General features: G+C 40.0%; 1 protein-coding gene across 1 annotated transcript; it reads right to left on the bottom strand.

Moving 5' to 3' along the window:
* Positions 1 to 50886: 50886 nt before the first annotated feature.
* KIF16B (kinesin family member 16B) lies at positions 50887 to 275258 on the bottom strand. The gene is made up of 26 exons (XM_067565282.1): positions 274846 to 275258; positions 248115 to 248184; positions 239502 to 239615; positions 230133 to 230249; positions 227740 to 227837; positions 226584 to 226693; positions 225823 to 225965; positions 224200 to 224368; positions 223882 to 224013; positions 220721 to 220896; positions 217729 to 217794; positions 210326 to 210385; positions 167524 to 167643; positions 166968 to 167019; positions 165573 to 165710; positions 157759 to 157841; positions 157458 to 157546; positions 133365 to 133418; positions 130904 to 132262; positions 125346 to 125504; positions 124005 to 124110; positions 122955 to 123005; positions 110033 to 110155; positions 102824 to 102913; positions 68181 to 68264; positions 50887 to 51207 (listed from the first exon to the last, which is right to left on the bottom strand). Exons 1-26 carry the CDS (start codon positions 274890 to 274892, stop codon positions 51049 to 51051), a joined length of 3969 nt encoding a protein of 1322 aa, XP_067421383.1. The 5' UTR covers positions 274893 to 275258; the 3' UTR covers positions 50887 to 51048.
* Between the last annotated feature and the right edge of the window lie 13100 nt (positions 275259 to 288358).

Genomic DNA, 288358 nt, shown 5'->3' with positions numbered 1-288358 from the left:
TGAAGAATTTCGGTGCTATAAGGGTCTTAGAGAGGGAAGAGAAATGTATCATTTGGCATTTTGTACAGATACAGTTAATTTCCCCCAACACAGCCTCCTGCTTAATTGCCTTTCACCTCCTTCTTTAAGCTGCAACTATGGATCAGCTCTCACTGTCTATTGCTGAACTCCGTGTCTGACCATCATCTTGTCTTTTTCCACATTGCTCTCCTGTCCTCGCTCCTCCTCCCCCATTACCTAGTCCTTTCATGACTTCCAGCCCATAAACATCCATGTCTTCTTCTCTGCTCCAGGTCCCCTTCTTCCTGCCTTTTTTCCCCTCTTCTCCACTTTCTCAGTCATTGACTTGCTGCATCTCCCTTGCTCTTTTGATTTCCCCCTCTCTCATTGCAAGGTCTTTCCAACCAATCTGGAACCCTAGCTTACCCCAAAAACTCAGCTACCATAGGTAGTTGGCAATAAAGAGAAGTCACTACCTGCACCTTAGCTACATAGGCCTGTTGTTACCCCTGGAAGGGGACTAAATTCTTATGGGACTTGGTTGGAAGGCTGGCCCACAGAATGCTCACGATGAAGATATGATGAATGCTCATGAGAAGATACAAACTGGGAAAGGCCATCACAGGGTCTAGGAAGAGGCCACTGGGGCACCAAAGATGAGGAACCCTTGCCATGCCATCCCCAGGCATGAGGAGCTGCAATGAAGGTAAGTCCAACCCATTACACTTTCTCAGGTCCTAACATGCTGCTGAGGCAAAAGCACCATCAAAAACCTAAATCTGGTAGAATCCTGTTGTACATTTTTGTTCCGTTAAATATATAACTAGAAAAAAAAGTTTGGATTAAAAAAATTGAAAACATAATGACTTATCTTTGCAACCATTCCCAAAGTGGCAAAGCTAACATTATATTGTGAGTCCAGCAAGATTGTTCTATTTCCTTGCTCTACAATGAAGGACTATGAAACCTCATTGAAGGCGTAAGTGAGCACTTCTCTCCAGTCACTTATAAAATTCTTGACATAAAACATACGCTCATGCACCTCATTCTTTGATCTTTGCTACACCCCTGTTCAGTTGAGGATCTGGTCCATGATTCCTTAAGAGAACCAGTTTTCTGCCATATAAGTTAAAAAATGTAAGATTGCAGCATGACATTCTGAATAGAACCCCAGTCATGCTTGATCCTTTACATGATCTTGATCCTGTCTAGACTTACACATGACCTTATCTTTATGCACCTTGAGTCATCCTGTTGAAGTCTTTGCAGGAACTGGGCCCTACCAGCAAACTTTAGAGCCCAAACTGGACTTCCTCCTAAAGGAATTGAAAACTTCCCTTTATTCTCATGTATCCCAATATTAAAATTTTGAACAAATCCTCAATTGAGTAGTCTGAGTGATGATTCCATGAGCAGGAGATGCTAGCTACAGTGAGAACAGAGTGGCATTACTCACTGAAGAAGTTAGATATGAAAACAGTAAAATTTATTAACGAACTTTACTAGGACCTCAAACATACAGGTAACTTTTGCTATTAGCACACAGAAAAACAGTCAAAAAGTAATTATTATGAAAGCATTTCCAGAATATACTTTGAATCGTAACCTCTCCCTGATGCTGAAAATAATGGAGTATTTTTCACTTTTGTTTAAATCTCAAACCTCTGCTACCAAGACTTGAGATCTTTAAATCAATAAGATTTCTTTTAAAGGAATTGTACAGATATACGGGATGGTTTTAAAAATCTCAAAATATAAAAAGGGCAATGCAGCTTGCTAAACAATATTGATTTTTTTGGGTAGAATGCTACTGATTCACATATTGATTTTTTTTTTAAATAAAAATCCTTCCCTAACTGTAAAAGCCTTCCGCTGCATAATTTTATCAGTAAATATCCATTCTAAATAAAATTGGCTGAGTAACTATCTCAGAATGTGTCCCCTATTATACAGTGTCACTGATTATATGAAAATTATTCTAAATGTTAAGGCAAATCTAAGGCCAAGGAAAAATATTTCCCTATAGTTCCAGCTTTGGGCTACAAGTTTCATTAGAGAGGAGGGTAGGTCCCTGGGGCGAAATCCTGGCGCTAGTGAAGTTAATGGGATTTTTTTCATTGATTTTTTGGTACAGCTGTGATTTCAACCTAGATTTTAATTCCGGGTCTGCCAGCATGTCATTGGGCAAGCCACTTAACAGTCTTTGTAACTTAATCTACTCATCTGCAAAATAAGGATAATATTTTAACTACTTCATAGAGTTATTATGCTTAATAAATTCTATCATATGCTTTGGGATCTTTAAATTAAAGGGGCAAGATGTTTTAAATTAATTTATTATTGTATCGTATTACTCTGCATAGAGTACAAAGGTGAAAATAGCTCAGTGGAGATGGCTGTCTCTGCTAAATCTGCCCAGTGATTTGGCTTTTCTTAGGGCTAGTCTATACTAGAAGTGCTACAGTGGCACAACTGTACCATTGCAACTGCACCACGGTAGCTCATCTGGTGAAGTTGCTTTATGCTGACGGGCGAGAGCTTTCCTGTCAACATAATAAAACCACCCTCAGGAGAGGCAGTACCTATATCAGTGGGAGAAGCCCTCCCCCTGACATAGTGCTGACAACATTGGTGCATAGATTGGTATAATTTATGTTGCTCAGAAGTTGTCTTATTCACACCTCTGAGTGACATAAGTTATACTGACCTAAGTGGTGGTGTGTGCAAACCCTCTTAGTGGGCAAGTGAAACTGGATTAGAGTGTCAGTTTGAACTTTCTTCTTAGTATATCCAGCTAGTCTTCATAAGGAGCTTTCCTATGAAGGGAGGGGTAGGTGCTTTAAAAAGGGATTAACATAAGACAGCATGCTGAGAAGGAAGTACTGAGGAAAGGGTTGTGGTTATGCCCCACCCCTCAAAGGGATTTAAGTGCCTAACTTCAGGCTGGAGAGAGGCTTCTCGCTCTACTTGGGATTCACAGTCATGAACCCGCTCCTGGAGTTACCATTGGCTTAGGCAACTTTCTCACAAAGGCTGAACGTGGTGCCTCTGCCTCAGGGGTTAGAACACCAACCCAGGGTATGGGAGACCTGAGTTCAAATCCCCACTTTGCCTGATTCAGAGTAGGGCCCTGAACCTAGGTGTCCACCCTCCCTCTCACCAATGGGCATGGGGGACATCAGCTGAGGGGTGGACATGCTCAGAGCACACCTACTGGTTCAGGCTGTGCAGGTGCAATTGGCAGGGGAGAGGAGACATCTAATTTGTGAATTGCAAGGGCACTTAGGCCTCAGCTAGATGCTGAGCTGCTCAGTGATGTCAAGAAGGAGGCAGCTTTGACCAGCAGAAATGTAGGAAGCCGGGAGATTTTATTGATAGAAACTTAAGTCCTTAGGAGCTTTAAGTGCCTACAGAGTTAGCTGCCAGCTCAGTGGGGGGTCTGTGAATGCCAGCGGTTCCTAACTGTTGGATTTAGCTACCTAATGGGGCAGTTCAGTGATTAAGTCCCCCTTGTGAACATAGGCCTCAGCCCTTTCATTTTATGGCTCATTTAAATTAATCCACTGAATTATTCTGTGAGAAGTGCAGTTGGTGCCATCTTTTGGGGGAATCAAGCCTTGTTCCCTTTAAGAGTATGTCTACACAGCAACTGGGAAGGTGCTTCCCAGCACAGACACGTGCTATGTCTGATACGCTAAAAATACCAGTATAGCCATGGGTAGCATGGGCGGCAGCTTGATCTGAATACAAACCGTGCCGGATCCTCCCAGGTACATACATGGGTGGCTATCCTGAGCCGCAGATAGTGCTACCCATGGCTACCCTGTTATTTTTAGCATGCTAGCTCAAGCAATGCTAGCGCATGTCTGTCTACCCATGCTGGGAAGCACCCTCCCAGCTGCAGTGTAGACATACCCTAAATGTACTACAGAGACAGCCTCCCAAACCAAAGCCAGCCAACATACAACAGGGGAACCTCGTTAATAATTATCTTTTAAAGAAAACAAAATGCATACTCTCCCATGATCTAGTGCCGGTGGATATGAATAAGAAGCAGCAGGCACTCCTGATAAATAACACATGGGTGTGACTATCGCATGGTGACTTCTTCTTCCTCCTAGATTGTACTCCTTTTATACGGCAGCTCTTGTAAATGAGCACATCCCCAATGACTTTGCTGGTGTGGTATCCGCTTCCATGAGTTTTTGGTCAAACCAGTGTTGCTAAGGTTGTTGTCATTTAAAGTTTGTGCAATAGTCTCATGAGTTTTACACCAATGTAAATTGCCTTACACCAGTGCACATTGGAATTTAAGTAATTACATTCATTGACTTACCCCGATGTGCACTGGGACTTCAGTAAGAGCAAAATCAAGAAAATAAAGGGCCAAATATTGTTCTCATTTAACTATGAAAATCCAATGCAATTCTACTGATTGATTTCAATGGTGTTATACTGGATTTTCATTGTTTCAAGTAAGAGAGAATTGGCCTTGAATACCCAAACTACCATTCATTCATAAGTACCCAAAATTACACGTCTTCTCCTCAGGAGATTGATTCTGCCCACCTGAGTATTCCCACTTACATTAATGGGATTAATTATAAAAGGAATTATTCCTTGCTGAACAAATGTTTGCAAGACCTGTGACCTGCCTTTAATTTTATTAGATTTATTTAAAGCAGGATAAACATCCCTGATGCAAAGATTTGCCACTCAAAACACTCTCACACCTAAAGCCAACAGAAATAGCCTATTAAAAAACTGAGATAGACAAATAGGCCACAAGCAAACTCTCCAGAGTTCCTCACCCCAGCCATCCTGTGCAGCTAGAGAAGGTGTTTTGCTGCATGTCTCAAAGATCAGCAACTCTTTGTTCTGTGGCATTGGGGGTTGTGCCTTTACAGACTGAGTGTCCCTGATACGGTCTGGACAGGTGCTGTGAAACACTTGTTGATAGGATAATTGGGATCAGACACAAAAAACAGGGTTCTTGCAAGCATCTTAAGCAGTGAGGGTGGGATTCTCTAGGAGCACTTAGGTGTCTAAGTCCCAAAACTCTGCTCACCTATTGCCTACTGTGCAGGTGACTAAGTTTCTTCCAGTAAAGTCCTTGAGGCAACTAGTTGCTTAGGCATGCACACAGCTGCCTCCTTCCTGACACCACCCAGCAGCTTAGTGCCTAACTCATGCCTAAAACACAATCTGGTAGATGTGCTCAGACCATGCTTAAACTCAGACAAAATGGAGGCGGATGAGATGGTGATATGCCTCCCACCTAACTTTTAGCCCAGTGGCTGGAACATTCACCCACAATGTGGGTGACCTGGTTTCAAGTCCCCCCTCTGACTTTTTCAGCAGGGACTGGAACCCAGGTCACCAACCTGCCATGTGGGTGCCCTAACTGCTAGTCCATAGGATGTTCCAGCATGGGGCTTCCCCTCCCGCTCTCTTCTGTTAATGCTGTTCTACTTTGGATGCTATACTTAATTATTCCTTGGGTCAGAGAGAGAATGGGTCTCTAGCATATGAGGTCACGCTCTCTCCTGGCAGTCCCTTCTCCAATCTCCAATGTTTAAGTATTTCATACAAACTGAACAGCTTCAAGAGGAGAGACTGAGAGCTCCATCTCAGAATACCCTAGAGCAGAGGGATTAGGGCATCCATCTGGTGGGCGGGAGAACTGTGTTCATCTCTGAATTGGGCAAACTGGGGCCTTGAACCTGGCTGAGTTCTCTCACCACAGTCCCATAGGGTTCTAAGGCAGGTGGCACTAGTACTACCACCAGAGCAGAGTTTTGGGGGATCTAAATTTTGGCCTCAAAGCTCTTTGTGGATCTATCCCTGGGGCACTGGAACACAGAAGTATCTTTGTGTATCTGAGCCTTATGTGCGTTTGAAAATTTTACCTCAAGTGACATGCCTGCAGTCAGAGAGAAGCTTTCACACAGACAGGATTTCAACCCATTTTCTCAATTCCCACCTGCATTGCTTAGCCATGCCACCATCCCCATGCCTCTTGCACCAAGACTACATGCAAGTGAGTACCAAACCCACTGCATAATGAGAGAGCCTTATCTTGAAGGGGGAGAGTGTTTGCAAGCGTTTATGGATTAGAAATTAAAATGGCATTTAGGTGTATTTGTGAGAAACAGATTACAAGCTATTCTGATGAGAACTAAATGAAATCAGCACTCGGAGACAACCAGAAGATGAGATTGCACAAATTGCCTAAGGCTTGGTGAACCTAAACAGATGGGCAGTTCCATGTTATCCTTTTCTTACACTTAGCCGTTAGGCAAAGCCTCAGGGTGGAAACTGAACAGATGGTTAAGTGTGACATTTTAGAGTGACATTTTAGAGTCAAGAAATATTCCTTCTTTAGGGAAAAATGTTGGCAATTATTAAAAAGACATAAGAGACAGTGCTTTGCTTCAAATGGAAATTGCTAATAACCACGTGCTCTTAGCAGTTCATGAGGGGCGGATAAAATGTATGGAAAAATAACTGTAGGACTACATTGTCTTACTCTATTTAGAAATAATTCACATTCCACTCATAATTGCATAAAAACATAAATTGGAGTTATGTCCACTTTACAAACACTTGTCAGTTTGAATTAGAGAGCCTCAACTATGTGTCAGACCGAAATTAATGATAAAGAACACACATGAATACACGAACACACATGAACTGTTTCATGTGAACTGTTTTCAGTTCATGAAGAAAGTTATTGGTGTAACTTATAAGAGATGTTTTCCTGGCCATAAAAATGTAACCTACCTAAACAATAAAATACAACTGAGTTATCTGTTAGGAAATATGTGGTGACAATGAATACAGCTGTCCTTCCCCCAAGAGATTTTACCAGGATATTCTCCCATCTCCAACGAACATATCCAAAATTCAGATAGCGCAGCTGAGTTTTTCCATATCTTATATAGACAGACAGTGTGAATGATGCACAGTGTGAATGATAATACTGAGCTCTATAGCCTTAGATCTCAAAGATAAATTATGAGAAATGTTGTCATGCCCATTTTACAGATGAGAAACTAAAAGAGGTGACCCCATTCACACAAGGTCACACACCAGATCAATGGCAGAACCAGAAAGCGATCCCAGCTCTCCTGCTGCCCTGTCTACTGAGCTTTCTTACATGTTACTGTGTGTGTCACACCGGAAAGTCAACTAAAAGGGAGAATCTCAAAGAGCGCTGTATAGTGATTGTTCTGCTCCATCTCCTAGTTCAAAATATCCCTCTAGCATACTGGCCAGGTTGTTGTCTGGCAGTCTACAACAAAGACTTTGAAACATGCAAGAGCGGACATTGTTATAACTTGTCCAGAGAGCATGAGTGTGTTTGTACATAGATTTCACTGGTATATGTATCACATGCAATCAGAATTACTCATCTGTGTCATAGGCCTTCCTGGACCAGAAGAGATTCTCTTTTAGTCCAGGTTAATAGAGATGTGAATGTCTGAAGCAAGAGGGTTCAAATTCTAGCCTCACTAAGGGCTTGTTTACACTTACCTCCGAGGTTCAGCGGCAGTCGACCGGAGTTATAAAAGCTACGAAAAAACTTGCGTAACTCCCGTCGACTTCTCTGTTTCTCTTCTGCGCACCGTCTTCACTGCACTGCGCCAGCACTACGCCGCTTGACAAGGTGGTCTTAATACATCGATTTCTGGATCGACTGAGCTGGTCTTCACTGACCGCTCAGTCGATCTAGAGAAATTGATCTGACGGCGGCAAATTTGGCTACGAATTTTGAACACCACTGATCCCCAAGTGGCCACAGTATGTATATTTCTTTCAAATAGCATAGTTTTATATCCCACATATATCCCACATGTGCTGAGCAATGGAGTCCTTTAGGAGCACATACAGAAATTCTTCAGTAGTGCTTTAATTTAAGGCACAAACACTGCAATACAGTGTAAGTACATGGAAACAACTGAATAATGGTGCAATAATTGGTCATTTCTATCTTCTAAACATGAGCTTTATTCTAATATCTAAAACTAGAAGTTCCACAGTTATTCATCCTTTCTAAGCCAAACTTCAGTAATTCAGCTTTGCAGTTGCTTCCTCTTAGCAGAAAGAAGATGAATTCATCTTTGACTGACCTAGAAATTTCAAGCCTAACTTACTGGGTATCTGGCAGAATGTGCTCTGTCACTGATGAGCATTTTCTATGGCTGATATTTACTATGCAATTATTTGCAGATACAGCTGTGTTTCTTCATTGCATATGCTCTGCAAAATATAGCAATAGCGGCTTTCTTCCAACATTTTTTGGGTGCCAGAAAATAATAATCAGCCTCATTTCAAGTGACAAACAGATAATGGGATGATTCCTGGACCAAGGCACTACTTGCTGACTAGATGATCATGATGGTCCCTCCTGGCTTTAAAGTTTGGTGTTTAGTTGCTGGTAGTGTCATCATTACCTGCTTTCCTCTCTTTAATACCTTCCCTGAGAACATTGGATCCTTTTGATCCTAGACAGGGAGTTAATACTGCTCCTTCCCCAGATTGTTAGCAGAGCCTGTTCTCTATTGTATGCATTGTCTGTCCAGAGGGAAGTTAATAGATATGTTTCAGAAATCAAAGAATCTTTCTTTGATGTCAAGGTTATGTTGGAGAAGATCATGGCAGGTTTGGCCTGAGTCCAAGAATTCTAAGGGCAGCATTTCTCCTGTCCCTCCCTTCTTAGTAGCTGCTAATTTGAATAGGGTGTTTGGCATCTGCTCTGCTCCAGAACAGCTTGCTGGCCATGTCCATCAGTAATGAGTTTGGTACATTCCCAAAAGGTGCTACATTCCAAATCCATTCGTGCAATTCCTTCTCATACCTGTGAGGGTCCATGTGTTACTACTTCCTCTCAGCCCCATCTAATTGGAGGTACCCCTGATTTAAGAGTAAGAATCATGAATGGTTAGTGGTCTTGGATTTTAAAAATGTGCCAAGGGAAAAGTTTGAATCGCAAGCCCATTTGCAACACGCTATATATCTATTACTAGAATGAGCCATGTTTTGTTCTTTACCCAGAAACCAAATTTTAAAGGGAAAAAGGCTCTTTTAAGTAGGCTCACAAGAGAGTGGCAGTGGAGTTTAAAGACTTGTGAGTGACTAGGTTATCTGACAGGGTGCACTCACCTCTCATATGTTCCTCCTGTGAGCTGTTGCTCTCATCAGGGGGATCTTTAGTCACTCAGCCCTCTGGCTAAATATCACAAAATCTAAAATGGATGAATGAACCCCTTCTGGGGTAAAAGGTGCAACAGGGCCTGTCCCTGTGCCCTTGTTTAAGTCATTAAACCTGTCTTTGGACTCAGTCCTCAGCCCCTTGTGGGCTAGTTTTAAGGCCGTGCCTGCCCTGGTATGGTGCAGTGACCCCAGGGCTTTCTCCCTGGAGATTCTTTGCCTTATTAGTTCTTATTGATCCAGCCAGGTCACTCGTTCAAGTTCAGTTCCCTTCCAGGGTGTAACAAAGTTTAACAAATGGTTGATCCTCTTCAGGGTCTTCAGCCCTGGCCCTGGGCCCTTTAAATTCTAGCCCTTTGCTTGGGCTTTTAAACAAAATTTTTCCCCTTCATGGGGCTTTGGCCACTCTGCCAGTGGCTGGTGAGGGGAACCGAGTTTGGCCACTACTCCAGGTCCAAACACAGGGAGCCTACAAATATCAGCCACGTACTGCTTCCTTTAATAGGTGCTGCTCTATTCCCTGGGTTGCTTCCCAGTAGCCTGTTCCTCTTCACCCTTATGTCAGGGCTGAAGTTCTTAATTCCTCCTCTTCCTTACCATCTTCTGGTTTCCCCTTGAGCTCCAGCCAGGAGCACCTTTCCTTACTCCTCTAGTCCCAACCAGGAACTGACTTACTTAGCCCCTGCACTTCCTTTTAACTGATCCAGCTGAGCTCTGATTGGCTGCTTCCTTTCTGGCGGACCCACCTTCATTTTCTAGGGCAGAGTGTTGTAGGACCACAGGGCCTCCAGCAGGGGGCCTCAAAGGGCCTGGTACACCCCATCACACCATCCCAGGGGTGGGGAACCTTTTTTGTGCCAAGGGCCTGATGAGTGTCTGCCACCGAAAAGGGGCAAATGGCAGCAGGGTTCCCCCCCCCGCCGCCGCCGAATTCCCACCGAATTCTGCCCCCCCCCTTCCCCCACCGCCGAATGGGCCCGCGAGCCAGACCAAATGATTTCGCGGGCCTTATACAGCCCGCGGGCCGGACGTTCCCCACCCCTGCACAATCCTATACAAAAGGAAACAGTCTATGAATGTACAACCAAAAGGAATTTCTGTTCTTTTAACAACAAATTAAATGACCAGATCACCCAAGAAAGTCCCGTTAGACTATATCCTATATTCGGGTGAAAATAAATGGCCTAGCTGTAGAACCTATTGCTCAAGACCTACAAGTAATTTACAGGGTTGAAGATCACAGAGAAACAGACCTACTGATGCTATTCTTAATTACTTGTTCTAAACTATTCTTAATACAACTTAATTACAACTTTTCAATTGCAGCCCTAGAAGGGGAGAGTGATTAGAATGGGACACTAGGGTTTCCAATAAAATGGCAATCAAAATGATTTCATGGAGTGCTGCTGTTAAAAGTAAAACTCTAGGATTTAGATTTTCGGAAAAATGTATATCAATTTGATTTAGTTGTGCTACAAGAACCTTGGCTTTCTAAGGATGAGTCCTTTTATTTACCAGCCGTTGACTCCTTTTTACCAGATGCATTAAGCATGCAAAGAAAGTAGATGGGGTGTTACCTTCACTTCCCCCTAGATATTCTAAGGACAAAGTGAGACAAGTTATATCAATTTCCTGTTATTTCAAATAGATTTTGACTGGTAAAAGTGACAGTGATTTGGAGGGTCTTTTTACATTCATGTCTCCTGGAAGGGTCAGTCTGATTATATCATGATTCTAATTCTAAGCTGGTCTTCTTTCTCAAAGTTTTTTTTTTGTTAGGTTTTTTTTTTTTTTTTTTTTTTTTTTTTTTTAGTGACTTATAAAGGAAGACAGCAATCATCAATCCTTAAATAAAGTTCTGTCTTCAAGTCACTATTCCTGGGTGGATTTTGGTAGATAGCTTGTATCTGACCCCTGATTTTGAAGCTCTAAATTAAAGCAAATTAGCTAAACCTAAAATCTGAGACAAACCTGTATCCAGTGATTTGTTAGTTTTGGAGAAGTAAACTGGTATTGACAGATATAATCATATTTGTCCATGCAGGCTTGGCCAAGTCAAAGATCTATCACATTATTTACTTACTTACAGTCTGTTCTGTCTCCTGAGAAATAAATGGAATGGGGATAGCCTGCTTCAGATGCCTTTTGCTGTCCCAGCTCAAAAACGAGAATACATGTTATGTAGTGAAAATGTCTTGATTATACGGGCTGTCACCCTATTTGCCTCATCAACTGCAAAAACAATAAAAAAAATATAAAAGTCTCTTTATGACCTATGTCATTAATTTATGTAATGAGAACCATGTGACTGATATCTAAGTGTCAAGTTAACCCACTTAAGTGGCAAAAGTTCCCAGTTAAATGATGTCTCACACCACTTTAATATGAAAAATTAGACCACCTAAACTGGCTTAGCCAAGCTCCCTTCATTGCACATATGTGGCAAAGCACAGGCCACTGATGTGTGTCAGAACACTTGAATGTTAAAAGATAGATCACTGAAGTGGTAAAGCCCACCTCATGTTATAGTGGCAAAGGTTACCATTTTAGTAACAGTGTCCAGACCACTTAAGTACACATGGGTGGAAAAGCCCATACCACTGCCTTATCTCAGACCACTTTAATGTCAAAAGTTAAACCACTTAAACTGGAAAATCTTGGCCACTTCAGTGGCAAAGCCAAAACCACCTGAAGTGGCAAACTCCAGACTACTAATGTGTCTTAGACCACTTAAGTGGCAAAAGACATTACTTTGAGTGCATTTAAGTGTCAATGCCTAGACGATTGACATGACTCAGACCACTTAAATGACATATCTTAGACAACTTCAATAGAATACTTACTTGGCAAAGCTCAGACCACTTAAGTGGCAAAAATTACCACCTCAGTCCTAACACCACTAAGCCCCAGTGGGAACAGGTCTCTTTCAGTAACTTCTTTTGGAGTTATGCCTGGGAACAGGATGACTAGTGCTTGAGTCTCCTACATCCTGGGAGAGTGCCCTAATAAAGCTATAGAGTCACTCATTCTCACTCTGGCCTAATGCACATTTAATTATTTACACACGGTGGAACAGCTTCAATAGAAGAGATTGAGAGAGACTTACCACAGTGGTGTAGGTCTCCCCCCTTCCAGGTGACTACACTAGTTCAGCTCCCGTCTCAACATCAGGTTCCCATAACATCTACATCCAAGGTGAGTGCGCTCACCAGTGGGCTAAAAGTTATAAAAGGGGTGGGGGACGCTTGTACCCTGGCACCAGGACTGTCACTATAGGGATGCGGGGCCCAGGGCAAATTCACACTGTGTGGGCCCCTTTAACATTTTTATAAGGTGAAATCTGGTTACAATGAATGTCAAGGGCAGCTGCAGCCTGCAGGTTAAATATTGATAGTGCCCAGCTGTATAATTACAATGTAGTTATAGTATATTGTACTCACAATCTTATTATCCATTTCTTCTCTCTTCTTTTTTTCCTGTCTTTTCTCCGCACCCGTGCTGTTTTCTCCATTTGTCTCTGTCTCTGCTAGAGCTAGCCATTGTATTCTAAATAACAATAGGGTTGCTCCTTTGCGTTAATTAAACCGGAAACAAAAGGTTGCACCCATTCAAAGGCATGGTCATCCTCTCCCTGGGATAAAAGATGGTTCACTAGCTTGGAGTTTTCTGCCATGTTAGACTGCGATTCCTAAAGAGGACAGTTTGCCTACTTGCCCGATGAGTGGTCAGCGTCATCAGTGTTGTCAGTTATTGGCTACACATGTGTTCTCTCTGTGTGCTGTACTGAATCTGGCTAGGTAGCCGGCCCAGCAGACCTTGATGGAATTGCCCAAAGAGACTACCAACTCGATTCGGTGGTGAAGGAGCTCGACCAGGTTTATTGTTAACAAAGCACGGTCCTAGTGCCCTATATGTGCTACAGGCCACTAACCCATGTATGCCTGTTACAATGGACCAGCTCAGTGAGTGGCAGGAATTTCCACTTTCCCCTAGGCCGGACGAAGGGTTAAGGCGAGGTATTCCAACAGAGACAAACCATCTGGGATAAACAATTTATGTCCCACCTTATGTGTTTCAGGACATATTTGTTACCTCGCCTTGTAATTTTTTCCTGATGTTTCATCACTGTTCATCCCTTCTATCAAACTGTCCTATCGTGTTCTAGGTAGAGGTGTTCATGTGCAAGCCTGCTGGCATGTGTTTACATATTCAGTATGTTTAGCAATACCGAGGCCGAGTTCATGGACCAGACACTGAACTTGCACGTGTCTGCCTTTTTACTTCTAACATAACTTTTGCTGAGTTTGGCTCAGGCCTCACCAGGCCCATGCTTCAGACTTTCACTTTCTACCACAGAAGAAAAAAAATCAAATAAAAATACATTAATTGTCTAAGGCTTAGAGTAATAAAATACCCAGGAATTTTAATTTTGCCTCAGACAGTTACTCCTCTACGTGCTCTTTCTTCTCCTGGCCCCGAAGAAAAGTACATTAACTTTATCTTCCATTGGGCTTAGTGACGAGCCCATTGTCTACTGTCTTGTCTTAACCATGGGGAAAAGAATCCAGGCAGAGCCTTCTTGTGATTACTGCTGCTGGAGGAGATGCATATAAAATGTTTACCCATCTAATAAATCTTTCGCTGAAACAGAATGCTTTGAGAGTGCCACAGAGAAATGGCAATTTGACCCTGTCGAGAGCCTTCACAGCAGCAGCAGACAGTAAAACATGAGGTGCTAGCTTGCGCTTGACCTCTCTGGCTCCCCTGCCCACAGAAATTCAGCAGTTTCCTGATATCCGAGCAAGATGATGTCTGCTTGGTGAAGATGAATAATTGATGGTAAATTCCTAGCTAACCTAGTTGCAAACATTGGGTGAGGATCTTGTATTGTGTATTAATCAGTTAGCTGGTTTTATAATTGCTATATTGTCTGGTGCTTCTTTCTTGCTCTATAAATGTAAGCTAGATTATGATCTGGTTTGTACTTGGAGCAACAGCACCCTAATGAACAAAAGGACCTCCTACCCACTTTCTCTTTCGCCTCCTCTCTCCTTATAGTCTTGAAGAGAAATAAACACGCAATAAAGTCTTTTAAGGCTCACAGGGTTGGGACAACAAAATGCAATAATGAGAGGGTTAAGGAAGACATTTTTTTTTTAAAGATTGCCTTAAAGCCCCCCCAACTCTATTGGTAAAGATCAGGTAAGTTTGACTACTTGGAAGATCTGAACAGGCAGTGCCAGTGATAAATATCCCATAGCACACAGGCAATTATCTAATGAATGTATTGTGCCATTGACAATTAATTAACTATTCAATGAACAATACTACGTGGATGGAAGAACTGGCTGAAGCAATGTAAATAAAGGGTAATGATATATAATATATCTAGCCCCCATGCTCAAAGCTTTCCTTGCTTCTCAGTAAGCTTTAACACTGACTCTTCTCTTAGCCTTTTTGTCATAATTCATGGGCGCAGGCAGTCTGTGTGTCACCCCTTCATGGAAATGGGTCCACAAAGCCCAGCTGACCTAGACTTCCCCTCCCCCCCCCCCCAGACACCCCAGTAGCATAAGCACACCCTCCCCAGAATGCCAATCATGTGAGATCTTTGGGTTTATAGTTCACCTCTCCAGGGACACATGACAGTGAAGCAGTCAGACACCCAGATTGTGAAGGGTTCCTAAATACAATTACTCTTTACTTAGCATGAAAAATACATATATCTAGGCAAAGTAAGAAATGCTCATATGCATGTCCCTGACTTAATTTCCTCACCAATTCTGAGGACTCTTAGACCAGAATCCTCTAAGGAGTTTAGGATTGCAGAGGGGGTTCTCCTCCAAGTCTTTCGCCCAGTCTCGCCAATGCTCATGATTTTATTGTGACTCGGGGATTTATTTTTTTAACCTGTCTCAAGAAGATAGCCACCAGATCATGAATTGCCCCATATTCAAGATGGCCTAGTAGTGTGAATGGGGCTGAAACCACAACATGACCATCATTTCCCTACAGTCTATCTGCCTGTGGAAGTGAGGCTGCCCTTAATAAAGCTGGTTGCCACCATCCACTGTTCTCAGTGAAATTGAAACCAGCCCCAAAGGCAAAATGGCTGCCATGCTATGTTTCAGGGTGCTGGAAGGGACACAGGGACTGAGGAGCAGCAGAGACAATGTGAAACGGGAGAATGAGGGAAGCAGGTACTGAGGGCAGGCTGTGAAATGGTGCAGAGCACAGTGCTGGGGGGGGGGGGGCATGGAGAGATCAGATGGCAGCTGTCGCCCACCTGGGCGAAGGGGAGTCCCCTCCCAGTAGTTAGGGGGAGGGCAGTGTTGCCAAGAGTCACAGGATTTTTGGCACCTGCAGGAGAAGCTGTCACAATAACGTGAGACCTGGTTCTGAGCCCATGATGTTCAGCACTGGGCAGAGCTGTGTGTGAGGGCTGTGGTGCTAAGGATATAGACCTGCCCTGCCATTGAGACTTGACTTCAGTGTATGGGCCCATAACAGTGAGAGGATCCAGGGGGTTGGTATCCCACTGTGCACCTCGCCACCGTTCAGTACAGGGTGTTTCAGGAAGCTTTTACAGTGTCTGATGGGGTCTAAATTAATTGTGCAGGGGTGACTGGGCGCATGGGGGTCAACTTCCCACAATGAAGTCTTCTCCATCCCATAACATCATCTGCATCCCATAATATTTTGCACCTTCTTTTTCAAAATCCCACAAATCTGCATGTCCTTCCTCACTGTCGGCCATCTCGGACAGAAGCATGGAGCCTGAATAGCTCTGCATTAGTGTCATGAGCGTTGCAAGCACAGGACACCTGATCCTGAAGTATTTTCAAAGCCGCGATGAAGATGAGTCCTTAGAGTCTAGATTGCTGTGGAATATAGAAATAATTCATGGTTGTTGATGTCAGTCACTGAGCAGCTAGAGGTGGTTGTTCTGGTGCCAAAAAACAAGCATTGACTGGTGCATTTGCATTGTCATGAAGATTTGGGATAATGAGCAATGGCTGCGGAACTTTCGGATGCACAAGGCCACATTTCTGGACATTATTTTAGCACCAGACCACTTGCCCCAGCATACATCAATAAAAAGGGATACTTTTCTAGGGTAATGAACATGCTGGTGGATCACCAGGAACTCCTCACTGACATAAATGTGGTCTAGTGAGGGAAGGTCCATGATGCTCCCATCTTTAAGAGCACAGGACTGTTCAGAAAGCTGTAAGCAGGGACTTTGGATTACCACTGCAAACGTTGAACTGCCAATATTGATCCTGGGAGACCATGCTCCCATGGTTCATGAAGCCATACACTGGCCACCTTGACAGCAACTAGGAGCACTTCAGCTACAGGCTTGGCCGGCACAGAATGGCAGTTGAATGATCATTTGAAGGGTCACTGGTGCTGTTTACTTACAAGATTGGACCTTAGTGAGAAAAATATCCCAATGGTTATAGCTGCCTGCTCAGTCCCACATAATGTATGTGAAACAAAGGGGGAAAAGTTTCCATTAGAGTGGAGGGCAGAGGGAGAGTGGCTGCCGTCTGAATTTGAACACCAGATACAAGGACTATTAGAAGAGCTCAACGCGGAGCTAGATGCTCAGGGAGGCTTGAGAAAACCATTTTAATAGTGAGCTGGAGTAGTGCACATTGCTGTAGTGTGCTCTACCTGACGTTGCTCTTCTTCAGCCTGGTATGAATCCTATAGTGATTGCTGTGTGTGTGTTTGGAATATAACATTGTCAATGCACCTATTAATATTGTCTGTGAATGGTGTTATGGGCTTTGTGACAAAGTGAAGTAACAGGAAATTGGTAGGTGTCAGATCCACTTAGCACCAGACAGCATATGTTGTGAACTAATACAGCTTAATTTTGTTCCAAAAAATAGAATTTGACTCTAACATGAACCAGCTAATTAAAAAAACATTTAAAATGTAATAAGTTTAGGGAACAGAACTTCTGAAGGGGAAAGGACACATTTCCCTTTCCGCTACTCATGCACCAGCCGTGACTTTTCACAGGTCAGTGTGTGTGTGCAGCTGTGATTGTCCTTCATGTCCCGCGAGTGGAGTAGTAGTGCATCAACCCCTGATGCCACATGGAATATGGGGGTGTAGGGAGGTCCCAGTATAGAGCTCTCTATGGGCTGCAGAGGGAGGCAAGCACAGGATTGTTGAATCTACAGGTCCACCGGAGCCTGCAGCATCCGTGTGCTGCGTGAGAAGTGCAAGCATTGTCCCTCTCCGTTTCCTGCACCTTTCTCCTCTCCACTCTGTACAATTACCATTGTCAGTGTATTTACAATAGAAACCTAAACTTAAGATACTGAACTACCGCCCCTTGCTCCCCAAAAGTTGTAAACACAACATTCTCATTTCTGCTTGGGATTGAGAAACCCCAGCGCTGGTCACACCATCATCCACGGTGAGTATGGCCTCCATGGGGGGAGGGGGAAATAGCTCTCTGACATGATTCTAGTTCTATAAGGCAATGGAACTGAATATTGGCACCATTTTCCACAGGTGGTGGTGACTTTAGCTGACATCTCACTTCTGAAGTAACAGACAGCAAGAGCACAGCTGCTGCTGGTGTCCTGATGCCTCCCAGGCCTTTATGCTGCTACCCTCTGTACTGTAGTGGTGCCTGCCAAAGTAATGGCTGACTGGCATGGGCAAATGTCCTACCGCAGTAGAAGAAATAAGGCAGCCCTCAAGAAACCTTCAGCAGAGGATTGCAGAGTAACTCCATGAAAGTTTCATCTAGATCACTATGGAGAATTCACAGGACATCCTGGTGCACATAAACAAACTTCTCCACATGGTCCACTCTGCCTAACTCTAGAAGGAAATGAAACACAGATAGCAACTTTACCTCTCTTGGTTGTTACACTACCTCTTCTAGCACAAGTTAAAAAAAGAGTAAATCAATATGTACTGGTACTTTGTGGGGTTCTATCCCTCTAATTTCAAAGCAAACTGCACACTTACCAGAGGTTCCTTTCCCTGCATCATGCTCACCCATGTTCAACTGACTGCGGTGGAATCAAAAACACGTCCTGGCTTTTCTCCCCCCAGGCCCAGGAGATCCAACACTTCCTCTCTACTCCATGCAGGAGTGCATATGGAGCATAGAAGCCAGCGTAGTCAGCTGGGCAGGTACATTCAACAATGGAGATCTGACAGATATGCTCACCAAGCCGAGCAACCAGGAAAAGGGCTCCCTTGCCAGCGGAGTTCACAGTGGTGACCAGAGTAGTCAGTGTGGGGCATTTCAGAACAATTCCCCAAGGCCTGTAACAGTCGACATAATTAACACAGTCTCTACACTATCACTGCCTTAACCTAACTACGTTGACGGTGGCTTTATGCTGCTTGGGGAAATGGTGTTATTAAGTCAGCAGCAGTTAAAGTTAAGTGAAGACATAGCTAAATTGATGGAAGCTGCCTTGCGTCAACCTAACTGTAGTGTAGACTAGGCCTAATCCAAGTTATGCTGGCAAAAGTACTTGTAGTGTGTCTACACTAGGGCTTATACTGACTAACAGACATAGCTAAGCTGGTATAAATGTAGACCAGTCCTTAGGCATTTAGGATTCTAAATCTCATTGACAGGCAATATAGTTTAGGCTCCTAAATCACTTAGGCACTTAAAATTGTAACCCTTATCCCTACTTTAGAACAGATCTGTGACTTGGTAAAATTTGTAAAAAGAAACCTCACAATCTAATTATACAGGTCCTTCTTAACTTCCCAACTTTGGATCTCATCAAACTTGATGTTACATTTCCTGTTGTACGTGTTAATTTTCTTCTGGAAAGAGTGGTTAATGCTCTTGACACTAATTCCAAGGCATAATTTTTGTTGTGCAAAATTTACATACTGCAGTAATGAGATTATCTAAGCAATTTTTTTTTTAAAAGTTAAATCCAGTTCATACAATGGGGTGGGGGGAGAATACTTCAGAGTCTCCTCTCTCTCCAATCCTGGCAGCATAAATGCTGCTGTTCTGATTTACCATTATATTGTATGGATCAAAGGCACGGTTATGTCCCTGGAGGTTTAATGATGCCAGAAGCACAGCTTTGAGAAACCTTGCTTTCAGTTTGCAGACGAGAGCACACATTCATATTATTTCCCTAAATACAAGTCAGATTTCTGTACAAATCCTTCAAAAACAGCCTCCTGCATTTCTTCATGCTTACAACTTTATCAGCGAAATATATGAAGCACTCATGGCAGTTCACCTGTAGCACAACAACAGATATGCACACCACCCAGGCTGTTAGTACCATTGATTCCATGTTCTGCCTGCCTGTACAAACAGAGGAATTTCCTCATTTCAGGCTTAAAATATTTTGCATGAGCTCTTCCACCACAAGAGGAATGGTGCTGCTCTCCTATTTTCACTCTCTTCCATTCCTTCCCTCCTTTTAGGTGAGATGCTTGGATGACCTGTCACTCAATGTCTCATTCATGTCGCCTCTGTAGGAAGAATGCAGCATTTTAACAGGGTTTGGGGAAATCATCTGAAGTCTGAGCATTTTATCTGCTGCTTTGTTTCAACCATTCAATGATGTCAGCCTTTTTGTAGCTCTGGTCCAGCTGATGTTCTGGGAGTGATATTCCAGCCTTCAAAACAATCCTGCCCTTATGAGTCCTGGGGCTGTGGACTTCTCTGTGGTTCTTTGTCCAGTCTGCTCCACTTAGTGATATTCTTCCCCCTCAGTGTTCATGAGTTAGGTGCAGGAGGTTAGCAGAGCTGGTTAAGACCATGCCACATATATGGTTACAAGGGGAAATCCCCTCTCACTCCTTTTTGTTCTGGTGGGTGAGATTTTCAATCACACATGTGCTCCTTTGCACGTGTCTGACTGTATATGTGTATTAATACCAGTAACCAGATGCAACACCTGATTTGGACATGCGTATAGCTATGTGTGCACAAATCAGGAGTTGCACATGCATGCCAGAATTTGTGTCCATGCTTGAAAGGCTAGCTCAGATTGCTTTGTTTGCCTGGGCAGCAAATCAGTTTCCCCTAAAGCAATCTTTGCACAGCCTCTAAAGAGTTAAAGCATGGGTAGGTTCTGGAGATGGCTCTAGGATCTAATGAACTTGCTCTATTTTCTCTCTCAGCCCAGTGTTGTTGAATGAACCCTCTAGCAGCCCCACAAATGACATTTTTTCCTATTTTTGAAACCCATTAATTAATAGAAATGTTCAACTTTTGCTTGTCGGGTCAGCTCTTTAGCGCTATTTGCCATAATTTTATAAGCAAAAGAGAGCTCTGATTTTTTTCCCATCCACATTCACCCTATGATCCACTTTTAGCATGCTTTGACAGCGCATCCCGACATCCTTTTTAATGTCTCCATTAAGACATTAAAGTTTCTAAGTGTTTGCTAAGTGTTTTTAAGGGGGCACTTCTTAGTGCCACTTTTTACCAAGGCAAAGATTAACTGACGAATCCCTTTTTTCAATCACTTCAGTCCTCACAACTCTCATAGCAGTGGCTTCCTCTTCCTTCGCTCTTATCATTCAGTGCAAATCTCAAATATCTCAGCATCTCCCTAGCTTCAAGTTCTGGTGTATGTCTTCACTGAAAGTAACATGTTATCTACACTCAAAGGAGAGCAGCTGCACTATGAAAATGACACTCAAGCTGCTGTGTCCAAGAGAGCACTGTGGTCCCTTGTGTGTGACTTTACGACTTGTGGGTTCTGAGTGCTGCAGTGAAATGAACTACTTTATGTTTCTTTCCCAGTGAATTGTGGGGAAACATGTCCATCCCTATTGGGCACACGGGGGAAATTATGGAAAGGCATTGGAGGATTAGTGGCCCCTGAATTACCAAAAGAGCAGCTGATGAGCTAGGCTCACTTGAATTTTAGCCTATTCCCTTTCTTCAGCCAATCAGCTCAAGCTACAAGCACCACTGCACTTGAGTGAAGATGTTTTGCGTGTGGACAGGCCTTGAGATAGGGGGCAACACTCCAGTTATAGCTTCAGTTAACTTTGCAGTAAACACAAACCCCCAAAGGTTTAGTCCTAAACACTTCTGTGATGCTGGCAAACCAGGTGCCAGCTGTTGCCAAGGCATCAACTGATCACTGACAAATTCATAGCTGGAAACCCGATCAGCTGACCTGGGTATTAGGTTGTAAGGGTGTATTTAGTATTTAGACTCATTAATGCAAGTATTTTATACTTACTTATAATGTCTGTATTCGATGCTATACGGTATTATGCGAATTTTGCTTTAGACCTGTAAAAATGCCTACACTGAACTTGTGAACCCAATCAGGAGGTGATTTCTCCCGCCTATCATGGTGGAGTATCAAAACTAAGTGGGCCAATGTGAAGCATCACAATACAAAGACTGGGCTAATGGCCCTCTCACACCCATAAAGGTGCTACGCACAAGGAAGCTTGTCTCATTAAATTGAATTCTGGAAAATGGAAATAAAGATCACTGACAAGAAAATGTTCTTTGTTGTTTGAACTCTGACATGGCTGGATCTAGGAAACAAAAGCAGAGATTGGCTACAAGCGTTGTCTTTGGTGTGAGATCTGAGATACAAATTGATGAGGGATAAGTGAATGGTCTCTTGGGATTGGGAGCAACTTGAATATTTCCTAATCTTTGGTGTAAGTGACCATTTCTCATTAAGTCCAGCCTGCCTGTGTGGCAAGATAGACTGGCACGCCTCAGGGGACTGTCTGTGACTCCATGGTAAGACTGCTTAGTGTTTCAGAAGTTAACATTTTGTTACTGGGTTGGTGAAATCTAATTAGAGAACATACTACCAATTTGGGGTGTCTGCCCTGCTTTTTGACAGTCTGCCCTGAGGTTGGCACTCCTGGGTAGCACTGTTTGGAAGGGCCATGAGAAGCATTGTAACAAAGGTGTGTGTGTGATATAGAGATGGGGCCATGCAAACACACACACGTGAAAAAAAACTCAGCTCCACAGATCTTAGTATAATTTCCTTCAAGCAACATGAATTTACTATGAATTACATTTTTCCTTTATGGTACTCCTTGTTTATAGTGAGGCACACTAAATTCCTTAGAGACTGTCATGTCAAAGAACTCATCTCTGTAGACAAAAGTACAATAGTCATGTACAAAAGTAAATTTTTGTATTCTCCAGCAAATAAGCCATTACAAGATCATAAAGTTTTCCTATTTTCCTGTGTACTAAGCCCATCATCAGATTATTTATAAAGCAACTAATCATTGAGCTTTGTCTTCACACCTAAATGCCACATAGTTGCACAAGAACATTGCTAATGATTTTGCTTTCAACTTCTTGCTTTAGCCACTGCTCCTTAGATTCATCACCACTAGAAAAGATTACCTGTTGCTGACAATGGGTGTCACCCACACTCAGATTAATCACAACTGTAGATAAAGACAAACTATGTGCAGCACTTTTTCACCTCATTAAACTTAAGGAAACCTTAGAGTTTTCTGAGGTGGTGCAGCATATTGTTTGTCCAGGCCAACTCTGACTGTTAAAAAGTATATTGCTGAACCCTTTGTTGTCAGTAATCATCATTTTTTCTAGTGTAGATCAGGACGTAGCTGTCTGATTTTCTTCCCTTCCATCCCATAGTTTCTGTTCCTTTAGCCTCTTTTTCCTGTCTAATTTCCTTTCTCCCTCCATCAATATGACCTATCACGACATACTTCTGGCCTGTCATTGTAGACCTTGGTACATGCCCTGCACAAAGTTACATCTGGACTTCTCCTGATTCTTATTGGTAACATGTTCCACGTGCAAGGGTCTGCCATTGAGAATGCTCCATTCTATTAGGAATGCATTCCAAAAAATGTCACTTTCCGTTTCATCTCTCCCACTGAGCAGAGAGATGCAGCCAGATCTTCAGCTGCTGTAAAGTGTCATAGCTCCATTGACCTCAGTTGAACCACAGAAGTCTATGCTACATGGGAATCTGGCCCATACTCTCTAGGACAGCAGGCCCAAGTCTGTTCAAGATATTTATTGTTGATAATTGGATCCAGTCAGATAGAGGGTCACCGGAATGCACAGTTCCTCAGTGAGATTTATTTTCCCTGGTCTTTTGCTCATGTGGCAGGTTACTGCATGCTGCACGTCAGAGTCTCTACCTGACCTTCATCTTCACCTCCCAGTAAAATGAGCGACAGTGAGCTAAGCTGGAGGTAACAGAAGTTTGGATCACAGTCAGTTGTTACAGGCTTACCACAGAGGAGTGGGCACAGTTTTCTGGCTAGCAGAGGTGCAGGAAGGAACTTTGCACCAATGCTGCATCAGACAGATTTAGTGGCAAACAATAATACATTTCAGATGGATTAGGTTATGCTTCACAAGAAACAAAGACAATTAAAACTGAAGATCAGAAATCTAATGGACCTAATCTTAAGAAATTCATTCCATTTACTGATAAACTCACCAGTGCATGTACATAATTAATCTGAAACCACTAATAACTTTGAAAGAACTGTAAATCCAAATCCCTTCATAAAGTCTGAAAAGAACTTTGAGATTAAAAATAAAGTTCCCTATAACTTATCTATTTGCTCTTTAATAGAGGAGGACTCTTGTAAGAATTTTTTTTTAAATGGGATGAGTATCATTTTATTATTTCACCCATCACATCATTTTAAAATGGACACTTGGTCTCTGGTTCTGACCAATTTTGGCAAGAGTGTAATCGGGCTCTAAGGAATTAAAGTAAAATGTTTTGATATGAAAAGAATCAATCAACTGTAATGAAAATATTGTCTAGAGAAACAGAAGATAACATTTTGACCTATAAGAACATTTGATTATCTATAAAAGTGGTAGTTTGAGGCACAGATAGTTTGATGTCCTTCAGCTCGGCTTGGTTGAACAGGAAGTAATCTAAGTTCATCCCAGGGGAAAGCATTGTAGCTCAACACAGAATGCCGGTTCTTGACTATAGATATATAAGAAAATGGTCTAAAGCAGTACAGAAAATCAAGTGACGGAATTTCAGTGAAGTTAGGAAGGAGTTGAAAATGAAAGTGTTGGAGAAGATATTTTTAGAAGGGTTAACAGAAAACATGAAACAATGGTGGAATCATAATGCAAGCAAAATTCAAAAATGCAAGCAAAGGTGATGTTTGATGAAACAAAAGCCAGAGTCCTTTTTCCTAATTAGATCTGGTGGTGGAATGAGAAAGTTTGAGAGGCCATGAAGAAAAAGGAAAAATATTTTAAACTTTGGCAAGTGATGCTCCAATAGCAGGATTTTCAGAAGTATTAAAAAGCCAAAAAGATAACTAAGAAAGAGGTGTCCTTTTTTAAGGCTAAAGCCATGGCCCATCTTGAAATGAAAGATGGTGAAAAAGAAATATATAGACTGGTGAAGACCTGTGATAAAATAGCGAATGATGTTGCTGAGATCAAAGTAATTAAAGAATAAAGTTGAAATAGCTTAATCAATGAGAACTAGATTAAGGAATGATGGAGAAATTACTCTGAAAAGCTTATGAATGAAGAGAATCCAAAAGAAGCATGCCTTATGATTAAACCAAACCAGGGTCTGGCGGTAGCAGTCCCTGAAGAAGTTGCAGAAGCACTGAGTAACATTAAAAATAAAAATGCTTTCAGCCCCTCTGGCATTCTTGCAGAAGTATTGACATGTCTGTGGCAAGCAGGCATAAGCATATTGACACAATTGTTTAATTTCATCATGAAGATGGAGAAGATGCCTGGAGAAAGAGCACATTAGTATTAATATTTAACAGAAAAAGGAGACATACAAGGCTATGGTAACTCCATGGCATTAAACTCATGAACCACATGATGAAGACTTGGAAGAAAGTTACTATGACCCTTAGAGCTCCTCAGTGCCAACTAGCAAAGGATTCACTGTTCTGTAACAGCAACCTCAGCAATCATAACAGAGCTGATAAACTCACCGCACCTAGCCGATGGCTTTCATAGTATTTATCCATAAAGAATGTCATGTAAGGTCTTACATAAGAGCCAGGGTCACAATGGTCACTAACATCATTGTGAAATATGTGCGCAAATACCATGTAAGAGAGCGTGTATGAGCACGCATGCACAAGCTCAGAAAATGTTCCTAAATGTCTGAATCAAGGCAGGATTGACAAATGGACACTACATAAATCTTTGATAATGAATACAGTTCTGATACAGAATCCCAAGTTATCTGTCTTCGGCCTAAGATAACAAAAATACCAGCCCTTTGATTTGAGGGGAGAGCGCCTCATCCAGGAGTTTGGTCTGCCATCTTGATGAAAACATGTGGTGAGGATTTTAGCTTGAAACAACTCTAGCTAGTTAAGTTTTAATTACTAGAAAGTGTTTTATCTTGATTTCTCTTGTAATCATTTCTGATTTTAATCCTCATACTTGTACTCATTTAACATCTTGTTTTGGAATTAAAAAAACTTGTTTTATTTTTAATCTAAACCAATCCAGTGCTCTGTTTGAACTGCACAGTTTTGGTAACTCCACTTAAAGTAACCAACTCTTTGATATTGACTCTTTAAAGGCGCAACAAACCTTAACATTCCCCTGGCTGTTCCAGGACAGGGCTGGACATTTCAGAACATGTGTTGCAGAAATTCAGGGCTGGGGGGAGAGTGGAGTCTCTTCCCAGTTGTTAATTAAGGCTGGTGGAGACAAGTGGAAATCTGTGGTACTGCTGACAGGCTTCTCATTCCAAAGCATTGGACCAGGCTTGCCCAATACATAGACCTCAAGTGCCTGCTTGTTGCTGACTGTGGGCATCTCAGGCAGAGGGCTTCAGTAGCAAAGCTTTAAGGCACTTAAGGGTCACAGGCTAAGAGGTGACAACTCCACTAATCTGGATTTCACCACAGGAGTAAATCTGGTATTTCTATGAGTAACCAGGGTCAGGGACGGGATATCACAGGAGAATAATTAAAAAGTGGCTTGGGACTGGGGTGATTCTATTTTTATCCTGTGATGAGGATAACAGGCTGGTGTTGTCAGGGAGCTGATGCCTACTTAAACACCAGCAAGTCTCTCTCTCACTGGAGACAGGGGGACTATCAGTTCTGGGCATCCCGAAAAAGCACCAAAGTTACTGGTAAGAGACTATGAACAGGGGTAAAGGTCATTGACAATCAGTTTGTATTCACAGCAAGCAAGTCAAAACTGCATTACGATTGCTCGTGGGAAAATATAGAAAAGAGGAAAACCTGCATGTAAGCCTTCTCCAGATTGATGACTACTATGACAACAGTTTGACAGAAGTCATCTGATGGTGTATGAGAATGAAACAGATACCAGAAGATTATATCAGACTTGTCCAGGACATGTATGGGGGGTGATATTACCACAGTGAGAAGGCCATATGGACAAACTGAACAGTTTCTAGTGCGCGTTGGAGCACATCCAGGCTTGGCACCAAGTCTCTTTTTGCTCACATTGGCACTTGATGATCTGACAGAAAACATCCAGAGAGTGGCGACATTGTGCTTGCGAGGGAGAGCCAAGTGGGAGTGGGAGAGGATTTAGAGGAAGAGAATTGCATGCTTCAAGGAAATGGCATGAAAAGCAGGGTATAGGGCCTATTGAGTTGATAATACCTTGCAGGAAGACGATGTGACTGTAAGCCACTACCAAAGTCCAACAAGATAGGATAATGGTGAATTGAGCCATGAATTGATGAGCAGAATGGGAAAGGCATGGACGAAATGGATAGACGTGAGCAGTGATCTACAGTAGGAGAAAGCCTATCAACTGCCACATCAGAGCTACAAGATGATAGATAAGCCTGTGCTTTCATGCAGCTCTGAATGCTGCACACTGAGGAAGAGAACAGGAGCGGATCTTGACTACAGTAGAAATGAAAATGTTAAGATGGCCACTTGGAGGAACAAGGGTAGATTAGATTCAGAACGAATGAATTAGGTGAACTCTGAAGGTGGCACCAATTATAGAAAAGCTGAGGGAACCCAGGTTTAGAGGGTTTGTGTGTGTGAAAAGAAGATCATAAGAAAATACAGAACATAGGGTGTTAAACTTAGAAGTGGAGGGTAGGAGAAGGGCTGGAAAACCCAAAACTAGATGGATGGATGTTGTACATAAGGATTTGATTAACTGCAATGTTTCTGAGGAACTGCTTCAAGATAGACTGGTAGGGAGAAGGAAGACTTGAAGAGCCAACCCCATATATATTGGGCTAAGAGTAGAAGTAGAAGAAAGTAAAATTTTCAAAAGACTCAAGTGCTTAGGTATGTCTGAAAATGGGACTTACGTTCCTAACTCCCTTTGAAAATCTATGGGATTTAGGTGCTTATGTGACCTACATGCTTGTAAAATGTTCACCCACAATTCTGGGATGCACAAACCCAGGAGGAGAGAGAACCACCCATGGGGTGTTTCTCTAGCCTAATACTGCAGTAACTGTCATAACCTGCCCAATCCCAGCAGAAGGAATGACAGACCAAGAACCTTGAGTTGCAGTACAGAGTGGGCTGGACCAAAAAGCCACTGAAGTCTCTCATTGACTCCATGGGGCTTTGTAGATCAGGTGATGCAAGAACTTGTTAATATGATCTCTCAAATAGCACAACTTTTAACATGAAAGCTGGGGTGCATAGAGGCCTTACAAGCCAGCCTATCTCCTGAATGCACCAATCTGTGATGTGGCCATCTCAGCTGGCTGGCTGGGTTTGTGCATCCCCAGTGTCTATTTTAGTTATCAAACTTTGTTCTGCAGCAGAAAAGAGAGATGAAGGCCAGATCCTTGCTCCACTGCAGAACAGCCAGAAAATGCACATTCCCCTTCCCTTGCATGTAGAAGACATCATCCTTGGCTAGTGCATCAATCCCTGTGGGTCTGCTGCAGACAGTGTAAATTATGTCAAGGAATACCTACAATCATAAGCCTTAAAAGGTCATCTAGACCATCTTCCCACCCACCCCTGCATGGAGGCAGGATTTAGTAAACCTGCACTATTCCTGACAGCATTGTCTAAACTTTTCTTAAAATCCTCTGACGACAGGGGTTCCAAAACCTCTGTAGGTAACCTGTGCCAGTGCTTAACTATCCCTACTGAGGTGCACAAGCTACATGCCCAGTGGTTTAGCTAGTATGGGAGGTGCCAACAAAAGATTTTGGAAGAAGGACCCTCGACTCTGAAACTCAGTTTCCCCACCTTGGTCTGACAGAGCCTGAGTCAGTTGTCCTTGAGTGCAAACTGCAAAATTGACACCAGGTCTACACTACAGATGCAACAAATGCTATACCACTGTAGCATCATAATGTAGATCAACAGAAGAAGATTTTCCATTAATGTGGGCAATCCACTTCCCTGAGAGGCGGGAGAAGTGGAATTTTTCCATTGGCCTGGCTGTCTCTCTACCAGGAATTAGGCCAGATTAACTAAGGCACTCCAGGGTGTGAATTTTCCACGCCCCAGAGTGATATAGTTAGGTCAATCTAAATTCTAAGGATAGACTAGGCCTCACTTTCCCAGCTTCTGTGAAAATAAATGGGTGAATATAGGTGTTAGGACACTTATTAAGGCTGACATGGAGAAACATCTTGAGAAAGGAGAGTTCTCATCCCCCTATTAGTTTATTCTGTAGGATTTATTTTATTGTATAGGGCAAAATGATAGGACCAAATACCCTAGAATTTTCCTCCCCATCTAGTTTTTTTGCATGCATTATTTTATAGTACTCAAAGTTATGCTTGGCTCCCTATAGATAATTATACAAGGTCTCTGCCCAAAGAGCTTATAACCTAATTTCACACAACACAAAGAGGCAAAAAGAGAATGAGGAAGGAATGGGAAGGCCAAAGAGAAGTCACCATAAGATTATTGTCATCCGAGAAGTCATAATAAGATTATGAACTCACTCAGCAAAGACATGGGGCCCTGACGGCTAAATAATGTTTCTTACAAATAAATGGGTTGTATTTCTCTTTTCCTCTTCTGGCTTTTTATACTGTAGATATTTAAAATCCTTTTTAAAATATTCCCCTCTATTGTATTTTAAACAATTTGTACTCATAAACAAAATTGTCAAAAAGTAAAAGAACACCTCAAGGATCTGATACAGTGATATCTCAAAGCCAGTAAATTGACAGCTGGTGGTTTTATTAAGCTACAAGCATTCATATGCGAGCCAAAGCTTCTTGATTTGCTTGGAACTCTATGGAGCAGGCTGGCATAGCCCTGAAACGAGGATATATTCCTCCCCCTCCAAGAAGCCACAAAGTGCTTTCATGTGAGTAGGTTAGTTGCAACTGACACACAATTTTAGAAAGAAGATTGAAGGAAAAGACTTGCACAGTATTATCTCGCTAGAGCTGCTGACCCGTCCATTTGCACAATTCCCTCTTTACAGCTCCCTTTCTAGGCTACTAGAATTAACTTCTAGTAAATTAAAGGATCAAATTGTACAATCATTACTCAGACAAAATTCCACTTGATATGTTTTCTCTTAACATACTGTATATACTGAAAGACTAAGGATCTCTTGCAACGTGCTAAGCACCCTGAATTCCCATTGAATGGGATCAGTAGGAGCTGAGGAACTTGACTGGTGGTGCTCATTACCACATATGCTCAGAGCTTGGATTTCGTTTTATCAGCCATACCAGCTTTTCCAATTTACACCAGCTGAGGTGCTAGCCCAGCGATTTCACATTTTTAGGGTGACTCTGATCATCAATCAGAATCATAACAAACAGTTCACACTACTTAATAAGTTACCAAGTCAGAACAGAACAACGTAAATTGGAAGAAAAAACACACTTGGGAAGCTGAGTGATATCTTTATTTCCATATAGCCCAATTAAGGATGATTTTACCAATATGCTGCTAAGCAGCAAGAAGGTTAAATTAGTTCATTTCGTACATATTTAAATACCATGACCTGCATTAGGCTCAGGCTCAAAATATTTGTAATGGTACAATTAGCTTTAGGCAGATTATCTCACTATCATCAGATACAATATGTATTTATTTACAAATGACACATAAGGGAATTAAATGCCCTCTCTGTTGTCTAGGAAACAATGGTCTTTTAAATTTTTAATTTTTTAATTTAAAATGTTTGTTTTATAAGCAGGAGAAGTCATTAAAACTGTATTGGGCGGGGGGAGGGAAACAGTGCATCTGCTTATGGCAGAACTGATGTACGCTATAATTACAGCAAGTTACAGAGAAAAATGTACCTTTCATGTTAGACCATTGTTATGAGTGTTTCAGAACATTACTTACGATCGGTATTGCTTAAGAAGTAGAAAATCATTTATTCTGCACATGTAAATCTTTGGCAAAAATTGCAGGTAGGAATACATACAAATTTCAGTACACAAGGTAAATTATGTAAAATACTGGACTCATCTCCATGAAAATGGTTGCTTGGTGAAGACAGATTTACAATGCTATAAGTGGTAATTTGTGTGTTATAATTTGGTTAGTAATATCCTAATTTAATGTATTGAGAAAAGAAGAGGGATAGGCAAGTGGATTTTCTTGAGAAAATTTCTTCAGAAACCTAGGAAGGAAGGACACCAGCTCATATTTGTTGGGACGCTTTCTAGGATATCTCACCAGGAACATTTAGAAGAAATAAAAATCAAGTGAAACTGAGGGGGACACTATATTTTGAACAATATAGAAGGAGATTGACCTATCGCAGCCTCCAAGCTCTTCAAATAATGATTGGAGAGTATCTATGTGAAGAACAAAACACTTCACCTAAATTCTTTTTTGAGAATTGCCCTTTTGACCTTTATGTGCCTAGAGATTTGAGAGCCACGGTATTTCCAATCCCTACCTCCATTTCCATTTCCCTTCCCATGCCTCTTTTCCCTCCTCACCTACCGTACTGTATTCACTTTTTGTGTTTATAGATTAACCCATGGCTTTGTGTCCAGAATTGCTCAGCCTGGTCACTAGACTCTGTACCAGTTAAACCAACTCTGAAGATGGTCAGTCCAGTAAAGGGATGTGGGCTGTTTTAGGTGATTAGCACTGATATAAAATGAACTTCCATCTCTGACTCCAAACCTCCTCCTTCACTACGGTATGGCCATGGACATTACTACAGCTCCTAGTGTGTGGGAGGAAGAAAGGCTGGTGATGGAATCCCAGCCTTTCGAGGCTGGGATTCCAGAGGGCTGTGGGGGACTATCCCTGAATGCCCAGCTCCTCAGCCATTTCAGATCATTCAGCCAGGGACAGTTTCTTTGACCACTGTAGAATATAGATAGTAATGGGTTTTGTGCTTTAAGATAGAATAGTAAAGTATATAGCTTGGGAAAAGGGCTGGAAGGACCTGATAAAGGCAGTCTGGACGCTAGCACAGCACAAATAGCGGGCGAAAATAAGAATGGATGAGCTGATTGCAACTGAGCTGACCACAGCCGGTTGGGTAAAAACAGGAAGTGCCAACCTGGTCACCGTGAACATGTCACATGATGTAACCACATTGACCGCAAAAGTGACCCTGTTCACTGGTTGGTTACACACTGACCGCAAAAGTGACACTGTTCACTGGTTGGTTACATGCTGATCAGTTTGGGGGTACTTAAGTGTCAGTCGCACTTTGGACTGCAGCCCACTGGGATGCTCGGTAGCTGGACCGAGCCCTTCTATGAACCAGCAGCATCTGAGGGACGGCTAACACTTATCAGAGTCGACTCGGCCCAAGGGGCTTAGGGAAAGACGCGCTTTTTGGTAATATATGAAAGTACACTTGCTTTAAGATAACTAAGAGTTTGCAAGCGACCATCTGTCTGTAAACATGAGGCAATAAGTAGTGAAACTGTACAAACGACCATCTGTCTGTATAAGGTAACAAGAAGTTTACAAGCGACCATCTGTCTGTAAGCATAAGGAAATAAGTAATAGAATTGTGCACTATAAGAAATGAATACATGCATGGTAGAGTATTGGGCCTTTGTATCTTTTTCTGATTTTTTGTTTGTATTAGTTATGTCTATGTACTTTGTTCTTTACTAATGAATAAATAAATGAGCAATATTTCTTCGGTTGAAACCTTGTTCGCATTCTTGTTCAGTCATCCCTGTCCCTTGATCGAGGCAACTCCTCTGCTCTCGGAACCCCACAATCCTAGAGTAAAAGCCTCACTGACCGTTTTGGGTCCACAGCCACATGACCCATTCAGTCCCCAGCTAAGTGACAGCTCATAAAAAAAGCCTTCTTGCCTCCCCTGGGATGTCCGCAGTAATGCTACTGACCTCAGTACCTGGCTGCAGTTGCAAGTAGTCACCAGTTCCATTGCGGGGAAAGATTGAAGAGTTGTGTGGGCTGGGGAATGCAGCACTCTACTTACTCATTGCTGGAGGCCGTCACCTCCTGTTGGTTCTGGGAATTAGCTCTGCGAGGAGGATGCCTCTTCCTGCCATTGCACTCAGCCTCTCTTTCATGCCAGGAGCTGCTGCTTCCTCTTCAATACTTGGCCCTCCACCCGGGTCACTCAGCGGTTTCCCCTGCCAGGGTGTATCCAAGTCCCTTCTCACCAGCTGTCTCAGGCAGTCTCCCTTTCACTGCCCTGATGGTGCCACTTCCCCTGGGGTGGGCAGGGGAACCCAAGCCCACCCTATACTCTGGGTTCCAGCACAGGGACCCTCTAGTCAGCAGCTGAGGGCTGCTCCATTCTAGACCTTTCTGCCTTTCCTTACCATCTAGTACTCTTCCCTCTGCCCCTCCCCCGGGCTTGCCAGCCTCCCAGCTGTCCCCTCTGCCTCCAATTTCCTCTCTACACATCCAGCCCAGCTTGTTCCATCACAGCTAGGCTCCATCCCTGAGTCAGGGGATTGCTTAGCAACCTGATTCCTCTCATCTGTGGCCTGTGGGGTTAATCATCTACATTCACCCTTTCATAGGCAGTGTGGGGGTGAATACCCCATCACAGCACCATACAGGTCCTCACTACACAGCCCATACCTGCGCCACCAAGCAGTATCCCCATTGGGATGCAGAGCACAGCCTCTTGTGCAGCTGCTCACAGCAATGTCCGAGTCATCCCAGAAGTGCTGACATACCAGTTTCTTTTCAGCTGTGTTGAATACTGGGGCAGAGAAGACTCCTGGGTGTTTCTAATTCCCTAGCTACCAGATTTTGAGGTAGCAGGAACAGGTTAACCAAAAAAAAAAAAAAAAGTGGGTGGGGGGCAAAAGTAGTCATGATTCAGTAGTGTAGTATAATCTTACTCAACTCTGAAGTACAGTTCACAATATCCTGTATACTCATTCAATGAATTCTCTCCCACCTACAAAAATACTGCACTGTCAATGGAACAACATAGGACCATATGACTTGCCATAGTGGATCTGAGCAGCGATCCATTTATTCCAATATCCAGTCTCCAACAGTGGCCAGCCCCAGCTCCTTTAGAGGAAGGTGCAAGAGACCCTGCAGTTGGTAGTTGTGGAATAACTTGATCATAAGGAAAGTTTCCTTCTAATCTCCAGTAGTTAATGGTTGGTGTTTGCCCTAAAGCATATTAACAAGGGATTATTATTATTATTTTAATGGTCACTGGTTTCCAGTCTCAAAATTAAATTCCCTTTTCAAGGAAAGGACCAAAATGTGTGGTCTATTTACAAGCTTAACCAAGAACAAAAGACCAGGTATTAGCAAGTTCTTCGATGTTTTGTGACAGTGTTAAAAGGTCCGTGATCTAGCTGGAACTCTATTGAGAAAAAGTTGAGCACACTAAAGAATGGATAAGAGGTTAACCCCTTGGTATCAATGGGTTCAGGACTTCAGTAACTTTCATTTGATGGAGCTGGGCAATCTTTGACATTTTGCTCCAAGGGGTTAATTTGAAAAGGGATGAGAAGTCAGTTTCACTTACAACCATAGGTTTAACAATAGGGGAATGAAAATACTAGGTCACCTGGAGATCTGCCAGAGTGTGAAATTGTCTTTGAAAATACATTACTAGTCCAAGGTGAAAACTGTGGAGTTTTGAATATAATTATATTGGTGAAAGAGAGGAAATAAGGAAACAGCAGATACATTAAATTATTTTGCCTCTCTGCAAATAAGTGGATAGCAAGAGAATCACACCTACATGTAATGAAAGATGATCATTGCAGAACTGTGCATTTAACCTCCAAAATAATGGGGATTAAAAGATTATGTACTTCTAAAAGGACTTTTTGTAGGGAACAGAGAAACTAAGCATAGTTAGAGAGACACAGAGAAATCACAGACCAGGCTCTTAGAGATAATTTGTGTGGAAGTCTTAGAAAATGATTGGCAAATTCATACAGATGAGCATTTAGATGAGCACATCTTCACTGAGGATATACAGAGGCTTGGGGAAGAGAAAGGTGTGACTCGAGCTGTCTGGTACTGTCAGGTTAGACTAGGGATGCAGCGAAAGCTTAGCCCCCATAGAATGAGGATACAGAATCAACTCCTGTCTCTCCCTTCCACCAGCTCTTTCACTGCCCCAGCCCTTCTTCCCTTTCCAGTTTCTTTTACTCTAGTCGTCACATAGCTCCCACTAGAAGCACTGAAAAAGACAGTCTCCCACTCTGAGGAGCTTGAGAGCAACCTGCTTCCCGAGAATTGGCTTCTTCAGGTCTGAGACACACAGAGATCATGCAAGTTTTGCATCATACCTGTCTTCTGCTGCTCCTGCTAGTCAGGCTGATACAAATGTCAGGGAGTGACAGAAGATGAAGGCCAAGAAAGTTTCCCAAGCAGTTTGTGGGAGGTAAGGCAGGGAGGGACTGACTACGTAGGGTTACTTTGACCCACCTTCTTCCTGCCACAGTGCCCTCTACAGCAGCAGGTCCAAACTTCTTGATGGATTTAGGGTATCATGGCTACCCCACCCCCATTGATCCATTCTCTGGCTTCTCTCTTCCCAGGCCAAAATACAACTGTGCAGCTTCCCCCGACCACTGGGGAAATTGGCCACTTCTCATGAGTTGAAATGCCTCCACAATTGCCATTGTGTTAAGAGTTCAGCACAATGTTGATAAGCTCCTTATCACATGCTCGGATACTATAGTGATGGGGACCATATTAGTACTGTCCTCAAGGACACTATGTGTTTTGTGATCTCCACATGATCACCAAACACAAATCATGTTGGGAGCAGCCTTTTGTGTGAGAACAGTCCTTCAGCACCAGAAGGGAAACCATCTCTTCTCCTTCTTCCATACATCACCTATTACTTTGGTAAACCATTTCCCCCACACCTCTCATTCACTTTTAATATACCTCCTTGTATTTCATTATCAAATTTACATACATTTCAATATTACTATGAATTTTTTTCTTCATATTTCCATCCCAGCCAATATTCAGCTTTCTGTACTTAAATTGGGACCACTAATCATGCTGAAAATTGACTAGGATTGATAATACTTTTTTTTTTCCAAAGTGAAAATAATTAGATAGCCCAGCACTGAGCACTTTCATTGTGTCTTTTAATTAATCAAAAGTTTTAAAGTGCAATTGTGTAGTAATTTTTTTAACAGAATACGACTTCACTTAAACAGAAAAATGTGAATGATATTGGGGAGCTGTTTAAGAATATTTTATTATATACCCATAAAGCCAAAATCAAGGAAGAAAGCCAAACTGGTTTTTTAAAAATCAATCTGGTTTAGCGGGAAGTGAAAGTATGTATAACAAATAAAAAAAGCCTCCAAACCCACACATAGCAATTAGAAGAAAGGACAGGTTGAGACTAGTGACTATAAACCAAAAGGCTCAGAAATGTAGAAAACTGAGAAGGGAAGCAAAAGGACATAAGAAGAATTCTATGGCCAGCAGAATTAAGGATAAAGAGTTTTTTAAAAGTATTTTAGGAACAAAAGGAATCCTTATCAGTGATATTAGTCCATTACTAGACGGAAATGGTAGAATTGCCAATAGTAATGCAGAAGAGGCAGAAGTGTTCAGTATATATTTCTGTTCTATATTTGGGAAGATGCCAGATGATGTATTCATATCATATGGTAATGAGGAAATACTTTCCATACCAACAGTAACTAAGGATGATGTTAAACAACAGCAACTAAATCTAGACATTTTTAATTGAGCAGTTCTGGATAACTTGCATCCAACAGTTTTAAAAGTGCTGGCCAAGGACCACTAATGTTGATGTTCAGTAAGTCTTGGAACACTGGGGAAGTTTCAGAGGACTGGAAGAGAGCTAATATTGCGCCAATAGGATAAATTATAAGACAGGTAATTATAAGAAAGTCTACTTGACTGTGATCCCAGGAAATTTAATGAAACTGATGATACTGGACTTGATTAAAAATATATTTAATGCCACTCAGCATGGGGTTATGGAAAATAATCTTGTCAAACTAACAAAATACTTTTAAAAAAAAATGTGATTACAAGTTTGGTTGATACAAGTTTGGTCTGATGTAACAGACTTCTGTAAGGCTTTTGACTTGGTACTGTAACTAAAATGGTACAAAAGCAACATGACAAATATTAAATGAATTGAAAACTGGCTAAATGACAAGTGTCAAAATATAACTGTACCCAGGGAAGCATTATTGTGCGGGTCTGTTCCAGAAGGATTCTGCAGGGATCAGTTATTTGCCCTATGCCATTTAACATTTTTATCAATGTCCTAGAAGAAAACTTAAAATCTTTACTGATAAAGTTTTCAGATGACACAAAGAGTAGGGAAGTGGTAAATAATGAAGAGGACAGGTCACTGATACAGAGAAATCTGGCTTGCTTGGTAAACTGGGCACAAGCAAACAATATGCATTTTTAAATGGGCCAAATGTAAAATCATACGTCTAGGAACAAAGAAAGTAGGCCTTATTTATAGGGCAGGGAACTCTATCCTGTGAAGCAGGAACTCTGAAAAGGACTTGGAGGTCCTGGTAGATAATCAGCTGAACATGAGCTTCCAGTGAGGTGCTGTGACCAAAAGAGCTAACGTGATCCTTGGGTGTACAAATAGGGGAATATAGAGTAGGAGTAGGAAATATTACCCATGTATTTGGCACTGGTATGACCTCTACTGGAATACTGTGTCCAGTTCTGGTGTGTGCACTTTAAGGCAGGACATTGGTAAACTGGAGAGGGTTCAAAGAACAGCCACAAGAATGATTAAAGGACTAGAAAACATGTGTTATAGCAATAGACTCAGGGAGGTCTATTCTGTTTAGTTTAACAAAGAGAAGGTTATGGGATGACTTGGTCACAGTCTGTAGGTACTCTATAAGTACAGGGAACACAAATGTGGTAATAACTCTCCATTTTAGCAGACAATGGTAAAACAAGATCCAATGGCTAGAAACTGAAGCCAGACAAATTTAGATTAGAAATAAGGTGCAACTTTTTAATAGTGAGGGTAATTAACTATTGGAACAATTTACCAAGGGTTGTGGTGGAATATCCATTGCTGGAGATTCAGCATCCAGACTGGATGGTTTTCTAGAAGATATGCTCTAGTTCTATCACAGCTATTCAACTTGAACAAGCAATGAATTCAGGGAAGTCCTACTGTCTCTGTCATGCTGGAAGTTAGCCTAGATGATCACAATGTTACTTCAAGAGTCATGGAAATATAGGGCTGGAAAGGACCTCGAAAGGTCATCAAGTGCAGTCCCTGTGCTGAGGAAGGATCAAGAAAACCTAGACCCTACCTGTCAGGTGTTTGTCCAACCTGTTTTTTAAAACCTCAAATATGTGAATTCTACAACCTCCCTTGGAAGCCTATTGCAGAGCTTAACTACTCTTATAGTTAGTCTGCAGCAAGGGAGAATTAGGTTAGATATTAGGAAAAAGCTTCCTAAGCCCATTACTACTTCTCCTACTTTCAGTGGACATGGAGAACAAATGATCACATGCCTCTTTATAGCAGCTTTTAACATATTTGAAGGTTTATCAGGTTCCACCTTCAGTTTTCTTTTCTCAAGACTAAACATATCCAGTTTTTTTTTTTTACCTTTCCTCATAGGTCAGCTTTTCTAAACCTTTTTATCATTTTTGTTGCTTTCCACTGGGTTGCCTCCAATTTGTCCATGCAACCCTTCTGACAGGTGGAGCCAGCAACAACAAAGGTTGGGGTCAATATCTAGCTTTTCTTAACAATACAAAACAGAACTGGCTTGGGTCCCACCCAGTAATCTGGGAAAACTAACCACCACCCATGGGTGCCTCTAAGAGGCAATATTTCCCTCTTGCAAGGACTAAGTCTGTGTACAACAAAAGAAAAGTATTGTTAAAAGGGAAAGGGAACCCAGCATTAATCTGGGAAAACACCACAACTGTGATTCAAAAGAATGTACTATAGGCAACACCCCCTCCCTCCCCACAGCACATTGAACAGTGTCCTTTGCCTCAGTTTCCCACCTTGCAGTGTGAAAGTTTGAAGAACAAATTCCCTTTAACTCCCTTTTTCCATTGCACCCCACTGACAATTGCTCGTCTTTGGTCAGCAAAGACCCAGGGTTCAGAGGTGCATTCACATGGGTTCACCTTCGACCCCCGAAAGGCGAGGAGAGGAGCATTGAACAATGCCTCTGACGCTGCTGCTGCCTCTGCAACTGGCTCACTGCTGCTGCTATCACTGCTGCCGCTTAGTTTGGCCACTGTTAACACTTCCTACTCACTGTTCTGCACTGCCACATTCTGAAATTCTATCACTTAGTCTAGTTCTTAGTTATTTCAGGGGGAATAAAGAACTTCTCAACTGAGTCCAATCAGTTTGGTCTTTGAACACTGGAGAGGGGAGGATCAAATGGTGTCTAGGTGGAGTCCACAGCCCCTCTCCTTGTTACCGGGATCTGGCTGTCTGCTTAGCAAGTGAGGTTCAGTTTAAGGTGACCCCCCTCAATCAGCGCATGCTAACAATAGTTCCTCTGCCCTCTTGTTCATACATTACGGATAACAGTATTTCATAACCCCTATTAAAGTGAAATGTAACCCAAAGCCAGCCAGAATTGATCACTTCAGTAAAGCAGCTCTGGCTGCTGAACATGTAGGCAGAATAGGCATGTCTATGCAAATACAATCTGCTCCTGAAGTCTTCTCCCCGAGTTCATCACTTAGATGTCAGGGGAGAGCTCATTCAGACTCTGCTTACATCACATCTTGCCTAAAGTGTGGCACTCAGAGTTGGACACACTACTCTAATTGAGGGCTCACAACACCAAACAGAGTGGGACAATGACCTTCCATGTCTTACATAAAATACTCCCGTTCACACACCCCGGAATGATATTAGTCTTTCCCACAGCTGCATGATATTGTCAACTCACACTGAAGTTGTGATCCACTCTAATCTCCCCAGCTCCTTTCAGCACTATTACATCTTAGCCAATTATTTCTCATTTGTAGTTATGCATTTGATTTCACCTTCCTAAGCGAAGTACTCTGCACGTGTCTTTACTGAATTTCATCTTGTTCAATTCAGACCAATTCTCCAATTTGTCAAGGTCATTTTGAATTCTAATCCTGTCTTCCAAAGTGCTAGCAACCCCTCCAGCCTGATGTCATCTGCAAATTTTATAAGCACACTTGCCACTCCATTATCCAAGTCTTTATTGAAAATATTGAATAGTACCGGACCCAAGACTGATCCCTGCAGGATCCCACTAGATAAACCCTCCCAGTTTGACAGTGAACCATTAATAACAACTCTTCAAGTACCATCTGTCAACCAGTTGTGCACCTGCCTTACAGTAATTCCCTGGTGACCATATTTCCCTAATTTGCTTATGAGAATGTCTTGTGAGGCTGTGTCAAAAAGCCTTACTAATAAGATTTAACAAGTCTACAGTTCCCCCCGCCATCCACTGGATTTATAATCTACTGATCTCTGTCTCATCTTTCCAGCATAAAACCTATTTAAAACTTTAACAGGTTTATATGAATCTCTATGGATAGTAATTCCATGCTTGAATAATAAGAACATAGCAGTAGGGATATACTACCGACCACCAGACCAGGATGGTGATAGCGACTGTGCAATGCTCAGGGAGATTTGAGAGGCTATAAAAATAAAAAACTCAATAATATTGAGGGATTTCAACTATTCCCATATTGACTGAGTACGTATCAGCTCAGAACGGGATGCAGAGATAAAGTTTCTTGACACTTTAAATGATTGCTTCTTGGAGCAGCTAGTCCTGAAACCCACAAAAGGAGAAGCAATTCTTGATTTAGCCCTAAGTGGAGCACAGAATCTGGTGTAAGAGATCAATACAGCTGAACTGCTTGGTAATAAGATAATAAAATTTAACATACCTGTAGGGGGGAAACACCAAAGCAGCCCACCATGGTAGTGTTTAATTTCAGAAAGAGGAACTACACAAAAATAAGGAAGTTAGTTAAACAGAAATTAAAAGGTACAGTGCCAAAAGTGAAATCCCTGCAAGCTGCATGGAAACTTTTTAAAGACACCATAATAGAGGCTCAATTTAAATGTATACTCCAAATTAAAAAACATAGTAAGAGGACCCAAAAAAGTGCCACTGTAGCTAAAGAACAAGGTAAAAGAAGCAGTTAGAGGCGAAATGGCTTCCTTTAAAAAGTGGAAGTTAAATCCTATTGAGGAAGATAGAAAGGAGCATAAACTCTGGCAGGTGAAGTGTAACAATATAATTAGGAAGGCCAAAAAAGAATTTGAAGAACAGCTAGCCAAAAACTCAAAAAGTAACAGCAAAATTTTTTTTTTAAGTACAACAGAAGCAGGAAGCCTGCTAAACAAGCAGTGGGGCCACTAGACGATTGAGATGCTAAAGGAGAACTCAAGGATAAGACCATTGCAGAGAAACTAAATGAATTCTTTGCATCAGTCTTCATGACTGAGGATGTGACGGAGATTCCCAAACCAGAGTCATTCTTTTTAGGTGACAAATCTGAGGAACTGTCCCTGATTGAGGTGCCATTAGAAGAGGTTTTGGAACAAATGGATAAACTAAACAGTAATAAGTCACCAGGACCAGATGGTGTCCACCCAAGAGGTCTGAAGGAACTCAAATGTGAAATTGCAGAACTACTAACTGTGGTATGCAACCTATCATTTAAATCAGCTTCTGTACCAGATGGCTGGAGGATAGTTAATGTGATGCCAATTTTTAAAAAAGGTTCCAGCGGCGATCCTGGTATTTACAGGCCAGTAAACCTAACTTCAATACCAAGCAAATTGGTTTGGGGAAACTTTTTGACTAGGAGGTGAGGGGTATCAGTAGCAACTGTCCTTGGGGGTAGGGGAGATTAAAATTGGGAGAAGCTTTTGCGCAATGTTCTTCACCAGGGAGAAAGTCTCCCTCTTATAGTCCATCTTCCCCACCCCCAGGCAGTGACAGGGGTCATTTAAAAGAGTCACTTCACTCACTCTGGTATTTGACAAATACCACACCAAGCTATGCAGACATAGGCAGCAATGCGAATAGGTGGCTGCCAGGGCCTGGAGCATGACACCTAGGGAGCATGACTGGCAGGCACCCACTCCAAGACTGTGTATTACTAGTGTGGCAAACGGCCGGCTCCAGCCTAGTGGGTCTCATGCTCTTGCCTCTCATAGTGGGCCAGGGCGTCTCCAGTCACCCCGTCTTCCCCAAGGAGGAGGGTAGGGACCCCGGGTCCACCTGCTCCTCCGGGTCCCAGCCAAGGGCCCTATGAGAAGCAGCTATGTGCTGCTGGTAGCATGTTCCAAACCGCAATTTCTTCCCCTGGGCTAGCTTCCCCCCTCCTTCTATCCTTCTGGCTTCTTGAGCTTCGTACCTTCCTCCTGTCTGCTCCTCCACACAACTCAGCACTCCTGTGAAGTGCACTGCACTCCTATTCCTCCAGCTCACACCCTGTCTGTCTGGAGCAGAAGGTTTTTATGAAGCACCTGGCTGGCCCTTAATTGGCCTCAGCTGCTCCTAATTGCCCCCTAGTGACTCTTAGCTAGTCTGCAGGGAACAGAGCACTGAGCATTCTGGGCTTTATATACCTGCCTTCGAGCACTCTCCTACTGCCTTCTGCCCTCGCTATATCACACTAGGTACATCTACACTAGTGACTCTACATACGTCCATGTGCTTGGCTGTGCCATAAACCCCTATTGCCCATACCTAAACCCCAGAAACATGTCTGAAGGGGAGCAGAGGGTGAGTAAGCTAGCCCGTCAGCATGTATGTGCGTGGCCCCACAACCAAGCCAATTTGCAGTGTGGGTAGGGGCAAAGGGCGTGTACTAGGTCTCAAGTTTCAATGATCCTCCACCTACTTTCCTACAATGCACTGAACCCTTTTCTTCCTGACTCTTACCCAAGCTATAAAGGTCCCTGTCCCCCCATTTTTTCCATTAGTAGTGTGCTGCACTGACTGCTTCAGAACAGATTTCTGCTGCACTCTTTATCGATCAACACAGCTGAGAACAGATCCTGCTCCAAGAGCCGCCAGTTGGTTTGCTGACCGCACCCGAGTGCTGATCAGTGGGTGGCTGGAGTACACAGTCCTCCATTAGCATCTCCCAGAGCAGCTGGAAAATACACCTGTCCTGGGAAATTTCAGGGAGGCTGGAGCAGGTGAGCCTTCAGCAGACTCTGACCCAGTGCCAAGAACGCATGAAGTACATGAGGCTACTGTACAGGAGGGCAAAAGACTCCAACGGTCGCTATGCCCCTTCTACAACGAGCTTGATGGGATGGTGTCAATGGCTCCCAGTACAGAGGCTGAAGTGGCTCACAATCCTCTCCCTGAACCCCGGTGGCCTCATTATCCAAGGGAATGCTGCTGACAGCAGGAACCATGGAGGATGCCCTGGAAGATGAGGCGCATATGATTTTGCACCTCTACTTGGAGAAGCAAAAGGCACATCCCTTACACAAAGGCTACTCCCTCCAAATTTCAAGACCGTGATTCAAAGCTGGGGGGGCGGGGTCTAGAGCTTCTCAGCAAAACTGCACATTTGGTTTTTAAAAAAACATGGGCAAAAGAATGGGTTTTTTCCCCCAAACTAATTCTTGAAAAAGGCTTAACCATTTTTATGGAAACGTAAAAATAAAATAAATAAATAAATAGATCAACCTGAGGAAGATGCACAGCATGGAAAATGTCAGCCTGGATGGTCAAAATTTGGCAAAGTTATGTGCAACTGACCACAGAGTGTTATAATGGCAAGTGCTGGGCAGCATTAATTGCAGGCATTACAACGGATGTTAAGTTAAAAAACAAAAGCATGGCATGAAACCCTGGCCTCTAACGTCAATAGCCAGGATTTCACCCAAGTGCTTTCATTTTTGAAAGCACTAAAAAGATTCTTGGATGAAAGGTACTGTAAATGTATTCATAATTATACAGTAAAAAATATCACATTTTTTCTGAGCGGTTCAATTTGCCAGAGAGTAGCTGGACTTTGATTGTTTCCTTTATTGAAGTGGCAAAAGTATCCAAAAAGTGGCCATGTTATGTAACAGCCAAACAATTAAAAAAAAAAAAATGCAACCACCCTCATTGGTTTAGTTCACATACAATTAATTGTAACAGAGCCATGGTCCCCCAGAGCTTTACAACTGTCACTAGAATGTCACACAAAGTCAGTTTCTCTAGACTATGCACTGTCACTGCAACAGAAAGGAAAAAATGAGGTCAGTTATCTCCTAAGGTGCAGGCCACTACAACTTGGGCTAAATGAGAATCTTCTTTGGCGGTAGCAGCATTTTGGCTTTACATTACATTTATTCTCTCCAATAGAGAAGGCAGTGCTAGAACACATAGCAGCCAGTCCATTGTAACATTATAACTACAATATGTAAAAATGTTAGCTATATACTGCATCTTGTAGTGAGACCAGCAGTAAGTGTAGACAAATTTCAAATCTTCACCACACTTATTACCGAAATATTGACTATTAGTCATGTGAGCATCATGTAGAATTGACTGCAGGTAATTTTTGACCAAGGTGTTAACTGGAACTTCTGGACAATAAATGGGGCACAAGTAGAGAAGAAAGCAGTCTTCTTAAATTGAATGGTACAATTAAGGACAATAGAAAGACCTTAATGTAAAGAGAATTCTTCCCATATTCTTACAGAATGTGTATCACATACCTTCAAAATTCAACATATTCTCCTAACATGTCCTCATAGTAGTTGCATAATAGATAATTATATTCTAGACTGTGAATTTCTAAGACATATGGATGAGGATATGTGTCATCAAAAATGTGCCCTCATTTACAGATTTAGTTGCCAGAAACAATCCATTTTGACAGATTGATAGCCTATATTCAGGCTTGATTTTACAAGTTGCCAAGCAACTCCTGGGAGGAGCTGAGCAGTGAACTCCCACTTACTTCAAAGTAAATTGAGTGAACACAGTAACTCCATGGAGGCACTTATGACTTCTCAGCATCTGACCTCTACTCGCATAAGCATTTCCACATGTCTCTGATGACGTACTCCCAAGACATACATGAATGGATATTTTGAGGAGACCAGTTTCCAAGCTATTTATCATTAAAAACTGACATGGAAACTTCGTTTTCAATTTATCATCCACAGTTTGTTAATTAATGGTACCTAAAGGAGAAATGGAAATAATCAGAATCGACAGATTCAGATACAGGATCACTAGACGTCTACCACTTTTTAGAGGGCTTACATGAGGAACCGTCCCTCTTGTCCTTATGGAAGTGCTTATGACTCCCTTCACCATTTGCTCTGGCTCTGTTCTCTAGTGTCTCTCTGAGCTGGAGGGAGGCAGAATTCTTAGAGCCGCTTAAGATGAAGAAGGGTCACTTCTACCTTCCTCAGGCAGATGTACATGGGGTTTTTCCGCTCAGAGGTTGTTCCCACCTCCATTGCTTCCTCTATGAGGAACTTACTCAGGCAAAATTCCCTAGACTATTTGGTCCTACTCGGGAACAAGCTGCAGATACGGCACCTGTAAGAGTTTTGTGGTAGACTTTGATAAGGTGCAGCTTGTGGTACATATCACAGGCATACTCCCTGCAATGGGTGGAGGGTCGGAAGGCGGGGGGGTATGGAAATAGCTTCCTGCCTCAGAGGGGGGTTCCAAGATAAGAAACCAGGCCCCAATTCAACTAATTCCCAACTAACTGTACTAAGAGATTATAAAAATGTTTTAGAACAGCTTACAGTGAGAAGCCCAAGAAGTCAGCACGGACACTGAAGCTTCAGCGTAGATCACAAGCGGTAATTAAGATGGCGGTGGTCTGGGAGTCCTTTTTATTCCGTTGGTGAAGATGATGAGAGCAGGGTGCACACGCAGACCACATGGACACTTCTAAAGAAAATTGTTCAGTCCTGGTCACATGCACAACCCTGAAGTTCACTACACATAGGGACAATCACTTGAAGAATACACATTATACAGGATCTTTCATGTTCTGAGTGCTTTACAAACAATATCTACTTCCTGGTTCAATGCTCTAACCAGGTTTCTCAGATATTACAGTGATGAAGGCTGGAGATGGATATAGGCAGAAAAGCATCATGGCCTGATTTTCAGAGGTGATGTGCAACCCAGTCTCCCATTGAAGCCAATGTGAACAGAATGTGCTCAGCACTTTTGAAAATCAAGCAGTTTGAGTTTTTACAGAGCAGTTCTTAAAGCCCTCATTGTTGCAATGTTCAACAGGACGGAGAAAAAAAAATCATGCTTCTGACCATACACCTCAGCCTCTAATGGTCCAGATGTAGAATGAAAGAGAAATAGTGATGCAGAAGTTTTAAAAAATCAGTGGGATGAATTTATTCATAACAATCTACATTTTATGTCCTCATTTTTTAGATTAAGCTTTTCTGATGTAAATAGTTTGCAATACTGAAAAGTGAAAAAGCTGGTTTGTGCAGAAAGCAGTTAAATGTGGGTCTAAACCAGGGGTAGTCGATAGGCGGTCTGCAGGCCAAATCCGGACTGCCGGACGCTTTTGAATGGACCACAAAATCCATTTGGTTACTTATTATTTTTTAAATTTTCCCAGGAGTCTGGACCTTGACTATACCTTGACCAAGAAATTTGGACCTGGAGAAAAAATAATTGACTACCCTCATCTAAATTATGAGACAATTAGATAGGAGGCATGGAACTGACAGATTATTTGCAGAATGGCTCTTGTCAGATGTTAAATATAGTGGAGAACCATACAGGAATGCTCATGGGAAAGTACAATGGCCCTAGGAGCTGTAACATGGGAGACCTTTGGAGATTCAAAGGTTCGAACGATGAGAAATGATCAATGAAATTAGGTTCCATTCTTTCTTATAATCATTTTTCTGAAATAATGCATATAAAAAAATGTTCCAAATTCTTCTAAATAGTACAAAAAAGAAAACAAAAGGAAATTATCTTAAATTTAGGAAGCATGAGAATGAGTTATTCAGGCTAGATTGTGTTTTGTAAAGATTGAAGGAGATATCAAAAGGATCTGCAAAGCAACTTGAAAAAGTCTGTAGTGCTATAGTAACTCCAGAAACTCCTGCCAATTTTGTTTTTTAAAAAATACTGTTGAATCTGTGCATGAACACACAAGCTACACTAGAGGGAGTTGATACGTGTTTGCTGTTATCATGGCATTTGGGAAATATAGAGGTGTTTACGAAGAGAACAAAATTATGTGGAAGAAAATGGAAAAAACAGGGACTACTACAGATGCTGTAGTATTTTGTTGCTAAGCTGTTTTATGCACCACAGATGAAATACCATACATGCTATTCCAACATCGTTCTTCTCTTTTATTAGATGTTAATGAGAACCTTTGCACATTTCATAAAGTATTTTTTAAATTCAATCTGTAAAAGACAAAAAAAAAATCATTTAAAAGTTACTATATGCAATCTAGTATTTTTTGCTATGTTTGAACATGTTTATTTGTTGACTTTAACACATTGTACACACTGATCTCATGGAACTTTACACACTTCACCCCTAGAAGTATATCTCCAGGTTTCAGCTTATCATCCCTAGGTTTTTTTATGTTTATTTTTGAAAAGATAGAATATCTAGAAATACATTTATACAATATGGCTAATTATAACAAATCCCCTGTTTTAAAAATATAGAGAAAAATATAGTCAATAGTAACAGGCCTATCAGAAACTTAGTTATGATGTTGCTAATGAAACATATTATCGCCCTGATTTTGCAACTGGATTTATGTGGGGAGACCCATATATCAGTGACTACTGGAGCCCAACTGATTTTAATAAAGCTCCATGGGATTTCAGCAGAGGACAAGTGTCTACTCACGTGGATCTAATTGGAGGACTGGGACCTACGTTCACGTCATATCATATCAAAAGAAAATTTTATACAATCTAGTAAAATTGCAAACCTAAGGGTGGCTTAATTCAAAAATCAGAAAGATAAGAATCTTGGTAAGTTAAAATCATTCATTTCCTCCAAGTTTTGGTCTTCAGCTAAAGATGGAGAAGAAAGTTGTTAGCAAAAAAATGGCAGGCCCTATCATAATCTAAGAAAACATATTTCTTACTCTCATATATAATATGAAGTTTAGATTAATAGAAAATGGCAAATTCTATACCAGTATTACTGAAGTATGAATGATTTAAATAGAAAACTATGGGGTTGAATCTTCTAAGTAACTTCAGGAAAGATGAAGAGTCAATGTCTTCATACATAAAACTTTCTTTATTTTTATTTCAAAATTTTAATCACCATTTCCAAGAGTGTTAATAAAAGTAACCAGCAAAGTTCTACAAAATTCCCTCCTACCAATGCAAGAGGAGAAAATAGAGAAGACCTTCCTACAGATAATTTACGGGCAATTTTTTCTCCCAACAATTCTGGCAAAGAGATGAATTATTTGTCTGTACCCACCTTAAAACCTATCTCACCTAGGTTGGAGCCTCTGGGCTTACATATATATGTGTGTGTATACACACACACACACATATATGGGAGCCTCCAACTAGCAGTACAATATATCGCTATCTTGTTGCTAAGAGGCACAATCTCTTTTGTACCCTTCCTAACTGGCTGTGTCATCACTGGTTGGACGGCCATATGTGAAGGTGGCTCAGGAGCAATAGTTGCTGAGATTCATTTCATGCACTCCATTGCAGGTGATGTGGTCCGGGTTACGGTGAGCCTGGAGGGGGTGCAGCAGCCATTAAACAGCAGAATGACTCTCAGGTGACATTGTCAGCCCAATGTGGAGGCTGCTCCTTGGCACTGCTTATTGCTTCTAAATTCTTGATTGAGCAGTTCCTATAAAACAATGTTCAGGTGCCAGTTTAAGGCAACTTTGCAGCCTCTTTGTGCTGCCCTGGTGGCACGAAGTGTTTATCGTATTGGCTGGGATTTGATTCCTCATAGTACAATGCATTGAATGGAGGCATGCAACTTCAATTAACAAGTATAAAAATTATGGCCCCAATTCAGTAAAGCACTTAAACACGTTTTGCTGAATGCATATAAATTGACCCACTGAAGTCAACATTACTCGTGATCAAAGTTAAGCATGTGCTCAAGTGCTTGCTGAATCTAGACCTGAATACTTAATTGTGGTCCAGGCAGTGAGAAAACATGGTGCCAGTCCTTTCCTTTAATAAGGACCTTAACTTCCTCCACCTCCCAAGTGGTTTTGAAACTCCATCATTACTCACAGAGAACAGATTCATGGATCAGAGGGCCAAAAGGACCATTATGATCATCCTGCATAACACAGGACACAGAAACTGAGCCGCAATTTCTGCAATAATTTATGTGAGCTATAGCATATCTTTTGGAAAGATACCCAGTCTGGATTTAAAGACTTTAAGTGATGGAGAATCCACCAAATCTCTAAGTAAATTATTCTCATGGTTAATTATCCTTACTGTTCAAAATCTGTGCCTTATTTCAAGTTTGGATTTGTCTTGCTCCAGTCTCCAACTATTGATCTCATTATGGCTTTTAATAACAACACATTTACTCATATAGCTTCCAAACTGTAAGTATTTGGTTAATCTTTATTCTGATATGTTTGTTAAGCACATTTAACACTGAGCCAAATCCCTAGCTGGTCTAAATCAGCATAGCTCTACTGACACAGATTTACACCAGATGAGTGTCTGGCTCTATATCCACTAATTTGGGTCTGTATCAGAAAATAGTCAAGTTATTTCATTCAGATTTTGGTACTACAGTTAATCCTACATCCATGCTACACTTCTATAAATTACTCTTGTTTTTACATAGTTTGCAAAATCTAAAATGATGTGAAGCATGTGATTTACCTATGGGAATCTCTCCAGCTCGTTCAGTATGCATATATTTTGTGTGTGGCATATCACAATTGAGCCCAGAAAGACCTGACAAGTACCTCTTCATCGCTTTTTATGAGAAAGCACTCCGATGAACCGAAAGAACACCACAGGTAGTCTATGCAGTAAGTCTGCAGAAACTGATATAAAAAAGTAAGTAAAAAAGCTCATATTTACTAAGTAATTGGAATATGCACTAAGATGTGGACATTATTAGAATAATGTTATTTATTCACAATCTTTTAGGTTTGAAAGGTTTTAAAAAGAGGAACTGTCATGATGATTGAATACAAACATGCAGTCTTAATTTTTTCTCCTTGTGCTTATAATGTTAATGTCTCCACAATTTAGACTGTCAAATACACACATCGTCAACTTTGTCAGGCCAGGTTTTAACTGTATGATCATTTCACACAATATAAACTAGCATGGCTAATTTGACTTAATGTATGGAAACAAATTCTATTTCTGATTAAACTGGATGATACTTTTTATACTCATGAAAGCGAGCATGAAAACCTATTTTGAGACATATTTTAATAACTGAAAGTTGTTTTATTTTGGTTTTTACACAATCTGTTATATATAACATGTACATGTCCCTATTCCAGTCAATGTTTTTTTTGTTCTAGAGTAATACAAAATGGATACTATACTGTATATACATGTGCAACTCTAAACAAGTCCTGAGTAATTTTAAAGTATTAGTAAAACCTTTTAAATTCTACTTTGTGCAACTAAAATTCCGATAAGTTACACTACTATGAAGAAGCTATCTTTTTCAAAATATATAGCATTTTACATTAGTTCTATGCATTGCTGAGAGCTCGGTAAAGTGCACAGTATTACAGTTACATTCCAGGTAATTAGAAAATGAGAAAAGAGGCTGACCTCATTCTTGAATAAGTATTATTTCTTTTTCTTTTTAATTAATGGCAAGTGATTCATTTTGCATCTGTGTAATCAAGTGTGGAAGACTTTTACAGAGTTTAAATTAAAATCCTCTGCAGTATATATTTTGTAAAAGTTCAAGTCACAGGTCCTTTGATTCTTATGAGGAAAACTGTACAATCAAATAGTTAAACTGTGTTTCTTGGGATAAATACCAATGGAACGTATCGTCTCAAATGCCACAGTATGTTATGAGGAAAAGAAAAACAGGAAGCATTCTTAAGGAACAGCTTGGTGGAAACTGAACATTAGAAAAACTTCCCTTCTGACTACATGACCACAGTAAACAGGAGATAATCTGCAGTACTATAATGAATTGTCTGAGCAAATGTAAAAGAAGCACTTTTCACTAATGAGTGGATCCCAACACAGCACGAGAATTAGAATTTTTGTACATCATTACCAGAGCAACTAGTGCTAACAAATGTTTGTATATTCCATGCCAAGAAAACGCAGGCAATAAATACGAGAACTGCTTAGGATGAAGGTCAGCATTGTTGCATATCTGTTTTTAATTGGCAAAATTTCTGATGGAAACGTTCAGGCATGGAAATTGATTCCTTATTTGCATTTTTCTGACGCGACAGAATGGAAGGCACAGCGTTGGATTCTGCTCCACTGGCAAAGAGTCCCTGGCACAACAGTTAACCGGTCCCATGGCTGCTGTAGTCAAACACTCCTTTCTTGAAGAATGGCGAGAATTCACAGATGGTATGTTTTGACAGGGTTAGTCCCACTTTATCAATGTGTAACGGAGATGATGGTGACTTGAACATCACGCAGAAAAAGTTCCTGAGGTATTTCTGTGAAAAGAAATCTACTATGTCATAATGTTTTCATGATCACTTTGGTTACAGTCACTTTAAAGAATTAAATACAAGGCAGCATAAAAAAAGTGAAAAACATCTATGAACTTGGAAAATTTCATTTTAATAACTAATTGTATTTAAATACCAACCTATAAAATGTGTCTCTGAAATGTTCATGTTGTGGTTAGGCAATACAAATAAAATGTTTACTATATGCTTTTACTGTCAGGATTGATACTAATTTACTCTGCTTCCCGAGTAACACTCTCTGCTAATCATGACTTACCAACATTCCTGGAAAAGAACGCCCAAAGTTAGCAAATATTGCAGCAGTTGCAAAACTCAAATTTACTCTTTAGGAATTTCACTAAATATTAATGCAAAAGAACTTAAGAAATCCTTTCACCATCTAAGTACTACAATCATTACATTGAAAGCGAATTGTTTTGATCAAGGCCATCTGTACAAATTGTAGATGTGTTCCTTATTGTCCAGCTATACCAAAAGAAGAACAGGAGACACTTGATACGGTTTTAATTAGGCCGCAACTTTATTATTAGATGTCTGGGACTAAGTGGTAGATAAAAGTGTATAGTGCAGGTAACCCCATGTTCATTCAATAAGTACCCTGGGGAATTCTGCCAGCTCCCCCTCTTTTTCCATCTAAGTCCCCCACCCAACCCATTGCTGGAACCTTACCATCCATCCACCTCCCTTGTAGGAGGGTTAAGGTGTAGAGCACTGTTCCCCCTTCCCTCGGCCAACCGGACAACAGACTTCTCCCCTCTCCCTCCCCGCTTAAAGGTGTGATGCGGTTATCTCAGAATCGTGTCTTTCCAGTGAAATCCTCCCTAAAACTGTTAAAAGTAGTATAAAATGCAAGAAGTGTTCCAGTTCCAACCCTTCCATGAATTATGCCCATTTATATCTTGAGAAATTGTCACAGTAACAACATAAAGATCATTTCCGCAAAACTGATGGGGTTTCCTTTAAGTAAGGTTTTGGAGGAAACATGAACATTTAGTGCAATTTAACAAACAGTTCTTGAGATGTTCAAATGAAATGTGGTAGATAAAACATATGTTGAGGCAGATACACAGACATGTATTAAAGAGTAACCAAAAAAATCATCTCAGATGCCATGCAAGGCAAATCTTATCTAAAATAAAAGGATAAAGTCTTTTGCTCTGCTACAGACTGGATTAAAAAGATAACTGACTTGTCATAGCTTTAGATATTACACATTAATCATGGATTCAGGGGAAATAAATCTACTTAGTACAATATCCTCTGATGAATGTGATGTTCAGTTAGCTGAATATAGCACCCAGTCCTAATCCATCCATTCTGGGAAGCAGTCATCCTAATTAAAGTGCACATTACCTTCTCTTGTCTCAAGAAGAACTTCTCTATAATAAAACAAGCTGTTTATCCATTTGCTGTTAAAAGTCTTGGAAACAAACTATATTAATATCACAGAATGCAGGATAACAAAAAAGCAGCTGGCACATAAACTATTCCCTTGGCAGGACTGGTGGATTTTCTTTTTTATTCAAATCTCCCACAGGTTGTATTAATGTTCACAAAAAAAAAAAAAATTCATTACGAAAATGCCTTCAAGATGAATTCCAACAGACTAGGAGATAATTTAAAGCAGGCAACAGATGTCGTGTCGACATTTGTCATAATTAGTTCACAAAGTAGGGTCCCTTAAAAAAATCCCAACCCAATAAAGCCTGAAGGATGAATAGGGAAGTAAATCAACTGTAAAAATATAACACTCTGCTCAAGTTTTAGTAGTGGAAAGTTACTGCAGTAATTCTAGTTTACAGGATCTGAAGGTTCACAGAAGGTACCAAATTTTTAGTTACAGTTGTTAGAAAGGAAATTGTATTCACCTTGATCTGTGTGGCCAGGTGATTTACTGCCAGGCTTTTTCTGTAAAGCCACTATTCTTGGTCTAGGCTAGGCATTTCTAATGGTAGTACAAGGAAACCCTGTGCTTGGTGAGTGTACATATGTGAAATGGAAATGGTAAGAGCAGCAATTACTGTTTCACATGGTTTTCCCAGATTCGCACAGAAATAATTGTTGGATCACTATAGTTGGCTGGAAAATGGAAAACAAATTGGGAAAATGTTACTCCCCGTTCCCCATATTTTTTTTGCTGAAATTTAATTTTGAAGAAAGATTTTAACACCATATAATGCACTCTAGTAACACCATATACTTCATGTCAGCATGTATTACTTTGTTTAATAGTCTCTGGATAAGGAGGCTGTAATTTAAATCTCACATCTGCATTTGGGCTCGCGTGCAGCACTGATGCGACAGTGCAGGATGAGGTTGTGGTGCCCTTCACAATTAAGATATTGTTTCAATTGAATTAAGTGAAGGATGGTCCAGATGCGCTGGTTGCTAGTTAAAGATTCCATAGTACAATGAAACATGTCCTGATGTCTTAGACTACACGTGAACTAAGGGTGTGCACGTGTGACCTAAGGCTGTCATGATTTCCTATTCAGTCGCTACACTGCATAATTCAATGCCTTGCTATACCCCAAATGTGGAATGTACTACAGTGGATCAAAATCTATTTCTAATCTTTCCGTGTTAACTTTGAAAGTTAAAAATCAAACTCACTATTACAAACATTCCGAGAGACACGTTCTTATGATTTACTTTATTTTTCATTCTGCTAAATGCTTCCAGAACAGCAAGCATTACAACATTCCTTTGTTCTGGATTATTTGGTCTAATAATCAGTATTCAAACTGCACTTATGACTTCATGTTGCTATTAGTGTTTACATTGTTAAACTGTTGATTTACAGAACACCCACTTTAGTTGTAAACATCTGTGTGTTTTCCAGTGATGGCATGGAGTCTTGGCATCATAAGACGAATAGCCCTTATACTTACACACTTTAATATATATGTATTATCAGTAATTTGGTCTAAGCATACACTAAAGAATATGGAAGACTACTTTGTATAGGAATTTTACCACCACTATGTAAGAAAATGTTTAGAGCAAGACTCCTTTCTATTTTATTCTCAGGTTCAAAGCATGCTAGAACTGTGTGTCCAAGATTTGAAAGGTGATGATTCTGCCCTGTTGGTTTGTCCTACATTTTCATGTCCTTTAGCCTGACTAATTTGAGATCTATATTATGTGAGCTACACAAACTGAAACCCCAAAGCTTTAACCCTGCATGGCAAGTACCCTTGGGGGGAAAAAGCTAGAAAGCTTTGCAAGCCTCAAAGCTGCCTCGTGGTTGACTGGGCCGAGCTGTTTTCCCTCCATTCTCATTTGGTGAATGGTGAAATCATGTAACCATTTAAAGTCTGAAAAAACTATTATTTTAATAGGGTTAACCTCTAGAACTGTAGGCCAGTGTTCATCAATACATCAGCTGAGCAATGTCATTTGAATTATTTTTGCACTCCCTCACTGCTTGGGGAGGTCATAATTTTCTATATTTTAACATGAATCCATAACTTAATTTAACAGTATTCAAACTGTTAAAACTGAAAAGCTTTCTGGAATGTAAAAGGATTCTTATCCTCCTTCTGGTTGTGCCATATTAACAGGGAATTAACATTGTTGTCGTATCTATTACAAATAGTGACAGTTTTGAAGATCATTAACAGAGTTTAGTAAGAATTACATTTTTTTAAAATTGAACTTTGCATTATTTTAAAACTCAGCAGCTGGAGGACTTACAGAAGGTGAAAGAAAATTCCAGCATCACTGGCTGGGTCTCTAGTGTCCTTCCCAATCTTGTTCTTTTTCCAGTAGTTTTTTTGTCACATTGGTAATTCTTTAGAGCTTTGGGCTTCACAATCCACACAATAATGAAATATTTTGCACTTGTCTTTAAAGGAGCTATAGGCCACCCAACCCCAAAGGAGCTCACTGTTCTCCCATCCCCCCCAGGAGAAGCTCACTCTTCCTTCGGCCAGGCAGGAGCTTGTTCTTCCTTCCTCCTTCCCCTCCCTATCCCATCTCCCCTGGCCCTGGGAGAAGTTTCCTTTTCCCCCGCCCTGGCCCCAGGAGAAGCTCGCTGTCCCATCCTCTCCTCCCCCGCTCCGGTAGGAGCTCGCTCTTCCCTCCCCACCCCACCCCAGCAGGAGTTTGCTCTCCCCCCACAGCCCTGGGGCCGGAGTTCTTTGCCTCCGACCATTATTGGGGGGAGGAGTGTGCTACGTCCCTGCTTGCTTCCCCTCTTGCACACCCCTGAATAAGGATATCAGAATCTAGTGCAAAATAAGCAGGTAAACTGGAGCATGGTTAGCTATGAGGGCTTGCATGCAGTGAAAAAAGAAAGGAAGATTTGCTTAAATGGCAGAGATTCTGAAAGACTCTGATTGTTCAGACATCCAGTGTCGCTGCAAAAGTCAGAATGTCAGGTAGCTCGCTCTCCCTCAAATCATTAGATCCATCCAAGTAAAAAAACGGAAACATCTACTGTTGTTTTTCTCTACGATTTACTTTTAAGATATTAAACAACTTAGTTCTTCTCTCTCCCTTCCAGAGGTGTCATGATGTTCTTCTGCAGTGGTTTTCAGATATGAAGCACTATATAATGTCAGATATTATTACAAATTATAGGAATCAAGCAGCCTTCCAGAGATGGCATGATGACACACACAGACTGGAGGCAGTGTCTCATGGAGAGACAAGATGTTCAAAGTGCACTCACTGGCTGAGGTGATCATACATAAGGAATTGTGAGGAGAAGTTGGTGAAGTTTCAGGTCTTCTCTCTAGAACTGGGATTTGCAACAGTCAGTCATTTCTGATTCTTCTCTTGGTCCCTCTTCCTTGCACTCGGGCAAGAGCCACAGGGAATGTGAGTCAGTAAATGGAGGTGTGATGGCCCAAGAAAAGGTAGCAGGTATAGCTATTTGTATCATGGAAAGAGAAAAGCATGGAAAATGTACTCATAAGGAAGAATGGAGCTGAAGGGTTGCAGACTGAACTAATTTGAAACCACTGGGACGCTGTGTAGTTCTGAGGTAGATAATATATGGGAACCGGCTATTTGGAAACCAGTGGAGGGTGGAAATGGGAGGGCAGTGAGGGTTGCTAGCAGCAGGAACTTAGGATGGGTTCGAACTTGTACGCAGCAAGTCCCAACTTGCCATGTTTTCTGGCTGCCATAAATCCTGACTGATTTGACACAGGACTCCCTCTTACTGGAGCCCCCGGATATAACCCTAACAATTGTTTCTTGATCCAGGCCTTGGGCTAGTAAACAGCATGGGACAAACATGTCTATGATCAGAGGAATTGGCATTCAGCCTGGAGGCGGCAGAAAGGTAGCAGAGATCAAGAGGGCAGGGAGTGCAATAGAATGGGGCCATGTGCAGTCTCCGAATAGCATTCTCATCCCCCACTGCCTAGGAGTTAAACCTACGAACCTGCCCCAGGGACATTCTACATGCTTCTCAAGATACACAAAGAAGGGAACCCAGGCAGATCCATCAGATCTGGCCACAGCACACTCACTGATGGAATATCAGGACTCAAAGAAACCATCCTCAAAACACTCACCACACAAAAGGGCCAGCTTCCTCCAGGATACAACATTAACAACTTCCCTGTGTAGACAGTGCTATGTCAGAGGGAGAACTCCACCCACCAACATAGCTACCACCTCTCTCAGAGGTGGAGTTATTAAGCTGATGGGAGAACTCTCTCCCATCAGCTTAGAGCAGAGGTCCCCAAACTGTGGTGCGTGCTCCCCTAAGGGGGCGCGGAGGAACATTGGTGGGGGCACAGCATGGCCCTGGTCAGCCCCCATTGGAGGTGGGAAGGGAGTGCCATCCAGCCCCATTCTGCCCTGGTCCCACCCCTCCAGCCGCGACTCCATCCCTTGCCTGGCTGTTACTGCCCCTGGCCCGGCTGCTGAAGCCCTTCTCCCACTCTGGCCCCACCTCCCAACCTTAGCCACAGCCCCGCCTCCCAGCCCCAACTGGGGGGGCGGCAGGAGGGAGCAGATAGGAGTAAGGGGGGGATGCGACATAAAAAGTTCGGAAACCACTGGCTTATAACGTCTTCACCAGACATGCAGCTGCATCAGATAGTAGTATAGACCTGCCCTGAGTACCTTCCCAGACCTGAAGCAGAGCTCTGTGTAAGCTTGAGAGCTTGTCTCTCTCACCAACAGAGGTTGGTTCAATTCAAGATATTACCTCACCCACTTTGTCTCTCAGAGTTAAACAGTCAAATTTACTTTCAAGGTTCTTCTTGCAAGAACTGGTTCACCCACACTTGCTAAAAATACACTGGCATCAGTTTTTTTCCAAGTTACCATGGAAAATATTGCAAGATATTTGCAAGATAGCATAAAATATTACAAAATATATGCAAGATAGCATAAAATCAACGCTACAGTGAAATGTATGAGCATGGTAGCTTGTGTTATTCAATATCTTGAGTTATATTTCACATACTTTAGATAATAATTAGTCACCTCTAGATCCCCACATTATGGTATATACACTGAGGTCACAGTGGGTGACTTCTATTTTATACGAATGGAAAAAAATCTTAATGCCTGAAAATATAATTAGTGGTAAAAAGCTGTTATTTCTTTGAAAATCTAAGCACAAATGATAAATTTCTAGAAATATTATAGTATCACATCAGGTTCTGTATCTTTTGCAGGGAAAGAAACAAGTAGTGGACTCTGCTTATAAAAAAAACAACTATAGAACTAGACAACATTGTCATTAGTGAATAAAGTTATGGAAATCTCATTTTAGTAAAAGAAACAGTAACTACCTCTGAATCTGTTATATTTCTACACATATCCATGCATTAAACTAGAGCCTTTCCCCTGTAATTAGATAATTTGTGTAAGCACAAAGATAAGAGACTGATCAGGATATGCAGGAGAATGAAAAATGACACATGAATGGATTTAAAGCAGCAGGCCACAACTGTATTAGTTACAATATTAAAGAGAGTGTGACCCACCACAAAGTTCCAGACATTAATTGGGTCCAATGCTTGGTGAAACGTCCTCAACGCTATATAACCAAAGACTATGGAACGGATTCATTTACCCAACCCTGGCTACTCAATTCATGATTCGCATCACCTGCCCCTCCCACCCAAGCAATACTTTTTCCTGGTAGTGCGGTCTTCAACCTTTTGAAGGTTAACAGAGTTAAGGCTGCTTACACATATCTCCTATCAATGCAATCGTAAAAAAATCAAGACAATCACCAGTTAATATCCAGCTCAACCTCAATTTGCATGCCTTACCACCCACAGATTACATTCTCTAACACCCACTCAAACACCTCACCTCCACAACAAACTACCTTTCAGTTCCACCATACAGTCACACAATGCACATAACCAATTCTTCAGAATCTTACACACACAATCTTAACTCTGACCTCACGAAAACTAAGTTCTCCTGCTGACAGACAGGTTTCAGATGTCTATAATGTTCTATTACTAATGAAGAAAATCCAAGGATGCAGTTATAGGGGCTCCCCAGGGGTTGAGGAGAAGACCCAGAGAGAGAAACTTGCTGAAGAGGTGTATGTATGTTGCAGAACAGACATCAGGGCATCACTGCTTCTGCTGTAAGCTGGTTGTGTTTGCTAGGAAAGCATGAATACAATAGTTATGATGAATAATGCTAAAAACTTGTTTTCAATTAGCCTATGTCAGATGTGTTTGCAGGTACATAGACCTGAACTTTTAACATGTTAGAAGCAACCTATTTGTTAGATAGTGGGACCTGAAGGAAATATTAGACTGCAAATTGAAATTTTTAAAAATAAGTAATTTAACTCATGTTACTGAAAATATTTGTTATTTTCCACAAAATTAACTCTCTGCCCAAAAGAAAGTGTTGTAACTCTGGGTGCTTATACATGACATTTTGCTTAAATAGCAAAAAGGATTTAACCCCCATTAGAACTACTAATCTCAGCACAACTTGAACTATGGAGGATGCCATCCTCTGGTGGTGTAAGTCAGTGCAGTTCCAGTGAAGCTATGGCAATTTACAATGAAGGATCTGGCCCAAAGTTGCTATAAATTTCTTCATAATATACACACAACATAAAAAACAGGGATAACATTTTCAAAAGTGCCTCAGTGACTTAGGAATTTAAGTCCGGTTTTCAGAATTGACTTAAGCACCTAGGAGACTAAGTCCCAATAAAACTCAATTTTAGCCAGACTGATAAACAGACAACTTGAATTCAATACATTAACATTACATTTTGTTAACATACAAAGCATTCTGACAGCAGCTGGTTAAAATTCAAGGTGAAACTACTATTTTACCTTTGCAAAAACCAAACTTTTCATTATAGCTCTTTAGATAATTTTTCTGTTCAAGTCTAAAAGCACGAGCACATTATGTTGAATTACTATTACCCAGCTTCAGTTGAATTAACTTCTAAAGACAGCCTAGTTCACAAACCGCAATAATATTCTGCTTAATATTGCAGTTTAATAAATGAAACTCATTTAAAATCTATGGGACTTAATATTTCTTACAATGTCTGCATGTTAAAAGGTTACATTCATTGGCTTTACATAGTTCCAATGAACATTATACCCATAGTCTGCCACAGAACAACTGTGATTTACAGTTGCTATCTCTCTGTGAATCTGCTTATGGAAGTAAAAGGCCATATTAAAAAGATCAAAACAGACCTAGCTAGTGAAGGAAATCAATCTTTTCTCCAGAGCACAAGTCAAAACAAATCCTGTCAAAACCTATTCACAGACGGCAACAAAGGAATTAAATTTACTACGCATCCCTGGGCCAATAGTGACAACATGTCATCTGCTGGAGCGGCCTTGGCAAATAGCTACCAACATACTTGACATGCATCACCCTCAACTTCCTTTGCTGAAATCAAAAACTGAAGGATGATTGATAAACCTTCCATAAAAAAGAAGAGCACTGAATTGCATCTAGTGTCTTTGGTTGAGAGCTCTCTTTATTGATACACTCATATCCAGATTGTGGAGGGTCATTATTAGAAAGCTATCCAGGTGTGGCAACTATCCAACTTTCTTTGCAAGAGGATGTTGAAGAATGTGTCCTGAACTGACTGCAAAACAAAATATAACTATTAATAACACTAATGTGAAATTAAACTAAGTCTGAAACAGGTTACTTCACAAATTTTGTAATCAACATTATTGGTCCTCACCCTTTTTTTATGATACTTTAAGAAAGTTTGTGAAAAGGCTGAACATTCTGAATTATTGATTCTATTTTTTTTTCCTTTGAAAAGAATGTATTGCACAGAAAAGTTCATATTTTAATCACAAAAATCCAGTGCACCTTGGTCCCTCCTAGTCTCTCTGCCTACGGCACACAACATTTCACTCTCCTGAATGCTGTAATTCTTTGTTCTAATTCTGATTGTTGGGCATAGGGCAGAGATGAGATGGCTGGGTGGTGTTTAATGGCCTGTGATATTCTGAAGGTCAGACTGGGTGATCTGATAGTCTTTTCTGCCCTTCAATCTATGACTCTATGAGGTGCCTGAAGTTAAACAACTAAAGTCATGTTTAGGAACCTAAAAGCTGTTTGGGGGGTATTTACAATAGTCAAAAGTAATGTTAGGTATTCAGGTTTGCAAATCAGGTCTTAAGGCTCCAATCCTGCAACTGCCGGATAGTAAATTACTTTTGGTCACTGGATTGGACTGAATCAATGCAATAGGTTATTGCCAGTTACTGATCCGTTCAAGGCTAGTAGACCCCTCTTTAGGGCTAACTGCAGGCTTGAACTGAAGTCTTCTAGAAAATAATCCCAGGTTTCTATTCCTGAACTAATCAACTCTTCCCTCTACCAATATTCTTAGAATGCAATATTTTGTACATGCTCTATTCTATTTGAAACTCAGTGGAGTTTATTCACATTACATTTTGTAACCTGCATGTGGATTAAGATAGAGTAATGCAAGTAATGTAAAAATCTTAGTTTCTTCTTATTTGCATCTGTTAAATGTAACTGTTAGGAAAAATCATTCACTTTCTGAAAACAGTGTCACCCAAAAATGTTGGAATGTTTAATCTCTTCACTGCAGACAGCATTACACCTCTCCCTCTGAACAGTGTTCATTTCAAAGGGGATGTAGCAGGTGCATTTGGGCAACACTGGTGGTGCATTGTGAGTCATGAATCTAGTATGTCATGTAGCTTCAAAGTGGCTAACTTAAATAGGTTTTATTTCCTGCACGCAAATCAGTGCTTCATTCATTATTTTTGTTTTTAAAAATATTTTCTTAAATAATGCAAATATAGGTTATAAGAGCTATTATAATAATAATCTAGAGCTAATATAAAAATCTAGCTATCTATAGCTAAAACAATTATCCTAGAAATGCTTTAACATATTTGATATTCACAAAATCAACCTATTATGCTGTCCTTTCTGCGTTGGTGTCTTATTTCTTTCCTGTAGGAGCCTCCATTACCACATCTCTCTTATTTTGGGAAATTTAAAACATTGGTTCTCCTAAACATGCGGCATTTCAAAGTTCAGACTGTGAGTCCGAGACTATGCAATTGGTACCTTTTCCAGGACAATCACATGCTGCAAATCTCCAATATTCTTTGTTTTTTCTGTAGCAAAAAGAGCGGATACACTTGCACATATATAATGAAAAGAAAAGCTTCAATCTTTCTTTGAATGATTTCTAAATTTCTTCTTACCATTTTAAAAAAATACCTGGGAGAGGTGCTTCTAAGGGCAGCAGTTATTTTCATGCTATCATAGGTTTACAATCAGATTCGAAGGATCAGGCTAATGAGAAGCTGGCTTTAAAGCTCTTCTTAAAGCTCTGATATTAAGGAAGTTGTTGCAAGCTCATCACTAGAATCTAACAATTGTCTTTTAATAATCACTTTGAACTGACATCTAATCAGTAGCTTTGACAGCTTTTTATACTTGTGTTTACTGGCATGAAAGTCAACCAGAAAAAGGCAACTTTTATTTACTATACTTGACTTTGATTACCACATTTTTTATACTCATCGTGATTTACCTGTAAATAATATGAACTAGGTCATCTCAGATAAACAGATTGTAGCAGGGGTGTTAAACACCTGGCCTATTTAACGCACTTGCATAGCCTGCACTATATATTCAAATATACAGAAACTAAGATTTTATTTGACATCTTGAGGACTAAAAGCTTTTTAAATAAAACTTTCAAAACATGAACAGAGTGTATACAGACACAGTTGTCTTCCTAAATTTGTCAACAACTTCAAACAATGATTCAGAGATGTTAACTCATCTGCCTTTATTAATCTCATCGGGCCCTTCTATCTCTAATGATGGTATTTAAATGTCAGCATTAACTAATTCCTATCTGATTTTAGCAAAACCGGGGGTTGGTGATGGGATAGTGCAAACTAAGAAGCACACGCACACACAGAGAGAGAGAGAGCGAGCGAGCGCTTGGCAATCCTAGTGCTGTCAACTTTCTCAGTATTTGGTGTCCTTCTTAAAAGACCAGTTCCTGGAGTCACAGGAATACATCAAAATGTCACCTTTCATTTAAATGACTCTCCCCACCTCCCATATTTCTAGTCCCAGGGTTGTGTAGAAAAACTTGAAAATGCCCCTCACCCTCCCAAAGCGGCAAAACCAGATATCAAAATACGTTATTTTTCAGCCAGTCTTGATTTTTGGGGCCTGATTTTCAACTCCTTGGGATTGGAAATATGACTTGATTACCTAGCTGCTTTAGTAACTGATAATTTCTAATGCCTTCTAGTGTAGTGAGCATAATTTCATTATTCTCTTTGCTCGAGATTTATTTCTGTATCTTGCATTTGTGCCTACTATTCAGTACCCATCACTTAGCAGCAAGAAGTTATGATATTAAGAACATCTTTATTATTAATTTTGAACAGACTGAGTATGGATGACGATCGTCTCAAGAAGCTCATGGTATAAAAGAATGAAACAGAAATAATTTTAAAAGATGGATAGCATGTGTTCCTTCAGAACTTGAAGAGGGCTGCTTCGCTACACTAACATTTTTGGCATTTGTTTATTCCCTTAGTTGTGTGTGCAAGCAGAAAAATGAAACACACAAGTTTCCTGCTACCTGAAGTGCTGCCTGATATTGCTTCAGAGATCAGGTATTTTGCTAGCATCATTTCATACACAAACAGGAAGTGGAGCAGTGGCAGTAGAGAGGGGAAAGCTGATAAAGAGAAGAGCAGAAGACAGTTTTTACAACAGTCTGTTGAACTACTATCAAAATAACTGTCATGGTTAATGAGTACCTTGCTGGCAGCAGCAGTAGAAATGGCCGTGTAGGGCAGTAGACAGTGTACTTGGGAGTCAAGAAACTTGGGTTCTATTCATGCTCTGAAAGTAATTTGCCGTAACCTTAGGCTAGTCTCTTACCCTGAGTTTCCCCTGATGTGATAATGGTATTAATCTTTGTAAAGTGCTTTAAGATCTATGGACCTAAGCCTTGCTGTTAAATAACTTGTATTATAGCTCTCTGTGTTTAGAAGGAAAAAAAACCACAGTGGATATTGCAAATGGTATATACTGGAGAAATGGGTGGGGCAAGTAATGATTGAGTGCAGTGACATTTCCTTAACCAATCCCACTTAAAGGGAATACTTTTATCTAGCCAATCAACTACTTTATACTGTAAAACACATTTTCCAATCAAAATGGAAACAGATGAATTTATTGAAACATCTTTTCTGTTTTACTTTCTTTACAAGTTTTTTTTTTTGTTTTTTTTTTTTTAACAAACAAATACTGTCTACATTCCTTGTAGCTTTATCAACAAAAATAGGACAGTACAGTATATCCTTACTTACAAAAGTCTAGTAATTGCACGAAAGGATAAATATACACTAACTTCTATTAACTTTAATCAACAATTTTTGGCTGTTTCAGTTAAGGCAGATTTAATCAAGCAAGGTTGGCTCTAAAGTGAAGTTACAGCCGTTAAGCAGCTGAACAATTAATTTAGAGTTTTACTCTAAACAGGTCTCTGATGAAACAATTAATAGACTGCAAATAGAGCATTTACTGGTAAAACCCTGAATTTAAATCTACCTTAGGTAATTTTGAATATACAATTAGTGTCTCAATTCTGGTAATTTAATATAGACAAGCGATGTGGATGTTCCATATTATATTAAAAAATCCAGTGCCAAAAGCCTTTGAATTATAAATATATAGAATGCTCAAAGGTTACAAAGACCACTCTTTGGATTATTTAAGTCACATTTTTCTACCAATGAATGTACGGAAAAAGTTTTGAACTTCTGAGGACCAGAATACATTTTATTTATATATATATGAAATAAAACATAACAAACTTCAAATAATTTTTACAATGATCCTGTTTTGTAGTTAACCATCACTTTAATTTGTGTCTGTCTGGACACTTTTCATCCAAATGGCCCCAACATGCGATGAGGACCTGTGCAGAACACAATCTTCTGTGTCTCCTTTCAAAACACAGGTTCTCTCTCAAATGCACCCACTCACCCAAGCCAAAATGAGTAAGTCTCGCATGAAGTGTCCAAAGATTCCGGCCCTGGCTGGGTTGAAAAATGCCACAAAAAAACCTCATACTACTTCAGTATTTTTTATTCCTGTTTTGGCTGGAACCAGAAAGAACAGAGGTATATGAAAATTACATTAAACCGCTGCTTAACTACCAGAGGTTCCTGAAAAAGAACACTTTTGCCAAATGTTGCTATCATCAAGTGTGAGGAAAATTTCCTTGACCAAAGCCAATCAAGGTAAGCCAATTAAAATAAGAATGTTTAATCATGAGATTTGAATTATGCGGTAGTATAAGCTGTTATACATTTAGCTTATTTTGAAGCTGAATAGTGGAAAATCATAATTGTAGAATAATTGTAGAATAAATTGAACTTTGAGGGTCTTCATAGCTTCAGAACACAGAACCATGGCCAAATCCTGCAACCAGTTACAAACCAGTTCTTATGCAAAGTGACGAAGCCACAAGAACATCTCAGCTGCTGATTGTTGATTCAAGAAATAATTCTTGTAGACAAACTGTTGAATTTAGTCTGGCATGGGATTCTGCTTAAGGTACATGATGCCTTAATCCATAAATGGATAGATATTGAACTACAAGTTTTTAGTTTGATGCTGTCTGGTTAATTCAAAAAAGTAAGAAAAACCTAAACTTTGCCTCTGCTCGAAAGAAGCTGTTGATGCTCACCAGAGATGAGATATTATTTGAATCTGATTAGTCAGAGTCTAACTGTCCTGTCCTTGATAGAAGTTGTCCAGGAAACAGTGACAGAAGCCAGAGTCTGTTCAAGATTACAAACACTACTGGAACATAAACAACTGAATATCATTTATGAAGTGTGACCAGATTTTGTCATCCACCAGAGAAAAACACCTACTTCTGGTCTGCATGTGATCTTGCAAAATCCAATAGTTCAATATTCATGCGGAACATTGTTATGATATAATACTCAGTTGCGGTTGTATCCAATAAACTCAGTACAGAGACTTTGAAAAGAACATAAATTTTGTTTTGCAGGGAGACAGTTCAATCTCTCTTCTAAGAATCTTACATTAACTCTAGATTAGCCATATCAAATGACAAAATAAGGTTCCCTAAGTAAGAGATAGTGCTATAAATGTTGTGATGCACATCGTCTCCCAAGGCTCCTGGGGAGATTGTGACATTATGAGATGCAATGTCATCAATATGTTGAAGACTACAAATTCTAGATTTCTTTTTCACTGAATTTAGGCACTGCTGATTCTTTGCTCTCCCTGGTTGAGGCAGATGTAAGAATATGTAGGAAAGCTAGCTGGCTTAGACTGAATATGGGTAAGGAGAAGCTGATGATTGATGGCATAAGCATCTAGAGGCATGTGTCTGTTGATCATCAAGGTACTGTAGTCAGTCTTTAGTTTCATTGAATGTCCTTGCCAGAAATGCCAAGTTTTATGTTCAGCTGGCCAAGGCACTGCATCACTTGCCATGGCCATCCATTCATTTATCACCTCTAGGCAAGGCTACTGAAATGTACTCTATCTGGGATTAATCTTGAAGGCCACATGAAAGTTTCAACTAGTGCAAAATATAGCAGCTAGTGCTTTTAGAGAATCGGTAGTTTATAGTATATTACACCATCATGTTCCACACGGCCAGTTTGCTTCTAGTTATAATTCAAGGTGCTGCTCCTTATTAAAAAGCCTTACTGATCTTGGAGCGGGTTATTGCTAAAACAGCCTCTATCATGGTGTTCTACCAAGGTAGCTGCATTAAACGGAGGTATTTCAGGTGTTAGCCCACAGCATAGAGTCATAGGAGCCAGCAGCAAAGCATGGTCATGGCAGGGACTCAGCTTCAGAATACACTGTCATTGGTAGTCTAAAATATTGCCACTTTTACAGTGTGAAACCACAAATCTTTGATCAGGCTTTTCCTGACAGTGGATGTTGGTATCCAGTTAGATACTGGCCTCTTTAATTTCTCTAGTGTGGGTTCTTTCTTGGTGGGGGTTATTGAGTAATGTGGGAATATGTACAGTATGTACCCTCTAATGTATGGGGAAATAGTGTATTTATTTATGTTAATAATGTCCAGATATTATGATAGATGAACTATATATAGCTAATAAACAAAGTTTAAATGGTTTAATTTAACTAAGGTGAGTACAATAAATTAAAACGTAAGAGACTATTTGTATAAGTATAGCTAAAGTTATAAATATTACATAACCATGACCAAAACCCAACATTTTAAACAGCAATTAGAATATTCAGCTGTATGTGTACAAACATTACAATAAAATCAGTTAATAAAATCAACAAAGGCAAGAGATTAAGTTGCTGTGTGGGACACAAAATATGGAAGCTAATTTCAGCATTGAGAGTGGAATATAACCATAGATTTAATAATGTGAAAAGCATTTGATACTGCTCTAGAAGAACCTGAAGCAGGAAACAGATTACATTAGGAAACTGCCAATTTGGAAGTTGGGTAGTAGCCCTTCAAAAGTCAGCGGGAAGAGATGTTGGTGTTTCATAAAATGCTGCGATATGCAGAAAAAGATTAACTAAAAATGAGAATCAGAAGGTTCAGCGAAGGATACAATTTTTTTTTTTTTTTTTGTGGGGGGTGTACCGTTTAAACAGCACTTCTTATTATTTTAACTAAATGCAATGGCTCCAACTCTGTACTGACTTGCATCCTCATTAGCTACAACAGGGTTACAGAGTGGTGTACATTAGTACAGAATTTCCCCCCAAAATACTCTCTACTGTAATGATTAATGAGTTATTGATGACATACAGAATCCCCCACAGATGCCTTGTAGAATAGCTAGAAGGATTTGCCAGTGGAAACTGTGCACTGTATACACACTACAGCAAGAGGACATGAAAAGTAGCAGAAACATTGTTATGCTATAATCAAACTTAATTCTAAAACTAGCTGAGAGAGGAAAAAGTAAATTAAAAAAAGAAGTTAGATTCCAAATGAAGCTCAATGAAGCCTAAAAAGTGCTCGCCTCTTCATCCCAAGATATTAATACAGTAATTATGATAATACTGTAAATCTTCAGTTAATGAACTGAGTTTATAGTTGGCAAGTTTCTTTAAAATCTTACTTTGTATAGAGACCATCTATCTACATTGAATATTTACCTCATCCACAACCCTTCCCCCCCCTTAAATAAATATACCTCCTATGAACAAAATTAAAGATGCCTTTTGTTAAGACTAGAAGGATTTTTTTTTATAGGCATGTTTCATTACTTTGCAATATACTGTTGCCATCTCCTGTGTTAAATGAAGCAGCAAGTAACTTCATACTTACAAGTAGACTATTTAACGTCTGCTATATGGGAATGGTTCTTATTGGTCAGGCAGACAGAACTCTATCTAAATATACTCTCAAAAGTTTGTTAAAAATTTACCATTACCTCTAAGTGACTCCGCCGTTCCGCAATCACTCTTTCATCCTTATTTCCAAATAGCTTCTTTGGAGGGAATTCTAAAGTAGTAAGCTGTAACAGACGCAAGAGAGTGCATTGGCATTGTAAATGATAAGCTAAAATGAAAAAAATTCTTTTTAAAACATGAAGTGATCAGAGAGAGGAATATGACAAATATTCACAAGTTACAGTATATGCCATTAAATATAATCCCATTATGCTGTTCTACTAACATTCATATAATCCAGTCTGAGGTAATACTAAAACAATAATATTGTACTGTCACAAGCGAATGATGGCAAAGCAAATATAGGAATTAGAATGTTTACATCTACTTACATAAAAATCAAAAGGTGTAAATTGAACCTGCATATTACACTGTCTACAAAGGAGAAGAAAATACGAGCTGCTGAGGAATGTTGTATATTTTAAAGATCAGAATCAATCTATTAAAATCGATACAAGTTTGTCTATTTCATTTGATTTTGTTTATGATAGCTATACTACGAGAGTTCTGTGGCACTTTAAAGACTAACAAATTTAATTTTGTAGGCATAAGCTTTCGTGAGACTCAGCTCACTTCGTCAGATCCAGAGGTAGTAAATAGGATACCTGGATATACAGTAGATACAGTAAATAGGAAACATAGATATACACTGTAGATATACCCTGCATCTGACGAAGTGAGCTGTCTCACGAAAGCTTATGCCTACAAAAATTAAATTTGTTAGTCTTTAAAGTGCCACAGAACTCTCGTTGTTTTTGTTGTATGCAGACTAACATGGCTATCCCTCTGGAACAGATAGATATACTGTTTTCATCACTGGATCTGAGAGCTTTTACTGAAGTTATGCTTTCAGCATAGTTATGCTGGGCTTCTGGTGACCCTATGTTAGTGGAAGCTTGTTATTAAAAGTCACCACAGGTGAGAATAAAGACAAGTCAACCTATCATTGGGGTACTTTACTGAATAACTGGGCTAACTTTAGGGTGTCCAAACAGAATCCACATGAATATGGTAAAAGCCTATGTATCTCTCTGAAAATGAAAACTACTGACAGCACAGTTTTAGTCTCAAAAGTGACTACATAAAGATATCTGTTACCTATGCAACAGATAAAATTTTTAACATCTACATGGAGTGTATCTGTTTACTTCACTACTTTTTAGTCCTGTAGGAACCGCAGGAGCAAGTCAGCTAAGAGAAAGTGAACAGGATTCTATTCCCTTCTCGTGCATGAAATGCAATTGTTAACAAGTTCCAGTCAATCAGTTATATCTTTTCAAACTCATAGAAGGCAATAGGTTTACACAAGTGTCATTGAAAGTGTACTTTGGCCCATAAAGTCTTATCTCTGGTAATGGTGCAAAGGGAAGAAAGAAACAGCTTTACCATAAAGCTGGTTTGGTGTGCAGGGACAGCATTGAAAAATATCTTCACTCTATCACTGACCATATCAAATGGGGAAATCATTGAGACACAAACATGCAACCACACAATTTCAATTGTTAGAGTCACTTTTCAGAGTGGGGTACTTAAAAAAAATTACTTCTTTCCACACAAATTCACACTGGCTGCCTAAGAATGTCAAGAAAGAACAAAGTAGAAGAACTGTCACCTAGCACGTAAGTATATTTTAGAGCTGTAAGGAGTTTATGCTTGCGTACAATAGGCAGAAGCAAAGTATATTAAATTACAAGCTTTATTTTTGCCTTTGAACATAAATACTAAATGTAGAGTTCTTCAGCAATATCCAGTTTTTCAACAATAATTCTTCAACCCTATTCTCTTGTTAAACCCTGACTTAGATAATTTACAGAGATGCTACATTTAGTTCCTGTCTAGATATCTTCAAGTGAGTAATCTGAAGTCGTGCACCATGGGGCAGTGATGGAGAGACTCTTTACTACATCAACTTCTTTTCCTCAAAATCATATTCGAGTTTCCCCCAGCATTTCCTTTTCATCTGCTTGCTTCCACCTTCTTAGAGGATTAGCAGCATGTTGCCTAATATTGTATAAAAGTAATTATGTTCACAGGACTAATTGTCATTGTCTTAATCACTTTTTTTCGTTAATCTATATAATGATATTGGTGGCCAGCAACATCTCACCCCTGAAGAAGTTATGCTGTATTAGGCAGCATTGAATTATGTGACCACTAGATATAATGGTCAGACAAATAAAGAGTCCATTTGGAGATGTTTTATTTTTCAATAAAAACATATTTAATATTTTAACATTTAATATTTAATAAAACATATTTCACTGCCTGTTTTAGGACTGTTTTAAATAGAATTAGTTTACACAAATATAAAGGTTAGGGCTGCCATTTTTACAATTTGTCCTGCAGAGTGAAAACATACTGTATTGTCTGAATGCAGGTGGGATTTCCCTACCTAAATTTAATTTGAGATTTAGTAATCTTACTGGATAGGGGACTGACTCAGGAAAAGCAGGATTATTCCACAAAAGTTTGGGATGGACAGCAACCCTAAAAATGGTTTTGCAACACATAAGCTTTCTGAACCTATTTTAGAAGGAATATCTCTGTTGAGCCACTAGGTTCTCTCAGATCATCTTGATCACGGCTAAGGTAGACAAGCGTACCTTAGGGACTCGCACAGTTTAATCATTCCATAACCCTGGAATCACTATGCCATACAAATCTTTGCAACAAGGCCAGCAAGAATTCATTATATTGGAGATGAATTAAATATAATAGAGATGGGCCTCAGCCAAACAAACCCACTGTGAAAGTTGTGGAGGCTCACAATATGAAAGAGGACCCAGATCAGAATTTCATGGTTCTCCAAAGGCTAGAATCTGAACACCCTTAAATTAGTGAAAAGGGTGTATGTCAAAATCTTGATCCAGATCAGTATATTGAGGCTCAAGCCTATCTTTAGAATACAAATTATATACCGTGAGGATCTTGCATCCTGCAAAACACACAAGTAAATTATGCGGCACTGATCAACCTACCCCATTCACCATCCCTCTAATCCAGGCCATTCAGTATAACAGTTTTATTACTTTATTTTTATGTAAAACTCATTTTATTTTATTTTATACTGACCCAGATTTTAAATGTGTTGCAAATACTTGTCAGATTTGTGTCATTATACTGACAACTATTAACATCACTGTCTGAGCTACCTGGAGGTTTTGGCATTCGGGTAAGTGACAGCTGGAGGTTTTGGCATTTGGGTAGGGAACAGCTGGCAGCTGGTGCTCTCCCCCCCCCCCCCTCCAATCAAGATGATGTAGGAGATGTCTTTGGTATGTGTTTTCCAAGTGGCAAACTTTTGATACTATGGTGCACATACAACATTTCCTCCCTGCCACTTTTGGGAGAAGGGTTAAATTTGGAAGGGATGTGTGTACACTTGTATTTCCCCACTATAGCAATTCTTGAAAGCCATTAATTATCCCATTCCACCTCAATATCTGTCAAAACAGCCAACAATGACACACAAAAGCATGCATATTAACTTGGTGTTTCTGCTAAAATGATAGGCAGTGAATGTTAATATTGATTACCTTTCAACAGTAACATCTACAATGAAAAGTAGTGAAAGTTAGTGTTGAAAGGTAATCAATATTAACTTTCACTGCTTATAATTTTAGCAGAAATAGTGTCAGTCTTCATTGCTAACAGCCCAGTGAAACAAAAGGGAGAAATTCAAACCACTCAGAACTCATGTTTCAAAATGTCTGCAGACTCAGGCAGATATCAAGCCATCAGTTCATATCCAATTCACATTCTGAAGGTCATCTTTGCAATCATGAGGGCTAGAAACCCTTTTTTTATATTACAAAAGTGGAAATAAATTTGGTAACAATTATGAAGAAATGTAAACATTATTTGTAATTATGTGGTACAATATATAATATTTATATATTACTGGTAGTGGTCTTCTTACAGCTGCCAGTAATTTGTACAACTGATTAGGTTAAAAAGGGGAGGAACTTTTGCCTTTTTGTGGGGGAAAAAAATCATTCACTGTCAGAAGGTTCCACTAAATATGAGATGTACAAACACACCACAGTGGTTCTTATCATATCAGAATTGTGGCTGTTATAACAAAAAAAGCCAAAAAACCCACAAACCCAGTATATGAATATACCAAGCCAATGAGAAATTTTGCCTTAAATTTGTGCAAGCAGCTTCTGTTCTGATGTGCAGTTTAATATGAGGTTCAGAATCAATTAACAGAAAACTTCACTCAATTCAGCATCCTGACAGTTCAAAAGCATTTGTTTATACAGACATAAACTAGGAAATATATCTGAAACTAGAAAGTTTTAACAATATTACTGATATTTGAGCTACTAATAGTAAGAAACATTTTAATACATACAGTGAAATTGTCACTGGCAATGTGTGAAGCCTTTAAGAAACTGTCAGGCAGCTGCAAATTGTATTACATTTGCTAGAGATTATCACACTGCTGATATTTATACATCACTGAAATTCACTTGCATTCACTTATTCATGGACTCAAATGCACAGGATGTCTGAGGGAGCTAGATTATACATATGGATCTCTGCTTCAGCTGAAGGAGGTGTAAAATAAAGTATATAACCTCTGGATCTGAACACTGTTAGGGAATAAAATCATTTCTTTGAAAATCAATTGACCTTTCATTCACCCTCTTATCCAGCAGAACCCGCAAACAGCCACACCTTAGCTTTTAGGACCAACTTTTCTCATTAACATGATTTAAAACAATGCCACACATTAAGACAGCAGCAGAAGTATTCTACTTTCCTACTGGTCTGGGTTTGTCCTTGTGGGACTCCCCTCCTCTTGCTGCAGTAGTGTTGAAAATGTTTGGCAGCAGTTCTTCTACAGTTTGGATGTTTTGTCATTTTCTTGGGCTGCTGATTAACTGATTTGTTTTCTGTAGGGGAAATTAACAAACACATTCCCTGCTTGACAGGAATAGGGAGTTAGGATGATTTCCTGAGGAGAAGCTTCTACATGTGGCATGCAAGATTTCTAATTTTTATTTTGACTGCAGAGGCATTTCTCTATCATACTAATTATATTATGAGACTGATACAAATTTTGTTACACACACATGGACACACAAAGAACTAAAGTACTCAGAGCTTTTCTGGCTGAACTTCACAGAAAATGATGAATTAAATAATCCAAGGAAACATCAGATAGGAGATTGCACATCAGTGCTCTTTTAATGTGTGTTAGCATGCATGTTGGGGTGTTCAAACTACACTGGAAGTGGTTAAGATGGTCAGGCAGGCCAATTAACTCCCCTGGGTGCACCTGGAGGAGCAGCCAGGGAGCAGGTCACTAATTAGGAGTAGGCTCAGGAGTGCAGGAACAGGCAGGGACAGAATATAGCCAGGTAACTGGCTATTGCAAAGACAGGGAAAGGCTACAAGGAAGTAAACTACAGTCATGCCATGAGTGATGGAAGTTGGAGGCTGGCAAACCCAGAGAGGGGAGATGCCAGCAAGGTAGGAAGAAGCCCAGAGAAACTGCAGCAAGGACTAAGGAGATATAGGCTTTGGCTACATGTTATAGGGTCTCTGGGCGCAAACCCAGTATACAGGGTAGGCCCGGATTCACCTAGCAGCCATGGGATACAGTAGTAGGAAGTGAGGGCCTGAAGCATGGGCCTGGTGCAAGACCTGAGGCTTGACCCAAAGTCAGCTATGAGTTATGCTATCAGCAAAAGTCAGGCCCTGTCAAAAAGATGCTTGCCGGCAAGTTCTCTGTCTGGTACATGAACTTGGCACAAGTGCCAGAAGCATTGCCAAAATACACTGACTATATAAACACATTCCAGCAGGCCAGCACAAGGACACCCCAATCTAGCACAAGGTGGCTTGACAGAAGTGATGAATGAGAATGCTTAGTCTGAAACATCAGGAGTGAAGTACTAATACAGGTGGTGAAGAGGGATGTTTTGTTTGAAACATCAGGAGAAAGGTACAAAGGGAGGTAACAAACATGAAAGGTGATATGTAAGTTGTTTATCCGAGATTGTTTGCTTCAGTTTATAAATGTTGAAGTACCTTGCCTTAACTCTTTGTCCGGCCTATGGAGGAACGGAAAGTCCCACTGCTCACCAGGAGCATGTGCAGGAATTTAAATTCCAGCGCTTCTGGAGGGGCATGTTCTATGTTCCCGCAGGGCCCCAGGGACCCTGGAGAACTGTGCACCTTTGCCACCACGGCCTGAGGGGTCACAGAGGAGCTCTTTGCTCCTGCCCCCCTCCCGAAGGAGCTCTTTGCCTCTGTCCCCCAGAGGAGCATCTGCCTTCCCCACCATTTACTGGGGGAGGCCTGTGTCTCTGCTTGCCCACCCTTATGCACACCCTTGCCGCTCACTCAGCTGATCCACTGTAATGGGCATACATGTACTCGTTTAACTGTAGACGCTGAACTGGTAGCTAACAACTGATCACATTGGGCTCACCAATGTTGTCGGTTGTTGGCTGCGTGTGTGCTGTGCCAGATCTGCGCAGATAGCTGGCCCAGCAGGCCTAGATCAAACAATCTAAAGAGACCACAGACTCCGTTCAGTAGGAAGGCACTGGGCCAGGTTTATTGTCAATGAAGCACGGTTCTAGCTCCCCAGATCAATGTTGGGGGAGGAAATCACAGAAGGGAGAGTGCAGGCTGGCAGAGCTGGCCAGCAGGAGGTGCCTGGGCAGTGAGTGAGCTCCGTGACATGTGGCGGAGAATGCGGGCACATGGTCATCCCTGATACAAGGGGAAGTAGAGAAACTGTGAAAGTCTGTATAAGGCACTTACTCGGATATAATGGGAAAAGGAAAGATGGATGATAGGGGAGACACTTGAAGAAAAGAAATGATGGTGCTGCAGATACCAGAGCTGGTATCCCTGCAGAAGACAACTGACAAACAGCAGGAACAGATCCAGATCCTACAGAGGCAAGTGCTGGCGAACCAGCAGAGACAGTGAGAGGCACATGAGTACCTGCAAAATTATCTGATGCAGCTGGCTGAACAGCAGCTGGCTCTAGTTAAGCTCCTATGGGAAGAAATCAGTAGAGGCCGCAGGGGGGAAAGAACAGAAGAGAGGTACCAGGGCCAGGAAGCTGGAGGCCAGGACAAAGGGATGTTGCACATGTGGGGCAAGTGGACACCTGAAAGGATACTGCACCAACTAATGATAAGAAGCCTCACCCACAAGGCAGAAAGGTAGGCTGCAGTCACTTCCTGAGTGGAGGGAGTTAAGAAGCTGGCAAAGCCATGGAGGTGAGTGATGAGTGGTGAGTGAACCCTGTGACAAGCATATTAAAATTTTTGAAGTGGAATTTGATTGTCCTACCAAGCAATTGCTGTTAGGACTGGGGGAGGCTTATGGAGAAGCACAAAGTCATTTGTAACTTACTCATAATATTGCAGTAAATAAAGCCTATGTTTTATGCCTGGACCTGTCATAGATATCTTGTGTTACTTTGAGAAAGTCATTTGTTTCTTTGTACCACAGTTTCCTCATCTGTAAAATGATACTTATTTACTGTACAAGGGTGTTTGAAAAGATTCATTTGACAATGTTTATAAAGATCCTTAAATAGAAGATGCTTTGATCCTTAAATAGAAGATGCTTTGTAAATACAAAGTATTATTAGTCTAGTAAATTGTAAACATGGATGGATTACTGTTGTGCTTTGATATTTATGCTGGAGTCCACAGGCTCTCCAATGTAACTACACTATAGTCATTTATTTAATTCCACCACGCAGAACAGTGTTATAGAGGTGTTTGCTTTCTTTAATCACACATTTCATCTTATAGGCACACAATAACTCATTGGGCTCAAGATCCACTTGTTTTGATAGTAGCAAATAGCCAACAAGTTATTTACTAAAACCAACTCATTTAAAGCCAAATTGCACATTGTTGTAGCATTCAGCTACAAGAAAGAGTTGCAGATCTGGAGATTTTCACTCTGGAAGATGGCAGAATAAAAACTGAGGACCTGAATGCTGCAACTGGACTCTGCCTGGGCACAGTGTAGATCTCACTGCAGGATCAGGGCCTTGAGGGTAAAGTTGTCAGCCTCTGAAGGGTCTCTTCCAACTCCCATTAACTTCAGTGGGAGGCTTTTCACTGACTCCAGTGGAGTTGGATAAGGTCCTATTGTACTTAAGTTAGTTCACATTTCAGGTATTTATGGGATAGCTTAATAGCATGTCTTTAAACAAAGCTAGAAAGGTATTTTACAGATGATATTTCAATACAGAGTGAACTAAAATATAATACCACATAATAGTCATATATGTATGTCACTTCTGAACTGTGAAATTATTATGCTGCCTAGACATAAAAAATATACCATTTTCCTACACTGAGCAAATATCTACAGGATTTGAAACATCTCATTATACCTGAAGGATAAAGTCTATATTTTAGTGCCTAGAGTACCGCTCGGGGGAGCAGAGGGGGGAGGACCCAAAGTTGTTTTTTTGGTTTTTTTAAAGAGGAGAGGAAAAATAGGAAGGAGACAGTCATCTCTGATTTTTCAGTCCAAATTCTTTTTTGATATCCATATATGAAAAAAGGAAATTAACAAAATACTAACTTTTAAATGTAAAAGTAGTCTTTTACCTCTCATGTTACTTTTACAACTCAATTTCATTTTCTCATTTTTCCAAGGGTGTGTCTGACTTTTGATCCTTTGCACCTGATTTATATGTCAGAGTTGAGAAAAATCAGAGAGAAGAAAGTGGTTAGATTCTGCAGCTGATGAGGCAGCATGCACCTGACTAAGCTTTCTAGTTGGTAATGAAAGAAAACTTTGTCCTACTTTTAGTTTTTGAAGTTTAAACAAAATAAGTCAAGCCTTATCTTCTCAAAAGATACTAAGATTCTCAGAGTATAAAAACTGGACAAAAGCTATGTTCTTAAATAAGAAGTTGCACTGAATTTTCGGGAATTTGACAGTAAGGTAGGAAGCCATCTCTTCCTTCCATCTTTTTTAGGAAGACTGCACCAATAACTTGTTTGAGGACAAAACAGCTATGGCCTATGCTTTTACAAGACTTTCACAGGCAAAGAGATAAAAAGTAAAACTTAGTGAACAGCAGAAATACTATTTTATAGAATTATCCAAAGAAAAATCTTAATCAGAAGTGAAACATGAAAAGTCACTTGAACAAATACTAACTGTATAAATTCCACTTAATCTATACAAATTAATGGAATTTAGAAACACTTTCAGACATTATAGTCCAGGCAAAATATGTATAGCTTGAGTGACATTCACACAGATGTGAGAAAGTGAAATGTTGTGGGTTTTTTTTGAAATTACATTGTACTTGTAACACCTTCCATCTGAGGATTCTACAATCCCTTTTACCTATTTGTTAGGTAGGTAAGTACTGTCCCCAGAGGGGAGATAGAAATTAAGGTCAACATTTTCAAGCATACATTTATTTTTGGTGCTTCTATTTTTGGATATTAAACTTGTTGACACAAAGACCTATTTCTTCAGTGATGCTGAGGAGCCACAGCAACTTTTAACTATTTTCGGAGTTGCAGGTACTCAGAATTTCTTAATGATTGACAACAGAACCGTAAATGGGGCACGCAAAAACTGAAACATCCCAAACGAACGGACACTTGAAAATGTAGGACTATGTGACTAACTACCACAAGGTCTCAAAGGAAGCCTATGGTAGAGCTGGGAATAGAACTCACATCTCCTGAATCCCAATTCTGTACCTGTCACACAACTAATCTTCTCCTATTTCACTTTGTGTTTCTCTCCTCCTTTCCTCTCTTTCATTCCTAATATCCATTTTTCTCTACCATTGTCTCTATTTGAACACCTAATTCTCTTCACCACTAATCAGCTCATCTCAATTTTGGTTTGGTGTCATCTGCCCTGATTTGTCTAAACCATGCTCTCTCCCCCCAACTTGGTCATCATGTTTCTCTCTCTCACACATACACTTCCATCATTAATCACTTAATGGGGGTTTGATATCCTCAGAGCCAGGAAATAAGAGGTTTTGAAGCAGCTGGTGCTAACCTCTCCCTGCTCTCTTCCACTGTCTGCCCATCTGCGCTATACTGAAAGCCACAGCAGGGCTAAGAGATTCAATAGCGGAAAAAGTGAGAAGGAAGAAGGAAGGCAGCCTGAATGGCAACTAGCAGGTGAAGAGAGGGACTACAGGTAACCTTTTTGGGTGGTTGAGCAGGCTTCCTTGGCCATTTTCACTCAGAGTGTGACCCTGTTCAGACACTTAGCATTATGACTGCATCAAAGTTGCCTTGACAGGCACATTCCCTGAAGTTCTTCAGTCTGGATCTTTTTGCTGATGAAAAGGGGGAAGGATATATGCCGGAGAGGGAGAAGCTAGCATAGGTGGAGTGATAATCTATTAGTTTCAAAAGAAAACCTTTCCTTTTTCTGCTTTTGTGGGGGCTCCCTCTGTTATATTATCAGAAACTACTTACCTGCAACCACGAAGAAAGAAGGCAGTTACAGAAATATCTAATAGGAATATACGGTGAATGCTTCATGACCTTCCCTAACAGTAATATTTTAGTACAAAAATTCAGCACAATCTCACTTCAATATTCACTCCCTAGTTCAGGGGTGGGGAACCTTTTTTCTGCCAAGGGCCTGATGGTGGCCCTGGCGGGGGGGGGAATTCGGCGGCGGCACGGTTTCGGGGAGGGGGGCAGTGCCCCCCCCCCCCCCCACAGAACCCCGCCACCGCCGAATTCCCCCCCCCCGCCAGGGCCAGCGAGTGGTGGACAGTTATGAAATTTTGAAAAAAATAACACAATTGAGGTGGTTTGGGTGGGTGACTGGAGACCTATTACAGTTTTCTTTACAGAACGACATTTTCAGGTAATTCTCTCTTCTTCAGCAATGTTTGCTGCAAAAGATCCCCATATTTGCAGACTCCAAAGCTCCAAGGATATGCTGTTCAGAAAGAGAAAGTTGGTGGGCTTCCTACAGCAGGCAGGACACTGTGGTTACTACAATTTTTAACAGAGGAATCTGGCAGTCCTTTCCAAATAGCAGATTATTCATCAACTAGCAAGAGCACTACTGTTTTACTTAACTGCAGTGCATAGTTTATAGCCATGACTAACCAGGTCTCAAAATTCACTGATGTTGTCTTATGCAGAGATATGCCAGGGATACCACTAATACTTTTGTAGTCACAAATATCAATATTTGCAATGTTGTCCTTGCTGAAATTGGTTGGCTATGGAAAATCCTTTATGTAATATCCGTAATTTTTGTGCATCCTGTTTTGGAGGAAGAAGTCTGAGAAATGCATTGTCTAGCAGGGCTAGTGGGTACTCCAGGTGTCTCTGGGGAAAAAACACTGGTAACTTTTAGTAGTACAGAATTAAGGCTATTATTGCCATGGTGCTGACACAAACTGATTTGATTCCTTCCAAAGAACTATCCTTGATTGATCAGCTAGTCATTGAACTAGGGAAAGCCATGTACTCAAATCTTCTGTAAACATACAGCTATGACAGCCAGAAACACCATAAATATACATGCCAATGATGACCTCTAAAAGACGCTTGTTGGGATGGACAGACAGTAATTTGATAAACATGGCGCTTTGGATGTATTGCCTGGTCTCTGCAGGGTACAGAACCTTCCTCCAGAAGAGGCATGATTGAAATGAGGCTTGCAAGATCCAGGATATGCCTTAACCTCTTGTCTTTTGGGTTAAAAACTCCTTCCTTCTTTTGCCCTATGGTGTCTAGCACAGGTCCAGACACCAGTGTCTATTGCATCATTCAGTCTGTCCGCTGCTATTAAGAAAACAAATTAAATGCAACAGAAAAAGTTTGCCTGGGTTAGAGAGCCATCTTTCTGTCCCTAAAAGCAATTTTTAGAGTAGCCAGGTACAGTAATAACATAGGTGCTGTCACAAACGATGAGTGACGTAGTATTTAACAGAAATATATCACCATTTCATTTGTTACAAGTAGTATGGTAGCATTTAAAAACATAATACTAAAAAAATGAGTGATATGTTATTTAGAAATTCATGCAAATCCGATATGGTTCTATAAAAGTTATGCAATTTTGACCGGATTTTTAATAGCTTACAGAAAAAAGGGGAATTAATACAGGCACAGAATTTTTACAAATATAAATATAAAATATTATCTGGGTACATTTGAGCTCTCAACTAAGGGCCACTATTTGTCTCTTCTCTCTTCTTTCAGTCAATATATTGCACATGTAGTGACTGAAAACCCCCGGAGTTCTGGATGTAGATTGTACAAAAGGAGCTTAGGATAGCATTGTAATGTACTCCAGCCCAGAACCCTGCTTGAAGAGGCAGTTAGTCAGGGGTGGGGCAACATACTTTCTCTCACTAGGAAACTGGCTGACAATATATTTAAAAGTTAGCTACGTACACACAAACCCCTATGTTTAAAGAATGTTATTTAGGCTGCAAAATCAAGCACACTAAAGTTAGGGAATACCACAATCTACAGAGGCCAGTGCAACCTCGCTTTTCACCCTTCGCTTTTCTGTGTACAGGATGAGGCATGGGGCCTGGTGAAAAAATAGCACATAGTCATGTAATTAAAGACTATCAAAATGCACACTCAAAAGAATTAAACAGTAACCATGAATCTGGCATCTCCTAACTTTCTAGTGCTTGACTTTGCAACCTCAGTAACATTCTTTTAACTTCTTTGTATGTAGTTTCTTAAGCATGGTATTGCTTTTTTGTTTTTTTCTTAAGAAAAAAGGCAAAAATTGATGAATTTCACAAAATCTGCATATTTTGGGAACTGAACCCAATATTTAGTCATCAAGATTGTGGTAGAAGGCAAACCCCAACTCCCTGAGAGTATGTTCTAGTGCAGTGATTCTCAACCTTTCCAGACTACTATACCCCTTTCAGGAGTCTGATTTTTCTTGCGTACCTCAAGTTTCACCTCACTTAAAAACTCAGCCTTCAACGTCAGGCTTGTATGGCAGGGCTTGGGCTTTCTGCCATAGGCCCCAGCAAGTCAAACTCTAACCCTGATGACCCCATTAAAATGAACTCACCCACTGTTTGAGAACTGCTGATATAGTATATAGAACATTATAAACAAATAATTGTCTGTATGAAATTTTAGTTTGTATGACTTTGCTAGCGCTTTTTATGTAGCCCGTTGTAAAACTAAGCAAATATCTAGATAAGTCGATGTACCCCCTGGAAGACCTCTGTGTACCCGCAGGGGTATACATACCCCTGGTTGAGAACCACTGTTCCAGTTGAAGCCTTGGGGAAATTCCTGTCCTCTGTATGTTTTTTCCTAGTATGGTAATGATTCAGGTTTAAATTAATAATATCCCCATTCCAGGTATGCTACCAGGTCCTGATCAGTCTGAGTTGTGTATTCAATTGGAGTTGTGACTTCACTGAAACTGATAGTCTGATCAGGCCCCTGAAGCTCTACGCTTACACAGTGTATTGCCATTTGACTAATGTGCCTGACTTAAGTTCAGAGCAAAGAATTCTCTGTAGCAGTTTTAACAGTTCATGCAGAAATGATTTGCCTGTTGCATACAAGCACATCTAATGACATCTGGCAGCATTTATGAAACTTCCTTCTCTTGTGTGACCAACTAATGCTGTAAATTTCAGTCACCCTTGCCTTTGAGACATGCTAATAATGAAAACTCAACAAAGGACCGGAATAATTATTTCTGCTGAACAGACATGCATTTCTGACTACTCAAAAATAATGGCAGATCTCAGGGCCTTAAAGAACTGCTGTCACAGAGAAATATATCTGCAAACAAATAAGCAGTATTTCTCTAAGTTTGAGTTGTTGAGTTGAAGCAGCAACTCTTCAGGATAAACTAGGCTGATTATTGAGAGAAATAAAATACCTTTATGATTATAGAGAGAAATAAAACACCTTTATGCATTGCTTAGAATGGTAAAAAAGGAAACATTCAAATTAAAGAAGCTATAAGATAAAAACTATTTATTTTTTAAAAACAGTGTTTTAAATTTAGATAGCCTACACATACATTTTAATTTATGTTTAACCTTTAAACAGATTATAAAACTGGCTGCTTAAACACAGGATTAAATACCCATTATAAGACTTCATACAACTTATTTCCACAAACCATCAACTCTCATCTGACAATGCAAAAGTGAAACTCAAAAGATAAGAAGATCTCCTAGCCAAACAGCTATATTATGAAAAGATGGACTCTCAGGGACACAGTTGCGACAGAAGGAATTTGGAGCCAAAGGGGAGCAAGCAGCTGTGGGGAACAGAGGACATCAGTGTTGGTGACGTTCTGCTTTATTGTGAGTCTTGCTATATTTAATATGTTTCTTAAAGCTCAGATCCTACAGTCAAATGAATATATATGAGAATATCCACCTTTTATATTTTATTTTATTTTATGGAGGATAGATGGATAAAATAAGGTTATAGGCTTCATGTTTTCAGAGACAACTTTGGAAGTGTGATCCAAATGCAGTCTACAAGTTCAAAAACCTAAAGGCAAAGAAAAAACTCAAGATTTCTTTTTTAAAATCTTCTGATTTTTAAAGCAGTCTGATTTTTTGGGGTCTGAAAGTGAAATCTCACTGTTGATGCAAAACTAAATATTCTCCAATTTACAAACAAATTGTGGTCTCAGCTCCAGAGCTCCTAAGAAATTAGTCTTCTTCCTTAGCTACCCTTTTTTCATTTAAAGAAGGAAATGCTATGCTGTTCCCCACAGACCAAATCTGAAAGTTCATGACAAAAGTTCCTCTCACCGTGGATGAACTAACATTCGCAAGAGAATCAGTTAATCTAAATGGAATAAGGGACATGGGAGTTTTGATCAGAAGAGGAAATTTTTTTTCTAATACACAGTGAAAGAGGCATCCAAAAACTATGATTGTCCAAATCTGGCTAGAATATATTTATTTAAGTATAGAGGCTACTCTAATAAAAAACAGCCACCATTTCTAAGAATCTGGTGGTGATAGATCCCTGGCCAACAGAGACTGTTTAACAGCTTCGCATAAGGCACCTGACAAGACATTCTGTGCTAAGGGTGATGTCACATCATGGTCAGAAGACGAAGTGGAGCAGTTGTGTCTGTCTTCTCCCCTCCCCCCACACCTCAGGAGCTCTCTGTCATTTGATGCAGTGGGGCAGGGAGCTAATCTTCTAAATCGTTTGGGATGGGACAAGTGAGCTTTCCATACAGTCAAGCAGGCAGCATATAGGGTGAGGGGTGTTGAGGTGCAGAAAGGAATGTCTGTACTTTAGGACCATCTGACTTCCCCAACATTTTTTTTTCCTTCTCATTTTATTAGGCCCCAGCCCGCCCACCCACTGAGTTACAAGCGAGGCCAGACAGAGCCCCCTAGTGGCAGGAGAAGCCAGCAATATTGAGGGTGCAGGGGAGGAGCCCCATCAGGGTTCTCCCTATCCTCTCAACTGTCTATTTCTATTTCTTTCTTAGATAACCACGTAATTGTACTCTGCCTACATTTTTTAAAAATTTGTTTGTACTGAACTTAAGACTTGATTCAACAAAGCATTGCTTAAAGTTAAACATGTGTAAGTCTATCCCTATTCAACAAAATTTAGCATTTGCTTAACTTGATGCATGTGCTGAAGTCCCATTGGGACTTAATTGTGTTCTTGGTTGAATCAGGGCATTAGTGTTATAGCACTGAACTTGATATTCATTTGATCAGAGCAAAGGCAAAATTAAAATGTATTTAAATACAAAATAAGATATTGATTACTAACTATTGTAGGCATGCTAGGCTCTACACTGTAAAGACTATCATCTCCCTATCCTCTCAACTGTCTATTTCAACAGTAGATGTTGCCCCCTTATTCTCTTTTGCACTCCTACATTATTTGTGGGACAAAACATATAGGCTTTTCCAACCTCTACCTTTCCTTTCTGCATGGCCACCTCTCTTGGGGTTGGGGCTGTTCCTTCTGGCCAGATATCCATCTATACCACACTCACTGCTGTTATAGCTAAGCATCTCACAAACATGACCTAAGGTCAATAAAAGTTTACCTAGATTCTTTCCCCCACTTTCAAGAGAATACAGAAGAGCTTCTGAAAGGATAGTAAGGAAAGACAGACATTTTGTGAATAGATTGGAGTGCACCTCTCCCATTACATCTCATTAACAAAAAGGTAAACCAGTTGCTCTTTTAGCTTACATGTAATGGAGTAGGTGCACTTTAATAGTCACAAATGTGTCACTGTATTAACAGAATAGTGAGTTCCAGGAGAACTGAAAAAGTTTTGTTAATTAGAATAAAATTGGCCCTCGATTAACCTCTGAAGGTTGGTGTTTTCCATACCTGTAAGAGACAGTCAAGAGACCAAAAAAAAGTTGCCTATTACACTATTAGGCCTCAATCTTCCAACAACTTCAATAAGATTACTCACATGAATAAGAGTTTGTAGTGCTTTGGAGAGAGGTTACAATTAATAAAGCAAATATTTTGGTTCAAGTTGCAACAATCTCTTCCTTTAAGGAGCTAATACGCTTTCCTGGGAATGTGTTTTAATTGTAAAAACACCAATGGTCACAAAGCTATTTTATTGCTTCAAGAACATCTGCTTATCAGACAGATTTCTCTGTAGACAAGATGATAACAATTTAGTTAAACAACTTGAGACTTTCCAATATAAGATAGATAGATGACAAGTTTATTACATATAGCTAATCTTTGGTCAGCTAAGGATTCTGGTGCTAGCATTCTGCCTGCTAACACTCTACATTAACTGTTCATTACCTCTGTAGTCTGTGTTTTCTTCTACCAAATCTTTAAAAGTTCCCAGAATGTTGGAAAGGAATTAAGCTTTTGCTTCTTAAAACACAACATTATAACTTAGAATCATGATACATTGGGCTCTCTCTCCACGTCTCAAACAACACCACTTTCCAGCAAGATATTGCCAACACAGAAAGCTCAGACATACAAATGCAACTGAAAGCAATTGTCACATTAAGGCTATGTCTACACTACCACTTATATCAGTATAACTGATGTCACTCAGGGGTATGAATAAGCTGCCTCCCCAGTGACATAAATTACACCAACCTAAGAGCCAGTGTGGACGGTGCTAAGTCAGCAAGAGAGCATCTCCTGCCAGCATAGCTGCTGCTGCTTATTGGTGGGAGCATTAATTAAGACAACAGGGGAGCCCTCTCCCATCAGTTTAGAGCTGCTACACTAGAGCACTTATAGAGGCGTGGTTGCATCGGTGCAGCTGCGCTGCTGTAAGCTCTCTCATAGCCGTAGACTTCTTGAAATTCTTCCTACTTAGCTCTAGAGCATTTTACAATAATGACACTGTATAATACACCAAGGCAAAACATCCCAAAATACATAAGTAAACTTCCCATGCAAAGCCACAATTCTATGTGCCCATAATACAGTCAATACCATGTACATGAACATCTTCCTGTCCATCAACCCTCCCTAAGCAACCTAGACAAGAATGAGCTTTGCAGCCTGCCTGGGTGGTTAACAAATCTGTGCTGTGGCAGACGAAGAGTGGCAACAAGTACTGGAGAATATCTGTCACAGATAACACACTGTTGGCAGATTTCTTCCTTTGAAATAATGGAAATCCTGACTCAAGCACCTTGCTGAGTGCAACTTTGGTAGTATCAAAATGATATGGGATGTGTGTGTGTGACACACACACACACTCTCAGAGAACCTGGTCTCTAACTATTTAGGGAATTATGTATTAAAACCAATACCTGAAATTCCATTTGGAGGCTAATAGGCATACACCACAGACTAGAGCACGAGTGTGACATTATGCACTGCTCAATAAGGGGTCAACTGCATTCTGCACGAACTTCAGCTTTTGGAGGCTCTCAACATGTAGTTCCATGCAGAGCACAACAGAGTCATCTAGTCTTGAGGAGACAAAGATAAAGATGACAGCAATGAAGTCCACATCTTACAAAAGAAAAGTCTGCATATTACCTCAGTATCCAGGAGCAGTCAAAAATGTAGCAAATTGTGAACCTGTGTAAAAAGGGTGGACACATGCCCTCAATCAGGGGACCAGATATATTTTTCACCAACTCTTTTTTGCTTCTCTCGGTGGCATTACCTTAGTCTTTTCTGGACACAACTTCTGCCAACTAGCCCTCCTCCTAATCTTATTTACATCATGAATCATTTATTTGACACCACTAGCTGGATTAGATAAAATGGAGAGTTGGATATTGTCAGTATACTGACAACATTTTACATATTTCCTCATTAGCCCTCCCAAAAAGCCAATATTCACACTGAAGAAAGTGGAACCATGTGACATCCTGCATGAAAAAGTCCTTGGACAGAAGATCCATTGCCTAAAACTAAACTTCAGACCACTCTCAAAGAAGGAAATGGAGCCCGCAAAGTAAGCTCCTTCCATGCCTGCAAATCTGTCAACAATACTTCATGAATAATGGTATCAAAATCAGTAAAGCAATCCAAAAACTTCACTGTCCATCTCCAGAACACTAACCAATACCACCAAAACAGTTTCTTTCCCATATCCAACCTTGAAATTTTATTGACTGAAATAAATTAAATCTGAGATCTCCAGAAATACTTTGCCACAAACTTCAAAAACATTAGATACAAGATAGAAAGATTGTCAAGAAGAAAAATTGATTTATTGAGCAGAAGTCTTACAATAGCTTTCTTAAAGATAACTGATACATACACTTTTCCTGATAGAAGGCAATCTAAAAAAACAACCGACCCAAGTGTCTACACCAGACAGAAAGGAAATGTGGGTCCAACTCATTGGATTGTAGTCTGGACTACCCACCCCCAGCACCTATAGACATTCAACAGCCAGAGTCCTCTCTGTATATCAATGTGCTAGTGCTTCAGGCCATTCACAATGCACGTCATGCTTTTCAGGTTTATATCAGGGGTTTAGTGGTTCACATGTTTACCGATAATACCACTATGATGTATTATGTGAACAAGCAAAGAGGACCACACCCCAGGATGTTCTGCCAAGAGGTATCAGTTTGTGGCAGCTCTGCATCACGGAGAATATCACTCCAGTAGCCAAGCTCTCACCTGAGACTGAGAATCGGACCATCTCATAAGGAATTTTTTGGAGAGTCACAAGTGGCCTCTGAAGGCAAGCATACTTCCAGACTATCTTCGAAACGTGGGGCATTCCGACGATCGACCCATTTGTTACAAGGGACAAACAGGAAATGTCATCTGTTTTGCTCTTGAGCAACTGTTGTTGTTCGATATGTGATGCAGAAGTATATTCCACTGCCCATCCTCTGTCCCTTCTGCATCAGTATCTCATCTCATGAGCATTTGGTATGAAGGATCTGAGCAGGGTCGGGGTGGCACTGCCTCACATAGCCAAGGGAGGGGCTACAGCCACGAGGCGCCTTTCTATAGGTACCACTAGGCAAAATTCTCTGGCTCCAGTGTGCTATGTATGTACACACCTAAGTAGAATATACAGCTGCATCACATCTCGAAGAACCACAGATAGAGAAAGTAACTGTTTCTTAGGCTTCTGTCTGGACAGAACTAAATGATTTAGAAAGTCTCCCAGACTATTTGTTTCATTTGTAGACAGATCCAAAGGATCTACAGTTTCAGACTAAAGACTTTCAAGGTGGATTTCAGGGTGTAATATCTCTTGCTTATGAGGCTGCTAACGTTCAACCTCCGTCCAGAGGTTTAATCCACTCTACTTCTGTGCTGTTGAAAAACGTTCCAGTTGCAGAAATTTGCAGAACTTCAACTTTGTCTTAGGGACATCCTTTTTCCAAACACTATGCTTTGATATTCGCTGCCATCTCAGGTGCCATTGTTGACAGTGCAGTTCTGTCATCAGTCTTAGATATGTTTACAAAGCTCCCTCCTCCTTCTGGAGATACTGTTCAGGAGTCACCTGAAGTGCAGCATTTATAGAAATGCTATTCAAAGAAGGAGACATTATTAACCTTGGGCAGTAACTGGAATTTTTTGAGAATGTGTATTCCTATGTGTGCTCCACTATCCACCCTTCCCCTCTGCTCAGAGTTTCATCTTGCAGGATTTCATGGTAGAGAAGGAACTGAGGACGGTTCTCCACACAAGCAGGAGTCCTAAAAGTCCAGAGCAGCAAACCAGTCATTCTGAGACAACATGGAGAGGACAGTCGATAGGGTTGTGACACACTGTACCCCATGTACACCCTTCTGGTGTGATTTGTGTATCATTCATGTTCACCCTTATAGTGTAGCTGTGTATTGTTTAATGCAAAGTATGTCATATAAGGTGTTTTTTAAATGCTCATGACATATTGAATATTATTATGATAGTATGCTTCTTGCAATGTCGCATGCGTAGTTATGAAACTCTGCTATGTAATATTCCTAAATGTGTCTCACTTGGCTTAAATAGATCCAGACAAACACAAAGCAGAGTGAGAGTTCAGACCTTGCTGAGCAAGCATACAGGAAAAATGGACTGGCCTAAGCATCTGATAAGGCGACACTCATTTGACTCAAGTGGAGGAAATCATGCCAGACATGGCTGATCACCTGAGCCCAGGGCGTGATGAGGAAACATATTAAAGGCAGAGGCGTTTTTGTCTCTGGAGTGCTCTCTTGCAATCCACCTACAAGACAATATCAAGACAAACTGCCCACAGAGGGGGAGCTTGGTTGGGGGCCTACCAACCAGCCTGTGGTAAGAACCATCAAAGACTGTACGGCTACTGAAGTGTTAAGTTTAGTTTAGAATGCAGTTTGCCTTTTTATTTTTTCCTGATCAAATCTGACTCATATTATTCTCTTATAATCACTTAAAATCTAGTTGTTTGTTTTATCTAAAACAGTGCTTGTGGTTTGAGTGTGTACAGAGACTTCACTTAGAGTGATAGAACTGGTGCATATCAATTTCACTGATAAATTGACTAACCTATGAACTTGCAGAGTCCAATAAGAAAGCATTGAACTCTAAGACGGCGCTTCCTAGGGTTGCATCTGGGACTGGGGATAGCGGCTGAGGGGTCATTCTATTGCAGAATATCATGAGTGGCTGGCCAAAAGCACTCACTCACTCTCTAAAGTAGGGAGCCGCTTACTTGCAGGCGGTTGTGAGTGAACTCACCCAGGAGTGGGTGGTTCACACAACAGGGCAAGTGCAAGACAGGCTCTAGGAGTGAGTTATTGGGTTGACACAGTGATATACCAGTCCAGATTGCAGAGGGAAATGTCACAAGGGTAACCATAGAACCTCATATACCTGATATATTTGTTGAGGCCATGAACGTTCAGAATAGGTCTTACCCCTCCTTTGGATTTGGGCTCCAGAAAGTACTAAGAATAGAAACCCTGATTCTGGTGATCCGGCAGCACTTCCTTCACCACTCCCAGCACCAGCAAAGAGTAAACCTGAAAAGGATCCGTGAAGACAGATGGGGAGGGAGGATGGGGAGTAGGAATGGAAAGGAACTGGATGGCATAGCCCGATCCGATGGTGCTTCGGACCGAGCTGTCAATGGTGATCAAGCCCCAAGCATTATGAAAGTGGGCCAGCTTGTCCCCAAAGGGGACAAAGGGAAGAAAGAGACGAGTAGAACACTGCCCTGAATCAAGGAGTCAAAAGGGGTGATTGGGGATCGGGGGCGAGGGAGACCTTGTGAATTGTCTGAACGCCAAACCCAACTGTTTCCTTCTGTGGGATCTATGCCCCTTTCTGGGGGTATTCCCACTGTCTCAGGGGAGGGAAAGGCTGCCGAAATGTGTGCTGCAGATAATAGTAAAGCTGCTGTTGAATGTCATAGTGGCATCTTTGCACCACCAGTGTATACACCCTCAAGGACCGAGGGGTAGTCCTAGAGTCTTGTCCATTTTATCAGAGAACAGCATCAGCCCATGGAAGGGCAAATCCTCAGTGACCTGCAGGACATCAGGGGCAATACCCGAATTCTGCAGTCAAGAAGACCTCCTCATGGACATCACAGAGTTCAACACTCTGGCTGAAGTTTCCATGACATCCAATGTGGACCGCAAAGGTGTCTTAGCCACCAAGCAGCCTTTGGTGACAAATGCCTGAAATTCCTCCCTCAAGGCCTCGGGTAGCTGGTCTGCAGATATGGACGTAGTCCTTCTCCTTGGGAGTGGTCTTAAACCTATTATTATTCACCATGGTTACTACCAAGGAGTTTGGGGCCAGATGGGAATAAAAGCCTTCAAATCCCTGCACAGGAATGAAGCAGCAGTTTTCCATGTGCTCAGCTGCAGATGGTACTGAAGCCAGTGTGCTCCAGAGGACCTTAGCAGATTCAAGGAGCACATCATTAAAAGGGAGAGTGACTCTCACAGGGATAGATGGTTGCAGGATATCCGCTAACTGGTGGGTGTTCTCCTGCAGGAACTCTGCTTGAATACCCAAGGAGGCAACCACACGCTGCAACAGGTCCTGGTACATCTTGAAATCCTCTAGTACCTAAGGGGTGGAAGAGCATGGCATTGCAGAATAATCCAGGGATGAAGATAAGGCAATGAAGTGTGTCCAAGCCATAACCTGATCCTGGGCTGACTGATCCATATGAGACAACTCCAGAGACTCCATGAGGGCAAGCCTCATCAATACCTGGATCTGAGGTGAATCCAGATCAACCAGGTCACCACCACAGACCTGGCCAGCGATCTCAGCCTCGAGTGGGATGAGGAACTGGACTTACGTGACCAAGGAGCGTGCCATAGATTCCATGGAGGCCCCTGGTATGGACAGGGCATTGGTGGCCACTAGGAGCCAGGCCAGGGGCCTCCTTCCTGACCACGAGACGAGCGCCAATCCTGGTAACCATAGTTTTCCATGAATGGCCCTTGCACAGGTGATGGTGAGCAGAAAGAGGAAGAACTTGACTCAGACACCAAGCAGTCGCGGGCTTTGAGGGATAGTGGTAGGGCCAGCCCTCAGGGTGAAAGCAACTCATCCAGAACTTCAAATGACAAAAGAGTTGTAGACGACAGTAGAAACAGTACTGCTGGTACCTAGTATGCTTCCATCACTTCTGGTGCTAGGAGTGGTGCTGACACCAAAATCAGCTTCGGTACCGAAGTAATTGACAGTGCTGAAGTGGAAGGCAGTGACTGCTGCCATAGCAACACTGGCGGCACTGGCAAAAGGTGTACTGAAGTTCCCAGTGCTGAGAAGGTACCTTGTGCTGAGCCAGCACCGGCTCCATTTCCACTGAGCATGGACTGGGGTGCTGTGCCAACAGACTCATAGGTTCAGCAGACCAGCCAGTCAACAGGGCGACAATGGACACAGTCCTATCAAAGTCCTGGACCAAGGGAGAGGTCAGGACAGAAAGGCAGAGGAGACCTGCAGCTGCCTGATATGCCATTGGCATGGAAGCAGCTAGTGCTGGTGTTCACCTTGTTGGTACCAGTCTCTATGGACGCCGAAGGGATGGAACCAGAGTCAATGGTACAGGGTGTCTGACCATCCTGCATGGTGCTGGGGAGAGGCTGACAGGACCTACTCCATCCCATGCACCAGCATTCACTGTGTGCCAAACCATGCTTTTTCTGGGGGAAGGGAGATGAATCCTGACAGGACCTGGGGAAGCTTTGATCAGTCTTATATGACCCTTTTCTTTGGTGCACTTGATGGGGAACGACTCCTCTGCCTCTTCAAAGAGGCGCCAGTTCCAAGACATGAAGGACAGCACTCTCTGCACCTAAGGGTGACCTCCGATCTGACGAGGGCCTCGGTGCAGGCCACGTGACCTGTTTGAGCAGGTGCTGCGTCAGACGAAGTTATCTCAACATTTGATTCCATTTCAGATCTGCAAATCAAACACCGCTTCTTGATGTGGGCTTTGCCTAGACACAGCAAGCACTGCATATAGGGATTGGTCCCCTCTCACCCCACGACAGACAATGTTAAACATTGGTGGGGGCATCACCAAAGAAAACTTAAACAACAATTAACAAACACTAAGTCTAACTATACTAGGGATACTAATAAGCTACATACCAGCTATCTATTTTTTGAGATCTGCTTTTAAAAGATAAACAGATCTTACACTTTGTTGTTATATGTGTGTCTCCCAGACAGCAGAGGCACGAGAAATGTCTGTTGCTAACTGGGATAGATTCTCTGCAGATGAGGCAGTGGTTGAATCCCAGCATACCCCAGTGCTGACGACCCCCAAAGATAGCCCATCAGAGGGGGAGGCGGGAAAAAGGGGGTGTGTTAAAGAAAACCCCTTAAGATGATGTAAAATTAAAACTAAGTTAAAAACAATAGAAAATAAGTAAACTAAACTAATCAGCAAAGTCTAAACTATAAACTAAGCTCAACGCAAGCACACTAGGTAGTAAGTCTCAGGCCGACGTACGGATGAGAACAAACTGAGAGCGTTTCTCTGAGCAGCTCTATACATCCACTCGACAGAGCATGAGGATGGTAATGCAATGTGGAGCAGTTACAGACCTATTTATTTAGCTCCTCAGGTAACTCAAACTAAAAGATAATCTGGGAGGAGCACGTAAACTAGAACTGTGTACATTTTTTTCAGCAAATAGCATTTTCGCAAAAAAATGTATGGGGGGGGATGGGCTCCGAAACAATTTGTGAACTCAAGTCAAATGCAATGAATTGCTTTGGTTGAAAAAAAGAAAAAACTAAACATGTTTCATTTAATCTTATGTTACAAAACAGTGCTATGTTTTGAAATTTGCCTAATTTAAAAAAACCCATAAAGAGGGTGAAAAAACCACCCAAAAATGACTGACTCAAAATGAAAAAAAACTCAAAATAAAATGGCCCCTGGAACTGAAAAATCAGTTATTTTCTCAATTCTAATAAACTTTGTTCTATGCAGTACAAGAAAGGAGAGTCACTTGCCTGTAGAATTCTCAAAGCGTAACATAATTAAGGTGTTTGGGTTGGAAAAGTGCGTATGTTTTTTTTGTTTTGTTTTGTTACAAAGCATTCCTCACTAGTACCTGAATGAGATATGAATATAAATGGAAAATTATATATACTGTAATTATTGTAATTTGTGCTGAACAAACGTGATTACTATAATAATATGCTCTTATAAAAGTATTTTAATGTTTATAGACATTTTTAAGAATACGTCTTATTATTTTGCTTTCAATATTTGTGGAAAATGGCATCACTAAGAAAAGTAAGGGGCTAAACAGGAAAATTAAAATTAAGTAATTCATCCTTGTATGAACTATATTTCATATACCATCTTCTTAATGCTTTTCTTTGTTTCACATAATCACACTGCCAAGGGGACCTTTATATGTATTATAATGTTTGTTGGTCACATGCATTATAGTTAATGCTGCAGTTTCCATTCCAACCTGGTGTTCTCTCACTAAATTTTCTGCAACATTCTCTGCAATTCCACTCTCTGCCTTTAGATGAATATACATATAATTTGGGGAATGGAACAAAATCCCTTTATTTCTCTGAGTCAGAGGGCAATGACATAAAAATACACATTTTCAATTGCTAAAACAATTGAAGTACACTGTTCTTATTAAGGAGCATTCTTTAAAAGTGTCAATAAAAATGAATATGTTAGAATTTATTTTGATTGTCACTGGGCAAAGCTATCAAAACCAGCAATGGGATTAGGATCTTTAATCACCTAGGTGTTTTTGAAAATGTTCTGCAATGAAAACTAATTGACATTAGGTTGGCTGCTCTTAAAATGATCTATGAGGACAAAAAGATCCATATGAGGACAAAACTAATCTTCACAAATCAGTAGTACAGAGTTAAAGCCTAACATTTGCTGACTAAGACCCCAATCCTACACTGAGCTTATTGCAGGATCAGGACTTTTGCCTAAACGCCACATTTCAAACAAAATCATTAGAAATATTTGACAAATCTTTAATTTAAATAATTTAAGCATTGTGTTTTACGCCTCTTTCACACACTACAGTAAAAACATCCAATATCTACATTAGTGCACTTAAAATGCTCATGCTACATGTGCCAGCACAGTTAAATGTGCGTTTACTGATGCCAGTAATTTACACACTACAAAGGCAAAACCAACAGAGCCTCAATCTCAATACCTCCAAAGCTAAGAGCTTTCACGTTCTGCTGGCAAAGCAGTTTATAAACTCCACAAGCTCAATAGCTGCTTGGAAATGGGTTTAAAAGCTCTGCAAGCTAAGTAGCACAAGGTTATTTCTTTTTCTACTAAATAATACCAGGAGATTAAATACAAAAAACAGTGAATGAAACTACAATTGCATAGTTAAAAATTAGAAAGTTAGAAAATGGAATATTTAAGGTTCCAACAGAAAAAGGAGCAAGAGGCTTTTGAAAAAACGCAGAAGAGGTGTTTAATTTTTTCCCCCGTGCAAAAGCCAAGTCAGACAGCCTAGTCCCCCAACCCAAGGGAATGGGCCTGGAGAGGAACAGGGTGAGTCTGCATCTTGTTAAGCTTGTGCTCACATCCCCTGTGCGCAAGTGCGCGCACACGCACACACACACACACACGCACACACACTCCTTGCCATTCGGTCAAGGTCACTGTGATGGGGTATTCACCCCACACAAGGCCTGGAAGGGTTAAAATGGCCAATTAACTGCCCAGGCTGCACCTGGAGAAGGAGATAGTGAGCAGGGATTTAAATAGAACATGCTCATCGGGCAGGTACAGGCAGGGCCTGTATAAGCCAGGACGTTGGCGACAGAAGAAGTGGGAGGGAGGGAGACTTCGGTCACTTCCTGGGAGAAGGGAGTGTGGCTTGGCAAGCTCAGAGAATGGGGAGAGCCAGAGAAGTAGGCAAGGCTCAGGAGAAGAGCAGCAAGGTACAGGGTAGGTCAAATCTTGGCTGCTGATGAGAGGGCCTCTGAGCTGGGACCCAGAGTAGAGGGTGGGCCTGGGTTCCCACTACCAGTCACTGTCAAAGTGGCACAAGCAGGGCACTGAGCAGGAAGACTGCCTGAGCACATTTGCCAAGAAGGACTTTGATACCCTAGAAGGCAGGAACTCAAATGATGACCCAGACAGAGGGCCGAGTCATGAAAAAAAGGCTGTAAGTTCCTGGAGTGAGAGGGGTCCACAGGGCAAGAGGACGACAGAAGAGACGCAGGGGAGGGCACAATGCCTGGCTGGAGCTAATCCCCAGGATGGCCAGCAGGTGGCACCACCAGAAGGGAGTGAATTCTGTGACACTCACCCTTCAATTGAACGTGGGGCCAGGGGGTGACATTGGTTTGGATGCACAGTGCACAGGTATACAATTTTCTAACCAGGGTTCATTCATTTGTTTGGATTTTTTACTCAATAAGACAGTAACCATCCTGTGCTCTGGGTATCCCTAACCATTTTTTTAAAATACACCAACCAACCAACAGGCAAGTCAGTTACCCTCGCTCAATTAAAATAATCCAGCAGCAATACAAGCAAAATTTAATCTCACACAAACCTCTCACCATTATTACCCAGTCTCCCTGACACTCACCTCCTCATCGGCAGGGGAGAAAGAGAGGTTTTTGCAATGTGCCCTAAGGCTCAACTCAGGCTGTTATGGACCAGGGAAGAAGTAATTTCCAAAAGTCCAAGGCTCAAGCGGACAAACCTGCCAGCCACCCCCTCTCTTGAATAATGGAGTGTCAGCTCAGGCAGCACTGCTGACCACAACTGTGACAGTACATCATGGGGAGAAAGATTTCTTGCATGTATTACTGGCCTATAACCATAAATATACATGGCACTATACAACACAAGAGAATCCCTGCCCTGGTGAACTAACAATGTAAGTTAACAAAAGGAGATGTCACATAAGGAGAGCTCAGGATGACAAAGATGAAAACAGTAAGATCACAGTGTTGCTTGAGTGAGTAGTTCATGCATCTTCAGGTTTATTTATTATATTCTGATATCATAAATATAATAATTTATATATCTCCCTGAAGAAGTTTTGAGACTGGTCTTACAACTCACTTCCAGGATACTTAGAAAAAAACCTATTCTTTTTATGAGTTAATATCAAAGGTATGAATAAAGCTAAGTGATCATGTATAATGTGTGGTTCTGAAAAAAGGAGAGGGGGGCTTCACTAGTACACAAAATGCTTGAGGGAAAAAATTATGGAATAATAATTTCATGGCATGTAGATTCTCAATTTAATATGAATCAAATAATTTGATTGTTTTCCTTGACGTATCGGGATATAAACTAAGTTCTACATCTGTGTATCAGTACCTCTGAGCTCCTTGAGAAACATTTTCTGCTCAGAGTCAAAAATAATTTTTATAAGCATAGAAAACAAGTTGAGAAAGCCCTATTAACAACCACAGTTGGCAATGACCTTAGGTCCTGTCAAACAACAACACAATCTGTCAGACAAAGACTTCTGTTAGTGGAGGTTATTGACCTCAAAAATGAAGAGGTGGTACTCCAGGAACATATGACTATTATTTATACTTCTGAAAGTGTCTTTCCTCTAGAAGGTTAGATTGATAAAACATTGACAATACCATTATTGCAGAAACACTTTCCTGGCGGTTGTAAAATGCAGCCTTTATTGTTTGAGACATAATGCACTTTGAAATTCCATAGCCTCTACAGGGTACCCCTAAAATAATGGTGCCCAACTCCAATTACCCAGGGTTCAGTAGACTTATTCGTAGAATGTTCTGCGATTGTGCAGTACATCCCAGCCAATTCATGGGCCTGGATGGAATAAAGGGATCACATGCTACTCAGGCATCTCCTGAAGGTACAAGTTTATACTATGCACTCTGCTCCTTTAGCCCTGGATATCCTATAGTCAACCAGTTATGCAAAAGTATAAAGACAGGCTGAGTGGGGAAAAAGAGAGGGGAAGGGCTAGCTTAATCACTGCACAAAATGATTCAGAAATATAGAAGAAACAGTCATTTTGGTGCATGAACATTCTCTACTATTGCACATTAGAAGATGAAGCTATAAAAATATTGTAGGGAATAGACAGTTCCCAAGTTCCAGGTGAAGAAACAACATAGGAATCATATAAATATATAATTGATTGGCCTTTTATTATTATTTCACACCCACCAAGCTGAAAGTGAATAGCTTTATTAGCGGAGTGCTCCTGCCTGCATACCTCGTGTCCTTACATTTCAATTAAAATAGGTATTTAATATTTTTACTGGCTCCTGCATATTTTGAAAGCAGCACATTAGCAGGAATAAGAAAACCATCAATTCAACCATCCAGTGCTTCCCTGAATAATGTTTAGAGGTACAGAGAGCAAAGAAAGTCCCAGAAGAAGATTGACAATGTCCCTCCTTGAGCAAAGCCTACATCAACAAAAAATACAAAAAGTACAGTCGTTGGCCACTGATAACCATAGAACAGATCATACCTGTAAACAGGGACAGAAGTGGGAGGAAAGATCCCAACATGGACACCCATGAATGGACACCCAGACCTTGGGTTCAGGCATGGAGAGAGAAAAAGGGACTTATTACATGTCCTTCTGTGCTCACATCCCACCCACCTGTTTTTTTCAGCACCAGAGAGAAAGTAAGCTCTGCCACCCCAATGAGATGGTCTGTTTTGCCAGAAAAGGGGATTACTACTCCAGTAATCTGCCTGTCTGAAGCAAGGTGGCGAGCAGGAAAGGAATCTTTTTCTGCACTACCCATTACTTGGGGGAAATTGTAAAAACATTATCTAGCACTATATAAAAAGGACTGCTTTAAAAAAGAATCCTGCTCTGAAAGTTCTTGCTTCTCAACTAAGGTCCCTGGTTGTCAGTTTTCTCTGTCAAAAGACAAACAACAAAACCACTTTAATTACAAGTGCTGCTATATCTGAAAGCCAAGTATTGTCTGGATTAAAATTCCAAAGGTGATTATAGAATCATTAGCAAACTAGCAACGTAAGAAAAAATCCTGAGACTGTCTACATGACTGTTATGCAGACTTTATAAAATACACACCATTAACACCAAAGTACAGTACTGCCTGTAGCGTTTAAAATCTCACACTGGTGTATGCCACTTTAGTCTTTTAAAATTGCCATGCAACGCATTTCAATTACATAAATTCAATTAGTTATCCAAAGCCATTTATTAACCTAATTTTAAATGTGCTGCTAAGTAAAATAATATACAGAATATTATGAGCCTGTAGGACATTAAGCAGTTCCTCTTTCTGAAATATTAAGACTTTTTTTTTTTTACCTTTCCAATAAATCAGTTTTTCACTACATTCCTTTTTGGAATTCTCTGACAGTAAACACAAAATGCAAGATCAGCAAATGATTAAAATACTGATGTAGTAATTCAAGCAGAGAAACTAATGAGTTGTAAAGTTCACTTCCAAAAGCAGGGCACTGTATACATTAAACATGTACACAATATTTTCTGTATTTTTAATACAAAATTTAGGGTTGGAAGGAGAACTACATGAAATAGTTTAACTCAAATGTTTAGGGAGCTGCTTTTTGGGATTGAATTTATTTGGAATAATTCATGATGCAACTTTTCCAAATTTTAAATTTAAGCATTTGTATAATAATTCAGTGACAACTTAAGTCAATGAATGATCAGCAGGAATTTCAGGGTGAATTTCAATTAAATAGACAGAGCTCCTTTTCACATTGCAAATTAAATATGAAAGAAGTATAATTCAAAAGGCATTTTAAATAAAGGTAAAATATTGGAGACCACACAGAACTTACCTATTTAATGTAAGCAGTGCTATTCCTGAAAACAAAATAAAAAAAAAATCCCACAGTCCATTCTGGCTGCCTCATGTTCTTTATGATTTGGTAAATAGGTTTAATTTATTTTCTCCCCTTCCCCCCTCCATAAATAGGCATGTTTGACAAAAGATATACAGTGCAGTTTGTGGACATGTGGATAACTAGAAATCAAGTGTAGATGTTAACAACCCCCTCTTTTACCCACAAATTGGTCTGTTATTATTTGTAGTCCTGAAGGCTGCAAGATAGAATTGGGTGCCCACTGTGTTAACTGTTATAAAAAACAAAACAAAACAAAAAAAAAAACACACAAGAAGACATGGTTCCTGCCCTAAGGAATGTTAACATCTAGAAATTTATCTATGGCTATATACAAATGGAAACAATCTGTCACCTTGGTAACTAAATAAGTATAAAAAAAGATCATATTGACAAAAGTTATAGTGCCATCATTTAGAACTAAATGTGATTATACATTTTCTCTTAAATACATTATATTTTAAACCAAACTATTAATATGCTGCTTTAAGAAAATATCTCATATTTTAGAAAAATATCAAGTCCCATGAGTTATGGCAATGACTATTATACTTTGACTGCCAGTCAATGAAAATAGTTAAGAAGGGAACAAGTAAAACATGTAAGTCAGTTTCTATTATCGTCATCTGCATGGTTAAACAAATATTTCATAAATAAAACAAACCTTAGACCAGTCCCAAAAAATTTACTAGCTATGTGTATCAAAATGGAAAGTCTGTCAACAACAAACCAGCGTTCAGTATATTGACCTTGTAAAATATGAGGAAGAGAGGGGGCTAGAGAGAAGAGGAAAATTGCTTTCTATTTCAAACATATATTCTTGACTGGAGAAGCGATAATTACTTACCTGTAATTATTGTTGTTGGAAGAGATATAGTTGTAATACATCACATCTGAGACTGTGCTTCTAGCTCAGTACTGGTAGGAAACTCACAAAGCTTAAAGTCCTAAGCTACAAACTCCAGCAGGGGGCATCGCTTGCCAATGCTGTAGTGGAGTTGCAATGACACCTAGTGCTTTCAATTATCACTGCTTTTGATGCAAAAAGTGGAAATTTGGAAAAATAATAACTAAAGTATTATGCAATGTTCCACCCTGAGGGCAGGTAAGTGGTGGTCAATTCTGGTTATACCTCTTCAGATAACATTAGCTACAGATAAGCGATTATCTCTTGTCCAAAGATACGTGTTGCAATAGATTCCTACTCTAAGTTCCATTTTACAACAATATATAAGTACAATGATACAATAATATTGCAACAGACAGTAAAGACAGACTGCAAGGGAAAACATATGTTAAATTCTGTTTAAAGTATAGGAGAGCGAGAACTAACATAGCTTAAAAATATGTACAGCAAAATTAGGAGGTAGAAATGAGAAATGGGGAGGAGAGAGAGATGGGGTACTTCTAAACCAGAAATAGGTTCTGTAACACCAACAAGCCTGACTTTGATTTCTGCTGAGGCAGTGTTCAAACAATGATGTGCAGAGAATGCCATTTCTCATCCCTGCAAATCTTCAAGAGCGTGGTTCAAAAAGGAGGTCGCATCTCAGTCTAAAAGGTCACAATAAATCTGCATGACACAAGGGTCTTTTTAACAGGTGTTTTAAGAGCAATATGCTCTTCCTAAACCTGATCATTATACACTGCAGAGAAGACAGCCGTCAAAGCAAGACTATGGAACGTAATGACCAGGAAGATGTCTGTAACCCAGACTCAGATGATGACTATTCAAGCAGGAGGATTGTTTTGGGGTGAAGTGGGGATGTGCATATAGATGGATTTGCATAGGTCCTTTCTGTTTACAAGTGGAGGCCTGGCTGGTAGATCTTTTGAGCAGCTAAGAGGACTTAAAACACCAATCTGGAGACACCAAACCTTGCATCTCCACTCTTTCAAGAGGCATGCCAGGCAATGGGGATCCCAGGCTGAGATTGAGATAGGGGGATCTGGTTTGGTGTGGTGAGATACAGCAAGACTCAGCCCTGGTCTACACTGACCTGGTGATTCGGTGGCAGTCGACGGGAGTTACACAAGCTACACAGAGTAGCTTGCATACCTCCCGTCGACTGCTGTGCTTCCCTTCTGCGCAGTGTCTTCACTGCACTGCGCCGATGGGAACTGTCCACTTGAGGGGATGGTTTACCAGCATTGACTTCTGAATTGATTGAGCGGGTCTTCACTGACCGCTCAATCAATCCAGATAGGTCGATCTGATGGCAGCAACTTTGCCGCTGTCAGCATAGACATACCCTCAATATAATGGAACCTGACACTACCATCAATAACAGGACTGACAACTGCATTTGTGTCAGGCAACAGGATGTCGTTAGATTGTCCTAACAGTTCCTCTCCTGAGCTTGTTCAAAACTTTTGCGACTAGAGATACCGGAGAAAGTCACGTATGAACTTTCAGAATCTATTTTTAATAAGCATCCATCTCTAATCAAGTCTTTATACGGTGATTTGCATTCTGGCATTCACAGGAATGGTGAATATCTCATCTACTATCCCCTGGTGAAAGGATCAACAGTTGTGTCTATCAGAAGAGCTTATCTGTGATAGTGTTGTTTTCCTATCAGGTAATCGGCGCCAGAAATAACTTTAACGCCTACTGTAACACTGTAATAGTCTATGAAGCTGGATTCTTTGAGGGTACGGTGTATAAATCTAGGACCTATCACATCAAACCTGCACTCACACAGACGTGGCTGACACTGGAGTCAACGCATAAAGTCAGGTATCTGACTTGAGAATAGAACTGTTTTGAAATTTTTGTATGGAACTTTTTTCTATTGGAAAATACAGATTTGTCAAAAATGACATTGCTGCTAAACTTTTAAAACTCAACAAAATTTCATTTAGAAATTGCAAAATAGCATTTTGATAAGATTGAAACGGGAACATTTTGATTTTCTATTTTGAAATGAATTTTCATTTCAATCATTTTAATTTTATATTGTACACTATAATATAAAATAAGTCAAAACTAGATTTTTAGGAATTACATTTTTTGGAAAATTTCACTTGGGGGAGGGAACAATTTGTTTTTGAAATTATGGAAATTCCTGCAAAATAGAAAATGTGTGTTCCTATCCAGATCTATTTTAGACTTTTAGCCTCAAAGCCTTCCAAACTACTTAATTCTTCTATTTAACAGGAAATGCCAGGGGAGGGAAGGAGAGCCTTCTGGAACTCATCCCAGGACCTGGCAAGCCCAGAGTAATTTCTATGGCATGGTCCACCCTGCAATTAGCCAGGCATATTTGATGTGCCTCACCCAAAAATACTTATTGAAGCTGCTGGAATGCTTTTTCTATGACATCCAATACAAAAGAGGAAGGGGGCAATAAAATTCAAAAATCAAATGTTAAGAGTGAAGACTAGAATGTTATAACGCACAGTTCAGTGAATTAAGGTGCTGTGAGAAATTACACCTCAACGAAGTCTCAGTACTCAAAACCTCTGAGGTGTCCAGAAAGACCAATCTTACATTTTACAGCAACCTGGAAGGCACTATTAAAAAAGGATAGCTAAAGAACAAGTTGTTAAGATGACTCCAGGGGACAACAGGTAGATTGCAGTGAACTGCAGAGTAGAGCACAGCAACCTCCGGGGAGCTCCTCCAGTCAGTCATAAGAAAGGAATTAATGGTTAGAGACAACATGGTTTGCTGACAATGCAATGATTATCTTGCTGGACACAGTAACTTTGGAATTTATAATTACTGCAGGGGCCTGCAAGTCCTATGCAAGGAGCACAGATCTGAGAATGAGGTTTTTGGACTGCATGTATCTTTGGAAAGCCTCTTTCTTTTCAAGCCTCACTTCCACTCTATCCCTCAAGAGAAGAGACTTACCTCTGGGTATTTTAACTTTAAAGTTTTATGCATTTCTCGAAAACGACTGTATCGCCTGAATACTGTCCAGGTCTCATCCAGGACTGTTATCTATTCACCAGGAAACAAAAACAAAAAATAGTTGGTCATTAAAAAGAATGCAGCAAACAGAGTTACTATATAAAGCAGGTAACATTTAGTTCCCATATGTAACACTACATATTTTGATAAGTTTAATTTTTCATTTGTTACAGTGGCAGAATGTATTGAAAAAAAGCACAACTGGCTTCTAAATGACAAAATTAGTTGCTTAATTGCACAGCCAAGAAATCTTTAGTCATATTTATTCATTAACAGAAACTGAACACTTTTATTGCATATTCCACAGTGGCTTCACAAACTGGTACGAATGTGAAAATACCCCTCAAAACCCACAAAACCATTTACTGTGTAGTTATGGTGCCTTTAGATACCAAAATCATCATTCAAAATAATGAATGGAGTATTCCATTATACCATAGCATACAGCACGGGTTTTGTGTCTATATATATATATCCATTACGCACAAACTGTAAATTATTACATGAGTGTATTTAACATTTGTAAGCTGCATTGTAACAGTCATGTAATTTTCTAGGGTTCTGTTGAATATATTTCTTCAAACTGCAATGGGCTCTGTAGCATCCTTATTCACATGATTAGTTTAACTGAAGCCAACATGATAACTCTTTGAACAGGTATTTATCAGTGTCACTAAGGGTGGCACAACCTATACTATGCAACTGGGAATACCTGAACTCCCTGTTTGAACTGAGAACTTCTTGACATAAAGTGAGTTTTTCATTCTCTGAAATTAGTAGAAATGATAGCCATTTCAAATTGTTAACATATATACACACCTGGCATTAAATGAAATCTATAAAAGTGATAAATAAGAGGTATAGCACTAGAACTTGTGATTTTATGAATGGAGGGCAAAGATAAGCATTTCAAAAAAATTTAATTCCAGAAAAAACTGGGTTTGGCTTTTAGCCCCAGAGTAAATCTAAAATAACTACTTGTCATTATTGATCATATAGTGAAGTTACAGCATTAGAGAAAAGCAGACAAAATGGAATAATAGGGCAGGGTGAAAAGAACTTGGCACAGCAAAACCAGAAGGAGCTTGTGTATGAGTTCCTTATTTGGTCACAGCTAACTCATTAATAACATATAAATTATGATATTTTCATTCCCTCTTGAGGTGCATACAACACTGGAATTACATAGTGCTAAAACTTTGGGAAAGGAAAAATAAATGTGCAATGTGTAATCTAGGAACTAGAAAAAATAAGGCTATGTAACAAATTGATCTCAAAATATTCTGTTCTTTTTATCAAAGTTAAGAATGTGGGTTTTCTACTACTTTAAGTCTTTAATAAGCAAATTCATTACCATTTCCTTCTTTGAATAGTTTTTTGACAAAATCCGTCTTTCATGTCACAAATATGATCAAATGCTACCTAAACATAATAAACATTTCTGCATGATGTATTGTATTTCCTTATAAATAATTCAATCCAATTGCATCTCTCCATTTTTTTAAAAAAAAATGTCTCACGGCTTTAAGAATTATCTGAATGCACTTACAGTATATATTTATTTCAAACTGTAAAGACTGACTGAAGATTCAACAAGCAGTTGCTATACTGAATAATGTTAATCTTTCGGACAAAATGGTTTATAATTTACCTAGATGAGGACTTCACTCTAAGTACCTAAGCGAATGTTAGACTATAATAGGATATCATTTACAATGCAAAAATGACACATGGGGTAATAATGTTTGAGTAGCTATAATGTTCAGATCATTTCACTGTTTATTTGAATTACATATTTCAGGGATTATAACTGAGCAGTAAAATTTCTCTCAGGGCTGACATTCTAAAGCTTACAAGTTCTCAATCCAGAAATGACTTCTACCCTTTTTCTAAGTTTCAATGGAAAAAAAGGTCTAAGCAGGCCCAAAGCGTTCATGGCCCTCTGGACCACACACCTGTGGAAGAGCACTGATGTCAAGCTGCCAAAAATGCCTGTCAATGTATCTTGCTCTGCATCTGAGAACTGCATAGGCTCCAGGGAAACACAGAACTACACAAATCAAACTGCCACCAGATGACACCAAATCCCAATTATTATTTTGCACCTCCATCCTTTGAGACTTTATCAAGGTATTACCTACCTTGCTTGATGCTAGACTAAGTTGAGGTAAGTAGAAGGCAAAATTCAGAAGTTATGTTCCAACGTTGTTTTAAAAATGAAGGCATTATCTTCAATGATTCTTTGGTGGGAAGGGTTGGGGGGATTGGTCTAAGTCACATGACCCCTTTCTCTAGTGATAACCCAGCAGCCAGAGAAAGTAAAAAAAACTTCAAACCGTTGCTATTTTAAAATTCCTCATTGATTAGTTGGTGTTCTACCACCAAGCAAAGATACTCTCCCCACACCCTCAATGCGGAGATTTTAGGTGGTTCAATTTCAATATTTAGTAAGATCCTAATATTATTGCTAAAAGCTCCATAATCCTACTGGATGTTAGGATAGGGCAGACTCACACTACACACACGCACAGAGGGTGGTCGTGGAAAACCTAATATAACTTTCTACAGCCACTACAGAGGGTCTGATCCAACCAGTGTAGTCAATGGAGTCATTTACTTTTATGGAAGTTGAATTGCTGTAGTGAGAGCGTAACTTCCAGGGCTACACAGCCAAGAAAATTTACATATCCTTCCCTAGTGCAGTAGCACATAAAATTAATTTGGGCAGGACTGGGCAGGTGATTTTTATGCTGCTGCAGTTCAAAAATCTATTTTATTTCTGAAACATACGGACTGTTAGAAGCTCTGGGTAAAACTTTCAAAATGCTTTCAAAACTTTCAAAATATCCTGCAGAATGGGATTTAGGTTCCTAACTCTCAATGGTGCTTTTTAAAATTGTATGGTGTTTTCTGCCAGTTTATTTTAAAACACTTTGATATCATCAATATCCATATATAGAGGATTACACATAATGTATTTTTTCATAATATTTTGAGACATTTTTATTATCATTGTGACACTAAGTGCAATACTAAATATGGATTTATATGGAAAACAGCAGCTAGTTTTGGAGCCCTTATAGTCTATCTAGTTAAATATATTTTTGACTTTATTTCAGAAACTAATAAATGAATATTTCATTCAGTAGTCCAAAACTGCAGTTCTATTTTTGCTCAAGATTAAACAGGGTTATTTACTACCTGAAAATTAGGTTTATGCAAAGAGGATCTGACAATGTGGACTGCTGAACTTTTCTTCTGCTTGGTGACTGCAAGGGTAAATGGTCTAATCAACATTTTATCCTGATTTCCTACTGAGGCACTCACAAGAGAACTGTAGTCATTGTCCTTTTTTAGACACAAAAACACCACACACTAAAAAAAGCAATAAAAAAATGTGTCCTATCCTGAAGCCAATAGAAAAGGAGACAAAAAGGTAAGAGAAAGCATTGCTTATTGAATTATTTTTGTGAAATTATAGTGTAGTTACTGTCACTGTGAAAATTAACAGTTCCTTAACTCACCAGTAGTGCTCCTTGAAAGTAACTTCCGCAAGCTCTAGCTACAAAATTAAGTTATACTATACTTACTCCCTAGTATTGCAGAACCAGATCAGTTGTAAATGAGTGAGCTGAATTTTTCTCTGGCTCATTTATCATATTCAGAATTATTATTACTAAGTTTTGATGCTATTTTACAGTAATTTTTCCAACATAAAATCAAGCGTTAAGACTTTAAGTCCACAAGGAGCATCAGCCCAGAGGTCCAAATGATGGTAAGTGAAGGAGTGTTCCAGATAGCCACTCTGCAGATCTTTTCGATGGAAAGAGATTCCACCTCTTCCAATGACATTAGCTATGGCACTCATCGAATGGGACTTTAACATGGTAGGATAGGTGACTCATTTGGCCTTGTGCTCAATAGATTTTTGATCCAGTGATGGGAAAAGCTGGAAACCTTGCTTGCATTTTTGCTTCTGCCACAGTCTATGAACACAGCATCTGAAGATCTAAAATTCAGCGGTCCTAAAATTTTACCTAGATTTACACTGATCTTTTTCTTGGAAGAGGTTTTGATTAAAACATCGAGTAAAGAATTTTAAAATGAACTGAGGATCTTTTAAAAATGTATTTACATTTATTGTATATAGGAGGCTGAGAGTGAATGTGCGATATTCTCCCTAAAAATTAGAGGTTAATAATCGCCCTTCTGCCTCATACTAATCTTTAGAGTTGTCTTTTGGGGTCAGTAAAATCCATGCCTGAAGGGAGTCATTGAGGGAATCCAAAAGAGTCTGTGGATGAATGGTGACATATGGCTGCTACCAATGGCATTATATCCATCACAGGCTTCCTCTTGGATGCTGGCCAATTGCCTGCCTCTAGAACAGGCTTCTTTGCTGAACATCCATTGTGGCTTCTGGCAACAACCATGGGCAGTACAATAGCATGAAAGTAGGCATGGATTGAGAGCAAGTGACTCTTACATTCCAATCCCTGCCCTGATACAAACACGCTCTGAGGCTTTGGTCAAGTCATTCAAGTAATCGAATACCTTATTTTCACCACTTATATTAACATGACTGGCTATTTTGGATTCTCTAAGGAATGCATACAAAACTGCCTGGCAGATGGGAGTTTATATGGAAAACTATCCATTAGCACGGTGTAGGAAAGATATTACTGTTAACTACCACCACCCATCAGGGTAAGTAGATGGACTTCACCTCTCCTGCTGCAGAAGAGGCTGGGGCTGACCTAAGGAGTCTCTCTTTTACATAAAATGAATCAATTCAATGTGGGGTCTCTCCAACAAGTCTTCTCATTGGACCTCCTCAAAATCATAAGGTAGGTCGTGTATGAAATGGTTTCAGCGTGATGGACTAGAGTTAGCTAACAATGAGAATGGAGGTCCACTTCAAAACACTAAGGCGGCCCTATGGATGGAGAAGGTGTTAAGCCATCCTGCACGAGAAAATAATGCTTTGTCTTGATGATAAACTAGTCTGGCTAGAAGTTAACTGGTTTAAGGACTGAGTCCCAGAGATTCCACAGTGTCTCTCTTGCCATTTCATTTAACATCTCCTTTCTTACAGGATGATAAGAAGCCAATAAGAGCACTCAATTTACCTTCTTTCCGTCGTTCATTATTTTGTATATTATTTTGATTATTCTGTCCCTTTTCATTTCCCTTCTGCATGAAAATGTTTCAGTTTAAGTTTAAGGTCTCCTCAATCTTTCAATCTAACAATTCTTACTGCCCAGCTCTGTATCCAGTGTCGTCCTGTATGTCTGTACAGTGCCAGGCATAGGGGACTCTGATCCTAAATGGGACTTTTGGATACTACCTCACACAGAATCCTGGGACTGCCAGTTCTGATGCATCACTTTTCTCCTTCCACCAACCAGATTTACAGCTCAGCAGGAAGGGGAAGAGCAAACCTAGTGCCTATTATGGGTAAACAAGATGGGGATGGGGGCAAAAATGCTTTTAAAAGGGTCTATCCAAGGACTCTCTGGGATTCAGCAGTGGCCAGAGGTGGCCGGAGAGCTAGATTTGTGAGGAGCAGATTGCGCCCAGCAAAAGCATAGGTTTTGCTGACAAAAACTGAAGCTGCAGGTGATGTTACAGGCTTGCAAGGAGTATATAGGTAAACTGCAGTGTCAAGGCTCTGCAGCCAGATTGCTGAATAGAGGGAGGGAACCAAGGAGCAAAGAAGCAGCAGCCTTCTAAGCCCCTTGTACAGTGGCAGCTGTAGGCATATAACAAAGACTGTGTGGTGGGGCTTGGAGCCTAATTGTCAGTAGAAGAAAAGTAGCTTGGGCAACAGCATGAAGTGGCCTCCAAGGAAATAATAAAAGAAGAACATGACTAATGAGGACAGCAGAGATAGTTAACTACCTTGAATAAGGAAAGGATTATGGATTATAAAGGACATCCAGGTACTAATCCCTGAGGAGCCCTAACCAGAGTTGTCAACTATGGTCTGTTAGGTATTATATTTATTATTGTAACTATGCCAATAGCAAAGGGATAAGAGTATAACAATAGTAGACTCCCATTTCCTGACAGTGCTATGTCACCCTCTTCTATTGTTCTGACCTGTGGAAGGGCAGTGACTTTCTCCTTAGAAGTTACTTGCAAGAAGGATCCTTGAAAAGGTAGGGGGAGAGGGATGATTTGGTAGCATGTAATCAAAAAGTTTCCCCAAATCAATGGCTCATTGAACTGATGTGGTTAAGGCACTTCAGTTTCATAGCCAATGGTACACAAGAAAGTGATTTGGCCAGCATCACTTCTGACCACCTTTGACTGCCCTAACCTGATGGATCAGGTACCAATTTTGCAGCTGGTAGAATGTGAGAATAACTCAGAAATGATCTGCACATTGTATTGAAAGTTATGTGTATGATATGTTAAGAACTGTATGCAGACATCCTCACAGTATCCAGTAAGGTGTGTCTTTGATGAGTAAGAAGATTTGTAAAAACTGGGATTTTTTAAATAGAAAAAACATGGAAGTGACAATCTTCAAAAATAATATTTACAATGTTTCTTTGTCCTTGACAATGAGATATCAGTTATAGTTAAGGTCACATGTATGAGCCTCATTTACCAAGGATTACATCTTGCCCAAGTCAAGACATTGTCCCACACAGCTCATCTTCAGTTAAAAAAGTTTGTTTTGCATATTTAGCGTAGTTATCATTTCTATCCCGTGGATAGTCATCTTAGAAATCCAGAATGTTTTCTGTTGGCAAAACCTTCAGCAGCCAGCAGAATGTAATAATATATTTCCTTGTGATAATTGTGTAGATTTCTAATGTGTAACATTTTTTAAACTTGCAGTTTTCTTTCAGGTTGCTGTCTACTTCTCTCGGCTTCTATCCTGCTTTTGACACCACTGTGAGCAGTGGTAGGCTCAGTAATGACAGTTATATCTACACACTTTATTACCAACTGCATTTCACAACGTGAGAATGTTTTCCGCCTTTTAAACTCCGATGGCTGGGCAGAGCGAACTAGTAACAACTTACTTGTGAACTACAGGCATCTTTGCATTTTTCTGTTGCACAGTAATGCTATAACAAAGCAGCATGCGTACAAGAAACCCAAACATTAAAGATAGGTAATTGAAAAAACACTTACCTTTATCTCAAACTCATAGTGCTCATCTTTTCCCTGCCCACAAAGGACATAACGCGGAATGCTAATTTTAATTGGGTCCTTGAGGTCATCTGGATTTGCTCCCAGAGAGCGACAGACCATCCGCTATCAAGTGGATATCAAATAGGAAGAACAGAGGAAGACTGGAATCATTAAATGGAAAATACTTTGATTGGCTAGAAATAAGAAAATGTTCTTTGACAAAGAAGTAGAGAAAGGAGCATAAAGAAGGCAAAGATTACTTAGAAAAATGAAGGAATTCTTTGAAAGAAAAATGGTAATCGTCTTATAAATAAACCCTCATTTCTTTTAAATATACATTAAAAATTTGGGATAAAGTCATTTCAAATGTTGCTTAGTATTTGAAGGCATTTGCAGCTTAGAAGAAAAAAGCTAAAATGAAAACATTAAACTTTATGTTTTGACCTTACTTGAAAATATGAATTAGGACTTTACTTCCAGAAATTAACCTTGTTTTTTTTAAAAAAACAGACCTACTTACAGACATCATGCAAAGCTTATGGGAATCTGGGCAATCCTATAAAGATTTGTTAGATTTTTAAATCCCAAAGCATTTTATTATTCAATAAAAGTATAGATAATACTTTAATCCATTGTCAAAACAGTTTCCCAGCATTTCCTTTAAGCTCCAAGTCACAGAAAAGTCAAATATTACAAAGTTCATGGTCTGGACAGCAAGGTGCAGGAGATCACAGACATCTTTACAGATAAGTCTACAATGAGAAAGCGTTTATTTGACAAAGAGCTAAATAGGATCTGAAATTTAACAATCTTGTATTTTCCAAAATTGTGTAAAAAATTAAAATATTTTTGCAACTCAAGATATTAATGTTTTGCAGTGTGTGTGTTCAAAAGTGGCATAAGCGTTTGTAATGAATAAGACATTAATTATGTTATTTCTGGTTTCATTAAGTTCTCCATCTTCTTAGTGGAAAGAGTTTAGTCTGAAAGCTTGATAATTTTACTTTTATTTTAAAAAGCAACAACACTAAGATAAATACAAGTTTATAATATAGATTTAAAACCAACTTTAATTTTGCTGTCATTTAATATTTTGTACATAATTATGTTACCCAAGGACATCTATATTTATATTGTGGCTCATCATCCATCTTCGATGTTTTACTAATGACCACCTGAGTCTATAGGTAATGATACTGTGTGTTCTTTGCTCCTGAGGAAGCCAACAGGCTGTGAAGGGGGTCTTACTCTATGAAAAAATACTATAATCCCCATTGAAATTGTTATATCCAATATATTAAAAGCTGACATTTTATTGTATTGTAAATTGATCTCCAAAACCAAAATATCCTGTATAATTTTATTATATTTCTGTACCATATATAAAAAAATATTTTAAAGCAAAAGAGACAAGGCAATCTTCTGTTATTTTAGTATGTGAAATCCATATTCATCAGATGTGTTAGACTAACAATCCTAGGAACCTAAGTAGAGCCACTACATTTCATGAGCTCCAATGTCTAAGTCCCCTAATTCTGACCAGCACTGACTATATCTAGGGGAGAGAGAGAGAAAATGTAGTTCCAGACTTTAGCTCACTGTCTCCTTGGTCTCTCTGCTGCAACTGCCCACAGAGTGTTTTTTCGTTCCAGTTGTGAAGGTGGTTTTTGTGCAGTGTATTTACATCTAAGAGGAACTGGACCAAGACTACCAACTCTTTTATACAAACCTCTTTCTGTGGTATCTGTCCATAGATAACTTTTAGATACTTACAGATTTACCTGGCCATCTAGAGCAAAAATCTCTCTCTCTATTACTAATCCCAATCTCAATCTTTTAAAATCTTATTAGGGCTGATCAAGAGCATTTTGTCAAAAATCTTTTTCCAATAGAAATTTAGGTTTTCAACTAAATGAAACTTTTCATGGAAAGCTTTCTTTAAAATTTTCATTTTTTCATTTGAAAACTAAAAACTTGAAAACCAAAAGTTCTTAGTCAAAAGCTGAACATCTCAGTGGTTTTTGATTTCTAAAAAGAAGGAGAAAAGGTCTGATTTTTTTGTTTAACACTAGATAATATCTACCTTAAAAGGAAGAACAGTTCATTTCCCTGACAGTGACACTTTAGTTTAATCTATAAAATAATACCACAAAAGTTATTCTCAATAAATTAAAATAGTGACAGAAGGTGTTTATCATTTATTAATCTTTGTGAAAAATATCTTTTACTACTGAGAATTTACAAACAGATAACAGTTTAGAAAAAGAAATAATATGGTACCAAAAAAAATACACTACAGTATTTGGCAAAGAATGTCCTAACAAATTAATATGGTTTTGACAACCATCAACCTTTATCAAATAACATTTAAATTACAGTGGAATAAAAGGAGTTTTAGTGCAAGAGTGGTTCCACAAAAAGTGGAGAATTTATATTGCCTTAGATTTGAAGACAAATAAGATTACAGAAATTCTATGGCGTATCTAACCAAATGCAGCCATATATTAGAATTGTTCTATATAATCCAAAAAATGTTACATACAGTATGTACAGTCATATAGCAGCCTTGATTAAAGTAGTTATCATAATTATTTAATTTTTAAGAACCAATGAGACTCACTTGGAATGCCTTCTCAGATTATGTATTTGCAACTGAAACATTGTGTTGTACTGTGTGAGCCCATAAGGATTAAAAACTGTCCATCTATTCAAAACCTTCTGTATTGTCTTTTTTTCCCCTCTGTATTTGTTTAAATAAAAAAACCAACACATTTCAAATGACTGAACTGTACAGGTTTGTGGGGGAGGAATTGGGGGCTTTGTTACTATAAATAATTCCTGCAATGGGATATTAAAAAAAGAGAGGTAAAAATTCATTCAGTGTCACACAGCATCATACAGTGGGTCAGGAAGGAAGCAGACAAGAGATAATAGGACTCTAAACTGAATTTCAGCAAAGGCATTTGGCTCATCTTGTGGAGAGACATCAAGAGCCAACTTTCCTGTTCTTAAATGTTTGGAAGCATTAGGGCTGTGTCCCCAATTCCCTGGGTTGTCAGCTGTCTATGTTAAAAGTGTGAGAATTGTTATGAAACTTTTGGCAATCTGACGTGTAGCCACTGTTACTGTAACATGACCATTGCTCAAAATACAAACCAAAACATAGCCCGTATCTATGAATAGGACCTCTATTTACATTCATCTAAATTTCTCTATTTTCAAATCACATTGTCCTCATACCTACACTAAGGCCATATTAAGATTTAATTTTTTTGCAATTTAGTCATAAAAGATACATGCATATTTTTACTTTAAAAAATAGGGAGAGTGACAAGTTGTGAAATATTTATCAACAAACTGAGTTTTCAAATAAAGGACCTGCTTCTCAGGTCTGATCTGGCTACTTTTCATTGCTTAAGTGGTACCACAGCAGCTAACAAGTCTGCTTACCCACCTCACTCAAGGTGTACAGAAACCCCGCTGGGATGCATACAACTATATAGCAACATTTGTCCTGGCCCTTAAGTATAGGGCATTGGCAGAGTGACTGAGACCCAGTAATCCCTGGCTGCCAGAACAACCTCTTGGACCAGTGGACAGTCAGGGTAACAGGGCAATGCTGAGACTGCACTAAATTACATCAGAGACCAGATCAGCCCCCAGGATCAAAGGAACAGAATAGATAGCTTACAGATGTCTTAGCCCCCAACTACCCAAGAATATGTTGGCCAGAGCTCAGGATCTACCCCTTAAATGCCTCGTAAAACATCAGAAGTAAGGAAAATAGATTTCAACCAAATACAATACTACATCCAAAGGACTCAGCCAAACCCATAAAAAATGGATGCAATTGATCACATCCTGATTATGGAACAATTTGCTTTAAAATCGTAAACAAGATTCAGTTTAAAAAAGTCAGTATCTCCCTTGCAGATTTATTCTGAACTATAACTCTAGCTTCTCACTCCACTCCCAAAAATAATTTTTCAAAATTATTATTAAAGGCTCCATGCTTATATTATTTGACCTTCTCTGTACAAAAAAATCTCACAGTAATTATCTTAGTGCTTGATCCTTCTTTATGATTGGCAGATATACATCAATAGATCTTATAAAAATGGCTGCAGTAGTAAAGGAATGTGAGAGACTAGATATCTGTTAGTGTATACCCGCATACTGGACAGAAATATCAAGTTCTCATCTTAAAAATGCCATAAACTATGGCTTGGCAATTAGAAATATAAAAATTACACAACACCCATGAAACTGACTTTCACTTTTTGTGACTTGCTTTTAAAACTATTAAGCACTCATATACAACCACATGACATCATTTGGTTAAAAAGACCTAATTAAATCCTGATATGTTAGACTTACAGACTTTAAGGTCAGAAGGGATCAATATGATCATCTAGTCTGACTTCCTGCACAACACAGGCCACAGAACATCACCTACCCACTCCTGTAATAGACCACTAACATATGACTGAGTTAATGAAGTCCTCAAAACATGGTTTAAAGACTTCAAGGTACAGAGAATCCACCAGCAAGTGATCCATGCATGCTACAGAGGAAGGCGAAAAACCCTCAGGGCCTCTATTACAGGATTTTGAGATGTCCAACTTCTCCCACCCCAAACTATAAACAATTATTAAAGATTACAATATATAATAAAGAGTTATAGGCTATACCCATATGTTTTCTGTACGTTTACTTTAAGGATTTACAATACTTGTGAAATGTAAGTGTATATGATGAATCATGTTTAAGTAACAACTGGCTCAGTAGGGGATCATGTAGATTCCCTTCATTACTTAATAGGATAATTGACTTTTCTCATAGAAAAAAGAGTGTCTGGATAGATTGATAGAATGAGTAAATGAATGTAACTCCTGATATGGTTACTTACTGTAACTGTGGTTCTTTGAGATATAATGCAGACATGTATTCCAGATAAGTGTGCCCTGTGCACTGGAGCCCGTGACTTTTGCCTAGGAGCACCCATAGAGAGGTGGCGCTCATGCTTCGTGCCTGTAACCCCTTCTCTGGCTACATAAGGAGGTGGTGCCCCAACTCCCCTCAGTTCTTTTCCACTGAAAATCCAGGGGAAAACTCTGATGTAGAGGGGACAGAGGTTGAGTCGTGGAATACACATATGCATCACATCTTGAAGAACTACAATTACAGTAAGTAACCATTTCTTCTTCTTTGAGTAGATGCAGACAAGTATTCAAAGTAGTTGACTAGCAAGCAGTACCCCATCCAGAGGCAGGGCTCAGAGTCTACTTCAGTAAGGATCGCAGGACTGATCTTCTTTATATGTACTGTAGATGTACATATATACGACCATGTGGCTACCCTACAAATGTCCAATATAGAAATGTCATTAAGAAACTACACTGATGTTGCCTGTGCTCTCATTGAATGTGCCCATATCTGCTGAGAAGGCATAGCCAACACTATCTCATATGCAGTCTTGATGCAAGACATTAGCCATCTAGACCTGGTCTGCACATAGAACGCCTGTCCCTTCATGCAATCCGCATATGATACGATCAGGCAAAGTGTAACACGAAACTGTTCAGTCTTGTTCAGATAAAGGCTGGACAGTATCTAACATAGGGAGGCAATGTTACTCTGGGGAGGAATGTGGCTTACGGAAAAATACAGGCAAATACACCACCTGGTTCAAATGAAACAGAGATCACCTTGGATACAAACTTCGGGTATGGCCAGAGCATAACCTTGAGTAAGGAAGCCCAGCCATCAGGGCCTGCAATCCATTAGAGCTACTAAAACCATGTTCAGGTCACACAACTGGACCAGTTCCTGGACCGGAGGATGCAGGTGAAGCAGTCCTTTCAGAAATCTCATCACCATGGCATTAAAGAAAACCTATTTCCTTTGGATAGGGGGATGAAAAACTGATATTGCTGCCAAGTGTACTCTTAGAGAACTGAGTGCTAAGCCTGATTCCTGAAGGTGTAGCAAGTATTCCAAGATGTTCTGGATGGAAGTTGCCAGTGGATGAGTCACACGGGCCAAGGACAACACGAAAAACCTCTTCCACTTTGCAAAGTTGGCCATTCTAGTGGAAGGCTTCCTATTGTTAAGTAGGACCCTGATGGATAGCCTCTGAGCAACTTTCCTCCTTCTCATTCAGCCATGCAGCAGCCACACAGTAAGGTGCAGGGAGCTGATCGCTGGATGCCGTCCTGTGAGAGAAGATCAGGAAGGGGAGGAAGCAGCAAGGGAAGCTGAACTGACAGAGTGAGGAGGTCCAAGAACCAGCACTGCCTCACCCACACTGGAGCAATCAAGTTGAGCCTGCTCAATCCGCCTTGAACTTGGTCATGACCTGAGGAATGATCGGGATAGCAGAAAATGCATACAGCAAAGTTGACTGCCAGCTGCAATGGAAAGTGTCTGAGAGGGAACCCAGGCTGAGCCCCTCCCAAGAGCAGATTAGGTGATATTTCCTGTGGTGAAAAGGTCGATTGTGGGGATGCCCCATGCTACGAAAACCATCCAAAGTACATCCGCTATCAGGGACCATTCATGGCTTAGAGAGAAAAACCTGGTGTGATCTGTGATGGTTCTGGACCCCCAATAAACTATCAGGGTCGTCTTTGATGCAGAACTGCCACAGGTTTATTGCCTCAAGGCAAAGTAATCTGGAGTGTGCTCCCTTTCATTTGTTCACATAGTATATTGCGGTGGTAGTGTCAGTGAGTATGTGAACCACTAAATGCCTGATACAGTCCTGGAAGGCACGACATGTCATGGATAGCCCAAAGCTCCAGCACATAGATGTGGAACAAGGCTTCTGTTCCGACCAGAGGCCCTACACCCTCATTGAGTCCAGATGTGCCCCCAACCCAGAAGGGACGTGTCAGTAACCACTGACTTGACTGGAGAGGGCCAAGGGAAGGAGACCTTTGGCATACATTGTGTGGGGACTCCCACCAGTGCAGGGGCTCCAGGACAGATGGAGGAAGGTGAACCAACCTGGCCAGAGAATGCCCTTCTGAGACACATGTGAAGAAGGCAAAGATGTAACCTGGTAAGTTGGACCACCTGGGTGCAAGCAGACATGTGGCCCATCAAGCTCAGACACACATGGATTGTTATGGATGGTTGTGACTGCAGACTGAGACAACTGCTCTTGAACTCGTGGAATCTAACAGGCCCCAGTGAATTTTATTTGCTAAGTGGGAACCAAGGTTGACTTCCTGGTGTTTATAATGAGTCCCAAATGGTTGAGTAAATGTAGGATGGTGTTGACATGGGCAAGAACCTCCTCTCTGGAGCAGCTCATCAGCAACCAGTCATTGAGGTAGGGGAAGATCTAGATTCCCTTTTTCCTGAGGTGAAGACTTGGGAAGCAGAAGATAAATCGAATAGGAGAACTATGTACTGAAAGTGGTGGTCTCTTACCATGAAGCGAAGAAACTTTCTGTGACTCGATAGGATGGCTACATGAAAGTAAGTGTCTTGAATGGCCAGAAAAGCGAACTACTCATTCTGAGACAAAGCAGGGAGGATAGCTGATAGAGTGACCATGCAGAACTTCACTTATTTGATGAATTTATTGAGTCACAGGGGTTCGAGGATGGATGTCATCCCACCGTTGGATTTTGGTATTAGGAAACACTGAGAGTAGAACCCATGACCTCAGTGTTCTTGTGGAACCTCCTCCACTGCTCCATCTGCAGTATCAATTGCATCAATGCCGAGAAAGGGCCTGGTACTGAAGAACTTTGTACTGTCTCCCGTACCGTGTCTAAACCAACCCTGGGGTGAGGTGCTTCCTGATATGGTGCTGAAGGGCCTAAGAGTTCGCCATCACGGACGCCAGCCTCACGAAGTCTTGGACCAGAGGTGAAGACTGGACCAAAAGGCAGAATAGGTCTACCACAGCCAGGTACACCAATATCACAGCTCCTGGTGGTGCCAGCATCATTCCAATCGGTACCAGACTCAACAAATGCCAGGATCCTAGAACCAGAGTCAACGGTAAGAGGTGTCTGCCCTCCCCACCCTGTATTGAGGGAGGGTCAGAGGCACCTGCACCATCCTGCATGCTGGAGCTGGTGCCAAGCTGATCCACGCTTTTCTTAGGGGAGGCAGAAGAGTCTTCCTGGGAGTTACAGTGCTCATGATTGATTTTATGAGAACTCTTTTTTGGTGCCAATGATGAAGAATGACTCCTGCACCTCTTTGGAGTGACCCCTGTCCCAGAACGGGAGGCAGAAGCACTTTCTGAGCCGGAGGGTGATCTGCAGTCTGAGGGAGGCCTTGGTACGGGGTCAGGCCTCATGGCTTGTTTAAGCAGATGCTGCTTGATGCAAAGTTCCCATGCCACATGAATCCTCTTTTGAAGAATCTACAGATTGAACAACACTCTTTAAGGTTGGCTTCGCCAAGACAGGGCAAGCACCTCATTTGCGGGTCACTATTTGGAATCACTACTCCATAAGAAGTGCAATGCCGGTGACAGGATCATGGGAAAGCACTGCCGCTACCACTATAATAGTCTATAAGTTTTACTCTAACACTAATTAACTAAATTAACTATTAACTATGTACACTAAAACTAGGCTAAGATGATGAGTTCAGAAATTGTGAAACAGCAACCACACAGAGCACCGTCTCCAGCTGACAGGTGGTCAGAAAGAACTGGGGGGGGGAGGGGGGTGTGTGTGTGTGTCAGGGCACAGAATCATAGAATATTAAGGGACCTCAGGAGGTCATGTAGTCCCACCCCCTGCTCAAAGTAGGACCAACCCCAACCTCAACCCAGCACTGCCTCATACAACCAGGGTAGGGGCTATAGGCATGAGAGCCACTCCTCTCCAGACAGTGCTAGGCAAAAGTCTCTGGCTCCGGCGCATGGGGTGCGCACAGTTCTACTTGGAATATATGTCTGCATCTACTCAAAGAAGAATTTATGGAGCTTCTGCTCCTTAAAATGAGAAAACATTAGAAGAGGCCTTGCAACATTTTAAGATGGGGTTTCATGAAGTAAAAAGCAAGTGGTATTAAGATGAATGAGTTGAATGTTACCACCCAATGATTTTGACATTTAAATTGTTCCCTTTTAAGAAATAAGCAAAAAATTAAATCCTTAGAGGGCCGACAGACAAACTCCAAGCTACCAATGAAATGATTTTTAGTAACTGTGTACATATAAACACACAACATCCATAGGGCTACCAGGACAAAATGCACATTCTATGGGGTTAAAATACACTCTAACCCATGTACAAAAATAGAGTAAAACTAATGGCTATCACAAATATGAATCTTGAGATTCAACCAATCGCCACCACTACCTGGATGAGACCTGAGAAATCAGGAGTCAAGAGATATTTTTAAGTAGTTAAGAGAGTTCTCTGAAGGAGGCCACCATTCAGGTGGCAAAAGTGAGGAAGACACTAGCTGTAGTTTTCTGGTGAAGCTGGGGTAAGAGATAGCAGGGACAAGAGTCAGCAGCAGAGTAGAGAAGGATGAACACAGTACTAGAAAGAGCAGAGAGTGGCTGCTTGTGCATAGACGCTGATCCATTCACCATATCAAACAGATACATTTTAAACTGATTTGCCTTTTCAAGAAGCAGCAGACTCAGTATAGTACACAGACCCGTACAAAGCAAAAAAGAAGCTAACTAATATGGGACATTGGCAAGATGGGTATATACCTATGGTAGTCTCTTCAGGACTCAAAGAAAGGTCCTAAATTTGCTCTTTTGCTTATTGTCCACCAGCAGTGATAAAAAGTATCAACATCCATTAGCCTGTTTCCTTTGTCACATCTAAAATGTATTTGGATTTCGATGCCTAGTCAAATACGTAATTAGCCAAATGGTTTCTTCATTTGAACTGAAAGTTAATTTCCAGTTTTCCAATGGGACATTTAAATTGTCTTGAAAAAATGATGGGACCAGTGCCAGTTGAGTATTTGTTTGTTTTGTATGAGGTTTAGAAAAACCAATCCCTGAATCAGATCCAACCTTGCTCATTTTAGAAAAAACAAGCTCAATTTTTGTTAAATTCTCTTTGTCTGTGACAACCACACACTGGAGTTCATTCAAACAGTGCAACTGAATTTTGTCAAACTGGGATCGCTGAGGTAAAGTATGCAAACTAGGAATAGGATAGAAAACCCTATCTTCCTGCATGAGTCCTATATGAGTTGTTGTAAGAACTAGTGATCTATAGGTCATTTGTTTAAAACGGTCTTCTAACTTCACTGTGGTATAGAGTAACACATGAACATCTCCTAAAGGAGGTTTATTATCGTCCATATTTTCATGGACAAAATACACCAGGTCAGCTAAAGCACTCCTGAATTTGCACGAAAACCGTACTCCACTTGCAAAAACTAAGTCAGTGACTTCTGATGTCCAGTGAAGTGACATCTGCAATAAATCCGCTTTCAGCAACTGGTGATTTAAACAAATGGCATCATCTGATGTAGTCATCAAAATACTCAGTAGATCATGACATATTCTCTGAGTGAAGTGTTTGTTATACGTAAATATTGTGAGTAAACTATCTTCAGTACAGCATACAAGTCTGACACACTGTCCAGCAAAACCAACTTCAATCTCTCTTATCATGGTGATTGGAAGAACATGAAAGACTGCCAAGGAATCCTGGCAATTGTCTTGTTGGTTTACTGATAAAACAACAGCGTACAAAACAGACCTGAAGAAAAGCAAACAAGCCGGTTCTGGATCAGGTTTTTTGCAATTGCCAACAGCAAGCCAGTAAACACTTTTTAATTCATCAATGTGGGCACTAATTTGCGGTAAGGCACAGATCATACAGTCCAACAGTCTTTCAAGAGAACAGACTTGAAGTTTCAGTAACTCATCAGGAAAATGCACAAATTTTTGCCTTAACACCAAATTATTTTTCATTTCTTCATTTCCATACCAGTAAACAGATCTTTCAGAAGAATCTTCTGTGTGCACACTTGAGATTTTTGAGGATCCACACTTCACAGTATTCTCTGTTGGCAAAAGGTTTTCTGATTGAATGCCTCTATCAGAATGAGCTTTGGCCTCATTAGTGGAATGAGGCATAGCCTTCTCACTATCTGATTGGAAGGGTACATTTAGATGTAGTATTTTTACAAAGGGCAAATTTTTCACTAATGATGCCACTTGGGCACATCTCCCACTTCTATCGCACATATTACCCAGCTCCTTTATTTGTTTAATAACTTGGGCTCTATTAAACATTTGACTACTAGGGTCTTTGAAAAGACAAGAGATCTTGCTGAAAAGATAGCCCAAGCCAAAGCTCTGTTCTGTTTTCACACCTGAACATGACACTTCTGACTCTAGGGAGATTAATTTGCTGGTATCTAGGTCTTTGTCAACTGGGTGCTGAGAAATATAAGACTGGTCTGGAATAGTGTGGTACACTGTGTTAAATGGATTGTTCTCTTTGGATGCTATTTCAGAAAGCATACTGGACTGAGAGAGAATTAAACAAGATATACTGCTAAAGCTAACCTGCTCATTCCCACAGGCTAAAGGTTCTGAGGCAGACAGATGTGAATGGGAACAATGAAACTTGGTCCTTGTGATGTCTTGGTCCAAAGAAGTAATTCTTGCATTCTCAGAATGATTGAGAGTCACCATTTTATATTGTGAATGCTCCACATCGCCTATATTATGATTTTGTGGAGAAGACTGTGTAACATTTTTATAATGAATTTTCACCCCGTTAAAAATGTTAGTATTTCTAGGGTGATTCCGTTCACATTCAGTATCAAATAGGCAATCAAAGCAATCCATTTCTGACTCATTTCTTTCTTTTCCAACTTCCTTTTGCAATGGAGAGGGGTAACAGATTTTTTCAGGAACAGAAAATAAATTCCACATGTCAGGACATTTGTCATGTCTTTTGAGGTCTGCTGTTGTTGCATCTTCTCCAGTCAAATTAGAACCAATGTCGTCATCTTTAGATTCAAAAAGGAGGCTGTAATGTGGCTCCCAAGGTCGTCTTTTATGTTTAAAATGTCAAAAGAGGGAAATGGATGCACCCTTTTTTTTTTTTTTTAATATATATCTTCTGATTTGAAAATTTCTTGAATTCAGGTTTATTTTAGTTAGGTTTGTGCATTCATTCAGTTAGGTTTGTGCATTCATTCAGAAGTAATCAAAACTGTGAGACCAAATCCAATTAGACTGATTGAGATCTGATTCAGGAACAATCTTTATCTCTTTACCCCACACCCATCATTTTTGTGTGTGTGTACAGTATCCATTTCACTTTATCTAGTACTACATTTGGTTTTCTCAAAAGAAACGGAATGTTCATAGGATAACTAATTTTCTATATGCTTTTAAGAATTTTAAAGATCTAAATCAGGATAAGAAAAATGAGGAAAGAACCAGGGGGAAAAACATGGAATAGCCAAATAAAACATTATAGTCCTAAAACACTTAGTGGTAAAATACTTCCAGATTGTCTAACATTAAATCTTCAGGACACGGTCACAAATATTTGCATTGTAGTACTGCTATTATTATTAAGGCTCTCATAGTAGTGAAACAATTGGGAATCAGACATGATAAAAAGAGTAGTTGGATTAGAAATAATAATTTTGTCACTGATCATAAATGTTTTTATCCTCTAGATCTAGGAAAGGGATACTGTTTCAAATAAAGAATTAAGGAAAAAGAGAATCCTTCACCACAAAAATATGCTATTCAAATAAAGAAAGAACTGTACCCAACATGCAAGGTTCAGTTATTTTCTTGCCTACAAAAGCTTGCCTTCTCTATTAGATATTAATCTTACTGTGACTTGGAAATTCTAAGTATACAGCTAAAGATTAAGAAATTTAATTACTGAGCACACCATAATTTAAGACAACCATTTCATTCTGACGAAATATAACCTACCTCATACTTCAACTTGCGTTGAACAGTACCATTATGAAGTGTCTCATTATCCTAAGAGCCAAAAGGTATACATAATTAAAAAATGTTTCCTTCTTGTAAAATTTGAACTATTTATAACATAGACCTAAAGTAATGTGTTTAACTGTCAAAAATATCCATCATCTCTCTATGGAACTTCTACTGGTGTTTGTTAAGATATTGCTTTACAGTTGAATTAAACTATTCAGTTTACCAATTAGGAAAAGGTGAATTTTAAGAAGAATGGTTCTTTTGTACATATTCATTTTTAAGCATAGATTATTAAAAATATGCAGTATTCTTTTTGATGGAATTTTTGGTTGTCATCAACATAAGTATAATAAAGGCAGAGGGAATAAAACTCTTCACACTGTTTTTCAAAAAATAAAGGCTTTGGTGCCATTTAGTGAATGCCTTCATTGAGCTCTACACGTGAGAAGAAACTTAATATTTGCGTGCAGGTTAAGATGCAGTTCACAGACAATAACCACAATATTTAAAATAATTTTGCTTATTATTCTACAAGGACAACATGGAAATATTGGGTGAAATCCCAGCCCCACTGAAGTACATGGCAAAACTCCCATTAACTTTGATAGAACTGGGATTTCATTGCTTGATTTTAATTAGTGACTGTCTATAGAGCGATTTAGTGTGCAGCTTGGGTGTTAACCTATGGTGCACCAGCATGCTGTGCTTTAAGTAGCTGTGTACACCCTCTTGCCACAAGTTCCGTAGTATACTTTGATCTACTGCTGTTTGAAAGCAAAATATTTCAACCCTTAAACAACTAAACATCAGGATATCAAACTAAATTCCTCAAAAATAATTTGAAACGTATTTGTTCTGCTCTTCACAAATAAAGTACATTTAATAAAAGTACATTTAATACATTTAACAATGTACATTTATTTCTATTATCTGATAAACTAAAATTACATTAAGAGAAAACATGGGATGTGGATAAAGGAATTAAATCAATTATTTTTAAGATATCTTTAAAAGTGATGTTTCCTAGCTGACTCTGCTCACCTTTATAATTTCTGTAGACTGAGACAGGCCAATATTGTTATTTTCAGACGTGTGGTGAATATTCTGAAGACGCCTTTGTACTTCTTCTTCAATTAATGCATTTATTCTTTAAAAAATGAATATACATACAAGAATACATATTTTTTATTAGACCACCAATAAGGGTATTTTAAAGCAGTGGTTCTCAACCAGGGGTACACGTACCCCTGGGGATACGTAGAGGTCTTCCAGGGGGGTACATCAAAAGTACTAGCTAAGTAAGTAAAAACTAAAATTTCATACAGACAATTATTTGTTTTTATGGCTCTATGTACTATACACTGAAATGCAAGTACAATATTTATATTCCAATTGATTTATTTTATAATTATATGGTAAAAATTATAAGTAAGCAATTTTTCAGTAAATCTGCTGTGACACTTCTGTATTTTTATGTCTGATTTTGTAAGCAAGTAGTTTTTAAGTGAGGTGAAACTTGGGGGTACGCAAGACAAATCAGACTCCTGAAAGCGGTAAAGTACTCTGGAAAGGTTGAGAGCCACTGTTTTAAAGTGTTTTTTGAACTGTTTATGCATCTTAAGCATTGTATATCTTTTAAGTACAAGAACATTGTAGACAGACTTTATTGGCTCCCAAAGAATTATCACTCTCTTTCACCAGTTTTCATTTAACTTGAAAAGGCAAAAGAGTTAACAACTGACCGAATCACAATTAGTGGACTCCTAGTTAAGCATCTGATAAATTTTTCTCTCTTCATTTACAGGGTGCGTTTGTATTTTACATTTTTTTAATGTAGCAGTTATGACTTTTCCAACATGTACACTATAAATAAGCAGACTAACAACATTTTTGGCCTTCAGATAGAGTGAAAAGTTTCAAAAGTCTGTACTAATTATTGTGTGCATAAGTGTAAAATGAAATGAAAGAGAAAATAATGGAATTAATTTTTTAATGTGATGCTATGCTGCTTCCCTTAATGCAATTTTATTTACTTTGTCACTTTTAGTATGCAAAGGCGTAAGTCATGCAGACATCTAAGCAAATCAAAACAATTAGATTTAGGAACAATTTAAAATAAATATAAGCTTAAGATTTCTTCAGGTACTATTCTAATACAGTATATATCACAGAAAAACCTACTGATCATAAAAAACGTCAAAGCGGTAAAAGCAGAACATGTTCCTATCTAGATTGTAATTAAAGTACAATTTTGATAATTTACTAAATAAAGATCCAATCTTGCAAACGCTTACACATAGATCGGAGTTTGGAATGTTTCAGAAATACTTTAACACCATTGTTTAAAATCATATTAAGTCTGAATAAAATCAGTATATGTACCTGTCATCAACCAGTGGAATAAAATGGGACTGTGACTTTGTAGGGCTAGTAGGGGAATTGGTGAGAGAGAGTCTCTCCTCTACCATTCCATGATACCCTTTTTGTACACCATCACCTTCATATATCTTCTGCTTCAGCAGTTGAATTTCCTGGTCCAGCCTATAAGTAAATTTTAAAATATCTATATTAAAAAACAATACATCTATCTGCAGTGTTTTCAGTTCCCTGTTTAAAACATACTGATCCCAATAATACTTTCATACATACAATACTGGAGATAACTAGGGGGTGGCATAATTAAATCAGGATCGTATCTCCTTACGGTCTTTGTTATGTCCTTAATCACAAATATTAATAAACATTATTTATTAATGCATATTTAGATAGTGAAGCATATATTTATCATCTGAAAACCAGACTAGAATAGAAGCATTTTAGCTAAATAAATCAATATCTGTAACTTTCAATGCAACTATGTCTCAGTTAGCTCATTAAAGTTAGATTGATTCATGAGACAACCTATTATAACCACTTGGAAAACCTTACTTCATTTTAGAACTCCAACAATTTCAATTATTCTGCTGTTACTCTGAAAAAGTGGTTCAACTCAAAAGACAATACTACAGTCAGAAAATGAAGAAAATCTAACAATGCACACAGTCTATTTAAAAAAACACTCTTAAAATTGCACAATAAAAGTATGTAAATCCCATTATTTGTTCAGGTCTCTTATAAATCAATCTGAAAATGTATCCTTAAAACAACATACAGAGGTAGAATTTAATGACTAATAGATCATTTTTACAAAATGCAAGTTTCTTCACATTCTCTAACTGTACCAACAGAAATAAATTTCCTAGGTCACAAAAGCTGATTTATGCACATAATAAGTCACCCAAATTCTGGTTGAATATTTCACTCAGAAAATGCTTTAAGCATCAAGTATTATAAATAAAAACACTTCCTAGCATATTTATTGCTTTGCTATAATACATTTTAACTCAGCTAAGTAATCTACACTTTTCAGACGTATTGTAGTTTAGTCTAAAATTAGCTTGTATATTCTCATGGATTGGATTGTGTAGCCTTTCCTGATTCTGGTACAACTTTTGCCTCTAAGGTAGCTATTTTTTTTTTTACATCTATAATTTAAAAATAAAACCCAGAAAAATGAAAAAGATTAATCACTGTGAATTAAAGGGAAATTACACAAATTCTAATCTTTGTGGATATGCTCTCATAGGTTAATGCTTTTCAGTCATATAACCTCAGACATGCAATATCGAGTTTGCTCTACACATTCTTAGTTCAGTACAGAAAAATAAAAAACTGGAAGGAATGCAGTGAATTGGAGAGAGGATAAATAAAGTTCTCATTTAACTTTGAAAGGAAAATATACCTATGGCACCATGGCCATAAGCCACCACTTTCATTTGACCAGAAGGGAACTTCCTTATTTCAGTAGTGTGGCAAAAACTAAAATCCTGAGAGAAAGTTTCCGAGAGACTGATTATCTGGCTGCATTAACTTTTCTAGATTCAGTTACATTTAAAAGGAAACAGTCTGTATTTTGTTTGGGCCATAAATGTTTGATAAGCAAAATACATCACTTTCCAAAGCAAATAAACTTTAAATTAATTGATGTAGGCGATTTATTCATCACTTTGCAACTATACTACATTTTGCTACTTCAGATTGATGTGGGTCCACTAACTCCAAAATAAAACAGGCTTTAGGGTAATGTGTTCGCTCCACTGCATTAGAAGTAAGTGACAATATTAGATCAATTCAGACACAATTTTGTATGTGTTTTAATCCTAGCACAAAGTTCACTTGCTGTTAACCATGGTCTGGCAGCTCTTATTGACCCAAAATATTTTTACAAATAGGTGAGAGAGAATTTGGAATTACAATGATTTAGTAACAAGATACGAAAACAGGAGAAAAATAGTTGTATAACTCTTCAAAAGACTGACATCTCACTGAAAAGTGATCATTTATTCTTAAACTACTTAAACTGAAAACTGGACTTAATAGCTTTAAGACAGCTTATACAGATTTGAGCCTCTCCTTTCATATCCTGATAGCCTGAGGAGACAACATCTTACAGATCATATGCAGCAAGATGCCGTAAAAGACAATGCAAGATGTATTATTGCTGGTTGGGATTTAGATAGCATTTGAAACTGCTGAAAAACATACAAATGACAATATCTACTAAACAACAAAAACATTCATTTGAGTGTATGTATGTGTATTATGCATTACTGTCCAACACCTCCATTCAGAACTGGAGCTCCATTTTATTTATGTGCTGTTCTCTCAAAACCATATGCAAAAGGACAACATGAGTGTCCTGAAGAATTTACAATCTTATTTAATCTTTAATCTCTTATTTAATCTTTAAATTAATTTTATTTAATCTCGTTCTCTATGATGCTCATGAGAGGTCAAAAACATTTATTTATTTATTTAGGCACATATATGGTGCATCACAGTACTACACAGAACCCATCAACACAGTGGGTCTGATATTTTACACTCATACATCTTTACATCACCGTCTTTGTGTCAAAGGGTCTCAGAGGGAAGAGGAGTAAAAATACCCCTTTACATTGCCAAAGTGGTTTAAAGTGGTAATAGTTCAAAGAGAATCAGGACCAGTATCTTCACTGAACCATCAAAATCTGCATATTACTAAACTAATGGAGAGAGTTTCAGAAAATACCCAAGTGATTTAAGGGAACCTGTGGACTTAAATCTCTCCTTAAATAACCATGTGATCTTGAAGCTGTTGTCTTTTTTTCTTCTTCAAACAATCCCTTCCCAATGGTTTATTTCCCTTGATTGCAAGCTTTTCAGGGAAAAAACCATGTCTATTTTTTCTGTAACTCTTATTTGTAGCTAACTACAGATGTTACAGTAGTCAAGTTAAATACCTAATATATAAAAACTATTCTATATGTTTCCCAAGATATGGACCAAGTTTTTCCATTTGTTCTGTGAAGTGCCTCTCACACTTTTGGAAACTGTTAAAATGACTATTTATTATTGTAAAGTTATTGCTTTTAGTATACCCAAAAGTATGCTCAGTAAAATGCCAAGCAACTAGAAGGACATGACCCCTACCCGATATCCTGTCTGATTATGAAACAAAACTGTTTACAGTATTAGCATGTTCAGAGAATATGAGAAATTTAGGCCTCAACTTGACATAAATCATTTACAAAATCAGAAGTCTAGGCAGAGATATAAAAGTTGTAGGCAATTATGTATACACTTCATAAACCTGAGCTTTGCTGACTTCCATCTTAATCTGCATTGACACAAACTGTTAGGTTGCTTAATTCAATAATCAAGCATGAGGGTTTCTAAAACAAGTAGAAGGTAAATAGCTACAGAATGTACAAAGAGCAACAAAATTACCCATGTACAAAAGATGGCTAGTTGATGTAAAAACACATTAATATTTCGTTCTTAGAAGAAACACTATAAAGCAATATCAAACTTGCTAAATTGCACATGCACATAAGGTAGACTTCATAAACTAGTATCAAAGTAACTACTTCCAGAAAGGAGGATGAAAAGGAACTCATTTCTCGAAATATGATTTGAAAAAATAATACAGAAAAGCTCATCAGTTTGGCTACAGATAAACGTTTTTCTGCCCTATTCAATGTGAGTTATTTTCTAAGAAAGCTGCAGTGTGAGAAAAGAGAATAGGATAACTACTGTGGGTTTCAAAAAACAAATTTTCAAGACTCTCTCAAGGAACAAGCATTCTTTTCCAAGTTTCCCATGTTTTAAAGCTTTCCTTTTATCTACCGACAACAATGATAATTACGGGGTTTTTTTAAATGCAGTCGTGCCCTTCCACACAATATGAGCCTGATGTGTTGATTTCAATGGGATTTAATTTGGGCCCTAGATACGGTGAAATATTTCTCATCTTTTGAAAGGCAAAAATTTCCTTAGCTGTATTCCCTATGTTTTACCTCTTCCATACTTCATCCAAGTGCTGAGATATAGTCCCTGCCAACAGATGAAGCCAGAATATAAAAAAAGTCTATTGATTACATCATCCCTTTTACACATAAAAGACTTGTCATCACGTAGTACTGAGCAAAACGTCACTACGTCTATGAATAACTACAAAACCAAGATAAAACTTTAAGCAGAGACATAAGTTCTTGAAAAGAGAAAATGAACAAATAAGAAAAATTTCCACCTTTCCCTGATGCTGCCTTATGACAAATCAACAGTGATGTACACTGTTGCCCACATAATAAATTTCTACTCTCTCTCTTCTCAAGAAGAGCCCATTCCATATAATTGTATGGGCTTTAGAGCTAGGAAAAAAATCTCAAATGCATTTAAAGATAGCTTCTTTAATCATAGCCTTAATTTGTTTTGAAATTTTCTATTTAGAAGCTGCCTGAATTTTCCTACCAAAGGCCCTTGAGGTATGATGAATAAATAATCTTTCTGAATGACTGAACACGGGTATTTGGTCAGGAATGGAGGCCTATTCTGTTCTTTATTCAACCTTTTATTCTCTGTGGACAAAGGTTCTGATGGTCCACCTGCTGGAGATAAATAATTGGGTTCTGTAAGCTGAAGCCAGTTATATGTGGCTAAAATTAACTTTTTTTTTTTTTTTTAGTATCCATCTTGCCTCCCATTAACCCACTATGCATCATCATTATATGATTCAGTTTATTTTTAAGAACATAGAGTTAGGAATATTGACTAGCTGGTGAGGGGACACATTGTTTTCTTGTAGTAATCTTTCATTAGGGTGTTTCCAACAGCAGCTTAATTTTTTATTTTAGTTCTATAGCAAATTATTAAGCATTAAATACCATGTCCGTTTACTTTTAAAACAAAAAAGGTATGTACAAAGACGTTAAACACTACCAAAGAAATACTGTTTGCAGTTTACCATGCATGTGAGTTCCCAACTATTTTATCATTTTACTTTGTGTCATGATAACTAGATGCTTTCTGACTATTCTCTAATTTTCAGTGACAATGACTAGGTAGCCTTTGATCAGTGCCACCAAAAGCTATGCTCTATCTGATTGAGATGAGATACTCAATATTATGACCCCTTCCTTCATTTTTATTTTATTTAACATGACTTCTAATTATTTTTAAAGATGGAAAGCAACATCTGTGCATGCACCTAAACCACTTATGAGAATTGTTTCTATATCAATATAGTACGCGTGGTTGGCATCTTGCTCAGCTGAGCTTTCTGGATAGGAAAAAACATGTCCAAATAATGAACTTAAATACTGTGACAATGGACATAAATACTTTGCTGATGGAGATGGGATAAGTAGCTGGCCAGAACTTAATTGAAAGGCAAGAAATATAGTCTTTAGAAAGAGTTCAGAACTACACACTCTCACTTATGGGGACAACTACTTTAAGTGCACTGTGGAACCGGAATACCAGAAAACAGAATTCTCTTTTCTACAATCTAAAATATAGGCAATACACACTTCTTCTTTGTATATAGAGTCTATTAAATTGATGTTACCCATAATGCTCACCATTCTCTATCCTGTTCCAAGGCTTTTTGTTCAGCTTCTAGACTAGCCTGCAGACCTGCCTGTTCACTGCAGCTGCTGTTCAGAATTGCAAGTTTTTGTTTTTGCTCTTCAATTTCAAGGTCTATTGTTGAACGACGCTGCAAAGCAGAGTGTTTCCTTTCCAACTTAGCTACAGCTTGCTCCATTGCCTCTCTCTGTTGTTTTTCCCTTGATTTGAGAATTTCTTTTTCCTTTTTCCGAACTTTTTCCTCCTGACGAGCTATGTTGGCTGTAAATTCAAATGTTTCTTGGAGCTGCTGCAGCTGGTCAGTGCTGGCTCTATATTGTGCAAGTTGTTCTTCTTTTTCTTCCATTTCTTTCTCAATTTGATAAAGTGTATTGTCTAACCCTAGCAGCCCTCTATCAAGGACTTCAGAAGCTCTCTGTTTTTCTTCCAACAAAGCAGGCAAGTGATTATGCATGAGGTATTGAAGCTGGCGCTCTTTATACCGTAGCCTGTATTCTGCTGGCTTTATCTTGTCAAATTCTTCAACCATCAATGCAGCATCCACAACATTTTCATCATCTTTTTTGAGGAGGTGTAAGTGTTCTTTGTGCGCGTATTTTAAACGATCCAGAGTTTCATGTTCATCTGCTACTTCCTTTTCTAGATGATCCCTTTGTTGAACTAAGTCTTTCTCCAAAATAGTTAACTGTTCTAATTGCTTTCTTTTAAAATCTATGAAATTATGCTGAGTTTTTTCTAATTCTTCACAGTCTTCATCACCTTCAGATCTGGCTTCCTTGACTTTCAAGAGAGATTCTCTAATATCTTCAAGTTCTCTTTTCTCTTCTTCAACCCTTTGCACATCCCCTCTTTTGAGTAGCTGTATCATGACCTGTTTCTCTCGAAGCTGTCCTTCTAGGTGAGCAACTTGCAACACCTGCTCCCTTTCTTGTTCTTCAAGCCTCTTTTTTTCTAATTCCAGCTTGATATACTGTTCATCTTTTTCCTTTTTAAGTTTTTCCAGTTCTCTGAAAATCTGCATTTTCTCAACTTTTTCATTATGATTAAGTTCTTGCAAGCGTTGCAGTTCTTCTTTAACGCGAGCAAAAATATCTTCCTGTTGTTTCTTTTTCTGAAGTTCTATCTCCTGCTGTTCCCGTAATCTTTCTTCTTCAAACTTCTCTTTTTCGGCCAGCAAGTCTTTTAATCTGCTTTCAATGTGAACACTTCGCCGTTTCAGGCTCTCTTCCTGTTTTCTGATTTCCAGCTGTACTATTTCTGTTTCTTTCCGCTGTGACTCCACCTCTTGCTGCATTCTTTCTAGTTCTGCCTTGTCAGATTTTTGTTTTTCTTCCATTTCTTCTATCAGTTTCCTAAGATAAAATATGTACAATATGTATATCAGATTAATACCTTCAAAATGTTCCTTCCCTTTCCCTAATTTAGCCAATATTTTTCTAAAAGTTAACAGGATTTGGAAGAGGATCTAAAAACACATACCAGCTTGAATTGTTTAATTTAAAGCGTCTATTTTATTTCAGTCATTTTTTATTTGCGTTGTGTTAGGAACATGTCTTCATAATTTAGTGGCTTGTATTTAACTCAGTTTCTGGAGAGAAACAGTTATCACATCCAAATTACTTTAAGCAAAGCTTTACCTGACAAGCAGATAACACTACAGTATTGAAATATATTAAACTATCATTAAATTATCTTTAAGTTGTAGGTATATGAAATTACATAAAGTCAATTCATGTTAATAGAAGAACTACATGCTTAAACCATAATGACTCTGTCCAATACAATAATATTCATTGAATACATACTGCATGCCTGCACTGCAGAATAAGATTCAGGCATGAACACAATGATTAGATTGAAAAATGCACATACTCCAACTGTTTTAACCCATCAAATTTAACTCTTTTGGGGAACCTTCTCCTGAACTGGCACATTTGGCTGGAAGTGTGAGAATAGCTGTTGTCTCCTAGAGACAAATTATCTTCTCTTCCTTATACAAAATATAATCCTTCTCACAGTCTCTTCAGGGGTGGGTGGGGTCTTTAAAAATTAATTATGAGAAAGTGTAGAAAAAACCATGCTACACGTCTACCTAGTGCAGTGGTCTGAAGATAACGTAAGGACATCGTACAGCCAATCACTTGACCTTGAATAAGTAAAATAATCAAACTCAGGCAAAAAAAAGAGAACAAAAGAAAACTCATCTACAGTGAGGAAGGATGTTCAAGTGGTTAGGGCACTAATTTAGAGCTTGGGCTTCAGTTCCCTGGACTTCCTGCGTGACGTTGGGCAAGTCATTTTGCCTCTCAGTTTCCCATGTATAAAATGGAGATAACAGTACTTACCTGCTCCACAGGGATGTTCTGAAGATAAATTCATTAAAGATTATGAGGCACTCAGACACTGAGATTATGGGGACATAAATACTTCAGATGAGAAGTGGAGAGAAGTTACCTTTTACTTTCTAATTTTTCCAGTTCCTCTCGTTGTTGTCTCTCAAATTCTAGTCTAATTAAAAAATATGGGGAAAAGGAGTGTCATTTCTTGAAAATTACAGAACAGAAATAAAGCATGGTACATTTTAATTCATGGTGTCTATTTTAAAAGTTTACATTAATATTGTGGATTGACAACTTTTACAATAGCTTAATATGCTCCAATAACTCAAAACATTTCCTTAAATATGGCCTCCAATTAGATTCTATGCTGCTGGGCACTTGTATGGAAGCTGAAAAGTAAACCAAGTTCTTGGAAAAAACTATTTAAATAGTAAAGTTAAACAAGACAGATAAATGATTAGCACAGCCTCTGCAAGTTAACTATATGCAGACATGGCAATCAATATATAGAAATTGAGTTTCTCTACCTTAGACAGATTGGTCCTTTTACAGGGAATAGACTGCCACAGGAGGTAGAGAGAAACAAAGTGATCAATTAAGAAAGGAACTGATAGAAAAAACGTCAAGAGAAAAGCAGTGAAGAATATTTTAAAGTCAACAACCTATCTACAAAATTAGCTTTTAAAAAAAAACAAACATACATGCCATTAGCTTTGTTTTATGAGAAGTTACATTTGTTAGGTTCATATATTTCAAGCAACAGTCAACCACATTGTAACTCTAAATTAAACAGCTAGTCACATAAATTAAACAGTTATTTTTCCTAAGCATGCTTTTCATATGCCAATGATTGTTATTCAACTATCATGTTCCTGTGGCTTACTAACTGGGCACAAATTTGACAGAGGTAAAGGTATCTGAATTTCAAAAGGACCTAAATTGAGCATGAAAGCTATTTTTTTCTCTGAATAAGCAAATAATCGTTGTAATTCAGTGGTTATAATATAGCTAACAAAAAGAACATCAGGCAGACATAAAATGAAACATGGTACAAACCCATTTCAGGGCATCAAATTATTTGGATTAATAGGGTTTTGGATAATTGAACATGTTATGGATATTTTTTCAACGCTGCTGTGAATATTATGTAACACTAGAAGTGTCAGGTGCCTAAAGTTCTTAAACAGAAGTTTCTTTTTTTACTATTTGAATCTAAATAAAATGACATCAAATATTGGGTAAAAGACTTATGCCAAGGGTCATCACCTACATTTTTAGAAGAAATATTTTCTAATTAAGGACTCGGTTGAAAAGTATTAGTATAAATATATAATATGCTGTTAGTATTTAATATTACTTTCTACAAATAGTACAATTGTCCACAACAGAAAGGGAAAAGAGGCACTGTATGGAGCAGGTACACCTGGAAGATAAAATATACGGCAACAGTTACTATTTATATTTAAATAAAAAGCTAAAAAACTGAATTTCTTGTATTCTAGGCACCTCTGTCAATCAGTTAAATACAGTACAAATCAACAATCAACCACACAACACTCCATAAACATAACTTTAGTAACTGTGAAACAAATTGTAACAATTCCCACCTTCCCTAGGTATCATCCCTCATCCTCAAAAGTTCCATTAAAGAGGATGAGAATGCCCTAAATGTCAACAGGTTTGAGTTACTGTAGACCAAGATGAGGAACACATTCCTAAGGAATAGAGCCTTCACATAGAATATCCTGCCAATAATCCACTCATATTCACATCAAAGGCATGTCTAGCTAGTGTGCCTCTGCTGATCTCAACTTCAGTAGTATGGTACAGGAAGAAAAGAGGTCTCTCCAGAAGACAGACCCTAAGGTATTTAGCACTTTTTAAGTCAATGCCAACACGCATAACTCTTTCCAGAAACATAAGAAGCCGGAGCAGATCATGAAACACTGGCTGAATATGGTCCCGATGGGAAACGTCACTTATCAGGCACGTTGCCATATTCTTCACTTGCTTTAGCTCAGAAATCGGGTTAAGAAATAAACTTAAATACAGCACAATACTGTAGCTTAGTGTCAAGGTTATAAAAAGCATGAATTAAAACAGTGGAGTCTAACAGAAAAAAAGGATGCAACCTCTTTGAAAAATGGAAGTGGAAAAGCTGCCGTGGGTACCAATGAAAGATGACCATCCAACAAGAATTGGGAATCTCAACAGACTATCAGATTGTGGATTGTCGGAAAGCAGTCTGACAGACAGGGACAGCTATCAATTTGTCGTATTTCTCACTGCTTTCCTCCATATCACCTCTGTTTTAACAGGACTGAACCTGAGATAGTTAACTCTTATCCACACTCACACCTCAACCTGACAATTGGGAAAGAAACTCAACTGCACTGTCTGGGTCAGAAGAAACACATACAGCTAGTATACTGCATACTAAAAAAACAACCCAACTCTATATGCTTCTTTATTAGTGGACTCATATACATATTATTCAAGATGGAGGACAAAAGTGAACATTTACGAAATGTCATACATGAGCAGCCTACAGGAAGAAGAGCAGTTTCTCTTTGGAACGAGTCCATTTTTAAAGCAGTACTATCAACTCTTACCAAGATCAAAAGCATATCAGCATGCATCGTTAATGGTATCAAAGATAACTAACAGATCTAATTCCAGCATGAATACTTGGGGCCAGATGTGAACTGGTTTATTGGTGATTTCAATGGAGCTAGGCTGATTTAAACCAGCTGAAGATCTGGCCTCTGAGTTTCAGTTATCACGACGTAATAGTAACCAGATTGACAAAAGTCAGAGAATTCTGAGACATCTAGCTACTGTGACTTATTGCCACAAACTTGTCAGCAATCCTTACCACAAGGAGTTGTGATGGTTTCTTGAGCACAGAACATACTAAAGACTCTTAAATGCATCAGGTTGCCAGCTCCTCTCAAAAGGGAATATTGACAATTTCCATCAATAAAAGGGTCAGCATTTCCCTGCTTGCCTTCACCAACAAGTTAAAACATGATTTCATGTTCTCCCAACATCTCCAGTACTTCAAAATGCCACTGATTAAAACTCAAGCAGAGATGATGTAGCATTTGTCTCCTCATGATAAAGATGCAGAAAGTTTGGCCTGAATCAGAGTGCAGTTTCACCATAAAACAATTTCCTTTCAACAAGAAGTACACAAATCAGGATTCACCAAGGTGTCTCCAACCCAAAACAAAACCGATTGAGACTTCGCAAAAGCCATCCTAGAGACAAAGAACCTCGACTTGCCTTCCCACACAACTACTGCATAAGAGGTTTTAAATTCTTTGTGAGTTGATCACAGTTTCCCTCTGAGACCTCCATCATCGTTCTAGCTTTCGTAGACTCCTTCCTCTTTCAGTATTTGCAGGCCATTTGCGAACCAGGATGATTCTGAGGCCAAAGCCAGGGAAGGGAGTGTATGGTGGCCACCTCATCAATGGTTGAGGATAAAAGAGTACTATAGCATTCCAAACCATCAACTCAGCAATCCATCAGAGGAAAAGCTTTTTCCCTCAGAGCTCTTCAAAAATGCTCTGGCTCTTTTAATTTCCCAAGAGAGGCCAACAAAAAGGTCAGTTGAAGTTTGAATGATTTATAGCTGTTTGTTTCTACCTCCTCTATTTGTCAGTAACATTTGGAGTGTGTTAGGTGAAACTAAATGACTAAAATCAGCTTAAAATGCATAAAATGTATATTTAAAAAAAGAAAATAAATTTCACCACTACCATCATATAAGTTTCACGTCAATGTCAATTTTACAAGCATAGGCACAGTAACTTGCTTTTTTTCATTTTTCTTCTTCGGTGAAAAAATCCTTTCATTTCCTCAACATACATTAGTTATTAAATTCATGAATAGTATCATAAAAATGTTTTAAAAAATGAAGAAATTCTACAATAACTTTTAAATAAAAAATAGACAATAAAGATTAGAAGCTGCCCTTTGTTCTTTCGCACAATTCCCGCAATTTAATCCAATCCTGGAATTTAATCTGATTTATTTGACGTTAAATGAACACCATTATCCCTCAAAAAAATAAGACTTACAGTATATTATATACTAGATGAGTACTTACATTGCAGACATGCTGCAGAGTAAATAAAGGCAATTCTACTAGCACAATACTCCAATAGCTTAATTTAGGCAACACAACAAAATGCATTGTTACTCTAGCTAGGTAAAACTAAGTCCTGGCAAGACTACAATGATGTTGCAATACTAGTTTAGCATCCTAATTTATATGGTTAATAAAAAAAAGCTGAATCTATTACAAGACCATGGTTTCCTATAAGTGGTTTTAGAGTGATAGTAAAATGTAAAACTTACACAAGATTCACAAATGAAATCTTCAACATAAATCTATGAGCAAAAGCTCTGTTTTATCCAAAGCTTATTAGCTGAAGTAGTGTTGAATGACATTGGATTAGAGACAGAGGGTGGGAATAAGCAGAACAAAATATTTTGGATGTTAAACCAAAATTTTATTTAATATGGCACTACATTTTGTAGAACAACAACAAAAGTAAAACCAGTCCTGCATGAAGGCATCATAACTGAACAAAAAGAATCCCTAAGAGATTCCTAAGAACTGCATTGTTATACAAAAGGTTATCTTCTTTATGAGGCATGCAAAATTCTCAATGTGTGAAAACAGCAAAGAGAAAGACTCGTTTATATAGGAAAAAAATCAGAAAGTATAGCAATTTCCAGTAATCGGCAAACATCTAGCAACAGTTATCACACAGCAGTATCTGGGATAATGCACTTATAGCCTATTTTATGGATGGATTAATCTGTCTCAGGTAACACTGTTGGCAAATGTTGAACTTTTTAATAGTAACCACTAATTCAGACTACATTACTGTCATTCTAGTAAACCTGGATAAAGTCCTGATTGCTGCAGAAAAAACTAATTTGAAGGAGTTTTTTTTATAATGCAATATGGTGATTCTCAGTTTTAAATGTAAACAATACATTCACTGTTATGTTAATCATTAACACCAAAATATATCTTCAGCTAGATGACAATTGCCTTCATAATAATGCACCAAATTTGCTATAGTTACCCGTTTTGCACCTTCGGTTTGTATTGTCTAATTTTGCTACAGTATCAATGCTAATACATGAAATGTCATGCCAATGTACTGAATTCTTGAGCAGATAAATAGCTGAAATGTCGACAAGTACGAAGCCTTATGATTTAAAAAAATAGCAATTTACATTTTTCATCTTTTCTGTTCACTTAGGCAATGGAAGTAATTCCCCATTTTAATAGTCTTCCTACTCTCTTTCACATCTTCTCTGTATATTGCATCCCATTCCCCTTTTGTATTCTCTTCGGGGTAAGATGTAAATTGTAGGACATAGTTCCGAAGGACTATCCCGAGGACCCAACGATCCAACGTAATGTTTGCCCATTTGGCGTAGAAGGGCCTTAATCTGTCTAGGAAGGAGCGTGGCAGATCCAGGGGGTCTGTAGAGGTGCCACTCTCGGGTGCACCATCAAAATTGCCTCTTCCGATTACTTGACCCTTGGGGAACCCCTGCTGGGGGCTGAGGATGAGCTAGGGGGCTGATTTCACCTTCTAAACCCCCCTATTTCTATCTCTGCTACTGTAGGGCTGGAAGGGCCTAGGTGGAGGCCTTGGTTGCTGCTGCGCCTGGGGCCATGACTGCCGCCTGGAAGCTTGGGGCGTGTACGGGCCCAGGGAGCGAAGCATGACCCTGGAGTCCTTAAGACCGTGCAGCTTCGCATTGGTCCGATCCGAAAACAGGCCCGACTCATCAAAGGGGAGGTCCTGAATGGACTTGCGACAGCCCCGAGGACTGCAGCCACGAGCACCGTCTCATGGCACTGGCAGAGGCCATGGCCCTACCCACCGAGTCTGCAGAGTCACTGGACGTCTGTAGCTCCACCCTAGCCACTGTGATTCCTTCATCCAGGACAGTGGCAAAGTCTGTGGCCTAGTCCTGGGGCAGGGCCTCAGGAAAGTGTCTGAGTGAGTCCCATAAATTAAAATTGTACCTGCCCAGTAAGGCCTGGTGGTTGGCAATCCTGAACTGCAGGGCTGCTGTCAAATAAACCTTCCTCCCAAACAAGTGTAGTTTTTCGTTGTCCTTGTTTTTGGGAGTGGACCCTGGTTGACCTTGCCTGTCCCACTGGTTGGCCGCGTCAATTACCAGGGTTCCCGGGGCCAGGTGGGTGAATAGATACTTGAACCCCTCGGCTGGGACATAATACTTTTTCTCGATGTGGGGGCGACCGAGGAGGGGGTCTGCCACAGAGCCTTGACAATTTTGAGGACCCTGTCATGGACTGGGAGAGCCACCCTTGGCTGGGGCAGCTGCCCCCAGCACATTGAAGAGGGTATCCTCGTCCTCCTCTAACTCTTTAACCTCCAGCCCTAAGTTAGAGGCCACCCTCTTAAGCAGCTCCTGGTGCATCCTGAAATCTTCCAGTGGTGCCATGTGGTCCCTGGAGACTGCCTCGTCCGGGGAGGAGGAGGACTGCCAAGGTGCGACCTGTGGCTGTTCCCCTGCTTGGCGATCGGTGCACCCATGGAGGGTCCCTCCATGGGGTCTGATTCCTCATCTGAGGAATGGTGTCTGCGGGTTTTGTCCAGTGCTGGAGGTGCAGATTGAACCCTCGATGATAGGATGGACTGTGGCTCCGGTCCCATCTGGATGACCCGTGGGGCCCAATAAAGCTATTGCTGCGGTCACTGACCCTGTGGCCAACCAACAGCTGGCTGCACCACCGGCTGTGGCACCTCGTGGGGTCGTCGGCTGTCCTTACGGCTGTCCCAACGACTGCCCCACTTACGGGATCCCGAGCCACTGGAGTGGCGGTGCCGAGCCCTCCCTCGGTCCCTGGTGCTGCTCCGTGGCAGGAACCGCCCTTTCAACGCCTCCAACTTGGAGGACGACAAGGACTGCCTCCGTCTCCATGATCGGTGCCGGCGAACGGAGGCGCGCTCCGAAGAGTTCAATGTATTTGAATGCCGTCTCGGCACCGACAACTTATGGTGCCATTTGCCCTTCGTTGATTGGGATTGGTGCTGCTCGGAGCTTCGCAGTGCCGAACCAGACTCCGGTGACTGGGTTCTACGTCAGGGACTCCGCAGTGCCAGATCCTTTGAGGGCAACTGGGTTCTGCGCCACTCCTTGGTGCTGGGGATTGGGAACTGGAGCTGTCCAAGCGCTGCCTGGCGGACCTCGACCGGTGCCGCCTTCTGGTCTGCGCTATCTCCAGTATCAACTTTGGTGCCGAGATGGGGACTCGTCCTGAGTTGATGCAGACCGGCTCGATGCCGCCGACCTGGAGTGACTGCTAGGGGTGGCTGTCCGGCAGGAGACCTTTTCACCCTTACCAGGGGTCTCCACCGCCCTTCAGGGGGACCCAGCGCAGGTTTGCCCCAGGACACTGGCCCTTTCTGCCTCAGCAGAGGGGGCGCAGAGGTGGCGTAGGCAAGATCAGCAAGGCTCTTGCCGTCTGAAAATCCTCTGGTATTGATGGCACTGTCAGGGGCACTCTCCCGTTCCCAGGAGTCCGGGGAGGCTCCCTGCCCGAAGATGCCGGCACCAGAAAAGACTCGACGGGCCATACTTGCTGCATCTCCACACTCGACCCTGCCCTTACCAGCATCACTGAGGAGTGTCCGCGCTCCGTGCACTGCCTCTTCTTCTTCGGCACTGGCGATGTCACTTGGTGTCAATGTTGGTGCCGGTGGTGCGCTCTGCACTGAGGATACGCTCAGCACCGAGGTAGATTAGGACGGCTCAGACGCCAGGTGGAGCACTGCCTTCATTAGCAGGGCTTTTAACCGAATCTCCCGGTCCTTCTGGGTCCACGGTTTAAAAGCCCTGCATATTTTACATTTGTCTTTCCTGTCCTCTTCCCCCAGGCACTTAAGGCACCGATTGCAGGGGCACTGAGCGGGAAAGCCTTCTCGCAGAAGGCACAGGGCTTAAATACAGGTGACCGGGGCATAGCCCGGCCACTCTAAGCCCCTCAGGGGCTTCTAATCTAATTAAACTGAACACTACGTAACAACTACTTAAGGCTAACTAAAGGACTACGAATAACAAAGAGTTCAAACAATGGGGAATGGTACTTGCAGAGAGCAAGGCTAGTTCCAGAAACCTTCACAGGCAGAAAGAACCTGAGGGGCCGTAGGACCTGCAGTGTCCCATATACCGCGACATGCGCGCGGGACTCCAGGGGGCACCAGAGCCAGCCCTACGGGATCTGCTAAGGGGAAAAAAGTTCCAGGAACCATGCACGGTGGCGTGCGCTCACCTATAGTGGAATGGACATGAGCAATCACTCGAAGAAGAACAAAATGTTTTAAGATCGCCTTCAGGTCATTACAAGTTTTATTAGAATCCAAATGTTTTTGTAAAAAGAAAAGGACTTGCTGCTTTAAACAGAATCCAAGAGAAAGCAATATAGTCTTAAAATGGAACGTCACACAGCACAGATAACTTTACAGAGAGAAGGGCATGACCTCCAAATGGCTTTCAGAAATAGGAACCCAACTTCATCAGTGGAGCTAGCAATAAGCAACTGTAACTTATCAGCTATCACAGAAATGAAAACAGAAACCCACAGGCTCTCTGCCATTGATTGCCCAAGACACCAGACCTTAGAAGGGGTTTACTGCAATATATAGAAACTGCAAAGTTAGCCACCGGCTCTTACGTTATGTATTGCTGAACTAAGAGAGGAACCAAGAAAGTAACAGGCCTTGTGTCGAAGATGGAAGGCAAAGGACCACTTCAAACCACCCTGGTCCAGATATTGGGGTAGACACAAGAGAGATTTGGATACATATAAAATTTCAAACTTTTAAATGTTAATATGAACTGCATTTATGAACTCACCGAGAATTTCATCTCTCACTGATTTGTACTTCTATATCTTCTACATGCTGCTTTGGAAATGTATTCCCAAATGCAAATGTATTGTGCTACAAACTAACTGCACCTTTACAACATAAAAAGTTTGGAAGTCTTCTAAATTAAAATAATGTTTTATTTTAGCTATTAATGTGAATTTTTAATACTCATTTCTTCTGAAAATGACTGTTAGAACTGGATAGATGAAGGCATAATACAGGCGATAAGGGAAGTTTTGATTCTTAAATTAATATTGATGTCTCTCTGCCTGTTCAGCTGTAACTTGCAAGGGCCTTGAAAACGCAAAGTATCCTAAATATATGGATGTGAGAAATGAAAACGTGCCTCTAGGTCCTGAAGAGGGGCAAAAAATAATTGCAGCCGAGGGGACAACCAAGGACATGATATATTTGATCTTCAGGGATAATCTTACTCTGCAAGCTGAGAAGACTAAAGGGAAAAAGAGCACAAGGGAGGGTAAGAATTTATAAAAATATTTTAACTATACAATATTCATTTTGAAAGTGCCCATTTAAATCAAAGATAACCTAAAATGACAATCTCATCCTGACATCAGAACACGATATGTCTAGATTGGAAATGTTTTTGGACACTGACCTCATGACATGAGTTCCATTAACTTACACTGACATTTTTTTGATGCTGCATCTTCTCTATAGTCTTCCCATTAGCATCAATATTAAATTGTGATAAGTGTATAGGAAGGAACTACAGTAGATAATCCCAGTTGCAAATCATCATACAATGCTTGATCAACAATAAGGCTAATTAGCTTTCACATGTGTGTGAATGGGCCTTACAGGCATGCAGATATATTTTCAAACAGGATGACTCTCTCAGATGGAGGGCTATTGGATGTTCTTCACCCTGTCAATTTCATAAACGCCATATCACCTTATCAATGCTGAGTCTGTGATGATGGATTTTGCAGTAGAATCAAATCAAGTCTCATAACTGTGGTGCAGAACTGAAGTTTGCATAAACAGAGTAAGCATACATTTTATACAGAAAAAAACTTGAAAAAATTAAGCTTGCGAAGTCAAGGAAATGAGAAAACAGAATTAACGGCTTTCTGTGCAACCTTAATTTGGCCTCCTTTTGCATATGCATTATGTGTATGCTTTAATTACACAATCACATATATTATTCCTAGGCAACCTTAATTCTGGAATTTCCTAACTTTGAGTGCTTGATTTACAAACTTAATAATGTTCTTTTAACAGTTTGTGTACAGTTTTCTAGGTTTTTAAAAAAGCAAACTGAAAACCAAACAAATACATTGCGTGGCATCATACAGACATGCACAAGGATCATCAGCAGGATCAGAACCTTTAAATCCACTACATGCTTGAGCTAATGGAGTAAATGAAAGCAGTAGTAGGTTGTCATCCTTTGTGTGGAGCAGAACTAGAGGGGGATGAGATATATACTTTGCCAGTAGGTATTGCAGGTATTTGCTGACAGCAGAGGAACTGAGAGACTCAGGATCCTTGGTTCCATTGCTGGTTATGGGGAATGGCAGGGAGTGTGCTCCAGTAGGCACAGATAATTCTGCTTGTCACCTGCAAGCTTGACCCCTTCTGCTCCATCCCACTCCGAACTTACCCTGTCCCAATACTGTCTCTTTCCCAGGCTGGCTCCTTATCTAAGTCCAATTCTCCTACGCTTGGCAGAATTCCCATCTTCACTCCTCATGCTTCTCATCTCAGACCCAGCTTCCTTGACAAGCCTGTCCTAACCTCCATCCCTGGACTCCTTGTCCCAGTTATTCCCCTCACACCCTGTCCCAGTTTTCTCCCTACTCCCAGACCCAGTGCCCTTGACCAGCCACCCCGTTTATCCCTACCCCATCCCAACTCCTTGCCCCCAGTCTTCTTACTCAGCCTGTCCCAGTTACCTCCTTCCTGACTCCTCATCTCATCTCTTCCCCATCTTTCCCTTCATGTTTCCCATTCCCATGGGCTCCGAGTCCTAAGACTCCCTCCCTAGACTCCTCATCCAATTTCAGTGCACCACCCCACCCAACCTACTTCTCTCTGACCCATTTTTCGTAGTCCCAGCCTCCCACCTAGCTATTGCCTCAGTCCCTAGCCCCAGCCATCATGCCCCACCAGATACAGTCTCCCCTACCCAGTTCCCAAACCCAGGCTCCTTGCTCAACTAGTACAAGGTTCCCCCAGCTCTCAGGCCCAAATTCCATCCTCCCTCTCACTCTCTCACCAGCCTCCAATTCCAGTTTCTGTCTTGCCTGAGGCTCCTCGTCCTAATCTACTCAATATCCAACCCCCTAGGTCTGGTTCTTGTCCCCTCTGCATTTCAATCTGGCAGCTGCCTCCACCACAGTCCTGAGCCCAGATGGCAGGGCATCGAGAGCACAAGACAGAGTCTCCCTGTTCTCAGTTATGGTGCCCAGACTTGGTACCAGCCTAGCCCACAACAGCTCAGATTTGCAATAGCAGAGAAAGTCCTGCTCAGCACCAGGCTAGACCTATGGACAGAATCTTTAGCGTTTTTAACTGCTAAAATCTAAGTCTCTATTAAGCATATATGAAATACGATTTTTCAAAAGGTTTATAACTTGGCCAAATTGGGGCAGATTATATTGAGACAGGAAATATCCTGACACAAGGCCACCTCTCTGCCAAATTTTAAGTCACTACTCTAAATCCTGGGGGCTCTACAGAGTCTCAAGGGAAAAAAAGTCTCCAATTTTTTTTTAAATGGGCAAAACAACTTATTTATTCCAAACCAATTCTCATAAGCAGCTGAACTGTTTTGGTTGATAGTTTCTAATCAGCACGTAAAATTTCAGCCCAAACAGTTAGAGTTTCACAAAGCTACAAGCAAATGAAACAGGGTCTTATTGCTTATTATAGTGTTGTGGAGCCTCACTAAGGGGCAAAATTATCAGCCTCGCTTGTAATAATTATGCATTATCAATGCACAAAAAACTGCAGCATATTGAAAACTGGACAGTAAATAAAATGTCTAAATAATTAACAATGGCTACTGTACTTATTGCACTTTATTTATTTCAATAAAAGTCTTCACATTTAATTATTGTGCCTCAATTTCCAGTCTGCTACACAGAATAGGCAGAATCTATACACCCTAGTACAGAGTACATGCAATACCATGTACAGACACACACTGTAGGGTTCCTCCATTTTGAGGAGAAACCTTCCAGAGGTGGCGGGGAGTCAGTAGGCTGGGTACAAGTTCATCGGGGTGGCCTGACTTGCATCCGCACAACTGCCCAATTAGCACTTCCAATCCCCAGCGGAGGACACAGCACACTGCCCGTTGGCAGGGACCCCGATCCCTGGTTGGGGTACACACCAACAGTCTAAGACTCCAGCCCCTCAGGATGTGGGGGTTGAGCAATGAAACAGTCGATGGCCTCAACCTCCTGGCTGGGGCGAACAGCCATAGTCTAGGACTCAGGCCTCCTGAGCGTGGGCTGAGCAATTACAGTCTTTGCCCTGCAGCCTCCTAGCTGGGGCAAGCAACAATCAGTCTCAGGCTTGGGCCCTTTTGGGGTGTGGGCCGAGCAACCAACTCAGACATCTTGGCATAAAGTTTCACATCAAGCCAGTATGGGGTGGGGTAATGGAATCCAGGCCCACCCTGCTCCACAGGGTCCCAGCCCAGGGCCCTAATGGTAGTGGGGGATTCTGCCACGGGAAAGTGGCTGTTGCTGCCTCGCATCCTGGCAGCACAACTGGACCAAAGTCTTGTCTCCCTGAGCTACTTCCTACCAGTATCTGCTGGTGCCACTCCATCACCGTTGGGCTTTTGCCCATAGGCGGCCCTTCCTCTAATCACTCCCTGGGGTCTTCCATCCCCTGGGGCAGTGGGTTGTAGATCTTCTGCATGACCAGTCCTACACCTTGCTGAGGGCTCAGCTCTCTGGGAGGGATGTCTGACTCCTTCCCTGGTCCAGTGGCAACAGTGCCCTAGTCTTATACTCCCTGCCTCACCTCTGCACTTTCTGCGAGGAGGCCAGGGAAGGATTAGCTATGCCTCCCATGGGAAGTTAACCCCTTTTGTACTGGAGGGAGGCTACTTTGCCTCACTACACACACTATAACTGGTAAGGATTATATTAGAAACCTGTTGTCATGTGGGCTGGCTTGGGTGGGGGGGCATTTAGTATATTGTGTGACATCAGTATGTCAGAATCATGATAATTCGTGTGAGATATACTATGTCAGGTACTGTTAGATAGGATGTATTGTGCTGAGTAAGATGATAATACTTATGTTCATGTATTATATGTGAAATGAAAGTTATGGATGTATTTGATATTTCTGTATGTCAGTTTGGGCTGGCTGAGATACACCCCAGACAGAGAGGCAGCAGGACAACAGCCCGCTTAATGGCCCATTAAGACACTCACAGAGGCAAGGGACCCTGGAAGAAACTAAAGGCACACCTGAAGAGTTACCAGGATTGGCCCATGTGACTCTGGACTCCATTTTAGTTCTTGTGACTTTCCACAGGCCACATGGCCAGGGACAGAGGGTATATTAGATCAAACCAGAGAATCCATTTTGTCTATGTTCCTGTCCAGCGCAGACACACACCTACCTCTGGATCAATTCACTGTGCAACTGAACCGAAGGACTTAGACCCATCCAGGTACTGGATGTGTACCAGAGGGAACCATACAAGCCTGCAACTCCACATTTCTTCCAGAAACCTGACGTATATGGACTTTTAATTATTTGTATGTATGTGATTGCTCTAATCTTTTAACATTTCTCTTATGGTTTCTTTCTTTCTTTTTACAATAAACCTTTAGTTTTAATTACTAAAGGATTGGCTGGCAGCGTGGTATTTTAGGTAAGATCCAAACTTATATTGAATTGGTACTGTGGCTGACCTCTTGGGGTCAGAAGGGACCTTTTTAATAAAGATCATAGAGTTTAAGTAACTGATCTCTTTACTGGACCTAGTGCTGATTTGGGAGCCAGGAAGTGGAATGCAGTAAAGGGCGCTGTGGGCATTTGTGGACTGGTTTCTTGATAACCAGCGTGGGGAAATCAGAAGCAGTTCGTGGCTGGTTGGGAAGCCGGGCTTCAGTGTCACCCACCAGGACTGGGAGAATCTGCTCTCCTTTTGCAGCCTGTCCTGATCTTGGCATTCTCAGGTGGCTACCCTGGGCACGGACAGGTCACACCTGTGAATGAGGGAGTGTGGCTGCCTTTTGTAATAAAGGTTCATAATTAAGAAAACTTTCTATATTTTTGGTTTCTTCTGGATTCTAAGAAAATAGCTGTAGCCAAGGGCACTCTTTTCCATCTGCACCTGGCTAGACAAGTATGAACTCTCCAGCAGACATGATGACCTTGCTACAGTAATCCTCCCTTTGTTACCTCCAGATTAGATTACTGCACTACTGCAGTACCTGAAACTGTACACTGACACCATACGAAAACTGAAGCCAGGGCTGCATGCATTAGTTTGCTTGTTAAACAGCATTTCCTATGGAGAGCAAATAACACAAGTGGTCTGCAAGCTTTACTGGCTGCCCAACAACCTACTGTTCTCTTAAGGCATTGGTTTTAAGCTATAAGGCTCTCAATAGTTTAGATCTAGATTAACTAAAACATTGCCCCTCTTCTTGAATGATATTAACATAGCTGCAATCAGCACAGTTGCTCAATTTGGAGATTCGTAAACTTAAAGGAGAAGGGGTTGCTACCAAGGTGTTCTCCAAAGGAGTTTCTCAATTATGGAACATGTCGCCCACAGCCTGGCTCTGTTAATCAGCAGTGCAAACTTCAGAACCCATCTCTTCTCTGCAGTTTTTTGAGGTGGGAGTGATTTGAAGGGGTGAAAGCAGTCATCCATGGGAATTATCATCCTAGATCTATGAATACGAGAACTAACTTGGTATTGCATAGACAATCTATGTCATTATGTATGGCATACATCATTCTCAGTGTTGTTAAAGTGTCTACAGTAGAGATAGGTGATTAACTGTGAAAGGACGCTGGTGTGTTTTTATAATTTAAACCACCATATCTATATAATATTGACTATGGAACACCCTAAATTTGTTACTTACCAACAAGTGGCAATTATTCATTCAGGCTGGCATTCCCATCTAATCAAAGCCTTAAACATAATCTTTGTTTACAAATTAAGCAAGGAAAGACATCTGTTTCCACACGCCAGTTCACAAAAACTAGTGAGAACAGAACAATGGGATTATATTAATAACTTAATTAAGGGTTACACAAAAAATTCATCTGTAGCCTATAATAATAATTAAAAAAAAAAAAAAAAACAGGCACGCAGGTATCTGTGGACATGACTAGTAAGAGATTCTACCATACATCTTCAATTCCCCCTAATCTTTCCTCTTCCCCTTCCCAATTCAAGAAATATCCTGCCACACAGGCAAGCTTGCCTTTGTGATAAATGGTCCTTTACACCTTAAATCACAACAATATTCAGCTTATCATCAGTCCCAAAGGACCAGTCCCTTATCCCAGGTGAACTGCACCCTAGATCTCGCCCCAAAGACAACGCTTGTAGCCAATCTTATAATAAACTAACTAAAGATTTATTAACTAAGAAAAGAAATGAGAGTTTTTTACAAGATTAAAGCAGGTAAACATACACACACAAAAACAGTCTTAGGCTCCAAAAAGTAATAGAAGCTGCTGTAACATGCACACTCTATGTGTCCTTCAGATCTAGCCCAGACCAAGCACTGAGGAACTCTTGTTCAGGTTTAGAAATCTTTGCCCCTCAGAGTTCAAGCATAGGGTATATTCACACAGCAAAGTAAGCCTGGGCTTGAGCCTACCCCGCTTGCATCCACACACCAATTGTTCTAACCTATGGCTCAATCCCAGGGTCCCAAGACCCTGCAGGATTGGAGGATCCGAGCCCTGTTAACCTAGGACATATGGTCCAAGCCTTATTGCTTTCCTGTGTGCATAAGGCTCCAGCTTGACTTGGGTCCCGTAAGTCCTCCAGATGTATCCAGAGTTCCCAGCTGCAGAGGAGCAGCACTGCAGGCAGCCAGCGCTATGCCAAGAAACACCATTGCTGCCTGGCCAAGCGCACCCTGCTCTGGGTCCTCCTCACTGACAGTCACTGACCTTGACAGTGAGGTTGGTGTCTTCAAGCCTCTAGTACAATGTCCAGGAGTCACTAAAAGTAGCCAAGTTATCTACAGAGGCCTTGGCAAAGGTCTATAAACCCTGCAGGACTTCATTGGCAAGCCTCTGAAAGGTAGCCACTGCATTCATTCATTCATTCAAAAGGCATGACCTTTAAGGCATGACCTTAAATTCATATATGCCAGATTCAACTCTAAAAGCTGATTTTTCCTGGGTATCAGAATCTAAATCCAGTGTGCTTATGAATTGTGAACATCTCAGCAGGTCCCTCTATCCGGGTCATGGGTAAGGGTCACCCTGGGTGATGGCATGTAAAATCCACATAAAATCTCATGGTACCATTACAATAGGAGACACACAGGGGCTTTTTGATTTAGTAATCACTCCCATCCCCAGCATGCTTTCCACTTCCTCCTGTATTTGTTTTTGCATGTTTCCTTTAGCACACTATGCTCTGTTGGAGTAGAGTGGGGCCCTGTAGTTTCAATGGAATGCACTATTTTGTTAGTTAAATCTGGCTGGTTGGAAAACAGAGTCAAAAAGGCCAATATCTCCTGCTTTTAGCTTGGGTTCAAACCATCCCAAATCTCAGTGTTTCCTAGAGGAGTCTCTTCCTTACTGTTCCTGAACAATCAACGGAGCAGTAAACATTCCTTCATCAGCACAACAGATCATATTCATTTCTGTCTCCCTTTACGGTAAGCTTTCAATCTATTGACCTGTACTGTTTGCACTGCTCACCTATCCTGGGGTTCTTTTACATAATAAGTGACTTCATTCGCTCTGTCACCGCAAAAGGTCCTTCCCAACAATCTTGCATTTTGTTCTTCCTTACTGGATTCAACGCTAATACCAAATTATCTATGTCAAACAATCTTTCTTCAGCAAGCCTGTCATACCAAACTTTCTGAGACCCCTAACTCTTTTTTAAGGTTCTGATGCTCTAAATTCATAATAGCCTTTAAATTCTCTTTAAATCAAATGACATACTCTCTACAGGTTGTCCTGTCTCTTCTGTACTACCCTTCCAAGAGCTTCAAATTAAATCTCCCATAAAGGAGATCAAAGGAGGTGAACCCGGTGGACGCCTCGGGTACACTCCTGTACACAAATAACAAATAAGGGAGCAACACATCTGGCTCATTCTCACGCTTGGTAACACACATTTTCAGCATAGCTTTCAATGTCCCATTAAATCTTTCCATCAGAACATTAGTTTCTGTGCACTCACTCCACACAACTCCCTTTTGAAAAACTACAAACATGTAATTTGCTTCATGGTTTGATAAGAGGTCTCTGGGAAAATCTACTCTGCTAAAAACTGTAAATAGGACAGTAGTCATAGTTCCCACTACTATATTATATAGAGCTGTGGCTTCAGGGTAGCTGATGACAGAATCCACCACAAGTATTTATTTATTTCCATTCCTGGAAGGTTTGGAGAGAGTCCCTACAATATTCATAGACACTCTGGCAAACACTCCTTAATGGTGGCCAACAGCTGGCAGGGTCCCTTTAACCTCTTACACTTCTGACATAAGACAATTCATATAATAATTTTTACTGTCTCAAACATGTGAGGCCAATAGAAATTCTGTTTAAGCCTGTCACAGGTTCTCACCACACCTAAGTGTCTAGCAAAATGGGCAAACATGGGCTAACTGCAGTGATGCTGTCCTGTACTTTTCAGGATATCTAACTAGGATGTCTCTTTTTCCCTATGGGAGCCTCTCTGTACAATAAACTTCCTTCTAGAAAAAAAAAATCTACCTTTCCCTTACCTGGTTATTTTGAGCTGCATCCCTCTCTTTGTCCAGAGAAAGATCAGCCTGTTGAGCCTCAATGAACTCCTTTTGATTCTTAAGTTAAGACTGGACTCTGGCAAAGAAATGCAATTTTCAAACCCATCCTCTGAGACCAAACTGCTACCTTCAGATAGCAAAGGACCGAGGGCATTTCCCTCCCCCTTGCAGCCCTCCCTGCTGTTCAAAGACAAAGGAGCTAAAGCAGAGCTACTCTCTTTCTGGCTGTGTGTTATGACATTAATCTGCCTAGACAGGGCTAAAATATCATTACCTATTAAAATATCAGCAGGAAGCAGATTCCTAATGCCTAAAACATCACCCTTAAAATCCTTGCATTCGAGGTGGACCTTAGCCAAAAATACAGTCACAGAGAATTCAGACAAAGCTAAAATATTTAAACGTTTACCAGGAAGTTTGCCTTCCTCCCACACCAAAAACTTTCCTTAACCAAAGTGACTTGGAACACTGTGTCCCTTCAGTCCTTACAATCTATGCCATTTACCTAGCATTCTTAATAAATTCTTCTCTACCTTCCCAAGACTCAGTCGTAATACAGTTCACTGGGTAAAATACCTCCTCTGACGCTGCCTCTGGGGCAATGATAGCGACACTCACTGTGGCAGATAGGGATGTGGGTCATGGGGTTACCTTAAATTTAGGGTATTTTGGCTTTATATGGCCAGGAGGCCCAAAGTGATTGCTAACTACTTGCCTCCCCTTTTAATAGGGGGCTTTAAAATCTAGGCTCCCTCAGGTTTTTGTTGTGGGTTTTTATTTACTTATTTAAAATTGGGTTTAGGTTTATTTCCAATTCCCTCTTCCTCTAGGTGACATGGGGATTTTCCTTCCTCTGGGATTTGAGTCCCCCATAAGCCCTCGATTGAACATATTCATCAGCAATTTCTGCAGCTTCTAAAACTGTGGAAGGTTTTTTCTCACAGATGGTTGCCTCATCTGTAACTACCCATAACAATTGTTCCTGGGCCATCAGATCAAACAGTTTTTCATAATTACTGTTAGTCCCCTATCCCCCATTATCCATTTTCTCATAAAATTACACATAAGAATGGCCATACCGGGTCAGACCAATGGTCCATCTAGCCCAGTATCCTGTCTTCCGATAGTGGCCAATGCCAGGTGCTCCAAAGGGAAGGAACAGAACAGGTAATCATCAAGTGATCCATCCCGTTGCCCATTCCCAGCTTCTGGCAAACAGCAGTTTTATGCATGTATTCAATATGAGTGATATTGTCAAACATTCGGAGATTTCTATACTTCAATTGATAGGTCTCAGAAGTAATCAAACCTTTGTAGTACATTTTTGTTAAATGTCGTATACACCTTAGTATCACCCTCCTCCCTAGCTTTAAAAACTTAGCTGGTTTTCCCAGTTAATCTGGTTAAGAGGATACGCATCTTCTTATTCTCTGGGATATTGTGCATCCCGTACAGTCTTTCAAAGGTGGACAGGTACTCTTCAATGCAATTAGTCTCTTTATTAATTGGGCAGACTTGCTCCCACTCCCTGGTGCTGAGGGTATATTCATGGGCTGGGGAAGCTCCATTTGCTGCTCCAGTACTCTGAGCTGAAATGTGTGAGGATCCATATGTCTTTTGTGTGCCTGTCCTCAGCTTCGATTCGTCTTTTGTGAGCTCTCTCCTTAGCTTCTTTCGGCTCCCTGATCTGTTGCCATTAGTCTCTGGTGCTCACATTCTTTGTGGGCTGCCCAGTACTCAAATCAGGCCAGTTCCACTGTGTTTTCCTCTGTGGCATCTGGGGCAGAAAGGTTCTCAGTTTCCCTCTGGTCAGCATTTATGAGCAAAGCTCTCCGTTCCTGAACTGGAGTTTTCTTTTTATGGGATATTCCCCTCTCCTTATACAACCATTACACTCTTTTCTGTCAAGATCATCATATGACTGTGGTTCACTCATTGTAACTAATGCTTAATCTTTAGAGCTCTCAGTATCAAGTTTACACTTTTATCAGTGCTGGTTTACGATCTATAAACCCCACTGACCTGCGGCATGTGAATCCTGACAAGAATACACCAGTGTCAAGCTGTCTCAAGGGGCCCACAAGCATGAGTACCAATTTCAGGGCAGACTGTAAGAAGCAAAGCACAAATCCCAAATTCATTGTGAGCTCTATACTTAGATTTCATCACCCAAGTATCAAGTGTGAACTCCTCACGCACTACAACAGCCTTAACGTGGAGTCACAGACAGTGTCCTCGGCTACTCCGATCTAACTTGCCAAGTGGGCAAGCTTGCCTTTGTGACAGATGGTTCCTTACACCAAATATCACAACAATATTCAGGTTACTACTATCAGTCCCAAAGGACCAGTCACTTACCCCAGGTCAATTGCACCCTAGATCTTTCACCAAAGACAACACTTGTAGCTAATCCTATAATAAACTGAAGATGTATTTCTTTTCTTAGTTAATAAGAGAGTTATTTACAAGATTAAACTCACACACAAACGAATGACACTCTTAGGCTACAAAAAATTATAGAAAAGTAATAGCTGCAATGTGCAAGCTTTGTATGTCCTTCAGGACTAACTCAGGCCAAGCATTGGGGAACTCTTGCTTATATTTAGAAATCTTCACCCCTCAGAGTTCAAGCAGCATAGAGATGGGATGCACAAGATCCTTCTTGTCAGGGATATTTATTTCCTTCTCCCAGAGTTCAAGATGATGGGGTGAATCCACCTGCATGTCTCCTCTTTGTGGGTGGGGGGGGAGCAATTAACGAAGTCTTTGTTCTTTGATGTTTCACAATCAGTCATTAGTTTTCAGTGGGCCTTCTTGGTGGGCAGGATCTAACTCCTGTAGGAAGCCAGCATTTCTACACTAATTAATGCTCCTTTCCTGCTTGATGACTCACATAATTACAGAGGATTACAATGCAAACATTTAATATAATCTAATAATATCTATACTCCATGTTATAAATAAGATTAGTACATGCACCATCCTACAAGTATTTCAGACAATCTAAACACAGTCTTATAAACTTAATATCTATTATAACAATACTAACACCCAGGTGAGCAAGACTGGTCTCCAGCTATGCATTTGTCAGTGTTCAATGAGGCCTAGGGCCTTGGCATGAGCTGGCACCTGGTCTGCCAGGATCACAGTGTTCTGTGGAGAAAACGGTTTAGACTTTGTTCCTGAAAAATACTGAATACATTGATAGTTTAAATACACTATTCAATTTGTGCAATTTTAAGGGAAGTGGGAGGCCCAAGGGGTTTGAAGACCTTGTAGAGAAGGCAGGGGTGATCTGCTGAAAACTGTCTGCCATAGAACACAATCTGGTCTATGTCAGAAGTATTTTATGAGGTCAAAGAAGGAATCCTGTCTGGCAGGCATGATTTGACAGTATCTGGAGATGCAATGAACTTCTCCAGAGACAGAAAAATCATTCCCAACCGTCCAATCACCTGGGCCTTTTCCATACTACAAAACTGTACCCTCGGTTTGATGATTGTGAGTGAGAGAACCCTGAACACAATTTGCCTGCTCTACACTAACTGCCAAGTTGTGGTCAATATCGTGTGCTATAACTGCATTGTTCATAGCTGTATTCAAACAGATTAACAGTTTGGAAAAGGCATGGAGGAGCAAAATTAAAACAAGGGGCTCTGAGGAGCCTCCAAGAACCTTCTCTCTCCCTTTACAAGAAATAAACTTAAGAGCTGACAGCAATAGTTTTTTAGACCAATCTGTTTTGGGAGGCCGAGGAAAACTTCCACTTTTTAGGGCTTCTCTTTCACCTCCCTCAGAAAAGATAAATGTGAAATTTATGAGCAACCAGTTCAATGTCTTGAGTTCTCTGGGGGTAACTTTCTGGCAAAAGAGCAATGATCATGTGTGTCAAGGAAACCAAACAACATTTTTCTTTATATAAGCCACAAAACTTAATGCATGACTTAAACTGAAGTTATCACTAAATGTCCTATCCTGCAATTCAGCGAGGTATGGAGAGTGACTCCATAGTTAAGAGTTAGCCATACTGGAGGACAACTATTCAAGCTTGTAATTCAATTTAGGATAACATTTTCCAAAGCACCAAAGTGACTTCAAAATTTTACTCTCCATGTCCAAAGACCATAATAAATCTTTAGAGGACAATTTTGTTTGTAACGTTTTAGTAAAATATTTACTAGCTTTTCCAGATGAAGTGTCTATTCCCTTTTTGGAACTATCTTGTTTCCCCAAATTTCTGTGGGTTCTTCTAATTAAAAAAATTGCCAAGATTGCCAATCTTCTCTCTTACTCCTTCATATTCTTGGATCACAGTAGATACAAGCCACTTTTGACATTTTAAAATTAAACACATTCTTCTCCCTCTTACTCAGGATAACCTAACTGTTAGCTCTACTTCTGTCTTCAAGTGCTGCCAACCTGCCTCCCTAGCTCAGAGACCATGGGTAACCAAGGAGACAGATGAGGCAGCAGGGAGTAGGGGGTTGGATCATGGGAGGGAGATGAGGGAACACACAGGTGTGCCACATGAGAGAGGCTTTGGAGAACTGTGGGTTTGCAGAGTTGTATGTAAGGGTAGTGGGGGGAGGGGAGAGAGAGCATGAAGAGGCTTGTGTGCAATCTATGCACAGGGTGCAAGAGGCAGAGGGAAGCCCAGTGTCTGTGCATCACAATATTGGTGTTCGAAGAGTAAATTATTTTCCTGATGGAGAAGCTGATGCCTCTGTGCAGAGTCATGGGATCCCCTCCTACTCCAGGCCCCCGAAAACAGCTTAATCAAAATCCCCTTTCCATACAACCTCCCAGTCACCCCCCTCTCAGGGCCCTTAGGGCACCAGACAGCAGCATTACAGGAATTGGGGGGAGGGGTGGGAGCGTTGAAGGAGATGAGCAGACATGAAGAAGGGGACATGAGGAGTCAGACTATGGAAGAAAGCATGGGAGGGAAAATGGGGCTTGAGCTGAGTGACCCAAAGAGGGGAAAACGAAGAAAACGTCTCTCTGAAGAGCTATCTGCAGCACAAATCCCTCCTCCCTCTAGTTCTATACTGGGGTTAAAGTAAGGGGCAAGAAGTAAAGCAGTGGATCTTACTCCTTTTCCTGGCCTGGGTAAAGGGCCACTCCCTAGCAGAATCCCCCTCCTCTCTTTGGCATAGATAAGCAATATTTTCCCAAAGTTTATCCTTCTGCTTGGTTGGCAAGATGACTGCTTCCACCTCCTGTTTCAATCCACTTTAAACACTTCTCATATACACGCAACTTTATCTCTCAACATAAAATGTTAGCTATTGAAAAAGCAAAAACACAATACCATACTTCTTCAGTAAATCATTTCTAGGACTCTAGTACAAACACTGAAGACAACCTCAATCATGAAAAGTTTTATATTCTATTCACTTAACTGCTTCCACTAACAATCAGTAGCAGCACACTTAACTCAAATTTTCTATATAAATCATTCACCACCATTCAAATCATTCAAACAACACCATTTCCATAACCTGAACAATCGCAGAACATCTACTAGTGCTGGTTGACATTAAAGGGTCCATGTTAAGTTTGAAGGTGGTGAGAGGTAGCATGTGTTGTGGGGTGGTATATTTGTGTTATAATATAGAGTTAGCAAAGTCATTGTTACAGGTTGCAAGGGATGGATGAGGACTTGAGACACTGATTTCCCGGCCTTATTATGCTTGTATTGATATTACGTGCACTGGTGCCACTTTAAGTGATTTGCAGTTAAGTATTGTATTTGGAGAGGATGAGGATTTACATGTATATAATTTAAGAGAAATATCTTGTATGGGAAGTTAAGACAAATGGAAAACTTGCTACATCATGAATTCTACTGAACTGTCTTGTTTGCGCTGGCAAAACTTGCTTATGAACCCCACACATTGCAATTTTACTAGTGTCAAACTCCTAGGCGGGCGTGGCTGCTCTCTGTAACAGTGACTGTTTTCATGTTTGTAGGCTAGGCTCCAAGCAGGACTGGCTGCGCCTTAATGCAGTAATGCTCTCCTCCTGTGTAAAGTTGACATTTTGGTTTAAAGGTAAAATTTTCAAAAGTACTTAACTGACTTTAGTAGCACCTTAATAGCCTAAGTCCCATTTTCAAAAAGTGATTTAGGAGCCTAAGTCACTTTGGAGTCTGAAATTTTTATTCTACATCTTTTGGCACATACATCAAATAAGTTAGTTAACGAACAGAACATTTCATCTAAATTGACATTTAAAAATACATTTAAACTAACTTTTTGAAGAACAAATTATTGCTATTTGTATTATTACTGTTTGGAATATACTTACCCTGGATTATAAAGCATGACAGTTGAGACGTTCTCACAAGATTTTGAAAGATCTGTCATAGATAAACTGAAGGAAGATAGCAGGCCACTCTAACAGAACACAGAATTAAAAAATTATTACCAGTATTAAAGAAACACTGCTGTTCTTACAGAAATATCACTTTTTCTACCTGACAAAATATTGACAAATTATTTTGATGTGAAGCAGGGCAAAAAATAAAATAAACCAGTGAATATTTAAATGTGTTAGAAACAAAAATATTAAAAGACTTCCATTTCTCAAGTATCCCATTTAATCTTACCTTCCTTTTTTCCCTCAGTTTGGCAGCTTCCTTGGGATGATTAAAGCGAAACATATTGGTTCTCCCAAGTAATATAACAGCACCTGGCAGGAAAAACACACAGGTTTACTGACAGCATATTGTATCAAGAGATGCCAAATAATTTTCTCAATCATCTGACAAGAGCACTGACTTCTACAACATAAGACAAAAATGAAAAAGCATTATTCTAACTGAAGTTTTAAAAATGTTTCGTTGGAGCTATAGCTGTGCTCACAGTTGTAGTATATACCTTGTTCCTCCCTAATATTACTTTAAAATACACAGATGTTATGTCTTTTACAAAATATAGACTAACCAAGGCTGAACTATTTTATCCAAAGAACAGAGGCAAGCAGTGGAGATGGCAGTAGAAGCTTTTTTCACACTGCTTTACCTATGTATGCCTCAAGGCCCATTTGGAGAGACCTCTTCTATGGTTAGCAGACAGTTCAGTCTCCAGCCCATTTATTTTCTGTACTCCTTTCTGAAAGGTGCCAGTTATTGCTAAATGTAACCTGCCCACTAGTCAACAGAGGTGAAAACACACTCCTAATGGCAATGACTTTCAATCACTAATGATCTGAAACAGAGCTAAACTAGCTACTATACATGCAGAACACTCCATTACCCATCATCTGTGTGCTCAGCCATTCATTCCTCCAACCATATACAGGTAAAAACTGATCCATAATTCTCCGTGATACAAAAAAGGGACATCTGACTATGATATTTAAAATGTATTTCATGAACCAAAACCACGACTATCTCAAATTATTGAATAGCCCCCCATTACATGAAGATAAATCAACATGTTCTGTGTTTAATCAATTACAGATGACATATGAAAATGCATTTCTGGGCAACTACTGTCAGATTTGGTGGATGTGGAGACCAATTTTAATTAATTTAATTTAATAAAACTGTGTTGCCAATGGAAACTCTTCTCAGATAACCATATATTTATCTGGTTTTATGGATGAGAAACTTTTCAGTACAGTCAGACAAAACCTGAGGAGTGGTGTCATATTTACTTGAACAAGCCAAGTATGTTAGGATCAAATTCTGCCTTTAGATATGAGCGTTCCACTTGATTAGGACAATTTGTCTTACTGAGAATATACGTTGGTTTTTTGTATGATCACAATTTACCTGGCCTTTTATAATTATGAATAAAAATCTGGAGTGAAATTTTGGGCCCAGTGAAGTCAATGGCAAAACTCCCACTAGCTTTATGGAGGCCAGCATTTCATTCCTGGTGTATAAGCAGCACCCCAAATGGCTCTACTGTAGTTTCCTATTAGACTTATGGTTATAGTATTTACTTTACATGATCTAGACTTACCAATGTATATAACATGCTGGTAATGAGACCAGCATGTCTATTGGCCAAAATAATTATACAACTAAAATGGAAAACTTAGATCTCCATACAGGAGACCTGAGCATTTTACCATTGCAAAAGGTTTCTTTCCAGTCCAGTGGGAGATGTTTAATAATATTTTGTCTGAATACCTAAAAGAGCATGAGTATCAATTGGAATAGTCCCCAGTGATGCTTAAAGTAAGCATTCATATTTGTTTCTGATTGTAAGTTATTGTATATATTGTATATAATGTGGATGCCATTTTGTTCCATGGCCTACCATCCCTTTTGTTCTACTTTAGTAAAAGTTTTGCCAAAGTTTTGTTCTATGTTTTTGTAGATATTATTTTTATTTTGATAATGCCTACAGATTCCCATTACTCTAGGTACTGTGCAGACCCAGACGTGCTTTACAGTCTAAATAAATCTGGCAGACAAAAGACATGAGAAAAGGAGTTTCATCCCCATTTCTCCAATTTGGAACAGAGGCATAGAGTGCCTGAGACAAGTGAGATGGCTAAGGTTACACAGGCAGCCTGTGACAGAGCTGAACATTAATCTAGATCTCCTGAGTGCTAACTAGCCTAACGACGTAAACAGAAGCCTATCCTTCTTCCCATTCATTAGTGGTATTAGTACTACTGTTTACTACAGTGGCTTTGTTACAGAGTTGCTGTACCAAATTGCTTTGGAGAATATTCAAAGATTATTTACAGACAGTATTTTAACAACCAACTGCAAGAACACAATTTAATTTTGGCACAGCAGTCTTCTTAAAATATTTGTCAGATAACTCTCTTCTTGAGATGGGTGATGAGTTTAAACACCTTGGGCATGTAGTTATTCTCTCAATTCATTATGGACATTAATATGGAAAAGGCATGCAAAACATAAAAATCTTTTGCAGATGACACCAAATGTTGCCCTCACACAGAAAGATTAAATCAAACATCTTTTGCTTTCAATTCTGGATTATAGTATCATTAGTATTGCATTTCATCCCAGTCTGATCTTAAAAAGATTTACTGTTCATGTAGGTTTGTGTTGCAAAGTCATGTTGATAGCATCTCTGTAATTTATTTGATGCAGTGGGGTTGGCCTTTCTGTCATGAAATGCATTGAATACACTTTTTATGAAAGCACACTAAATTGGTCTCTGCTGGTCATGACCACTATAGCTTAAGTTGTAAAACCATTTCCATTCTACCACTATTTCATATGATCATAATTTTTCCCAAACATTTTCTTTTTCATTCTTGGCCTCTGCCTATAGGTTAATTTTGATTATTTTTAGAGGATGGAAGGGGAATGATTTCAGTAAAACTCCTTCATCTAATCTGAGTGAGTGTAAAAATCATTCATTGTAAAAAATTTAACCACTTTCCCATGTTGTCAAATGAAAACAACAAACAAGTGAACTGAAACTTCGGAATCAGTAAGTAGGTAAGCATTATTGTTTTTGCAAATGTGAAAAAAACCTGGTTTTAAAAATAAGTATGAATGTTTTAAACTAATCGATTACACATACAAAGTAGGATACTCCATTGTTGGCTGCACATTTAGGTCCTTGTGTATCGAAGGCACTTATATGCCCGCCATCATAATATCTGAATGCTCTACCATCTTTAATGTATGTATCCTCACAAAACCCTTGTAAAGTAGTGAATATTGTTATTCCCATTTTACGGATGGGGATTTACATTTTACAACTGAACATTTTTGTATAATTTTTTCTATTACTTAGGCATGATTATACAACTTTTGCTCCTGCTTGAAAGCACTTTCTCAGAGTAGAATCAACATTAAAACAGAACAAAAAACATATCTGAGTCTAATGGAAGATTGCAAAATATTTGCTAAATAAGTCACATTGCTCAATATTACCTGATCATATAATGCAATTTCCCATCAGAATGCATGTGTGCAATGTGTAGAGTTAATGTTGCCATGGAAACATAACTGGATTTGCTATGGTTGCATGACGTATTTATTTTAAGCATCTACATTTAGGAAAAGCAGGACTAAGTGGCAAAGGAAAACATTTAGCACACAGCATTAATAGCAAAAAACATGTTCTCTACCACTTGTGTAATCCTTATCTGGTAACGTAACTAATTTCTCCCCATTCATATCCAGTTTGAACAGTCAAAAAACATTTGGATGAAAATAAAATGTGCATGTTCAGCACATATCATCACCAAACATATCCCACCACACTGAAAAAAATTTCACAACTATGAAAACTAATAGATTCAGAGTGAGAATCTTCCTGGCTGTAAGGCAAAGTTATTTTTGGTTGAATTCTAAAAAAAGGAATTTTTTAAAATAAAAATGTGTATTATAGAGATGGTATTTTGGCCTAAATCTGGATCCAAGTTGGATTTAGGCTGGGGTTTATTCAAAACAGAAAACAGGCTAACATTTGAATATTGATTTGATGGTGTTGAAAATCTTGTAAGATGTTTTTATTAGATGAATATATTACAGTAGGTTGTATTTAGACTAAAGGCACGTTAACTAGAATTTACAAATGTTTGAAGTAATTTGGAGACAGGATTGGTAATTATGTCCATTTATTCCTAGGAAAATCTAAAAACTAACATTTCCAAATAAATGGTAATTTATTAATGAAAGGACAGATTTAAAAGTTTCAGTGGTAAATTACAAATACCTGGAGTAGATATTCAAGCTGCTGAGATACCAGATTGAGAGAATGAACACTAATAATCAGTACTAAGATATCTCTGTTACAGAACAGCATGACAACTAGCTTGTTCATGAGTTGTGCTGTGTACATATATTTAACTTTAGCACCTTCGTGACCAAAATGAAGTCTGCTCTGCAGACAGCTCCGACCAAGAAAAGGCACCTGCAGGAATGCAGCAGGGAAACTCCCTTGCACCGCAGGGGCACCTGTTCCACATCCTCTGGAGTAAGCGCACACACACACTGCAGAACAGTATAATGAATATAGGAAGGGAAATATTTATTTACAGAGGCATGAATGGAGAAAAACAACAGGGGGAAAGATTGGGAGAGTGGTGAAACAGGGTTACATACAAAACAAAGCCCCACAGGCCCAGTGGTACCACAGTAGGAAAGGGTAGACCACGAGCAATGAGCCTACAGAAGTCCAGGGCAAAGTTCCAGTCCGGCAGCTAGTCCTGGGTGTCCCTAGTCGTCTTCGGCAATGAACTTTCCCCCAAGAAACCCATCCAATGCCCTCTTCTGCTGCTGTCTGCAAACCCACACAGAACGACAACCTCCGCACATAGCTAGCTATAGCCTCCCTCCTTATTCCCAATGCAAAGTCACAAGCCCCATACAGCTCTGGGCAACTGTGATACTGGGTCTATCTTTGGTTTGTCCTTCTCCTTCTCCAGTGCTCCCTCCCTGGCATAGTGCTCCTCCTGGCTCCTATCCTGGGGCATCCCCGGTCAGCAGCTCTGTCCCTCCCAAGTTTCAGGCAGGTTCTCAGCTGCATGACTATGTGAGGGCCTGCCCGCTATAACCCTCTAATCTGGAACTACTGCCACACACAGTCCTCTCCCTCTCTCAATGCCCCTGGAACAATCAGCACTTCCTGTGCCTCAGGACAAGATTTTAAAGGGGCAAGGCTTGCTAAACCCCAAGGGGGTTACATATAGTTGCTATCTTCCTATTTGATCTAGCTACACAAAGTCTTTCTCATATTTCTGGTGGATCTCACATAAGGTGTGGGACTGCAACTCATGCTGCTGGGTCTGATGGTTTAACACCTCTGATCAGCATCTCTTTCACTATGTCTGATCTCAGGCAGAAGAAGCAGAACACAGCCCAGCAGTTTTCCCTTCTTTGCCTGATGCAAGTATGTGTGAGCTTGGGGGTGGGGGAAAGCATATGCTGTGCAATAACCATAACTTCCTTCAAATCTGCAGATTGAACAACAATTCATGTGGCAATAGTGGAAAAACAGATGCTCAGGAGCACAGGAAATGGAACCTTCCAGGAAAAGGACCTACTAGACTATGGAATTCACTTCTGCAGGTGATAAGAATGACCAGAGAATTAGCCAGTTTCAGGACCTGATAATTTCTTCACATACTCAGATCCCCCCCAAAAAAAGTCACACTGACTTCCTCTCTCCCTTTTCCTTTGCATATGTTGCCCTGCTGCCTACTTTCCCTTCTCATCTCCATATATTTTTCCACTGCCTGGTCCTCCTCTCTGCATGCATATGCTGCCCTGCATCCTTGCAGCCATTTCTCCTCTCTCTGCATACCCAAATTGCCCAAGCTGCCTGGTTCCTTTCTCTATGCTCCCAAGACATTCTTCTCCCACTGCTGACTTTGGTCCATGAAAACAGGTCCCATTTCTTCTCCACCTCTTCTTTTGCCATAGTGAACACAGTAAAGGAAGATAGGCTGGCTCCTCCTTTCAGTTCCTTTGCAGTTAAATGCTTAAATGAATACAGAGGTAGCTACAAATAGGAGATGCACCATGTGACTTGTTAGCTCTGTAAAAGCTATCAGCAAGCATTCCATGACCCACTGTTTGAGAATCATTGGTAAGGTTAAGATTTTGTCTTCTCCCCCCCCAAAAAAAAAAGAAAAGAAAAAAAAAAGTCAGGGAGAGGTCACAGGTAATAAACAAAAATTCACGGAAGCTGTGACATCTCCCTTAGTTATTTTTAGTAAAAGTATCTATGACAAAATGGGGCTGACTTGGGGTTGAATGGGTGGGATGAGAGCAGCGGGGCACGGTCCTCCCCCTCACCTGCAGAGGCTGGGAGCCGGGGGCCAGGGCTTCGAGCTCTATTTCAGTGGGCCCTCTGCCACCCTGAGGGGCTGCCAGAGCTGTGGGACCCCCACCACTCAGGGTAGCTCAGAGTTGAGTGGCCAACAGTGGCAGCTGGAAGCCTCCAGCTGCCTGTGGCGGCAGGGACTCCCCCCCCCCGGCCGCTCACAGCCTCTGGGAGCTGTAGGGGCCGCAAGCAGCAGCAGGGAGCTCCAGGGGTCCTCTGCTGCTTGCTGCAGTTTGAAGCTCTGGGTTCCCCCTTCCCCTCCTCCAGCTGAAACAGAAAATGTCACGGAGGTCGCAGGAAGCCACGGATTCCATGATTTCTGTGACATAATTTTATCTATTTATAGAAGTTCAGAAGAGCCATTACTTCCATATGAAAATACTGATGTGTTTTCCGCACAAAGTATCATTTGTTCAGTATGAGTGGGAAAGAGCCATACATGAGGACGTCTTGTTTTTCTTTCTTGTTTTTCTGTGCACTGACAGGAAACGCTACAGAGTGAAACGTTTCTGAAGTTTTCCAACAATCAATTCTTGGAGCTAGATTGGATTGATTTGCACTGATGGTGCCCAAGCTAGGAGAGGAAAACACAATGACTAGACTCCCACCTATTGCATCCCAAAATATTTGGACATTTTCAATTCACCACAAGGCTCTAGTAGTAAAGAGAATACCAGTGGGACTAAAAGAGTAACTTGATAAGACTATAAAAGTTGTGAACTTTATTAAAGGGAAGCCCATCATTGGTTCTGAACTTGGGGACTGTGACCCACAGAAGTGTCACATACAGGTGTCACAACCACCCTACCCTTCATGCACTGCTGTATCAGTGGGGGAGAGTCTGGGGGAGGTGTCCTGGAATAGAAAAGGTTGAGAACTTCTGTTTGAGGTCAGTCTAAAAACTTGAGCTGATGCAGAATGTATCAATGGTGCCTCCCAATGGCAGCACAAAGCACTTGTGCTCCATGATCTACAGTGGCTGCCTCATGATGTCTCAATTCAATTTAAGGTTTTATTTTTAATCAATAAATTCCCTAAACTGCTTGTGATCTTCCTATTTGGGACATCGTCCCTCTCCTCATGCCATTCTTCTACAGCTACAGTCAGAACAGGTACTCGATCTGGATCACCATCTATTTAAGAGGAGTTGGCAGGAGTGTGTGTTCTCCATGAATGGCGTGCAGCTCTGGAACTAACTTCATCTTCTCCAAAATAGCCCTGCTCTGTTGGCTTTTAGGGACTTTTTTTTTTTTTTTTTTTTGGGGGGGGGGGGGGGGGTAATTAAACATAGACTAATATTCCTTTTTGTTATTGTAGTAATACAAACAATCTGATTTATAATCTGTCATAGACTTCCTTTCTGGTACAAAAATCCATAAATTCAAATATTTAAAAATTGTAAGTGTGAATTCACAACAGTTTAAGCTTGTTAAACATTCTCTTTCCATTAAAATGTTTCCCTAGTTCAACCAAAGAAACCTAAAATAAAAGCTCTACTGATTATTTTGGATAGTGAGGGAAGAGGAATGGAAGGGTGAAATTAAAATTCAATTTAACAACTGTATCCTTGCGATTCAAAGGCCTTTCATGGTTATCACCGGAAAAAACAAAACATCATGCAAGAAAATATATTTTTCTGAGTAAATACCTTGGTTTAGTTGTGTAGCCTCTATAATCTGAATTCCATTCACAGAACACTGTGCTCCATTCAGTGGTATTAAATTCACTGTACCATTGAGATTTTCAAACACGCAGTGCTCACTTTCCAAATCAAGGCCATGGAGAACTAAAATACCCAAAAGCAAAGACAAGACTTATTTTCCTAGCAACTAATGAGACTTAGATTTTTTTCCCCATTTATTGTGGGCACTCACCATCAGGCATTTGAGTATTCATTATTCTCTTTATTCTGGACAGTATTCTTTGTCCTCTCTCCACCATCCATGTGGACATTTGATTTGCCTCTTTTTTTGGTAGGAACAATTTTTTTTTTTTTTTAATTCCACTGAACAAGAATGCCTTCCAAACAACTCTTAACTTGGGGGAGCAATTATTTTTATCTGCATTTATAACTTGGGGGCAAGTATATTTCATCTGAAAATACAGTATATTTATAAAATATAATACTTAATACTTCTCTGCAGTCACAATGATTAAGAAATAGTCAAGATAGGACAGAACCGCAGGCTTCCCATCCCTGTGCTTACTCCACTAGATCACATAGCTTTTTTCCTTCTCCCTCTCACTTACCATGTGAATTTTCAGGGAAAAATAGTTTCTGTTTTTCACCATAATGAAAAACATTTCATGTGCCATTCTGCCAAACATTTCAGAGGCTGGGACTGACTGTAATTTAATGGAAGCTTTACAGCCACAAAACCGGGCATATTTGGACCAAAGAAACAGATAATAAATATTTGCCCAATTCTAATTTCTCAGAAGATATGGTCTATCAATCGAAACTACTATCAGTGCCACTTGATATAACATATGCCATTCAGTACTCCAGAATTAGCTCTCATTCCAACATCAAGAGAATATACAGGTCAGTACAAGTGGGGCTTGTCTCTATCAGTCTGGGGAGCTTCCGGTAAGACAACACAAAAATGCTGTCAACATGCTAACAGGTTGAGCATATGAACATGTCTTCACCACAGCAGCTTACTACATAAAAAAGGGCAATGTATTTTCATGGGGTGCTGTTTCAATTTTGCAATGACCAGATTAATAATGCATTTCATGGTGCATGAATCTGAAGGTCTGCCAAACCCATTAACCATTTAAAAAGTCATACTATTAGTCATTGTTTGAACCAAGTCCCACTTAACTACAAAAATAAAAATCACTGTATTGAAATGCAGTTCTCTTGTGTATTTTGTTTTTTAAAAGATTATTAATGTACATTCATAATCAACAATATATATAAATAATCATTCTAACTAAAAAGGAGGATACATTTTAAGTATGTCATATGTTTGGATGTTGGAAGAGAAATGGACATTAGAAGGAAGGATGGATGTGAAAAATGCCTCATCTTTCTTACCAATATCCTGTTCTGTTGCAGCATCTTCTCTGCCAACATATGTTTGGCCCTCCTAGATAGGGGAAAAAAAAGCTATTTTTTAAACAAGGTAAGATATGTTTTCATTACTCACCCCCACAAACAGTACGTCGGATCATCTTTCTTGTTTACACATAATATTTTGATTATCTAGTAACAATTTTAAACTGCTTTATCAGACAATCTTTATTATAAAACTGTACTGAGAAAAGCCACCTTGATGGTTCTTCAGCAGTTAATCTATATTTGGATTTCAACTCAAGGCTTATAACCAGATGAATGAAAAAACAATAGAGTTGGCAAGAATGTCACACATCTGTCATGGGCTAAAGAGCTGGCCCTCAGGACAGACCTAGGCTCTAATTGATTGATATTTTAATTTGAACAAGTTATAACCTTTTTATAGCTGATGTCACAGTGCTGGAGAAATGTAATTATCACTTACTATAGATTGCAAATTAATACTATAATTTAAAAAGTTGTCCATTTAAAAAGCATGAGGCAGATAAAGACAGCAGAAACATAGATGTATGTTTACCTTCAAGTGATACAAGATGATGCCAGTACTGAGAAGATCATCATCAATGCCAATGAGGTGAGGCAGTTCAGAATCTAAAACAACACCAATTCCTTCTTTCCTAAGGGCTAAGGTTTGTTCCTAAAATGACAAAAATGACAAAATTTACTCTCTCCTCAAGGCAGACAGAGAGTATTACTCTTAATTCTCTATTTAATTAATGAATAAGGCAATGTCTACACTACACATCATTTGAGCATAAGGTATGTGTAGCTACACAAAACAGAGAAAAGCAAGCTATGGCCACACTGTGTTGTGTAGCTACATGTGTCAGTGGAAGGCTTTGGCTGGGGAGGAAGCAAAGGGTAAAGGCTCTGGTAGCTTCCCTCTGCCCGTGCCTTTCCTCATTGCCTCCCTGTCAGAGCTTTTCCTCCTACAGAGAAAGTTTTGGGCAGTGCAGAGCTATCAGAGCTTATTGTTGGAGACTTTCACTGCAGCGGGAAAAGTCTCCAGCAATTTCCCTGGGCTGAAGCCTTTCCCCGCCACAGGGAGTTGTTGAAGCCTTTCTCCACCACCGGAGTCTTTCCCTGCAGTGGGGGTAGGCTCCAGAAGTAGGGAGGCAGCTGCAGGGTGCTACACTGCTATTTTTAGATAGGGTAGGCAATGTCTGAGTGATTAGAGAGCCTGGTAGGGTACATACCCACAGGGTTCAAGCATGTCTATGCTCTACTCACCTAAGCATTGCCTCAGTGACTACATTACTATTATACCCATACTAAGGAAGCATGTAGCATATGTAGTCTACACACCACCTAAAGGAATGTGCAGTGTAGACATACCTCAAGTTGAACACTGTACAAAAGATCACAAGGAAATAAACAAAACTGAAAATTTAGATTTCCGTTTTCAAATGGGAATCCAAGCTTTCTATCCAGCAATTCTATAAATGTGTTATGTAGGAATACTCAGTAAAACAGCTGTATTACAGAAGATCAGGAGGATTAATTCAAAATAACATGATTGTAATGTTGGCTGAATGAAAGTTATGTACTACTTTTGGTGTTGTACGAAGAGTTTGGTTATTCATATGGAATTTAGTAAGCATAAGGGATGGAAAATTGAAAGTTCTGTTTGGCCACTTTATATATATAATCTTTCTCAATAATCAGCCTGGAAGACTGAAAATCCAACAAGCTTGAGTAAGTAGCAAAATCTATAATGTAACAGAAGCACAGATTATTGACAGTAGTAAATAAATATTATAGTTTCAGCCATAATTTCAATTGGGCACAATTCCTCAAGTGCTGGATTCCATTGGGACTACTAATGGATAAAAGTACTATTCAGCATGCGTAAGAGTGGCAAACTTTAAGTGAAATGATTTCTGGTAACATCTTTAAAACCTAATCAATACTGTAATCTAATGTATATAACAAGACTGGGTATGACAGCTTGTTTTGAAATAAAGTTTAGTACAATATTTACATAAAATAAAAAACAGGGTTTAATGTAAAGGTACCTTTATTGAAGTTTCTTTTTAATTTTTGTTTTGTTTTTAAATATAAACCACACAGCATAAGGCCAAATGGATCAGGATTTCTTTTTTTTAAACAAGTGAAATTGACATTGTAAAAAAGAGAAATTAATAAATCTCACAACTGCATATCTCAAAGTATACACTTTTCTAGTGGCACTTGTAAAGACAGAACTGTCTAGTGACAGTGGAGTGGCTATTGCCCATTCATTTCATTGATATGTACTCTGTATGATCTTGCAAGACCTTATGTTTGCACATATTGACAGACTTGCTATGCAAGTTCCCCTAAATACAGCAGGTTAACATAAATCTGAACAGTATTTTCTAACATTATAACATTTTAGCCTGAATGAGGCAATGACAAGACAAACACCCACAACCAAAAACAAAAACAAAAAATACAATGGTAAAATATGAATTAAAGTTTTCAAGCATTCAGAAAAAAATGAATTTGTGATTAATGCTGCCCTGCAGCTCTCTGACATTCAAATTGCATTCAGCTACTCCTGGATATTTTAAAAGTGGCACTTCATAAAACTAAAATGTAGAGCTTAAATCATTGTTCGAGTGAAAAAGTAATTTCAGACAAAAACATCTATCACATATTAAATATTTATTGAGTGGGATCTACTGATATACATAATTTATAACGCTCTTATATGACAAGACTGAATACTTAAAATGCTACAGGTTGGTAGTTGTTTGCAAATTGCTAGCACTTTTGGCCCAATGCAAGAGATAAAATATATAGACCTAAACATATTTTTTCAGCAGAACAAATCACTTACTAACATCCTTTGCTGAGTCAAAAATAAGCTCGCTAAGATGTAAAGAAATCATTATTGGGGGAGAAAAATCAATTACAAATAATTAAGAGCAATGAAAAAAGGTTCTGCGTTTAGGCTGGTGTACAAAGTTTAAATTTACTGACTATTAAAAATAAAATGGTTAATTATGATTTAAAAGTGATGTCTTGCTAATTTATTCTGATCTAAAAATGGAAAATACAACTGAATTCCATTATCAAGCTCTTATTTTGGCTATGTTCCTGAAAATTACATACACATCATCCAATCTATTACTGTATGTACTACAGGCAGAGTTTGTAGCATCACCCTAGTTAAGAGTTCCTAACACTTTCCATTTAAGACCCTATTTTCAGGTGTTTATAGCTTTGCTGAACTTAAACCGTTTGGGGTGAAAAATCTTACATGTCAGGTTTCTGCCTCAGACAGAGTTGTTGGGTTTTTTTGGGGTTTTTTTTAAACTTTCAATTAAAATGGGGGGGGGGGGAGATTAAGGATCACATTCTTACTAGTAGTATGTTAGAGTACTAAATTCTCCCAAGATTCTATCTGCACTGTGCATGCTCCAACCCTACACAGCTCCTATGTGCTGCTGGACAGACTGCACATGCTCTATCCCCACAGAAGGCAACTGAGCTTGTTTCATCCTGGGGCTTCAGGACTGAGCAGGATTTTCTCTGCAATTGCTCCTCCTGGCAACCAGGGACTCCTTGTGCACTGGGTCAATGGAAACAGACCAGGGATACTGTCTCACTTGTGCTCTCAATAACCCCCTACTAGCATCCAGGCAATGTAGAGAAGGAGGAAGTTGCCTGAGCTGTGAAACCACTGGGAATAGCATTCCTCTTTAGTGAGTGGTTCACACAGAAGACAACAGCCTACTACTGCTACCAGTTACTTCATTAGCTCAAGTGGTAGAGGTCTGTGCTACAGATCTAAAAGATCCACTCCTGCCAATCACCCATTTGGGGGTCGATACGGTTACATATAATACGTGTTTGCCAGATTGCTTTTTTAAAATATTAGAAGTATACAAGGATCTCCATATTGTCCTATGTCATCCCCATATTGTCCCTAGTGCACAGACTCCCAAACATGCACAAACGTTCTGAGAAATGAAGCCATAACACTCATTTCAAGGATGTCCTTTCTATGAAGTTGGGACACTTTTTAAAAAGTATATCATAAAGAAAAGCTTCCTCTGAACCACAGAACTCAGATGTACAGTTTCACACAGTTTTTTCATCAGGGTTACATAAATCCATCCATAGCCATTATGGTGGCACTCTCTTGGGTTCTTCCATTCTTAGTTCCAGCCAAGTTAGCTCCTACACAATACCACAGAGAAAAGTAAAAATCCTGTTCTAGTTTGATCAGTGTGCTATGGGTGGGTATGGAACGGGTCTCACTCACTCACTTTTGTTTATGTCAGTACAAGGAAAGTTGTCTTTCCCTACTGCAACTCCTACCAGAGTAGGGGAGATAGGGTCAGCAAGGGAGCAAAAATAAATCCTACTCCTACTGGCAGCTTCTTTTAATTCTTGTTAGCAAAAGGAATGATCAGGTGAGTTTTTCTACCAAGATCTGCTGTTGGTCCCTCAAGGCTGACTCCCGCCCATGGTCTCTGGAACGCTGTGACCCAAAGGTCAACCTCTTCTTTGTGGAAAACCAAGTAGTAAAGGGAAGGAATAAAAAGAAGGAAAGCCAGCTAAGTAGAAATAGACTTTGCATCATCCCACAGGTCACAATAAGATCAGTTCCCATGGAAGCAGGATCCACATTTTAAATAAGTTAAAGGTCCGTAAGCATGACATATTTATGAGGTAAATAAATGTTTAGGCTTGTTCCATCGCTTGATTCCCCTGGATTAGTACAGCAATTTTTTAAAAGTTGTGTATCAATAACTCATATTATAGAGTGAAAAAACTGTCAAAAATTATAATTTTGAAAATGTATAAAAACTCAGGGTGCATCTTCTCTTCACTTATCTCTGAAGAGAAAAAAAATATATTGTATTCATTGGCCATTGAAAATAAAAGAAAAAGGCCAAAGAATAGAACACAAAGTACCAAACAGTAATATAATAAGCTGTAGTTTTACACTGAAAAGTGACATTGTAAAAAATAATTTTTTTTTGGAATCTCACTAACTTCCATGTAAAATGTGCTCAGTTTACAAGTAAATGCCCAGATTCAGGAAAGCAACCCTATCCAAGACAGCACTTCAGCATGCTTAATTTGAGCACTGCTTATGCACTTCCCTGAAACAAGGCCACAACTATTGGATTTTAGTTGTTTATTTAAATACCAGCTATGTGTTCTTTCTTGTTCTCACATGATCAGAAACTAATATTCTGAAATTGCAACTTCGTTAACAATTCTTTGGAAGATCAGAGTGCACTCACTCCCCAGAACTATATTAGTCTATAGTGTTAATTAGGAGTAAAAGCTTTTATGGCCCAATCTTTCAATGAAGATCTATTCTACTTAGATCTCTATTAAGATCTACTTCATTCTACTCTTCATACTTTTGAAAGTATGGTTCTAAAATACTTGTTTGTATATTTCGGCTAGGCATATTGAACCATCTCAAATGTGTACCAAAAATATGCAGTTTGTGTAGATAAAAAGGAATTAAAATATTGTTTTTGTACCTTCACCTGCCTGAAAAATGGAAATCGCATTCCATATAATTTTTCTTTAAAGTCAACAGTACAGTTACTTGAAGAAATGTAGAGGATCCAGAGGACACTTCAAATATTCCCTGATCAGTGTAACAATGTAAGCAGCATCCAATTAGTCACACTTTCTAATGCTATTGGCACTGCACATCTGAAAATGGTAAATAATTATACTGCCCTTTTAATAAACTGCTCCAAGATGTTCAGTTTAATTTCTATTACACTTTCCTCTGCAAAACTTAATTCTTTAAATGTTGAACCGTTAACTGTTACCATACAGTTCAGAGAATACATTGTGCAGACATTTCTGGTAAAACAGAACATTGCAATGGCTGAGTAAATTGTCCAGATGTCTATATTTAAATTATGCAAAAATACATAATTCAAATTAAAGAAAGTATGTGTAAAAATATGCAATGGCAAAAGTCCCTGCATTAATAGTTAACAAGACTCCATAACCGGAGCAGGTTCTTGTGGTAACAGAAATTTTGGATGTATTTGATTTGAATAAAAATATATTTATAATATCCTGGGTTCACAATGTTTGAAAGTCTTTTGTGGACAACTATACATAAAAGAAGTTCTTAATTCATAACTGGTTTTCCTCCAGGTATATATTTATGTTTTTACAGGTTTCCTTTTAAATACTTGAAATAAATCTGCTTCCTTGGAACAGATAAAAAATCTCCATCATTCTGCATATTGTAGGAATGCTTATGAATGCCAGGCTGCTAAAACAGGTTTTTTGGGTTTTTTTCCAAAATAAATGAATAAGAACAGAGAAAAAAGAATTACATAAGCTATGCATATAGAGAAAAATTTAGGCGAAACAGTGGCCTCTTTTTTATAGGTAAGTGGAGTGCCTATACAATTTCAAACTGATCTAAAGCCCTACAATTTTAGGCACAAAGGAACAAGATCTAAAGTTCTCCTTGCTTTTATAGGCTTTCATTACAACTTGAGCACTGTATCTTAATTCTGCATATCTGTTTGCATTTCTTTTATTATTCTATGTGAAATCTTTAAAAAGTCTGTCATATAATTATGCCTTTAAAAAGTTAAAAAAAATACCATGAGCATAAAATGACAATGAATAAATGCAATTAAAAGCTACTCATTATACTTAAATTTTACATTGCTATACTGTAAAAAAAGTTAATCCTCTGTTTATATAGCACTTGTCTTTCAGAAGAATCAGATACCAAGTTACACTAACCACTTCCTTAATTACAAATACATGGCCCAATCCTGCATTTCTTGTGTTCCCATAACTCCCACTAATTTAAGAACACTATCAAACCTCGCAGGAAAAAGCAGCACACGCTCATAACTTGAAAGGGTCAAAGCCAGAGTCTGCATGTGGAGGAGAGAACGGGAATAAGAAATGGAGCATGAAGGGGAGAGCAAGTAGTGTGGAGATGGAACTGGTTAACTGGGGCCAAGAATCACACACATGGATCTGTCCCAAGGTAATTTTCACATCACATAAACAAGTTTGTAAGACTGGTTCTGATCATGCCTCTTTGGTAGACTTTGTCTTGGCAACAGCTGGGATGTTTGCTGGGCTGTGATCCAAAGGCCACTGAAGTCAATGGGAGACTTTCCATCAAATTCAATGGGCTTTGGATCATACCTAGGGACCTACCAAATTCATGGCCCATTTTCATAAATTTCACAGTCATAGTCTTTTAAAAATTTGAATTTCACAGTTTCAGTTATTTACCTCTTACATTTCACGGTGTTGTAGCAAAGCATGAATATGTATTCAAAAACAGCAAAATAGAAACATGTAAAGCCCTTAAGTCAGCATTTCTTAAACTGGGGGTCCCAACCCAAGATGGGGACAAAAGGTTATTATAGAGACAGGAGGCACAGTATTGCCACCCTTATTTCTGCACTGCCTTAAGAGCTTGGTAGCCAGACAGCAGCTGTCCAGGCACCCAGCTCTGAAGGCAGCACCACCAGCAGCAGCAGCGCAGAAGTAAGGGTGGCAATAAACCATACCATGCCACCCTTACTTCTGCACTGCTGCTGGTGCGATGCTGCTTTCAGAGCTGGGTGCCCAGCTAGCAGCAGCCACTCAGGCCACCCAGCTCTGAAGGCAGTGAAGAAGTAAAGATGGCAATACTATGACCCCCTTATAATAGCCTTGCAGTCCCTTTTGGGTCAGAACACCCAGTCTGAGAAACACTGTACTTTTGTATACTTTTACCCTATAGTAAGTATAGAGTAAAAGTACACAAAAGACCAGATTTCACGGGGGGTGGAAGGAACCAAATTTCATGGTCTGACATATTTCACAGCCATGAATTTGGTAGGGCCCTAATCATAACCTAACGCTAGCACCACTTTTAAGTCTTGTGGTGTACATAGAGGATGGGATGCGACTCCAAGAGAGTATCTGTGGAGGTATTTTGATGAAGGAGAGCACATGCTTAACACTGAACTTAGAATTTAACCTTATACAAAAAGAGTATTTTAATAGCTAACATAAGAAAGGGATTACATACTGCAAAAGTGTTTATGTTTTATCTAAATTAGCTGAAGAGTTTTGTCTCTTTAATTAAACAGGAACCAAACAAAGAAAATGGGTTTTTTTAATCTCATTTGCATTAAAAAGCTTTTTCTTTGCTTTTTCAGAACATTAACTGGTGAATATGGACAAAGCACCATTGTATAGAGAATGATACAAAAATAAAAGTAAGATATACAGATCCCAACGAGAAACAATTTAACTAGGCAAATTTTATAACTCTTAAAATCAATTTAAAACATTCTGAAATATGCAAATTGCACACACAAATACAGAAGAATAGAGTTTCTTGATTTGAGCTTCTGTTTACAATATCTGATATTCAGTTAAAATGTTTAAAACTATACATGAATGTGAATGTCTACAGAATCATCCTGTTTGTTTATTTCTTTTGATGAAAACCTCTAGTAATTCATCCAGAAAAATAATTTTGGTTTGCGCTATAAAACTTCACTGGCTGTGGAATTCAGTTTGTTTGGCTTTATGACTAGCTGGCAACATACAAGGAGGATTTACAAGTTAAATTAAGTATAAATGAAAACTGACTAAGTCAGTAACTTTAGGAACCTTCTGTTTGTCACTTGGGGAGTTGGATAGTTACAGTCTGCACAGGATTTTACACCTAACGCAAAGTAATGATGATTTTGTTTTTTCTATTAAGAAACAAGTAATATATTTCTAATGATATGCAACATGGATGTGTGATTATATATTCCAAGAAACACACATATGTATGGTTATAAATAGAATTTGACATTACTGAATCATTTATTCAGAAATTTGGGCAGCTAAACATTTATTTGTATTTAAAAAGAGTAGTTGAGCAAGATGGTTAAAGAACATAAAATATTTCTAGAGCTGACCTGAAGCCAGAAAGAAAAAGGAAAACAGCAGAATAATACAAAAATCATTTTCCTCCTATTTTCTGTAAAAATGCTGGACACCAGATGATTACATGGTCCATTATAACATGTATGTCAGGGCAAAGTGCAGCAAAGTGATATGAGGAGCTGTTTCTCTCTTCTAAAAAGTTCTGCTTTCACATTTGTCACTGCAACAGAGATCATGCCAGAGGCAACTCTGCAAATGCAGAGCATACTGCATACTGACTTCTAATGTGTTTTGGCACCAGGAATTGTAGATTAAGTAGTGACAACTTTAAAATAATGCTTTTTATAAAAATAATTGTGCTAAGCTTTGGTATTTTATTTTAAAAACCACACTAAAAGGATTGGTATTCCCTGTTTCATATGCAGGGCCCTATAAAGATGATGATTTCGCAGACTGCACAGCTTAAATTAGCCCAATACAGCAATCTTTTCAACTGTGAGGAAACAGGAGTGGGCATGTGGCTCTTAGTGTATAACAGCAACATGTCGCAGCCCTATTTTGGGTGGTGGGGATGTTGCAGCCAATTTTATACTATGGTGTCACCATTTTCTCAGGTGCTTACTCATAAGAACAAGGGGACATTCAATCAATCAATCTATAAGTCTAAAAGGTGGCAAATTTAAAACCAATAAAAGGAAATACTTGTTCATACCATGAACAATTAAATTGCAGAACTCGTTGCCACAGGATGTCTCCAAGGGTGAAAACTTAGCAGGACTCAAAAAGGGACTGGACATTTATATGGATAAAATGAATATCCAGAGTTATAGTTAATGTCAACAAATTTTGAAAGTCTCTCACAACTTAAACCAAACCAGCTACTAGAGATGAGAATGTTTCTTGCATCTTTCTCTGAAACATCTGGTGCTGGCCATTGTCAGGTTGCAGACTGGACTAGAGGGACCTCAGATCTAATCAAGAATGGAAATTCCTATGTGCATTCTTTGTAGCCACAAGCACTGAGCTCTAGACACCACCACTACAGAAAGCTTTACAAATATCAGCTAAGTAGGAGAGGACTGGAAACAAGTGACCTTTAAAGTCAAAGTCCAAATCAGCAAGTTATTTGTGTTAATATAGATTTATGTTTTGAAAACTAACTTCACAAGTAAAAATACTTCAATCCTTAAATCTCCTCACTGCTCCTGTATTCTGTAGCCCATTTAGTAAGATCAGGCATGGTTCTGAGACCCTCTACAATTGATACAACTTGGGTTGTTGTAGTCTATCTAGGAAAATGATGTGGAAAAGGTCAGATTAGCAGCTCTGACTCTAACATCTTTATGTAGCTCTCAATGTTTAGTTCCACAGGACAGTATTTTAGTGGTAATGTTAAAAGATTTTTGCTTTAATTTTGTCTGGGAAACAGAGTTTATAATGGTTTTTCTAGTAGTTGATAACAGCATTCTCATCTTACATTTTTCCAGAAATAATTTGCTCATTTTCACGAAGTCACTGACATCAAATACAGGTTGTCACTTATGGAAAATTTTAATGCAAATTAAGAGTCTATTAAAAGGTCAAAAATAGCACAAAATACTTTCCTTTTGATCTGAAGTCAAATGATCAAAGATGTTACAAGGACAGAATAAAATGCCCTTTAAAACTATCAATTTGATTTTGTGTACACAAAGCATAAAATAATTGGCGCTCTAGCACAAATGGCATTAGTAATTGGTTACGTGTCATAAATGGCTATGGATTTCGATACTTTCCATTTGTAATCCTGGTTCACTCAGAAGAAAAAGGGTAAATTCTTGCTATCAGGTATGTGAATCTGCCCTTAATTGTTTATTTCACTGAAAAAAATACCAGTATCTGGACACACCTTTAAGTTTGATTATTAATGCAATATAAATTATATAGTATCCTCTAAATTCAGTGATTGTCTAATTTAGCGTTTTTATACTGCATCTAGTAAAAGCCATGAGAAAAAGACACAAAAGCCTTTAAACCAAAGAAGCAATCTTTATTTTAAGAAAAAGTCATTCTATTTATCTGATAAGAACAATATGAGATTTTACAATAAGCACCATGTGAGAAATAACAGTTCCTCAATCCACATGTTTGAATTATAACTATGAAAGAAGGGTCTCCATTTCAGTTATGGAATACAATGAAGCGCAGTTTCTTGGCAAAAAAGATAAAGACATTCATAAAATACAATGGGCAAACAAAAGCAATAGGAGATGAAATCAAAAGATGTGAATATAAGTAATACTTCCCAAAAACATATTCCCTGGGGAAACATGTTACTCCTTTTAAGATAACCTGCTCTTAAAATCAAAATGAATCTATGTTTATAGATGTATACTCTGACATTATTCCCTAATATCAAGGTCAGCAGAAATATTCCCACTAAGGAATCCAGACTTGCATAGTTTAGACATTGGAATTAACGACTGACTGATATAAAGAGCTCCCATCATGCTTTGCTGAAAAGATCAAATGGAAGTAACCAGGAGAGAACAATTCTATTACTGTCTTTATTGCATTACCCACCCCACGATCCTTGGTAGAGTCTTGGCCTCCTCACACTTGCCAAAGATCAACATGACCTAAACATTTTTGATTCACGCTCCTCCCAGCTAATAAAAGCCAGTGAGGAACAGCTACACCCACTACTAACAGAAATTATTAATGCTTCCTTCAGAGCAGCAAACCAGTAAAACTCCTTGAAAAATGCAACAGTGTTTGCAAGCAGCTCCCTCCCCTATTCCTGTTTCGTGTCTTTGGACTGAGCTAGGGAGGCCTGCCCTGCACCCTTGGCACTACAAGCCCCAGCCCTCAGCCACCTCTCCCCAGGTCTCGCTCTGCTCTGTGCACTGCCCGTTGAGCTCCAGAGGCAGCATGTGGCAAGGGGTTGGCACCAGACCACTGCCAGTGCCCCTCTCTCCCCTGCCCCTTGCACTCCCAGAGGTGCAGCCATGACCCAGGAGTGCTGCCATGGGCAAAACTTGGGCCACATTGGTGCACAGGCTGTGACCCTTTAAAACTCCTCCAGAGCGCAGCCTCTGGCTCCTATTCCAGGCCAGGATTTGGCTGCAACAGCAGCAGCTCTCAGCAGCTTGGTCTTTCCTGGGCTCTTGTCCCCCTCCTTAGGGGGAAGGAGGATGCTTCTGCTCTGCATGCTCCAGTCAGGCTGCCTTGGGCTGGCAGCAGGACCTCACAGCAGTGCTGGGGAACCTGAGTGTCTTCACCTTCTACCTGTAAGTGACCGCCCCTCACATGGCAAGTGGAGTTGGGGAAAGGAAATCCAGATGTGCCAACCTTTAAGATGCAATACAGGCACAGTAGAGTACAGTACTGTATTTGGTTTTGGTTTTTTTCCCCCCTCTGTTGCTGCCTGATTGATTACTTCTGGTTTCACATGGTGTTCGGTTGACCGGTCAGTTCCTAACTCTAGTGTTGGTATCTTTGAGTTTCTACTGTAACTTGCTGAATAGTCATCCAGGATTAGAGGAATGTTCAGAAGTGATTAGCAATTTAGGATTCCTTTACTTCAGGGTACACAACAGGGGACACCTTAGAAGGGCCTGATCTGCAAAGGGCAGGTGTCCACAGAACTTTTGGAGAATCAGAACCTTTAAGATGTTTCACTCAGTGCACTCAAAAAAATGGTTCATGTAAAATTGCTAATCGCTTTTGAAAATCCTGGTCTTAACTTCTGAATTAATTTTTTTTTTAAATTTCTCGGCAGAAATTTTGCTCACAAAAACAAAGTTCCGTTATAGCCCCTCTTTTAGTTATATTTTCCTAACTTGGAAGCAGGATTCTGGCCACTTGGTTCATGCATTTTGCCAAGGTTCTTAACATTTACATTTTATAGCTTCTAAACTGGTAACCAATGAATTAAGACTACTTATCTCTGCCAGAACTCTGTGGCGATGAGATTGTCCTGCTTTCTGAAACAGGAGTCAACATTTGGAGCATTAGATCCAGTTGGGAATTTTTTCACAAAATTATTTTTCATTTCAAAATGTTGATTCATCAAAACTAAAACAGTTTGTGGGAAAGGGTCGATTTCAATGAATTTCACATTTTGAAAATTTTTTGAAAATAGTTCTGAAGTTGTCTGAAGGTCCCATTTTGACATTTTTTAAACAAAACCCTGGTCTACACTTACCTGGAAATTCGGCGGCAGTCAACAGGAGTTACGCAAGCTACACAGAGTAACTCCTGTCGACTGCTGTTCTTCCCTTCTGCGCGCCATCTTCACTGCACTGAGCTGACGGGAACCGTTTTCCCGTCGACGCAGCGCTACACCACTTGAGGGGGTGGATTTACTGTGTTGACTTTCTGATCGATTGAGCGGGTCTTCACTGATCGCTCAAGCGATCCAGAAAGATCGAACTGACAGCGGCAAGTTTGCTGCCGTCAGTATAGACACACCAATGTTCCATTTTTCAGTCCAAAAATAACTGTTTTGACATGAAAGTTGGTTGTAATAAAAAAAAAGTGAAAATTTTGAACTTGAAACAACACATTTCTACTGAACTAACCTGAATTCTTTCAGATGATCAGTTAGAATTTATTTATTTATTTATTTTTATTTTATTTTTTTGTTGAAATTTTTAACTTTTTGACCTACTTGGGATAGGAAAAACTTTCAAAATTTCAAATTCTGACTGGATGCAAAAGTCATTAGCCACTCAGCTCTACCGACAACTAATTTTTTGTTGCCTTTCATGCTAGGCCTAGAGATATCCAAATCTGGCACTGATTTTGGGATGTCACTTTTCCCTCTTCTCCCCCACTCACCAATTCCTCACTGTAATTCCTGGCCTACTTAGACTGAGTTGGCCAATTTAGACAAGTTTAGAAGCTGGGAAGGGCTCTCTCTGTCACAGTGATTTGAAGTGTAGTCCAACAGTACTTCCATTCACCATTAATATTAATTTTTCTTGCACATTTTATAAAATACAATATTTGTCTGAGGTGGGATTCAGTAAACAATCCAACATCCTCAGAAGGATCCAAGTGGGCTTACCATCTTCCACTGGGTAACATGCAATAAGCAGTCATGTTCACCAATTGGATGTGACATTAATTACATGCTTACATAGTGTAACAGGCAAGGTTAGTCTTTCTTCTTGGATGCCGTAAAGTTTTATGTTTACAAAAAATTAACCATGACTTTTGATGTTTGAGGATTTTAGTATGTGAATGAATACGTAAATACATCATGGTACATTTCTACCCCGTTTACCAGAATCACAGTGATTTTTGACAGATATTATCATGCTCCAAAAATCACAGCCTTCATGGAAGGTAAAACACACCCACTACATAAATGAAAGTGGCATAAAAGTGGCATAACAGGGAGGAAAAGGAAGTTAGATGTAAAGTTTTCAGCTATTTTTCATGACTTGCAAGTAAAAACCACTGACAGCAACAGATGAAACCTAAAACTGCTGCTTAAATTCAAACCTTTCAAGGGCACCCAGGATGCTTTAAACTTAATATTTTCTGATAGAAAATAATTAGACTGTCCCACATGCCTAGTTTTAATTATTCCAATATAAAGAAAAATGTCAGTGGTCTAAGATCTTGGAATATGTAATTTCATTAGCATTTGAAGTCAATATCTTTTTTTTTTTTTAATGAAACACAAACCAGGGCTGTGTGACATGGAAGTGAATTTGAGTTTAGCATGTGTGATCTCCCTTTTAATGAAAGGCAGTTGACAGGTAGCATCAAGACAAAAAAAAGTCTCAAGTATACAACAAGTAGGGTGTCCAACTACTATTCTGAAAGTTTAGGACACACTATTTTAATTAACATTATTTCACAAAGAGAAATCCATAGCATCAAATCACTTCCAGGGGAAAAAATCAAGTTTATTTCAAACAAATAAAAAAATGAAGAGTCACTTTTAGACTTCCTACCTTATATCACCATATTTACATAAAACCATGATTAAAAGCTATACAAAAATGTAACCTCATTCTTCCCAGGAATATTTTGGTCAAGTTCATTTAAAATTGTTTTAAGCTGTCAACAAAGAAAGTACAATTTGGCTGATAAACTCAGGAATTCAGCTAAAAAACTGCCAACTTTACAACAACTTTAATTTATTGTCTTCATTTTATTTTATTTTTTTCTCCTGCTAGGATGTATACTTGCTATTAGACATCTTCATCTGCTTTAATGATATATTACGAGTCTCCTTCTTTTTGGGTATGAGGGGAACAGTCCTCGGCAGCTCTCCTCTTTTGCCAAAAAAATTCTAAGGCAAAAATATAAATGACCAAAGAGAGCAAAGATTCTAAGGAGATGACTCACCAAGGCACAATGACAACACAATTGATGAAAATTCAAGGCAAGAAATGGAAGAATCTCCATACAGTCAGAAATATCACACACATACAAGCCTAACAAGTACCTTTATCCACATGAATTGGGGTCCCACTCGTTCAAGGTTTGGGATGTGAAAGCAGTGCCCAACTCAGGCTAGGGACTGAAGGGTTACACGTGATTGGATAATGACATTCACCTGCATGCAGGATGCATGGGAGGTCCCCAACAGATAATCATAATCAAACTATGTGAATACCTAGTTTTACTATCAAGTCAATTTCAGGAGCGAGTGAATTGGTCGGGTGAGGTGGTATGTGGATCTGTGGACACAATATTGTGCACAGAGCTCACAAGCAAGTGGCCAGTTTCCCTGAAGGTTCACAACTGGACCCTGAGGGTGCGGCAACCCTGAGTTGGCATGGAAGGAGGGGCATGCTCTGGGACTAGCTGATGACCCTTCCATTCTGTGGCAGCCAGAGAACAGCCACCAGAGGTAATTATTGTTTACCTGGATGAGAATGATTTGTGATAATATAATAAAATCAGGGCAAAGAAAGATTTGGAGCAGATCCAGGACCTTTTCCAGGAGTGATTATAAATTATTGTGAAATACTGAAGCAGAGAGCATGGTGGAGAGCTGCCAGGCCTCCACATGTTTACAAAGCCAAAAGTGTGTGAATCAAAAAGGGGCTAACTACTCCTCTTCCATGTTCGCATATGAAATCGCCCATCAGAAAATATCATGTGAATACCCAAGTTATTTAGGGATGATGAGGGGTACAGATTGTGAGTAGGAAGCAAATATATTTTTAGCCAATATTCAGTAGGGAATATTTAACTACCTGGAAACCCAGCCAACCTGGTGCCTCTCCGTGACAAATATTCAGAGCAGGTACTTGTTTCATGAGGGTAAGGGTCCCTGATAAATTGGATTTGGAAGTGGACAAAGGGGAAGGCCCTTAAGCCATGTACAAAGAGAGGGTGGTGGAGTCCCAGGCCACAGGCTGGGAGCAGAGATTGAGTGGGTAATGCCAGCCTTCTCAAATAGGCAGAAATGATTCAGGAAAGAATGATCTGCACTGTACTATTTATTGCTAACTATCTCCCAGATAAGTTAATAAAGTTATGGCCTAATTAAACCACATCTCTTGCATCTTGTCCGCCTTCCTGTATGGCTGGAACAAAGCCCTAAACCTGCTGGAAGTCACTTTTCAACGTATAGGATGCTTCCTTTGTCCTACCTTTTGCCTGCCTGGTCTATTTAGATTGCAGGCTCTTTGCAGGCTAAGCATATGTACAGCACCTAGCACAACATGATCCTGATCTCAGGTAGGTTTTCCAATTTTTGCTATAATAAAAATAACTTACTTTTTAAAAACCCATCATCATCCAAAGAATGTTAAAGTTGCAAAGTGAAGTTCTGAAAAGTTCAAAATGCTTGTGCAACCTTAAGTCTGCCCCTTTGTGCCTATGCATTATGATAGTGTCCTTAATTGCAAAATCACATTTTTCCAGAGGATTCCTGCCTCATTCGGTGCACAAAATGGGCAGTGTTCAGTGAATAGTAGTACATTCTGACTTTTTTTTTAAAAATCCTCATTCCCTGCACATCTTTCAAACCTTGTGCTAAATACTAAGTTAATAATTTACTCATGAGTATTTCGATTTTATCATCTCCCAGAACTAAACAAACATTAATGAATTTATCTTTACAATATTCCTATGAGGTAAGGATCTATTACTATCCCCATTTATCAGATGGCAGAGAGGCAAAAAGCGGTTAAAGGCAAACCACCAAAAGTATTCACTAATTTTGGGTGCACAACTTGTGACAACTAGGAACTGATTTTTCAGAATACTTATTAATTTTATAGCACTTTATTTTTTCAAGTCACAGCAGCAATATGCTTCAGTTGCAGTCACAAACATTCAGCACTTCTGCAAACCTGGCCCCAAATGATGCAAGGTACTTGGAAAATGCAGAACACACAAACAGTGGCCAACTGAAAATTCTGGTTTAAGTGACTTGTCCTTGCCACCTAGGAAATCTGTAGCAGAAGCAGGGATAGAATCAGATTCTACAGGGTGGCAATTCAACTTCTTTAACTGAAGACCATCCGTTGTCTTTCTACAATCCCCTGCTTCATTCATTACACACCTTCCAATTTTTCCAACAAATGAGGCCATGGTCCTACAGACAACAGCCTCATTCACTACCCTACTCTGATTCATTCCGAGAGCACAGCACAGCCTGTGCACTGAATGAGGCAGAGGTCCTGAGGAAAAAAATAGTATGTGATCATGTCATTAAAGACTGGATCATACTACATGTCAAAAGCAGGGGGGGGATTAAGGTTGCATGGGCAATTTAATTCTGGCTTTTTCTAATTTAAGTAATGTACTTTGCAACCTTAACATTCTTTTACTGTAGTTTTTTGGATTAACTTTCCTAATTTAAACAAAACTGAACAAACAAATTCTGTCATGTTGAACCACAATGACCCACAGCTTGGATCAGCACCAGGGTCTGGACCTTTAGATACACAGCAGAAACCTCTACCACTTAAACTAATGGACTGACTGGCAGAAATAGTGCAATGGTATCTTTAATGTGGACCAGCCACTAGAGGGGGTGAGACACTCACTTTCCCAGTGGGCAGCACAGTTATATGCTGACAGCAGAGAAATGTACAGACTCAGAATTCATGGGTTCCATTTCAAGTTTTGGAAGGGAGCGTGCACCAACAGTTATACACCATTCTGTCCTTGTGTCCACAGCCTGTCTGTCCTATTATGCTCTTATCTAACTTCACATTCCCCGGCTCCTGCCCTCCTCCTCCTTTACATCTCCCTCATCCACCACCCCTGAAAGTCCGTTTTCCACCTATTTCTCAGCCATTTGAATATTTCTTAGTATCTAAAACAGATGCTTCCTCCTCCTCCACACTGCCTTGGTGCCAGCATGGGCAGCACTTAAAGCACAGGAGAGAATCTGGTGCCCACTGCCACAGCGGTCCCTGGCAGCCAAGAAGAGCAGTTGCAGGGAAAATCTTGCCCAGCCCCCGCAGCCCTGTGTTGGAACATGCTCAGTGCAGATGGAATCTTTCGATAATTTTGGTAAACTCTATTAAGTCACTGCTGAGTGTGTGCAAACTTTTCTGAGGGAAAAAGGAAATTGTTTTGTAAATGGGTTGAATTTGGCAAAAATGAATTTGGGATAGTAAAAGACACATCCCTGACACCAGGGTGACCTTCCCAGCCCATTCTCCTCCCAATCACCAAACATCAAGTCACTGTTCCAAAGCGTGGAAGTCCGAGAGCTTCTCTATGCTTTGTTGTTTTTTTTAACATGTGAAAAACAACATTCTTCTCTAAGCTTATTCTCAGCTAAACCATTTAAGCTGAAAGCTTCAAAATAAACCAGACAAAGAGTTTGGCAAAAGATATAAGCAATTGAGAACAGGGGCTTATAAATAGGAAGGATCAGGCAACCTTAACTATAGGTGGGGCTACCAGTTCTGACTAATATACACACTGAAAATAAAGGCCTTTTTGTTCTCAATGTATGAAATGCTATACTGTCTGGATAGCTGGATTTCCAGTGTCCCAGAAGTATAATATATTTGTTTACAGCTCTGGCAAGAGTCAAGAAAGGACTTTATAAATAAGAACATGATTAGGAAAAAAACCGTGAGAAAATGTTTGAAGGGTTTGAAATTTGTTAGTGATTTTCTTTGTACCTGAAGACCTCTTAAGACAACAAGAGCAAACTGACTCCATAGAAAATGCAAAAAAATAAAATTGAAGTATTCAAGACTACATTTGCTAAAATACAAATCTCTAAAAAAAATAAAATATATGATGGTGTGATATGAAGTCTTTGTGAGTAATTGTTTGAGCTGATATGATCATAGAAGATTAGGGTTGGGAGGGACCTCAAGAGGTCATCTTGTCCAACCCACCGCTTCAAAGCAGGACCAACACCAACTAAAGCATCCCAGCCAGGGCTCTGTCAAGCCGCACCTTAAAAACCTCTAACGATGGAGATTCCGCAACCTCCCTAGGTAACCCATTTCAGTGCTTCATCACCCTCCTAGTGAAAAAGCTTTTCCTAATATCCAACCTAGACCCCCGCCCCTGCACTGCGACTTGAGACTATTGCTCCTTGTTCTGTCATCTACTACCACTGAGAACAGCCTAGCTCCATCCTCCCTGGAGCCCCCTTTCAGGTAGTTAAATGCTGCTATCAAATCCCCCCTCATTCTTCTCTTTGGCAGACTAAATAAGCCTAGTTCCCTCAGTCTCTCCTCATAAGTATTGTGCTCCAGCCCCCTAATCATTTTTGTTGCCCTCCAGCGGACTCTCTCCAACTTGTACACATCCTTTTTGTACAATACTCCAAATGCAGCCTCACCAATGCCGAATAGAGGGGAATAATCACTTCCCTCGATCTCCTGCTAATGTTCCTGCTAATGCAGCCCAATAATACTATTAGTCTTCTTGGAAACCAGGGCACACTGCTGACTCATATCCAGCTTCTTATCCACTATAACCCCCAGGTCCTTTTCTGCAGAACTGCTGCCTACCCCGTCAGTCCCCAGTCTGTAGCTGTGCATGGGATTCTTCCGTCCTACTTGTCCTTTTTCCAGTGAGCTTTTCTTTTTTGCCAGTTCTATTTGAAGCGGAGTTGAGGCTCTTTTCCATGAGGATTTTTCCACAGTTTGAGCTCTTCTGGATTCTGACAATGAGGTTTCTTGGTCAGAGTAGGATCAGAGGCGGTCTCAACAACTTTTTCATTAAAATGAGTTTGAGTTGGAGATTTCTGTCCCTTCTAGCTCTGGACTTCAGGTTCTTACAATGGGTGCACTTTTGGGTATGTGTCCCTCACCCAGACATCAAACACATTGAGAGTGTCCATCTGATATTGGGATCGCATCTCTATAGGACGTGCATCTTTTCAATCCTGGCAAACAAGGCATAATAGCAGGTTCCCTGAGGGAAAAAAATATTCTATGCTATGAGGGGGAAAAAGATTAAACTGGGTAAACGGGAAAGGTAAGAAACTAATGACTAAACTAATACTATCTAACTGTTAGGACAAGCTAAAGGTAGAAGCTGCTGTGGGCTCTATCTCACACATCGGATGGTTGAAAAGGAATAAGGGGTCTGGTTGTGTGTGCGCCGAGCGAGGCGCCAACGGCACCTTGAGACAGGGACAATGTATGCATGATCCAGACAAACACTGCTGATAGAAATCTCCAATTGATTGGAGGACACGCCAATACCTGAAATGGAACACCCGCATGGACACTACTTGAAGAACACCTTATGCTTGTTTGGGGATAACTTATTGTCCAGCTGGTACTTTTGCATTTGTACACTGCACTAGTTTCCCTTATTCTTTAGGAGGGTTCAGCCATGGAATTTGCTGTAGTGACAACAGGTGAGCAAACAGCAAAGACAGAATCTTGCAAGGAGTTCAGCTAAGATAGTAAGAGCCCTTCGGTACTAGACCAAATTCCTCAATGCAGCTCAATGTGGACGCTGTTCCATGCAGCATCAATCTAGACTCCTGGATTCTTATCCAGGGCCTGAAGAAGCAATTTAAGCACCTCTGGATCATTATGAAGGTTAAGAAGGTGAGATGCTATTCACATACAAAAATGAAGAATTCAGGAATTGAATCTGTGTATGACTGTTTACAGAGTGGGCAAATGGTATTATCTTACCTCTCTAACCAGAACTCAGTCTAGCACTGCTACTCTCAGAGCTTGAATTTATTGTTGGAGGGCAGCCAGAAACTTCAGTGGAATCAATCAACTGCAGGAATTTGTGATAATTTATAGATGCTCTATAACTTGTCTCCCAAGGATAAGAATGAACTCAGACTCAGCACAGACTTCAGTGCATCAGCTGATCATCACTGACAAGATTTCTGGTATCTTCTGGGTGGAGTCAAGTAAGTTATCAATCAAGATTGTCTGGACAACATACACTGTGCTCTGAACATTTCAGTGAAGCCTCCACAGACCAAGAAAACAGCATCCAAAATATAATGATCTGAAACACATCCTGAACTTCTGAGTTTCTGCATAACATAGCAATCATGTCTGACACTGGATCAAACTTGAAGAGCTATTAGGACAGCTGCAGAGAAATGATATAACATTTCCACAACACTCAGAGAGCTATCCATGCAGAGTTGTGTGTTTACATCAATGGGTGGCCCATCAAGACCATATGCTGAAAAGGCAGAACAGGTGACCCACTGTCTTTTTCTTCTTTATACCGCTTTTCCTGGTGAGGGTCACAGTGGCAGCATGGAGTTGAGGAGTTCCTCAAAGTGCTCCTTCCACCTCTCAACAACCTTCTCAGTCATGGTCAGTGTTTCACCACCCTTGCTGAGAACAGCCTGAGCAATTTCCCACTGATCCTTCCTAAGGGGATGAATGGTTTGTCAGAATATCTTTGAGGCCATCTGGTAGTTATTCTCCATGGTCTTTCCAAATTCGTCACAGGCCTGGGCTTTTGCTTCAATGCCGCAGCCCTCCAAGCCAGCCAGTACCTTTCAGTTGTATCAGGACTCAAATTCACAAGCATTTTTTGAAAGGCTCCTTCTTGACATCTTCCCTCACCACTGGTGTCCACCAGCAGGTTCTAGGGTTGCCACCATTACAGGCACCAACCACCTTCAGGCAACAAGTTTTCATGGATGCCTCAACAATTGAGGTCCTGAACATGGTCCACTCTGACTCAATGTCCAAGACCTCGCCTAGAATGCAGGAGTTCTTCCAGAAGTGGGAACTGAAGTTTTCCCTCACAGGGTCCTCCACCAGATATTCCCAAGCGATCCTCACTGATCATTTGGGCCTCCTGTGTCTATCTGGCCAGCATCCCGTGCATTGGATCCAACTCACCACCAAGTAGTGATCGGTTAACAACTCTGCACCTCTCTTCATCCAGATGTCCAAAACATACGGTCTTAGGTCTGATGAAACAACTATCAAGTCTATCATTGATCTTCAGCCCAAGGTGCTCTGGTACCAGGTACATTTATGAGCAACCTTGTGTTCAAACATGGTGTTCATTATGGACAATCCATGACTAGCACAGAAGTCCATTAACAACTCACCTTTCAGGTCCAGACCAGGGAAGCTGTTCCTCCCAATCACTCCCCTCCAGGTATCTCCATCGTTACCCACATGGGCATTGGAGTCCCCCAGTAGAACGACAGAGTCAGTAGGTGGCACTCTATCGAGCACCAATCCCATGGTCTCCAAGAAAGCAGAGTACTCTGAACTGCTGTTAGGCGTGTAAAAACACACAGCAGTCAGATTTTTCCTCTGAGACCTGAAATCTCATTGAGGCAACCCACTCATCTACCGGGACAAACTCCAACTGTGCAGCACCCAGCCGGGGACTTGGGAGTATCCCCATACCAGCCTGAGGCCTCTCATGTGGAGGCCACTCCTGAGTAGGAAAGAGACCATCCAGAAAGAGAAATCAGATAATGTCATAGGAAGAGAGCATGGAGAGCAGCAAGCATCTTAGCACAAAAGCAGGAGAAAATGAATGCCCTTGCAATCATTTAGCAAGACTAGTCAAGACAAAAGCAGCACTCGCAAGAAATTCAGATGAATCTAATTGTGATTGACAATACAATTACAGTTAAAAACTGTTCAAAGAAAATGACTGACAAACTTGAAATTCTCATTAAAATGAAATGGCACCCATTACAAAGGAACAAACTGATTCAGTATCATGTACCAATGAAGCTGTTTTCCTCATTACCAGTGTCTGTTAAAGATTCTTTGTCTATATTACATAATACTGTACATATGCCATCAAGTTTATATGCTACTTTTATATGTTCACTGAGATTGAGTTCTTGTTCCCAGAATTACAGTAATTCTGAATTTTCTGCCTTTGCGGATTTAAGTTGCAACCACGGCAGAGCTTGTTAGAAGCTTGCTGCTATCTTTTGTGATGAATATATATAGTAAAGAACAGACTTATCAGACACATAGATGAACATGATTTGTTGCAGAAGAGTCAACATGTTTGGTTTTTTTAAAAGGGAAAACATGCCTTGCCAATCTACTAGAATTATTTGAGGGGGTCAACAAGCATGTGGACAAGGGTGATCCAGTGGATATAATGTACTTAGATTTTCAGAAAGTCTTTGACAAGGTCCTTCATCAAAGGCTCTTAAGCAAAAGAAGTGGCCCTGGGATAAAAGGGAAAGTCCTGTCCTGGATCAGTAACTGGTTAAAAAAAAATAGGAAACAAAGGGTAAGAATCAATGGTCGGTTTTCAGAATGGAGAGAGGTAAATAGTGATGTCCCCCAGGGGTCTGTACTGGGACCGGTACTGTTCAACATATTCATTAATAATCTGGAAAAAGGGGGAACAGTGAGGTGGCAAAATTTGCAGGTGATACAAAACTACTCAAGATGGTTAAGGCCAAAGAAGACTGTGAAGCATTACAAAGGGATCTCACAAAACTGGGTGACTGGGCAAAAAAATGGCAGATGAAATTTAATGTTGATAAATGCAAAGTAAGGCACACTGGAAATCATAATCCCAACTATACATATAAAATGATGGGGTCTAAATTAGCTGTTCCCACTCAAGAAAGATCTTGGAGTCATTGTGGATAGTTCTCTGAAAACATCCACTCACTGTGCAGCAGCAGTCAAAAAACTAACAATGTTGGGAATAACTAGAAAAGGGATATAAGAGAAAAGATATTGCCTCATTATAAATCTATGGTATACCCACATCTAGAATACCACGTTCATATCTGGTCGCCTCATTTTAAAAAAGATATATTGGAATTGGTAAAGGTACAGAAAAGGTCAACAAAAATTATTAGGAGTACGGAACAGCTTCCGTCTGAGGAGATACTAACAAGACTGACTTTTCAGCTTGGAAAAAAGAGATGACTGCGGGGATATGACAGAAGTCTAAAAAATTATGACTGGTGTGGAGAATGTAAATAAGGAATTATTTACTCCTCATAATACATGAACTAGGGATCATCAAATGAAATAAATAGGCAGCAGGTTTAAAACTAATAAAAGGAAGTATTTCTTCATACAATGCAAAGTTCACCTGGGGAACTCTTTGCAAGAGGATGTTATGAAGGCCAAGACTATAACAGGATTAAAAAAAAACTAGATAAGTTCATGGAGGATAGGTCCATCAATGGCCATTAGCCAGGATGGGCAGGGATGCAAAACTATGCTCTGAAGTGTCCCTAGTCTCTGTTTGCCAGAAGCTGGGAATGGGTGAGGAGATGGATCACTTGATGATTACCTCATTCTGTCTGAGGCACCTGGCATTGACCAATGTCAAAAGACAGAATACTGGGCTAGATGGACCATTAGTCTAACCCAGTATAGCCATTCTTTGAATAGGGAACACATCACTAATGCTGTAGTGAGTGTTTTGTAACCCAAGAACCCAATACTCTGAATGATGTGCTTTTATTAGAATGTTTTGGCAAATAAAAGAAAAATTATCTTTTAAAAAGAAATATTAAAAATATATAATAATTTGCTATGAAATTTTGATGTTTCGTTACATATATAATGAGAGTCGGATAAACCACAAAATCGCCACCAATCCTCTTCTCCCAAACAACAGTGCAAAGCAATAAAACTATCCTCTCTGGCTAGTGGATTCAATGTCTTTGTAAAAAGATGTACAATTAACGTTCTTTACTCTTCTGGAAAAAATGAACTTCCACTATTCAAAGGTATGTAGAAAACCACAATTGAGAAGAAACTTCCTTATCACATTTTTCTCTGTCTTAGTGCTTTAGGTCAGACCACCCTCATCAATCAAGAAAACCTATTAAAGATTCTGCAGCTACCAAGATCAGAAAATTGTTGTGAACAGCTTACTGTGAAAAAGTAGGTGCTGCTGCAGCAGCCCACGCAGGCATCAACAGCTCTCCGAAATGAATGTCAATTAAAAAGGCAGATGCAGAATGCAGAACTGTCCAAATGAGCAAGTACTGGCATAGTGAAGCTAAAATGATGGGAAATTAATGATGCTAATCCTTTCAAGAATACAGGAATTACAAGACCAGTTATAGGTCGCATAAGGTCAACTTACCTTTTCCATTAAATATTGTTTCTCTCTCCCAACATCTGCTAGCCATAGAATTACAGCTGTTTATTAATACAGAGAAACTACCATTATCCTACTGCCACTCAGAATTAACATGCTGTGAGCACTTCCATTATAAACCTCAACAGAAACAAATGATTTTTAAGGAAACTTGGTTTTCATTTTTAGAATTATGTGGATCAATTTAATAAGTTAAAGTACCTGATCTTTGACTTTGCACAGACAAAACTTCCATGATTTCAATGTATGAAGTGTTGTAGCTGTGTTGGTCCGAGGATATTAGAGAGAGACCAGGTGGGTGAAGTAATATTTTTATTGGACCAACTTCTGTTGGTGAAAGACAAGCTTTTGAGTTTATACAGAGCTGTTCTTCAGGTCTGAGAAATTAAGGATATGTCTACAGAGAGACTTACAGCGGCACAGCTGTATCACTGCAGCTGTAAGGTCTCCTGTGTAGCCACTCTATGCTGATGGGCGATAGGTCTCCCGTCAGCATAATTAAACCACCCCCAATGAATAGCAGTAGACACTCTCCTGCCGACATAGCGCTGTCCACTCTGGCGCTTTTGTTGATAAAATTTATGTTGGTCAGGGATGGATTTTTTTTCCAGACCCCTGGGTGACAAAAGTTTTACTGACAAGTGCTAGTGTAGACAAAGCCTTACTTAGTGTGTCACTGCTAAATACAAGGTGGAACAGACTGTCTAGCATGAGTAGTTAAAACACATTTCAAGGGACCATTCAAGGTGAAGTGGCCCATTAACACTCCTCTAGTCATAGGAAGGAAAGGAAGTGGAGGGCAAGCAGTTGGGGGGTGAGGGGGGGGAGTTGTAAGTGGGTTATAGATTGTTGTAATAAGCCATAAATCCAGTGTCTCTATTCAGTCCATGATTTTTAATGTCTAACAAAGTTATGAATTTAACCTCTCAGGCTCGTCTTCTGAAAACGTTGTGCAGGTTTTCTTTGAGAATGAGGACGGATAGATCAATTCATTAAAGTGCTACTGTGGTGCAGCTGCATCAGGGCAGTGTTTTAAGTGTAGACTTGCCCTGAGTTAGTTTCCCAGACCTGAAGAACAACTCTGTGTAAGCTTGAAAACTTGTCTCTCTCACCACCAGAAGCTGGTCCAATAAAAGGTATTACCTGTTCCATTGAGTTCAATGGAAATTTTGCCTGTGTAGAATTATAGGATTTGGCTAATTACAGGTAGATCAGATAGAGGAAACTAGAGTTAAGGTTGCTGGACACTTTACATTATAAGGTCCCGTTTTCAGTGACACACAACTTTGCTAAACTAAAACTGTTAGGGCTGAAATTTTCCATGCTGGATATCTGAGTCAGGCTGAATTTTTATTTATTTTATTTATTTGTTTAACCGTTCAGCCATTTCAGAGAACAATGTTAGAGAAAAAATACATTACTTGGCCCATGTTAAAAAAAAAACTTCCATGGCGGACCTTCAGCACTTCCATTCACCTCCATCAGGGACCTGAACTTTGGTAAGGGGCTGTTTCGGGAAATGGGCCTTTTGCTACTCCTGTGGAAATCCTGCCCAGGGATATAGGAGTGGATGAGGACTTTATTTACCATTGCTCCTCCTGGATGCTGGGGGAAGTTGTGGCATCAGAACTAGGAGTAGGGAGACTCTTTCCCATGCCCCCCTGCTGACACCCAGGAGGGAGAGAAAAACAGCCTGATTCAAATGTAGAGGACTGAGGAATGAGATGTGGCAAGGAAGGGATAGAAGCAGGAGTCAGAGAGTGGGAAGGAATAGAAACAAAGGGGTGAGTGAGAAATAGGAACTAAGTGAATATGAGCTGGGGACAGAGACAAGAGCAGAAAGGTCTGTAACAACTAGAGCATGCTTATGGAGAACTTGGAACTGAACCCATTATTCCTGAGTCAACATTCATTTGCTGTCTAGCAAATAGTTGTGAAACCCAATGGCAAAGTGTGTATATCTTGTTTCTAATGGCAGATCCACAAAGATAACTGCCTTTTGCTGCTACTAGTTATTCCATTAGCTCAAGTGGTAGAGGACTGTGCTTTGACTCAAGATTCCAACCTATGCAGGGGCTAATATGGTTTCCCATGATGAAATCTGTTTCATTACTTAAAAAAATAATTAAAATTAACAGCTGAAGCCACCACATTAAAAGAACATTAAGATTGCTAAGTCATGCACTCTGAAGTTAAGAAATGCAGGAATTAAGGTTGCCTACGCAACCTTAACTCGGTCCCTTTGTGCTTGTGCGTTACAATATGGTCTTTAAATACATGATTATATACTATTTTTTCCAAAGGAACCCTGCCTTATTCAATGCATAAGATGAATCAGGGTCATGCAGTGAATGATGCTGTTTGTAGTACCCCTGCCTCATTTGTTGCAGAAATTGGAAAGTGTGTCATAAATGTGGCAGGTGATTGCAGAGCAGAAAAGGGAAGGCTCATGGTTAAGACAGTTTCTCATTTAAAAAGTTAAAGTTTGCAAATATTCACTGGGGTTTTTTGTGTGTGTTTGTTTTACCGATATACTTACTCTAGAAAGTTAACTTCAAATACTTCTGAGTCCTTATCTCCCTCCTTCCCTTCCCCCACAGGTTCTGAATGCAGCAGAAGTTGCACTCCCTGGTCATGGAGATTGAGCAATATGCTGAGAGCATGCATTGGGGTCTCTTGTGTGCTACACAGTAAAGTTTCAAAGGAGTTACCTAGGCCTCAGCCTACTGTGGTGCTTTCATGGGGGATGGATTCAGGACTCTTAAGGGTCCCCTGGCAAAATCCCCTGTAGAAGGAGATAAGCAGTAGGAGTTTCTATCTAGTCCCCACCTCCATAGCTTTGATGTTTCTCATAAACAGGCAACTGAGCCACTGTGATTAAGTGACTTGATCAAAACACACAAAGGAAGTCTCTGGCACTCAGAAATTGAACGTTGATCTCCTAAATCCAGTGACTTAACCACAAAATCTTCCCTTTCTCCAGTTGGGAACACTCTCAGGCTGCAGTAGTGGCCACAGTGGTTGTATTAGCACCTGCAATCCGAAAGGCAGACTCATCACCTTGCAGATCTCAAACATAGTCCATGTACTGTAGCAGTGTATAGGGCCAAAGCCTCATCTCCAAATGCATCAGAATTGCAATATAGCAATAAAAATCCAGGTTGTGTTTAGGTGCCAGTTAATACACATATCAGGTGCAACAGGGCATTATATATTCAAGCTACCCAAGTCATGTCTTAATGAACTACTAAGCACACATCCTGGACTGTGAATATAATAAAGTGACTCTGGTAGTTTACATTTCATTTAAACTAATCTCACTGAACAAATATTTCCATACAACTACTGGAAATAATTCATTTAAAAGGAGAGGGGGAAAATGTGTGTTTATATCTTTCTTTTGAAATGTTGGTGGTGAAGAGTTTTTTCTTTCTCTCATAGTCAAGTCTAAATAGGATTGCTTGTTCCACTGTGCCTCTTTCCTCTATTTCTCTCCAGTTTACTTGGCTGCTTATTTAACAGATAGGCTGCTATCAGGGTTTATTGCTTCTCTCTTTAAAAAGCTAGATCAGGAGCTTACTCTACTTTCAATATAGCATATTTAAACAAGAAAATAAATGGAAAAGCAGTCCAGATGCCCAGAAAACTGCTGAACAAGTGGCATCTCGGCTGTAAAAGGAATTGTAAAAGCAGCTTTCTCTCTCCCCAGTTTGAAAAATGCATGCAATCCCCAGGGATAGATTAAGGCTAAGCAAGGCCTACACAGTGGTTCTCAACCCACATCCTAATGAGCTCACAGCTGCAGCCTATGTGACATCCTCAGGGCCATAAAGGTAGTATATATGTGGATGTGGCCCATATAACACAGAGAGCTGTGAACACAGCCCACAACAGTAAATAGATTGAGAACCATTGGCCTAGATAATCCACAAATTTCACAGTCCAATCATAAGCAGAAGGATGGCAGCCAGACACTTGGGAGCATGGACATTCCCAGAAACTTGAGGGCTCTCTTTGGAATGCACAGCCCAAATCAATTAATTTATTCAACCCTTCCCTAATCCACTGCTAATGAGCTCAGAAGCTGATGCTCCCAATTGTGCTTCTCTGATAGCCCAGGTGGTTTTAACATAAAAAACCCTTTAAACTGAAAAGAAAACCTATCAGAAACATAAGACACTTGTTGATTTATACTATCTAATGGAAATGGAAAGTGAGAAGCGGTCAGAGCATGAAGAAGGCACTGCAGGCAGCTGAAGGGGAGAAACATGAGAGAGAAGGGAGGTTTCCTATCAAGGTCAACTCAGGTAGCAGGGCAGGATCTAGAATCAGGCAACTATTTCTTTTCAAATCTACTTTTGACTGCTGCAGTCAATGTTCTCCAGATGGCTAGGGCACTTTCAATAGTGTTTGTATTATGTAAAGAGCCATGGTAGATTAGTAGCAACAGCTTCCAATTTCCCTTTCCTCCTCCTTACAGCTGCAAGTCAATGTTGAAAATGGACAAAGCACCAAGAAATCTTTGTTGAGTGTAGTTAGGAGGGAAGAAAGTGTTTTCCTGGAGGAAACATGCTGTGTTCCAGGAGCAGAATTTCAATCCTTTACTATTTTCTAATTATTTTATTTGTTTCTTCTATATTATTTCCCCCTCTTATTAACATATGCATATGAATAAATACCAGCAATAAGCAAGTTAGATGATCTGGTGAGGCATTAATCATTGGTTATCATCAAAAGATCCAGCGAGTATAGGAGAACACTCTTTTGGATAATCTGTGTCCAAACTCATATTCAAAGTCAATATCTGTATAGTTTGTAGTAGAACAATAGATACTGGGCTGCTAAAATGCATACCAGATCCCACCACCCTCTATTCTATACATGCCACACTTAACAAGTACTTCAGAACTATTTTAGCCTGAGTTTTTAATATCTATTGGTATTTCTCATGTCCTTCCTTCTATAAAACCAGGCCACCTTAGTACACGTCCAACTATCAAGGCTTTGGAGGAGAAGGAAAATTATGTGTTCTTTAATGACCACAAGTTTGCTCAACTTTAAGTCCCATAAGAGAGGGCAATTTGTGCGTAGCCTCAATATTTTTTTTTTATAGATAAAAATAAGTCAGTAACCTGTCTACTTTGGAGAGAGGAGAAAAAAAGGAAGAACACAGATACAGAGAAAATGATTTCTAACAACATGGAGAGCTAAAAATATGAATTAAAGGTCATCACCAGGAAAAAAATAATACTGCACAAGGATATACAATGATCAAAAATTGATCATTAACAGCTAACTGTAGTGAAAGCACCTGTCAACTGCCAGATGCAGGTGGTGAACATCAGGAGTAGGCAAAAAAATAAATAAATAAATTAAATCTTAACTACTTAAAATGTAATTATATATCCCCTGATATGGTTGATGAGAAGAAAAATGTTTGAAAAACAGTTATAAATGGAAAAAATATATAGTTGCCACTGGCATTTCTAACCACAAGATACCGTAAGTGGAAAATAAATACATACCGGCTCTTAAGTTTTCAGTTCAAAAAGTATTAGTCAAACTTTTTAGCTCTTACGGTATTTAAAAATAGCTGAAAGTGATGACAAAAAGCTGTAATAATCCTGAATTTAAATATAATCATTTCACACTGCACCCAGTTTTTAAACTTTTCTTCAGACAGCATTTCTATCGAAACAGTTAGTGCAATTCATCAGGACTTGTCCCTACAGCAATGTTTTGGCATTCTCACGTTTAAGAATGTCTATTTGACAATTAAAGTCATGATATTGCAAGCCCTTTTACCTTGAAATGTCTGTGAAATAAACAGCTTCAGAAAGCTGATTTTGATAGCTGCAGTGACACCTAGTGCCGAAAAACAAAAAAGCATTGAAATGGGTTATTAGAAAAAGGGGAAGCTATGGTAATTTGTTGGGATTTTACCACTGAGAATAGGCAGATATGAGGAAAAAAATGCTAGCAGCTAAAAAAAAATCTTAACATCTTTCCTTCCCCACAGCTTCAAAGCAACTGATGGTGGAATTTTATTAGACTACAATGTATAAAGAAGAAGTTATATTTGATGCAAGCTATCTTTACTTGACTTTGTAATACAAATGTAGTTTGATAAACGCAATTATATTATACATTCCCCCCCTTTTTTTTTTAAGATAAAAAACACCATCAACCTGAAATCTAGTTAATTAAAAAGAAGTTTCAAGTATAACACCTGGCCTTTGATTCTCCCTGCCAGTTTTGATAGCTGTACAATCATACTTTCTGATTTCTTACTTATTTTTCTCCAGCCTGTTATTTTGTTAAAAATCCAAACAGAGAAAACTGACTATACAAGGGAAATGACAAAACTGGCCATACATAAAGTGTTATCAGATACAGAAAGCAAACTGAAAAATGGAAAAATATCTGCGAGTTATAGTAGTAACAACAGGTTAAAAAAATGTTCATACAATAATGTGATTTTTATGTTGTGTCCTTTAAAAAATGTATGATTGAATTTTAAAACAGTTATATTATTAACACAACATTCTAACCGAAGGGCACGAACCAATACAGGTCAGTCAAGAACAGTTTCACAGTAAATGGATTCACTTATTGCTACAATCTGAAAAGTCTTCGAAAATAGTTTAATGTTTAAGTGAAATAGTTATTCATTCCAATAATATTTTCAAGTTCACAAACATATGCAAAAGCTGAGTATAGAACAATTTTAATAGAGTGATGTAAACATGTTTGTTGACAAATATACTGTCACTATGTCCATTGCTCATTCAACTCCTAAATATTTGCAGCTTAGAACCTGAACCCTGCAAACACTTAAAACACAAACTTAACTTCAATGGGACTTCACACAAAGTTATACACCTGTAAATGTTTGTAGTTTGGAGCCTTACACAATAAATCTGGTAAACAGTCTGTGAAAACTGCTTAATTGATTGGTACAATAAATAAATTACATTTTAATCATCAAAATTAAGGCCCTATCATTTTGTGATTATATAATAATTATGTAGATTTAAAGAAGAAATGTGTATTAGTGAACCATGACTATTTAATCCCATTGTGCACTAGGATTTTAGCAGTTCATGGAAGTTGTGCTGAAAATAGTTGTTTTGTATGCTGAAGGCAACCCACTGTGGACGTGTCACAATTATTATAATTGAAACATTGAAATAAGCATTGCAATTCATGAATTGTCATCACCAGCTGGCACTGGGAGACATATTGCTAGCTTTATGGCTTATGGTTTCAAGAACCTCATTAGTTGGAACAACTTGTCTATTAGAAGTCTGTTAAGTAGACCGCTGATTAGTGGCCTAAATGGAGGTGAAGGCTTTTTTTTAAGCATACAGGATATTTGTTGAAGGGTTGCATTTTAACAGAGGAGCAACTAAAAGAGTTAAGAGAAAAGGGAACAGTTTTAAGTCTGAGCTTTATTCCTGCTTATTATTTCTATTGTTATCAGACAGCTATTACTACTACTGTTTAAGAATAAAAGGAGAATAAGTATATATTGGAAAAGGCAAGCACAGATGTGGGCATTTTAAATTGTAGGTAGGCACATGGGTAACAGACATGAGAGTAGGGATAAGGATGAGTAGACATGCTAAATCAGGGAAGAAAAGAATGAGGATAAATGGAAATTAGAACTCAGACTGGGACAATGAGATAATCCCACAGAAAGAGGGGAAAGGAAGGCAAACAGAGGAAGACAGGAAATTGGTAAAGTGAAAAAGGGGCTGAAGTAAGCTCTGACATGACTATAGGCAAATTCAGGCAGTAGTGTAACAAAGAAAATGAGAGAGTAGAGAAAACTAGTATTCAGCAAAAAACACAGTATCATGGTAGAAAAGAAAATTGGTAGAAAGGGGAAAAACAGTGGAGGCAAACGTTAAGTGATACATAAAATGGTGAGAGGAGGAATAGCAATCAAGTATACAAAGGCAAAAGAACCAAAGTAGATGCAATGAAATCCCACGATCATAATTGTAGTTTAAAAATCATTAAATAGTCCAAACAAATGCAGTTAATGTGGAATTTAATGGATCAGCACAAGGTAATATGCCAGGGTTTACAATGGAAATATGAGCAAATAAACAAGAGGGGAAAGGAAGTGATTCAGAGAATTAATAGTCTGCTGACAATAGTCAGTGTTCTATGAAGAAAACCAAAGTAGTTTTGGCCTCTTATCTTTCAATACCCTGGTTGGCTGGGGCTATGAGTTATCAAGTGACAGATCTCCAGTGCTTAGATCCCATATTCCTAGGAGTCAAGGAAGTGTTTCACATAAGTCTGCAACTGCCGAGCAGCCTGATTTGGGAACAGATTTAATTATTTCTAAGGTGAGTTTTATCCACCCTTTAATGGAAAAGAAAGTCGCTGCAATGAAGAACTTTGGAGGATGAGAGTGAGGCATAAATGCTTAAAGACTGATAAATGTTTGGAGCATGGACAAGGAAAAAAAATGCAACACTTCACTCACCCAGTCCTGAAAAAAAATGGAGAATTTTAAAGGAAAACAAGGAATTTTAGACTAGAATACACCTGAAGGGCACATGAGAGAAAAAGGCTGTATAGGAGAAAAAGGTGCTCAATATCTTTTTGCATAACGTGGTAAAGGACTACGACAGAGTTAGTATTATTGATGAAAATAAGGCTGTCAGTAAGCAACAGTGCAAGCTCAGAAAATGAGATTACTAAACTGACTGAGATGATTACATGAGAAGTCAGGACATAGGACCTTGTCCTTTAATGAACTCTGTGCAGACAGACCTCTCTGTCCCACTAAAGTCAGCTGAGTCCTTCCACCTAGAGCTCATTGCAAGATTGGGGCCAATCTTCATTGTCCTGTCTCCATCTATTGCCTCTTGTCTTATACTTAGATTGTAAGATCTTTAGGGCAGGGACTGGGTTTGTTTGTTTGTACAGCACCTAGCATAATGGGGACCTGATCCATGACTAGGGCTTCTAGATGCCACATGAGTGTCTTTTTCAGATATAAATACATCAAAAGGGTGCAAGAATCATGTGAAACATGGGAGAAGAAAGCTGAGAGTGTAAAACTGACTTGTACCACAAACACTAAAGGAGAAAAGAAGGAATTTGAAACAAAGCTGCAAAGTCCAAAAAAATGAACGCATTCTTCTTTATGTATTTAAAGGAGTTTAAGATAAAACTGATTTGTAGGACTTCTAAATGTTAGTGGAAGAAATTTGAAACGGATCAACAAAAATACAATTCCAGAAAGAAAAATGATTTCTAGAAGAAAATGAGAAAATATTTAGTAGACCACAGCAGCCACATCAAAAGGCTTTTGTATCAATTAAAGTCTGCGAAGAGAGGCAAAGATCATAAGCTGGATAGGTTAAACTAATAACTTAGAAGATATTTGAAGAAATTATGGAACTCAGAACTGATCTTTAATAAAACATTGTAGATAGGCCAAGTACAGAGGCGAACAAACATAATCCAATTTTTCAGAAAAGGAACAGGCAAAAGCCAAAACCCTTAAATCTGACATCGGCATAAGCGAAATTCTAAAGTTAGTAAGAAATGTTGTCACAAGACACCTAAAGATATGACAGCCAATGTTAAGCAGCATTGTTTCATAATTTGCAAGGCTACTCTTGCCAATGCTGATGACATTTGTGACGAAGACAAAGCAGATAGGGTTTAAACAGTCAACAATCTACTTAGATTTCAAAGCAGCATTTTACACAATACTAAAACCAACATATTAAGTATGTCATAAAAAGCATCCTCCCTGAATGAGATAAAGTGACCAAAGGCAGATTCTTATAACTAGATTACAAAATCAGATTGTAATGCTAAATTACCATGAGCTGTTTTAAAGCACAAGGATGCCAGTGAATGGAACAGCCACAAGGAACAGCATCAAAACTAATGCTTTTCATTCTAGACAGAATTAATTATGCCAAGCAGTTAACATACTAGAAAGGTGACAGATGCTCTTAAGGAGACATGGGAAAAATCTAAAAGCCAATTTGTGGAGTTTCTTCCTAATCTTTCCATCACAGAGAATGAACAGGGATTTTGCCTCTATAAATGACCAGGCAATCCAAGATCCATATGAATCTTCAGACATCTACAGAAACCCAGCACAGCTGTGCTGGCAACCCCTCCATATGGTAGCATGGCCATTCTTAAGAGCTATGTTCTCCTGAAATTGTTCATAAACCCTCCCTCATCCCAAAGGTTTTTCACCATTTTATCTTGCCTCACCAATGCTATGCTCATTGCCATGTAAGATACCATGCCAGATACTCAGCAGGTGCAGCAATTATAATACACCCCACGATACATAATCACAGCTCTTCTTGATTACTAGGGTCCCAACTCTTGCCATCTACCAGGAAAGGGGCTTCCTCAGAATCAAGAGAAGATGAACCCATGCTACAGACCAGCTGTTCCCACTCTCTGTATCTCTCATCCCAAAATACATGTGATCTGGCACCTGTCCACATGAGACAGAAATGACTGTGGCCAACATGCCCAAGTTTGGGTACAATACCAAACTAGGTGGGACCAGAATCAAAGCCAAAGAGTTCTATAAAGGCTAGCAGCACTGACAAGATAATTCATGATGTTCAATTTGAATAAGCACAGTAGGAAATCAGATATATTTTAAACAGATGAATCCTACAAAAAAACAGAGCAGGAAGTAAAAGAAACAGTGAGTATGTTATATAGCAGCATGTAGCATTCAGGCAGAAGATTGAGATGCTCAAGCTTAAGTTATACACACAGCATTATAGCTGTTGCAACTGCTATGGTTTGTGCTGCAAAACATTTTCCATTATAATTTCTTATTTCCACATGCTAACAACTTTCGGAAGCATTCATCATTTGGACTGTAATTTTCCATACTTGGTCTCCATTTTAAAAAGCTTGAGTAAAATCCCATCCATCATTGTGGAGTTAAACATTCATGATTTCCCCCACCATATTGTGAAGACAATTCAGAAACATCCAAACTTGCACATTTCAAACCAGATGTGAAAATAGATCTTAAGAAGTTGTACACTCTTCGCTAAAGCCGGAAAAAAAATCCTTTCTAAAAAGTAAAATATTGGAAAACGTGGGACTGAGCATAATAAAAAGCTGGAAGTGTTATGAAATTAGATGTACACCTGCATGTGGTGCACATATGTTAGCAGTAGTTAACAACATGTATTTGGTTACAGGAATTTACAAGCTCAGCAGCTTTGGAACAATGGGTGGTGGAGCTTGTAAGGGTTGAAAGCAATTTAACTCTACAAACAGTTAAACTTCAGCCACTAAGGGACAGGGAGCAAGCAGCACCAGGAACCTTTATAGAGCTAGCTTGGGTGGGAGAAGAGGACCAAGAACTCTCAGACACCCGAATACAGAATTAAAAATGGAGGGAACCAGGAAACACCACTGCACTATCCCTCACCCAGGTACCAATGGAAGAATCAGGAAAACGCCCCTCCTAACCCCAAATAGGCAGCAGATGAAGGGGGGTTTAAGAAGGAATGGACAATTAATTCCCATTACTTGAGGGAGTAAGGGGAGGAGGAAGGCAACAGAAAGAAGGTAGCAGATAAGACAATAGACTTTCATTACCACTGGAAGCTATTGCTCAGGTTCTTTTCTCTGTGCTCTCCCCAGAGGCAGAGCTCCCTAAAATCCTGTGTACTCTGACAGGGCCTCTGGAAGCACTATGAAGAGGGAGCAAAGCCATGAGTTAAATCTGCATAGCTCCCTTAGACTGTGTATACATGAGGATTTTTCTAAATTCCATCACCATTGTTCTACAATATTGCCAACCCGACTCTCCCATATTCTTGGGTCAGGCCACCAAACATCATGAGATTATTTTAAAAATCTCATGATTTTAAGCCAGTGAATTTTAGAGATTTGAAAATTCTCTCTCCAAACACAAGAGCTAGGAACTTACTTAAAAAAAACCCAAAACTGAATTTTCCATTTCATCACCCCACTTTCTGGTGAATTAGGTTGAAGAAAAACAGCACATAACATAAGACATGATAAAGTTGGGAGAATTGGTGATCCAGTTCTACTACCAATCAATGTCTCTATACATTTAAAGCAGTGGGAGAATATCGGGAAGTCATCAGTGTAAACAAGGCTTCTCATATCATATTCAACTCACAACCATCCAACCCTCCAAGAAAGAAGACAGCAGCTAGGACACTGGATGCTAAAACTGATCCTTACTTTGTGTAGTAAATAAAAGTGGCAGCCAGGGACAGGGTTAGAGCACCATTTTCAAGTTGGGAGAGAACTCAAGCTCTCAGAAAAGTCAAGCAATACCAAAAAAGGGAAGGTTTCCACTGCAACTTTAACTTTGCCTTTTACACAGATGGGTCGTTTTCCAATCCTATTTTTCTTGTAAAGTGTAAATTAATACATGATGGCAATAACACAGGCTATAAAATATAGAGGACATATAATATAGCCAAGTTAAGGCTGTGGGGAAAAACACTGTTTTGGAGGTCCCTAACTTTTGAGTGCTTAATTTCCCAACACTGATATTTTATTACCATTTTGTTTCCCTTCGCACATTTAATGTTGTATAAGTAGAGGTAAAAAGATCAGAAAAAGTTATTCCAACATTCAAAATGGATTTGGAAGACATTTTCAATATTATGGCATTTTTTCCATACATTACAGGAGGCATTTCTCAAACATTTTAATATTTTATTTAGTCAAGAGTATATAAAACTACAGTCAAAGTCCCATCCAATTCTGAGCTCCCCAACAATCTCTCAAAAATATACAAATAAACAGATCTGCTAATTATCCCAGACTAAAGCAAATAACCCAGCAACAATAGAAGCAAAACAAATTAATTGAATTCCTCACACAGTCCACATAAGAGTCAAACCTCACCCCTACCCAGCAAGGGAAAATGGTGAGCCTTACACTCTGAAGATGAAAGAACATGGGCTCTTACAGACCTGGAGAGGAAACAATTTCCAGGGCCCTAATCAAGAAAGCCCTGCTGACTGAAGCGTTAACAATACATCAGACAGCCTCTTATGATTTGTCTCCATAAACAGTTAGTCCACAGCAAGCTGGAGTGAGAATCTACTTTGCACTAGCCTGCTGCACACTAACTGTTCATGTGGCCGCTCCTCATATGCAATAATAGTTTCTTAGCTTGAAAACTGGGAAATGACGGAGGGGGTGAGCCCATTGATGTCTCTGGGCAAAAACTACCTAGGAAGGACACAGGGTAGAGAAATATGCCAGCTAGAAGGGTTCAGCTGGGTCACTGTGAGAGACACCAAAGCCATACTTGGTGCTGAACTGTTTGGACTGTGCTGGGGGGATTCTGGTTTATGGTAGTTGGACTGTCAGTTTAAATTAACCCCATAAAAGAAGCCTATTTTGGCAGTACCAAGTTTATTTGAAGAGGGAAACTGAGAGGCCACTTGTAGGGCTGGCCTGAAGCCATCAACAATAATCAACAAAAACAATTGGAAAAGAAAGTCAATCCAGAAACAAGAAAACAAGTGCAGGCCATAGAGTTAAGCACAACCACCACCACTTAGCAAACAGGCCACAGACCTCTGCACCAGCTGCAGTTTCAATATACAATTTGGACTATCCCTACAGATAAACTTCTAGTGAAACATCCGCTTCTCAATATCCCAAATCCTAACAATGTGATTTTGGGAAACCTTTAAAGACAGGATGGAAATAAACTTGTCTGATGGGATGGGTGTGACTGTGGGTTGTCTCCATATATTGGATCTGTTTGGATGTGGGTTGGATGTGGGATGGAAATAAACTTGTCTGATGGGATGGGTGTGACTGTGGGTTGTCTCCATATATTGGATCTGTTTGGATGTGGGTTGGATGTGGGATGGAAATAAACTTGTCTGATGGGATGGGTGTGACTGTGGGTTGTCTCCATATATTGGATCTGTTTGGACTGTTGGTTGTCTCCATATATTGGATCTGTTTGGATGTTTATTTCCTCTTCCTAGGTGTAGGACTCCATGTTGTATTAGTATCAATACTGCTCTTTGCACGCAGCTGCCATTGTTAACTTTCCTAGGTCACTGTACTAGGTTGGTTCTACTGGCTTATACATTTACAAGCCCTCCGTTTATGTTTCATTGGCAAAGTTGATCAAGTTTGAATTTACATCAAAGGGACAACTAATAAAGACATACAATAAGCAGCTGCAAAAAACATGAAGTACTGAGTTCCCTGCACCCTTTAAGTTTATTTGGTCAAAAAAAGCCTTTGGGAATTGGAAATCCAGAAGGGTCCAAGGCTACTTCTATAGAACAAGAAACATTTTTGCTTGGCAACAGACAAATGCTTCTCTATTGTGACAAAATCAACTCCAAAGACTACATAAAATGCTCAGTAGATCACAGTTTGAGAACCATTGTATTATAGAAAATAGAGAAAGCTTTGGAGGAATACGTGAAAATTCAGCCCTGGCATAGTGGGGAAGGCCTGAGAAGAGATAGGGTTCTGTAGTATGTGCAGAATGTGGTAAGATTTGGGCACATTCTAATTTCATTTGGTAATGAATTCTGTAATTAGGACCTTTTACTATCAACACTCCATTTGCGCCTCAATAGCTTTTTAACATTCAATGAATGCAGCTGAACGTATAGGTGGGCTTTTGGTGGGACAACTCTCTCTAATATTCCCAGGTCTCAGCCTACCCAGGGCTTTGTAGATTAGGATCAGAACTTTGAATTGGATCTGCAATTGTGTGAGGAGCCAGTGAAGGTCCTAACGCCCATATGTGATGTGTGTGCTAATTTGTTATTTTATTTTCACCCATGGTTTTTAAAAACAAAATTTCAAATTAATTTTTCCCAATACACATGAATATATTTAATATTAATATTAATTAATTAATATTACAGTATATTAATATCTTTAATAAAGTGGTGTAAAACACACCACATAAGCCAGCAAACCCTTTTATAGATTTCCATTTTCCAGGAACATGAGTATTTTAATGATTGCCTTTAGTCAAATTAGACAGACAAGATGGGTGAAATAGTATCTTTTTGTCTCTCTCACCAACAGAAGTTGGTCCAATACAAAATATTACCTCACCCACCTTGTCTTTCTAATATCCTGGGACAGACACAGCTACAACACCACTGCACAGAACAATGGAAGAGACAAAATTTAGTCAAATTGAAATTTAAGCTAGGTCAATGTTCGTAATATAGAATACAGAAGCAGCAGAAATTAATCTATTAAAAGTCTATAACCACTATAATGAACAGAACTCTGACTGCATGTGTTCTGCTCTTCTTATAAAAAACAGTCATGGCAATGAGTATTCAATTGTATAACATGTGTCCCTTTCTATAGTTTACAGGAGCTAGTCAACCACTGCCTTTCACGATTCTGTGCTTTCTGCTAGGTGATACTGAAGAAGCAGTGCAATTCCTATATAAACTATAAAGTTAAAAACATTCCATATGCATCATTCCTGTTTCACATATGCAACTGTCAAGTCCTCTGAGACAATGCAAAAACCTGAATGGAGTTAAAGAAGGGGGTGGATTTATTTTATTTTATTTTTTTTAAATAAAGGATAGGATACCATGTAGAAACCTAATAGTGGAATAATTAGAACAAAAGTCCCTAAGGAATATGCAAATATGAACTCGGAGTTTAATTTCTAGACAGACATGAAACAAAATTAGTCCATTCTATGACACCATCTGCCAGGCAGTTTCCAGTTCTATGCTGCACTCCGAATTACTTGTGTTTTATTTTGAAGCCTTGGACACAGTAAGTTATTTGGAAGTCATATAACCAGTAAAAGGCCCAGGGATGAATTATGAAATATTAAAGTAAACAAATAAAAAAGTGGTGCATATAGTAAAATCAATAAGGAAAAAAGTGTCAAGTAAGGGTCATAAAATAGAATTCTGGTATCTCTTCAATTGTTTGCTTGTGTTATTTTCAGGACTTATTAGCAACTGCGCATTCAGCATATGTATGTAGGTAGGACTAAACAAGTACTAGACTGGAATTTTAAAATTTAATTTCACTGACCATCTAAGGCATTTGGCAAGAAATGCTATGTTGTATTGTATGGGAGATCAAGTGGAAAGAGGGATTCTTACACTTTGGTCTGGCAACATCAGAAAGCTAGTCTGTTAAAACTGGCAACTCAATGTCATCCATCAGTAGCCCAATAGCACTAGAAAACCTAAGTAGGCAGAAGGGACAAGAGATTTAAGCTATGTCTACACTACAGAAATTTGTGGACATAAGATATGTCGACTATAGCGGAGGCTGATGTCCACACTGCTATCCTTGGGTCAGTGGAGTGCGTCCTCACCAGGCCCACTTCCACCAACCTAAAGGGCAGTGTGGGGGAGCCCACAGGCTCCCGGCTGCTCCACCACCACTACCGATCTCAGCCAGGGCACAGGGACTTCCCAGCTCCCAGGCGGGAGCCAGCTACAGCCCCCCACCCTGGCTTGCCCAGCCCCAGCTCGCAGCCAGGAGCTGGCAGGCAGCTGCCCAAGCTCCGGCTACCATCAGGGCTGCCGCTGCCTGCGCCAGGGCTGCCAGCTGACTGCAGTCACCTGTGACTTGCTGGTGCCTGGGTTGTCAGCAGGGCTGCAGTCGCCCATGTGAGGGGTCGCAGCTGGGTGGCAGCTGCCCATGGCTTGCCAACCGCTCTGCCAGTGGGGCTGCAGAGCTGTGAAATTGATAAGTATGACAGCCCCTCCACCACTCTAAGGGGACACCGCGGCTACACTGACAGTGTGTGGTCCTGCCTCTGCCGACAAAAGCCCTACGCCTTTTGTCAAGGTGCTTTTATTTTGTCAACAAAACAGGGCAGTTTTGTCGACAAAAGGGTGGTTGCAGTGTGTACACCAGGATTGTTTTGTCGACAAAAGTCACCTTTTCTCAACAAAACTCTCTAGTGTAGACCATGTCTTAGATTAAGGCTTGGCATCACTGATTATAAACAGCATTTGTAACAAAGGTGTTCCCAGAGGACAACTATTCTGGGTCGTATTTTCAAAAGCACCTAAGTGACTCAGGAGCACAAGTCCCATTGAAAGTTTCTTCCAATTTTACAAGATATTTAAGAATAGGAGTGAAGGGAACAGATGTGCCTTTTTGTAGTGGACATGCTGTCAAATAATTGTGCCACTTTCCCTCTAATGTTTTCATACACATCTAGACAGTCAGTCTTTACACAAGCTGTCAGCAGCAGACATAAGAGGAGAATAAAAAATTTGAACATGTATTTAATTAAACTTGGAGAGTCTAAGATTGGATAATGGTAGAATAGATTACAAGGAAATCTTTCAACAATTGCTGCTGAATGCTACTAAACTAGTACTGAAAGAAGGTAAAAGGCAAATTTGGAACCTAAACTTAGCCATTTAGCAATTCCAAAAACTATCACAGTATCCACTAACATACTATATATAGTAATGGTGCCAGCCACTGTCATGATAGGTCATTACAGAAAGAACTGGGAATAAGGGGAGATGGTTTCTTTTCAGATTTGTTTTCACAGAGAGCTCAGTAAAAGCAGATTAAATGTTTGAAATATTCAAAACAGATCATCCTTTTGGAAGAATCCAAAGTGGAAATGATCCAGCATTGGTAGGAAAACTAAACAGGTTGCGTTGTAGACCTATGAAATTTTATTTGAAAATATAAAAATTCATGAGTTTTTACTCAAAGCCTATTTTCAAAATAGTCAGATCAGATCAGAGTGAGGATCACACACAAATGTTGTGTTACCCAAAAAAAAAAAAAAAAAATAGAATAGAATAGAATAGAACAGAATGATTAACTCAGGAACTCTATTTTTTAAAAAAAACAACCCATATATCAGCAGTTTACTTAAAATGTCAAATGAGAAAATGGTGCATTTAATTGATCCTTACTTTTAGAATATTTTGGGTTTCATTCCACTTGTTTGTCCACTCTTTGGTCAGCTCTTGTACCTATGAAATAAAACAAAAAGATAACATCCCATATTAAACAAAGTTTATGTTTGAAATACCACATTTACTCTCACAAAGGACTTGGGCACAGAATTTCAAAGAACAACTTAAAATGCTAAATATTTTTCCAATTTCTTGCTCCCTGCAACTGATTCCGCTTGACACTGGAATAGTTCAATTTCACCGAAATCTATTATAGTGGCCACTTAACATCCTCACCAAAATAAAGCCTGTGTTATTTATGCATGTGTTTGTAATAATTATTTGCCCAATATACAGCAAGACGACAAAAATTATGGGTTATCATACCTCTGATTTTTTTTTAAGAAAGAAAAAGATATTTAAGATTATGAAGGATGTAGTAAAAACTCCTATTTGTAATGTTTCATAAAAACAAAACAAGGGGATGATCACTTAAAATAATGGCAGGTAATTTCAGAACAAATAAAAGGATTTATATTTCATCCAGGGCTTAGTCAAACCTATGAAATCTACAGCCACAGGCTAAGTTAAAAGGTTACAACTAAATTTTAAAATGAGATAGGATAATTTTAGGATCAATTGTACTTACGTTTATGCATGGTAAGGTAAGAGTACTCATGATTCAGGACATATATTGTTCAAAAGGTTTACAAATGTGAATACTAAACAAACATTTTCGTGATATGAGGTTACACACCCTGTGTAGTAACTGGGGTCCTTCGAGATGGTTGTCCCTGTGGGTGCTCCACTTTAGGTGAATCTGTGCCCCTGCACTTCTAGTTGGAGGTTTTTTAGCAGCAGTGCCTGGGTTGGGTCGCACATGCACTGTCCCCATCTCACACTGTCTCTGGTGGTTACACAGAGCTGTGTGACCAACCCCCCTTGGTTCCTTCTCTACCACAGAGTCTCTAATGTGAAAAAACTCTGAATTAGAAGAAAGAAGGGAGGGTAGTGGAACACCCACAGGGAACGCCATCTTGAAGAACCTCAGTTACTGCACAGATCGAGTAAATTATCATTGCTAGCGGGATCATTCTGAATCATTGGGCCTTTGTGAATTTGTTGAGCCTTCTAAAAATCAAGAATTGGCCTCCATCCTCCAGTATTTTTTCTGAGTTAGAAAATAGTGGGAGTGGAAACCCTCTCTGTTGTGATGGTACTGATTCTACTGCGCCTAGGTGTAGGAGATTTACCTCCCTTTTTACCTCTTTACCTCCTGTCTTAATAGATATTCATGAGAAGGGACCTTGAAGAGGGATGAATAGGTAAGAGGGATGGAGGTGAATTGGATGGAATAGCCAGTCTTGATGCTCTTCAATACCCATTTGTTTGATGTGACTGTCTGCCAAGCTGGATTGAATGGGGTCAGTCTTCGAAGGGATGGGTGGTTGTGTATGGTTCCAGCATTTGAAAACGTAGGAGGTATCTCGGGCCCTCGACCAAACCCTCAGAATAGTTATTTGGAGGGAGGTTGTTGGGATGCTGAAGGGAGTGGTCGCTGTCTTGAAGGTCTCTGCCTCTGCAGGTCATATTGCCTCTGGGGTTGTGTGTAAGGTGCAAATCTAAATCTGTGTCAAGTAATACTTCCCCTGTTTTTTCTTCTGTATAGGTGGATATATACCCAAGGATCTCAGAGTAGCTCTGAAATCTTTCAACATGTGAAGAGACTCATCTGTTTTGGCTGCAAACAGCGTGGGGCCTTCAGATGGAAGATCTTCGACAGCTGATTGCACGTCCTTGGGAAAACTGGAAGGGTGGAGCCAGGAAGTCTGTTGCACCACTATGGCCATGAAATTGGAATGTGCCACCACGTCAGCAGAATCCAGTGAAGCTTGTAAAGACATGTGAGCTAGGAGCTGACCTTCAGATATAAAAACTTTAAATTGTTCTTTTTTGTCCTCAGGTATATGTTCAATAAAGTCAGACAGCATTGAGTAATTTGAGTGGTTGTATTTGACCATTAGCACTTCATAGTTTGCAATCCTAAATTGTCGGGTCGCTGAATAATAGACTTTGTGCCCAAAAAGATCCAACCTCTTCCAGTCCCTGTTATATGGGGTGGATCTGGAATGTTGTCGCCTGCCCTGCTCATTCCCAGTCTCTACCACCAGAGAGTTTGGTGGGGGGTGTGAAAATAGGAATTCTATCCCCTTGGAAGAGACAATTTTTTTTATCTGCTCTTTTGCATGTGGGCGGAATTGTTGCTGCGATTTGCCAAATAGTCTTGGCTGGGTCCATGACAGCCTCATTTACTGGTAGGGCAATCTTGGAGGAGGTCGATGTCAGGAGAATGTCCAGCAACTTACGTTGGGACTCTGCCACTTTCTCCAGAGGTACCTCCAAGAAATATGCAATCCTCTTAAAAACAGTTCCTGGAACTGTTTAACGTCATCATCCCCCATGATGTGTGGTGTGCATGATATCTTCGTCCGGGGATGAGGATGAAAAGTTGGCAGCTGGTGCGACTTCCTGATCCCACATTTCCTCTAATTCCTTGACTGCCTCTTCTGGACGTTCAGAGGGTCCAGGTACAGAGGGTGCAGGTACAGGAGGTGAATGCCTCAACCTCACCCTGGGTAAACTGGGAGGCTTATGACAGTGTTGGCAGTAAGCTGCCCATGGGTCCCACTGTGGTGAAAGACCACTGTGGTGAAAATGGCATGGGTGGTGGCATCCACGGGTATCTGTACCGGCCTTGAGTTTCAGGTCTTAGGTGGCACTCATGATGCCCTGCTGGACCTGATCTGGTAGCTGCATGGATAGGCATAGAGTGATGGGAAGAGGAGATTTCCCTTTCATCCTCATCGTCTTCATCACTGAATAAAGGAGGAGCTCATTTGGATAATATGGTAAGTTGGCTCAGTACTGAGTGTGCTAAAGTGAGGCCGGTACAAAGAAGTGGAGATTCAAGTGCTAAGGAGACCAGAAGATCTTTATGGCAGAGAAACTGCCACAGTACCGAGCATCAGTACTGAGGAAGGTGTTGTCGGCAGTACCAATGCCTTTACCATGGGTGTCAGTGCCAAGGGTCATGTGCTATGCGCTGTAAAGGCAGAAGGTGGTGCACAGTTAGAAGTGGACAGTCTTGGTGCAGTTGGCACCGACTGGGTCTGCAGAGTTGGGGAACCCCACTTTATGGCAGATTCCTGAGGAGGGAAAGTTGGCACCTGCTTCTTTGTCACTTTTTTGGCAGAGTGCTCCTTCCCCTGAGAGAGTGGAGGGAAACCTCCGTCAGATGCCACCGTGGGACACCATTGCCCAGGAGGGGCCCGTGATCCTGGATTGGATGCAGGGTGTAAAGACTTCTCCATCATGAGAAGTTTTAGGTGTATACCTCTTGCCTTCCTGGCATGGGCTTTCAAATTATGACAGTGGGAGCATTTCTGTGGTGTGTGTGTCTCGCCACAGCAGCAGACACACAGAGTGCCCATTAGACACTGGGATTCAGGAGCAGTAAATGAGGCAACATTTAAAACCTGGGGAACTGGGCATGCCTTTCAGAGTAGGTTTTCTCCCGTGAGGGAGGGTAACTATACTACCCTAAGCCTGTCCCAATAACTGAAACTTAAATTCCTAAGATAAGTAACAAAAAATGTTCTTAAAAAAAAAGGGGGGCGGAAGAGGGTGAGGAGTAAAACTATTGACAATAACTAATTATTGATTAACTAACTAGCATTCTAAAGTTGAAACTAGACAAAAAGATGAAGTACAAAGGCACTGCTAAGTCCTCCATTTCAAGCTGAGGATGGTACAGAAGGACCTGAAGGGAGGTTGGTCGCACAACACTACATAACCGCCAAAGGCGGCATGAGACAGAGACAGTGCATGTGTGACCCAACCACACACTGCTACTAAAAATCTCTAATTACAAATGCAGGGGTGCAGACTCATCTAAAGTGGAGCACCCGAAGGGACACTACTCGAAGAAGAAGAATTTTATGTTCCCACACATCCAGAGCATGGGATTTATATTAGTTTTTTTTAAGACTACGCAAAATTAAGAACCAAAACTAAAGAGTGTAAATTTTTATTTAAAAAGTGTTTATATTTCAAGGACAAAAATTCAAATTATTTTTACTCAGAGTAGACTAGAATGCGCTATTATAAATACATGTCAGAACTTCAGGTCTTTAGATTATGGCTAAGGATATGATTTAGTTACAGAGGTCATGGACCTCGGTGACTTCTTTGGCATCAGCCCCAGCCGCAGCAGCAGGGGCTGGAGTTGTCCTCCACCCCCTCGCAGCTGCAGCCATCCCACCCACCACCCCCGCAGGTGGGGCTGAAGCTTTCCCCCACCTCATCCCCTCAGCCAGGGCCAGAGCTGTCAACAATTGTGGCCAGGACCAGGCCTGGAGCTATCCCTGTTCCCCCATTTCCCCTCCACAGCCGGGGCAAGAGCTATCAGTGGCTGTGGCCACAGCTATTCGACCCCCACCACCACCGCAGGTGAGCCCCAAAGCTGTTTCCTCCCCCTCCCTCCCTCCACCCCAGAGCTGGGGCCAGGATGGGAGCAGTTCCCCCCATTCGCAGCTGGAGCTAGAGTTAGAGCTGTCTGCCCACCCACCCCCAGCAGCAGCTGTCAGTCCCCCCAAACCCCACAGGGTTTGACTGTCAGCCCCTCACCCCTGGTTATTTTTAATAAAAATCATGGACAGGTCATAGGATTCCGTGAATTTTTGCTTATTGTCCATGACCTCCATGTGACTTTTACTAAAAATAATTCTGACAAAATCTGAATCTTAATTATGGCTCAACAGATCTTTGAGCATATCTGTGCAATGGTACACCTGTCATATGTTACCTTATTCCCCATTATTTAAATTACATTTCACAACTGAAACCCCTGATGAAGGCTATATTTCTTTGATTTATATACATAAAAAGCATTTAACCCAGGCTCTCTAAATAGATGACATTATGCATACAAGGGTGTAGTTAATACAAATTGCTCACAGTCCTCAGGCAATGCTTTTTATTCCCAAGCAATATTTGGTAACTACTTTTCTCGATTTTTTTACCCTGCAATTAAGGTTATATATCTTTTGCTACCTGAATCTTTTTTCCCCCCAAATGATGAAATGCTTAAACTCAAGACTAAATGCTTCTGTGCCCTTTAAGATTTATATGTACATTGATCATGTACTTGGAGGGAAAAGTAGGAATGCTTCCCTTCACAGCTCTGCCAAAATGATCTTAATCTTCACTTGCAACCCTCTCATTCTGTTCCACTGTTGGCTATATCTGTGGGCAAATTACAAATTAAGATGCACTGGGTGGTAGTAACATAATATGGTCAATTGCCCACAAGGGAATAAGTTGATATCATAAATGAAATAAGTAGCTAATTTTCACTTGTAACCTAGGATTTAAACTCAGAGAGGAAAAGATAGTATTTCTCTCCACTGTGCCACCTGGGTCCTGAATGCTGACAATCAGAATATTAATCTTGTAATTAATTTTTTTTAAATGAAAAAGTATTAAGGAATCCTGATGTTCATCACCTCGATCTTTACCATTTCTGGAAAATTTTAATGCACGTGAGTTGTTTAAAATTGTTCCTAATTAACTAATTCAAGAGAACTACTGTACACTAGAATCTTTATCATCATTTAAATTAAGTCTTTAGATCTGCAGAATCAAATTCACTATTGCAGCCTTTCAGTTATAGAACAGCTTTACCGTTTGAAATGTGTGCTAAAAATTTACAATAATTATGCTTGTGGTAATCATCTTAAGTAGCAATCACATAATATTAATGAAGTTGACAGTGGACAATAAAACATACTCTGCATCACTTCTCCTGTTCAGAGCATGAACAACATATACCAATTAACACAATACATCACCAGTTTCTACCACCCATCTAAACATTTGTAAAAACAATTCTCAGGTAACAAAGTATATTTATTCAACATGATTCAAATTTACAAATTAACATTAACCAATATTTTTTTTAAAATATTTTAATGAGGAAAAGCACTATAACTGAATGTTCAAACTAATACTATACACATTCTGCGATAAGTACTGAACGCAGGACAGAAATCTAGTTTTTAGGATATGATAATAACTATCGTAAATGTGCTTCAGGCAGAAACATGGCTTACAAAAAGCTTTATTCTTTTCTCTGTTGTCTTGGTTTTACACCAGCGAATCTAAAATTTTCTTTATGCTAGTATCAAATTTGCTTAACTCTTTAGAAGAGGTTGGCTTTTTAAAAGAGAGAGAAACCCAAATGATTTGTAGTTTCATGTTTTTTAAACAAAAATCTAAATGTAGTTTTTCAGACGTTGATTTGCCCTAAAAAATTAATATTATGATTAAGAGTCAAATAATATTGTAAAGAGATATTATATAGTGTCAATTAGCGGAGTCAAAAATGTGTTTACTAAAAGGGATGTACTAACTCCATCGATTTTAGCAAATTGAGTAATTATAAATATAAGGGACAGATCCTCAGCCAACTTTAATGGAATTATACAAGTTTACATCAGCAGAGGAACTGGCCCAATGTTTTTAGAAGACCATCCATCCATATTTAATTTTTAAAGAGTCTAAATACTTCCCCCACACATCCACAAATATGATTAATACTACCTCTTTTTGTACAGTCTGCTATAGCTTAAATATGATCAAGATTAAGTAAATAGTAAAAAATTAAGAAGAGGGTTAAATTCTCAGATATGAAAGATAGAGGTCTATCATGTCTAGACTCAAGTCCAATTATCACTGCTACACATAAAAATACCTGATTAGGTAGCTAAATAACTATTTGCATATGTTATACCAGATCTGAAGACAGACCAATGTTGTTTCCTGAAAACTTGCCCAAGACTCTTAGAACACAGTATGGCAAGTTCATGACCAAAGAGAAACATAAATTAGTCCAGCACAACAACAGAATTTAATTTGCATTTTTGTGTGCATTTCATTCTTTTTCTCACTCTCCAGATTATAGTTTATTATTGCCTTTCTAAAAATTGTTTACAAATTTTTTGCGAGACGAGAAAAAGGGATTTGCCCACGGAACAAAATTTTCCATTATTGAAACATTAGTCAATTACATTTATTTATAGGTATTCTTGCTTGCTTTCTTGAATGTATTTTTTTCTGTGTTACAGTACATTTCACAAAAACAGTGTAACAAGAAATAAAATTACAAATTTCAGTTTATTATAAATAGTTAGGATAAAAGTAAATCTGAGGTTAATTTTACATCTAGTTGAAGTCAAGAAAGTGCTGCTTTGTAAAAACACAAAACCACAACATTAAAACCAGCACGTTCCTGAAAATGAGCTTTTATTGCTCCAGCATCCAGACCACATTTATCTCAAATAACTAGCCAAATTATAACTTACTCTTGCTTCATTCTGCTGAAGCTTCTCCTCCATACTTAAAGCTGTCGGCGAATCCAAGAGTGCAATCTAAATGGTTTAAAAAAAAAAAAAAAAAAACCACATACATTAGTATTTAGTAAAACAAACAGTACAATGAATGGTGGATTTGAAGAGCTGAAATATTATTGCGCAGGTATTTTAATGAATTGGTATAATCAATCCTGTTCTAGTCTTTATCTACAATGGATGGCATTTCATCTTAATCCATATGAAGTATTCACATGACTGGCAAAGTATAAATTTGAAATACAAATCAAATTTATAATTTTAAGCACACACGAAATTTTACTGATTTATATGGATTCATATTCTGCTGAAGCCACACACAGTTTTGATAAATTAGGTCTACAACCATCAGTTTTAAAAAAATGCAGTAGATGACAATTTACTATGCATGAGTGTCTAATGTATTTAACTATTCCACTATAAGCATTTCTATGTGTATGACATTTGTATTGTAAATATATATCATATTAATTTGACTGTGGAACATAAAAATTATAATACTTACAAAAATATAAGCAGTTTTCTTTGTTATATAACACTCTACATTGACTCTATTGTTGGATTTTGGGTAAATAATTATCAATGAGCCATAATAGCATTTGCAATAAAATATTCTGGGAATATAAAGACTGTCCATAGAAGAAATTATACAGGAATTTATATTGTATTTTACACATTTACCACCACCTGCTGTTTTGCCAAGCAGTACAAATTCAATTAATTTAGGCTTGCTCTGCATTGTAATCCTCATAGACATTTATATCATGAGACTTGACATTCACTAGAATTCTTCATAGCATAGCCATATTTATTTTGTGATATCTACTCTTTTACACCTTGGAACAATGTCAAAGTATTAGATCTTCGAAGTAGTCTAAAATGTGTGTATCCAGAGTTTGCAAAGTCAAACCATATTTCAGAAATAAAAGTTGTCAGCTGGCCAGCAAAACCACTCAACTTTTCCCCAGACAAGCATAGAACAAAGCAGAGAGAACAACAGAGTAATTCAACCCTCATGGAGTGTTATTGGTTTTACTATTGACAATACAGCAGAATTATACTAATACTTCCTTTAGTAATTCGCAAACCTGATACTTTTCACAAAATATGCAGGGGGACCTCATCCCATTTCTCAGCAAATATTTAAGCAGAATACTGTGGGCAAATAAGTTTTCATTTTATTTTATTTTACAAAACGTCCTATACTACACTGACTGGCTTTTGATATTTCATTCCATAATTAAAACTAAATTATTTGTACTTATAAAAATAAATGAAAAAGTATAATTTTGAATATAGTTTATTCTCACCCCTCCGCCACCCCAATCATTATTGTTTGATTACAAAATCTGGTAACCCACAATAGCATTGTTTGGAAGTCTCAATTAGCTAGTTTCTACTGTAGACCTTTTAACCACATTCCTTAATTTCAAGTATCACTATGCTAACATTAGCTTGTTTTTGTCATCCAGAGACAAGTTAATCACACCTTACGATACAAAAAGAGATAGGAAAAACTAAACAGAATAAGGATAAACAGAAACAAAAATAGAGGGATTGAACTGCTTAGCATTGGACAGAGAATTCTCTTGATGCCAGCCAGTATGATACCTTCAGTATGGAATGAAGCATAGTTCAAAAGAGGCTGTGCTTCTTTATACATGATTTCTTAATATGCACTTTTGACACTCAAAACTGTGCATTCAAGGAGACAAGTATTCCACATCTGAATAAGGATGCTGGGATGAACACTCCTGTGAACCTTAGCCATGGTGTCATTAATTTTACATCCATATTTACAGTATTATTAGACTTAGTTGTTCCATTTTTTTTCAGAATTTATCAGCAGGGGACCATTTAGGAAATCAAACACTGAAGCTTTATGAAAAGTATATGTTCATTTCAGTAGTATTAACTTATTGTTGTTGTTTAGAGTGACTATTAGGTGGACAGAGCTGTAAATCCTACAGGTTCCTCAATGGTTCTTTCGTAGCTGGGTGGATTATGTATTTCAAATCCAACCTGGATTGTTACAAATTGTCTTTAAAAAGGAAACAAGTTTTGTTCAGTCCAGCAACTAGAAACTTAAGCAGCACTGCATAAATAATAAACAAATGAATATATAGTTTAATAACTGGCATTTCTGAACCTATTGATAATGGTCACCTTGCCAAAATAGGTGTGGCAGTATGAAAGCCAATATCAAATACTATTTTTAGAAACTTTCAGCTTTATAAAATTAACAGCCTACAATGTTAAAGAAACATAAAACCTGGAGTTTATCTTCTAACTAGAACCTGTTTTACCATCTTTAAATAGACTCCCATACTTTTAGTTGTCCAATATATCACTTCACTAAAACATAACCAGCAACAGATTAATAGCAAAACTAATTAAACAACTATTTTTACTTTTACATGTTTTACATTCTGAACTTTCTGATTAGAAGACTGAGCAAAATGGGCAGAATGTGTCCATCTTTCTTTACTGAATAATCGGTTTATTTATCATTTTCACTTTGTACTACATGGAGGTATCAACAATGCTTTTAGATGTTTGCTAAGCATGCTATTTGCTCTCTGGAGTACTATGTGGTCAAAGTCATTGTGGTTACAAATTTTTCAAACAACCTATCTTTTCCTACAAGTCTCAATGTTGATTTAATGTTATTTATAAAGTAAGTGTTTACTATGCTGCGGTGAACACTTAGCCATAACATCTTATAATTATGTTCTAGTCATATCAAGATGAGGCTAAAAAACTTTTACATAAAAGCAGATCTCTCACTGTTCAATTGGAAGCCAATTCAAAGAGGAAAATTTCATTTATTCATGACTTCACAGTGCTTATTTTTCAGATCAATATAATGAAAAAGATAATTATCTCATTAAAATCTAGTCATAGATGCTATTACTCAAAGAAAATTATACATAAATCTAAAACTAACCTGATTCCCTTGAGCAAGCAAGGTTTTTAATCGGGCTATTTCAGCTCGCAGCTCACGAATTAGTTTGACGTTAGGATCCTCATTAATAGTAGGCTTGTTGATGATGTTTTTGGCTCTATTTGCATAGCGCAGTGTACTTAAGGTTTCTCCATAATTGACATCAGCAGGTGAAATAGCTAAAAATTAATTCAGAAATAGTTTAGCTTGCACCATATGTTTCATTTAATAAAGTTGGTTTGTAAATTAAGTGTCAGATAAGCCTCTGGTGACTGGAGAGAAAACAAGGTCAATTATTTAGAGATTTATAAAAAATCTTGCCATCAACCTAGCTGACTTTTATAACTCAGAGGATCATCAACTCAATGGTGAGCAGAACATGCTCCTTGAACATATACCCTACATAACAGAGTTCAAACTCGTACAAGAACAGGAGAAAGCAGTGCTTTTATTCTAAGTCCCAATGCCATCTTCAAATGATGAAGCTGATGCAAGCAAAAGAACAAACATTAATTGTCCATTTTTTAAAAGAAATTATACAATAACTTGATAGAAACTAGAAATAAAAGAGAACAGAAAAGAATCCATAGCACCTACTTACAACCTTGGTCTTTGGGCTGAGCTGTACGTAGGTGTATGTTAGCACACATTACTATCTTTGGACTAAATACTTTCAGTGCTTCAAAGGCATGTGTGATGCACAAAGGGACTCCAATAGTGTTTTTCTATTGAAGCAAATTAATAAGGAAGAACAAGAACACTTTACTGAATGTGTCAATAAATGTTCTTTTTTTCCCCACATATTTTTCCAGTATGGCAGTCATTCATTACAGTTTCTAAAAGAAAATGGACAAGATATTCCCAAATTTTTTAAAAAGTGAATCCTCTAACACATGTAGAGTAGCAATGTATGGGACAGATATTATACAGTGGCATCAAACATCACAGCACAGAAGAAGAGGACACTATTCAGAGAAAAGATGGGATACTGATCTTCACTAGAAAGATGTTTAATGCCTTTACATGACTATATGGAAGAACAGCGGAATGAGACCATGGGGACTCTGAGAAGGTAACTAAATAATTATCAGAAGAAAATTGTGGTATTTTCTCTTTGCCTCATTTTGTGTTCATCACAAATGTATGGGCTTTCCTTTGTCAGTGGTTCACAAATTTGGGGGTAGGAGGATGGACTGCGTTTTCCTCTGCTCAGCATCCTGCTTTATGCCACACACTGCCACAGTGGCTGTCATCACTCCTTTATTCTACCCATTCCTGTGACAGGCTGTACCCTTACGTACAGCACTTTTACAAAACTCTGATAAATTTTTTACAAAGCATCATTTGAAAACTCATAATTTGATGATCACTGTTTTCCTGGTAAAATACATATGGCAACATTTTAAGTTTCTACTGTACGATGATACTAAGGCATATTCCAAATATGGAAAAAAGCTCAGACAAGTTCTTGAGACTAGATAACTATTAAAAAAAAACCTCTCCAACAAAAAAGCACAAAGGAAGAAACAAGTAGTGTTGTGAGCAGACTGTTAGTTTGGCATTCAGAAAGGACTAAATGGAGCTGGAGGCCACACCTCCTATATATACCCCTGAAAGGCAGCACGTGGGGAGGGAGTGGTATAAGTTTTCTAGAAGATTTCAAGATCATGCACTGGGAAGCACTTATTCAGGGAGTGCCAGTCCACTACGCAGGTCTCATTGAAGAACAAGAACTTTATCTGTTACCTTCCAGACCCTTGCCCCAGTACCAGAACCCATGATCCAAAAGGTTGAGTTACACTGCACTTCCATAAGCAAAGGGCAAGTGAGAATCCCAATTAAAGTAACTGAAGTGTGAAGGACAATGGAAAGTTCTGCTACACTGAAACAAACCACATACACATACACAGCTCAATCTCACTGTGGTTTCGTTTCTTTATAGTCTCTTTTGGAAATATACTTGACATTTCAAAGGGCTGATGAACTGTGGGATAAGCGAGGCCATGGCACATCTGCCATGTGATGTAGAGATAAATGTTTGTTGAGTGAACAGAGCCATTATTGAACTTCTTGTTTAAACTGTAAAAAAGTTCTCACAAGATCACCTTATAAATAATGAAGTTTAAAGCACCTGATTAAAGTGCTGTTAGTGTCAGAAGCGTAACTACATAGAGCTGGCACATACTTCCTCAACAGATCTGCCTCCTTTGTGTACTCTGAGTCAAATGTGACTACACTATTCTTTATTACTATTTTCTCCTATTAATGCTGCAGATACAATATAGCTATGGAAAAGTAAGCTAGCTCACACATCAACAGAATTGTTGGGTACATTCACATTGCTAGATCTTTATTATTGGTGATGATACACAAGCCTGAGGGAAGGGGGGAAATAATCTTGACTTTTAGATTGCAGATTGGGGGTGCCAAGTTGCAGAGTAGTTAAAACAAAATCTGTAGACTGAGTTGTCTGGGAGGCAAATGAATCATAAAATAATAGCATTGTTTTGATTTCAGGCTTAATTGATCAGATTAGCTAAAATTAAAGATTTAGTAATTTAATTGTTAAAGAAGGAACAAAAAGTGATGGTACAGATTTTCAAACTGGTGGTCATAATTATGCACATACATTTGTGCATACCCTCTTTATGCAGTAAGTGCCCAATTAATGCACATAAACGAGGTATTTGGCATATACCTCAGTTAGATACCTAAGGATCAGTTAGACACACAGCTAGAGATATGCAAATGCAAATACCTATTTGTATACATAAATATCTGCAATTGTACATGTCTACCTGAAAATCGGGTTCTATATATTTAGCAATAAAATTGGTTTTGTTTTGGTTTTTTTCCTTTTTAAACAAGTATTTATGTCCTCGTTCCACTTCTAGGGGCCAATGCTCTAATTATTTTTTTAAAAAGATCAATAATGTTCATATCATATTTTATGAAAAGGAGAACAGTTGGTGAGTACTTTATGAAGAAGAGAACAGTTAGCAAAAGGGTGTGTGGACTGTATTAAAGCTATGCGCTGCAATGTAATCATTAATTTAACAAGGTGTAAATAACACCATTTCTTAATGAAGCATTTGGAATCTAAATATTTACAGCTAATTTGTATAAAGTGTTAAGAATGAAGGAAAGTAATTTAAAACACTTACTGGCAATCATTATAGTTTTAGAGTTTCCTCCTAGGCTATCTTTCAACAGCCAAGTCAATACAGAGTCCCTGTAAGGCACAAATACTTGCTTCTTCTTTGCAAGAGGATTTGTTGCATCCTGAGATAAATCAGCTGTAAGGTGGAGGGGGGAGGGGAGAAGGGAGGAAAAAGCAATTCTGTATTTTGATTAATTTTTTAAACAAATTAAAACCATTGAGCTTACCCACTTTGGTAAATTTAACACAAATCAATTGCAACAATAGATACATAATACCAATGCAGAAAGATGAATGAGCATGAAAGAAATCAGAGACATACCTAAGGCAGAAATGACATTTCCCAGAGTAACTAGAGATTTGTTAATATTCCCTCCTTCCTTTAATCTAACCCCTGTAGCACCAGTGGCATCTGCTCTCTCACTTCCAGCAAGATCTACCAAATGGATCTTGCTAACAGTCTCACAAGGCATTTCAGCATCAAATTTAGCCTAAAGAAAAATACAAAAATATGTGTTAAACTACAAAGTTCTGGAATCTTACTGAATTCAGTTTGTATCTTCCATATCAAGTTTTAAGATTACATTAATATGTTTACAGTAGTAGAGCTTCAAAAGTCAGATGTACTAGAGGTACCAAAGAAAGAAATTCATCCACCAGCAGCTACAAAATACCCACTTAAGTAACTAATTTCTTTAAGTAATATTTCAAGCATTCAAGCTATTTACATATACTTGGCAACCACCAATGTCTTAAAATGTATTCATATTTAAAGTACAGTACGCTCATCTATAAAACCTGTATGAAATGTTTGGCTAAGAATTACAGTTACAGTTTTTACACACACACACACACACACACACACACACACACACACACACACACACACACACACACACACACACACACACACACACACACACACACACACACACACACACTTTTCACTCAGATTTCCCCATCATACTTTCATAGTTTCTTTGAACAATATATTGACACCATTTGTTGGATTGTCTCCCACCATTCTCTAAAAGCTGTGGCACTGTTCCCAGAATACACAACTTAGAGTCTCTGGCACCATTGGCCATTTGGAAAGGAGAGGCACTGATTAGCCCACTGCCCCGGCTCTCGGGATTTAACCTGGAGCTCATCCCACATGGAGCCTCTTTCAGCTCCGTTCCAGCAGCTCCATCCTACCCATCTTGAACTAGGAATGGGAATCCAGCCTGGCAATGCTGCAGGTCTAGCCAATTGTCCTGGGAGTCAGGAAGGAATTTTTTCCTCCAGAGAGCCAATTGGCAGAGGCCTGGGGTTTTTTCCCCCCACTTTCTTCATAGCACCTTCACGCCACAAGTGACATGAGGAACGCACTTAAAACCTAACTGAGATACTTAGTTGAGCTGTTAATTCGTCACAACTTGAGACCAGTTTCCAGTGTGGTTGAAAGGATAAAATGAATGGTTCTCAAAAGGTAAAAAAACTGAGATTTTGCTGATGGGCCTTGGGTTCATAGGAGAGGGTGAGACCTCGTGGCCTTCAAAATCTGAAGTCCCCACCTTTCTGCACCTTCTGTCCCCCTCATGCTAAGGGGTGGTGGCAGGCCTCAGACTAAAGTGAGTGCCAGGGGACAGGCTAGGGAAATCCTAGCCCAAGTTAAGGGTTATGTGGTAGGAGCCCTTGTAACCTCCCCACTAGAACCATTTAAATGCCTGGTATAGGAGCATATGGATGATGGGCGGGTAAAGCTCCGCCCTTGCGTTAAATCTTAATTAAAGTTCCAGCCTGCCGCTTAAAATCCATCCAAGTGTCTGTCCTCATTTCGCCACTGTGTCTGCATCAATAGCAGTAATTGGCTCTCCCAAGTTGCTGATTTGATAGCTACATGTTTCAGTTAGCAAATAAGTTGTTACATGTAAACATTTAAAGAAGATGCAATTCTTTTTACCTGAGTGAAGTTGATCGTGAAAATAGCATGAGATCTGCTGCTAACATCATTCATTCCAGTTGCAGCAGTGGTTCGATTTATGTTTCCTGCTTCCATAAGTTCCTCTACATCACTGTAATTTTGTACTAAATGTTTGGACAAATCTGAACAGAAGCAAAAATGACTAAAAAGTCAAACAAGTATACTTATAAAGGTACTGTAAACTGATCGATTTTCAAGTCCACCTCAGCACAATACAGCAGTGCTGAAATTGCACAGAAAGTGTTTATAATCAGATTTCCTTTATTTCTTTTAAATAGAGGAATGAAAAATTGTTTGAAGCATACCAAAACTGTTATAATATTTACAGTAGATTAGTTAAAAAGATTGCATGCTTCTCTTCAAAGCATATTGTATATATCTAACTTCTTAAGGATCAAGAACCTGCATTAGGAGAGTGGTCGACTAAGATCGTTAGATTCTAATAGATCCTTTCCATTTCAAACATCCATTATTTATAAGTTACTCTCCCACACTGACTTGAAATCAATTAATAGAGCTTCACTTCAATAAAAACAATTGTTGTACTTTAGAAGGGCTTGGAAACGAGAACTGTACAAAATAAAAAAGGCTGTTCCCAATAATGCTTTTACATGGATGATGAAATATATTGTTTTTCACCTTCATCTCTATTTGCATTCACAATTTAAAGACAAAAATAAAGACAATTAAACAAAGCCTGAAAATATTCATGAAGTAGAAAGCATTGAAGTGGTTTTTACCCTCAACATAAGGCCCTTCTTTCGGATGCTCTCGTATTCTTAAATTATATGTTTTTGATGACTTCCGCCTAAGAAGATCTCTCACACGTTCATTATAGATTTCCAGATAACTGAAACAAAAGTATCTGAATTTAGAAAAAATATTGAATGATACAATATTTTAAAAAAGCAAAATTACTGGAAAGAGCTCATTCAGATGGTAGAACTGAGCTTCAATCCTGCAAGTTACATATGAATGACTTGACCCACGATTCCCACTGACTATTCAGTCACTCCTGTGCATAGGATCTGTCCTGAAGAACACCTAATTTATAACTTTTTCACCAAGTTATGATACCATTTACAATATATGCTATATGGTAAAAGTACTTGTAAAGATCATATTATGATGTAAACATCTCCATGCATTTCCTGGTTTTTTGTTTGCTGTAATATGCTTTCTAAACCAACACCATTGGGAATTGGTATTTCTTGATGCAAATCCCATTACTACCAGTAGTTGTAGCAGCAACTGCAACTAGTAACAGTCAATAGAAAATAAAATAAGCTCTTAAACTTCATTCCTTTTTATACTTTGGACATTAGAAAATGGTCTAATTGGGTTAAAAGGTTAAAAACTTATTTTCATCATGATCAAGTGATAAGATGTGGGAAAATCCATTAAGTTTTCCCATAATTGTTACTCCTGCTACTTACAAAAAAGCCAAAAAAACTGCAGAATTAAAGTATTTTAAAATTATTACAACCAGAGCATGTAGCAACAGCTGAAGTTAAGGTTATTTAACTGTTTCCATTCTCAAGAGCTATTTCAGCTAATTATAAATTGTGTCAGAGTTTCACCATCTGAGATAAAGTTTCCCAGGTTTGATCTCTGTCTGCAGTGAATTTTTTTAATGCAAGTGGAAGGATCAAAGGAGAATGCTTTATAAAAGTATAAACATTTTCACCACTAAAAAAATGGGTGGGAAGCCCAGCAAAGAAATGCTGAAAACATTTTACTAGAGCTTTCCACAAGAATCCACTTTTGGGCTGAGACAAAGCATGGTATATTTCATCCCAAAACCACACTGTACAAAAAGATACTAACGTTAAAACAAGGAGTTTATAACAGAGGAGGTTCATTCCCAGCAATCTCTGTAACATACACAAAATCTACCTGACTTCTGTTCGAAAGGATGCTTCATTCCATCTTGTTTTTTCATTTATTCTGCTGAATAGTCCTTCACAAATTCTAGGTATTAAACCAGCATCACCCTGCAAAAACAATTTTTATTTTCTATATCACTACATGTACAGTGGGTCACGTGCATCAAAGCAGCACACTGTAAGCCCCATACTCATCATTTCGCTAGGGCTGTAATAATTCATATTAAGCATGCCATGTAAGATATCTGATGAAAGGTCATAATCTGCTAATACCCATTGTGCTGTCAAAATATGCATATCACTAATATGTATCAAGTCATAAGATTTTGCTGTTATTACAATATGTTATAATCTTGCTAGTAACAGCAGAAAACACACGCTGGCCCAGGAAAGGCTCAGCAGCAATCATCCAAGAAAGGAGTTGTAAACAAAGGATTTACAATACAATGACAGTTGTACAAGACTGTACACTAGAGATTGCTCAACTCCATGACTCACTTGCATGGGAGGGATTGAGCAACCTTGTGGCTCAGCAGGACCCACCTGGACATGCCTGGACTAGTGTCTAGTGCCCACATGATCAGAAGATATAAAGGAAGAAACAGGCTGCAGGTCTTATCCTTTCTCCTCCCCCATCTACGCTGAAAGCAACAGGAACATTGGAAGACTAAGAGACTTGGCCCAGGCTTGGAGAAGTCTGTATACTGAGAACTTGAACATCCTAAGTGGGCTGAGAAAACTGCGTAAACTATATACTGCCTAATGTTACAGGTTTAAGATTTAGATTGTATGTTTATCTTTATTTTCTTTGGTACCTATCTCTAATCCCTTACGCCTGCCACTTATACTCACTTAAAATCCAACCTTTCTGTAGTTAATAAACTGTTTTATATTCTTAACTAAAACAGTGTGTTTCAGTGAAGTATTTGGAAAAATTCCCACTCTGGGGACTCATTCTGCTAATGATTACACTGTTAATAGAATATCTCCCACACATTATCAATGCCACTTACAGAGTTTGGTAATCAATGCATATTTGCTAATGGCACCGTAAGCTCTAGGAGGATGAAGAGTCCCATGACTAGAATTTTAGTACTAGTACTTTAAGGAATAGCCCGCCCCAAAAGGAAATTATGTACTTGTAACTTGAATTTTGTAATAGGATGGTCTATTATAGGTAGAGTCTTGGGTCCATTTTTTACATAAGTGACTCTGGGAGACAACTGCCATGGTGTATCAGTTTATATAACCTTGTTTACACAGCCAAAGCAGAATATTTATGGCCCACAGTGAGAACAAACAGTATAGACCTCTATTTCTGAGTAGGGTCAAACAAGCATTGCTACCTATCTCGTAGCAAAATCTCTTGAGGATAATGGCCACTGGATATCATCAGAAAGTCTCACAATAAGTATGTTACTTGGCACTCAATTTTCAGCAATTTCTCTCTCATGCATAAAATCTTCTCTGGCCCTAACATTCTATTATGCTTATTCACACTGGAGAAACTTCACAACATTATATATGAAATTACTTATTCTGTGTGTACAGTATTAAGTAAAAGACAGAGTTAAAATCATACTTGCCAATTCAAGGAGATGCAAATTAGTGACACCACTACAGCTCAAAAAGGATTTATCAGGCAGAGGGCAGCCTTCCCTTCTTAACGTCTGCTGAGGAAGGGCAGCTTTTATTTTAGCCAAGGATTACAAGCAGAGGATGCTTCTGGGATGCACTAGATCAGCAAGCTCTTGGCTGCGCTGCCCAAAAGTTTCCTCAGTCAGTTCCTTCCCCTTAGGCAAGCATTCCTCCCTCTTCCCTCAATGAAGTCAATTATGGGCGACTCCCCTCCTCTCAGAATGCCCCTCCTGCTAGGGGCCCTGTGCCAGAGTTAGCCAGAACTTTAATCCTTAAAATTAAAATCTGTGTAATATTTTTAAATGGTGGGTTAAAAACTCAAGATCAGCCATTACCATTCTCAGTTTCCACTGCCAACTTGAAGTTTTTTTTTCCAAATAGGAATCAAACTGACATCTTGATTTTTTCCCTCAGAACCAGGCAGACTCCTTCAGAAAGTGCTGAGCATGCATTCTCTCAAAATCAGAGCCCCTTTATGGTGTCTGAAGTTGAGTAACCAAAAATCACTAGTCACTTTTGAAAATTTTGGTTCTGATCTATGCATAACAAATAGCTTAATATTAAATGTAACATCAACACAAAGATTTTTTTTCCCCCCAATTTAAAATTTCTCCCACATAACTAAAGGGAACTTTGCAGACTCCCATGTAACTACTAAAAGGTGGTCATAAATGGAATCAGCAGTATGCAGACAAGGTAGAGAATAGTGGTTCCAAAAGGAATCCAACTGCATAATAAAACTGAAGTCTGCAAAAGAGGACGTACAGTGTTTCCCATCATGGTGTAGGACTTCCCAGATCCAGTTTGTCCATATGCAAAAATACAAGCATTATAACCTTCAAAAGCAGATTTAAGGACATCTGTGCCAAGATTTTTGAAAACCTAAAAATGAAAACAAAAAAAGGCTTTTAAGACACTGAACAGTTTATAATTAAAATGACTGTACATATAATATTTTTTTTAGTTTATTCTGTTCAACATATCATTGTAAATACTTCAAAACAGCAGAAGTATACTAACACGCACAAACTATCAGTTTGGACCTATGATATTTGCTCTAGATGATTAGATAGCAAACATTCTGATTAAATACAGAATGTTAACTAGTATATTTATCTTACAGCAGTGCCAAAGTATACTTTTTCACTTTCTCTGTCAAACCTAGATCTTCCTGACATCATTCAAAACCACCAGGAAACTACCTTCTTCCTTACCCTTTTTTTCATCTAATCTCAGACAATACTTAATGATCATCTTTCTGCTATTGTTAATACTCACTTTATACCTCTAGAGTTCCCACAACACTACAGAATTTGAAAGTGTCTATTCCCTTCTTAAAAAGAAAACCCTTCCTCGATCCTGAGACTATTAATGGCCTTTTTTCAGCCCAGTGTAAGAGGCAAGTGAGTGGCTTTTTTCTCTGCCCAATCACCTCTTATATAATAGGACCTTGGACTGAGCTCAATCTCAGTTTCCTTTTGGCCAAAGCACAGAAAATATCTTCTTTATAGTAACTACCTTCTTTCCTCAGATAAGCCCTTCTCCTTTTGCCCTCAAATTTCACCAAATTTGACAAGGTAGAGCAGTCCATCCTCTTGGATCATGTACATAGCCCCACAGGTTTGCCTGGTTCCTTTCAGATGTGGTGGGATTGGATGGCTCCAGGCCCCACTACTCCTTAAAGGGGAAAAACCACCCTGTGATAGAATGACACTTCCAACAAGCCCATGTACCAAGGTTTGGGAACCTCTGACTTAGATAATCGTAAGCACAATTCTTTCACCTCTCTGTTACTTGAGAAGAGTGTCTCCTATTTAACTCTATTCTTTTTCCTAGGCATCATCCTCAACCTGAATTTTCCTCCTTTCACATGTCTTGTGTTTAAGTCTCCATCTCCACAATATTGCCTGTGTGTGCCACAATTCTGATGGTACCTTTCTTGAAATCCTCAGTTACACCAGCATTTCATGTTGTCTTGACTGCTCCTCAGCCATCTGCTCCCTTGTCTCTAGTGTGTGAAGACTGCCACTATCCATGCTCCCAAATGTTCAAAAAAGTTAAGCTATATTATCAGCAAATAATTCCACTGCCACTTCATTCATTTCAAAATCCAGTTTCCTGTTGTTAAGTAGCACATTCTGGACTTGGATCAAGCAGCTTCTCTCTAATGGATGGAACCAAGGAGCCTCCAAACTGTCAGATGGAGCATGTCCAGATTGGGATGAGTAGTCCAACTGTCATTCTGTGATATGTCTCCATTAGAAGTCTCATCGAGGTGCAAACGGACATTTTTGTTTGGTATGGATACCACAGTTGTCTGGGCCATACTGGGGCTCTGAGAATGATCAAGGAGCGGTCCCATCGTATCTTGTTTATTATCCATGGTAACAAAGGGATCGGTGGAACGTGTATAGTAGTGCATCTTTCCACTTGATTAAGAAAGTGTCTCCTAGAAATTGGTAGCCGTGACCTGCCCTGGAGCAGAATTGATTGCACTTGCAATTCTTTCTTGTTGTAAATGCTCTATTGATGGTGTGCCCCATCGTTGAAAAATGTCACATAGGACTGTGTCGCAGATCTCCCATTCGTGTTCCAGTACAAATTTCCTGCTCAGCATGTCTGCTGTTGTGTTCATGCATGCTGCGAGGTACGAAGCAGATACGTCTATATCTTGGTTTATGCACCAGTTCCAAAGCTTTATGGCCTTAGTACAAAGAGAGAGAGAGAGAGAGTGCCCCCTTGCCTGTTTATGTAAAACATGCATGCCACATAGTCCGTCATGATTTGGACTGATTTTTGTTTTATCTGTGGCAGGAAGTGGGCGCACGCTTTGCGTACCACTCTTAGTTAGAGAAGGTTGATGTGTAATTGTGCTTCTGACTGAGTCCATTGACCTTGGACATTGAGGCCTTGCATGCGTGCGCCCCATCCTATCAATGAGGCATCTGTAGTAATTATGACTGATGGTATCCGCTTTTGGAATGGTATGCCTCTGCATAAGTTGTCTGGGTTCATCCACCAGTCCAGGGAGTCTTTGATTCTTGGAGGAACTATTAGTTTTTTGTTCATTCTGTGCATGCTTGGAGTGAAGACCAAGCATAGCCAACCTTGGAGACCTCTCATTTGCAGTCTGGCGTGTTGAACCATGAAGATGGTGGCTGCCATGTGGCCCAAGAGTTGGAGGCCCATGCGAGCTGTAATTTAAAGGATTTTTTTTTAATCTCCTCGATAAGATTCACTATTATACGGAATCTTTGAGTTGGGAGAATTGCTGTTGCCGTGATTGAATTGAGTTGTGCTCCTATAAATTCTAGGTTTTGCATTGGTAATGTAACTGATTTTTGGAAGTTTATTTGAAGGCCTCATCCTTGGAGAATATGTATTGTTGTCTGTGTACTGTATTCTGCCTCTGCGTACGTTGGGCTTCAGAGAAGGCAAACATGCAGGTAAGGAAAGATGATGATGCCTAAGCATCGTAGATGTGCCGCAACCACCGAGAGTACTTTGGAAAAGACGCGTGGTGCAGCGGATAGGCCAAAGAGTAACACTGTATATTGGTAATGTTCCTTACCAGCTGTAAACCGAAGGAATCATCCATGAGACGAGTGTATAGTAATGTGAAAGTAAGCATCCTTTAGGTCAGGGGCTGAGAACCAATCTCCTCATTCTAATGCAGGGATGATCGTAGCTAGGGTGACCGTTTTGAATTTTGAACATCAATGTACTTGTTGAGCAATCTGAGGTCTAGAATTGGTCTCCACCCCCCATTTTTCTTCTGCATGAGGAAATATTGGGAATAGAATCCTCAGCCCCTGTATTGAAGCGGAACCCGCTCTATTGCTCCTAGCTGTAGTAAATGCAGGACTTCCTCCTGCAGCTGTTGCTCATGGGAGGAGTCCCTGAAGGAGGTCAGGGAGGGTGGATGGGAAGGTGGAGTGGATGTGAAGGGGATGAACTAACCCGTGTGGATGATTTCTGGGGCCTAACTGTCCGTAGTGACTGCTGCCCACCCGGTGTAAAAGGGGCGTAATTGGTGTACAAAAATGGTTGTGTTCCTCAGACCCTCAACCAAACCTTCAAAACGACTGTTTGGGCTGGATTGGTTGAGAATAGGCGGAATTGTTAGACGTTTGCCTTCTCCTCTCTGGTCGCTGTTTTTGTCTGTAGCTGTCAGAGCCTTGGTTGGCGATTGGAGGAGAAGTCTCTTCATTGGTAGGGCTGGTATCACCTACTTTTGAAGGATGGTGTATATATGCCCAAAGTTCTAACGGTCATTCTGGAGTCCTTCACAAAGTGTAATGTTTTGTCCATCATTTCTTAAAATAATTTGTCTTTATCGAAGGGAAAGTCTTTGACTTTTGTTTGCAGGTCCTTTGGGATGCTGGACGACTGGAGCCAATAGGCGCGGCGGCACATAGCAACGGCTGCGGCTGTTGTGTGAGCTGCCGTATCAGTTACGCCTAGAGAGGCCTGCAGAGCCGTCCCAGCAACCAGTTGTCCTTCATCTACTAGGGATTTTAACTATGCATGCTTTTCTTCAGGTAAGTATTGAATTAGGTCATTGATTTTCCCATAATTATCATGACCGTATTTGGCCAGTAAGGCGTTATAGTTGGCCACTCTAAGACCCTGTCTACACGTACCTGTGAGATTCGGCGGCAGTCGACAGGAGTTATGCAAAAACTTACGTAACTCCCATCGACTGCTGAGCTTCTCTTCTACGCTCCATCTTCACTTGTGTAGCTGGTCTTAGTACGTTGATTTCTGGATCGACCTGAGCAGGTCTGCACTGACCGCTCAGTTGATCCAGAGAAATCGATGTGACGGCAGCAAATTTACCGCCGTCAGCATAGCCATAGCCTAAATTGCAAGGTTGCTGAGGAATATACCTTGTATCCAAATAGGTCCAAATGTTTGCTGTCTTTGTCACCTGAAGTGAATTTAGGCTGGGCTTGTTTATTCCTGTGGTGCACTGCATCCACCGCCAGAGAGTTGGGGGTAGGGTGGGTGAATAAAAACTCCAAACCCTTTGATGGTACATAATATTTCCTGTCAGCCTTCTTGCAAGTTGGAGGGACTGACGCTGGTGTTTGCCAGATTGTATCGGCAGGTTGCATTATGGCATCGTTAATTGGCAAAGCTATTTTAGTATTGGCAGTAGTGTGTAGTATCTGGAGTAACTTATGTTGAGTCTCCTTGACTTCTTGTAAGGGTATGTCTTGCGATAATGCTAACCATTTGAGTAAGTCCGGAAACGGTTTGAAATCAACTCCTGTGGTTGGAGGAAGAGGCATTACTGCTTCGTCCAGTGACGAGGATAAGTTGTGGGCAGGGGAAGTCTCCTCCTGCATGCCATCATCTGATGTTTCAAGGACTTTGTCAGGGGCAGGTGACTGTGAAACTGGCTTGTCAGATGTTATGGCCGATATTGATGGCATGTGTTGCTGAAAAGCTGCGGGATGTGCCTGGGTCTCTTGTGCTATGTGAGCGGGAAGATCTCAGAGAGAATCTTCATTTGTTCAATCCATTCCCTCATGGTTTTTAAGATTTGGGACAGTGATTTAACTGAAGTTATAGATTCTCTTCTGTCTGGGGAGGATTGATATGGAGAGAAAACTCCATCTTGTGAGTCAATCGATAGTGGAGTATGAATGGGTGAAACAGAATATTGTGATGCCTGCACACAAGGTGATCTATCGGTACCGAAGAGTGGAGAGTGAGAAAGAGCATCTTCCTGTGTGCAGTGCAGTGTATTGGTGGTGCCACTGGTGCCGAAGTTGAGTGTTCTCTCTCTGTGTGATTGTTGGTACCGCAGTTCTAGGTTTCTCTTTTGTTGGTGCCGATGGTGGTGACAGCACTGAAGGCTGCAGCACGTGTGTCAGTGCTGTTTTCAGCACTGATTTCGCTGGTGTAGAAGGTGCCATAACCAGTGCCGTTTTTTAGCTCGGTTCTGATGAGGCCTTGGTTCCGGCGGTGTCGGCAAAGGTAGGTGCCATAGTTGAACTTTCCCTTGAGGTGGATGGTACGGGAGGTAAAGACCTGGCTGGAGACTGCTTCTCCAGCCAGGTCTTTCCCTCCTGTACCATCCATCTCAAGGGAAAGTTCAACTACGGTGCATCTCTAACAGGCGAGGTCGTGGCTCTCTTCCATTTCGAGTTGGAAGTTTGAACTGGAGTGGTGCCTCTTTCTCCGGTCTCAGACTCGGAGGTAGGCTGTAGCGACTTTTCCATTAAAGTAAGTTTGAGACGGAGATCCCTGTCCCATCGAGTATGCGCCTTAAGCTTGGAACAATGCGTACGCTTAGTCTGGACATGGCCCTCTCCTAGACACCGTCTAAAATCGGGACAGCTTCTCTGCAGGACTCGCACCTCTTGAATCCTGGTGACCCTGGCATTTTGAACTTTGTGGGAAGATGGTACTCCCTCACTATGTATACTAATACGAGAGAAGAATGGTAATTTTTTTTTAAACTATAAACAATATCTATCTTAACTAAAAGTTACTATGACTTTAGTCTTTGGTTTATATTAAGGAGAAAGGAGTGCTGCGGAGCTCCGTCTCAGGCCGGGGATTGTTGAGAAAGAACTGAGGGGGTTGGGCCGCGTGAGTGGCGGTTAGGGCGTCAACAGTGCCATGAGACATCATCCATGCATGCGCGGCCCGTACAGGCACTGCTGCACAAATCTCCGCTCAACAGTGCTGAGACACACCGACACCTGAAGTGGAGCACCCCCAGAGACAACACTCGAAGAAGAATATACTGTTAACAGTTTCAGGACTGTATCACTGCAGCTTTCCGTTACAGGTTTCAAAGGACCAGTATAACTGACCAAAAAAATCTATCTTCATTCTTGTTGCACAGATATACAATTAAAAGATCAGCAGGTAAAATGTCATCTCTAGTCTAACTTCTGAGTCACTGTAGCACAACTCATGTCCACAAGAGGGCACTGATAGGTCATGCAAAACTACATGCAGTTTCATTTATCATTCAGCTACTTGTAAATGGCACAAGTTTAATGATAGTGAACCAAACATGCTAGTAATGCAAGTATCCAGCAGTAATGCAAGTATCCCATGTGCTCCATGACAAGCTGGACATGAACTCATAGGAAGGCAGGCACGTTTTTGTGGCACGCTGGGGTAGTAGATTGGAAGTTCCATAGCAGCTTGATGCAAGTTAAAATATGAATGTTTTCAATTATTTATGAAAATTAATAATACAATGAAAATAATAGCCTGTGTTGTATTTATTTTGAAGTTGCAATCAATTTATTTGAAGATGGCATTCAATTCTCCATGTGCTACAGGACTTTTTAATTACTACAAATGCATGATAAGAGGATGGAGGTTTTGATAGCTGGGCAGGGAGCTTTTGGGATTTTTGGTACCCAAGAAGCAATTTGGGTTGTGGGATATGCACTTAAATTGGATGTGTCTATTGCAAAGATCAATAGTGAAATAGTGAATGCTGACATTTAAGAAAGTCATTTAACTTTTTAATTTAAGAAAGTCAGTTAACGCCCTATTTATATTAATGATACAATTCATACTTCTAAAGAGCTAATTTTTCAGGCTGCTGCAGCCTCAGAGCCTTTTCTCACTGGCATTTTTTTTCTCCAAAAGCAATGCCCCTTGTATAGGAATCCTCCACAGGTGTCAAAAGTAACTTGTACCAGTGCACCTTGCCGTTTGAAAAAGGTAAAACCACATTAATATAAATCAGTATTACACCAGAGCAGCATGCTCATGCTAGGGGGTTTGCACTGGTGTAGTTATAGTGAGAGAAAACCCTATCATAGATATAATGTATCACTATACATGCAGTTCACTTTTGGAAGATTTTTATTACAAATGAGGGTTAATGACAATATTTTGTTTCTCTTTTTTTTACAGCAAAAGTCCAGATTCTGGAGCAAAATTCCATAGCTTCTATGAAAAAGGGTTAGCATCCACAGAATCACAAAAAACACCAATCCCTACAAGCAGTTTCTAAGTAAAATGTCTTAGCCACATTAAAAATATACAGTCTACATAGGCAACTGGTCTAATAAATTCAGCAACAAAAAACACTGTCAAGGGCTTGTTTTTATAAAGTATTCATACCTCTGGATCCACCAGTTGGGGAGGACGGCAGAGGAAGGTGGGTGGGGAAGAAGCACACAAAGATAATGAGATTCTGAAGGTTCTATCACCAAGAGCTTGGGATAATCACATTACTCCCATATGCTAGGGAACTATGCAGGTGTTCCCATATTTGTACCAATAAAAACATTCATTCATGCATAATCATGTATTTTATTAACAGGAATTGGGCACTAAGGTTATCATCAGTTGTAATTGTTCATGTAGCCATAGCTCATGTTACTGTATAATCACAAGCTAAGACCCCCATCAAAACACACATGTAGTTCCATTCACCCCAAACAAGACTACTTGCATACTTAAAGTTAAGCATAAATAAGTTTCGCAAGATCATGGCCTAAGATTTTAAGCTCTGATTCAGGGAAGCACCTATTGACATGCTTAAATCCATCCCTATTTAGCAAAGCACTTTACACACATACTTAACTTTAAGCACATGCTTAAGCACCATTGGGAATTAACACATGCTTAAGCATCATTTCTAAATAGGAAAGCTTTCCAGAACTGGGGCCTCAATGTGTGAGTTTGGGGATTTTTATGGATGTGTTCAGTTATGGTTTTTCCTTCAGCTGATATCTTTAACTATCTTAAATTATTTTTTCCCTAGTATACACTCACAGAAACAAATAAAACCTACATAATTCAGAAAACTAGTGAACAGTGGAAATTACTGGAAGGGAAAAATTTTAAATTGCCAAGTATTAATGACTTCTTTAGTTACAGGTGTAATCAAGTGTTTGAATTAAATTGTAGATTCATATATTACTTAAACTATAAAATGAACAAAGAAGTTTTAAAAAGGGAGATCTATTAGTTTGTATGAAATGGCTAAAGAGAAAACTATGAGTGGAAATTCCCTGTCAACTAGCCATGTATGTTAGCATCACCAATAAAAATAATCTGTTATAATAATTGGATATTGGCCTTAATCTTGCCCTGAAATACCTTTTTTCTACTTTGGGAAGTTATTTTTGACCTCCATGCCTTTAGGGATCAGGCTCACCAACATCACTTAATTCTAAAATCTTAAATATCACCACATTCACAACTGCAATGTATCTGCAGCGACTCTAGGTACCAAAGTCTTTGCTGTTATCCATATATTCGGCAGGAATTTCCATTATTTAAATACATGAGAAAGTTTTCAGTGTAGAAGGAGAGGAGCAATTGCCCTAACATGTTTGTATAAGATCAAAAAGGAAAGTGCTCATACTGAAAAACATTTGAATTTTGTTAGAGAAATTAATTTGGGGCTAGAAGGAAAGAGGGAAGGTCATAAGAATCCAAGGGCCTGCAGAAAGCATATATGACACATTTCAAAGTTAGTAGTATACAAATATGCATACACATTTGTGTGCCTAAATTAAGTGCAAATATCTAGTGTGTATGCAATTACATAAGCCTGTCTTCAGAAAAGCGGTCTCCATATATTTATAGTTGGGTGGAGGAGACAATTACCACGTCTACATAATTATGGATGATGGCAGCAGGTATGCTGACTTGGGGGTGAGAGAAGAAAGGTAATTTAGAGGGCAAAGTCCACAATCCTACATTATAAAGCTAGCATGTAATTCTCTGGGGAAAAGTATCAAGAACTTGTTTAAGCAGGTTCTCAAATGCATAATAAGTCTTTTGTCCAAAAAGAAACTTACCTGGAAAAGCAGAATGTTTGTGTGCATTTGAATTAAGCTGTTGTATTTCTTCTTCGGAAGGTGATTTTTTTTTCAAAGCTTTTAGACAGCACAATAATAGTTTTACTGAGGATTTCACTAACCTGACCTAATAAAATAAGTCAGACAAAAGAACCAGACAATGGATATTTTTTCCTATACTGTGAGAAAACATATAGCTAACTGTGTTGGCTGTCCAAACACTTCTCTCAAACATGTAGGGAATTTCCAAATCGTGCAGAGGGAACTGTAAAAGGAAAAAGATGACTTCACATCATACTTTCAATCTAAAGAAAATAAATCAATTTTAAAAGCCTACCACTTCTTGAGACACATAGATAGGACTTTTACTGTCTGCTGAGAAATAGGAGAAGTCATAGGTAAATGTTTTCGTCCGTTCTCTTCCTAGGTCTCCAGTTCCTCCCTCTGGTATCTATAGAAGACAAACAAAAAAATGAGTTTGCATTCTAAGTGGTAAAGTAATTAATACAAAGGATATTTTGCAATATAGCTAATTGGAATGCAAACTTCATACAAGAGCACACAGAGAGAAAGCATCTTAATGAAAGGATATCCCTTTTTATTAATCTAACAAATATACATACCATACTTAGTGGTAAAAAAAAGTTAGCCAGTAACATCAGCTTTCATAAGTAAGGGATAGCCTTATTAAAAGAGCACTGTAGGCATGATACTCTTTATTTTAAACTACTTTTAATGCAGTGGCTCATTTTTGTTATGTTACTACGTAATACTTACCATTGCTAGTTATTACCAATTAGAATTTCTTACACAGAATTTAAGAAAATATTCCAAACATTCACTCAATGAACAAACACTTTGCTATGTACAAACTAAATTATATTTGAAAGCATGGCTGTAATTAAAATAGTCATATATGCCTTCAGCTTAAGGCTGTCATCGTGCTGGAGACAGACTGCTCGTGACATTAGAAATATGTACTAGCATCTGAATTACAGACACAATTCTTCCTCCAGGGAAGGAGCAGAGTATAGTTAAGAGCTGGGGATTATGCATCAGGTATACTGGATTTTATCCCCAGCTCTGCCACTCGTTTCACTATGTCATCCTGAGGAAAGTATTTCAACATATGTGCCTCTATTTACTCAGCTGTAAAATGGTTCTAAGACTTATGAACATGAAAGGTGCATCATGTAGATTAGTGTGTATAAAGCACTGACATCCTCAGATGAGAAGGTGCTATAACAGCACAAAGAAAAAAACAAGGTTACTTACCAGTAACTGTTGTTCTTCGAGATGTGTTGCTCATATCCATTCCATCATAGGTGAGTGCGCGCCCTGTGCACGAGCCTCCGGAAGCTTTTCTGCCCCTAGCAACCCCCTGCGGGTCGGCTCCTGCGCCCCCTGGAGTGCCGCGCTCATGTCGCGGTATATAGGGAGCCTGCCGACCCCGTGGCCTCCAGTCCCTTCTTTCTGCCGACTCCGACAGCGGGGACGGAGGGTGGGTTTGGAATGGATATGAGCAACACATCTCGAAGAACAACAGTTACTGGTAAGTAACCTTGTTTTCTCTCTTCGAGTGTTTGCTCATATGCATTCCATCATAGGTGATTATGTAGCCATACCATGGAGGCGGGTAGGAGTCACTGTCGAGTAGCCCTTCTTAGGACGGCTCTGCCTACAGCCACGTCGTCTCTTGCCTGTTGAACGATGGCGTAATGGGAAGAGAAGGTATGGACAGATGACCAGGTTGCTGCCCTGCAAATGTCCGTCAGGGGCACCCGTTCCAGGAAGGCCGCTGACGAGGCCTGGGCTCTGGTCGAGTGTGCCATCACTGTGCTGGGAAGCGACACCTTTGCCTGATCGTAACAGGTGCGGATACATGCGGTAATCCATGTAGAGATGCGTTGAGAAGAGACGGGTAAGCCCTTCATTCTCTCAGCAACCGCGACGAACAGTTGGGTTGACTTTCTGAAAGGCCTTGTCCGATCGATGTAGAAGGCCAGGGCCCTCCTGACATCTAGGGAATGCCATCTCTGCTCTGCCTCCGATCCGTGCGGTTTGGGAAAGAACACGGGGAGGAAAATGTCTTGGTTACAGTGGAACTGGGACACCACCTTGGGTAAGAAGGCTGGGTGGGGTCTCAGTCTCACTTTGTCCTTATAGAAGACAGTATAAGGGGGCTCCGAGGTCAAAGCTCTCAACTCGGAGACACGTCTGGCCGAAGTAATGGCTACTAGGAAGGCCACCTTCCAGGACAGGACTAGCAAGGGACATGTAGCCAAGGGTTCAAATGGGTGTCCTGTTAGCATGGAGAGCACCAAGTTCAGATCCCAGAGAGGTACCGGGTCGCGAACCTGCGGGTATAATCTCTCTATCCCCTTCAGGAACCTACAGGACATAGGATGAGAGAAGATAGATCTCCCCTTCCATCGGCCGGTGGAAGGCCGAGATGGCCGCCAGGTGTACCCTCAGGGAAGCCAGTGCGAGGCCCTGCATCTTTAGGTGAAGGAGGTATTCTAGGATTGCCTATATGGGCGATGAACTAGGTAAGATCCCCCGGGACTCTGCCCAAAAGGTAAAGCGCTTCCACTTAGCCTTATACAGCACCTGAGTGGAAGGTTTCCTGCTCCCTAAGAGAACCTGCTGTACTTGTGTTGAGAAGGCTCTCTCCCCTTCAGTTAACCACAGAGCCTCCATGCCGTCAAGTGGAGGGAATCCAGGTCCGGGTGAAGAAGGCGGCCCCGGTCCTGGGAGAGGAGGTCGTATCGCCTCGGCAGCGGTATCGGCTCGGCAATGGACATGTCCAGTAGCATAGTGAACCAGTGCTGCCGGGGCCAGGCTGGTGCAACGAGAATGACATTCGCCTTGTCCCTCTTGACTTTCAGGAGCACTCTGGGGAGTAATGGAACGGGGGGAAATGCATACATCAGGGGCCCCGTCCAGTCGATTAGAAAGGCGTCCGAGAGGGAGCCCTGCTCTCACCCCCGGAGTGAGCAGAACCTCTGGCACTTCTTGTTCCACGCAGAGGCGAACAGGTCCAGTTGGGGAGTGCCCCACTTGTGGAAGAGAAAAGACACCACCTCCTTGTGGAGTGACCAGTCGTGGCGGGGTACGAACGACCTGCTGAGGCGGTCCGCCTCGTCGTTCCTGACCCCGGGGAGGTGAGAGGCAGAGAGGTGAAAATCGTGCCTCACCGCAAGGTCCCATAGCTGTATGGCTTCCTGGCACAGAGTGGAGGAGCGTGCCCCCCTTGCCTGTTTATATAAAACATGGCTGCTGTATTGTCCGTGAGGACATGTACTGCTCTGCCCATTAGGAACCTGAGGAAGACCTTGCAGGCGAGACGAACTGCACGTAGCTCCCTGACATTGATGTGCAGGTGCAGTTCGTGTGGCGACCATAGACCTTGTGTGCTGAGGTCGTTGCTCATGTGGGCTCCCCAACCCACATCTGAAGCGTCCGTTATCAGCGTCACCGATGGGGTTAAGTCTGCAAAGGGAACCCCCCGAAGAACCTCGCTCGGGTCTGTCCACCAGTTGAGGGAGGTTAGGACCTGGGCTGGGATGGTGACCACCCTGGAAAGTGAATGTCTGGATGGGGTGTACACCGAGGTTAGCCAACCTTGAAGGGGCCTGAGTTTGAGGCGAGCTAGTCTCACCACATATGTGAATGCCGCCATGTGACCCAACAGCTGAAGGCAGCGCCTGGCTGTCGTCGTGGGAAATCTGAACAGTTCCTGAATGATGGCGGTCATGGTCTGGAATCTGGCCAGGGGGAGGAAAGCCCTGGCTTGGACTGCATCCAGGGTGGCCCCTATGAAGTCTATCCGCTGTACTGGGGTAAGTGTGGACTTCTGCTCGTTGACCAGCAGGCCCAGCCTGGTACAGGTTGTGCAGGTCAGGGCTAGACTGTTCTGTACGTGAACCCTGGATCTTCCCCGTATTAACCAATCGTCGAGATAGGGGAAGATCTGGATGCCTCTGCGGCGGAGGTGGGCAGCTACCACCGCCATACACTTCGTGAAGACCCTGGGTGCTGAGGAGAGGCCAAATGGTAGGGCCGAAAATTGGTAGTGGACACCTGCTACCATAAAACGAAGAAAACGTCTGTGCCCAGGGAGGATAGAAATATGGAAGTAAGCGTCCTGTAAATCGAGGGCAGCATACCAATCCCCTGGATCTAGAGCGGGAATGATGGAGGCTAGGGAGAGCATCCGGAACTTGAGGCGTCTGATAAATCTGTTCAGACGACGAAGGTCCAGAATAGGTCTGAGGCCTCCCTTTGCCTTGGGGATAAGGAAATAACAGGAATAGAACCCACTGCCCCTCTCCGAAGGAGGAACTTCCTCTACCGCCCCAAGGCGGAGAAGAGAGTGAACCTCCTGGACGAGGAGTAGCTCGTGAGATGGGTCCCTGAAGAGGGACGGGGTAGGGGGAGAGTCTGGAGGAAATGCCGAGAGTTGGAGAGCATAGCCTCGTCTCACTATGCTGAGTACCCAGCGGTCCGAGGTTATTCCCTGCCACTCTCGGAGGAAGGGATGCAGTCTGTTCATAAAGGGGAGGGTGGAAACCAGTGGGATGGTGATGGTTACTGGGCTGCCCTCGAGCCTCCCGTCAAAAGGACCGCTTGTTATTTTTCTGCTGGCCCTGCTGGGAGCCCCCTGCAGGGCCTTGGCGGTCTCTTCTGTTCGACTGCCTGAAGCGGTCTCGACCTCGCCTGGATGGAGTTGCTCGAGGAGGCAGTCGAGGGGCAGGCTGCTGTTGCTGCTGCCGTTGGGGTCGCTGTCTGCCCTGGCGCCTTGTGGCCTGTGGCACATAAAGGCCCAATGACTTAAGGGTAGCCCGAGAATCTTTGAGGGCGTGTAACTTAGTGTCTGTTCTATCCGAGAACAGGCCCCCGCCCTCGAAGGGCAGATCCTGGATGGCCTGTTGCACCTCCAATGACAGACCCGAAGACTGCAAACACGCCGCTCATGCATCACGATGCCCGATGCCATAGCCCTTCCTGCTGCGTCGGTGGCATCGCTTGAGGATTGGAGGGCCGCTCCCGCGACTGTCGCTCCCTCCTGCAGGATGGTGTTGAAGTCCTCCACCATGTCAGGTGGTAAGGCGCGGAGGAACCGTTGGAGGGAAGCCCACAGGTTCAAATTGTACCTGCCGAGGAGCGCTTGGTGATTCGCAATGTGTAGTTGTAATGCCGCAGTCGAATAAATTTTTCTACCAAATAAGTCCAGTTTTTTATTTTCTTTGTTCTTTGGTGTACTGGACTGGGCCCCCTGTCTGTCCCGCTGATTAACCACATCTACAACCAACGACCCGGGGGGGGTGGTTGTAGAGGTATTCGAACCCCTGGGCGGGAACGTAATATTTGCGTTCCGCAGTCTTAGAAGTGGCAGACACTGACGCTGGGGTCTCCCACAGGGGCTTGACCACCTTTAACACCCTGTCGTGGACAGGGAGCGCGACGCGGGAGGGGCCTGCTGAGCTAGAGGTCCCGAAAAGAGGATCCTCCTCCTCCGAAAGTTCTTTGAGGTCTAGCTGCAAGTTGTCAGCTAGCCTCCTGAGCAGTTCCTGATGGGTCTTATAAACAGGCAGGGGTGTTCTCTGGTCCCTGGAGGTGGTGTCCGGAGGAGAGGAGGAGGAGGACTGGTGCAGGGGACCCGTAGATGGACCCTCCATAGGGTCGGACCCCTCGTCCGAGGAGTCCGGTCTGTCCTGACTAGGAGGTGGGGGCGGGGGCTGGACCGCCACTGAGGGGACCAACGCCGCACCCTGGGTCTGTTGTTGAGGCCATGGTCCCCAATAGGGCCATTGCCAGGGCCCTTGCATCCATGCCGGCACCGGTCCCGGTGCCGTGGACGTTGCCGGCCCGGAAGGTGCCGGGCTACGGGACTTCGGGCGCTTCCCCTTGTCCTTGCCCCGATCCGGCAGTGATCTGCTCCTGGAGGAGCGGGAGCGGCTACGGCGGTATCTGTGACGCCGGCGAGGAGGGGAGCGGCTGGAAGTAGACGAGCGGCCCCGGGACCTTCTAGCTCTATGGTGGTCAGGCGACCTAGAGCGGTCTCTTCCTCGGCTGCGTCTTCTCCGGTGCTCCGGAGAGTCTCTGAGTGGCCGAGCGTGCGGTGCGGGGGACCACCTCGGGCTAACTCTGGGGGCCCTCACCGATGGTGACCGGTGGTAGGGTTCCGGGGCAGGGGGACCCCGACGGCTGCCAGTGGATGGGGAGCGGTGGCTGTCCTGGGAACGCACTCGGGCCCGGACCGGAGATCGTGACCGGTGTCGAGGGCTGGAGCAGCACCGAGAGCCTGAGTGGCGCCGAGAGCCCGAGCGGCGCCGTATAGCTCGGCGCCGAGAGTCGGAATGGCGCCGTATAGCTCGGCGCCGAGAGTCGGAATGGCGCCGTATAGCTCGGCGCCGAGAGTCGGACCGGCGCCGGGAGTCCGACCGGTGCCGTATAGCTCGGTGCCGAGAGCCCGACCGGTGCCGGTCATCGCCAGGAGAGGGCGTTCGGTGCCGGGAGCTGTGCACCGGGAAGCGAGAGCGGCGCCCGCGCAGATGTTCAGAGCTCCTCTGCTCCGCCTGCGAACCACATCGGTGCCGAGAGCCTGGTGATCGGTGCCGAGAGGTGCGCACCGAAGTGCGAGGGTGGTCAGTCTCTCTCGGTGCCGGCTGACTCTCCCGACGATGGAGGGACGCTGAGGATCTGGTGGGCGATGGAGAGTGGCAGCTCTCGGAACCTCGGGACCGCTCCCGTTGCTGCGGTACCGAGGTGCTCAACGACCTAAGGTCGGAGCGAGGAGGGGGGGATCCCGCTTCCCCCGTCCTCGACCGTCTGGGGGGAGACGATGGTTCCTGTCTCCGCTGCCCACCGGGGTAACCCAGCACGGATCTACCCCGAGACGCCAACCCTGACCCCCTCGGTCGAGGGGGGGATGGAGGCGTCGGCATAGCCATGAGGGCTCGTGCCGCTACAAACGCCTCCGGCGTCGACGGCCCTTGCAGGAGAGGTCCCCCACCCCCCGGGGTCGGGGAGGCTCCCTGCGTGGCGACGCCTGTGTCGGCTCTGGTTGTACCCCCTGCTGTACTGGTAGCAGGGGGGAGTCCATAGACACAGGCTCCAGCCGCTTCTTCTTCTTCGGCACCTTCCGCGCCGGTGCCGCTGTCGGTGCTGGGGGCGCGCTGTGCGCCGATGAGACGCTCAGTGCCGATGGAGATCCCGAGGGCTCGGAGACTGGGCGAAGCGCCGACTCCATTAGGATCGTCCGAAGGCGGGCATCTCGCTCCTTCTGCATCCTGGGCTTGAAGGACTTGGAGATGCGGCACTTGTCCTTCCTGTGGAGCTCGCCCAGGCAGCGAAGACAGCGGTCGTGCGGGTCGCTGATGGGGAAAGCCTTCGAGCATTCCGCACAGGCTTTAAACCCCGAAGTGCCCGGCATGGCGCCGGGAGCCCATAAGGGCTAACTAAGTACTTAAACTACTAAAACTACTACTTTTTTTTTTTTTTAAACTATACAGGTTAAAACTATGAACTTTAACAACTAACTACAACTATAAAACTATAAAACTAGAACAGGTTGAGGAGATTGCTACTTGCGATAAAGCAAGGGGCAGCGTTCCAAAAGACCGTCACGGGCGGAAAGAAGGAACTGGAGGCCACGGGGTCGGCAGGCTCCCTATATACCGCGACATGAGCGCGGCACTCCAGGGGGCGCAGGAGCCGACCCGCAGGGGGTTGCTAGGGGCAGAAAAGCTTCCGGAGGCTCGTGCACGGGGCGCGCACTCACCTATGATGGAATGCATATGAGCAAACACTCGAAGAGAGAACATCTAAAGATGTTTCATTATATAGCAATATATATTATTTAAATAATAAAAGTCTGATGTAAAGACCTGCATTTTTTGTTAAATGAGCTAAAAATATATTAATGTGCTGAATCCACCAGGTAACAGAGGCACAGTTATTTAGTGTATTTTAACTTTATTGTATCTTTCCCTCATTTCCATTTCAAATTCCTTTAAAATAAAAATCTTACCAACCAATTCCTACTCCTGTGCTGCCCCACTATATATGAGATATCACAGCTAAGTAGCATTTTATAGCAAGTTTTCACCAAATTTTTCATTTATAGAATATGTTCATAATATTTTTCATTTTATACGTTTATCTTAAATCCCAGAAAGCATGTTATTAAGAAAGTCTCTGTAAAGCCACTCCATATAAATAGAAATCTAATGGTAAAACCCCCTTTTGGGTATTGGACATTCCAGCATAACCCCCGAGAGCTGATGTAACTACGGGTTATGTAAGAGATGGTCAGCACAACTAGGACCTTAAATGATTTAAAATTAGTAATGGGTTGAAAGCCTTTTACATTTGCCCTTGAGGGCTTTCAGAACATCAACATACCTTTAAAATCTTCAAATACTGGCAGGTGAGTTTTGCACACCTTGAAAAATTCTGCATCCCTCCTGCCGTTAGTTGTCTTTTGGCAAGTGAGAAAAATTTAAGAAGATTTTTAAATCATCCTGGTAAATGTTGGCAAGATTGTCCAGTAAAATTTTCAGTGAAGTTTTCATTATAATTTTGAAGGGTTTTTGGAAGCCTTTTTGGAAGGCTTTTTGTACAGTAGGATGAAAAACTAGAAACAGGATATAAATGTTTTTCCATTGTAAGCATTCCAGCTAAATGAATGCCTAAAGCAACAGACAACTTAGAAATACTTAAGAAACAGATCCTACAGAATGGCTTTCAGAGGACATTTGTACAGTGAACAATAGTAACTTCTCTATCTTGGTCTTCAGATACAGCACTTCAAAGATGTAGATAAGCCAAAATCCATAGGCCTCTCCCTAATACCAAATGGCCACCACCAATTGCCTATATAGCCATCAAAATAACGTTCTGCTAACTTGGTTTAATTTTTTCCTTCCCAAATGAGAACACTCACCTTTATATTTGTGATTGTTGTTTTATTTTTTTCCACTGAAATAATAAATTTAGCATCCAGGTCCTTTTCCCTGTAAGTAAAAAGCATGATTTCAATATGCTGAAGATAATCTTTGATTGCTATGTGCAATCAAAAGTTTACTGTTTTTATGAACAACTTAGCACAGTTACTGTATATTATATTAGTCAATTTCTTTTTTCATTGAAGCAAATTGCTTTACATTTCTGATGTATTTTATTGCCTGGGCTTCTTTCCAAGTCTTTTCTGCCTTATTATAACAGATAGATAATCTAGGACAAATTCTACACCAGAAGTTTTATTAGACTTTATTAATAATTTGCTCTTAATAGCAGATCTGATCCAAAACCTGATGAAATTGATGGGAACATTCTCTAGCTCTAATGAATTCTGAAATAAAGCATTATGAAGGAAATCTCAACTCTTTCCACCTGCATGGGGAGATTTTGATAGACCAGTAAAAGGGCCAAGGACCACATGATAGTGTAATATGATTATCATACTTGTTGCTAACAGCTGCCACAATTGGTAGGCCTTTCTGCAGGCCTCTGCAGCCTTCACATGATTAAGCCAGGTGGGGAGTGGAGCCCCTTTCTCAATCCTTGCCTGACCCTGCATCCTCTCCCTGATGCTCTGGTTGACGTGCTAGGATCTGTATTTCAGGAAAAGACCAATAAGCTTATTTATTCATGCCCTCTAGGAAATGTTTGTCCCAGCCTCAATATATGTAGATTCTGTCGGAACACATCTAGTTAAAATTAAGTACTCTGGCAACCTTAGGTGTAGCTTTTGAAAAAAAAAAAATTCCCTCTTTCTTGACGTGTTATTGTCTGCTAACAAGGATAAATGGGGTGGGGGGGGGGTAAGGAGAAGAAGAGGCTTGGACTCTTTGGGATCTCTTCTTGGACACAGCTTCTGGATCCTCCAATGGCAGCTTGAAGATCAGGCCAATCGGAAAGCCGTTGCTGTTTCCACTTGAAAGCCAACCCAGACTTCGGTAATTATTAAAGGTTGAGGTGTTTTACTAACCTGTTGTATATGCGTGTAAGTGCTTGAGCCTAAGTAAAGTATGGCTTTGTAGTAAGAGCACTTTTGTGTTATACTGTTTCTACCAGTTCATCTATCAGCTGGATGGCCAGGTTATTTCCTGACACCCCCTCACACAAAATAAAGTTACCATGAGCTTTGGATTGGCAGAACCCCGGGTAACACACCAAGTTCACAACACTTTTGTTTTGGCCTGAACCGGGATCCAACTTGGCTACACATCCTAGGTAACTGGGACTGAGTAGTGTTTTAACTGCAATTCTTCCTTAGAGCTCAGTGTTGACAACTCTCGCAATTTTACTGAAAGTCCCACAATATTTGGTGTTTTTCATGATGCCTCAGCTGCTAGAATAAGGTTGTTGCCTGACAGTCTCAGCTTCCATTTAAACAACTAACTAGCCTTCATGCCAAACATCAAGAACTCAAAACTTCTTTTGTATTCTAAATGATTTTGGGGGGACCTGAGTCTTTTAAATACTTGTGGTTGGCAGCTCTGGAGACTTTGGCTGTACTCCTCTCTTAGTCTAACTGCCCCCCCACCCCCACCCCTGGCACCTGCTCCACAAAAATCTGTCCAATTCTGAAGTAAAGAGTGGGTAAGACAAAGCAAATCCAACCCTGGAGAAGCCAAAACAGGGCAAGGGATAATCGAATTACATCTCTGATACATGCCCTCCCATGAACACCTGAAGACCCCAGAGAAAGAGCAAGTCTACAATCTCACTAGATCAGTTTCCTTCACACACAACGCTCTAGTGGCTGGGAACTTGTAGAATTGATCTTGGAAAATATTCAAGTGTTGGCAACTATATATCCTGCTTCTTTGAAGTATCAAGAAAGAGTCAACTCAGTGCCTGGGAACAGCAGGTGCCAATCTGTTGCCGAGATTTGATTTCATTATACCTAATATATGAGTAGTTCATATGTATATTTGTAATTACATTTGTTTTAATAAGGTTACCCATTAAAATACTGTTGCATATAACATCCTGTGCATTATAAAAACATGTAAAATATGTAGTGCTATTCAGACAAAACTATATTCACAACCGTATTAGTCAAAATCATGTCAGCTGCCACAAAAAACAGATTATTTATTTACCAGGTGACTGTCAATCGTATCTGAGTGACACACAGCAAAGTAAACAGGGTTCAAACAGTCATGGTGTTTTCATGATTATTTGATATTTACTTAGGCCACATTAAAATAAAAAACATCAGAGAGCAACTTCTTCCCTCTCCAGTCCCAGCCATAGCTTTGTCAAGCACCAACGACAGACTTTCAGTTTAATATTTCCCTCCAAATGGATGGCTGGAATATCATTTCTTAATCCTTGCTCATTGAAAAGTCACCCTACATTCTATTCAGTCTCCTTCTAAAAGTAATTTTGAAGGAAAAGGAGAGCCATTTTAAAATCGGTCAATGAACAAAATATAAATAAAAAAACAATGAAGATCCTTATTTAAATATCAACACATAACTAAGTTATTTTCTAACTCAATAATACACAGAATTTTAATATTGTATAGTTAAAGGCTGTAATCTGAATTCAGGTTTACTAGAGCAAAACATTAGAACTACCTTTGATCCCTTGATATCATTGATTTTTTTTTTCACATCCTCTTCCAGCTCCCTGACTAGCTCTATATTTGCATACTAAAACAAAATAATTCTGGTACTATTGACACACAAGGGAAACGAAGAAAGGTTTTCAGTGTTATTGTTACCAAGAGAGAGACTGAGATTGTTTCGTATGCCGCCACCCACAAAAGGGCAACGGGCCCAGTTCCTGCTCACAATAACAGAGTCACTAAAGTCACTTGAACAAGTAGTTTTATTAAGGTGAGGAGTTATTAGTCCCAAGTTGTTGTAAGTAAGTTGCACAATAAATATTCTGTTTTAATATGAATGTTTGCTTACAAGTAGTTTGCAATCCATTTGCACTTAGAAGTCTATAAGACATTCCTTTCAGCTGGAAACAAGTGTGGACCAGGACTACCTAGTTTTTCAACTGATTTTTTATTTTTATCTTCATTATTTTTTGGGAGGGAGGAGAGAAAAGGAGAAGGGGGAAGAAAGTCAACAGTAGCTTCACTAAATTTAGTTAGCTCCACGCACCCAAAAAACCCCAAAATCTATTATGGTAATGAAAAACATCCAGATTGAACATTTACAGTAGTGCCAAAAAGAGTTTTAAATATAAAAATGTACTATGTATTGTTTTCACAAGAAATCTACAGGTCGCTTATTTTGGTTGTAACACTAACAACATATAAAGGTCTCAGCATTTTAAATTTTACCCTCTCGAAGTATAAAACTGTCCATTAAAAAAATTAGATTCAGAGCTTTTTTAAAAAGCAGCCTCTTAAAAAGGACATGAAAAAGGGGGGGAAAAAAAAAGATGTTACTCTTAAGGTGAGGGCATGGTTAAAAACGAATGTAGGATCTGAGCTATTCACTATCCAAACTGAGTGAAAGGAAATGTAAAGACAATTAATAATGAAAAGTAAAATGGATTTAAAAAAAAATTCTTTCAGTTTAATATTAGTAATATAAATAATAAATTCTTTAGGTTTCTAATACATGATTTTTGTAATTTGAAAGGGTCCCTTAAAAATCTAACTGGAGACGAATCATGTTGTCATAATGTTGTCTAACATTACTCTGCTGTAATCTTACACACAAGTTTTGTTTGGAATTGAATTTTGCTCAACATTTGGAACTGTACGCTTCATCTTAATTACCAAAAAAATTAAGTAAAGTATATGAGCATTCAAGGCCTGAAAAGAAGCCTGTTGCAGTTAGCAACTTTTACAATATATGGTGTTTACATACAATATAAACTATAGTTCACAATTTAGACATGAGCATCAAACACTGCCCAAAAAAAACATATCACCACAAGTAAAATACAAGCCTCTATTTCCCTTCTCTTATACTTTGTATTATATTCATTATACACGGTAAAATAAAGGAACAGGTTACCAAAACAAGTTCATAATTAAAGGCGTGATAATTTATTGCACTGAAAGAATTTGTTTCCTCTAAAATCAGATCTATTCTCACTGCAATCTCCAGCCTTTCACCACTGCCACTTCATACACTATGCCAAGCTGTAATCATGCAGAAATTAAGTTTGCAACCCATGACCTCTTGGCTCAGAACCAATGTTACAAAGTGATCAAAGCAGGCAAGTTGCTCGGCACAGGTGTCAGGAAATATTTCAACTAAGTATTTAGTATTAACCCTCTAGTACTACTAAATTCAGATATTCACCCAAAACATAAGGGGGAAAAATTCTGGAGAATTGTTTTATATATTAGCCCCTTGTTTTATTATCAAGAGTACCACCATCAGGAAACATGGTACACTAACACCAGTCTGCATGTCTGACAAGTGGATTATCTAGTCACAGATTTAACAATTCTTCCTCACTTCTGTAGGCTAGGATGTGATATTAAGCACAGCCATGAGCTGGGCTGGTACAGAAACTATCAATCCAGGAGTAGCACTGAGAAACTGACTTAGAGAGACACTGAGTCACATTTCCTTTCTTGCTTTCTCTATACTCTGCATTACTACCCATTCCCCATCAAGATTCTAATTCCCTGCCCAACTGCTCCACAGAGGAAGAAAGCAGGCAAGTAGTCCTGCTTACTCCTATAAACCTGGACTTAAGATCTGACCAGCCCTCACAAGGGGAGTTTTCTCCACTACATGGGCATCTAATCCAAGTCATAACCATTAACAGTATTTCAAAGGAGAGAGTAGTACACCTCAGCTACATCCTCTTAAGATGTCACTATTCCAGTCCTTCACAAGCCTTTGTCAAGTTCCTCCCACAATGAAAGGGAACCAAGAACTGGAAAGCCCTGGCATAGTTAACATATAAACAAATGAAGGAGAATCTTGGAACATCATTTTTATACATAAAGGAGCAAAAGTGCACAAGTGACTTTTTTGTCTTTGTTTCACAGTTCACCTTTAAGATACTGCTGCACCTCAATGGAAATGGGAAAACATCTAGAAATAATTCAACTGATGTAATACGTTTTTCATTAGTCTTTGTTCTTTATTATTTGATTACTCATGAGGTATTCATCTGCTCTTGATACTTATTCCCATAAGGAAGGCGTGTTCTTATGTTTGTCATTGAATTGCTTCTACAGTAATCAATTGTGATGTCACAGAGGAAAATTTTAGGAAGAGAACCAATAACAGGAACAAGATATGTTTTGTTAGTAATAAAAAAACAAAAAAAGGAAACAATACCCACAGGAAACAATCAAAGCCCTTTTCAAATACATTTTTAAACATTATCTATTTTATTGCAATTCCAAGGCAGTTACAGAATGGCAGCATGGACACTACTCAACTTGCCTTCTGAGCCTTACTCTTTTAAAAGATACTTCAGGGGTCTGGCCAAGTGGTAATGGATGCATAAGCAGGGAACAAGTTGGAGAGATACACGATAAGCAGGTGGGCCAGACCCTCTGCGCTGGTGTGGGAGCCCTCAACAAGAAGGGGAGAGCTGGGAACCATTTTGCTATTACATTATTAAGTTTCTGTCACACGTGTAGCCAGGGGACTATAGGGCAATGAAGGTTCCCCAACAGTCAGTCCTGAATAAGGATGGCTGACCCTGAAGGAGTTCACCTTCTCAGTACAACTAGGGATAAAACTCCAAGAGGTGAGTACATGGATATAATATCACTGTTGCACAGGGAGGTGGTGGCAGACAATAAGTTGGGTCAGAGCAAGCAAAACAGAGAGATGCCCAAGGAATAATAGAACATGGGAAAATTGGGAGGCTGCATTTCTCAGCTATGCAGGGTTATAGCAGAGACTTACCCAGGGAGAGTCCCAGCCTTGTTTAAATAGGTGGATATGATCAAACTGGCCAACACCACATTCAAGGGCATGTCGTGGTTTAATTATGATGAGCAGTTTAGATTGTGGGTGGAACACAAACGGGGATCCGGTGGGACATATTGCATCATACACTATGGTTGGAGTAACATATCTTTAAGGAGAGTCAGTGTTTGAAAAAGAGGTCTTTTAATTAATCCAAATTCCTATCACCACAGACTTTCCAAATTATAATAAAATTTAAGTAACGTCAATCCAACTTGAAAGCTACATAGTAAGAGTAAGTAAAAGGTTAAAGGGTCCTAACAACTTTATCTCTATTCTATATGTAATATTTTCTAATCTTCCTTTAAAATGAGCAATTTTAGCCTTCAAGACATGAAAGCCTAGAATGCGCAGTCTGAAGAGAAAATTAAAGACATCCTATTAAAAAAAAAAAGCAGTAACAGTAGCCAAAAATTTTTCTCTACTTGAATTTTCTGATACTTAGGCAGTTCAGGAAGATTCTGTTGCAGGTGTTTCATACATCTGCAGTATCCCCCTGTAATCTCTCTCACTCACATGAAGAAGATAGCAGCTGGGCCCCCACAGGCTGAGAAAGAAGGTGGAGACAGCAATGTCGCTCCTCATCTTAACAGAAGATAGGGGAGAAGAAGAGTTTAGTTGGACCAATGGGAGGACAGACAACTCCTGGAGGCAGACATAGGAGAAGTGCTCATATGCTGCAGCTTAGCCCCTCCTCATGCATCAAAGTGCACATGAAGTGTGCTTCAAGAAAGGGGAGGGTCTTCACCACTGCCACTGGCCAGTTGTATACCCTATGACTGGAGAATTGCTAATATAGTTCCTATTTTTAAGAAAGGGAAGAAAAGTGATGGAGGAAACTACAGGCCTGTTCGTTTGACCTCAACTGCATGCAAGATCTTGGAACAAATTAGAGGTGAAAAGTAACTGGGATAAAATACAACATGGTTTTACAAAAGGTAGATCGTGTCAGACCAACCTGATTTCCTTCTTTGAGAACATAACTGATTTTTTAGACAAAGGAAATGCAGTTGATTTAATCTACCTAGATTTTAGTAAGGCATCTGATACAGTTCCATATGGAAAATTATTGGTTAAATTGGAGAAGATGGGGATTAATATGAGACTTGAAAGATGGATAAAGAACTGGTTAAAGAGGAGACTACAATCAGTCATACTGAGAAGTGAACAGTGAGGCTGGAGAGAGGTTACTAGTGGAGTTCCTCAGGGATCAGTTTGGGGACCAATCTTATTTAAGATTTTTGTTACTGACCTTGACACAAAAAGTGAGTGTGAGCTAATAAAATTTGCTGATGAAACAAAGTTGAGTGGTATAGCCAATACGGAGGAGGACCAAAATATCATTTAAGAAGATCTGGATGACCTTGTAAACTGGAGTAATAGAAATGGGATGAAATTTAATAGTGAAAAAGTGCAAGGTCATGCATTTAGGGACTAACAACAGGAATTTTTGCTATATAAGCTGGGGATTTATCAATTGGAAGCAACAGAGGAGAAGAAAGACCTGGTGTATTGGTTGATCACAGGATCAATATGAGCCATCAATATGATGCAGCTGTGAAAAAGGCTAATTCTGTCCTTCTATGCATCAGGCAAGGTATTTCCAGTAGAGACAGGGAAGTGTTAATACCATTATACAAGGCGCTGGTGAGACTTTATCTGGAGTATTGTGTGCAATTCTGATCTCCCATGTTTAAGAAAGATGAATTCAAACTGGAACAGGTATAGGGAAGGGCTCCTAGGATGATCAGAGGAATGGAAAACCTATCTTGTGAGAGAAGACTCAAAGGGCTTGGTTTGTTTAGCCTAACCAAAAGAAGGCTGAGGGGAAATATGATTGCGTGCTCTCTCTCTCTCTCTCGATAGATTAGATTAGGATTAGATTAGATATATCAGAGGGATAAATACCAGGGAAAGGAGTTATTTAAACTAAGACCAATGTGGACACAAGAACAAATGGACATGAACTGGCCATAAACAAGTTTAGGCTCAAAATTAGGGGAAGGTTTCTAACCATCAGAGGAGTGAAATTCTGAAACAGCCTTCCAAGGGGAGAAGTCGGAGCAAAAAACCAAATTGGCTTCAAGACTGAGCTTGATAAATTTATGCAAGGGATGGTATGATGGGACTACCTACAATGGCATGTGGCCTATCAGCGACTGCCAGTAGCAAAAATCCCCAACTGCCAGAGATAGGACAGTAGATGGGGAGGGCTCTGAGTTACTACAGATAATTTTTTCCCAAGTATCTGCGTGGTCAGTTTTGCCCACATGCTCAGGGTCTAACTCATCATCGTATTTGGGGTCGGGAAGGAATTTTCCCCAGCATCAGATTAGCAGAGACCTGGGGATTTTTTGCCTTCCTCTGGAGCATAGGGCATGGGTCACTTGCAGGTTTAAAGTAATTTACATGGTGAATCCTCTGTAACTTGAAGTCTTTAAAGCCATGATTTGAGGATTTCAGTAACTCAGCAAGAGGTTAGGGGTCTATTTCAGGAGTGGGTGGGTGAGGTTCTGTAGCCTGCGATGTGCAGGAGGTCAGACTAGATGATCACAATGGTCCCTTCTGACTTTAAAGGCTATGAGGACCAAGCACTCGTAAGTATCAAACACTTCTCCTAAAAGTATATTCTTTTCCTCTTCTAATAAAATTAAGAAAATTTTACTGAAATTGTTTTTACTGCCAGAAAAGTTTCAGTTCACATATCTGTTTTCTTAAAAGTCTACAAAAAGTTAATCAAAGAGGACACTATTCATTTTACTGACTTAAAACACTTGTTTCTAGAAGACAAAGCTTTAACTCTCGAGTTTTTTTCCATATTTTCATGAGGAGTAGATTATTTTCAAAGTGGGATAATGATCTACCTCCTTCACTGTTGTGAATACAGACTGTGCTGACCTGATGGTTCACCCTTAAGTCTACTAGAAAACGGCCTTACTTATATTCAAAATTACACTTAAAAGATATTATTTTAAATAGATATAGTTAAACTAGTGCAAGAAACCCACAGTAAGGACACTCAATCAGATTTAAACCTGGTGTGTGCTGATTTAGCTAAATTCAGTAAGGAATCAACTTAAGCTACATTGAAATAAACCAGGTTTAAATATCAAATAAGGAGTGTCAATGCTGTTTTACATCAGTTTAACTAAATTGTTTTTTAAACTCATTTAAGATTACACTAGTTTAACTTTAGATTTAAAACAAGATCACATAAACACTTTTGAAGGTGAAGTGTCAGCTCAGCAGTCTCACCTTCATGTTTATAATCAGATTATTTGCATTGTGTGCACAAAATATGTACAGTAAAACCTCAGAGTTACAAACACCTTGGGAATGGAGGTTGTTCATAACTGAAAAGTTCATAATTCTAAACAAAACGTAATGGTGGTTCTTTCAAAAGTTTACAACTGAACATTGAGTTAATACAGCTTTGAAACTTTACTGTGCAGAAGAAAAATGCTGCTTTTAATCATCTTAAATTAAATGAAACAAGCACAGAAACAATCTCCTTACCTTGTCAAAAAAAAATTTAAACTACTAAAAAAAATAAGGGAAAGGTTTTTTTATGTTTAACACAGTACTGTATTTGCTTTTTTTTCAGCTCTGCTGCTGCCTGATTGCATACTTCCATTCCGAATGAGGTGTGTGGTTGACCGGTCAGTTCCTAACTCTGATGTCCATAGCTCTGAGATTCTATGGTATATCAATAATGAAAAACCTCTGATGAATTCCAGGATATTTACATTTCATCTGAAGGCCTAAAATACTGAGGACATTTCACACCCTCAAAGGAATAAGAATAGTCTCTCATTGACTGCAGTTTTTCCTTTCAGGTCCTCAATCGTAAGAGTTGCCTCCACAGCTCAAATTTTAAGAACCCAGGACTTCACTGCAATATTGCCAACCTTAAGTATTTGAAAATCATAAGTCAGGCCCCTAAAATCATGAGAGCTAAAAATACATTCTGGGGGTTTTTTTAAGTTGTGTCCTGGGTTTTGAACGTTCAGTATTCACATTTTCAAGTTACTCTCTGCAACAAATAGGGCTATAAACTTTCCTTAAGAAAAAAAGCTAAAATTCTAGTGTACTCACTTGACTCCAGGAGCTGGTACTTTTAAGAAAACAGATATTGAAAGACTCATAATAATTGTCACCAGAGTTAGCAATGGTGTAAACTGTGCTATGAAACAGAGTCAAGTTGCTACATTCAAAATTAAAGCACAGTTTCTGACAAGAACTTGCAATTTATCTAATAAGATTTTGGCCTCTGCTTCAATGAGTCCAATAATGATGGGAAAAGCAGCAGCGTTCACGCAATTCAAGACTTGCCTGGGAAAAACTCCCTTCCACTGGCTACCATCCCCCACTTCCCAGAGAAAAACAACCAATCACAGGTCCTGCAGGAGGCAGGCTGAGGTTTGTTCCTAACCACAGAAGTAAAAAATTTTTGGGTAGAGGAGGGAGCAGCTGATATCATTTTCACAAAAGTGGGGGAGAAAGAAGAGCCCAAGCTTAGGACGGCTCTGCTCATTCCTCTTGTGGACAACAGATCAGTTGATCTCTGCTCTTCCCCACTCCTGTGACACTAGGCCTGAGAAGAGGAAGTATTTAGGCTACGTCTACACAGCCAAAAAAAAGAACAACCCCACAACTCTGCAGCAGCAAGCCCAGCTCAACTGATTCAAGCTTGCAGGGATCACACTGCGGGACTGGCCATTTGGGCTTGGGATGGACCAAGGATCTGAGACCCTTCTCCCTCATCAGGTTTCAGACCCCGGGCTCTAGCGTGAGCATCTACATTGATATTTTTATATTGCAATGCAGACATACTCCAAGAGTCCTTGAAGCTGCAGGGAAGCTGCAGCAGCACAGGCTTCAGTGCAGGCTAAGCAAGCCTTCCTGGCAACTGTCTATACTAGCACTTTTGTTGGTCAGGGGTGTGCAAAAAAAAAAAAAAAAAAAAAAAAAAAAAACCACACCCAACAGACATAATTTTCACCGACAGATGAGCCAGTGTAGACAGCGCTGTCGGGCAGGAGATGCTCTCCCATTGGCATACAGCAGCTACATAAGAAACCTTACAGCATTGCAGTTGCCATGGTACAGCTGTGCCACTGTAAATTCTCTAGTGCAGACATAGCCTCAAGCATCTAGCCCACGCTGAAACCAGTCATGGCTTCACTACTACTGGCACCCATGCTAGCTAGAGTGAAGCTCTCTCCAATATGCCTACACAGGCATACACCTACACCTCTCATGCCGTTTTGACAAACCCATAGTGAAGAGAGCAGGGAGAATTAGAAAACAGATCAAATAACATGATTTTATCTTTTAAAAAGTAATCCCGGGATATTTTTAACTTTTGGAGTTGCCAATGCTACAAGGATTTCTCCAAAAGTAAAACTAGAACTCTCTCTATAGCCAGAAACAATAGTGCTAAACAGGCAGTGGCCAAAAATGATCTTGTATTCCTGACTGACAATATCACAAAAGTCTCTACATTATGTCATTTATTGGATTGAGATAAAATACTTGCAAATGCTGACTACATATTCCTCATCAGCTGGTAATACAGCAATGAGTACTGCATAGACGCTTATGAACTATATGGGCAAATCAACATCACCTGTATCAGCATTTTAATTGTTCCTTTAATGTTCAAACTATTCTTCCCTTTTCTTTGCAGGCCTCCAAAATGTCTATTGGAAGACCACTACATCTTGTTTATTCTGCTGTTCTGAAGTCTCACCAGAAAAGAGAAAAAAAAATCCAGCAGTTTAGCACATGCAATTTCATCCTAGGCCTTGAAATAGCAAATTAAGAGAAGCAGCTTTATATAACCATGGCTTAGTGGGTTGACAGATATAAACTACACATCCTTGATATCCAGAAACAAGTTCTGCTGTATCCTACGGCACACAAACCGTAGCTTCATATTTTGAACTTGGAGTATTTTCCGATCATAAAATAATTTAAATAATTTGCTTGCAGAGTCCATTGATTTGGAATTATATTTCACCATATACTAGGTTACCATATTCCCTAACCAGCATGCAACAACTATTGCTTGGCAAAGTTTCTATAGTATAGAATTGATTGAAATGCCAAATTTCTGAGGCTCTCCAAAAAAAATACATCCCTTGACATGTGCATGAAAATAGAGTTGTTAATAATAATACAAAGTATTGTTCCTATTTCTTTGTCCCTTTTCAGGAAAGGGAAATCTTGCCTTACTTAAGAACATAAGAATGGCCACACTGGGTCAAACCAATGGTCCGTCTAGTCTGTCTTCCAACAACAGGCAGTGCCAGATGGTTGAGAGACAATGAACAGAACAAGACAATTATCAAGTGATTTATCTGCAGTCATTCATTCCCAGTTTCATGTAGTCAGAGATTTAGGGACACTCCAAGTATGGTGTTGCATCCCTGACCATCTTGTCTAATAGCCATTGATAGACGTATCCAATTCTTCTTTGAACCCAGTTACACTTTAGGCTTCCACAACATCCCCTTGTTCATTAATACATACATACCAGCTTCTTTATGGAGAACTGCCTAGATAAAGTGCTCTTAGCCACAATGTTAAATTTTACCAACAATATTGAAAGGGAACAGTTTGAATCTACATTAAGTCTCTTCTAGAAAATGAATGTGCTGTGTCCTTGTGCTATCACGTCAAATGATGCCTAGGCTTTTGTGAACTATTAATGAGTGAAAAACAGTCATATTAAATTATGCACTTAATTTATCTGATATTAAAAATGTATATTTCTAATAGGACAATTGCTTATACGGCTTGCTTAGAGCTGAAGTCTAACTGACTTACTTGAAGCTGGAGAAATTGCTACAGAAATTATAGAGCTCTCAATTATTTAAATATTAATTATACTTATTAGCCTTGTGTGACCAACTCTAGATGTCACAGCACAAGACAGATTTCATGAGATTGGGGTGAGTATAAACAAACAAACAAATAAAATGTGGAGGTTATTAAGGCCCTGTCCATACCAAAACTGCTAATCAAATCTGTGGAATCTCAGATCATGCATGTGTAACTGGTTTTCCCAGTCCTCTTTCCTTACAACTCTCTTTGGTGTCAGATATCCTAGAATGCATTGCCTTACATGCTGCTGGTGTCAGTTTGTATGCATTTCCTTCAGACAATCTATTCTTGCTAAGGCAATATGGGATAAACAGCCAATATTTTGCAGAATGGACTGATTTTAACATGAGATTGCATATTTTTGTTTGTTTAGCAAATTCAGTTTTCACCTCTTCTGGAACTCAGATAAATACCATCCAGTCCCAGTGACTTATTGCTCTTAACTTATCAGTTTGTTCCAGGACATCCTCTTTTGACATTTCATCTTTATTTCTTGAAAAAGAGTAAATCTCCCCAATATTCTTTTGGTGAAGCCTCACTCAAAGAAGTAATTTAGATTCCTTGTAATGTCCTCATGTTCCTCAGCAGCTCCCTTTATTCTTTGGTAGGTCAACAGACACACAGTTCTATTGTGGGTGGCATCTTCCTTCCTATAGACAAATAATTTCTTGTTACATTTTTTCTGACTATTTGCTCCTCAAATTCCTCCCTTAACCCTCTTAATTTCCACCTTGTATTTTTCAGCCACAGGTTTGGCTCCTTCCTGTTGGCTTCCCATTTCTGAAGTACATGTTGGACTCAAAAAAAGCTCTTGAACCTTGCCATTTAACCTTGCCATTAACATACATGGTGTTGTTTTTCTTCTCATTGCCTTCTTGCTTTGTTGTTGTCTTTTTTAGGAGGTGGAAGTATGCATATGTTCTGTAAGACTATTATGGTTGCTTAAGTATCCTCCATGTTGAATCCAAGGATTTTGGTTTCTCTACATTCAAACTTAATGACTTCTTAACCAGCTTCTTCACCTTTTTAAAAATTCTCCTTTGTAAAATTTAATGTTACACTGCTATATTTTTACACAGCACTCCTCCAGAGTTGAACGTAATATAGTTATTAGTGACTCAACTATAGTTACTTCTTGAACCACTTCTATGCATCACTTTGGACTTCATCAAAAACAGCTTTTCCTCTTGGGTGCTCAGAACTAGACCCAGGTCTCCACTATAGATTTATATCAATATAACTACCTCGCTCAGGGATGTGAAAAATCAATCAACACCCCTGAGTGATGTAGTTATATCGACCTAACGCCCAGTGTAGATAACGCTACGTCAGCAGGAGAGCTTCTCCCATCAATATAGCTACTGCCTCTCGCAGAGGTGGATTAACTACACCACCAGAAGAAGCTCTCCCGTCAGTACAGGAGCATCTTCACTTAAGGGCTACAGCAGTGCAGCAGAATCAATGCAGCTGTTGCTAGATGTTACAAAAACAAGACAATTAAAGGTGTCCAACTATGACATTTGACCAGTTTATATGCAGGTAGCTGAAGTCACTCATTAGTACACTTTTATTATACTGAACTGCCTCTTTGAAGTCCCTCAACATTATGTTGTCAAAATTATTTTCCTGATCAGGCGGCTAGTAGTATAACCTTAGCCTATACTTGAATTTTTAGAACTTATGATGTCTATCCATATCCAAACAGAGTCACAAGTCATTACAATTCTATTTGTAAAACTAAAATATTCCATGAACCCCATCTCTAGGACCTTCCTGCATAGTTTATAGTCCTATATTACATTATCTTATAGATTTTCATATTTCCATAACGTTTCAGTAATTCCTGTTACGTTAAGATTCTCTTTCATTGTCAAATATTCTACTTCATCTCTGAAATGAAGATACTCTCCTTTCAGACAGTTGGGTCTTTCCCCAAGATAAGAAAAGCAGAGAAAAGAAAAGATCAGGGAAGCCAGTTCTGAGATGGATTTATTCTATGCTGTCCATGTATGCCAACTTGAAAAATAACTGTCTATCTGTTCAGCAACTCTGGGCTCAAGATTCTGTACCTGGGCTTTGAAAGCTATATTCTGCACTATATATCAGTTGATCACAAGTACTGGTAATTGTATACTACACCCTCAGTGCAGTAAACTAGATAGTTCTCACCTTGATTAAACTCATGTTGGTCTTCTACCTCCATAGTTTACTCTGACTTGTTAGTGGGTTATCTTAAATTTAGAGATAATTTAAACAAACTACTTTAACAGTGTCTTTAAGGTTGAGCACTTTCCCTGAACTAACCTATGAGACCACATATTCCTTCCCATCTCTCTTCAGGTGTGATATATACAAGAAGTCTGGCTTGAAGGGCAGATGGGGTTATCTAGCACTTATAAAAATGTATATGTAAAAATAATTTAAACATCTGAAAATGTAAATATGTCTATATAAAAATTATAATTGTATCCCCTCTTCCTGCACCCTTCCTATGTCACTTGTGTTTTTAGATTATAAACTCTTTTGGGCAAAGACCACATCTTCATAAAGCAGTTGATCAAAGCCTCTGGCTATTACTATGATACAAATATTGAATGATAACTTTAGTCAATTAGCAAATTAAGTAAGCTGCATATCCTCTTGTGCTCAGTCTTTCAGAGCTTCACTGTTTCTGGAGCTTCTCTCATCTTGAGAATATCCTCTCAATAGCTATGTGCCTCTGTTTTTATAACTAACCAGTACAAAAAACAAGGACAAACAGCTTGCCCTACCTGTAACTCATTCTTTTCAAATACTCAGACTTTAGAGGCCAGTTCAAGGAGTGTAGTTGTATTAACTGCCACAACTGTAACTACTTTAACAACTTTTTAAATATTTATTTTAAAGATTATGGTCTAAATCTCAAAATTAGTGTTAATTTCAAAGCAAATCTTAACAGACTGACAGATTCTCTCTCTCACTCTCTGGTCCACCAAGGGAATTACAATCTAATGATTCACTATCTTTTCCTGGGATGGCTGCAGGGAGTTTGCAGTGAGGCGTGGAGGTTTCAGTACATTTTGTAATTCACAATTTTATTTACATAAGACACCCAGGCATTTCAAAAGCGTGTTAAACTAAAATCACTAAATAAATGCATTAACACTTACATGTTAATGTAAGCCACTACAAAATAAATAGTTTAAAACATTCTTCATACTGAAGAGTCAAACAGTTTAGCCTCCATAAACTTAACTAAGTTTGCTCCACACATTCCCACACTGCCACTCTGGCTCCAGTCACAATGAAACTGGAAGCTCTTTGTTCTTTAATGCTACATAGGAGAATGGAGGAAACAGGGCAGTAATTGAGATAATCGTTTATTGTGCTTGAAAAATATGAAGCATGAGCATTAAAAAAATTGAAAAGCTCAGGAAAACAAGCATATGTAAATAGAGGCATCCTGTACTTCCATACTGTATGCAAGTTTAACAGCCAGCCCAACCATTCAATTAAAGGACCACAAAATTTAGCCTATTGGTGCTAGGAGCTCCATCCTGCTCAATTTCAATCAACAGTTTTCCCATTAACTTAAATGAAAGTAGGATCAAGTCCTAGCTGTAGGACTCTCCCTTTCCGTTTGCGCACACACAAATGGCACAAAATTTTTTAAGATACTGTACCCAGCGTGCTGGGTGTCCAGCATTTGCATTGATCTGTGCACACATCACATTACAAGAAGACACAGAATTATATGGAAGTCAGAGATAGTAAGCTACTTATAAAGTCATCTAGTTCTAGTCTACCTCCTTGCTCATGCAAGATTATCCCCTACAGTGTTTAAAAATATTTTAATCAAAGAGCTTTAAATTCTCCAACTAACTAAGCTTTCAACACTTCCCTTGAGAGACTATTCTACAGTCTAAAGAAACGCATTTCTTTATATGCAGTTTAAATGTCCTTTATTAATGTCATCCCATTGCTCCTAAGATAAGGAGCTATAACTAAATAATTAATTCCTCTTCTTCCTTTACACCCTTCAAATAATTATAGACTCAAGACTTCTAATCTTTGCTGGCGTAGAATGCCTTTATAAAAGTTACACATTTAGTTCAATCTTTTCTCTCAAATCAATCTCTTTAGTCACTTTTATTGCTCTTTTAATGCCCTCTCATTGGTAAATATTTTTCAACTAATGAGGTGCCCAGAACTGAGCACAATATTCATGGTACACTCACACAGGAGCCACATAAAAAGGAATCTTCGCGTTTGATGATGAGATGCGTTCATGCATGGAAGCCAAAAAATGCATTGCCCTTTACTGTGGCTATATCACAGAATCCCATGTTCTAAATAGCAAACCTTCAACAAGCACCATGTAGAGGGAAAAAAACATATCAGGATGCTTGATGAAAGACCACTAGCTTTAGTGCTTGTCAGATGAGAGACACAAGGGAAATTCATACACCAGAACTCCAGAGGATGGCAATCATTAGGCAGTGCCCCCAGCTCCATCCTGCTGCAGAATTGTTGACACTGACATCTCTTTTTCTTATGAAGTCCAGTGAGCATGCCACTATCTGATGACTTGTTGCAACATATTCTGTTTTATCCTTGGGAGATTTTGACTTGCTGTTTCTCCAGTTCTCAGCCTAATATGTTTTCCATTGTCCAACCATGCCAGAAGAGAGACAGGAGGCAATGAATGTGGTTTAATTAGGCTGCAACTTTATTCACTTAAAATATCTGGGAATACCCAACAACAAGTTGTACAGTGCAGATCAATCATCCTTTCTTTAATTGTTTCCACATAATCCCCCAACCAAGTCCCAACAATCTTGCTGCTGAGACCTCACCAACTCTTCTCTCATATGGGGTGAAAAGAGCCTATAAAAGGAGGGTAGTTGGTGGTCCGCTGTACAGTATGCAGGAACCCCAAACTCCCCTGCCTCCCCAACTCAGCTCCCTTAGGGGATGCTTTCCTTCAAATCCTTTTCTAATCCTTTTTATCCGACAAACATATCCCTTCCATACCAAGTACCAGTACTAGACATCAGCCATAAGATGGCACCAGCAAAATGTTTCACTGCCTCTCCCTCACCAGGTTCCCAGATATTCATTGTTTTGTTTTTTATTAAACGGAGGTGAATGATATTTGCAACAAGTGTTTGTTCCCCGGCTTCCAAAGAGTGTACAGGAGGCATCAGCTGCTCCCTCCCATGCCCCTCCTTCCATACAGCTCAGGATTGGCTCACTCCCTAGGTCCAAGTGTGAACTGCACAATGATGTGGAAATCCCTCCTGTGAGCCCTATATACAATACTGTGCGCACCAGTTCATACCACCTCACAGTTGGCCTATTTGTATGATCCTGAAAGTGGAAATACAAGAAAATATCCTGATTCCTGGGACATTTTGACCTGCTGTTTCTCCAGTTCTCAGCCTAGCACTGTGTTTCATTCTGTCCCTTAACTTTAGAACAGCTTCCAATTTAATCAGCCAAGTCCACTTCCTCTTTAAGTCTTTTCCTTGATGTAACCTTCCAACAATCTCCTCCATGTTGTCAACGTCCCCTACAAAATCTGCATATAAAATTGCATCTTTAGCTTGGTATGTGCCTGTCTGAATGTGATTTAAACTCTGAGCCAGGGACAATGTTTTGTGTTTGCAAAGTTCCACATACAACATTCCATCAATACCAGTTATTAAAATGAAGTGTGTAAAGTCATTTTTTGCTTTTAACAGGACACTAAAGATGTCCTGCTTTATTCCAAAAGATTCTCAGTGAAATTACTTTAATATCTTTATATTCAAAAGTTAATAGATGAGAAGCAGAAATTTACTTTATACAGAGGAGAAAGTGTTCTCACTCACATTACTTATTTACAAAGTTAGCGGTTGCCAATTCTTAAAATAGAACATGGGTATTTCTCAAAGTTACAGCCTATTCCATGAAGGAAACAGGAAAAAACAGGGTTAAAGTGAAGTAGCATTACTATTGAGTAACAGGCTGCCATAGTAAAACATTTAATGGCCATTCAAATGTGTTATATATTAATTAAAAAAAAATAAGTCCAATAAATTCTCTCTTAGGAAAAGAAAAAATAAGTATACACCACAAACCATATGGTTCATATTTGTCCAAATAGTCCAAATATTTAAAATAATTTTTCTTAAGTTACAATCCAAAAATCTGATCTCCTCTAAAAGCACAAATGTCATGGAGAAAATTTTAAAACTCTATTTAAAGCCTGGGTATTTGTTAGTCTGGTTGAAAACCTGATAAACCAAAGTGCCAATGGCTTCCCTACCTCTCAAAGATCACCTCTTTAATTCAAATAAGTTCTGTTTTTTATACTTCAGTAGTTGATCCTCTCTATGGACTAGATTTAACTGATGTAGAAATTGACATCTTAAGTTCTTTCAGTTTGTTACTAGTAAGATGTACTCAATCTTTTCATTTTAAAAACGTTAAAGACTCAAGAGTGTTGAGAAACAGTTGAATGTGGTGTTATGAGTTTATAGGTTTACATCACAGAAAATGATTAGTCACTATCTAATGTCACTCCTAAGAATGACACTTCCATTCATTTATGCTAGAAGCTAAGAGATCAGAGTAACCTATTCCAAAATATCCTAAGCAACTGTAACAAACTGACAGAGTTCCAAAACTAGTGCACTAATAAAAGGTATCAGTGAACAAATATATGCACAATGGAATTTAAGGGGCCAGATCTTCACCTGTTTCAAGTTGTCATATGTCCATTGACTTCAACTGAGCTATGACAATCTACACAAGCTGAGGATCTAGCCTGTTGTGAATGACTTATTATGAGAAGGTGGGAGCAACCTTCAAAAACTCTTCTTGCCCAAGTAATTCTCCTCCCTACCTCCATCCCACATACCCACCATCATAAAAAAGTTAAGCCTAGCAGTAGCAAGTTCTATGGTTGGCAAGAAGATTGTGTGTGAGCAAGTAAGAACATGTGACTATATAATTCACAAGTGCACCTACCGATTACACTGGTAACAAAATGTTACCTAGATCTAAAGAAAAAGTTAAATTCTAGGGCCTATGAATAGCACATAGAATTCTGAAATCAGGGCTGAAACTCTCCAGCAAAATTACATATTTTCAAGTGTTTTGCTTCCCAAGGATTTTGCTTGGATTGCTGAAGAATTTAAATGTCCAAACGTTTCAAGTTTAACATACTGGTCACTATACCCATACAGTACAAGTCATACAATACAGGCTGTCGAGTGAGTCTTCTAATGGAGCAGTGAAATGAGACTCAAGATATAAAAAGGACAGATTCAGTTATTACGGATTACAAAATCAAATTTGTTTTAAAAAAAGTATGTGCTCTAAATGCAGTGTTTAGAACAGCCAAGTGTGGAACTAGGTTTTGCTCAAATATAAGAAATCCTAATAAATAATCTGAGCAAGAGCTGATCCAAAGTACTAAAAGGTGGGTCAATAAACAAAGTGACCAAAATGCAAGCACCGGGTATTATTCTGAACATGCAGTAGGTAATAAGTCTAAATTCATGCAGAGCACCTAGACATAAACTTAGCACATTTTATTAGGAGGAGGACAGGGAGGAGGAACCTGTTCATTGTGCCTTCGAGAGGAGTGAATGTCTTAACTATGACTTCTAGTTCTTCCATTATGAGAAACCAATATTTTTCCATGTAGTATGTGGTGTTGACTTTTTCATAATAGTCTTCATGTAAATTTATTTAAAGTTCTTTTTTCTTTTTTTTTTTTTAAATAAATGTGATAGCATATCATGCTAGATGAGAAACTAAGATGCAGCTGTCTATGCTATAAAGGTACAATGGACTAACATTTACTTTCTACATGGGCAAACCACCAAGTTTAAAAGATATATATTATGTATGTATATGTTTATGCATGGCTTAAAAAACCACTGTGGCTGCACTAAGCTGTAACAGTTCATCTGACCAATGTTGTTGGGGCTAAATTATGTTTAAAAAATAAATTAGTGCACTTAAAATATGATTTGGCTCCAAACAGAGTGCCAAAAACTGTATTAGAACCCAGCACAGTTCAACTATACTTTCAGAAACATGAATTTCTTTAATACCCGTTGCTTTTACTATATTACATACTAATCTCATTTTTTATGCTTCACTATCTTGGCTCCTTGTGTAGTACACATACATGTTGCAATACAGTTGTTCACTTCTATTTACTAACTTTTTTTAAAAATAAGTTAAAAGCTCAGCAAGACTATTATAAGTTAGTTTACAAATCAACAGAATTTTTATTTTAGATCTTCCATTCCCTATTATTACCAGTGCTTTAATTGGATCCCAAGAGTCATATCATGCTTTCCATCTGCCTGCACAACTCCAGCTGATATCAAGATGTGCATCTTGATTAAGGGCATAAAAATTGATGACTTTTGAAAAATAAAGTAAAATGAATACGTTGTCAAAAATTAAGTAATCAGAGAAAAGATATGTGCTCATCTTAAAATGGTAGTCAGTTTCTTTAAATTCTTCAACATTAAATGAGCCATTGAATGAAAATGTCCATTGAAATAGAAGAGCAGAAAACCAGTGAGTACAACAATCTTGACATTTTCAGTAGCACTGTTGCTGAAGTGTAGCAGTGAGGATCATTTAAATCTGTGTTCCAGGCTTCTTCAATACCAGGTTCATTCAGAAGCAGTGGATCATATTTGGGATGTTGAGTATAAACAAAGATGATTGTGCAGTTATACCATAAAAACAGATGGAAGGCAGAAAAGTTGGTAAGAGAATTGCCTCCTTTTGTGCTAAAATTATTGCCTTCATTGTAGCATAAAATGAGTAATAAAAAGTACTGACATGTTTTGTCTTGGATATATTTCTCCAGAAAGATTTAAACTTGCAAGTTCACTATTAGTTGAAAGTATAGAAATAGTGGGGAGGAGGAGGAGAAGAGAGGGGAAGGAACAAAACAAACAACTAAAAGATTCACAACTGATATTAATGCAAGACGGTCGGGTAACTTCATAAATTTGACCAACAATGGCTAAAAGCATCCCAACATGGGAAGAATGTATTTTTAATTATAATTATACTTTTAATTATACTGATTCAAAGTCAAAAGAAAACCACATAACATTGTGTCCAACTTGCTCAAGATGCTATCCAACAATGTAGAGAGCTCTCTGCTATTTTCTCAGGCAACAAAAATAAAAGGAAGAGCTGAGAGAACTTCTAAGGCACAGCATCCTAAAATTCTAATGTTTGACATATTTTTAAAAACTTGCTCAGAAAGAAATGGAACTTAAACAGTCCCAAAGCACACAGTGAGCATTCAAAAATTCTTCCATGACTACTATCAAACTCATGGCCGGTTATTTGGAAACAAAAGATTGACGCCCAACTTCCCAATGACATATGAAGGACCTCTCAAGAAGGTTTCATCTCTACATTTGCATCCAACTACATAAGTAGAGGGATGTTTGCATTTACCACAAGGAAAACTTTGATCAAACATAGCATGCATTTTACACAACAAGGGACCCTAGATAGGCATTAAGCTTATAAAAAGCAGGAGGTTACTTATTGACAATGCTACTGTTGCAATCTCAGTGGAAATATAGTTCTATGTAATTAAAGAAATGGACCACCACAAAAGACAAATCCAAGAACAATTCAGTGCTTTTATGTTTCCACTGTTTAGTCCATTGAGTCCAAAAACAAAGGACATAAATTAAACTCAAAACATGAAGAGGCTGAAACATAACTGATGAAAAACAATCCTGAGCACCTCCCTCCAAATTTCTACCCAAATCTAGGTTTCCAATGTTTCCATAATTTTAAAGATACAGTGTTATATCATGAAATCTTTTGATACTGAAAACTCAGAAAAACTAACTCTGCAGATGTTTTCCTTTGAGGGGGAAGGAGAACAATAATTGTCATAAATCAAATATTATACCAATGTTCTTCTAATGAATCAAAAGATGTGCCTACCTGTAAAACCAATACCACTTCATATTATTAAAAGTGGAAGATTCGGACTGCCTTTTCACTATTTATGTATTCCTCTTTGTTCAGTTAGGTCAATAAAAACACTGTGGTTACTTTGGTTCTCACAAACCAGTGCAATGGTGCAAAGAATATTTATATACAAAACGAGCTGTTTCAATTGAGTTGTTTTCAAGTAATTTCATTTCTATTTTTAAGTGTTTCTAAATAGTTATTTTTAAAGACAACATGATATTACTCCTAAATTGCCCACTGTTCTTTTAAAACAGATTTACAAAGAAAAGGAACATTATATAATGGGTGTCAATATGTTGACCATTGAGAAAGAAGTCAAGAGCCACTCTACAGGACTCCCTGTTTAAAGTCAAAGTAGTTACTCAGATCCAATAGCCATTGCCAGGTGGTTGATTAGGGGGTCTCTGGACTTTATGGGGCAACAGATGGGATGTGAATAAATAAAAAAGTACAGGGAAAGTACAACCAGAACATCAACAAGAGGTTCTGAAGAGGTGCTACAACCTAGCATAACTGCAAATAAAGCACTGTTCCACAGAATGACAGTCACTCGTTATCAAGCTATTTTATATTGCCATGAATTTTTTTTAGCACAGACCTAAAGGTTGCCGTCACAATACAATACTAACTACATTTGTCCCTCTTCATTTCCACAAAATTACATACACATGTTTAAGAGAGAAAAATGAAGATTTCATGGAGTGTGACTATACTGTTTGGTAACTACATGACCTCACACTTGCAGTTTGGTTTCAAAGAGATAATTTGTTTAGCTCCTAAACCTGCTCTACCTACCACACTATTATTGGCAAGAGAGACGCTGAATCACAGTTTTGTCAGAAATCCTTCTTACAGATGATACAATTTTGGATGTGAATTATTTTTAGAGAGGTGCACAAGGAAGGAAAGAGGCAGACTACAGTGGTTTCCAAATGAATGTCCCCCTTTTGACGACAGATCAAAGACAGATGCCACTGACCAAAAACCACAGAAGGAAGGGAAGTCCATTAAAGTTAATCATCTATATGATGGAATAGCAAATTAAATTTAATAGAGTAATATGTTCCTTCCTAATGCTTGACTCGATCCAAAATGCATATGCACAACATATTATATAGTTAATGGGGTTCTTGCACTAATTTGCACATTTTTGTAATGGATAACCTACAAATATGGCCTACAAATTTAACGTATTAACATTGACACAGCACATTTAAATTCACCCAAATCCTAGAGTAACTTAAAAGCTTCTTTTAGAGAGAAACCCTCACCACTAGAACATTTAAAAACAGTTTATCTTTGGGGAAAAAACCTGATTTATTACAATAACTGTGAATGACTATGTACCTAAGCAGCATAAGTTCTACAATGTGTTTCTATCTTTCCCTTCAGTTGGTTTGTTACATGTAGAAAACAAATATCCAAGGAAAAATTAAAACAAGTTTTACAAAATTTTAGTAACTTCCAATTTAGTTTTGTTTTAATAATTCAGTATTCACGTCCATTTTCATATTTCACAATCACATTTAGTGCAAAACATTTTCTTTAATTACAATGTACTTGAAACTTTGCTGAAGTCTTACAACAGATATTTTTAAATAACCACACACTGTCCTGCCTGTTCTAATTACAAAATTACTTGAATTAAATAATTAAATAAGCTGCATAATATAATTAAACTTTAAAAAAAGATGTACTGAGCTTCATCTGCAAGAAGCTAATGAAAGTCTTTTTATATATATACTGTTCTTAGTTTAAAAAACCTAGGGGTACAATAAGGCTTCATTGACAAGTTTTTTTGGGGGGGTTTTTTTAAATTAAAAGAAAGGTCGCTTCATCCACCTATGACTATGTATTTGAGCAGCATAGCAGATGTGAAGAGTGTAACACCAGCTTAGGAAAGGACATAAAAGATATTATACTTAAATAAAGGTACAAGGGAAATTTATATGGACAAAATGTAATTATCCCATTTGGAATTTGGTTAATACATCAGGGCTAACTTCACTACTGTTATTAAGATTTCAGGATCTTGGGTTTACACCTAATCTCAAGGATAGCACCTCCAGTGGTGCAGCAGCCCATAAAACCACACTGGCTTCCGTACTGACAAAAAGAGAGTAGTGCCATTTTAATAAACTACCAACTTTCTGCTGAACCCTGGGTTTTCTCCCCTAGAAGTGTTGACCAAACTAAACCCTACAAGATGTGATGAGAACACAGTCTGATGTGGTATTTTTGATGTCAGTGAGGACTTGCCTACACTATAACTTCAATGCCCAATTCTGCAATTTACTGTGTACAGATTGCCTGCCTGGTTGAAGCAGTCTACAGGATCAATGTCTCAATTTGTAACCAGTTAATGGTCAGTACTCTCAGAAACCACAGCAGCTGGTCCTGTTGCCCTGGTTAGAAACCTAGGCTGGCACACGGCTGTCTTCCTATAAACAAGTTGTAACACTTTATTGCAGAGCATAAAAGAATCCATAACCATGTCTCTGTAAACTGGTGGGCTAGTTCTCTTTCCTGCTCGCTCTCTGAACCTTAAGACATCCCAGCACACCCGGCCTTACATACAAGCAGTGTTCCATTGGGAGCACATGGAAACAATCTGTTGCATCCACCTGTCATGTTTTATACTTAAATTATAAATTCTTTGAGACAGTGACTGTCTTCTCATTATGTATTTGTACAGTGCATAGTATAATGAGGCTCTGGTCCATGATTGGGACTCCTAGATGCTACCATAATACAAATAAATAATACTTTTTTCCATTGTTAAATGGTAAAAAAACAAAAACGCCCTTTTACCAACCATCAAACACGCACATTGTACATCTTCCCCTATTGCAGACCAAGAGTAGCTAAATTTGTACTATGCAAAAGCACCTCTCATTAAAATAGGAAAAGCAGCTTGCAATACCCATGAGATCAACAAATAGTGTGTGTTGTTCTGCTTTCTTTTCATTCAGATGAAAGGAAGTGTGCTCAACAGTCTCTTGTCTCTCACCAGCCTAGTCACAATTCTGCAAACTTTCTTAAATTATAAAAGTTTCAGACTAACATATATAATTACTAATAACTTGAAAGACAAAGCTTTCAGCAAAGGATCCTGAAAAAACAATCCCTCTTTCATGCACAATGCAAAAATATTTCTCAGTCCACCAAAGGAAAAAGAGGAGGCAATCAATTTTGAAATATCTCTTGCAGTGTAGCATTTTACTGCATGTCAGAGACACTTAAAACGTTCAGACATCGGGTTTTTTTTTTTTTTTTTTTTTTACCATTTCTATAATTTTAATAACTTTTTTGAGCTCAGAAGTTCATGTCCACACAAACTTTTAAAACTTCCAGATACAGAAGCTGAAAGGTCAGGACCAACAAAATAGTACTAACAATTGTAATTAGTGTTTCAGGGGGGATGTAGCTCTGATGCCCGATACGATTTTTCCTGGGAATTGAAAGGAGAGAGCATTTTACAGAGAATTGTAAAGCAGTTTTCAGTGGTCTCACGCTGTGGGGATGAAGATTTTCTGCTCTGTTTCAATAAAACAGACTTCCTCACTGTTTGAAAACCTCATCCCAGCTGTACCAGCCCTGACCCAGCAGCCACCATGGAAAGAGGATAAAAGGGGATAATGACTGGCCCCAGCTGACCAGGGGATATAAGAAATCTCTGCCACACCCCAGCCGATAAGGACCACTCCGACCCCGATCCCGACCCCACAGCCCCGGGGGAGGAGCCAGCGCCCCCGTATCCCCGCGGGGCGGCGGCGGCGGCAGCAGGGCAGTCCCTCCCCTCGACCGTGCAGCCCTTACGAGGGAAATGAGCAGCCGGAAGCTGCTCTGCAAGGGACTCACCTGCGGTTCATGGGCCGGACGCGGACGGCCACCTTCACCGAAGCCATGGCTCATCCCTGCCCTGGCCCAGGGCTGCCCGCCCGTCCCGGCTGCCGGCGAGGGAAGGGGACAGGCCACATCCCCGGGCCCGCCTCCTCCGCTAGGCCATGCCACCGTCACCGCGGGCCGCCCGCCCGCCCCCACGCAGCCGCCCGAGTCACCGCTCCGGCCGGGCTAGCTCCTCCTGTTGTCACGGCAGCCACGGGGCAGCGAGCAACGGCGGGCTGATACGGCGCCAGCGCAGGGACAAACCGCTGCAGGACGCGTTGCTCCTCCCCTCTCCTGGCTGCCGGCCGGAGCCCCGCCCACTACACAGGGAGGGGGCGGGGCCTGCTGGGGCAGGGCGTGGGTTTGGAGAGCGAGAAGCCAGATCACCCGGTTCCCAGGCAGGGGCGCGTGAACACGACCAGTGTGAGGGAGGGACTCAGGACTTCCCTTCTCCCGCCCACACACAGACTGGGGCAGGTGCAGGTGCAGTCACTGGCCAGGCCTGCTCCTTTGGTTCCCCATGGGGTGGTGGCTTTAGCTGTTGTTTGCTTCTTTTAATTACAGGAAGGATGAACTCCAAAGAAAAACTGTAGGGTTTGTATGATCCCCTACAGCACCTAATCCCAAATTATGGAGTTACCCAGCTGCCCATAATTAAAGATCTGATGAACATGGCAGTAGAACAATAATCGCAGGCAGTTAAAAAAATATCCCAGATGATGACTTGACCCAAGAAGAGCTGGCAGTATTTTTTAACTTTGGAATGTGGTGAGAAGCAGGCTGTTTAGGTTCCCATCCATGCCCAGAAAAAAGCAGTGGGAGTCTTACTAAGAGGCTTTGGATCAGGCCTTTAATGCATAATAACCGGAGTATAAATTCTGGTATAATGCTAGGAAGTAAGGACATGAAGAGGAGCCCCATCCTGCTCACAGTGAAGACAATGGGAAAATGCCACATAATGCAGAGTTGTCAACTCTTGCAAATATATTGGAAATAGAGTAATAGGATTTTGGCCTCTGTTGCTGGCAGTCTTTCAATAATGCAAAAATGTTTAAAAGACTGTCTTTGTACAGTGCCTAGTGGAGCCCTTCTAAGTGCTCCCATAACACAAACACATTATTAATAATGATTAATAATAAAATTATTATTATTAATAGATCAAACCAAATGCTGAGATCTCACAAAGGATCAGTGGTTTTCTTTGTGGAATTGAGGGATCGTGCTTGTAGATCAATTTGCAGAAATGGGACATGAAAGTGGGCACTTCTTTTATTGGTTTGTTTAAACGTGCCATCACTTTTGGTTTCAAAGCTTGCTTCTCATATGGAGGGTTTCCAGGCATATCTCATTAATACATGTAAAAATTTGTCACTTAATTCCCTCCCCCACATATAACAGAAATTGGAATCATTAACAAGAAAAATGAGGGACTTCCACACCTCTGTGGGTTTGCAAATTTCATTTTGTTTGACTGCAAATGTGATAATACGTCACAATTTATAAGGGCTAGAAACCATTTTTAAAAAACCCCAAGAAAGATTCTGTTAGCTTGCAGAACATGGATTTAGATTTCCCTAAATCAATTAAAATTAATATTTTACATATATATATTATTCATATAATTACCAAAAATATGAAGTATAAACTACAAATAAAGTCATTCATCACATTACAGTTGTTTTTTAAAAACATAAATACACAATGTCATGTGATAATCGGTAAAATCCTGACCCTAATTAACTCAATGAGAGTTTTGCCATTGACTTCAATAGGGTGAGGATTTCACTCAGTGTTTATATGTATCATACATGTAAGACAAAATCATGTATGCTGTAAAAAGGTACTGGATGAGAAAGGGTGTTGTTTAAAATTAATATGCAAGAGGCATTGTCAAGATATAAATAGTTAATTGGGGAAAAACGTTTAACACCTTAGATGATTAAAAACAAAATAGTTTTAAACAACTATTTTACTTTTCTTCATTTAAGCTGTTAACTATAAGACCTAGTAAGTTTCAAACCCAGAGTGCCAAGTAGCAAACATTTGCACACTGTTACAGAGCAGCAGCTGTAGCTAATTTGCACTCCCCTACCCACAGCCCACTGTGGTCTCAGGCCACAGGAAGTCCCACCTCAAGGGGTTCGACAAACAGCCTGATTGGCTCCTGGTAGTATGTTAACCCAAGCAGGATTCCAGGAAGCATCCAGGCAACAACATGAATCACTAGCTAGGAGTTATGTCTGCATTTGCTGTTCCTGAAATTCATAGTATTGACCTTGATTCCCGCTCAAACCCTAGAATATGCATCTGGACCCTGATACTCTTCTGTGGACAGCAGATTGACTGTAATCTGAGTTCCAGACTTTGGGTACTTCCCTCTGGCTGTACCTCTTAGGAAAACTGGCCCCCTCTGGGGGAGTTAAAGTCCAAAAAACTAAATATATTCATAACCCCCAAAAGTGGCCATGTCCTAACAGTCTCACCAAGGGCAAAGGCCAATCATTCTTGGAAGGAAGGTCTGGGTTTTTTAGCCCCTTCGGGTGTGTCTACACTGCAATGTTAGCCCTGGGTTAATAGAACTCGAGTTAGCAGATCCTGGGTTTGTTAACTTAGAGCTTGAGCATCTACGCTCGTTTGAAATCCCAGGTTAAGAATTGCTGAACCTGGGTCCCAAACTGGAGATCCAGCAGCTACACTGCATAATGTGGGCCTGAGTCCAAGCACCCATATCCCAGACTTCTAAGCATCCTCCCAAATGTGGCTGTTGTAACCCTTTGTTCATGATGCAGTGTGGGAGAACTTGACTATCCACCAAACTTGACTGTCCAGAGGACAAAGAGATTCGGCCCACGGAACTGTGGGATACTTTTGGCAGACTCCTACAGCACGAGTCCAGTGGGGCTGCATCCACACCGCAAAGCAACAGGACTTGAACTCTGGGTTCCAGCTTGACTCAGACTAGGATCCTCCATCCCCCAGGGTCCTGTGACCCTGGATCCAAGCCCACGATTTTTGTGTAGACATAAGGGGGGTTAGGCTTGAGTCTGAGTTCAAATCCTGGGCTTACACTGCAGTGTAGACATATTTCCTGTGTGTCCAAACAACCAATGCTGGAGTCCCAGGACTCTGAAAATAAAAGTAAGAAAAGCAGCTGGTTCTTCTGCTTCTTTAGATGGCTCAGGCTGGTGCTCTCTGATAATTTCCCTAGGGCAGTGTTTCTCAACAACTGGTCCATGGACCGGCACCATTCCCTGAGATCTCCCTGACACAGTATAGGAAGCCTGAGATCTTCCTGACACAGTATAGGAAGCTGGTCCCTGGTATCAAAAAGGTTGAGAAACACTGCCATAAGGAACTCTGTGCAATAAATCTGCTTGCTTCTGAGTGCCACCCAGATGAGCCAGGATCCTCCCTTTTAAGGACCCGCCCTTCTCCAGGATTGACAAGTTTTACAAGTGCTACAGGGTGGGGCTGATTGAGTCCAGACAAGACCTTTAATGACTACTTAGCTGGAACAGTAGGCTGCCCTGCCCCAGGAGTACTTTAAGAAACAAAGGTGGAAATTGCTTGCTGGGACTGTGGGTGTGAGATTTATTGAAGGTGGAGAAATAGTTCTGCTCTCTCAGGAAGATGAAAAAACAGATGGAGGAGAGACTGGATTTGTAAAGCAGAAAATTTGGCCTGTCATGGGACTTTCTCCAGAACAATGTGAAAGGATGATGGAGGAACTGAGTGCCGGGAGTGAGCCATGATTGGTGGGACAAACTTTGTTGTGGGCGAGTGAAGCAGTCCAGGGTGTTGGAGAAAGTGCAGTTAATTGACGACTTATTGTAAAGGGACAGAATGGGGAGAAAGTGGTGAAGTCTTGGACAGTGGTAAACTGCAGGTCAGAGAAGCACCAGAAGGAAGGGCAAGGATCAGATTGGCTATGCCAAAGGAGGTGATGTGGGCACAGGAAGGAACTCAGATATTGAAAGATCAGAAAAGGAACAGTGAAGAGAAGATAAGCAAGTGGACATTTTGGTGATTGGGAGAGCTGTACAGGGTTGAAAGTAAAGTGAGGAGGAGAGGGCAAGGAGGCAGCAGGCTAAGGGGTCAGGCAGAGAGTCAGTGTGTAAGCTGAAGCTGCCAAAGATGAGGTGGGGTAAGTAGGAATAGAGGAAGAGGGAGAGTTGTGTGTCAAAATCAGAGAGGATAGTGGACAAGGAGGAATTTAAAAAACTTTAGATTACAACTACAAGGAGAGATTGAGGAAAATAAAATCAGATGGAGTGTTGTTTTGATGAATAGGGGTGAGGGACCGAAAGCAGCAAGAGCAGAAGAGGATATGCCCAACGCCCCCTCCAAATCATAGAATCATAGAGTTGGATGGACCTCAGGAGGTCATCTAGTCCAATAAAGTAATAAATTAGTGTTACAAATAAACACAATTCAATAAAATCATTTTAAGCACCAGGTGAGTTTCCCAATGACACAAGGCTAGTAATCTATAGCACAATTTATAGCACATTCCTAACACTGTTCTCAGACAAAAAAGATTCCTACTCCCACTGACCAGTCAAGCATTAAAGAAATGTGCTTGGTAGAATACTATATTAAAGTGGTGCTGACTGAACACTGTTCCAGTCAGTGTGGGAGGTCCAGTGCAGAATTAATTCTATTTCCTCCATCATTATACATCATTCCATAATATATTGCTTTTGTAGGTGGAAATTTGTCTAATGAATTTGTAATGTGTCTATTACCGTAGTATCTAGGTGTCCCAGAGCTTTTAAATCTTACCAAAATACTCTGTTCCTTTTTATTCCTTCTGCAATTTCTTTAACCAAGCAAAGAGATGAACGCTACAGCATATCTGTTCATACCAAACAAGCTTGTGTTTGTCCAATAAAACTCATTAACCATTGTATTTTCACTGTAACTAATATTGAATAGCGCAGGTAAGAACAGTGCAGCATATCAGCATTTTTCAGAAGTGCTGACTACATTCATACCACTGATTCAACACAGCACAAATTATAGCCAATAAAGCAGGTGTAATCGCTATGCGGCACAAATTCATGTACTCAGTAAAAAAACTAAGCAAAAGTTAAACAATGTATTCAGCTAAACACGCTCAACATTTCCTTCTTTTGTCTAACACTTGAGCACAATTTTGCTCCTTTCATCCTTTTCTGCATATCACACCTTGCTTTTCTGACCATTACAATTAATTTTGTTCAGTATTATAAGAGGTAAATATTTTCCCCTAAACTATCCTTCCCCCACCCCTCTTATTTTTATGTTTCTTTTTTAACACATTAAAAAACTCTGTGCGATTATTATGTGATATCTGCCTTTTCAATAACAAAAATACTATCAGAAGCTTCTGCTTTTGGGATTATATACATTTACATTCAGTAACAAGTCAAAGTTTATACACTGAAAATCAAAGCAAAAATAGTGGTATCTCAGAACAAAGATCAGTAAATAATTCTGCAGTTCTTTAAGAGATTTAATTGTATTATTCAAATAATTTTTCCTTGCAGAATTTAGAATTTTCCACCTTATATTATCATGAAGGATCTGCCTGCTAACTTTCAATCTTTATTTGAACCATGTCCCTAGATGGGTTACCCCTAAGAGTATGTCTGCAATGCAGCTGGGAGAATGCTTTCCAGCTCCGATAGACAGACACATGCTAGCTCTGCTTGAGCTAGCATGCTAAAAATAGCACGTAGCCATGGGTAGCACTGGCAACAGCTCAGGCTAGCCACTTGAGTAAAAACTCACCCAGACGGCTAGCCCAAACTGCCACCTGTGCTTCCCCTAGCTACACTATCTACCCAAGCTGGGAAGCATGCTGTATAGACGTCACCCTTAGATTTACAGTTGGTTTCTTTGATCTTGATCTTGCTGTCAGAAGAAGACTTCATTGAAATGTTCATTAATGGAACAAATAGCAATGACTTTTCACTAATGCGTTTTGTACTTCATCTTTTCTTCCACCTACATATATTTTAGATATATCCTAAATAGTTTTTTTCCTGTGAAAGGCTTCTACATAATACTAGTCTTAATATTATTACTGCTTAATATTATTATTGTCCCATGCTGTGTTTGTGAAAGTGCTCTTTCATTCCTCACTAAGCAGTTCTTTACAGCTTATATTTCAAGAGCTTGTCGTGCAGTTGCAGCCACATATCTCCTCTAAAATCCTACCTATTCTCTTTCAAGTCCCTTCTCAAAACTCACCTGTTCTGTAATCCCATAATTTCCTGAGATAAAGGAGATCCATGTTCAAATCCCTTCTCCCCATCAAGTGATGGAAGAATTGAGCTTGGGTATCTCACATCTTAGAGGAGTTCTAGGACCACTGGGCTCAAGGTTACAAGGGAGGCTCTTCCTCCTCTTGGACTGTTTTTTGTGAGAAAGGGTTTAGATGCCTAACTCCAGTTCATGGCTGTGAATCCTGAGTGGAGATAGCCATCTAGCTCCCTTTGAGGGTCTCAATTTAGGCCACTACCATCTCCTCAGCATTTAAAAACATACTGCATAGGTTTCAGCTCTCAGTGCTTGGCTTTTCCAAGTTTCCCATACCAGGTTGAGCATGTCCATTGGTTGTCATCCAGATAGCAGGTTGAAGGGTGAAAACCCTGTTGAAGCTTGGGGTGCCTCTCTCATGGTGAAGAGTAAGGCTGGGAGTAGCTGGTTCCAGTGTCAGGGAGCCTGTGCAATGAATTTCTTGAGCATCATCTTGAATGTCTGATTGAACCTTTCTACTAGGCCATCTGTCTTCAGCTGGTACACAGATGTAACTCTTTGATTTTTAATAATTTCCATACTTCTTTCATCAGCTGGGATGTGAAATTAATCCCCTGGTCTGTCACCCTTCTAATTGAGTCTGGCAGTCTACTTCAGTTTCTTGGCTGTCTTCACAGAGAGAGGCAGGCTGGCTGTTTCTCCCCTCCCCCTACCAGCTCTGTACTCTCCCCCTTTATAGCAGGTCTTGTTTCTTCTATTGGCTGCAGCTGTTGGTGCCTGCCTCCGTGATTGGCAGCTGTGGCAGCTGTGTGGGGGTATGGTCAAGCTGCTTGCCTGTAAACAGGATAGGCTATCCTCCCCCTTCTGCCTGTGCTCATATAGTGTTCATAGACCCCCTTACATCATGACAAACTGGTGTGTCAAGTGAATCTGCATTCAGCAAAAAAAGTTACAGTTTCCTCTGCTGAGGCATTCAGTGTCTAATAAATAAGTGTTGAGTTGTCAATTTATAATTCTCCTTTGAAATTGGACAATTTTAATAAGCTACTCTGGGACTTTGGGTTTAGGGCTTTTTCCTTGCATTTGATAACTGTATTTTGCCCTACACTATATAACTAATTGTGACATTTGAGGAAGCTACTGTCTGAAACCAATATGACTGACAACTGGCCAGGCAATATGTGGGTTCTCCTGAGGGCTGAAGGTGGGCTGGATAGAAAGTGGATAATTAGTGGCATTCTAGCCCATTATTTAAGCCAATGCTCAGCAGGTTAATCCTTCTCACTTCTCTATCATTCAAAAATAAATGCTCATTTGCTCCAAACTCTCTTGCTTGCTGTCAAAGTTATTGAATGAACATATAATAACGGTGGCCAGAGCACTCAGACAGTGCCTTGTGCATTTGGCAAAATGCTTTGGGCTAGTTATTAGTAGCTCAACTGGCATGTGGCTAGATAAGTGTCTCTGGGCACATTATCATTCTCTCCTGCTGCATGACTCCCCAGGTAGATGTGTATCTAATACTAAGTCTTGGAGATTAGGTCCAAATGTACGTATACAGAAGATTGCTTAACCCATGCCAACAGGTGCCTCCTGCCTAGAGTCTCCTTCCAGTGCAGGTTGACTCTTTTTCAAATTACAGCAACAGTTTGAGTTTTTGTGGAAAGAGGTATGGTAACAGACAATCAAATTAAAAGCGCATCACAACCACTTATTGGCATCCCATGAGCTGGCACTTAATTTGGTTAAGAAAGGAAGAATGGAAAGGATTAACAGCTATAAGGAACATGGACTAAAGTGACATGTACTCAGACCTACATGACTAGACATAACAAGCCAAATGCATCCCAGGTATAATGGCATTAATTTCAATAGAGATACACAAAGCATGAGTTTAGCCCAATGGGCCAAACTGGGGGGAGGAGGAAAAAGTAGGTTCAACTCCCCTGAGAACCTGTGTGCCAAATTCAGAGGCAATGTAACAGTCAAAAACAGGTGTAGGTAGGTGTATGAGGCAGGATAACATCTTAGCATGCAAAATGTGTGCAGATTCCTAGCCACGCAGGCAGAAAAGGGTATAGCTGGTTAAGAACTAACAAGAACACATAAGCCCACCCTCCATATCCAGCCAGTTCAGTTTCCTTCACTGGTCCCCTTCCAGCCCCAGCTAACTCATCCTCATCCCATCCCACCCAAATGTATCTCCTGGCTTCTCTCTGCATAGTGTGGTGCAGTTCTGAGCCTCTCTCCCTTTACTTTGGGTGCACTTACTAGCTCCGTGTGGGGAAGGAGAGAAGTGGAGCCATCCTGTGCTGGGCACTCCTCTCTCGGGGTCCAAGCAGTGAGGCACTTTTGCAGGTCCTCTTGCAGCCTCCCTTGGATCTCACAGCTAGATAGGGAAGCAGGCAGAGAGGCTCCTTCTCTTCCCTGTCCCACAACTGTGGCAAACAGCAGGGCGCTGCTGAGCAGCTGCATCTGAGTGCACACAGGAACCAGAGGTAGAGCACTCTGGGGCTGCAGCATGGAGGCTATAACTCCCCACAGTGATGAACCTGCATTTGTACAATACATTTCCTGCTATACAGTTTAATTTCCTGTGAACAGACAACTCATGTTGGCCTTCATTAGACCTTTTATGAACTCACTGCTGGATCTCTGCACCTACAGTAACTCTACGTGCTCTGCTAGTGACTGTGTAATGATGGCCTTCATTAGGAGCTTTATGGATAGATCAGTGGCAGGGGTCAACGGATTGGCTTGTATTTTTACAATATTGACACTGGTAGCTGATTCTGTTCAACTAGCCAGGAAAAGGAGTTCAAAGAGGGTGTTGGAGTCTTTTTTTCATTATATTAATGCAAAAATATAAAGAAATAAATCATTAGATCCCACCTCCTAATGATGAGGCAATACAGACCCCACTTCAGGAGGGGGAGCCTACTGACCTGTGAAACAGGCTTTGTAAACGACCAGAAGCAGGATTAGACCTTGAGTTGGGTGTATGACCATTTCCCAGTAGTTAATATGGAAGTGGTCGATCCCCAATGAGCAGTCCAGTACTCCCCCTCCACCCCTTTGAGCTCCAAGGGGAACATATATACAGGCTGGAAAAAGACAGTGTGACAGGGGAAATTCAACTCCTTGTCCCTCAGCTTCACCCATGTGAAGTCATGCAAATAGCCCATGCCATCCCTCAATGGTTCACCTTGGACAGGAGAAAACTGTCCCAGATCTTCTTTTGGCATGGTGTACACCAAGAAGTTAAACTTCTGCAACTCTTGCCCTGATTGGAGAAAAAGTAATATTGCAGAGAAGGGCTACTAGGATGATCAGAGGAATGGAAACCTATTTTACAAGAGGAGACTCAAGGAGCTTGGCCTATTTAACCTAAACAAATGAAGGCTGAGGGGAGATATGATTGCTCTCTTCATATACATCAGAGGGATAAATACCAGGGTGGGAGAGGAGTTATTTAAGTTAAGTGCCAGTGCTGATACAAGAACAAATGGATATAAACTAGCCATCAACATGTTCAGGTATCAAATTAGACAAAAGTTTCTAACAATCAGAGGAGAGAAGTTCTGGAACAGCCTTCCAAGGGGAGCAGTGGGAGCAAAAAAACCTAACTGGTTTCAAGGCTGAGCTTGATACATTTATGGAAGAGCTGGTATGATGAGACTGCCTACGATGACATGTAGTCAATCTATGACTGCTAGCAGCTAATATCTCCAAATGCCAGTGATGGGACAGTAGATGGGGAAGGCTCTGAGTTACTACACATAATTCTTTCCCAGGGGTCTGGCTGGTGGGTCTTGCCAACATGCTCAGGGTTCAGCTGATCATCATCTTTGGGATCAGGAAGGAATTTTCCCCCAGGTCAGATTGCCAGAGCCCCCTGGGGGTTTTCACCTTCTTCTGCAGCATAGGGCCTGGGTCACTTGCAGGTTTATACTAGTGTAAATGGTGGAGTCTCTGTAACTTGAAGTCTCTAAATCATGATTTGAGGACTTCAGTAATGCAGCCAGAGGTTATGGGTCTATTACAGGAGTGGGCGGATGAGGTTCTGTGGCCTGCGATGTGCAAGAAGTCAGACTAAAATGATCATGATGGTCTCTTCTGTTATTCAGGGTAACAAGGTGGCCTAGGCAGTGAGATGGTGTGGCCAAAGCACTGATTTATTCCACCGATTATTAGGTGGAAGACAGTCCCTTTGGTGATCACTGCTAATTGGTGTAGATCAATGTTTCTTAACATGGAGGGTCACAGGACAGGTTTAGGGGGGTTGCAAGTGCAGGGATGCTGTTAGGGGGTAATTGCCTAGGCCGTACACCACAGGGAGCCGCATGAAGCTAAGTTACATGCTCCAGCCCTGGGTGGCGGGGCTCAGGCTTCGTCTTAGTAGGGGGTGGTCACAATTTTTTTTTAAGTCCAAAGGGGATCGCCAGCACATAAAGGCTGAGAAAGACAGGTGTAGATTAAAGCAGAAACTAGACTGCCCTAATCTACTCCAGGGTTGAGACTGGAGCTATACAAAGTAAAAAAATCAGTGAGCTGTAAATGGATCTCAGCCCAGGATTGGATCTGTCCCAGGGTCTATTTACTTGCCCTTGGGCAGCCTTATCTTATACACGTTATCTTTTTGCTATTTTTCTGTGATTTCTATTTAAACATATTGTTTTATAATGAGAAATAGCATGTCAAATGGACACATGCACTGTAGAACTTCATGCGTGATATCTGAACCATAGCAAAACAAACACTATAAAATCAAAAGATCAAGAAACACTCTTTACAGCCAGTTCTCAGGAAAAAACGTGTTTTCTTAGCCAAGATGAGGGTTTTTTCTTCTTTTCAGTTACTTTCTATCAACAAGACAAGAACTTTCCCAGATAGCTTTAAGTGAATATTTTTCCACAACTTAGTTTCAGAGGAGTCGGTGTAAATACCTTCTCTGTCAGTTGCCCACATACTTCTGTTTGTTGCAAAATTCTGAAATTCTGCATCAACTTCAGAGACTTTTACTTTAAATGGAAAATATATTTATGCCTTTCAAGGTACATGCCTAGATATTATCAATTAAAAATATCTTAAGAAATCTTGTCTATCATTTGACTAATATTAACCACAATTTATAATATATTTATGTAATTTAGAAATTAAGGAGAACAGACATTCAAGACATCTGGCAGTTTCTCAAAGAGGCAATATTAAAGGCATAATAGCAAACTATTTAGATGTGAACGAAAGATTGAAAAAATAGAAAGAAATCAATACAACTACATCAAAAGCACTTTAATAACCTGAAAAAAAATCAAAAAAGAATCCTACAAATAGTGGAAATATGGACAAATTGCTAAAGTTGGGTATAAAAGAATAGCACAAGTATGTAAGGACAAAATCAGAAAGGCTAAGGCACAAAAAGAATTACATCTAACAAGGGACATAAAAGGCAATAAGAAGAGGTTCTATAAATACATTTGGAGCAAGAGAGACAAAAAAAGTGTAGGTCCACTACTTAGTGGTGTAGGAGAGCTAATAATGGAGGACACCAAGAAGACTGAGGTATTTAATACCTATATTGCTTCAGTCATCACAAAAAAGAGTAATTGTGACCAGGTGATTTTAACACAATGTATATTAACAACAAGGGGGAAGGAACACCAGCCAAAATAGGGGAAGAATAGGTTAAAGAATATTTAGATAAGTTAGATGTATTCAAATTGGAAGGACCTTATAAAAGTCACTCTAGGGAACTCAAGGAACTAACTGAACCAATCTCTAAACCATTCGCCTTTTTCTACAAGATCTCCTGGAGGACAGGTGAAGTCCCAGAAGACTTGAAAAAGGGCAAACATAGCACCTACCTTTAAAAGAAGGAACAAAGAGGGCTTAGGGAATTATAGACCAGTCAGCGTAACTTAAATTCCTCGAAAGATACTGGAACAAATTATTAAACAATCAATTTGTACGCACCTGGAGGATAACAGGTGATCAATAATAGCCAACATGAATTTGTCAAGAACAAATCATGCCAAATCAATCAAATCTAATCTAATTTCCTTCCTTGCCAGATTTACTGGCCTACTGGATGGGAGGAAGGAATAGATGTTATTTTAGTAAGGCTTTTGACAGGGATACATGACATTCTCATAAGCAAATTAAGGATATATGGTCTAGATGGGTGCCCAGCTGGTTGAAAATCCTATTCAAAGAATAGTTATCAATGGTTCTCTGTCAAATTGAGAGGATGTATCTAATGGGGTCCTGCAGGAGTCTGTCCTGGGCCCAGTACTAGTCAATATTTTCATTAATGACTTGGATGATGAAGTAGAGAGTATGCTTATAAACTTTGTGAATGACACCAAGCTGGGAGGAGTTGCAAGCATTTTGGAGGACAGGTCTAGAATTCAAAATGCTCTTGACAACTTGGAAAATTGGTCTGAGTTCAACAGAATGAAATTCAGTAATGACAAGTGCAAAGTACTACACTTTGAAAGGAAAAAATCAAATACATGTCTACATAATGGGGAATAACTGGCTAGGATCTGCGGGTTAAAGTGGATCATAAATTGAATGTGAGCCAACCCTGTGATGCAGTTGGAAAAAAGCTAATATAATTCTGAGGTGTATTAACAGGAGTGTTATATGTAAGACACAGGAGGTAGTTGTTCTGCTCTACTCAGCCCTGGTGAGGCCTCATCTGGAGTATTCTGTTCAGCTTTGGGCACCACTCTTTAAAAAAGATGTGAGCAAACTGGAGACATTTCAGAGGAGAGCAACAAAAATGACAAAAGGTTTAGAAAACCTGATTTACGAGGAAAGATTTAAAAAACTGGACATGTATAGTGTTGAGAAAAGAAGACTGAGAGGGGAACCTGACAACACCCCTTAACATATTTGAAGACTGTTAGAAAGAGGATGGTAATCAATTGTTCTCCCTGTCCACTGAAGATAGGACAAGAAGTAATGGGCTTAATCTGCAGTAAGGAAGATTTAGGTTACGTATAAGGAAAATCTTTCTATCTATAAGGATAGTTAATTAGTGGAAGAAGTTACCAATGGAGAGTTTTAAGTACATGTTGGACAAATACCTGTCAGGGATGGTGTAGATATACTTGGTCTGTTAGCCTCAAAAGGAGGGATCGCAGGTACCTTTCCTCCCATGCAATATGGGCCCTGACGGGCAGTCAGAAATATAGTCAGATTCAAATGTTCTTCGAAAACAATTAACAAATTTATGAAA

This window comes from Emydura macquarii, unplaced genomic scaffold (assembly GCF_026122565.2).
Source record: "Emydura macquarii macquarii isolate MOO-44397 ecotype Brisbane River unplaced genomic scaffold, CSIRO-AGI_Emac_v2 contig_2676, whole genome shotgun sequence".
NCBI classification, from domain to species: domain Eukaryota; kingdom Metazoa; phylum Chordata; order Testudines; family Chelidae; genus Emydura; species Emydura macquarii.
The sequence above is the reverse complement of the archived record's forward strand: the minus strand, read 5'-3'. Positions and strand labels throughout refer to the sequence as shown.

Bases quoted from the DNA above. Each gene is read 5' to 3' on its own strand.
- KIF16B (XM_067565282.1), bottom strand. From the start codon at position 274,892: ATGGCTTCGGTGAAGGTGGCCGTCCGCGTCCGGCCCATGAACCGCAG. The intron at 157,842-165,572 runs GTATTTACTCAG...TTTTCCTGCCAG, and splicing joins GGCTACACAACTAAACCAAG to GTGCTGTTATATTACTTGGG. The intron at 68,265-102,823 runs GTAAGTCTCTTC...CGTCTGTTACAG, and splicing joins TAAAGTTAAAATACCCAGAG to CTTACTACTTTAGAATTCCC.